The sequence below is a fragment of the Myxocyprinus asiaticus genome, chromosome 40 (genome assembly GCF_019703515.2).
Source record: "Myxocyprinus asiaticus isolate MX2 ecotype Aquarium Trade chromosome 40, UBuf_Myxa_2, whole genome shotgun sequence".
Taxonomy (NCBI): domain Eukaryota; kingdom Metazoa; phylum Chordata; class Actinopteri; order Cypriniformes; family Catostomidae; genus Myxocyprinus; species Myxocyprinus asiaticus.
The window spans coordinates 24,536,606-24,797,698 of NC_059383.1; the positions used below are offsets into that span (position 1 = coordinate 24,536,606).

At 40.3% G+C, this 261,093-nt stretch overlaps 2 protein-coding genes across 6 annotated transcripts; both read right to left on the minus strand.

Annotated features, from left to right (window-relative positions):
* Positions 1 to 18,198: 18,198 nt before the first annotated feature.
* On the minus strand, positions 18,199 to 162,209 carry LOC127431131 (glutamate receptor 4). Of its 5 annotated transcripts, none has more exons than XM_051681404.1 (16): positions 161,931 to 162,209; positions 160,816 to 160,974; positions 83,391 to 83,630; positions 77,147 to 77,331; positions 76,663 to 76,716; positions 75,620 to 75,778; positions 67,429 to 67,596; positions 66,499 to 66,603; positions 53,024 to 53,134; positions 48,579 to 48,785; positions 44,833 to 45,206; positions 29,767 to 29,965; positions 28,772 to 29,019; positions 22,604 to 22,718; positions 21,575 to 21,712; positions 18,199 to 20,083 (listed from the first exon to the last, which is right to left on the minus strand). In XM_051681404.1, the coding sequence occupies exons 1-16, from the start codon at positions 162,016 to 162,018 to the stop codon at positions 19,919 to 19,921; spliced, it is 2,715 nt and encodes a 904-aa protein (XP_051537364.1). In that variant the 5' UTR covers positions 162,019 to 162,209; the 3' UTR covers positions 18,199 to 19,918. The 5 variants fall into 5 exon arrangements, with proteins under 5 accessions (XP_051537364.1, XP_051537362.1, XP_051537365.1 ...); XM_051681402.1 differs by lacking the exon at positions 22,604 to 22,718 and adding an exon at positions 23,398 to 23,512; XM_051681405.1 differs by having other exon boundaries at positions 19,952 to 20,083; positions 21,379 to 21,712.
* Positions 162,210 to 250,931: 88,722 nt separating this feature from the next.
* Positions 250,932 to 256,247, minus strand: neu3.2 (sialidase 3 (membrane sialidase), tandem duplicate 2). Its single transcript, XM_051680524.1, has 3 exons — positions 255,845 to 256,247; positions 254,532 to 254,781; positions 250,932 to 254,295 (listed from the first exon to the last, which is right to left on the minus strand). The coding sequence occupies exons 2-3, from the start codon at positions 254,763 to 254,765 to the stop codon at positions 253,372 to 253,374; spliced, it is 1,158 nt and encodes a 385-aa protein (XP_051536484.1). The 5' UTR covers positions 254,766 to 254,781; positions 255,845 to 256,247; the 3' UTR covers positions 250,932 to 253,371.
* Between the last annotated feature and the right edge of the window lie 4,846 nt (positions 256,248 to 261,093).

Sequence of the window (261,093 nt, forward strand, 5' to 3'; positions counted from 1 at the left end):
AAACAGGCGAAAGCTGAATCCAGATCATCCGTCCTGATTCTGCTGGACCTTTCTGCAGCCTTCAACACAGTCAACCATCAGATCTTACTCTCCACCCTCTCTTCGCTGGGCATCACAGGAACTGTACTTGACTGGTTTAATTCCTATCTCTCAGGTAGGTCCTTCAAGGTAGCCTGGAGAGGTGAGGTGTCCAAGCCACATCAGCTACTTACTGGGGTACCTGAGGGTTCAGTGCTTGGGCCACTTCTCTTCTCTATATACACAACATCACTGGGACCCATCATTCAGGCACATGGTTTCTCTTACCACTGCTACACTGATGACACGCAACTCTACTTGTCTTTCCAGCCCAACGACACCACAGTGACTGCTCGAATCTCTGCCTGCCTGGCAGACATCTCGGCCTGGATGAAGGAACACCACCTGCAACTTAACCCAGCCAAGACCAAACTCCTTGTCTTTCCAGCCAACCCTGCTGTTGAACACAACATCACCATGCAGCTGGGTGCAACTACAGTAACGCCTTCCAAAACGGTCAGAAATCTAGGGGTAACCATCGATAACAAACTACATTTCACAGACCACATCTCAAAGACCGCAAGATCATGTAGATTTACACTCTACAATATCAGGAAGATAAGACCCTTCCTCACTGAACATGCCACACAACTTCTTGTTCAGTCACTTGTCATAACTAGACTGGACTACTGTAACGCTCTCATTGCAGGCCTCCCTGCATGTGCAATTAGACCCCTGCAAATGATCCAGAATGCAGCAGCACATCTGGTCTTTTATCAACCAAAGACAGCGCATGTTACACCACTCCTTGTCTCTCTTCACTGGCTGCCGGTTGATGCACATATCAAGTTCAAGGCTCTGGTGCTGGCATACAGAACAGTCACTGGGTCTGCTCCAGCATACCTAAAATCATTTCTGCAGAGCTACGTTCCCACCAGAAGCCTGCAGTCGGCTAAGGAACGTCGCCTTGTTGTACCAACACAAAGAGGCACCAAAACTGGGTCGCCCGTCTCAGGGGCACTTCTAAGCCTTCCTCAGGTTCTGCACTGCGAGTGCCTTATCCACCTGGGGGATCACCGAATACCCCCTGGCTGCTCCACCATTGAGGGTAGTGAGAGCGGGGGAGCTGAAAGACCAGGACTGGGCAGTAAAAGATGCCTCCCACGATCTTGTCAGCTCCTCATGCACTTCCAGAAAGAAAGGAACTGGGACAGGTTGTGGGCGGTGCCCTGAGCCCAGGAACCAATCGTTGAGCCGCTAGGGTTCAGGCGAGAGTGGAGGGTTCCGCTCTAGCCCGATGCTCACGGCCGCCCGGGTAAGCATGTCCATCATTTCCATGTTGGCCTGAGACTGGGTGACCATTCCTGAAGGAGGAAGCCCAGCCGAAGCCTCTGTGTCTGACTGGACGAGCCCACTCTCCGATGCTGCGCTCGATAACTCATCGTCTTCCTGGGCTCCGAACAAGAGGTCGAACTCGCCCTGAGACGAGCCGGCGGTCTCATCCGAGTGCCTGACCGGGGCAAGCGAGCATGCTGGGGAATGGGAGGTCCGTGGGGGGATACCCGGTGGAGGTGGTCCCATTGATATCCCCAAATCGCCCCCAGTGCTAACCGACGCGGCCTCAAACCTGTAGGTAGAAGGACCAATGCAGGGAGCCGCTGGGGTGGCTTGCTTTCTTATGAAAGCAAGCCGCGACCGCAACGTTGCCATGGTCATGTTCTCGCAATGAGGACATGACCCATCCACGAACGATGTCTCCGCATGGGCAGCACCCAGACACGTAAGACAGCGATCGTGGCCGTCAGAAGCAGAGAGATAACGACTGCAACCAGGAATAACACACAAACAGAAAGACATCTTTAAAAAGACATTCCATGTGTGCTGCTCTTTTTGTGAATGAAAATATACTCTTTTAGAATATACTCTCTTTTTTCGCTCTGCCAAAGTGCCCAGGGGTGTTCTCTGCACTCCAAAGGCACAGAGGGGGAGAAGCCGCTGAAACGCGCCATAAATCCAGCAGTTTTACAAGATGAATTGGAGGAATTTTATTCAGTGTACTGAATGCAACCGCTCGGCTCCAAAGAGAAAATCTGAATGAGTGGCTGCGTACCAGCTCCTTTTATACCCGTATGTCCGGGGGAGTGGCATGCAAATTCTACTCGCCAATTCCCATTGGCCTTTTTTCAAAAGATCAGAGGTGTTTGGGGCTCCCAAGAGTGACCCCTAATGTCACTACATTGACACAACGTCGAGTGAGTGACAGATAGGGAACAAAAACATACCTGCAACATTATAGGAAGGTTTGTTTATGGTTTAAAGAAATGCAACTTAAAAGAAAGTTCAGAGAATGTTAGGAGTTGGTTCCCAGAAAAATAACCAAATAGGAATCATAAACTAACGTTCGCAAAACATTCTGTGTTTGATGATAACGTTTATGTTTGGAGAAATACATCAGCAAATTTTGAGATATGGCTACAGCATAAGTGGTCCTGTGCTTCAAATAATGAAATCTAAATGAGTATCTGTCTTTGTAACATTTAGTATTCATGATATCCTCTCTATCTAATGAACAATGAAACAATATGCCACTTATTCGTCAGTGATTATACAAAGTAAAGAAGCAAACACTGAGCTGCTAAGACTACAATGCATGCTGACAAAATTACATACAAAGGTGTTGAGTCTTCCCATAAACACAGGTTATAGATCAGACAGGACTGTTCTCTTCCCACTCATAACAGTAAAGCTAATGTGACATGACAGCCAATCTGACATCAGACACGCTCTGTCACATGCAAGTTCCTGTTTCTCCAACATGTCCCTTATTGTGGAGCAAGCCAATGACAGCATTTAGCATAATGTCCAAACGTCTCCTGACAGGGTTGTCGAGAGGCATTAAGAGCCCTTTTAGCATGATAACAAAATAAGAATAGCTGAAACTGTGACGGGACAAATCCATCAACCAAACATATAAAATGCAAATTAATTCTGAGATTTTATAAAGAAGAATTTTGTGTTACATCTTATTTTCTGATGCATATTCTATGTTTCCAACTGGATCTTTCAATGAAAGCTGCATGGGGTGGTGTGAGACACTGACTGGATATGTGTGAAATAACATACTACCATACTGCTCTTACTAGGTATGCAGTATATACAGTTTAGGTTTAGTATTCAGAAGCAGCACATTAGCATTTGATTCAGAACACAGCAACCATCTGAATCCAAAATGGACAAACTGTGCACAGTATACATACTACATACTGCATAAATTGCAAGCATAAAACAGTATTTTAGTATGCTATTCCAAACAAAGCTTAGATGTGTATGTAGCAAATGTTCATATTTGGATAAAAAGGAGGAAGCGGGAGCCTGTTTCAACAGTCAGGTGAGACCGATTGATTAAACTTCAACTTAAATGCCAGGAAATGTAAGCGCAGCGTAGTTCTAGCGGGAAGACTAGCAGCTGTACATCATCGCAGCATTAGCTAGGTAACTCCTAGCCAATCACATGTAAGCCATTGCTTTATAAGTCTGCTCACATTATCACAATGCTGTTTCTTTTGGTCTAACACGGCAACATCATTCTATAGCACTGTCTGAGTCAAGTCCATTTCACACTCCACTAGCTAACATCCAGCTATGGACACGGAATTATTCACTGCTCCTTACCTCTTATCCAGAATCAGCAGTTCCTCGCCACAACACACGTCTGCAAATTTCCAGATTCTCAGTGGGATCACGCCCTCTCGGAATCATAATAGACATATTCTGACCTCTCCAGGCCACAGGAGAACCTGTGCACAGAACATCTCTGGAAGCCCGCCTTCCCTACGACGCCGTCACTTCATCTCAACTTCTGCCCGCATCAAACCCATGGGGAGTAAATAATCACCAAACAGGGATCTTCATCCATATCTCATTCACTTAGGAGATCTCCCTCAATCGAGCCACCACATCCACCTCAATCAGAATGTATGATCCAGCGCGGAAGGAGTGCGCTCCTCGCCAAGTCTGTCAAAATCATTGGCTCAGGTAGCAGCTGATTTCCATCAGAAATAAGCTAAGTTCTTATCATACCCATCAAATGCATTCAGATTTAATCATGGGTCTAGGCCTTCTGTTGACTTACTGTCTGCTCATCATAACACATCTGCATCAATATCAAAAGGCAATATTTCATGTCAACAACACATTTGCTCTCATAGTAATGGCAGGCAACCACGGGTTCATAGCGTGATCACATGAGGGTAACTTGGTCAATGTTCACTCGCACGTCATTCACCGTGTTGCATGCCCGAGCGTTCCCCATTGGGGAATTAAGATCATTATTCAGGCATGTCATGATGTACAGTGCTCATTGTACGGGGTCCCATCACTCTATTCAGTAAGAAATCCCCGTTTTGTTGGTCGCTCTTTGCTCTAATTCACATGGCGGACGCTTTCCAATACAAGGTATCATCCCTATGCCCTTCTCACTAGGAAAGACAGAGCTCACGATGTGGGCACTCCGAGAGAGCACGGCATCACAGTTTAGTATAGTCTTCACCAAAGTCTTGTGAAAGGGTCCTTAGTGAAATAATTAACTTATCTTGTTCGGATCAACATTTCGAGCGGCGTTCCCTACCCGAGAGCCTTCAAGTGCACATTAATGCCGCTTCAGAAAATGCAGCATTTCCTTACTCTATACATACTTCCACGTTTTCATCGGACTGTTGCGGCGCACCTCTGACACCTAGTGGTAGGCTCCGCACTGCATTCTCTTATTCATCACATGATAATTTCATTACCAGCGCAATGCATATCGCCTATATGATCAGCTCATACAGGGGGTAATTACTTTTTCATGGCATATTTATGTTTTATTACTCATTCAGGCATTATTAAGTGTAGTAATTTGTATCGTATGTCTTAATAAATAATTCACTGTCATCTTCGGTCGGACCATGTTTCAATCTATGGGGATCTTCAAGCATTGGGGCTTCATCAATGTTCAAATTTCAAAGCTCAGCAGGTTTAACATTCATGTCAGCCTAACTACATTACTTTAAGTATCAACGCATTTCATTATGATGCTGTTCACTTTTAATGCACGTGGTCGGGGACGTTACATTTAGTAGCAAGTAAGTAGGTTTTGCAATCATTGGATAAAAGCTCACTAATTTAATCTTGCTACTGTTAATTTCCGTTCCTGCTGGTAAGTCATAGCTCCCTCCAAATGCTTTTGTTATTTCTTCAACTATGTTGCCAAATGCCTTATTGATTTTAAAGTTATCAATGATTTCGTTCTGCTCCACTCAATGTACATATGTGTGTGTATGTGTATGTGTATCAGGGCAGCTCTTGTCAGCAGCAGGCAGTAGGATTCGTTCCTCTGGATATCACAGTGCCGGATACGTGTTCTCGCAGCAGATACCGAAATTCTGTCCACTGGAGCTGCATGTCATGGACCATGCATGGTCTGCTGGTTTCACGGGCAAAAATATATATAAATAATAATAAAAAAAAGGGCAGATATCAAAGATGCTTTCAAATCATGCCCATTCACCCTGCCGACTGGCCCCTCTAAATTTCCATGGCAGTCAAAATTTTACTTTGCTCTCCGACTCTCTTTCGGGTGCAGAATTAGCCCTCACATGGTAATTCTCTATCGAAAGGCCTATACTGGATCCTTCTCAATCACATTGAGCTCCCCTTCGTACTACACCTGCTCAATGATTTCCTGCTCATCGATCACCCCATTGCCCCACCCACTTTTGGACATTCTATCGAGCTTTTTCACAAGTTGGGTGTTACCCTCTCAAGTTAAAAAAAAAGTTAAAAAAAACAAGAGACCCTGCCATGTCTCTTGAATTTCTTGGCATCACGCTCGATTCTTTAAACATGCAAGCTTCCCTGCCTAAAGAAACTCGACGGGATCAGGTCTATTTGCACATCGTCCTCCGGTCAGTTTAGGTGTCATCACACGATCTCCCATCCCTATTAGGCCACCTCAATTTTGCCATGCGCATCATTCTTCAAGGCCGCTCCTTAGTTTCCCACTTCCTCACACTAGCCCTTTCCTTAGACAACCTCTCCTACATCATATCAATTGACGACGGCTGCAACTCGGACCTCCTCTTCCGGTCACAGCTATTAAATCACTGGAATGGCATTTCCTTTTCACAAAAAATAAATAAATAAATAAATCTCCGGACGACATGTCCCTTTTCACGGACGTGGCTCCCTCCGTAGGATTCAGGGGATATTTTCTAGGATCATGGTTCACAGGGAAATGGCCAGATGAATTTTTCAATAGCTTCCTACTTCCACTCTCTCTGAAATTTATCCCATCATCATGGGCAGCGTTATATGGGGTTCCCTTTGGACACGCAAACGCGTCGTAGTTTTGCAACAATTCCGCAGTTGTCACTATAATCAATTAAGGCCGGTCCTCCTCTAGCCTCATCTCCCTTATGAGATGTCTGACATGGCAGAGCCCATCTCAGACCTCCTGCTGGATTAAGCCCCTCCTTACTACCCCATTTAAATTCCACTCCAAATCATGCAGAAAGCACTTGCCTGGTCCACACGCACTTCCTACAACTCCGCCTGGGCTCACTATTCCTCCTTCTGCCAATCACACAGTACTCCTATTTTCCATTCTGATCTCCCAGTGTGCGTGTTGATTTCCTTTTCTTTCACACTAGACATCTCAAATTTACCCCCCTATTCAACACTCCATCCCTAACCTCATGTCGCACTACTTGTTCAGAAACCACCTCACCGCTACCTTAAAACTTTGTGGTCTCTCCCCTCATGTCTTTTCAGGGCACTCTTTTCGCATCCGAGCAGCTACTACTGCCGCTCGTCGAGGTATACCAGAGTCCAATGTCAAGATGCTCGGCCGCTGGTCTTCCTCACCCTCCCTGAAATATAGTCAACCTAACCCAAATCATCAAACAAGCTCAACTCTCTATCAGCCATAAGTTCCCTATCTGTCACTCACTCGACGTTGGTGTCGATGTAGTGACACTTGGGGTCACTCTTGGGAGCCTGAGACACCTCTGGTCTTTGATAAAAGGCCAATGAAAATTGCAGAGTGGTATTTGCATACCACTCCCCCGAACATACGGGTATAAAAGGAGATGGTATGCAACCACTCATTCAGATTTTCTCTTCGGAGCCGAACGGTCATGCTCACTGAGCTGAATACTACTGTTCATTCACCTCTGCTGGATCTGACGGCGCATTTCAGCGGCTTCTCCCTCCTCTGCACTGGTGAACTGCAGAGAACGCCCCTGGGCGCTTCGGCAGAAAAACTAGAGAGTATATTTTCTGAAAGAGCATTTTTCTAAAGGAGCACACACACAGAATGTCTTTTTAAAGACGCGTCTTTTTAAAGATGCTCTTCCGATTGTGTGTTATTCCTGGTTGTGCTCGTTATCTCTCGCCTTCTAACGGTCACGATCACTGTCTTTCGTGTCTGGGCACTGCTCACGCGGAGACAGCGTTCGTGGATGGTCATGTTCTCATTGCGAGAATATGTCCATGGCAACGTTGCGGTCGCGGCTCGCCTTCGTAAGAAAGCGAGCCACCCCAGAGGCTTCCGCCTCGGTCCTTTTACCCACGGGTTTGAGGCCAGCGCGGCTAGCACTGGGGGCGATTTGGGGACCCCAATGGGACCGCTTCCGCCGGGTATCCCCCCGCGGACCTCCCATTCCCCACCACGCTCGTCTGCCCCGATTGAGCTTCCGGGTGAGTCCGCCGGCTCGTCTCACGGCGAGTTCGACCTCTTATTCGGAGCCCGCGAAAGTGATGAGCTCTCGAGCGCAGCATCGGAGAGTGGGCTCATCCAGTTGGAAGCCTCAGCTGGGCTCCTCCCTTCGGGGTCGATCGCCCAGTCACAGGCTAATGCGGAGATGACGACATGCTTTCCCGGGCAGCCGCGAACGTCGGTTAGAGTGGATTTCACCGCTCTTCCCTGAACCCTCGTGGCTCGGTGATTGGTTCCTGGGCTCGCGGCACCGCTCAAAGCCACGCCCCACCCCGTTCCTTTCTTCCCAGAAGTGCATGAAGAGATGACAAGGTCGCGGGAGGCACTTTTTACTGCCCGGTCCCAATCTTTTCAGCTTCCCCGCTCTCACTACCCTCGATGGTGGGGCGGCCAAGGGTTATTCGGCAATCCCCCAGTGGATAAAGGCGCTCGCGGTGCACCTACGCCTGCAGAGTGCCGCTACCTGGCGCGGGTGCCCAAAGCCCCCGTCCAAGGCCTGTAGGTTTACATCGTCTCTGACGGCCAAGACCTACGGTACCGCTGGACAAGCCACCTCCGCCCTGCACGTCATGGTTCTCCTGCAAGTCCGCCAAGGCGCTAAAGGAATGTCACGAGGGTAGTTCCGCCAGGGATTGATGCAGGAACTGTGCTCGGCGACCGACCTCGCTCTCCGAGCAACGGAGGTCACGGCGCGGTCTCTCAGGCGGACGATGGCCACACTAGTGGTCCAGGAGCACCACCTTTGGCTCATCCTGGTCGAGATGGGTGAGGCCGACAAGACACGATTCCTTGCTGCCCCCATTTCCCAGGCGGGCCTATTTGGCGACACCATCGAGGACTTTGCCCAGCAGTTCTCGATGGTAGAGCAGTAGATGGATGCTAGCCGGCATATCCTGCCCCGGCGCGGCTCAAGATCCCGCACCCCATCTACTCATCGCCAAGGGCGTCCCCCTGCGGTAACTGCACCGGCTCCACCGCAGCCCGCCCCTTCGGCCTGGCCCCGGCGCGGAGCCCACCGCAGGAAGCAGACGCCACCTGTCTCGCGGCTGCCCAGAACCCGTGAAAGGCTTCAAAGCGCCCTTGAGACGGGCGACCCAGGGACAACGAAACCCGCTGCTCTGGAGCTGGTAAGCAGATCTTCATCTTTTTGTTACTTTTTGCATTTAATTGCACTGCATGCCCAAGTGGCTGCAGTACTCAAGAGCTCAGCAGAGTGGTTTCCTTGTTCCCTGGGTCATGTATCCGGTGTGTACAGCTGGCATCTCGACCACCGTCCACCACTCCATTTGGCAGGTTGGCACTCCAGCGGCGGTCTCCCGCCCTGAGCGCCCAGCTGTGGCTCAAATCCGCCCCCGATGTGACAGTCTCCACGGGTCACGAGGACAGGCCTCTTCCTCCCCCGTCCCAGGCTGTTCCAGGGGTGGTCACAAGGAGCCAGGTAAGTGCTTCGATGTCCTCGGACTCAGCACGGCCACGACGTGGTGTGGCACCTCGAGCTTCGCCCCGCCGCGAGGCCCCACCTGCCGGTACATCCGATGACATTGTCCCTTTGGTCCCCCTTGAGCGGAACTTGGACACATGGCTTGCGCCTTCCAGTCCATCACGAGGGCTGGTCCGGACCGTCCAACTCGGCTGCGCGATTCACTTCGCCGGGCATCCGCCCAGGTTCAGCGGTGTCCACTTCACCTTGGTGAAAGGCAAAAACGCTGCTACCTTGCGCGGAGATCGCTACCCTCCTACGGAAGGACGCGATAGAACCTGTCCCTCCAGCCGAGATGAAGAAAGGGTTTTACAGCCCCTACTTCATTGTACCGAAAAAAGGTGGTGGGTTGCGGCCAATCTTGGACCTGCGAGTACTGAACCGGGCTTTACACAGACTCCCGTTCAAGATGCTGATGCAAAGACGCATTCTAAGCGAGCGTCCGGCATCAAGATTGGTTCGCGGCGGTAGACCCGAAGGATGCGTACTTTCACGTCTCGATCCTTCCTCGACACAGACCCTTCCTGCGGTTCGCGTTCAAGGGTCAGGCGTATCAGTACAAGTCCTCCCTTTCGGCCTGTCCCTGTCTCCTCGCGTCTTTACAAAGATCGCAGAGGCTGCCCTTGCCCCGTTAAGGGAGGTGGGCATTCGCATTCTCAACTATCTCGACGACTGGCTAATCTTAGCTCACTCTTGAGACGTGTTATGCACACACAGGGACCTGGTGCTCTCACACCTCAGCCGACTAGGGCTTCGGGTCAACTGGGAAAAGAGCAAGCTCCTCCCAGTTCAGAGCATCTCTTTTCTCGGTTTGGAGTTGGACTCAGTCTCCTTGACGGCACACCTTACGAACGAGTGCGCCCAGTCAGTGCTGGCCTGTTTGAAGGCGTTCAAACAGAAAACAGCGGTTCCACTGAAACTTTTTCAGAGGCTCCTGGGGCATATGGCATCCTCGGCGGTGGCCACCCCGCTCGGGTTGATGCATATGAGGCCACTTCAGCACTGGCTCCAGACTCGAGTCCCGAGACGGGTATGGCGCCACGGGACACACCGCGTGGCCATTACGTCGGTCTGTCACCGTCTTTTCAGCCCTTGGACTGACCTCTCGTTTCTATGAGCAGGTGTTCCCCTAGAACTGGTCTCCAGGCACTTCGTGGTCATGACAGATGCCTCCAAAATGGGCTGGGGCGCTATTGGCAATGGGCACTCAGCCGCCGGCCTCTGGACGGGTCCGCGGCTGCGTTGGCACCTCAACTGCCTCGAGTTACTGGCAATTCTGCTCGCCCTGCGGAAGTTTTGGCCGTTGATCCAGGGCAAGGGCATGCTAGTTCGGACAGACAGCACAGCAGCGGTAGCATATGTCAACCGCCAAGGCGGTCTGCACTCCCGCTGTATGTCACAACTCGCCCGCTGTCTCCTCCAACAGAGTCAGCAGCACCTCAAGTCGCTGCAAGCCACTCGCATCCTAGGCAACCTCAACACTTCGGTGGATGCGCCGTCACAACAGGTTACCCTCAAGGGAGAGTGGAGACTCCACCTTCAGGTGGTTCAGCTGATTTGGAGTCGATTCGACAGGCACAGGTGCACCTGTTTGCCTCCCAAGAATCCTCCCCACTGCCCGCTCTGGTACGCCCTGACCGAGGCCTTCCTCGGCATAGACGCGCTGGCACACAGCTGGTCCCCTGGCTTTCGCAAATATGCATTTTCCCTCAGTGAGCCTGCTTGCACAGACCCTGTGCAAGGTCAGGGAGGACGAGGAGAAGGTCGTCCTGCTAAGCACCCTACTGGCCCGCCCAGACCTGGTGCTCGGACCTCACGCTCCTCGCGACAGCTCCCCCGGGGCAAATTCCCCTGAGGAAGGACCTTCTTTCTCAGGGAAGGGGCACCATCCGGCACCCGCGCCCAGACCTTGGGAATCTCCATGTCTGGCCCCTGGATGGGACGCGGAAGACCTAAACTGTCTCCCACCTGCGATGGTAGACATGTTCACTCAGGCTAGGGCTCCCTCTACGAGGCGCCTGTATGCCTTTTAAGTGGCGTCTGTTCACTAAGTGGTGTTCTTCCCGTCGGGAAGACCCCCAGAGATGTGCAGTCAGATCACTGCTTTCCTTCCTGCAAGAGAGGTTGGAAGGGAGGCTGTCCCCTTCCACCTTGAAGGTGTACGTTGCTGCCATAGCAGCACACCACGACGCAGTCGACGGTAAGTCCTTAGGGAAGCATGATCTGATCATCAGGTTCCTAAGAGGTGCCAGGAGGCTGAATCCCTCCAGGCCGTGCCTCGTTCCCTCATCGGACCTCTGTAGTTTTTCAGGGTCTTTTGAGCTTTGCAGTCAGCCGAGCTTAAGGCACTCTCCTTGAAGACTGCCCTCCTGACTGCGCACACTTCCATCAAGAGGGTAGGTGACCTGCAAGCGTTCTCTGTCAGCAAAACGTGCCTAGAGTTCGGTTCCCTGGAAACGGGGAGTTCACCGGCTTTGGGGTTTTCTCAACCCACCGGTTTCCCCTGTCCCTCTCCGCTCTCACCCTCAGGTTGAGGAATCCGCTGCCGCGGGTGTGGTCGTAAAGTCTGGGCCAGTCTACTGGAGCTGCGGAGATTCTGGGCATTTCCAGGACTGATGCCCGGTGATGGAGGTGTGGACATTGTTCTGGATTCCCGATGCGCCGCAGATGCCCTCGATCGAGCTGGAACATACCGCATACCTGTGAGTATTAAGGGGGTACATATCAAAGTGTCTCTGTGTGTGGTTTGTGATTCACTGGCTGGGGAGGCGGAGCTGGGGCTGTCTACGTCAGCTCCGCATCAGGATGGAAGTCTCTGCTTTCCCAGCCATTAGAGGATTCCCTGCAGGGGATTTCCATCTGGAGCAGACGTGAGACGAGACCCTTAGGCACGCATTTGACCAAGTGAAAGTGATTGATAGTCAACTCCTCCAGCCAGACATTGCACTTACATATCCGTGTTTTTCAATTATCAAGGATCGGTTGTATCGAGTGACACAGGACGCTCAGGCAAAGGAAGATACAACCCAATTGTTAATACAGAAGAGCTGTCGGGAAATGTTATTCCAGATGGCTCATTATAATCCGATGGCGGGTCACTTAGGGCAGAAAAAAACACTGAGCCATCTAATGGCCCATTTCTATTGGTTGGGCATTCACGGGGATGTCCGCAGGTAGTGTGCAGCATGCCGTGAATGTCAGCTGGTGAATCTGCCGACCACCCCCAGAGGACCATTGCGCCCACTTCCGTTGATCGAGGTCCCCTTCGAAAGAATTGGCATGGACCTCGTAGGGCCATTAAGGAGGATGGTACACGGGCATCGCTTTGTGTTGGATTTGGTGGACTACGCAACGCGATATCCAGAAACAGTGCATTTGCGCAACATTTCAGCATGTAGTTTTGCAGAGGCACTCTTCAGAATAATCTCCCGAGTGGGGATTCCGAAAGAAATCCTCACTGATCAAGGCACAACGTTAATGTCACGTACACTACGCGAACTGTATGAATTATTGGGGATTAAATAGATTTGGACCAGTGTTTATCATCCCCAAATGGATGGCTTGGTCGAACGATTTAATCAGACACTAAAGAATATGATTCGTAAGTTCGTGCAAGAAGACGCTCGAAATTGGGACAAGTGGCTCGAGCACCTATTGTTTGCAGTATGAGAGGTCCCGCAAGCCTCCACGGGGTTCTCCCCATTTGAATTATTGTACGGGTGTCATCCATGTGGTGTACTCGACGTCCTGCGGGAAAAATGAGAGAGGGACATTCAAACAGCAAAAATGAAATTCAATACATTCTTGACCTGAGAGCAAAACTCCACACACTGAGGAGAATTTGCTACAGGCTCAAGAATGTCAAAGCCGGCTATATAATAGGGGTACTCGACTACGGAAATTTACACTGGGAGAGAAAGTCCTTGTATTACTTCCCACGTCGAGCTCTAAATTACTCAGCAAGTGGCAAAGGCCCTTTGAAGTCACACAGCGAGTTGGGGAAATCAATTATGAGGTTAAATGAACGGATAGAGGCGGAGCACGTCAGATTTACTACCTCAATCTCCTAAAACCACGGAGAGAGGCGGTCCCCGTGACTTTGGCAATGGTGGTTCCGGAGAGGGAGGACTTCGAACGGGAGGTGAACTTAAAAGCCACCGATCGAGTCACCCAGGTCACTTACGGAGACCACCTCTCAAATAGGTTGCAGAGAGAATTCTCTGACGTGTTCTCGCCTCTCCTCGGTCTTGCGAATCTCACAGAGCACCATATCGAAACGACTGCAGGGGTAGTGGTACGTAGTCATCCCTACCGGTTACCCGAGCACAAAAAAATGTGGTTTGGGAAGAATTAAAGGTCATGCTAGATATGGGGGTAATAGAAGTATCCCACTGTGACTGGGCCAGCCCGGTGGTACTGGTTCTGAAGAGCGATGGTTCGGTGGATAAAAGAAAATGTGTGGAAAATAGAAAAGTCAATGCGGTGTCTAAATTTGATGCGTACCCAATGCCTGAGATTGATGAACTGCCTGATCGGTTAGGTGTGGCTCGCTTTTGTTCGACAATGGATTTAACGAAGGGATATCGGCAGATCCCCTTAACTCTCATGTCCCATGAGAAAACGCATTTTCCAAACCGTTTGGCTTATGCCAATGTGTCACCCATCCTTTCGGTTTGTTCGGGACCCCGGCCACGTTTCAGCAGCTCATGGACAGAATCCTCAGACCGCACGCCACCTATGCCGCTGCCTATCTGGATGACATCATTATTTACAGTAACGATTGGCAGCAGCACCTGCAGCATCTGAGGGCTGATATAGAACATTATGGTAACAATTGAAGGTAACGATTTTTTACAGTGAGGATAAGACAGAAAATGGAGGCTGTTTCCGATTAATTCAAACAAATGGATCAATGAAAATACATAACTGCATCTGTTACATAATCTGAGGAATACATCAAAGATGATAAATAGCATGAAATGTGAGCTCAGTACTGTGTGCTAGATAACATGTAAACTGATGAGCATCTTTAAGAGCTGCACATTTTGAGATGGTCCTGGATGACACACTCCTGAAGGCCATTAGCGTTGCTGTCTGTGTTCTAACATACATACTAACATCTGCTAGAGGAGGGTGTTTCAGTTTTATGTGCCAACCGCTGTTTCACTGCAATATTTAGTTGCTTTCCCATCATGCAATGCTTTGACCTTACTGCAAGGATTCTTGCAAGGCAAGAATTTTTGGATGATTTACAGAAATGGTCTGTGCTTTGTGGTCTCTTTTCTGTGACCCCATATGGCATGGTCACTTTTACCATCTGCTCTGAAAAGACAATTGAACCTCTGGCAGTTGCATGGCTTCTAGGATGAGTACTATGCAGTTCTCAAAATAAATAAATAATGAGAAGGAAATTTTTAAGTAAAATGTCCCTTACTGCAATGCAATTTAGTATCTTTTTTGTCATTCACAGTCACAGTCATATGCATTGTTTTTGTAATAAATGCTCTTTGCGTGGATATTGATGCAGACTACCTAATAGCCCTCTATCCTCTCTGAAGCACAATTATTGTCATTAAGTTCTTTGGACCAAAAAGGTGTTTACTCCCTGTCAAGATGCGTCAGTTTCTCTGGAACTTATTCCCTTGTCCCTGGTGGCATGTTAAGTGTGGCTACAGAGTGCACATGAAGAAATCACAGTTTCCGTTCTATTCACCAGGAACTCTGAAACTTCTGGACTGGCTCTTTTAATGCAGCCTACTGCTATCACTGTGAGATATTTAATTCTACTTATTTGGAGGTTGGGACATATTACATTAAATTCAAAAGACATTTTAAGGGGCATGTGTATAACATCTGTGTCTGTAACAGCACCCATATGTTCTTGCAAAAATATTTATTGTTTTCCAACAGGTTTCCCAAACACCCTTCTCATCTGCCATCAGGTGGTCAAAAAGATAGTTCAACCCCAAAATGACACCGTTGGTTGAGACAATGTCACTATGTTGGGCTGGTTGGAATGCTAAAACCATTGTTGGACAGATAACTTTTTAAATTAATCTGTTACTGATTATGAATTACACAACTAAAATTGTAATCAGGAACATAATCTTTTAAATACCCTTTAGGTAATCTGATTACTTCTAAATTACTTTTAGATTACTTATTGAATGTTTTGATGAAAATCAAATTTGAAGTGCATTAAAGGAAATTTCCGGGTTCAATACAATTTAAGAGGGGGAGAGGGCTTCATGAACGCTATGTTTAGGTGAGTTCCCTCACGGCTCTCAGCCTCTGTGACCTTGGTGGTTTGATAATCCTAGCTGGCGGTTGGTATATCAATATTATGTATACCTACTGAGATGGCCAGCTGAATTTGTCCCACACTCACGATCAGGACATAAACATAAAAAATATAGAATAAATTAGTCATTGCTACTGTGGAGCCATGCTGAAAAAAAAAAGTTTTGTCAGGTAACCTAAAAATGTGTATTAACTGGCTTTATTCATGTCAAAAAATATAATTTCATAACCTGACCTCATTAACCTGACTGCATTTTAGGCTACACCAACAAAACTAATTTTGAAGAGTAAGATCAAGTAGAAATAGAACATTATGGTAAGAACTGAAGGTTACTATTTTTTACAGTGAGTATAAGACAAAAAATTGAGCATAATCTGAGGAATACATCAAAGATGATAAATAGCATGAAATGTGAGCTCAGTACTGTGTGCTAGATAACATGTAAACTGATGAGTGTCTTTAAGAGCTGCACATTTTGAGATGGTCCTGGATGACATACTCCTGAAGGCCATTAGCGTTGCTGTCTGTGTTCTAACATATGTACTAACATCTGCTAGAGGAGGGTGTTTCGGTTTTTAGCACCAACCGCTGTTTTTCTGCAATATTTTGTTGCATTCCTATCATGCAATGCTTTGGCCTTACTGCAAGGATTCTTGCAAAGCAAGAATTTTTAGATGATTTACAGTAATGGTTTGTGCTTTGTGGCCTCTTTTCTATGACCCCCTATGGCATGGTCACTTTTACCATCTGCTCTGAAAAGACAATTGAACCTCAGGCAGTTGCATGGTTTCTAAGATGAGTACTATGCGGTTCTAAAAATAAATAAATAATGAGAAGGGCATTTTTATGTAAAATGTCCCTTACTACAATGTAATTTAGTATCTTTTTTGTCATTCACAGTCACAGTCACGTGCATTGTTTTTGTAATAAATGCTCTTTGCGTGGATATTGATGCAGACTACCTAATAGCCCTCTATCCTCTCTGAAGCACAATTATTGTCATTAAGTTCTTTGGACCAAAAAGGTGTTTACTCCCTGTCAAGATGCGTCAGTGTCGCTGGAACTTATTCCCTTGTCCTTGGTGGCATGTTAAGTGTGGCTACAGAGTGCACATGAAGAAATCACAGTTTCAGTTCTATTCACCAGGAACCCTGAAACTTCTGAACTGGCTCTTTTAATGCAGCCTACTGCTATCACTGTGAGATATTTAATTCTACTTATTTGGAGGTTGGGACATATTACATTAAATTCAAAAGACATTTTAATGGGCAGGTGTATATCTTCTGAGTAAGTAACAGCACCCATATGTTCTTGCAAAAATATTTATTGTTTTCCAACAGGTTTCCCAAACACTCTTCTCATCTGCCATCGGGTGGTCAAAAAGATAGTCCAACCCCAAAATGACACCATTGGTTGAGCCAATGTCGCTATGTTGGGCTGGTTGGAACGCTAAAACCATTGTTGGGCTGACTACTTTTTAAATTAATCTGTTACTGATTACGAATTACACAACTAAAATTGTAATCAGGAACATAATCTTTTAAATACATTTTAGGCAATCTGATTAATTCTAAATTACTTTTAGATTACTTATTGAATGTTTTGATGAAAATCAAATTTGAAGTGCATTAAAGGAAATTTCCGGGTTCAATACAATTTAAGAGGGAGAGAGGGCTTCATGAACGCTATGTTTAGGTGAGTTCCCTCACAGCTCTCAACCTCTGTGACCTTGGTGGTTTGATAATCCTAGCTGGCGGTAAGCTCAATCAACAGCATTTGTGGCATACTGTTGATTACCACAAAAAAATATTTCTACTTGTCCCGCCTTTTTGTTAAAAGAAAAGCAAAAATTGAGGTTACATACTATTTAAGTGAATGGGGACAATTTCTGGAATTTTAAAAGCAGAAATGTGAAGCTTATAATTTTATAAAAGCACTTACATTAATTGTTCTGTTAAAACCTGTATATTATTTTAGCTGTTAAGTGGTTTAAAACATTGTTATTCAGGTCATTTTATGGTTTAAGCATTACAAACAGTGATTATTTTAACGTTCATGGATTGGCCTCATTCACTTCCATAGTAAGTGCCTCACTGTAACCTAGATTTTTGCTTCTTCTTTTTTCTTTTTTTTTTTTTTTTAAAGAAAAGGAGGGACAAGTTGAATTTTGTGTGTGTGTGTGTGTGTGTGTGTGTGTTAATCAACATTATGCCACATATGCTGTTGATTGAGCAAAACTTGTATTGAACATGGAATATTAAATATATTTTCCATTTTTTGAAAGACAATACTGATAGGTAATGCAATCGGTATGCAATCCATAAAAAGCTACTCTAATCTGATTACACACATTTAAAAATGTAATGCAATCTAATAACATGTAGGCTACTTCATTTTTTTTTAATATGACTGAGTAATCCAGATCACATGCAGTCCATTACTACCCAACACTGGCTAAAACAAAGCAATGTTTTGATAGTGCCACAAGAAGCAGTGTTTACAGTTTTCGGTAAAAGTCATACCTACTTATAGTTGTCTCTGCATATAAAGATGGGACAGGAGAAAGCATTTTAACATCTGAAAAATTACACACTTCACCATGAACTAATAGTAATAAAGACACAGGTGTAATTTCATGTCCATTAATATTTTACTAAAAAATGAAGATCAAAATAAATATTTACAATTTGAACATTTCAACCAGTTTAGGATACCATTTTTCATCACAGCTTTAGAGACCATGGGAGAGAAAAAAATAGTTCTCCAAACAAATCTTCAGTATGGGTCAGGGCCATTGTGTATCTCCAAATATGTTCATTCAGAGTAAATGAGAGTGAAAGGTGGAAAATACAAAGAGAGACAAACAGACTGTGTGCTTAAGTACAAGTGCTTGTGTATTCATCAAAACAAAGGGGAATTAGAACATAAATTTGCACTTTTTCAGGTAAAATGCAAGTTTAACAGAACTGGGCAGTAAACAGAGACAGAATAATCTCCATTATATTATGGCGTCCTGAAGCTTCAAGATTGCTCATTTATTGTCCTTATGTCCAGGTGTCCAGCAAAGGCCCATGTGAACAGATTCCATCCCATTGCTACAGTTTCTGGAGAACATACTGAAGGCCTGAATGAGGTTACACAGTGTTTTTCAGAAAAGGCCAAAGCTGAGCTCTAACCATGGCTCTCACAATTCAAACAGTGTCTTCAGAGGTGTTCAGTGTTTTCACCGTTTTTGTTTTGCAATTTAATTTGCGCAATTAGATTTGATTAGATTAGATTTTTAGAAATGTCTGCTCTAAAATGAATGGACAAACATTTAAATACTCTTCAATATTTTAACTTTCAATAATTAATCACATAAATCAAAAATAAATCTGTTTCTCTGGGGGAAAAAAAACAAGTCTATAGGGTACCATGGTCTAGGACTGCACAGTGATTATGCAGGGCATGGCTTGGGAAAGAGCATTGGTTGAGATGCACTGAGGGTGTGTGCCACATTCCCGAGAATCATGAGCACATAGTTCACTGGCACTGATAACATGCCCATGTAAATAAATCCATAGAATTTCATTTACATCTACATATATCAAATCATCTTTTTGTTTTGATTTTCATTATCGATTTCTAGCCATTATTGCAATGAATCCATTTCTAAAGATGGTTTAAAAAGAGAATTACACTCTGTTCACTACAGAATTGGGTATTTACAAATTCTTTAAAAAGCAAGCTAGTTGTACAGTCTTCTATTTACAAAACCATGTAAATAATTTATTTAGGTATGGTTTTATAGAATATATATTAACTCTTCTTCACAGTTTATTTAGTAAGTATTCAATTAATACCATATCTGCTATTATCCATGTTAATAATAACCTCTAGGGAAAATGTATTCCCTGTTTAGTGATTGATGTTGAGTTACTTGTATCTGGACCATTGTTTCGGTTTGGCAAGGGTTATGGCAGAGTGTTAGAACAAACAGATTTGCCAGCAGATCATTTTGCCATACAACTAACAAGATTCAGTCCATATTTCAGTTCGTTTTGATCCCTTCCTTCCCGTTCATCTGTTTCAATGACAAAGGAAGCAGTTCTGAGCAAGTTCTTTGAATGTAAGTTACAAAATCACTGAAGTCTCACAATCTGTGCTATAACCATCCTCCATATATCTTGTGGTGGCACAACCAGGGACTCCAGTGTGCTGAGCCGCCAGGGGCCCTCAGTTCCTGTCTGTCTTTGAAATCTCCAATTTTTGAGTTCCTTGTCAATGATTGCTCAGCTTGGTGGCTTCATTGCTGTAGGGTTGGTTTTCTGATGTCTTATTTGCAGTTTCTGTAGAGTTTAAGGCACTTGAAAGTTTTTGGTTTTCACGGTAAGTCAGATGACACCAGAGCCAGTCCGGAGCTCTGTCGCAGGGAGGGGCCAGCGTGCACAGCCTTCGGGCAGTCGGGAGTCAGGACGCGCCCGTTCTCACCCACGCTTCCCGTAATAGACAGGCGCGCCTTGTTCCGCATGGCTTCGGTGAAGGTGAGCTGCATTCAGAATGAGGCGCACCATATGAAGAGGAGACAGAAAGAGAAAAGGAAGGAGAGAGGGATAGAATAGGATAGAAGAAAAAGAAAAGAGTCAGTTACACAGGTTTAAAAAGAGAGAGAATAATCATAATAAGATCATCATTACTTGAATGAATGTACAGTATCAGCAAGCACATGTACAAAGCACCAGATTGTGACACAGTTAGCGATGAAGCATTTCAAATTCATCTGGCATAGTCCTTTGATTAATTAGAGCCAAAGATGACTGGCCCATACTGTAAATTACTAACTAGGGAGTTTTCAGTACTTTGGATTAGAGGTCTGCACTGAACCCGGCCTGTACCTGAGATTGTGTGGCCCAACCTGACCTGTACACTAAAATTTTAAGTCAGAACCCAATATCGCTCACTCTCTTTAAAATTTCTTCTCCAGGCAAGTAAATTCTTTTTAATACAGTGCATTTTATTTAAGCAACGTAGGTAACATTCATAATAGTATTGTGGCAATACTTTCAAAACAATGCATATGTTAGCATTTACGTTTCATTGTAAGTGCCTTGCTGTAACTGCCTTTTTAAAACAAACAATGGACGAATCAAAATAATATTTTTTGGTAATCAACTTCTATTGAACTTGGAATATTCCTTTAACTTGACACAGTGTTTTAAAAATGTGCCAGTCCTGCATGAGATGCTGAAAAATCAGTGTCATGCAGAGCAACAGTCAGAGACATCTGTCCAATGTGTTTACTTAAAAAAAAAAAAATAGAAAAACAGCGCAAATGCACGCAAAAACACTTTCAGTGTGAACAGCCCCTCACTTGTCCATTCGCATGCATCGTTTTTCATTAATTACAGACCCGAACCCGAAGTTTATACTAGAAAAACTGACCCGAAACTGGCCTAAAACCCGACGGTTGGTTTGGCCCCATCAGGCTCAGGTTGGGTAGCAGACCTCTACTTTGTATATGGTGAAATTACTGCAAAAGACTCACTTGATCAAAATAAACTTTCTATTCTTTTTCATTTCTGTTTTATTTGCTTTTGTTGTAGTTATACTGCTGAGTGGACATCACTTGTAAGAGAGGTCACCACACAGTGGCATATGATTACAAACATGTGCAATCCAGGTCCCTCAGTCTTCAGCATGTACAAATACGTGAATGCAAGTCTCCACTTGGAGTACATAGAGAGGAGACAGAACAAGGACGTCACAAACACAAGAAGCTTTACCACGGGCTCACACGGTCAACACGGCAAGCTACTGCACCGAAAACTGAGGAGCTCCACTTACTACTCCCGTGCGCCTATGTACATCTGACCTCCTACATCTCTACTCCTTCAGTAGCGTAGACGTTGTAACCCTCTCTATATGTGGCTAAACTCTGAGTGCTGTGGGTGGGACTTGGCCCTGGCGAGGGCTGGGGGCTGGGGAGGGGGACTGGACTAGGGAGAGGAGAGGAAGAGGGGCGACGTTCAGACTGTTCCACCTTCATTCTCTTGGCCTCGTTTCGGGACTTGTAGCAGAACTCGATGAGGGCCACCAGCATGGCCAGGCCCAGGCCACCGACCAGGATGTAGAAGACCCCAGCCACATTACTGAGGCTAAGGGCCTGTGAGCTCTTGTCCTGAATGCAAGAGGAGGAAAAGGGACAGGAAGTTAATGGGGTGAGAGTGGAGATAGGACACATTTAACACTAACACACACACGCATACACTCGGACAAAGCACTTGCTAATCTAGAAATCTACACACTACCAGCATTCAAACACAAACACACACAAAAGTACAAATTTAGATGTAGAATAAATGCAAATCTTCCCAATCAATCTTTGCTCGCAGGCTAATCTGAAAATGTAATCTAGCTGACCTTTGGATTACTTCTGTGATGACTTCTCACTATTTTTGCTTTGCTCAACAGGTATCGTGCTTTGACAGCAATTTAAGGGGTGACAATTGGTTTGTAATTACTGGAGATGCCATTTTTTTCTTAACTCTCAAAAGGATTGTTAGCTCCAGTTATCATGTAATTAAACACTGTGAGTTATCTTACAATGATCAGACACAGGATTTAACTTCTCACTACGTTTTAGCGTATCTCCACTTGTAAGGCTTCTCTTGCTCTCTGAGGGATCCACAAGTCAGGCTGCTTGGTTTGCCATGCAAAAAATCAGTGGTACGCTCAGTTAAATAAACTTGGAATACCTTCAAAGCCAAATTACTTCCATTCCTCTCAGGTAATAGGAATAGAGGTGTACGACTACTAATGAAAACATAGATATCTAATAAGACATTAACGATTTAATGAAGGTATGCATGGCATACTGAAACTATCCTAAAAAGCATGGATTATATGAATGGTGAGAAATCAACAAATCTGAAATCTCCTAATCCCTACAGATGAGCATGCGCTAGATATCATTGTTTTGACCTCATTTCTTTCTGTGTTTACTGACACAGCCTGCCACCATGTCTGCGTGAGCATTAGACAACAGTGATGGTCCCAGACTTGGACTGACCTTACTTCCCGAGTCCTTGGGTCCACATTCGCCCTTATCGTACCACCATTTGTTTTTCAGCTTGTCTAAGATGCCTGATTCACTCAGTTTCAATACGGCAAGGTTTACGGGGGTTCTTCAACCGCACAGAGGAATGTAACACAAATAACATAAATAACATCATAGGACATGTTATTTTATGTTATTCACTCATAACAGCTGACACAGCAGTTGCAAAGTGACCGAGCGAAGGGTCCCATCGTAATACATGTTTCTGTGCTCCATATAAGAGAAGAATAGGGGCCTGCACAGGAGCCATAGACATTTGAATGGGACCTCGCTTCATCGGTTTAGGTAACGGGCGCATACTGCCACGGCCTGTTTCTCTACCAACACTGGAAGCAATTACTGTTAAACCACAATTATTGGCATATAACAAAGGCATCGACCTTTCTATATCCCTCTACAGGGCTCCCATACTTTTTGACCAATGAATTCCATTACTTTTCCAGTTTTTTGAGCAATTTCTGGCCAATAAAGTATTTTAAAGCTGAGCATGACAGAATTCATGACAAAATTCATGACAGAATTGTCATTTTTGGGTGAACTCTCATTTAAAGTAGGAAAAGAAGATCAAAGAGGGACTTTGCAGTGAGTATTCACAGCGAATATTTGTGCTCTGACAGTAATTGCACTCCTCTTTCTTTTCCAACTAGATAGGGTCAGACTGTAGGCCAAATATGTGGTGACGGCCCGGCAGATGCTCCTGTTACAGAGGAAACTGTTTACCCTCGTTGGTTGACATAGTGGCTAACCTTCTCACCACCTCCTCCGCTGCCACACTCTCCTTTGTCGTACCACCACTTGTTTTTCAATTTGTCCAACAGGCCTTGTTCATTCAGTTTTAAAACTGCCAGGTTAACTGCACTTCTTGAAACGATAAAACATAGTTTGTCAGTAGCAGCAGTGTGTCATTTAGTTTAGCAGAATCCAATCAGGGTAAATAAAGAAAGAAAGGGCTGGAAAGCTCTATAGATTAGTCGTGCCCAATTCCCACCCCACTTTCCTTTATAAAACACTTAAAAACACTGAAACACGGAGGACAAACCTCTCTTCTCATGTTTTCATGTTAATTTGCACCAGCCGTATTTGTCTCTAGCATACTACACATGGAATGGAAAAATCTATATCTCCCCTTGCTTTTAACCCCCCCTTCCTTTATTTTCTGTTCGTCACTCTACCGCTTTACTTCAGTATGTACTCAATATTGCTGTGAGATGCGCAGAGGGACCTCACAATATTGAATGGCTGTTACTTTCCCTATATGCTGCTTATGGACTGTTTAAATGAGTACTGAGTGTTTAAGTCTCTGAAAGCGCTGAAATAGTTTGATCCTTTTCCCCAGACCCCTGCACTCCCACCCTCGGCTCTGCATAAGGGTGTTTAATGCAGTTCTGCTCCTAAGCATCAGGCAGAAACTTTCCCTGCAATTTCTGCAATGGGTAGAGTTGGATATTGTTTTATATAAGTGGAAGCATAGTATATCAATTCATGTAATTGTATACACAAACAAAAACTAATTGGATAACTTGCTGTGTTACATACAGTAGGATCCAAAAGTCTGAGACCACTAATGGAAATGCTTACATTTAGCATTATTTTGAAATGTAATACAGAATTTTTCATCACAAATTATCAGAATAAATATTTTAGTGCAACTTTGAGTTGCAAAATGTATGTACTGTATATTAAAATCAAAATTTCTCAATATTTGGTGTGATCCCATTTTGCTTTAGTAATGATTTGAGAATTTCTAATGTTGTGTGCCTTTTTTTTTTTTTTTTGCTTACATTTGATTAGTGACCTTGAAATAGTGCAGAATCTTAAAGTCGGCATGAAGTAAAAATTGATAATATTTGTTTTATTAATGCATGTTACTGGTCTTATTGTGAATGATTCATCCATGCATTTTTTGATATTTTATATAAAAAAATGTACCCTGTAATCTTCATGTCATAATTTGCTCTTCTGGTGATAAGACTTACTCTTCTCTGCTGATGTATGCAAGGCCGTGCTGCAGTTAAGCCAGTTTTTAGTCAGTTCTAACCCTGCCACTTCAAGAGTTATGTACACAAACCTGGCATGAAAGCAGCCAGTGTGTAGAGATGAAGAGGTGTATTTTCAGGTGTTTTCCTCCCAAAACCCTGTACCCCAAACTACCTTGGTTACGGGCCTGCTGGCTTGAATTTACATTTTGAAGGAGAAAGAATAACAGCAAATTTGTGATTGTGTTCGAGACATTTCTTGCCTGAATGCTTCCAGAGGTGATCACTACTGAATACATTGTGTCAGATGCATCTGGAATTTATGCATATTTTTAATGCAGGTATCTTGGGATGTACAGAACAAGTAAGTGATATTTTTCTCTTTATATTTAGTGTATTGTGATCTTGAATGGCTCCAGCCTCAGTGCAAGCAAAGACTGCAATGTGCTGTGTGCGCTTGTGGGCTGGTTATGGATTAATGTTGTCAGTTAGATCATCGTTCGGTTCTCAAGTCAGTACGGAACTGTGTAAAAGTTGTGTGTCTGTCTGTGTTTGGACTGCAAACTCGCATTCATCTCAGCCTCCATTCCAGTATGCAACGGGCACTTTTTACAATCCAATCAAAAAGTCATGGATAAAATCAAGTCCCCACCCCAGGGCTCTACAGTGTGGCCATTTCAGTCGCATTTGTGACTGAAAATTACTGCATGCGACAGTGAAAAAATATTTAGGCTCACTGGTGCGAGTCACCCGATTGAAGTAGGGGTGTGAGAAAAAATATATTCTCCGATGAATCGATTCTGAAAATGCGGCAGCGCAGTGGCGCTTATGACCGCGCCAGAGACAGATGTTAGAAACATGCACATATTCTAAAGCCAAGCGCATCCTACAAAACAGATGGCAGACTGGATTTATCAACCACACACCATTTGTCTCCTAATGAAACTACGATCCCGAAATTAATTCACAAACTCGTGCACATGGCAACAGGAGAGTTGATTTCATGATTACATGTCAACAAAGAACATGAAATACGAGCTTGTGCTTGTTATTGCACTAATTTGCACAACAAGGGGAAAAAACACCTGAAAATAATGATGAGACAGCGGTTCAGGAGGCGTGGGTGATGTTTTTATTTTCAAATTATTTATTGATTCCCAATGTCTTTTACTACTCTTGCGCTCTTTCATTTGCTGTTGCTCATTGCCAGTCTCTCGCTCGTCAGGAAGAGTGCGCACACACCTTATGGCTTGTTAGATAAATGCTAAGCAGGTGAGACTTCTACTCGCAGAGCAAACAGATGGAACAGTGCATACGAGATGCTTGATAGATATTTTAAAATAATAATCCCACTATTTGTGCCACTTTATCACCTGTGGTGAGGAAAGGAGAAGATGACATCTGCACTCTCACAGAAGCAGATATCTCATGTAATCAACATGGAGCACCAACCTGTAGTTATAGTTAAAATAAAAAATAAAAAGGCCTCGGATAGATTTATTCTAATTAAAAATGTAATACTATTAAATAAAAATGATTAACAATGCTTTAAACATATAAAAGTTATTTAACATAATCAGCTGAATTATTTAATTTAATAGTATTGTGTTTTGGGGCCTGGGTAGTTCAGTGAGTATTGACGCTGACTACCACCCCTGGAGTCGCGAGTTCGAATCCAGCGTGTGCTGAGTGACTCCAGCCAGGTCTCCTAAGCAACCAAATTGGCCCAGTTGCTAGGGAGGGTAGAGTCACATGGGGTAACCTCCTCGTGGTCGCAATTAGTGGTTCTCGCTCTCAGTGGGGCACGTGGTAAGTTGTGTGTGGATCGCGGAGAGTAGCATGAGCCTAAAGAAGCCTAAAAAATTCCCGACCCTAGATTGAAGCTCGTGAACAATCAGAACAATCCAGTACAATCAGAATAAAAATTACAACTCCCAAATGCATCTGCACTGCGCAGTAGTCACACTGTGATTAGCTGCTTTTTATCCATTCAGTCAACAGAGCAAGCTTGAAAAAGATGTTTGAGACATTTTAGTCAGCTTGAATGAAATGAAAAGCATCAAATTTTACTTTAAATGTTAAAAGTTTACAAAGCCTGGCCAACTGAAATATGCAGCATCTGACTGTTGTACATTGTGTGACAGGAACATTAATTGTGTTCAGCAGTGCAGATGTCAATTTAGAGTTCTTAAACACATTTAAGAGGACCACATTTCAAAGACTGAACATTGTGTTTCTGTATATTTATGTTCACAAGGTGAAACAGACAACATGATCTGCTGCTGTTTTTTTGCAGACAGCCTTTCAAATTAACTGAAAATATTAAATTTGGTTGTAAAAATGTAAACTCTGTCATGACTCACATTATGTTCCTGAATTTTGTCATAATTGATGAGCTCAGTTTTCTCATGTCTTTCTGTGCATGTCATATTGTGGCACATTACCGTTACCATCTCTAAAAAAAAACTGGACTACACAAGTGCTCCTAAAAAAAATTTAAGCGTAGTGCCCTGCCCCACCCTACATTTTTGTCTTGTTCGATAAGCCGTTTCAATCGGAAATTCATGCCAACTTTAAAAATGTCTTCTATGTTTGACATCACGTTTCTTTGCTTTACATTTTCAAAATCCTAGAACTTTTTATTTTCACAAAACAAAACAAGAAAAGACAAAATTAAAACAAACTAAACAGATTTTTTATTTTGTTGTTGTCTCAGACTTTTGGACCCCACTGTGTAAATCCTACATGTCAGTATGATGTGGTAAATTTAAGGGTAAAATGTATTTCAGGGAAATGATTCAAGAGAGGTTTATCCTGAATGCAACACTGATAAACACACAGCCCACAGGAACAAAGAACGGGACAGGGAAAGAATGTAATGAGACTCATCTGAGCTGAGGAGTGGAAGAGAAAGAAGAGCATTAAAGGACTCTGTGCTGTACATCTAAAGCCATGCAAATCTCCTGCACTGGTCTGACATCAAGCTGCAAGCCATTATACGCTCTTCCTCTCAGGATCAGAAGAAGCGTCAGAGAGACCAATGGTATCTCTGCAGCAAATGGTTGATCCTAGGAGCTACTGTCATCTATAAGTGACTCTTCTCTGTATAAGGCAGTGTTTCTTAATCCTAATCCTGGGAACCCACAGCACTGCACATTTTGGATGTCTTCCTTATCTAATACACCTAATTCGAAACATCAACTTGGTAGTAGAAGCTCCATGACCTTAACTGGGTACATCAGATAAGGTACACATCCAAAATGTCCAGTGCTATGGGTCCCCAGGACCAGGATTAAGAAACACTGTTATTAAGTATTGGAAAATGCCATTGTTTAAATGGTGCAAGGTTATATATTTTTAAAGACCCCATGAAACAGTTTCCAGCATAGTTTACTCTCCTGTTTATATATATATATATATATATATATATATATATATATATATATATATATATATAACAGTATATAGCAATAAGCTTTAGTTATGTCACAGCAGTGAACCATGATTTGGTACTTGCTAGTTGCTGGCATTTGGTATTGGGGAAGGGACATTCTCATCTTAGAGAGCATTTGTTTTGACAAAAATTTGTGCAGTGCAAGATGAGTCATCAATATTTTGGTCAATTTTCCTAAAAGAGAAAGACAGTAACCTAAATTTTAAATGTATATAGCTGCTGAAGGTTACTTTTGCTAACTTTTAAGATTACACCAATGTAAAGATGGCTTTAAAGCTAAAAGACATGGACTAAAAGTGACAAAACTCCAATTTTGATTTCATGGGGTCTTAAATGGTCCTTCTTCCTAGTCTACGTGGGAAAGAGAGTTAGGCAGAGTCAGACCAGGCTGAATTTTTACAGGCTTTTCTGTTTGTTTAATATCATGACCATCACCTAAACATCCAGAAATGTCAGTAAAAAAACATTCATGCATTAGTTTGCAATTACCTGCTTGAGGCTATATAAAAAAAAGAGAATGAGAAAAAAAAACATAAAGCACTATGTATACAAGACCCTTAACTGCACACAAGAACACATAAATGTGAGCAAAGCAAAAAGAAAGAAAAAGGGAAAAAATAGAAATAGGCACGCCAGGGAAGGTGGAATACCATAACAACACGTGACATATTGTTATACTACTCCACCCACCTTAACTGTGAGCCCTTGGGCGTGGCCACCCCGTAGCCTTTGGAGTCCAGGTTGCCTCCAACTTTCATGGTGTCGCAGGGTTTACGCTGTTCCGTGTACTCGTTCATAGTGGACTCCAGTAGGAAGGCGTACTTTCCTTTGGACTTTCTCACCCTTGCTACGCCCTCTGCCGTGGTCTTAGTGAACACTGTGGGCTCTGCTGACTTCATGTAACTCCACATTTTCTCGTAAACGGCGATCTTTGACCTCTGAAAGTTAGGGTAAAGGTGTAGAGAATGCCAGTGAAGTGTGCAAAGGGAAGGCGTGGAATCTTTGTTAGTCATTGAACTGCAGCGTAATTTATTATTAACAGCACTATTCCTTTGCTTAGTTTATTGAAAGGAACAGTTCAACCCAAAATGAAAATTATCTCATAATTTATTCACCCTCATGATATACTTAAAACAAAATATTTTTAAGTTACACTGTAAAAAGTGGTAAACCAAAACTGAACCCTGTAAGCAATGAGCGGGGACTGAAGCTTTCAAGCTGTAAAAAGGATACACAAGCACCATAAAAGTATCATAAAATTGGTCCATATGACTTGTATGCTATATTCTAAAGTCTTAGGTCAAATGGAAGCTTTGCTTGAGAAAAGAGAGCTTAAAAGCTTCAGTCCTCACTCATTGCAACTGTATGTAAAAGAGTGACCAGCACTGTCTTCAGAATTTCTTCATATGTGTTCCACAGAAAAAAAGGTCATACACATTTGGAATGATGTGTAGGTGAGTAAACAATAACAGAATTAAAATTTTTGGGTGAACTAACCCTTTATTCAGTATATTATCAGCAAATCTATTTTTCTTTTTTATATTAGAAATGACTATTTGAAGTCTTTTCATCTTTAAGTCATGCCATCTTAGGAGTCATCCCTCCTTCCACTTCACCCCCTATCAACACATAACCCCCCCTACCCATCAACACATAACCTCCCCTCCATTAGCTTTTCCACTCACCCTGAAGAACTCTTTGGTGGAGCCTGAGTCTAGAGTACCATACGCTATGTCTGTCTGCTTGGCTAGGTCCTCAGCGCTTTCAATGGGTGACACCATCCTCTCCACAGTAAGGAAGGCAGCCAGGTTGGCCGTGTAGGAAGAGATGATAATGAGGGTGAAAAACCACCACACACCACCCACGATGCGTCCAGACAGAGACCTGCACCAACAGTTGAGAGAGGAAGAGAGTGGAGATGAAAATGACCATGCAGGGAGGGTTTGAAATAGTGGTGAATGACAGAGCAATGAAAGAAAGGATAATAATATTGAAAAACAAGGGAAAGGGGAAGGAAAAGGGGTATTGAGAAAAGCAGGAGGAAAAAATGGAAAGAGATGACCAAAAAAGACACATCAATTGTTGTTTCAATCATTGAATTTTTTTTCCATCACTACATTTTTTAAATTAAATTAATTTTATGGCATGTCGATTAATTAATTGAACTTAACACATATTTAAATATTTGCTGAGAAAGCCCCTAAAATAACAATAATTCAATATAAAATGATTAAATAATTATAAATAGTCATATTTAAATAATTATATTATTTATATATAATATATTATATCAAAGTAATTCAGATAATTAAAATGCAATAAATTATTGTGGCAGTCGAGTAAAGTATTAAAATACAATACAAAAAGTGGCTTTAGAAGGCAATATACTTATTGTATATGTTCATATTATTGAACATAAATCAATCATTTGCCTATAGTTCACAGAAATCCATTTTGCAGTTTAACTGGTCAATCTGTCTTAGATTTATTATAAGGGTTTCTCTAAGGAAGCGTCAATGTACACACGCATCAGACAGACGCTTTTGGAGCATCTCACTTTGGTTTTGTCGCTTTATAAACAGCGTTTTCAGGTCGCTGTGTCAAGTTAAACGTAGTTTGAAACTTAGAAAAACACTTGTTGAGATTCCTGCATTCAGACTTGCACTCCATCAAGCTGTTGAATGCAAGAACGAGATTTCTCTTATAATGCCTAATGAGGTTGGAGAACACCTGGCAAGGGATCTGAGACCATTCTTCCATACAGAATCTCTACAGATTCTTCAAATTCAGAGGTCCATGTTGGTGGACTCTCCTCTTCAGTTCACCCCACAAAAAATCTTTTCTGAAGCAACTAGCCAACCAACGGCTAAACCCAACCGATAGCGTTTTAAAATGTATAAGCGAAATGAAAAGCACATTTTCTGAAGCAAGCATGTCTTACCCTGTTGCTTCTATGACACTGTGGTGTCATGTTTCAGCTTGCGTTCTTGAGCAGTCTTAAAAAGTCCAGTGCTGTACCATGTGAGCTACCATGCAAGTTAATTGCATTAGAATAAGTGCATATAAGTAATAGGGTCTATAATACAAGCATAAAAATTTTGTTATTTTTCAAACGATGCATTAGAGTAAAAGTGTGTCAATATCATAACATACTGTAGCAGTGTATGAGTAATAGTGAGAAAAAAATATAGAGAAAAATAAGTATTTATAAAGTTTTAATCAGCATTTGATCTTATGATTTTTGTTAATGTGAATAAAACACAGTTGTTCTAGTGCCTCTAGTGTTTATTTCATCTTTAAAATGCATCGATTTTTACCTGGAGACACGTGTAACGACGAGTTTTGCAAAAATGTATACAGTCACGTTTTCACTATAAGACCAGGTTGGCGATCTCTTTGACAAGGTGCCATGAAGGCAGATTGGCTATTTAGAGAGTGGGCAGGCGGGGATGTCAACCACAGTGGGGGCGAGGTGATATAGCCCAACGCTGTTTAAATTCTCACCTCACCCTGATCATGCAAATCAGTTTACAGGATTGTAGTGTAAAATGGGCATTATGAATTTATGCACGCCTGTCCTTTTTTCTCTTGCCGTCAAGGAAACACTGCTCTGTCAAGGCACAAAATTATTTGCTTTCTGAAAGGACACTAAATAGAGCTTATATTTTGTTGTCCAAAATTTTGAATAATCCGTCAACAATATGTTTTGTAAAAAGCATTTTACAAATACAATTGAATTGAACTAAGTTTAAGAATGGAGTCATGGTGCTGTCACCCACCCACGTTGCCATGTCTGAATCTGAGTACATTTTGTAACTTGATGTTGAAATCCCAGATTAAATGTTTGACTGCTTGTGTGTCACAGTGAACGGAGTGTTTTATCCAGGCACAACGAGTGTTAGCTGCTGCTAAACACTAACCTGTATGCAGACACACCATTCAGGCCTGGTGACGTCTGAGGATCAGATGCATCATGGCTCACGCTAACCGTGGCTAATCGATTTGACTTCATGAGACAAAGCCAATTTAATAAGAACCTAAATTGAGTGGACACGAAACCAGTGAGTCACCCCTCGGGCCGCTCCGCAGCCCTGCCGTTTGGCGCACAGTATCATTCATAAAGACGTATGATCCGTGAACAAACAGGCATTCTCTCTTGTCCCTCATCATGTCATTTCTTGTAATACAGACATTCTGATCACAGCTCAATGATGAGAGACTGTCTCTCTGGATTTCACACATCCACACAAAATAAGCAAACTATCATCAGTGCGTCCCTTAAAGCAGCTCATTATCAAAGCACTGTTATTAGAGCTGTGAAATGGGATGCGTTACTCTCAGTGAAACCCTGTGCATTACTCACAACAGAGCTTGGTGCAGATTGCTCATCACAAAAGACACATCATCATGTGTTGGAGCGAGAGAATATTTAGCGATTTTCAAATTACATTCTAAAACGTTAGCAGAGGTGTAATGGGGAAGATTTGTGGTGGACTGTAGGGAGTACAAAACGAAAGTAAGAGAGAGAAAAAGCGAGAGTGAGCGAGACACAAGGAGAGAAAGGAATAGAGAGACCTTGACATGCTGTAGATAAATGGAAAGGTCACTGCCTGAAGCCACAGTAAGCCTCAAGCATTTTATTTATTCATGGCTTCCTCTCTACTGCCATGATTAAGATTTAATACCTGCAAATCAATTTGTCCATACATGAGACCAGAGTCATTCACAATCAAGCTCCACGTTACTGATATCTTCTCCCTCTGGTAAACTGGAAACATTTAAAAAGCAAGCTTTTGCATTACATTATACAAATACATTAATTCATATTTAGCAGCAATGTCTATCCCTTCGCATTGTGAAATACAGCACGCTGTGTTTTAGATAAATCACTTGAATATTTTTCTTAATCAGTATTTATGTCTTGTTTTCCAGTAAATATCTCTAAGCATCCTTGCAACAAAATACATTTGCTTGAGGTACAGCATTGCACAAGATATTAGGACTTGTTTACAGATAATACAACTTGAATTAAGTTGACTTTTCTTACCACATAAGCAAATAGATTTCTTTTCTTTTTTTTTTAAACATCTAACAAAATTTTGTGAGGTTTGTGCTTCAAACAACAACAAAATAAAAAAATAAAAATAAAATAAATTGTCACTGGGTTAATAAAATACATTTAAAAGGATAGTTCCCCCAAAATTAAAAAAACAACAATAACATTTACTCATACCCATGTTGTACTTGTGCTGTTACTGTTGTTGTTATTTTCATTTGTTTGTTTGTTTGTTTTTTACACACAAAAAAAAGTTGTTAAATGTTAGAAAAAAACCTCAGTTCCCATTAACATTCATTGTATGGAAGAAATACAATGGTGCAGCATCAACATTCTTAAAAAAAAAAAAAAAAAATGAAGAAAGAATTTGCATTTTTGGGTGAACTTAACCCTAATATTGACTTATTATCTCACACAAAATATTTTCTTTTTTTAAGAATGTTTAGATATATTTGACTGGAAAACAGACTGATTAAGAAAATTATTATTTGCAATGATCAGTATGGCCTGAACATTATAGGGCATGCTATTTCAGTTTATATAGGGCATATAAAACATGCTATTTCAGTTCAAGGGTATCAACTTTTATCCCAGAGTGTCTAATGTAGATAAATGATTTGAGTGCAGAAATGATCATTTTGGCATGGAGAGAACCTGGGGCAACACTTCCTCCGCTATAGTGCTGTAATCTCCACTCTCTCATTTCCGTCAATGTTACAGCACTGGCCTGGTGAGTGAATCATATCCTTTCAAAACTCCCATGATCTCTCTCTCGTCCTAACCCTACAATCATTCCCAAGCAATCTGAGGAATAAAAGAAGTCAATGAATAGAGGCAATTACTGGTGCAAGATCGACCAGAAAATACAAAAGCAGGGACAGAAGAAGAAAGCAAGAGAGAGAAAGGGATAGACTGAGACAAAGGAAGAAAGCATTTTTTTTATGACATGCTAAAAAAGCAAAAACTGATAAAATGCCATCATAAGTGTTGAGGAAAAGCTGACAGGATGCAAAATAACAGCTTTTCTGACAAACAGCTATGGAAGCCCAGGAGTGCCCTTTAAAAAAAAATGAAGGAATAAATTATCAATCTATTAATTTGAAAATAAAAATGTGAATAAATAAACCAATTTATAAATGGACAAATAAATAGACACATTTAAATGTGTTTATTTAATTCATGTTTTAAAATTTACTCATATTTAGCAACAAAACAGCATTAATAAGTTATTTTTAAATGCACCCTTTAAATTGCATTTTATAAAGTATTTGGCAATTGCTTTTCTTCATCCATTTGCCAATTGCTTTTCTTTATTGTTTGACTTTCCTTTTCTTTTTCCATTTGTCAATCCATAGCTGCTGAAGCCCAGGAGTGCCAGTTAAAAAAGAATGAAGGAATAAATTATCAATCTATTAATTTGAAAAAAACTTGAATAAAGAAGTCAATTTATAAATGGACAAATAAACAGACACATTTAAATGTGTTTATTTAATTTATGTTTAAAAATGTCATTATATTTAACAATAAAATTGTGCATTAATAAATCATTTATTTTATGTTTAAAATGTCATTAAATGTAGCAATAAATAAGTACATTAATGAGTCTTTTAAATTGCATTTTAAAAAGGTATTTGGCAATTGCTTTTCTTAATTCATTTGCCAATTGCTTTTCCTCATCCTTTTGCCAATGGCTTTTCTTTTTCGTTTTGCTTTTCGTTTGCTTTTTTCTTTTCTTTCTCCAATTGAGAATCGAATTTTAAAAAATGCCATTGAACTGTTGACTCGTGGGAGCAACCAATGAACTTTTGACTCAGTTATAAGACACACCCTCTCTACCACGTGCCACTCAAAGAGGATGTAAGATGGCCTGTCATTCGACGATGGTATGAGCAGTTTACGTGATATTATTGGATCTGCGAATCTCGCACATAAGAAACAGATGTGAAGCATACCAGAAGTTAATGGTGGCTCATTCACTGTTGCTGTGAAATGCTGAACGCAGCCCTACATGAGCGTGCACAGTGATATGTGTCCAGGATGGGAGCTGGTAATCGTGATGCTGTCACGATCCTCTGGCTCGAGTCGCTGGAGAAAGTCAATGGACTTTCCAGAACTTATACTGAAGAAAACGTACATCCCCTTTCAGTTATATCACATTCATTTTAAAAACACTGTATGATCATCTTTAAATATTCATTTTTATTAAAATACTTGCCTGTGTATGATAGAGAAAAGGCGGACTTTCGGATTAACGGTCAGCTGAGGATACAGAAAAGGCAAGCGAGCACACTTTTGTGGAACAAATGGTAGTGTTTAAACTAATGTTGTGTATTACTTATGTATATTACATAAGTGTCACTTTCAAATGAAAATTAAATATATATATATATATATTTTCCACACCAACCTGCAGTGTATTTCTGTTTATAATGTCACAAATAAAGTTTGTGCTTAAACTTTTGTTGTGCTCATCTTCATAAAGATGTCTATTGACTGACAGTAGCTATACACACAGTAAATACACAATGTACACATTCTTTTATCACATTCCTCTTTTAAAATTGTAGTCTGGGTCTTATGGATTTGACAGTTTGAATTTTGAATGAATTTACATTTTAATAATAATAATGGCAATTAGCATATCAAAGATGTCTGAGGTAAAATGTCCAAGATTTAGCCCAAATATTTTCTAAAAAAACAAAAAAACAAAGCAATAACCAATAAGAATTTTATCCCTTCACTAATAGAATTGTGTGAAATGAAACCATGTCACTTAACAACTTTTACTGGAAGAAAAAAAAAAAAAAAGACCTTCTGGTTGTGTAAATGAAAGATAACACTTTATTAAGCTTTATAAACAGAAACAGTTTAGCAAAGTTTCACTGTGTCCTAGTGCTTATGATTGATGATCTCACAGTGCACAGAAGGTACAGTATATGGGCTTTGTTCACAAATATGACAGAGAGAGTGGTCATACAGTAATGAAACAGGTGAATAGCAGTAAGGTCAGGCAGTGCAGAGAAACAATTGCTTTAGTACAGGATCTGGCGGTATTCGTCATCAGCTCGGTACCTCAAGCAGTGAAGTATGGTGAGGCAAATGGTGGTTGCTGCGTGTGTTTCAGTTCAGGGCACGGGTCAGGAGGCTGGTTCTGTTGACAGCATCACAATTACCAGCTCCCATCCTGGACACATATCACTGTGCACGCTCAGGCCGCTATCAGCATTTCACAGCAACAGTGAATGAGCCACTATTAACTTCTGATATGTTTCGCATCCATTTCTTATGCGCGGGATTTGTAGATCCAATAATATCACGTAAACTGCTCGTACCGTCGTCCAGTGACAGGCTGTCTTACATCCTCTTTGAGTGGCACGTTGGAGAGAGGGTGTGTCTTATAACTGAGTCAAAAGTTCATTGGTTGCTCCCATGAGTCAACAGTCCAATGGCATTTTTTTTAACTTGATTCTCAGTTGGAGAAAGGAAAATAAAAAGGAAAAAGAAAAGCCATTGGCAAATGAATTAAGAAAAACAATTGCCAAATACCTTTTTAAAATGCCATTTTAAAAATAGGGAGAGAGTAGACAAACCTCCTTACACTCTCACTCCAAGGAATTACATTTATCTATTCTCTTGGATCTATTCTTGTGCATTAATAATTTTTTATGGAATTAAGTTGTCATTACAGCGGTCTATTAATTACCAAACTGCTGTTATGGCTGGCTAGTCCACCCAGAAACTATTGCATTATAGAGTCCCAAATTTTGCACTTATTGTTCCAAAATAAATACATTTATTTATCATAATGGATCTATTATGTAGCCTGTTAACTATTTTATAAGAACTTAAGATGAATTTTCGGAATTCTGAGCTCTTTACTCAGCCAGCCACCATGAGGCAGTTTTCTTCCAGTTAGGAATGAATATCGTACAAGGAGAATCAATATGCTAGTAAGCTTAATACAAAGGCCTTAATACATAAGAAATGACTAATAGCCCTAAATTAAAAAGGAAATGAATAGCCATTCAGGAGAGATCACCACCATTTATTGTAAGAATGCTTATTATTGTAAGAGGTGGACTGAATCATGTGATCCGTCAGTGGGGGCTTTTGTCAGCCAGGGGGCTTCTCGCTATCGCCCGTGTGCCAATAATTAGCACACTTCATGCCAATGGCGGCACACTTGCCATAGGTTTCTGACCCCTGCATCCTTTTAAGTTACTCCTGAACATCCTTGCAATAATAAGCAGTCTGTTCCCCAGCCCCGACCCCATGGTAATGTTACAGCCCACAGAGCAACCTGCAAAAAAAAAAATAAAATATATATATATATATATATATATATATATATATATATATATATATATATATATATATATATATACATATATATATATATTCAAAAAATAATTTCTTAAGTCACAATTTAGAAAAACTAAAATTGGAGAAAAGAAGTGGAAAAAGTCAGTTATCTATTCGTAAAGTAACCGGAAAAAGGAATAATGACAGTTTCAACCCGTTTTTCTATTTTTGTATCTGGATTGCTATGGTCTGAAAATCATCTGCAAAGCATTACACATACTATATAATACGCTGTTTTATTGCTAAATATAAGTACATTTTAAAACATGAATTAAATAAACACATTTAAATGTGTCTATTTATTTGTCCATTTATAAATTGTTATATATATTCACATTTTTATTTTCAAATTAATAGATTGATAATTTATTCCTTCATTCTTTTTTAAATGACACTTCTGGGCTTCCATAAACAGCAACCTCATATTTTCCATACATTCCCTCCTCTTTATATATAAGTGCTACAACTGCAAACACAAGTATTCTTGAAAAACATAGCTCAGCTTCACACACACTCAAATAAATATTGCCAGTGCAATCAAAGCACTTCGAGGACTGTGGTCACAAAGGCATGAACACCAGAGGGAATGGGAGGAAATATAGATCCCGAGGCTTTACACATAAAAACTGTGATTCAGTTTTTGTAACATGATTACACTGGAAATTGAGAAGTTATTTCAGAATGTTCTTGTACCCTGAAATCAACCGCTTTCATCCAAATTGCTGACAAGCGGCATACCCCATCAAACATTTTTGCATCAATTCAATTACATTCACCTTTCCCTCTGATGGTACTGATAGCACGATGTGCTAGCAACCTCTAAGACACAGGTTCTGGTCTCCATGGAAGTATGGAAACTAGGAAGTAAAAGCATTCACATAAACAACAGTGAGTGCAATTTTGAGGTTGCACTTTCGCTCTTAAATTGCATTCTTACTCCACTTAGGTTTAGGGTTTGAGTTAGTCTGTATGATTAAGAAAATAGGCATTCCTGTTGACTGTAGTACACAATTTACAACTACAAATACAACTTTCTTTTGGTGCCACTCTGTGGACATTTCACCCAGAAACTGGAGCTCACATGCTCACCAACAACACATCCAGCTTCTACCACTGGGGGTTAGGGATGCTCCGATTGATCGGCCACCAATCGTTATCAGCCGATATTCACGTCCTATGTCTTGATCAGTGATCAGTAATTTGGCCGATCATATAAACCAATCCCTCATGTCGCAAAAGACGTGTAACTCCTTTAAGACTTCAGCAGCACTGTCATGGAATCATGAGTGTGGGGAATACTGGCATAGTGATATAAGACAACAAACTTGATTCAGCAGTTAAGAACGATGCAGTGGGAGAGGTATGGCGAATGTGAAAAGTTTGTGTACTCTACTGTTAATGTGGCATTTCACATGTGACAAGGCGAAGCAAAAACAGCGCGAGCAGTGAAACGGTCCTTATTACTGTTCATGGTGGCAGCTTCTTAGTCTCCACCGGGCATAGGCACCTCAGTAATAATGCGAGTTACAAGATGTGGTGTAATTCAAAATTTTATTATATATATATCCCGATTAAACAGCATTAACAACAGTAGCTCCTGCAGAGTCCAGAAATATGTGCTCTTTCTTCACTTTCCTTTCATCTCTTGCCCTCAAGAGAGAGCACGTGTTCCCCTCATTAAAGTTCAAGAATCAAGTTAAAAATGAACTATTAATACATTTATCCAACTAAATGAAAAGGCAGGGAAAGAATTCATAAATATAATAATTATTTATATAATAATTAGGAGACCATAATATAATGTATTAAATATAATACAAAAATAAAATAGAAAAAATAATAATTATATAAAATAATGACAATGAATCAATAACAAAAAATGTCACATTGAGTTTAATTGCACCTACAGGTTATCAGTTTGCCTTCAGTATGCCACTAAGCTTAATTTTTTATAGGGCTATCTATCTTAATATAGAGAATATTTTGTTAGCCTATAATTGTTTTTAAGCCTTATTTTAAAGCTTTTTTAATAAGCCTTTTAAACTTTTTTTTTGTCAGCAAAAACTAGGCAAAGTAATATTACTGGGAAGAGGAAAATTAAATTAATAGTGACAATGTGCAGAAAGCTTACATATAGCCAGATATGACAGAGATCCTGATAAAAGGTGAAATTATTGGTATCGGCCGATCAGGTGACAAGAAGGTCGATATCGGCTGTAAAAATCCTGATTGGAGCATCCCTGCTGGGGGCAGTGTTTCGAATTTCGGTTAGCACAGACCAATTTCAGCATCACAACTTTCGACTTACTGTTGGCGAATTCACAGTGCGAAGTGTCTGGTTTTTGACTTGTGACACAGACCGTGTACCAAACCATTTAAAGTTAATTCACTCTGCGTCCATCCTGTGCAACTATTTTCTACACTGTCATGTAACTAAATTATCAGGTTCATAAATGAACATGACTGAATCAACCTGACTACATCAGGTTACACAAATTAAAATAAATGTTAAGGGTTAGATCATGTAGAAATAAATCCTTAAGTTAATAATTGCATATTAACATTTTCTTTTTTTTTCTTTTCTTTTTTTTACTGTACACAGTATGTTTGTACAAGTACAGCTCCTATCCATTTGCACGGGGAAAGCCTGAAATCTCCAAAAGTGTTTGTTAGACCTACATTTCAATAACATATTTCAAATCAGCGCTAAAATTGGACAAAAGATGTATTATATATTTTCACACTAAAATCTATATTTTTCAGGCTGGTCTTGCTAATGTGTATGCAAGTTCTAGAGTAAAAAAAATAATAAAAAACTATCGAAAAGGCGATTGGCTCTTTTAACTGAATGGCGAAACTTCCATTATTTACCATTTCTAGAGCCACCATACTGAGCATTACTGTTTCTCCCATAAATTTTTCTATAAGCGGTCTGTCTCCTCCCCCTTATAATGTCTCTGATATTACTCAGTTTTGCAACCAAAGTACTTCAAGGACTTAGATCACAGAAGTGTGAAGACAACAGGTGATGGGTGAGCTGTGAATATAGATGTGACAGAAATTGCTTATCCAAAAGTGTTATACATAAGAGTTGTGACAAGTCAAAGTTTTTGACTTGTGACAATCTAAGAACCACATACCAAACCCATGACTTTCATTAGCATATCTTAATTCCCCGTTCATCCCATGTTGCAATTTCAAGGGGATTCATTCACTAGTTGTGCATGTATGTGTGTGTGTGTGTGTGTGTGTGTGTGTGTGTGTGTTAGCAGTCTTTTTTTTTATCTTCCCATGTTTGATAGGGTCCACCGCCCACTTGCATTATGACTACAAAATTGGTGCAATAGTGCACATGCCAGCTGCTAGCTGTTCTGAAGCTGCTCTACCTGTCTGTTGATGACACCTGTCAGCCATCTGAGCCAAAAACACAACAGAGAGACAGTAAAGAGTTATGACCCTGTCCAGCCCCATCACAGAATACATCCTCAGCATTTTCATACCCCATCATTCCCACATCATCCTAATCATTTATCTTACTCAGAAATGCTTTATCTTGCTGTGGAAAGTGTGAACAAGAAGGGTACATTTAATATAGTGGTGCTGGATGAAACTTAACTAAAGGTGAAGTGTGTAATTACTGAGCCACTACCATTACCGAACAGAATTGCAATATATACTGCTGTTTCCTGAGGGAGGGTCAACCAGTTTTTAAATCCAAGGGTTCACATATTTTTACACACTGCACTGTGATTTTATATATATATATATATATATATATATATATATATATATATATATATATATATATATATATATACACACTGTATATACAGTATATATACATACCTGTATTTTCTGTGCACCTGTTTTGCAAGTACAAAAATTGCCCCTTCTTACCGCACATTTAAAATATACACATAACTACTAAGAACTTATGAAAATCTTCAGAAATCAAGACTGCATATTTGAATAAGCAGTAAGCTATTAGTCAATGTGGAGGAGGAAAGGACAAGTACAGACACATGGGTAATGCTGCTGTGCTACTGCGTCATCTTGTCTAAATCAGGAACATTGAGGTGAAGGCACATGCTGACTAAAGAGAATTAATGGCTTGTACTAAAGAAATTTAATGGAAGTATTTTTTTGCCCTTTTAGGTGTGTTTAATAGTTTAGCATTAATTCAATCCATGAATCTTTTTCAGGGTCATTCTACAAACTGGGTGCCATTTCTATCCCTCATATACAGTACATATGTGTAAAAAATGACTTTAACAATGAATAGCTTATGCCAGCATTTACCGTAAGTTAATACTGACAACCAAAATCAACAAAAAACAATCAACTTTATTTATTTTTTTCTTTCATCATTAGGATGGCTTATTTGGCCTGTGCCCAGCTCTGTGTCTCTAACCTCTTGAAAATATAATCAAATGTGTATAATTTGATAAAAACAAATATGTATGGAAATGAAAGGTGGCATTTTGTCTTTATTCTCTCTCTCTCTCTCTCTCTGATTTTTTTTTAGTTAACAATTTGTTATTAGAAAAAGTTGTGTCCACAGGTTGTGAACCCAGTTACCCTGTTCTCCTTTTAAAGTAATGAATGATTGCATAAATCTGAAAACTTTGTCATAACAATGTCATCCTTTCAAGAGGTGAACAAGGAAGTTATAGTAAGTTAAAGTCTTCACTTTTATCACTTTTTCCTCATATTTTGTTAGGGTTGTCAGAAGGGAACATCCAGTAAATGTCAACCCTGTTACAATGATTTTGTACAGTAAACAACTGATAACTGAAAAAGTATGTTTATAGAAATAGCAACATTAATTTCTCTAAATAACACATTGTAGTTTCTCAAACTTGAGCATAAAGGCTGTAAACTGTCAACCCAGTAACCATAATCACTGTTTCCTTTCTGTTAACGGTCAACCCTGTTATGTTTATCTAAACTGTAAACATTGTCATATCAACCCTGTTACCTTTCGGTGAACTGTCAACTCTGTTACCTTTATCCAAACTATAAACCCCACCACAATCAACCCTGTTACCATTCGAAAGACTGTAAACTCTACTATCTATCCTTTTACCTTTTTCTAGACTGTCAACCTTGTGACCATTTTAGCCTGTTACCCCTAAGCTGTCAACCTTGTTACCATCAACAGTGTTACCACTCTGTAAGCTGTCAACTCTGTAACACCTACCCTGTTACCTTTCTCTAAACTGTCAACCTTATTACCATCAAACCTGTTACCATTCTGTGAACAGACAACTCTGTTACTTTCCACCCTGTTACCTTTCTCTAAACTGTCAACCCTGTAACCATCTACCCTGTTACACCTATCTTTAAACTGTCAACCCTGTAACCATCCACCCTTTTACCTTTCTCTAAACTGTTAACCCTGTAAACATCCACCCGGTTACCTTTATCTAAATTGTCAACCCTGTTCCTATTCTGTAAACTGTCAACTCCATTACCATCCACCTTGCTACATTTCTCTAAACTGTCATCCCTTTTGCCATTAACCCTGTTACCTTTCTGTAAACTCTCAAGCCTGTTACCATATAAAGCCATATTTATTTTTGTGAATTAAAGTATAATTTCTTACAGAAATGTACAGAGTGGAAAATATACCTGTTTTATAGAATGTCCCATTAGTTCTATGCAACAATTATTCTTATAGTCCTAAATGGGTCCTCTTAAACTAAATCAAAACCATAGGTCCTCTACAGCGCTGTGATATGCAGGCTATAGAGCAAAACAGATAGACTCTATGGTTTTGACGGCACTCTAAGTACCTGCTGTCTTCCTCCATGTGCTGTGCATTATACTGCTCTTCTCTCCCCCTTGTCCTGTCATGAGTGATTTCTTATCTGGTGGGGGCTGAAAAATAAAGCCTGTTTTTTCTCTCTTCTCTTGATAACACTTCTTAAAGAGCTCTATCATGGTCATGCAGGTGTTTATTACACACAGAGAATAGAGAGGGTGGGGCTGAGTGAGAGCTAGGACTGCTGCAGTAATCCCGATGTTAAACTCGCAGGTGAAGGAAAATAACAAAAACAAACTGCCACACAGAGAAACAATGAATGAATAAAGCATTTCCTGTGAGATTCGACACCTGGCTGGCAGGACAGAAGGGCGATACAGTGTGTGGACATGAGCAATGCATAGCAATGGGCAATGATCAATCAGATTGTTTCCCAGCACCAGGTCCCCCATTGGCTTTATTGACGGCAAGATTTGTCAAAATGCAATGCAGACTTGGAATGACACCTCAGTTACTTACTTACGAAAATACATAAACATGTAGGCATGGCTACAGGCCATTTTTTTCCACAGTATATTCATAATATACTGTATCACAATCTTGAGTGCAGTACTGCTTTCATAAAACGGCTACTTCATAATAACAATATTAAGGACACACGTTTTATTTAAAATAATTTCTTTTCCTTTATTTAAAAAATAATTTTATTCTACATTATTTTAAATTCTATTCTATTCTATTCTATTCAACAAAATAATTAATTGGCATCTTTCTGCTTGAAAATATAGGGTGAGAATTTCACTAAAAATGAATTTATTTGCACTCGCTGTCTGCAGTGGTTTAGCATCCAATTCAATAAATGAATTAAACTAGATTAACTGCTTAAACTAGATTGCGAGTGTTTTGTGAATAAGACACAGGTTTTTGCACTGAAATAGCATGCACAAAAGCACCACAACTGTTTAGTTAATTCTTCCTACAGTCCTTGAAATAACAGAATGTTGCTATGCAACAAAATAAAGATTTGCTATGGGTGCAGTGCAGTTTTATAATGAATGGGTCATAGCTGTACAGTAACTATACTGTGTATTTTAGCACAGAGCAAATGCTGTTTTGACCAGTCAGCATAGAGGACTGTAACTATCAGTTTTATAATGAGCACTGAGGCACAGATAAGTCACGTTGTTTAAAAAAGGTAATTGAATGCAGGGAATGGATTGAGACTTGAGCTAGAAGCTTTGAGACTGGAACAATGCATTTGATAAATACAGAGTAAAACAAATGAACACACTTGCTATATACATATGGAATATGACCATATCAGTGATTCAATGCAGACACAATGAACAAACAAGGACTGGTAATGCAAGATCTCCTCTGAAAACAGCCTAATCTCTTTTGAAATCACTATGGAAACTACAGAAAGCAGTCTATTTCAAGTATTGGATATTACCATATCAGAACTTGTCTGTAAAATCACCTGGTAACTTCTACTGACACATACGTCTTTTTCTAATTTACTACAAGAAAGAGTTTTTCAAAGTTAGATTTGTGGCTTAAGTTGCTGACCTTGGTGAGATGTCACAGCCTTGCTGCATGAAGGCTCCCAGGGAGAACCAGAGACTGTTGAAGATCCCAAACTCATTGGGAGGCTGGTCGCTAGGCAGACCCTCAGTACCCTCCTCGGGTTCCTCGGTGTGCCATTCGTACGGGCTGAAGCGGCTGACCAGGAAGAGCACCACGCTCACGCCGATATAGGCGAACACAATGCACATCCAGATCTCGTAGGCCAGCGGGTCCAGGAAGGAGAAGACACCTGGTTTGGACTTCTGGGGCTTCTTGATCATGATGGAGATGCCCAAGCTCATGAAGGGCTTAGAGAAGTCAATCACCTCCTCCCGGACCAGAGTGATAGTCAATGGGGCCACAGCGATTTCCGCTTTCTAGAAATTAAAGTATTTATTCATTTTAATTTTATTGCATACAGTTCCATACAGAAATCGAATATATATGACAATACATGTAAAACAAACAGTACATACGGTATGTACATGTATGGTTTTCACTTATATAAAAAATTATGTCACATACTTGTATGTATATGCTAAATATATTTCAAAATACTACAAAATGTCAGTTTTCATATTTGTATCACAGATACAAATACACACATATATGCAGGGTTGGGGAGTAACGAAATTCATGTAACGGGAATACGTATTTAAAATACAAAATATGAGTAACTGTATTCAACTACAGTTACAATTTAAATCATTGGTAATTAGAATACAGTTACATTCAAAAAGTATTTTGATTACTGAAGAGATTACTTTGCATTTTATTGTCATTTGTTTCATTTAATATTTAGTCCTTTCAGATGGAAAACATTTATACATATAAATGATGTGATCCAAAGTGCATTTGAACAGCGGTGAAACACTTTCTTATGATGTGTTACATTCATACGAGCAGACAGAGAAGTAAGTTTGAAGTAAGTTTGAAGCAGAAGAAATAGAAATAAACCTTGTGTAAATTGTCAGCTTTACGCTAAGCTAAAATGCTATTTCTAGCCATTTTACATGCACGTTACCAGGCACGATCATATTTTTTTATCAAGAAAATTTACATTGGATAATAATTTCTTTTTTTCTAAGACTTTAGATATTAGGGCAAAAATCTTATTCTTGATAATAATTGTTGTATTGTTTTACTGTAAAAATATCTAAAAATCCTTAAAACAAGATCAATTTGATTGATCTTGTTTTAGAAACAACACTGCATAAGATATTTATGTTTTTCAGAGAATGTATTTTTAACATGTGTATTTTGTCTTACAGTACTGGCAGAGTTTTTATAGTCAAAACAAGTGAAAAAAATCTATCTGTGCTGAAGAAGTAATCCAAAGTATTTAGAATACGTTACTGACCTTGAGTAATCTAGTGAAATACGTTACAAATTACATTTTACAGCATGTATTCTGTAATCTGTAATCTGTAGTGGAATACATTTCAAAAGTAACCCTCCCAACCCTGCATATATGACACATATACTCAGTGAATTCCTACATATCACATGTATGGATCCATATCAGATTGTATAAGAGCAAACATTTTTGCACATTAATTTTACAATATATTTGTCACAGACAAATTGTGGAATTGTAAGTACGTACATACTGTATATGAACAATAATTATCACTTCTGTGCCAAAAGTGTAGCATTATACGAAATATTGTTATACATTCGTTTTATGTTCTACATGGCGTAAAAACAACAAGAACTCCTTAGTAAATGCATCAATTCAAAAAGTGCACTATGCACACTTGTTTAGAAACAAAACATACATTATATTTTTATAACTAAGCCATTTGACTGGATAATCTAATGCAACACTAAGTATTTGCAATCTTTATATTCAAAACCGAGATCTCATATTTGAAAAATATTCTCAGAGAACAAAAGAGTGAAGAAACAGTGAAGAAGAGAAAAGACTAATTAGTAAAGACTAATATGTCGATTTTCACTTCTCGCATCATATTTTACAACTTCTCCAAGTGAATGGGACTTTGCATATTAATGCAATATATATATATATATATATATATATATATATTTAAAAAATCAAGGCGGTAATCCAACAGGCTTATTGCTGAGGCTAAGGTTTATGGGAGAGGGCTAAACTGATCAATGCAAAGAAAGATGCTTTCTGCACAAGACAGGGAAAAAAAGGAGACTCTAAAGTCTGGCAGCACGTTTTGCTGCATGGTAAATCCAAAAACTAGATTATTGTTGGTGACTTAGTGATACTTTAGACCTTGCCGGGGCTGTGCAAGACTAATCCAAAAAATAAATTAAAGTTTCTCATAACTGTCCGACACTTGTGTGTTTTCCAGTGCTCAGCATAAATCTGCAAGATGACAAGCACTGGCTGTATACAGTGTGCATTAATAAACTTTTGCCTCAATTTTTTATTTCTTTAGAGGTGAGAGGCTTTGCTGAAAACTGCCAAGACTTTCAGCTCAAATCCACACCAAGCCTTTCTCCAAACCTCCATGTTGAAAATGTATACTTTCATTGAAAAAAATATATTTTTGTTAACTATAGAGTTAGGTTATAACATTAAAGAGCACCTATTATGCTTTTTCAAATATTACCTTTCATGCAGTGTGTTATATAGCTGTTTGTGAATGTAAAAAAGTCTGCAAAGTTTCAAAAATCAAAGTGCACGACAAATGGAGTTATTGACTCCCAAAAGAAAGAACTGATTCTGAACACCTGAAACGAGTCGTTAGTAATTCCAGACTTACTTCCTGTACTAACCTATGTGTCTTCAATGGCTGCTCGCGAACAGCTTTGACCCGCCCTCAAACACTACACTAAGCGGTAGACCAATCACAACAGACTGGGACATCTGACCAATCAGAGCAGAGTAGGCTCAATGAAAGGAGGAGTTTAGAATGAATCCTTTAGAACGGATCATTGAACGAGTTGTTTTTGACACTGGGAAAAAAAGGTAATGCTGCAATTTAAATTATGAGCAAATTAAAGTGTTTTTTGACCTTGGATGCATGTAAATCTATTGTATGAGACCTTTAAAACAAAATTAGGCACGTTTAAAAACCATAATAGGTGCCCTTTAAGATATTATACTTATAATAAAGGTAAAGTTACAATCTTTTTAGTGCATTTTAGGAACATGAGCCAGGTCAGTTTTGAACCAGTGTCTCCCATGAGGGCCACAGCTCAATATGTCAGAGAACCTTGCCGAAATTTCCATGCTAACTGGAGTTGTCTGCCGCTTAACTGCTCATTTGTCGTATTTTCAGGTGAAATGAATTGACCTGAACCCTGTGAAGTAAAAAACACTTACTCCCAAACTGCTACTTTTTACAACACCACAACAACCAAAGATAACAAGCAAAGATATCCATAATACTGACATGCAGACCTAACTAAGCTAGTTTGCTGGTCTTAGCTGGTTTAAGATGGTCTTAATTGGTTTAAGCTGATCTCACAGCTTGGGCAAGCTGGTTTAGCTGGTCGGCAAGTCGGTCTCCCAGTCTGACAGGCTAAAAGAATCCTCTACAAAAAAGCCAACTGAACAGGCGGTTAGACCAGCTAAGACTAACTAACCATTTTAGACTGGTTTTAGCTAGATTTTCAGCAAGGAACACACTCATCAGTCCAAAGAGTTCAAACTAACATTGGTCCACATCCTCTCTTGAATTCAATGAAAGCATACAGATATCAAATATAAACCTGATGCTTTTGTCAGTAGATAATTTGTAGTGAAAAGTAAGAGGAATATAATTTACCCCGTACACCAGCTCCCCAACCATCCCGTTCCAGATCTTTGTCTCTGGGTCCCGAGCTCCATACTTTCCATCCGGTACAATGGAGATCTTGTACTTGATTCCAATGTGTTTGGCGATTTCAAATGCCAGATCCACGCAGTATCCCTCATACTGTTCATTCCCATCGTACAGCTCCCAGTTCTTCTTCAGCATTACGTAAGGCCCTTCCTGAAAGAAGACCATAAAGATGGTTCAAACTGGCAACTGGTTATAAAGGTTAGTAAAGAAACATAATATATGTTTAAGCCAATACAGTTTAGTAGCTTAGTACTAATGAATTCTTCATTTGCCTATTTGAAATTCAGCCATGCTATTTAATTCAATTCATTGAGGAAAGATGTTCTTTAAATTAATTGGACAATCTATATTCTAAATATAATGTATTGTGAAACTGTAGATGAATAAAGCTGTTTTTAAGCACTATTACAGATAATTACATTTGCATGTTGCTGAAAGATTTGCTAATAAAAAGCTAGATGTATGTCTTGTAATAAAAGGAAATTTAAAGACATTATGGACATACATTTTGAGTCAATATTCTTTCACAATCTAAAATACAGCCAACAAAACCAAAGGTCTTTTAAGATATATATATATATATATTAAAATATCTTCGCAGGATAAATGCTTGTAATGTATAAGAAAGGGTGTATGATCTCATAAAAAAGGTAAAACCTGCCAAAACAAATACAAGCACTGAAATACCATATAGAGCACACAACACATGCTTTGTACATGAGAACGGTATTATTTAAAACAAAAATCACTGACCCATTAAATTCTGGAACACAATTTATTACAATTGCACTGCAAGCCTTTATCAGACATTGGAACACAAATATACTAATATAACTCTGTCACAAGCAATAACACACAGATTGCTTCAAATTTTAAAGGGATAGTTCACCATAAATGAAAACTGTTTCATTATTTATTCACCCCATCTTTCCTCATATTTTGTAAAACAAAAGTAAATGTTAGGCAGTAGCCAGTTCTAAATGTTAGTATCAATCACCATTTGCTTAAATTGCATCTTTTTTTTTTTTTTACCATACCATGAAAGTGAATGGTGACAATTCACAAGATCTCAATTGTTATATCTCACAAGTAATATGGGTGTGAAACAACATGAGGATGAGTAAATGATGACAGATTTCATTTTTGCGTGAAGTATCAGTTTAGCTTTATTTTACTAAAGCAAAAGGTGTTTATAGTCCAGAGAAAAAAGGAAAAAGAAAAAGTCACAACACAGACAAACAGTCATTTTTAATCAATAGTATCATGTACTGTATTAACAAACAATAACTAACACAGCGCAGGTTAAATATAGCATATAACATTTTTTACTTGAAGGAGATAGCAAAAAATTTACATCCGAATCCTGAAAAGTTGCATCCCCTTTACAAATATTTTCTAAGCCATATGGCAAAATTAAATGATGAAAGGCAGAAAGCCCAGTAAGGAGAATTAAATATTTCACACACAGCAAATAGAGAGCTCTACACTGAATGTCAACGGAAGATTTGTTTCATCTCAAATTTGTTTGATGTATGAGAATGCAGCTTTCTCCTCCAATATTTTTTTCTTTACATGGACAAGGCAGCTTTTGTTTCTGGGCAGTGTTTTTCTACAGGTAAAAATTGAAAAAAGGACCTAGCTTTGTCAGCAGGTAATGCCTCAAGCGTGGGTGATCTGAATTCCTGCTACATGCCTCGAGTGTATAAGCAGCCATGCAAAATTATGATCTGGCTAAAGGAACACAAAAGTTCTTCATCACTCATAACCTCTAACCTTAAAATCTGCTGTTATGGGAAATAGAAAGTGTAAAGCACAACAAGAATTCCTGACAGATATCCATAATATGCTTTCAGAAATCCTAATAAATACATATGAACAGTAATAATGATGAACAGGAATAATGATGAGTTTATACAGTATGCTGTATTTCAAAATGGCAAGCAGCCTACAACCTGCATGCTATAAAACCACATCCTTCTGTTTTGATACACAAAATATACAGCAGCTCCAAAAAGTATATGAACACTTAAAGGGTTAGTTCACCTAAAAAGGAAAATTCTCTCATTTACTCACCCTCATGCCATCCCAGATGTGTATGACTTTCTTTCTTCTGCTGAACACAAACGAAGATTTTTAAAAGAATATCTCAGATTTGTAGGTCCATACAATGCAAGTGAATGGGTGTCAACATTTTGAAGCTCCAAAATTGACATGAGGGCAAAATAAAAGTACTACAGATGACTCCAGTGGTTAAATCCATGTCTTCTAAAGCAATATGATAGGTGTGGGTGATAAACAGATCAATATTTAAGTCCATTTTCCTTCACTTTCATTTTCTCCTTCTTCTGTTTTTGGTGATTCACATTATTCATGCATATCGCCTCCTAATAGGCAGAGAGGAGAATTTATGATAAAAATGACTTAAATATTGATCTGTTTCTCAACCACACCTATCATATCACTTCTGAACACATGGATTTAACCACTGGAATCATATGGATTACTTTTATGCTCCATTTATGTGGATTTTGGAGCTACATTTTGTTTTAAATTTGGCACCCATTCACTTACATTGTATGGACCTACAGAGCTGAAATATTCTTCTAAAAATCTTAATTTGTGTTCTACAGAAGAAAGTCAAACACATCTGGGATGCCAGGAGGGTGAATAAATCATAAAATAATTTTTGGGTGAACTATCCCTTTCATAATGTCTACATTTATTTGCATAATATTTTTTAAAATATAAAGCCAAGTGTAATTTATTTTTAAAGAAAGATAGCACAAGCACACTTTTCAAGCAACACAATAAAAAGGAAGCTTGTTAGGATTCAAATTAAAACACAATATATATTTTCTTCAAAATTAACACCAAAAGCGTTTGGATACTCTTTGAACTGACTTCATACTTCCACTAAAAATGACCTTGAGACCAGTTGTTAAAAGTAATTTCAAGAGACAAAGTCCAGAATCATTTGTTTGCAGAAGACATTTTATTACTGAATGCAACTGAAGTCACACATTTTTAAATGTGACTTCAGTGTCCAAAAGTGCCCAAATACTTTTTGGGGCCACTCTGAATTGTAAATGAAGAGATAATTTGACTTCCATGGTTCCATCTAGCTTCCCAATTCTTCTTCATTCATGATTGAGTTGCCTATCAGAGCTTGTCTTTGTCTTTGTCCATGGCTCGATTTCTCATTGTGGAGTTCATTTTGGCTCATGAAGTAGTATCCATGGTTCAGTGTTTTGCCTTCAGTTCTGATTTGTCTCTCTGTCTGTCCATGCTTCAGTAAGCGCTTGATTTCACCTCTGCCGAGTCCATCAGCTTCTCAGTTTCTTAATAAGGGGTTCCTCACCAGGGGCTGAAAAGAGGAGGATTTGCTTCAGGTGCGACACTCCAAAACCTTAGCATTTACCACATGTGTCTGAACATATTGCAGTTCATTACACCCTCAAATCAGAGCAATACATTGATGATACTGCAATTTATGGTCTCCAGAGTGTATAGGAAATACAAAATACACAATGAATCCCATTCATGCAGTGCTTTGAGTGGCATGTCTGAGAAATAGTTCACACAAAAGATCAAATTCAGAGATGGACTGACCATAGGGAGCATCAGGCTGTCATTCTGCCTAACATCTCCATTTGTGTTGCACAGAAGAAAGTAATACAGGTTTGGAACATCATGAGGGTATTTAAATTATAACAATTGTCATTTTTTGGGTGAACTGTGCCTTTAAAATACAATAATCAGGTAAATAGGTGATTGGCCTAAATATCAAATTGATAATATGTTTAGGGAAGTTTGTTATAAATGAATATGATAATTTACCACTCTATTAGTTATCATTGGATGATTATGATTAGGCAGCATAGGACCCAGTCCAATCCTGATTACAGTCAACAAAATGAACAAACACAATAAAACCACAGAGTCCCAGACAACAGTTCTGGCAAATTTTGACAGTAGGAGAAAGAGGCACATGATGCACACAGTTTATTCACAATGCCGTAATGGCAGCAAACATTTACACGGTCTTGCTGAGAAATGCTATTCAGTGCATGTAGAAACAGCTGTGTTATTTAAATGGACAGCAATATGACTGACAGGTCACACAGAGAGAGAATGCACTTTGATGAACAGCACAGTGCAGTTGTGAATTCTGCAAAGTATGTAGATCTGAATCTTCATGTGTGTGCGCGTTCATAAGAAATTGAATGCCTTTGGCAAAAATATATATTTTTTTTCTTTCACTATGTATGTATGAGAGGAGCTCTTGGTACATGGAAGCTTTCAGATGAAAGACAAACATAAATATGTTTAAACAAATTTTATTGTAAAAAATGCCAAACAAAGTATATCAGAAAAATGCTGCCACTCACCATAATAGTTGTCACAATAACAGTTCTGTTCTCCATGCCAGACGTTTCATTGGGAAGTAAGGCTTGATCCTGGGTCAGAACCAACTTATCCGCATCATTCCAATAGCCAATCTGGAGATGGGACAGGGAAAAGAATGAGGCTTCAGCCCAAACTGGGAGTGAGTGAGTACATGCAAGCCTGTCCATATGGGTAAATAATTTTAAGTGAGATGGCTAAATAGCACAAATGTTATGTGTGTGCTTTTACACTATTCATAATTATGTTAACTTTTAAAGCTGCAAAAATCATTTTCATAATCAGTATTTTTGTCTTGTTTTCCAGTGAAAATATCTAAACATAAAACCAGATAAATTTACTTGAGAAGCAAAATTGCATAAGATATGAAGACTTGTTTTATGAGAATAAGTCCTTAAGTTTATTTATCTTACCCTATTGTCACTTTTCTTGTTTAAAAAAATAAAATAAAAAAAATAAGAAAATGAGCAAGGTTTATGCTTAAAATAAGGTGAGAAAAAATTGCCAATGGGATAAGAAAAAATAAAATGAAATAAAATTCAAGATACTGTGTATTCTCTAAAAATAAGCCTATTATCTAACACAAATATTTCAGGTAAATTTATCTTGTTTTAAGGATGTTTTTAGATATTTTTACTGGAAAACAAAACAAATTTGTTCTGATTAAGAAAATAATTTTTGCAGTATATCTTTTTATTTCTTTTTCTTGTTATTTTTGTTTTGTTTGTTTTTTAGATAAAATGTCTAAACCTTCTAATGCTGTAGATATATTTACCTAAAAAGCAAAATTGCATAAGATATCAAGGGTTGTTTTATGAGAATACATTTTGAATTAAGTAGATTTTTGTTACCCAGTTGTGATTTTTCTCTAGTTTAAAGCATAAATCAAGCAAAATAACAAAATATGTCAAGGTTTATGCTTAAAACAAGAAAAAAAAAATGCCAATGGGATAAGAAAAATAAACGTAATTCAAGATACCGTTTTTGAAAATATGACTTATCTTACACAATATTGCTTCTCAGGTAATTTTATCTAGTTTTAAGGAAGATTTTAGATACTTTTACTGAGAAAACAAACAAATTTGTACAGATTACGAAAAACATTTTTGCAGTGTATCATAAGGCCCTATTTTAAAAGCGCTAGTGCTAAGTGCAGCGCTATGTCTTAAGTCATAAGAGCAAAGTCAATCGGCATTGTCATGAAGTTTTGGTATTTTCGTGCAAGTCTGCACTAAGTCTAGGCACAAGTGGGTTTGGTGAAATCATGTGCGCAACGTGCTAATAGGCTGGGTCAAGTACAATTTATTTCTTAGGTTCTTCTCCGGTTATTGCAGTGTCTGCGTCCTATTATATAGTCCATTCCCTTTCAAGCACCAGCGATATAAACAAAGACAGCACATTCATAAGAAGTGGGTAGTGTAAATGGACAGTACGCAGTGAATTAGAAGAATATAAAAGGAGCTTGTCCATTTTTTCTATGCTTAGAAAATTTTATTCTCATCAGAATTTGGATGTACGCTCTGTTAAATTATAGGGAAAGTAAGAATTATTAATCATTTTCATCTACTCGCACACAAATCATGACTAGTAGTAATAGTGATGGTATCGGCACGCACTTCACTTCTACCAATTTTGAACAAATAAATTCATTTATTGAAACACGAAAAAATTAAACAAAAAACATTTCTAAATTCAAATTACACTTTAAAAAACTAAATGTAAATTTTATATATATATATATATATTTTTTTTTTCCCTGGACTCAAGATGGCGCCGAGTAAGGCTGCTGCGTTGCGAGCTCCGAAACAACATTGTAGTTTTTTGTTTGTTTTGTTTACAATTCTTATGTTTTTTGTCTTGGATGTTGTCTGCCTTATTGTCTACGACAGACAAACACTTTTGGACATTGGTTCTGCAATTACACACCATAAACTGGACTTCAAATTCCTCAATACTGACCCGCTGTTTACAAACACGCCCGCGGAGCCCTTTGTCTGGGCTGCCCGGCCGCGAAAACGCAGAAGGAAAAGGGGAAATAGAGCCGGCGTTCTCATCAGAGTAAGACGTCACGCAAATCGACCCCCGCTACCCAGTATTCTACTGGCAAATGTTCAGTCTCTGGACAACAAGCTCTGCGAGCTGAGAGTGCGGATCTCTTTCCAACGAGAGACGAGGGACTGCTGCATTATCTGCCTTACAGAAACTTGGATGTCTGCGGAGATTCCAGACTCAGCCATCGAACTCGCGGGGTTCTCCGTGCACCGAGCGGACAGAGTGAAAGACCTCTCAGGTAAAAGCAGAGGTGGTGGTGTATGTTTTATGATCAACAAATCCTGGTGTGATCAGAGGAACGTACATTCTATCAAGTCTTTCTGCTCTCCTGATCTGGAATTTCTCATGCTTCTGTGTCGACCATTCTGGCTACCGAGGGAATTCACAGCGGTCATTATCACTGCTGTGTACATCCCGCCACAATCCGACACAGACCGGGCACTCAAGGAACTGTACGGGATTATAAGCAAGCAGGAAACCGCGCACCCTGAGGCCATGTTCATTGTGACCGGGGACTTTAACAAAGCCAATTTTAAATCAATTGCACCAAAATACCACCAACAAATCAGTTTTAAAACACGAGGGGACCGGGTTTTGGACCATTGCTACTCTCCCTTCCGGGATGGCTACAAATCCCTCCCCCGCCCACCATTTGGCAAATCGGACCACTCTTCCATTCTACTTCTGCCCGCTTACAAGGCAGAAACTGAAACAGGAAGCACCCACCCTCAGAACGATCCAGTGTTGGTCGGATCAATCAGACTCTATGCTACAAGACTGTTTTGATCACGCGGACTGGGAGATGTTCTGGTCCACCTCTGATGACGACATCGAAGTTTACGCTGATAGCGTAACATGTTTCATTAGAAAGTGCGTAGAGGATGTTGTTCCGTCCAAAACAATATGGATCTACCCGAACCAGAAACCTTGGATCAATAGCGATGTTCGCGTGGCACTTAATGCGTGGACCTCCAGTTATGCCCTTCGGAAAACAAAAATCAGAGCAGCAAAACGCCAGTATAGGAAAAAGATTGAAGTACAGTTTAACACCACCAACTCTAGAAGCATGTGGCAGGGAATTAATATCATCATGGACTTTAAAGGGAATAAAAACTCCGCCGTGAACACCGCTGCCTCTCTCCCGGATGAGCTAAATAATTTTTATGCACGGTTCGAGGGAAATAACACCGCCCTCGCAGAGAGAGCTCTCGCGGCCTACAGAGGTTAGTTCACTCTCCGTCTCTGTAGCGGATGTATCCTGATCCTTCCGACGGGTGAATATCCGTAAAGCCGCGGGTCCAGACGGCATTCCGGGCCGCGTCATCAGAGCGTGCGCGAACCAACTGGCTGGTGTTTTTACGGACATTTTCAACCTTTCCCTCTCTTTGTCTGTAGTCCCCACATGCTTTAAAACGTCCACCATTGTGCCTGTACCAAAGCAATCCAAAATCACTTGCTTAAATGACTGGCGTCCTGTTGCTCTGACCCCCATCATCAGCAAATGCTTTGAGAGACTAATCAGAGATTACATCTGCTCTGTGCTGCCTCCATCACTGGACCCATTGCAGTTTGCTTACCGCAACAACCGCTCCACTGATGATGCCATTGCATCTACAATACACACTGCTCACTCCCACCTGGAAAAAAGGAACACATGTGAGAATACTGTTTGTAGACTACAGCTCAGCATTCAACACCATAGTGCCCTCCAAGCCTGATGAGAAACTCCGGGCTCTGGGCTTAAACAGCTCGCTGTGCAGCTGGATCCTGGACTACCTATCAAGCAGACGCCAGGTGGTTAGAATGGGCAGTAACATCTCCTCATCACTGACCCTCAACACTGGAGCCCCGCAGGGCTGTGTTCTTAGCCCACTCCTGTATTCCCTGTTCACACATGACTGTGTGGCAACACATAGCTCCAATGCCATCATTAAGTTTGCTGATGATACGACGGTGGTAGGTCTGATCACTGAGAATAATGAAACAGCCTACAGAGAGGAGGTGCCCACTCTGACACGCTGGTGTCAGGAGCACAACCTCTCCCTCAATGTCAGTAAGACAAAGGAGCTTGTGGTGGACTTCAGGAGAAGAGAAAGAGAACACAGCCCCATCACAATCAATGGAGCACCAGTGGAGAGAGTCAGCAGATTCAAGTTCCTGGGTGTCAACATCACTAAGGAACTCACATGGTCCATCCACACTGAGACCGTTGTGAAGAAGGCACATCAGTGCCTCTTCTTCCTGAGACGGCTGAGGAAGTTTGGAATGAATCGTCACATCCTCACACGGTTCTACACCAGCACTGTAGAGAGCATCCTGACTGGCTGCATCTTCGCCTGGTACGGCAATAGCACCGCCCACAACTGCAAAGCCCTGCAAAGGGTGGTGGAAACTGCCGGACACATCATCGGAGGTGAGCTTCCCTCCCTCCAGGACATATACACCAGGCGGTGTGTGAAAAAAGCTCAGAGGATCATCAGAGACTCCAGCCACCCGAGCCATGGGCTGCTCTCACTGTTACCATCAGGCAGGCAGTATCGCAGCATCAGGACCCGCACCAGCCGACTTCATGACAGCTTCTTCCCCCAAGCAATCAGACTTTTGAACTCTTGATCTCTCAATATACATCAGCACTGCACTTTATTAATCTTATTATCTCACACTGGACTGTCATAAATTATATTCTCTTAACAACACACTAGCAACTGACTATCAACCGACAGCCTGAATGTCAATACAACCTACTGTACATTTTATATATACTATTTTTTTATTGTATAATGTGTATTCTATATTGTGTGTATTGTATAATGTACATTGTATGTTATTATTTGTATATTGTGTTGTGTATAATTATGTGTATATTAGATTTTAAATTGTGTTGTGTAAATTTGATGTTTATTGTAGATTGGTATATGTCTCACCACTGTCACGACTGCTATGTTGCTTGGAACTGCACCCAAGAATTTCACACACTATTGCACTTGTGTATTTGGTTGTGTGACAATAAAAGTGATTTGAGATATATATATATATATATATATATATATATATATATATATATATATATATCAAATCAAATCACTTTTATTGTCACACAACCAAATAAAATGTGAAATGACTCAAAAATCACTGACAACAGGTAGAAAAATACCAATACAAATTAGATCTTAGGGGTCATGTGACGCCATGCAAGGAGCAGACGTGTGAGCGACGAGCTCTGTGCACTTTGCTAAATTTTCAATTATTTTCATGCTATAATCTGGTGAATTTGATACACCCAGTTACACAATTGCTGTTTGATGCAAAACATGGCAAAAAAGTCAAAATCCTGGGGCTCTGGAGACATTAAAAGACACTTACGTGTTCAGAATGAAAGCCCCGACAGACCTACAAACCTGGGACTCGATTTGGATGGTGCGGCGGGAGAGGATATCCAGTGTCAGTTGTCCAACATGTCAGTGATGTTGACGAAGGTTCTTGCTGACTTGGAGGATCTCGCTGTAAAATGTCGATTGATTACGGCGATGGAAATAAAATTCTCTGAGTTAGTCACAAGAGTGACTGATGTTGAGAGACGAATCGATTTTCTGGAATCTTCGGAGAGGGAATTAACCGCTAATCCGCTCGCGACCAAAGTTGATTTGGAACATCTCCTTGAAAAGCTTGAAGATCTTGAGAATAGAAGCCGCAGGAATAACGTTCAATTGTTGGAATTCCTGAGCATGAGGAGGGCAGAGATATGGTGAAATTCCTGGACGAGTTTTTCCCGAGTCTGCTCGACATAACAGGCCACGAGCTGGAAATCGAGTGAGCTCACAGAGTCCCAGCTCACAGATCTGCTGAGGGAGACCTGTCGATCCGATCGATTCTGGCCAGATTTCTGAGATCATCCGATAAAGATCTTGTGTTGTGCCAGGCGAGGAGCAAAGGGAAGCTTTCTTGGAAGAATCACAATATTTTCTTGTTCCCGGACTTTGTGAACTCGACAAGAGAGAAGTGCGATCAGTTCAAGGAATGTAAGAAACTCTGACATCAGAAAAAGATCTCGTTTGTTCCCGGTCTCGTGATGTTCAAACTGAGAATAGAAACGAAGGTCGGTCGCAAAGTATTTACATGTCCAAATCTGGCAATGTCTTTTATAGAATCAATGACTGAGTAAACCATTGGATGTTTCTCATGTGAGTGGGTCAACTCGCTGTACATACTCTTGAGGAAGCTGGGTGACATTTTGGGCTTTTTGCGTTGGCTCCGCCGAGCAGCTGGAGCTTGTTTTGTGAGTAACACTTTTCCTTAAAGAAACATTTTGCATTGACGTTCCCTGCCAGTTTGAGAGTGGACACTACGGATGACCGCAAAATATCTACATGCTCACACAAAGGATGTTTTTTATAAAGCTGACGGATTGTGTAAGTCATGGTATATATGTTTATACGGCCTCCAAGTGAATTGACTCGACCATCCGGGGAACTGGGATGCCGGTTTTGTTTCTTTTTGTGTTGGTTCCACCTAGCGGCTGGAGCTTGTTCTATTGAATAACACTCCTTTGGAACAGCTGTGGATTAATCTGTTCGTTCTTCATGCTTATTCCTCCTGCTGGCTTTTTACTGGACATTGGAATGATTACGACATCCGTTGAACTCATAACAGCTGGCTCACTGAAAATTTGTTTGTCTGTCTGAGGAATTTGAACAGTTTTATTTCAGCTGGAATTTGTTTTGTGGAAGATCACACCTTTGAGACAGTTCTGTGAATGAATCTACACATTCTTTGTGTTCATTCTTCCTATTGACTGGGTTTATTTTACAAAGTATTTTCTGTTATGTAATTTTGCTTCACAAATTTGTGAGGCAAAATTGAGCAATCCGATGGCAAAGTTGTCGTGGGCTCTCGTGGGTGTTCATGGACCTTTTGAGTTTAGAGGGATTGTCGCCGGTTGGTGCTTTCGTGCGTGGGGTTAATGTGCACGTTTTTCTTTTTTCTGCAAAGATATGGGGTGGATATGTTTTCTTTAATGCTGGCTCAAGTAAGAGCAAGGGAGTTATTATACTGGTAAATAAACATCTACAATTCAAATGTCTCAAACAGACTAAAGATAAATTAGGAAGAGTAATTATTGTGTTAGCTGAAATTCAAGGAAAAAGTCAGATTTTAGCTAATATTTACGCACCTAATGCTGATGATCAGGGGTTTTTTATAGATCCTGAAGGGATGTTGCAAGCCGCTGGCACCCCTCATGATATAATATTGGGAGGAGACTTTAATCTTTTGATGGATTCAGTCCTTGATCACAGTGAAGCAAAAGTGTGTAAGCCCCCTAGAGCAACATTGACACTTCACAGGATGTGTAAAAATCTTGGTCTTACAGATATTTGGAGACTTTTGAACCCATCCGGTAGGGACTATACATTTTTTTCATCAGTCCATAAGATTTATTCTAGAATAGATTTTTTTTTAATATCCAAATCCCTAATTTCATCTGTTGTTGATTGCTCAATTGGAAACATTTTAGTCTCAGATCACGCCCTGGTGAGTTTAGAGGTGATGCCACATATAGAGAAAAAGAAATCATATAGTTGGTGCCTTAATGTATCCCTTCTGCAAAGTCCTGATTTCCAACAAATGTTAAAGACTGAAATCAGTGTTTATATGGAGACCAACTGGTCCTCAGTATCCTCTTTGGGCGTGGCTTGGGAGGCACTTAAAGTGGTTCTTAGGGGCCGGATCATATGGTATGCCTCATTCATCAAAAAATCCAAAGCACGAGAACTTGTGGAGTTGGAAGGAAATATTAAAAGTGCCGAGGCAGAGCTGAAGCGCCGTATGTCATATGATGGCCTCAGAGAATTGATCCATTTGAAGTATAGATATAATACTATTTTGTTGCGGAAAGTGGAGTTTTGGTTATTCAGGGCAAGACAGTCATACTTTCAGTCGGGTGACAAAGCAGGGAAGCTTTTGGCTAGATATATAAAGCAGAGAGAGTCTTTTTCTACCATTCCCTCAGTGAAATCTGCTGGTGGTGAAATATTTACCTCAGCTATTGATATTAATAATGCCTTTAAAGAATTCTATATTGATCTTTATAGTTCCACGCCTTCGTCTGCTGATGAAGATATTAGAAACTTTGTGGAACCATTAGATCTTCCTAAACTGATGATTGAGCAAAAATAAAAAAATTCTCTTGATTCTGAGAAAGGCTTGGAGGAGCTTGACGAGGTAATTAAGTCCCTACCTACAGGCAAGGCTCCGGGGCCAGACGGTTTTGCCGCAGAATTTTTTAGATCTTATGCTACAGAACTGGCTCCACTTTTGTTAGAAGTTTATACTGAATCATTAAAGAAGGGAAAACTTCCTCCAACCATGACACAAGCCCGGATCAGTCTGATTCTTAAAAAGGACAAAGATCCAAGCGAGTGTAAAAGTTACCGTCCAATCTCCCTGATCCAACTAGATGTAAAAATATTGTCAAAAATTTTGGCTAACCGATTAAGTAAAGTTATGACACCTCTTATACATATAGATCAGGTGGGGTTTATTTGGGGCTGCAGCTCTTCTGATAACATCAGGCGTCTCATCAATATCATGTGGTCAGTGGCGAATGTACAATCTCCAGTCGCTGCCATCTCACTTGACACCGAAAAGGCGTTTGATATGGTAGAATGGGATTATCTTTTTACGATTTTGGAAATGTATGGGTTCGGGAGTACATTTATTGGTTGGATTAAGTTACTTTATAAACACCCTGTAGCAGCGGTACAAACAAATGGATTAATTTCAGATTATTTTACTCTGAATAGGAGCACTCGGAAGGGTTGCCCTCTTTCCCCATTATTGTTCTGTCTTGCCCTGGAACCATTAGCAGCCGCGATAAGAAAGGAGGATAATTTTTCAGGGGTGACAGCGGGAGGTGTGGCGCATAAGCTTCAGTTTTACGCAGATGATATTTTATTATTTGTCTCTGAACCTACTAGATCTATGCCTTGCCTCCACAGAATTATTCATTCCTTTTCCAAGTTCTCAGGATACAAAGTCAATTGGTCTAAATCCGAAGCTTTGGCGCTGACAGCGTACTGCCCAGAAACGGCTTTCCAGCCGGGTGCCTTCCAGTGGCCCAAACAGGGCATTAAGTATTTGGGGATTTTATTCCCAGCAAATTTGTCTTATTTAGTTAGAGTTAATTTTGACCCTTTAATAAAAAGGTTTTCGAGCGATGTGGGCAGGTGGGCTTCATTACATTTATTGGGAAGGTTAATGTTATTAAAATGAATTGCATTCCAAAATTCAATTACCTGCTTCAGTCTCTCCCTGTAGATGTCCCCCTCTCTTATTTCAAGCAATATGATAGCATAACGAAGTCCTTTATTTGGAATGGTAAGGCCCCAGGTTAAATTTCAATAAGTTACATAGGCCAATTGACAATGGTGGGTTAGGCCTACCCAAGATTTTGTTTTATTATTATGCGTTCGGTCTTAGACATTTGGCTTATTGGTCACTTCCACCTGAGAGAGCCCGGTTTTGTATTGAAAAGGAAGTTCTTGCCCCTATCTCGCCACTGCAAAGCCTTTCGATCAAACTAGCCGGAGAGGTTAAGTCACACCCCGTTATTTTGCATTTGCACTCGATTTGGACAAAAGTGTCCAGAGTGTTTAATTCGGATATTTATTTAAACGCAGCCTCGAGCATATGGCTGAACCCTAAACTATGTATTAATAAGTCCCCTTTTTGTTGGTCAGATTGGATTGTGAGGGGGGTTAATGCACTTGGTGACCTATATGAGGGTGGAGTATTGAGACCTTTTGAACATTTTGTTAAACATTTTGGCAGTCCCAGATCTCAGTTTCATAAGTATTTACAGCTTCGCCACCTACTCTGCACTATTTTTGGGAGTGGCACACACCCCCCTAAAGCGGCAGGTGCTTTGGGAGAGGTGATTGCTGCTTTTGGAAAAAGACATGAAGCATCAGTGTATTACTCCCTACTAATTCAGAGTCTGGGGGATGGAGCCTTGACTTCTCTCAAGAGAGTATGGGAAAAAGATTTGAATTTGGTATTGGAGGATGGAGTGTGGACTAAGATTCTTAAAAATGTCAAGTCTGTATCTAGAGATGCAAGGGTTCGCCTTATGCAATTTAAGATTTTACATAGATTTTATTGGACCCCCTCTAGATTATATAGGCTTGGTCTTAAAGACACACCCACTTGCTGGCGATGTCAATCAGAAGTTGGAGACACTACACATGTCTTTTGGGGGTGTGTTAAGATCCAGAAGTTTTGGTTGAGGGTTCAGAGGTATTTGTGTGATGTTTTGAACACTCAGGTTTTGCTTTGTCCCAGACTCTGTATTTTGGGTGATGGGACGGTCATGCATTTAGAAGATAATCACATAAAAAATTGGGTTCTGACCAGTCTCATGATTGGCAGGCAAGTAATTTTAAGGGGTTTGAAGTCAAGTGGAGCACCCTTTTTTTGGAGTGGTGTGTGGAAATGGGGAGGGTTGCTGCATTTGAAGAGGCGGTAAGTAGAAGGCTGGGGTTTAGGGACGTATTTGCTAAAAAAATGGGGCAAATATTTAGTTTTTTTGGGGGACTCTCGGGGATGGGATGTGGAGAGTGTAGTTTAGTTTAATCATGTATGTTTATTATTATTTTATTTATTTATTTGTGTATATATATGCATATATATAATATATATATTTTTTATTTTATATATATATATATATATATATATATAATTGTTTTTTTTTTGGACTGTGTGTGTGTGTTATGTGGGACAGAGGGGTGTTCGTAGGGATTGTATTAGTAGGGTTTAAATGTAAAATGTTGATTCTTTATATATGTGTTGAGTATTTACCACTGTCATGTGCATATGAATCAATAAAAATGTTAATTGCAAATTAGATCTTAAACACAATTGCAAATATAAACATAATAATAATAAATGAAAAATAAACCATGACCTATAGATAGTTTAACACAAATCTCATACATTTTTGTTTTATAAGACGGCTACAACTCTGATCGTCAGGGACATAATTTGATGTTCCACTATATTTTCCGAGTTTGGACATGAACTTTATTACCACCTGCTGATGGAATCTCCAAACTGCAAATGCACGAACTGAGTTTGGACTTTGTGCTGAAAACAGACCTGCTTTTGAAACGTCTTAATGCAATGACCTATTTCTCAGGAAAATAGAAAATTACGGTTTGCGCCACTTCATTAACATACAACACACCCACAGTTTGCGTGCCTACACCCAGAGTTAGCACAAACACTCCCACCAATGCCCACCTGCGCTGGCACGAAAATTGCACTTTGAATTAGCGCTCTCACAAAAATTGGATAAGACGTAATGCATGGTCACTGTGCCTAGCGATGTGTTTGTGCGCTCATGAAAATAGACCCTTAGTCTTTATTAAGATAAAAACATCATAATGAGAAATGTACCTGAGAATCTAAATTGCATAAGATATCAAGGCTTGTTTCAGAGACCATATCTTAAATATAAGTCTATTGTGTCATGTTGCACAGGCAGATTGTTTTTTTTTTTATCACTTGTTTTAAGCATAAACTTGACAAAATTTAGTTAGTTTAAATGTTTTATATAGATGCTACATGATGAATTTTGTTATTCTGCATGAGTGTGGCTCGGGAAATTATGTTGCCGAATGCAACAATTTGCTGTGGGATGAAAAACTGTCAGGCATAGGGGATGCAAGCAGTGGTGTGTGCCCATGTCCTTACAAGACCCAGATGAACGAGAAAAAGAAGAGCCGGCTCCAGCGTCTGCCTAAAGCAGGGCTCACAACCAGCTGATAAATGAGTGTCAAACCCTGGGGCTCCTTCCTGTGCTGCCCTCCTCCTCTCGCAATCACTCTTCCCCTGGTACACTGCTCAACAGCAGCCAGGAGCCGCCACACTCCATAAAGCACGGCAGAGGCAGAGGGCTTCACATAACTTAAGAAGGTGTGTGACACTGGACTTTATGATAGAGACATAGATCTTCTGCTAAAACCACTAGACCATTCAGGGCCTATGTACTTCTGTTTGTTTGATTTTAAAACTAGATATCTGGATAGTTAAAGGAATAGTTCAGCCAAAAATTACAATTCATGCGCATGTAAAATGGATAGAAATAGCATTTTAGCTTAGTGTAAAGCTGACAATTTACACAAGGTTTATTTCTATTTCTTGTGCTCCAAACTTACTTCAAACTTACTTCTCTGTCTGCTCGTATGAATGTAACACATCATAAGAAAGTGTTTCACCACTGTTCAAATGCACTTTGGATCACATCATTTATATGTGTAAATGTTTTTCATCTGAAAGGACTAAATATTAAATGAAACAAATGAGAATAAAATGCAAAGTAATCTCTTCAGTAATCAAAATACTTTTTGAATGTAACTATTCTAAATACCAATGATTTTAATTGTAACTGTAGTGGAATACAGTTACTTTTATTTTGTATTTTAAATACGTAATCCCATTACATGTATTTCGTTACTCCCCAACCCTGCATTACAAGTACAAGTTTTGATAGACACAATGACAGAACATTATTTTTGTGGTGAACTTATCCTTTAACTGTGAATTACATATGTAAATGACAAGGTACATTAAGAGCATTTAGACTTAAAATCTTTTTAGTGTGAAATTCTTGCAAAAAATATGATCACATTGCTTTCTCATTTAGTTACTCAGAGGCTGGTTTTCAACTAAATATAATAAACGCATTTACTTCATTTGATTTTTACACATTCCCACGGGGGCAAGTTGGTCAAAGTCTGCTTGTCAAATAGCCCACTCTCTCCGCCAGCTAACGTGGGCAGAAAACAGAGGACACTGTCTCACAGGAAATACTGTGTGGGTGCCAGATTTGCTTTGCCAGAGTAGAAATAACTACCATTTATATGAAAATTATCATCCATGAGATATGTGACTGTTAATAATTAATATAGGTTTATAAGGAAGCTAAATTGGCTATAAAACACATTTTCACCATGTAAAGAGATGCATATATCTGTGAAATTGACATATTCATGCATTAAAGTAAGAGATGTTACATTCTACAAAAAGAAAATGCTCTCATCAGGGGTCCCTGGGATTGTTCTTGCAGAAACAGCTGCTTCAACTGACACAGAGAAGCACGTTTGTTTTTGTTTGCTGATGAATTATACTGCGATGACACTCGACAAATGTAGACAGACAGAACAAAAGAAAGGCATGATTACACTTTCTCAGAGTCAAAGATGAATAAAGACATAAAACCTTGACAAGTACTTTTTAAGTCGGACATAGAAGTATGTGTAAAGTTAAATAAAATAATAAATACAAATTTTAAGATGAACAGAAGGAAAAACATGTCTATGATGATTTAGAATGTTTGGGACGGACATCTTACCCTTCTAGGGCCGTTACTTTTTAATTCGAAAACATCCATTGTGTAGTTGACTCTGCGCCCATAATGGTCGAATTGGACATTTCCCGTTAATCCTTGAAGGCGCACCTGGATTACAGTGATAAACAATGCAATTACATCTTATCCAACCACTGCAAAACACCTCTAAACACTTTCAGTTACACATTTGCTTCCTTTCCCTAACTTTTTAATCACTGTCCTCAGAAAGCATTACCCTATACAACATTTCTCAGTCTCTTTCTATGGTTGTGGCCAAAATCGAAGGCAACCTTTCTGCCTCGCTGCCCAGTCAGTGAATGATTTCACAGAATTTTTGTACTTCGCAAGCAACCAGGTTTCAGACAGGCTTCCAGAGCTCCACAGTGTCATGTCTAATTATCTAAAACAAAGCTTTAGAGATAACCAATCAAATATTTATTGGCTACATTGTAATTTTCGTGAAAGATAAAAATAAAATATTTACATTTCTTTATTTTTTCAAGCAACCTGTGAACCGCACACACAGTATTTTTGGATATCATAGTCAGCTAAGAATATATCTATGGTTTCTTCAAAAACCAAGCAAGTGCACCTTAGCAGACAGGATGTTACTGGAACATATCTTCGTATATTGCCTGCAAGGGCACCATTTTCAGGTATCGGACACAGACATTCCTCTCTCTCTCTTGCTCAGTCTTGTTTTCTGCCACTCTCTTTCACCATCTTTATAGTTTCCTCTATTACACCTTTCAATCAATTTTTTTCTGTCATTTTCCACTTTCCATCAATACTCTTCCTTTCAGCCTCAGCCCTCTTTCACTTCTCTGCTTGTTTTTTCCCCATTAGATGTCTATTCCAGCTATCTATCTTCCTCATATTCACTCTTTCCCTTCTCCCACATAAAGGCTGCATTTACTCATCTGTGCATGTGACCTGTTTGAGTGTGCGCTCCATGTCAATGCCCTGGTTCCAGGGTGCTGCAGGGTTGGCCAGGCAGTCTCCAGCATTGCCCCTACGGGAGATGTCCACCTTCTGCCGGCGAAGGTTCCGGAAGGCTTCTGCCATCACCATCACGCCATCGTATGTCAGTGCTGAGGTGTACTACAAGAACAGATGAGCATGGATAGGTCATACAGCATATATACTGTAAACCTACACATCAATGTCAGAAATTAGCTTTTTATTAAGAGGCAACATTTTAACATTATGAATGAACGTTACACTTATATAGCGCTTTTCTGACACTATACTCAAAGCACTTTACATAGTGAACAGGGGACTCTCCTCAACCACCACCAGTGTGCAGCATCCGCCTGGATGATGCGACGGCAGCCATAGTGCACCAAAACGCTCACCACACACAAGCTATTAATGGAGAGGAGAGAGTGGAGTAATAGAGCCAGTTCATGTATGGGGATTTTAAGGAGGCCATGATCATGAGGGTTATTTGGCCAGTACACAGATTACACCCCTACTCTTTACAAGAAGTGTCCTGGGATTTTTAATGACCAAAGAGAGTCAGGACCTTGGTTTAACATCTCATCCAAAAGACTTTTTACAGTATAATGCTCCCGTCACTATACTGGGGCATTAGGACCAACACAGACCACAGGGTGAGCACCCCCTGTTGTGCTCACTAAAACCTCTTCCAGCAGCAACCACAAGAGGTCTCCCATCCAGGTACTGACCAGACACAACCCTGCTTAGCTTCAGTGGGCAACCAGTCATGAGCTACAGGGTGATATGGCTGCTGATCTAGGCTCTTTGTAATTGACTTTCAAGGGCTTTTTTTTTTTAATTTATTTATTTTTTATTATATATAAGAGGGCATATAAAACATAACACGTAAATGCAAAACGAGTCGTCCATAACAAATACATCAATTGAATCAATTAATTCAAATAAAATTCTCAGTCTGAACATTTATGGCCATTACCTAGAAAATCAAGTCAACATGAAATACAAAATGACCAGTAAATAAAGCACAAGATATCATAGCACAATAAATCCTCTGCTAGGATACATTTTAAATAATTGGGCGATCTCGGTGTTACATAATTCAGCTCTTTGCTGTCTAGAGTAACAGTTCACTGTTAAAAAAATAATCATAATTTTAACAAAAAATAAATAAATAAATGTACAAATGCAACAGTACAACAAAAAAGTGTTAATCGGTTTACTGATAGATGCTATAAATGGTGAAAAAATATTTTATAAAAAAAACAAACTATTTTATTTACGTTTTTCTGATTTTTTTTTATTTTATGTACACTTACTGTATGTATTGGGTATTTAATGTAACATTTTGTGTTTCTTTGTTAATGTTATTTATAACATTAAATATTTATTGGCAATTGCTACTAGAAGGGCCACTCTTGATGGAATTTAAGTCATCATGTGGCCTTTTTTTTACCACCTGTGTTACTATGGTGGTTAACAGTACAGTACATTTCAAAGTGAAAGCATATTTTTGTAGCTCCACAGCTGCCAGTTTTTTTTACCTTAAAGAGGATTGTTTTTACAGTACAGATTAAAAAAAAAAGAAGAAGAAGAAAAAAAAAAGAAAAACGCATGCTATGCAGTCTGCGTAGGGCATCATTGCTCTAGGGGGGCACCAGAAACTTCACCGGCTGCCCTTCCTCGCACATTATACGTTATTCAAGGACTTGATAGCAGATGCGGAACACAGACGATTGCTTTGCAGCTCACACCACATCAGATTATCGCACCCACCTCCCTTATGATGATCACGGAACTCTGAATAGGGCATCAATGTGGCCCTGACTAAACATTCAAGAACACTAGCCTCTGAGACAACAAATACAGATTTCTGGCAACTACAGGTCACTACAGAGTCTAAAACATCAATATATCAATATCTCAAATGTCAGATAAAGTAACTAATAAAAATAACAGAGGTATTCACTATGGGTGCATTTGTTTTTACACGCATATTTTAAAATACATGGGCCATTTTTTTTGTCACTTTCAGTGGCATTTTCGCTCTGAGCCTTGGTTAATTTCTGACCCTGCTACATGTATATGTTAATGATATATCTATGTGTGGGCTTTACATACTTTATCTACTTCAACTGTGTAGAATAATTAGTTGTCCTTTTGAGCAGAGGATGCTACGAAACCTTTGTTTTGCTACAAAGGATAGCTGCAACTTGAAAAAAAAATAAAAAATCTAACGGTTGTGTGGGGGCAAGAAAACAAGACGACAGAAAAAAGGAGGGAGATGAGGAAGAGAAGAGAGCAGTGGTGTGTTGAGGAGCCACTCACACATGCTCGTCATTGCACATATTAGGAGCAGGCAAAGCATGTGAAATCAGTGAGCTCTGACACAGTTGCTGAGAGGCACTGCATGTTTAGCCTCTGATGGGTAGGGGTGCGGCAAGGCCAGTGTGCTGCTATCAGAAGCTGCCCTGATTGCACCAATAAGTGGCTTATGCTCTCTCTCTCTCTTTCTCTCTCTCTCTGCTTAGCAGAGATAAAACGGTGCAGAATGAATCACTGAAGGCAACCGGTGGTAATTTTAAAGAAACTCCAACTAGCCATCCTCTAGTCTAGTACATGCGGGAACAGATCTGTTTTGCCATTTTCACACTCGGTTTGACTGCTCGGCCAAACCAAAGTTCGAATTCACCCCCTCCCCCTGCCTCCATTGGTCTCTTTTCCCATTGGCTTCAAACTGCAGTAAGTTTCCGTCATTAACGCAAGTACTTACCTTAAGTAATAGCAGAACCAGTAGGGCTGGGTATTGATACAGATTTCCTGATTCGATTCAATTCTGATTCACAAGCTCTGGATTCGATTCAATACTGATTCAAATGGGTTTATTTAAACTATAATGTCCCTTTTGCTTACATATGAAATAAATTCTCTCCCAGCTAATGCTGTTAATTATACAGGGGTCCTTCTAACTAGGTACATTAGGAAAACATTAATTTTACCAATTATAATTTACTTTTTCATCATTTTGGTAATTTTGACTTTTTAAAAATGAACAAATCAATGTATTCAATCAATAAATATAATATTTCAAATATTATTTTTTGTTACATATTTATTGTTGATTGCATAATCTGTACTATTTACAAGTATTTACATTGATTTTTTGAATAGGTGCTAAAACCAATAGTATAATCATGCAGTAGCGGAGGCTGCAGTTTCAGGACCGCCTTTCTAGAACCCTTTTTTTTTTTTTTTTTTTTTTTTGTGACAGCGCCACCTAGCAAATTAGATGAACAAGGACAGCATTTCTAGCAAAAGGACACTAATACAAGATGGACAACAATCAGAGTGTGAGTACTGAATGAGAATCAAGTTTCATTTGTTTAACATTAAAAACAATGGAGTGCAATATGATATAATATAATAATAATAATATAATATGATATAAATAATACAATATGATATAAAATAATACAATATAATGAAATCGAAGATAAAAATAATATAATTTAATATTGTAAGGGGGTTTAGTGGAAAGGAGGAGGCGAGAACCGGCTTGACAACTTAAATAACAATTTATTAAACAAAAAAACACAACCAAAACGCACAACTAAAAACACACAGTACAGCTGCCTGCAATTCTCTCTCTCTCGAACTGTCGTCCCCGGCCGCCTTTATCCCTCGCGCGCCCCATCAGGCTGATTGGGGACCGGGTGTGTCTCATTCCAGCCCGGCCCCGCCCTCCTCGGCTCTACAAATATGATATAAAATACAATATAATATAAAAATAATATATGATATAAAATATGATATAATATATTTCACTAGGTGGTGCTGTCATTCCGAAAACTAGGGTCCTAGAAATGCGGTCCTAGGACTGCGGCCCTGAAACTGCAGCCTCCGCTACTGCAGGATCACGCTACTCGCTAAAACCTGTACTGTCTAACAAAAACCAGCATTTCTGTGAAGAGTGTCTCTAAATGAGTGCATGTTAACAAAGGAGGACTCGAATGGCTTTACCTCATCAGTGCTATGCATGATTAGAATTAAAAGTTTATTATTTTTTAGAGCTCTATTCTGAGAAAAGCAGAAATGCATCAAACTATTATAAATGTGAAGCCCCGTACAAACATGCAGCGCCTTCCAGCGACAAAGCGGCACGATCCCATTAATTTTCAATGAGAGCTGGCGACTTCTGGCGACATGAGCGACAGCAGCCTCTGCCAACTAGATGTGGGCGTGGCAAGCGGCAGACAAAGTTGTGAAAAGTTTAACTTTATGCAAATGAGGGGCGACTTTCGGGAGCGACACCCAATAGGAGTGAAGACGGTGTTCACTGGAGCTCATGTCACCCGTGTCTTCTGTTGTAATGGAGTCGAGTGCAGGCAAGACAAGACAGAGGAGAAGTGAAAGTTTCTGGAACAGTTTCACTGTTCTGTATGATTTGTCCGTAACCACATACATGGATATAATTTTAAAAAAATTATGCGTGGAAAATGTCGGCAGTCTGAGTGAGTTTGATCGTACATTGAAAGTTCGTTCATCTTGTTAATGATCTGATGCAATGAGCACTGCTACAGTTCATAATAAAACACTCTCCCCTGCAGAATGTTCATTTTTAGTGACAAGATAACTGATTATTTGTCAAATTAAAATGACGTTTTAAAAATTGGTGGCAGTCTGAGTGAGTTTGAGTCATAGATTTTGCACATGGATAGATCGTTAATCTGGTTAATGATTAAATGAATTGAGCACCGCTGTGGTTTGTGTAACTCTCCACAAAAGAATGTAATTTTTTAGTGACAAGAAAACAAATTCCTTTATATTCTTTATATTATATCTTGGTTTTACCGGCAATGTATCTTATCTGTGATCACAATTTTTTTTAAAGATATGTCCAGACGTGCAGTCCACCAATAACGCTAGAGCAACAGCAATAGGAACACCCACGAGTGACTTCAGAGTCCAGAGACTAGCGACATCAAGCGATAAAGTCACTGCATGTGTGTACGGGGCTTGAGAGGGAACATGCAAAGATGCAAATTATGCATCATCAATACTGATTCACTTCCGTTATTAAGGATGGATTGCTTTCATACCAAGTTTAAACTGTACTTCACATAAACCATACCTCAGACCACCTTTTCAAGCGGACTCAGGTGCACATCTGAAATCGAAGAAAATCATTTTTACACCAACCAAACAAACCAAACTGTGCTCTGATATCAAATGGACTTGGGTCAGCACCAAAAGTTCTATTATGAATAACTTTTAGCACTTTAGTGTCCAGACCCTTCATGCCTTTGCTTTTTGCCTCCTTTTGCATTTCTATTTCCTATTTTAGAAAGTATGACATAGTTTGAGCCAGAGGATTTCACCTGAGACCTTGAACTTGTAAATACAGTATACTGTTCCAGCCAAATACACCCCTGCCATGTGTTTAGAGTGTGTTGTTTGTTTGATGGTTTACAGTCCAAAAAAATCTATTCTTGCAGTGCTGTGAGAATGTATTTGGTATTCCATCAACAGATCTCTGGTATAAGAACTGGGACTCTTTGTACTGTTATAAACAAAAAAACATAAACAAATTATTTTTTTTTTTTTTAAAACACAGAAAGACCTGCGGGCTAAAACGACAGACAGGGAACAAGAGATTGTACGAGAGAGAGTTTGAGATGGAGCTAGCAAGAAATAAAAGCAAAGATTGAAGTTAATGTTTATATTTAGTCTACCACAGTGTTATGGACCAATGTTAATTATCAAAGATGCTGTTAGGTTACTGACTTCCCCATGACTGAAAGGAATTATATCTTTAGTTGTAGTTTAATCACTCCAGGTAATGTCTAGCTCTCTCAACTTCCTGTGCCACCTTAAGTCCTAAAACGGAGAAGGTGAGGCTTCACAAGGCAGCGACTTCAAGGCTCAGCCTCAGCAGGAAAAGGCACAGAAAGGCAGAGATTTTGGGGTCTCTGTTGTGCTGCTGTCTTATAATGGCTTATAAGAGTAACTTAAGATATTTGGAGTGAAAGAGACAGAGCAAAAGTGATGTAGCCAGGGTCCAAAATTAACTTGCCACACCTCCAATAGTGAGTGAATTTAGAAAAGGTCTTATTTATATAGGTCAGTCTTATTTTATTAATATATATATACATATATATATATATATATATATATATATATATATATATATATATATATATATATATATGTGCGTGTACTGTTTTCAAAAATGTCTAGCAGAATTTAGTCAAAATGTAAGTCATTTTTAAAAAAAAATAAACTTGTTTTCTCTTTAAAATTTCTTTAACAGATTTTATAATTTTATATTTATGAAATAAAGTCTTGTTTTCAAAGAACAATTTCATTGTTTATTTTTCTTAAAGCATTAGCATTTTGTTCTTTTTTTTTTTTTTACTTTTAAAGCACAAAATTTTATTAGATTTCTCTGAAAACAAGACTTAATATCGTATGCCATTTTGCTTCTCAAGTAAATGTATCTTGCTTTAAGGATGGTTTTAAAAAAAAAAGATTTTTAGCAGTGCAATAAAGTTTCCGACCAATTGGCGGGAACCGCATTAGGCACTTGGCGAGCATTAATTTTGAACCCTGGATGTAAATAAGTCAATATTACAGTCTAATAACCAAAAGATTTTGTGCTTTGGGAATTACGGTGTAAATCGCATCAGTAGGAGTGTAAATGTGGATCCGTGCATATGGTGACTGGATGTAAATGTTGCCTGTCAAGCTGATGGCTGGACCACAACAGAAACAGTCTCCCTGAGCCTCTCATGCGGTTACAACTCCCCACCCCCAGCCTACTCTGCCCAGCGGTGTGCAGTGAGGAGCAGCCGCCTGTTAAAGTGATGTCCCCTCAGGCCATGCCAAAGGGATTTCCATTACCACGACGCATCACCAGGCAGGGATCAATGGAACCGCCCCCCAAAGAATGTCATCCTCATCAAACCACAAGGGGAAGCTCAGCCCCAATAAAAACGGATAAACAAAAACCTTGCTTTCACAATGCAGACATGAAGAGGCATATCAAAATCACTGGCAGGATCTGTCTGTTGAGACAAGGATGAATGAAACAGCCCATCATAATGCAGGTCTATAATTCAATGGTCGACATGATATGGTTTGTTACATGGTCTGCTCTACATGTTAAATACTCCATGAAACTGCTTGTGGAGCACTTTTTATCATTGTGGTGACATATTTCCTATTGAAACAAGAAGTTTGGGTGCATTTGCTACTTGCTAGTTGGTTGCAAGTGGGATTACACCTAGATTACACCGGGCATTTCTAAGCCGCACAGTTCAAATACAAAATTAAAGTCAGATCATTCGGTCAATTTCAAAATAAAACACCCTGTTCAGACTCCTGATCGTATTCATAACAATAAACACAATTAAACCAGACAAAAAAATAACCATTTAACCAACTTACCCATGTTAGAACCCCAAAAATCAAGGAAAAAATACAAAATCAAAAGGAAGTCAACATCAGACAGGCAAAGTAGTTTATTGTTGTTTGTTGATCTCGTGATCTCGCCAATACAGCTGCCTCACAGCGCTCCGCATCTAAAATGCTCCTGGTGGGGTATGACATCGCGTGGAGGATGGAACAAAACCTTATCGGAGCCTGAATGCGCCGCAGAAGCACCCGGTTTAATCTAGGCGTTAGGGGGAGTGACATTCTCATTTTAGAGAGCATTTGAATGGACAATAATCAAGGTAGTGCTAGATGAGCCACCAATATTTTTACTCCATTTTCCCAGAAGAGGTACATTTTAAATGCATACAGTATACTGTATCTGCTAAAGGTTAATTTAGTCAGTGTTTAGGAGTACACTGTCATATACCGTAGATGGCTTCAAAGCTAATAGACATGGACTAAAAGCCACAAAACTCCCATTTTGATTCCATGGGGTCTTTAAACCATTTTGTTAGTAATTACTCCTACTGAAATATATGGAAATTGGAGATTAAACCTTTCTGACTTTGCACTGGATATGATCATTATACTCTTTCTGGAAATTTGGGAGGTCTCTCAAAGTGACTGGAGGGGCTGAAATGGGTCAGTGTTATAATGCTACTATACGTATCTGAGTTCAAAGAGGCTCAGCACTGGATCTGATCTGGATCTGGACTGCGCCATGTGACAGTACCTTGGGAGGCACGTCAGAGCCGGGGTACTCGCGCTGGTCCAGCTTGTTCCAACGCTGCATGAGTTTAATAACCATGGGATTGCTGAAGTCCACCAGCTGAAAGCCTGTCACATTGGCTCCCCCATGCATGAAACGCTCCAGATTGATGTCCTTAAAACCCTGCCAGAGCAAAGGAAGAGAAAGAAATACACAGACAGAGAGAGAGAGAGAGAGAGAGAGAGAGAGAGAGAGAGAGAGAGAGAGAATCAAAACCTAGTTGGCAACGCGGAGCTACGATAAGAGAAATTTTGTAAACATTCATATCCAGCTCGCCTCTGTGAGCCAATTCCGTGCACAGCCAGAGAGCAGAGAGAGAGAGAGAGTGCACGCTCTGCAGCTCCCAGCATCATTAAAACACTGTCACCACTGCTCAGACCGGAATACGAATTAGTCTCTCAAATTGACGTATCTTGCTTAATGAAAAGAGAGGATTAAGAAAAAAAAAAAAGAAAGAGTGAGGGAGGGAGGGCAAATCAAAGAAAGAGTGAGACAAAAAGGATGAAAGACTGAGGGAGATGCCTGACAAACCAGTAGAAAGTCAGGCTGGGCGATACAGCTAATTCAGATTTTGACATTAGTTAATAAATATCTTGATAATTATGTATTTGGTCTGAAATTATGATATTTTTTTCAATCAGTGTCCAGTAGATTCAAAATGTTTAATGCAACATGTAAAATATAGTAAAAATTATTTTTGAATCCTTAAAATTGTTGAACAGACAGTTTGATCTGATTCACAGAAGTGTATCTAACTTACTAACTCTTATGTTGTTTTTACTACTGAAGTTAAAATTAAGCTATTAAAACATCTGTCTTAACGCTTTCATACTTGCAAACACTCTCATGTCTAAAGAAAATGCTAACACAATATTATGTTGCTTCATTTCAAATAATACTGCGATATATCGCCCAGGCCTAGTAAAAAGTACGAAATAAAGCAGAATATGAAATGAAAACCAGTTGACAGGGAGAATAAGGTGAAAAGGGAATACAATTTAGCTCACCATATTTGCCATGATGTAATGGTAGCCTTTGACATGCTTGCCGATGCTCACAATCTGTGGAGGTAAATTCTAAAGTGAGAGCAAATCCTAAAAGCAAATATAGTTGTCAACATTCACCCAGCCTATAAATGTATGACTGAGCTGTAAACCGTTTTAAAGCTAAATTCTGCCATTTTTGTTATTATTTCTAATCAAACACACTGCCTCTCCCCATACTGCTCTCCAATTTGAAGGATATCAAAGCAAAGACAAGCAAGAATATCTTTAAACATTTGACAGCTATAAAATGATGTCAAAAGAAATATCAAGGGAGCAGTTTGTAGCAATAAAGAACTATGCCAGTCTAAGGTGTCATTTCTGAAATGGAATTACATGAGGAAATCTGTTTTGTGTTCCCTCGGGACCTTACAGTCGTGCATATTCAGTTTTCTTTAATAAAAAGGCCCGCTTTATATATTTACCTCACAGCATCCCCAAATCTCACCTGTTCCAGCATGTTATTGAGTCTCTCTGCTTCCACGTCTATCACAAATGTCTTTTCCTGTCTGCGGTCCAGGTCTTCGAGAAGTTGTCGGTAACTGGCGTCATTAAAGTTTTCGACGCATATGGCGCTGACCTGCCAACCATTCTGCCCTGCCTTTTCCATGATGGCCTGTAATATTGAATATCCTAAAACAAAAGGGTAAACAGCAAGGCATTTCAGTGTATACAATATGACTGGGTGCCATATCTAAAAAAATAATAATAAACTCAATATTTTTCAGCCTTATGATGATATTCAAAATATATCTTAAAATGTATGTTTTTGCTCTAATTTCTTTATTGTCAGAAGATCATTTCAACCAAACAGCCATTGCTGCCAAGTAACTTCAAAAGGTTTAATAAAAATGTAAAATATATAAAAATGTAGATAAACATAATCAAGGCATGTACTGTACATTGTTTTTCACTAAAAGAACAAAAGGAAGAATTATAGTCATTTTCACACTAAAATAACAGCAAAATATGTTTTACATTTTAAAGGCATTAATTCAATAAAAGAAAAATGAGATTTCAGTGAACATTGCGCGATGGCAGCAAAAATAAAAAAAAAAATTAAAAAAAAAGAAAGAAAAAAGAAAGAAGCTGAATCAGAGTTTTGAATCAATTAATTAAAACAGACAGATCAAACTGTTTATATATAAATGAAAACAGCTCAATGTTCTTTGTTTATTTGGTGGAAAAGAGTATATCAATTATGCCTTGGTACATTTTACAAAAATGTTCTGACATATATTTTACATTTTAAAAACATTTATATAAATGTAATACTATATATTAATTGAATCAGAATTTTGAACGGATACATGTAGGGCTGGGTAAATGATACACTGATATTCCAAGTATATTTCAGTTATAATGGCCAGTTTGCTTACATATAAAATAAATTCTCTCCCAGCTAATCCTTACTAGGTACATTACAAAACATATACATTTTACTAATTAAATGTTATTAATTTTTCATCATTTTGGTCACATTTTAGCATTTAAAAACAAATCCATATACTCAATCAATAAATATGATATATGCAATATAATATATATTTTTTTTACGTTTCTTGTTAAATTGCATAATTTGTATAAAAAGTATTTACATGAATGTTGAACATGTGCTAAAAACCAGTACTGTCTCTAAATGAGCGCATATTCACGAGAGAGGACTCGAATGGCTTTACCTCATCCATGCTAGAGTATGTATGATTAGAATTAAATGTTTATTTTTATTTATTTTTTACTGTAAAAAGGATATTAAGAGAAATTTTTCAATGACAGCTGGGTTGCGTGAGTCTCGTCTTTGGACATAGAACAAGTCAAACCAAACTTTTACATGCAGTGAAACGATCTAGCTGATGAATACTTCACCACATACTATAAAATCACTGCTGAGTGAAATCTGAACAATTACCAGCCAGTGGCTAACCTTAGACATTTTTAGTTGCATTGCACAACATTTGGTTGCTAATGTGATCGATTTTCTCTCATTGTAGTCGAGGGTTGAGCAAAGAGTAAAAGATCGATCTTGGGATTTAAGAGTCTATATCGAGATTGTTCAAATGAAGACTGCGATGCATTGGAAAATCAATATTTTTACCCAGTCCTTGATTCATGGAAATTAATCGAACTTACCATGTCTAACGCAGTTTGTTTCAACTGAAGATTAACTCGAGGATACATCTGTCTTAATGCTTTCATACGAGTCACGATGCAAGGAAGGTTCGCAAAACTAGTCCTTAGGAAACTTTATTGCCAAATAAAAATGCATTAAAAATTATTGCAATATTTGCGATATTGCCAGCAATATCATCGCAAATACATAGTGATTCAATTATCGCCCAGCCCTATTGTGCATTAAACCACTGAAGACTTGAACCATTGAAGCACTGCACCCATTTGTTCAGAAAGAATGTGATTTGTGACATTGTCAGTGAGTCATCCCTGCACCAGTGCGGTACTCTCTCATCTGCAACTGCAGGCCTGTGAGCAATCACATGGCGTAGATCGGAGAACACAGATACACACCTCTCATCCTCTCATGTAGACAAATTCGTTTTAGGCCCCAATCCCCATGGGAGCGCACAGTCCCAGCAGGCTCAATACCCAGTGAAACAGAAAAAAATCTCTTCAGTTTCATGACCTTAATCAACTGCATCCTTTAAATAGAAGCCATCATCATGCAGCAACATAAGTGTCGGCTAAATTGGAAGGCAGAACGAGCAGCTTTTTGTCACGTTCTCCAAGATGTGATTGAGGCTCTCTGAGAGGACTTGGGAGCTCCATTACAGACCTTCTTATTCCAGCTAGCTGGCCTCAGTGCTGCTTGTACTAATCAGACAGGGCTGATGTTGGATATGTTAATCTAGCTGTTTGAAATAGGCACTAAGAGCCTCTGCGGCCCACTTGACTCCAAGATGAGCAGATGTCCCTGTAAAACGGACCCTTATGGTCACAATCAGAATTTGGCAATGCAGCTCTCTCGGCTCCACTATTTAGAGGATTAACCTGTGCTTGATCTAGCAACCCTGTTGCTCAATCAGGTGCCATATCTATACACCATTTCTCTTAATCATAAATCGCCACATGGGTGGGCATTTAAATTAGTACTTGAATCAATTGTATAAATTAAAGGCAAGCACTGAATGTGTTAAAAACATGTGCTTTTAAAGACTCAGTGAAATAAAATTTGATTTGGCTTGAAGCCATCTATGAGCTAGTAAGTGTTAATCTCATCAACAAAATAACTGAAGCAGTTGTTCACTGACGAAAGGTTTTTTGGTTGTCAACAATAAGACAAGTCGAAAAAGACCCATTTGCGACCAAGCTTTAACTTCCTGGCTGATGTCTTGAGATGTTGCTTCAATACATCCACATAATTTTCCTTCCTCATGATGCCATCTATTTTGTGAAGTGCACTAGTCCCTCCTGCAGCAAAGCACCCCCACAACATGATGCTGCCACCCCCATGCTTCATGGTTGGGATGGTATTCTTCGGCTTGCAAGCCTCACCCTTTTTCTTCCAAACATAAAGATGGTCATTATGGCCAAACAGTTCCATTTTTGTTTCATCAGACCAGAGGACATTTCTCCAAAAAGGAAGATCTTTGTCCCCATGTGCACCTGCAAACTGTAGTCTGGCTTTTTAATGGCAGTTTTGGAGCAGTGGCTTCTTCCTTGCCAAGCAGCCTTTCAGGTTATGTCGATATAGGACTCATTTTACTGTGGATATAGATACTTGTCTACCTGTTTCCTCCAGCATCTTCACAAGGTCCTTTGCTGCTGTTCTGGGATTGATTTGCACTTTTCACACCAAACTAAATTCATCTCTAGGAGACAGAATGCATCTCCTTCCTGAGTGGAATGACGGCTGCATGGTCCTATGGTGTTTATACTTGTGTACTTGTATACTTATACTTTTTTTTCTTGAGGTCTTGGCTGATTTCTTTTGATTTTGCCATGATGTCAAGCAAACCTTAAAATACATCCACAGGTACACCTCCAATTCTGTACACCTCCTATCAGAAGCTAAATGGCTAATTGTCTAAAGGCTTAATAATTTTCTGGAATTTTCCAAGCAGTTAACTTAGTGTATGTAAACTTCTGACCCACTGGAATTGTGATAGTCAAATAAAAGTGAAACAGTCTGTCTGTAAACAATTGTTGTTTACTTGTGTCATGCACGAAGTGTCCTAAACGTCTTTCCAAAACTATAGTTTGCTAATATTAAATCTGTGGTGTGGTTAAAAAAATGAGTTTTAATGACTTCAGCCTAAGTGTATGTAAACTTCTGACTTCAACTGTACACATTTATACATATCCTCCTGCAAATAACTGGCAAGTAGCAAATCTTGGTTCTTGGCTTTGATGTAACCAAAGGCTATAGGCTATTTATTTATTTTTTTTAATAAGGGACGAGCAATAGAAAATATGTCAACACATATCGTAAAGCGATTTCATGAGGTCTTTGTGGCACTTCAGATTTTTATTATCCATAAAGTGCTAACTGATTGACCATGGATTGTACAGTATAAAACAATATCTTGATGTTCTTGAGATATGTTAATTCATGGCAATTTAAGCATCAAAGCACTGTGTATTATGGATAATGTGGACTGTTAAACAGCAATCAGTCAAAGGAGATCAACTTAAAAGCAAAGAGAGTAGCATACTTGCACAACCACACACACATTATACACACTATACCTGCTCTATACTCTCAGTATCTGCAGACATCTGCAGTATCGACCAGTCACTTTGTGTATCTATGTAAAATTCTCTGCCGTTAGCCCTTGATGCTAATAATATGAGCCCCCCCAACACCCCCCCCCCCCCAATGGAAAATAGAGCACAGATTATTAGCTGATAAATCAGTAGCCTGGCATATGATGTGTATATGTAAGTGAATATCCATGTGTACACAGGACACAATAAAAACCAGAATCAACATAGGAGATTCCCTCACTTCTCATCCATCCCAGCAGGAGGAAACAGCACTGTTTGTTTGTGTGTGTGTGTGTGTGTGTGTGTGTTTGTGTGTGTGTAGGAGGCATAGAGAGAGAGAGTGGCTATGTTGGAAATGGGATACTAGCTTATTACTTACTAAATACTGCACAGTGCTCACTATACGTATACTGCCTACTATTTAAAAAAAAAAAAAAAAAAAAAAAACGATAAAGCTATGATAAAGCTTTCCAACAGTAGTATGCTAAATTGTTCTTACATGACCCCACTTTTTTTATCACATGACCTCATTGTTGCATGTGTTATGTTGCATACCACTCAACTCAAAGTTGCAACATCTAATAAACCCAGATGTTCAGAAATAATAGAATAAGAAAACTGCAAAATATAAGAAACACATGCATTACATACAGTCAAATAATAAAATATGAATAATAAGCATACAGGTAAGTGCACAAAATGTAAAGAAAAGTAACTACAGAGAACAATGAGTAACAGTAACTTTAAAATATGTGTGTCTGATGGTCTCATTTACTGCACTTAGTGAGGAAGTGTAGTTCATCCTCTATGACTCCTTGAGTGGTGTGAACACAGTCTGTCCTCTCTGGGTCTCCAGTTCTGTCTGTGCTGACCAATCTCTACAGCCAGACTGTGCTCACTCACAGTCAGAATGACAAAGTATTTGTCAGAAGCTTCCTGTGACGGTAGTCTTTAATTTTGCTCAGATATTATGCCAATTTATATTCTGTCTTAATTTTTTGGAAATGGGTTAATTTGTTTATTTCTTTGAGTTTTCTTTGCCAATGATGAATGTATTCTTCTAGGGTTGTGTTTTGTATTTGTTTTAATTTTGCCAGCCTGAATTGGATTACTGTAAATACTGTAAAGGGCCACTCTCTGGATGCTCTGCTCTGTGTATAAACGCACAGTGATGGTGATTTTCTGGGGAAGAGTCTGATAGGTGGAACCAGAATTTACTGGCTCTCTTTTAAATGTCAGTCAAGAGAGGGAATCTGCCCAGCCCAGATTTAGGAGCACTTCTTTGAACTCCCAGGATATTTTTACAAAATTCAAGGTGGAAGATTTCAACTGGACTTTTGTCCCAGGATTCATAATTTAGTTTATATTTGGGTCCCCAGATTTCACTGCCATATAGAAGGATGGGTTTGATGATGCTGTCAAAGATTTTCAGTGACAGTTTGATTGGGGGGTTAAATTTGAATAATATTTTTCTTACAATGTAAAATGCCCTATGAGCCTTGTCTGTAAGGTCCTTTATAGCCATGTCAAATTGTCCAGAAGCCGAGATTGTCAGACCTAAATAACTGTAACTGGTAACATGGCTAAGAATTCCTCCTCCAAATGTAAAACATATTTTTTGTCTTTAAAATGATTTTTCTTTTGAGACTTTAGAATTGTCCATGTTTATTGGTAAGGCCCATTTACAAGAGCGAGAGGGAGACCCTGTTTCTGGCCAACAAACTGCTCATTAATGTAACTGAGACCCTGGACCTGGCCCCACTCTCAAGAGAATAAGCTTCTCTTTTATTAACAGGCTTCCTGGAAATCAAATCCAGAGTGGATCATCATTCCTAGTCACCTGACTCCATGAGTCCACCAATAAACACAGTATTTATATTGATATTTGACAAGTATATCTTTTGTAGCTATTTAACAAATGGAAATAGGTATCAGTGGGAATGGATGCATTTCTGGGCCTGTTATTGTCTTACCTCTGTCAGTGTCGTACAGAAAGACAAAGCGCTTCCAGTCATAGTGGTCTAGGAGGCTGAGAAGGGCCCCTCGTATGGATGGCCGCAGCTGTAAGACGAACTGGCTCTCGCCCTCGGTGGGGAAACTGGGCGTGATGAGGGAAATGTGCAGTGCACCGCAGAAGGACGTTAGCGTGTGAACCGAACGCTTGTCGTACAGGCCGAAAATGGCAAACACGCCCCGTGAGTACTGTGAACAGACTGAAAAGCAAAACAACAGAGAGAAAGACAGTGAGAGTTAGATACTTAAACATTAGTTACACAAAACCTAAGGGAGAACAGAACATTTACTTCACTTTAGAGCATTAACACCAAGCTTACGTTAGTATTCTGCTATGGGGCTCTTGTCTAGGTGCTTGAAACATTAATGAAATGGCCTGGGAGACTCATTCATCGAGTGAACAAGTACATTTATTTGCTACATGAATTCTATTACCAAGCCAGCCCATTTTTTGTGGTTTTGAATGTTTCACAAGAATTGCACCGCATTTTCTAAATCAGCACATTTGTCTTGTTTTCCAGTAGAAATATGCATTCATCCCTAAAACAAAATGAATTGACTTGTGAAACAAAATTCCATTAGCAATTATGACTTGTATTATATTATATATATATTAGTATATTTTTCTTACCCCATTGGTAAATAGCTTTTTTCTTGTTTTAACCATACATCTAACAAAGTTTAAAGCTGTTGATGCTTAAAACAAGAAAAAAAAAAAAAAAAATAAGTTTGTCAGTGGGGTAAGAAAAATAAACTTAATTCAAAATATATTATCTGAAAATAAGTCTCACCTTATTATCTTGTTTTAAAGCTGTTTAGAGTGGAAAACAAATGCAAATATATACATTTATTATTTACTGTATATATATATTTTTAAGTAGGCAATTTCTCACAGAAAACACAAACACAAAAAATGGGAGCATCCTTCCTTAATAGACTTTGCACCAAAAACACAGGGAAAAATTGGAAAATTGTATTGTGCATACTTAGTGGTTGGACTTTTAGTGGTTGCTCATTATTTAGTCAGAGCTGCAGCTGTAAGTGCCAGCAGTTTCTTATCTGTCACTCACTCAACATTGTGTCAATGTAGTGACACTAGGGGTCGCTCTTGGGAGCCCCAAACACCTCTGATCTTTGAGAAAAGGCCAATGGGAATTGGTGAGTGGAATTTGCATGCCACTCCCCCGGACATACGGGTATAAAAGGAGCTGGCTCGCAACCACTCATTTAGATTTTTTCTTCTGAGCCGAGTGGTGTTGAGTAGCGAGTTCCACTGCCGTTCCATTCACCTCATATCAAGAAGTGTATGCTGTTGGATATACGGCGCATTTCAGCGGCTTTCTCCTCCTCTGCGCGATTGATGCAGAGTACGCCCCTGGGCGCTTCGACAGCTGAAAGAGTATATATTCTTACAAATAAAAGAGTATATTTCCTCTAAAAGAGTGGCACTGACAGAGAGCGTCTTTTTAAAGATGCCTTTCCGTCTGTGTGTAATTCCTGGATGCGGTCGCTATCTCTCCGCCTCAAACGAGCGCTGTCTCACATGTCTGGGACATAGTTACGTTGAGGCGGCGTTCATGGATGGTTCGTGTCCTCACTGCAAGAACATGATCATGGCAACATTGCGGTCATGGCTTTCCATCTTCCGGGGGAAAGCCACTCCAGCCACTCCCCTCCCCGGGCCTTCAATCTACGGGTACAAGGCCGGGTCGGTTAGCACTGGGGGCGATTTGGGGACCTCAATGGGAGTGGTTCTGCCAGGTAATCCCCCACGGACCTCCCATTCCCCGGTATGCTTGTTTTCCCTGGTCGAGTTCTGGGATGAGACAGGCAGATCGCCTCAGGGCGAGTCTAACGTCTCTTTCAGAGCTCGTGAGCAGGATGAGCTCTCGATCGCAGCATCGGAGAGTGGGTTGGCGCAGTCGGACTCTGAGGACTCCACTGGGCTTCCACCTTCGGTTGTGGCCACCCAGTCTGAGGCTGATGCAGAGCTGACCATCATGCTTGCCCGGGCCACCGTGAGTGTCGGGCTGGAGTGAAACCCTCCACTTCTTCCCGGAGGTGCACGAAGGACTCACAAAGTCATGGCGGGTACCTTTTACCACCCAGACCCGGATTCTGGGTTCATCCGCTCTCACTACACTCGACGGTGGGGCAGCCAGGGGGTACACGGAGATTCTCCAGGTGGATAATGCGGTTGCGGTGCACTTGTGCCCGCAAATCGCCACCACCTGGAGGAATCGCCCGAGACTCCCATTCAGGGCCTGTAAGTCTACGTCGTCTCTGGTGGCCAAAGCTTAAAGTGCCGCTGGAAAGGCCGCCTCCGCCCTGCAAGTACGCCAGGCCAAGGCAATGAAAGAGCTGCATGTGGGTAGTCCTGACCCCAAAGTGATGCAGGAGCTGCACTCGGTGACCGATCACGCCCTCCGGGCGACAAAGATCACGGTGCGGGCACTTGGGCAGGCGATGTCCACCTTGGTGGTCCAGGAGCGCCACCTTTGCTTGAATCTGGTCGAGATGAAGGATGCCGACAAGGTCCGCTTCCTCAATGCTCCCATCTCCCAGATCGGCCTATTCGGCAACACCGTTGAGGACTTCGCCCAACAGTTCTCAGCGGTGAAGAAACAGTCAGAGGCGATTCAACACATCCTGCCCCGGCGCGGTTCAAGGTCCCGCACCCCATCTGCTCACCACCGAGGGTGTCCCCCTGTGGCTGCAACTCAGGCAACTCTGCCCCAGCCCGAGCCGACCACTCGGCCCCGGCGTAGAGCCCCCCACAGCAAGCTGACGCCTCCCGTCTCACGGTCCGGCGCTAAGAGCCCCAGGAAGGCCCCCAAGTGCCCCTGAGATGGACGACCCAGGGAAGAAGAGGCCTGCTGAAACCCCGGAGCTGGTATCCAGACCACTCCGTCCCCCGGTAGAGGACCGGGAGGAGAATCCTGTGTTCCCTTTTGTTTTGTTTTCCAAGGGGCTGCGGTACCCACATTTTCAAAGAAATAGCAGTTTCCTCACTCCCTGGGTCACACAACTGGTGTTTACGGGCGTCGTTATCACGACAGCCAGACACCGAACACTCGTGGCCAGGGCGCTACGAACCCGGGCCCCCCACATTCGCGCACCCGGCTGCAGCACACCCACGGCCAGGCGGTCATGATGCGTGGCAAGGGCACTCAGCCCCCTCCCCCGTCGCTGACCAGTCCTATGCTGGATATACGGAGCAAGGTAAGTGCTTTGATGTTTCCCTCAGCACAGCCACGAGCTCGGCATGCGAAGTTCCTTTACGTGGCAGTTCCTGCTCCTCCCCGCTGCGAGGCCCCACCCGCAGGTACGTCAAACGTGGTCGTCCCCTTGGTGCCCCTCATGCAGAGTTTGGAGGCGTAGCTAGCGCTCTCCAACCCATCGCGCTGGCTGGCCAGGACGATCCGACTCGGCTATGAGATTCAGTTTGCCCGCTGCCCACCCACGTTCAGCAGCATCCGTTTCAACTCAGAGAGGGGCGAGAACACCACTGCCCTCCATGCAGATATCGCGACCCTTCTATGGAAGGATGCGATAGAGCCGGTCCTTCCAGCCGAGATGAAGAAGGGGTTCTACAGCCCCTACTTCATTGTGCCAAAGATAGGCGGTGTGTTGCGGCCAATCTTGGACCTGCGAGTACTGAACCGGGTTCTGCACAGACTCCCGTTCAAGATTCTTACTCAGAAATGCATTCTGTCATGTGTTCAGCATCAAGATTGGTTCGCGGCGGTAGACCTGAAGGACGCGTACTTCCATTTCTCGGTTTTACCTCGGCACAGACCCTTCCTGCGGTTCAGTTTCGAGGGATGGGCATACAAGTACAAGGTCATCCCCTTCGGCCTGTCCTTGTCACCTCGCGTCTTTACGAAGGTCACAGAGGCAGCCCATGCCCTGCTAAGGGAAGTGGGCATCCGCATCCTCAATTATCTCGATGACTGGCTGATTCTAGCCAGTCTGGCCGAGACCTGTTGTGTGCGCACAGGGACCTGGTGCTCAGGCACCTCAGCCGGTTGGGCCTTCGGGTCAACTGGGAAAAGAGCAAGCTCTCCCCAGTTCAGATCATCTCTTTTCTCGGGATGGAGTTAGACTCTGTCTCCATGATGGCACGCCTCTCGGACGAGCGTGCACAGTTGGTGCTGAGCAGCCTTCAGTGGGCGTTCCCACTGAAATATTTTCAGAGGCTCCTGGGGCATATGGCGTCCTTTTGCGGGCAGGGGTCCCCTTACAGCAAATGTCCAGGTGCGTCGTGATTACGACAGATGCATCCAAGTTAGGCTGGGGCGCCGTGTGCAACAGGCATGCAGCTGCTGGCTCCTGGACAGGACTGCGACTGCGTTGGCATATCAACTGCCTCGAGTTCCTGGCGGTATTGCTGGCCCTGCGGAGGCTTCGGCCGTTGATCCAGGGCAAGCACATGTTGGTCCGGACAGACAACACGGTGACAGTAGCGTATATAATCCGCCAAGGCGGCTTGCGCTCACATCGTATGTCGTAGTGAATTCGGTGAAGGAATTTGTAGCTGGGCCCAGTATGTGCTAGGATGCCCTGTATTGGGGTAGGTGCTCCACATGCGCTGGTTACAGCTGGTAACCCCTTGTGATGTATTTTCCGCATTACGGTTTCCCTGTTGGTAAATCCGTGTCTCCATTGGGCAGCTCCCTCTGCCTCCGGTCACCATGTTTGTAAAGCTCCTCTCCTCCGGGTAGGATCTACCAAAGCGCATCTTCCACATGCGGCTGGCAAGCCCATGTGTCGTATTTGCCACATGTTAACCTCCCCTTCAGGTAGGATGTGGTTCTCCTGGGGAAGAACTCCTTGCCCGACATGAATACATATGGCCCCAGCCGGAAAAAAATGTCACTCTATGTTGAGAAAAGAAAAAGAAAGAAAAGGCCGCAGCTGGCGCAGCCTGTTTCCATTGTAGATACTTCTTGTACACCCCTCCCCCCTCCAGACTGGGTGCACCTGCTACTGACCACGCAGCGGCTTGCTTGCACCTGCACCGGCAGTCCATGTAACACAGTTCAGCTAGTTGAGGCGTTTCGTATAGGGACCCCTAGTGTCACTACATCGACACAACGTCGAGTGAATGACAGATAGGGAACGTCTTGGTTACTGTTGTAACCTCCGTTCCCTGATGGAGGGAACAAGATGTTGTTGCCCTCTTGCCACAATGCTGTACTACCCGCTGAAATGGCCGGGACTCTGTCTCGGCTCCTCAGCGCAAAACCTGAATGACTGGTTGCGAGCCAGCTCCTTTTATACCCGTATGTCCGGGGGAGTGGCATGCAAATTCCACTCGCTAATTCCCATTGGCCTTTTCTCAAAGATCAGAGGTGTTTGGGGCCCCCAAGAGCGACCCCTAGTGTCACTACATTGACACAACGCCTTGTTCCCTCCATCAGGAAACGAAGGTTACAACAGTAACCAAGATGTTTCCAATATATATATGCTGTATTGTAATGAGATCAACGCTGCTTTCTGCTTGTTTGTGCAATTCTGAGAAACTTCAGTGGCATCTGAAGCAATGTTTGATCTACTGCTGTAGTCTGAAGTGAAAGTTAAACAGACCCTTCTCTAAAATCTCTCTCATGCCTGACTGTCTCACAGTTACTGTAATTTTTCACTATTTATCTTGCTGCAAGTCCGACTACTCAGCTTTGAAAAGCCTGAAGCTTTACTGCTTTACACTTATACAAAAAAAGAACACCTTACTTTAATGATTTGAACAGACAACGACACATCAAATCTAAGAAACTACTCATTGTATGCTCACCGCAATGGGGGGATTTTTTTCATCGTACACAAGTACACTCATTTAATCGATGGCATCATAATTACATATTGCTGAATGCAGGGCATCTGAAGTGCTTTTATCATAGTTAGTTATTTTTGTATGATTCTGATTGGCACCAGCATGTGTCTGATTGTAATTGTGGATTATTTGCGAGATCTTATTGTGCTACAAGTAAAGGCTCTTTGATCTTGGATGGCTGCAGAGATTACATCTGCCTCAGATTGGGGGAAGGGAACCAAGAGACACCTGGATGTGATGGTGCGTGGGCATCATTCCCACAGAGGGAGAGTGGCCAATCCATGCATCTCAGTATATATATGCACACACATACTTAGATACACTGAGACAACCAAAAATATGCAGTCCTCTAGGACCACCAATGTGAAAATACTCAAATATTACACACCAGTGTAAAGTATGCAAACACGCACACACACGCACCTTCCAAGCTAACAATTTTTGATTTCCGGAATGTTCTGGGAACGTTAGTTTATGGCTATACAAAATAAAGCATAAAAATAACCATTCACTAACCCAACTTCTGCATGGGCTGGCACACAAAAACATGCAGCATGCATCCCACACTAATCATAACCCATAGAAAACACAGAGTGGACATGATGTACACTGCAAATCCACAATGGCTTTCAAGTACCCTTTCGAACTCCAGTACAGCACACCTACATTTGCACCACACTGCTACAAGCTTGACATGTGCTAAAGTGACATACCAAACTGAGAGTCAGCACACAAAATCGTTGTGGAGATACTGCGAATGTTCATGCATGTTTTGAATATTTTTTTGAGCAAAGGAAAACATGAGAGCTTAAATACACAGACATGGGTAACGAGATAACATGACAACCAATTACAGAACTAATAAACAAGATAACAAGACAATAAAGCTGGAACCAATGACAAGACAAGACTAATAAACTAAAGACCAATCATGACAGGACACGTGAAAAATGAGGGTCACATGACAAGACAGGGAAATCATATGACTAGGTGCTCGGTGGTCAAGGCAGCCAGGGACTCAGAGAGCTCAAAGGTCATGGAAGTTATGGGCGTTTTTGAAACACACTTCATAAAGCTTCGAAACTTTTACTAATCAATTGTTTCGAACCTATGCTTTGGAGCACATATCATACAATTTACGTGATTTCAGCAAACGGGTCTTTGTTATGTCGCACTGTTCTGAAACAGTTTCATAAACACTGAAGCACTCAATTTTTTGAGTTCGAGTCCCACACTGACCAAGTGTGACTAAATACTATAACGTTTTGTTTTCAAATGTTTATTGCACATCTGTCAAAGCATTCATATTTTTTACATTTGTTTATACAAAACAAGTATTTTAGAAAAAAAACAAAAATATTGTTTGGTATTTAAAACAGTAATCATATAATGGCCAGATTATATGAAGGTCTACATATTCAACCAAGATTCAGATCTGTATATTCCAGAATATTGTAGACAACCATGAAAAATATATGACAAATACAAGGCAGTAAATAATTTCCAATGTATTGTCAATGAACTGGAAATTAAAAACGTCATGGTTACTTGCGTAACCTCCGTTCCCTGAAGGAGGGAACAGAGGTTACGCAAGTAACCATGATGTTCTCTATCTGTCACTCACTCGACGTTGTGTCGATGTAATGACACTAGGGGTCCCTATACGAAACGCCACAACCGGCTGAACTGTGTTACGTGAACTGGCGGTGTGTGACAGGCAGACCACTGTGTGCCTCGTAGCCAGCACACCATGCTGACATTTAACCTCCCCCAACATAGTTATGAGTGTCGAACGACCCTTTGGGGACAAGTCGACTACCCAAAAGATAGAGACAGGCTAACCCAGTCGTGGCCTCTTTTCCCCTCCATTTTTTCCACTCCCTAAAAAAGAAGGGGGATTATCCGACTGGGCCGCCAGGTCTAGTCGGGGGGTGTCCCTCCCAAAGGGAGGACACCGCGGAGACCACACCTCGCCCAAAGAGAGGGGGGGATATTTAAGTGGAAAAATACGTCACATGGTCTTGACGACCAAGTGGAGAGTCTTCAAGGTAGATCCTACCCAGCGGGGGAGGAGTTACTACAAACATGGAGACTGGGGCTCTGCCCAAGGAAGACGCAGTTTGCCAACAGGGAAACGAATTAGTGGAAGATGTACATTGCTTGGGGTTTACCCTACAGGGAACCGCCACATGCAGAGCACCTACCCCAGAACAGGACTCTTAGTTAGCACGTGTTCTGGGCCGGCAGCGAGTCTCTCCGAAAACTCGACTGCCATAGGGCTTGGAGGAAGTCAACCAGGGAACATGGTTTGTGAACACTACTGGGAATTAATGGCGCATGTCTTCAGCTCAAAAGAGGTGGAAGGCGCTATAAGCAAGCGATACACCCGGCTGGCTATCCCGGGCTTATCCGCTAGTATTGCGTGCCACTACCTGGGATGAAACCGGTTCCACCTGGAGGTTGTAGAACCTTGCAAAGGTGTTGGGTGTTGCCCAGCCCGCTGCTCTGCAAATGTGAAAAAAAGCACTTCCTTTCCGCTGTGCACCAAAGCAGACAAAGAGCTGCTCAGAGATTCTAAAGCTCTGCGTGCGATCCAAATAGATGCGTAAAGCACACACCAGACACAGCAATGACAGGGCTGAGTCTGCCTCCTCCTGAGGCAGTGCTTGCAGGTTCACCACCTGATCCCTAAAAGGGGTCGTGGGAACCTTGGGCACATAGCCTGGTCGGGGTCTCAGGATCACATGAGAGTAGCCTGGACCGAACTCCAGGCATGTTTCATTGACAGAGAACGCTTGCAGGTCTCCTACCCTCTTGATGGAAGTGAGCGTAGTCAAGAGGGCAGTCTTCAAAGAGAGCACCTTAAACTCAGCTGACTGCAAAGGCTCAAAGGGGGCTCTCTGTAGACCCTGAAGAACTACAGAGAGGTCCCATGAGGGAACGAGGCGCAGTCTGGAGGGATTCAGCCTCCTGGTGCCTCCCAGGAACCTGATGATCAGGTCATGCTTCCCTAAGGACTTACCGTCGACTGCGTCATGGTGTGCTGCAATGGCGGAAACGTTCACCTTCAAGGTGGAATGGGACAGCCACCCTTCTAACCTCTCCTGCAGGAAGGAAAGCACTGATCCAACTGTGCATCTCTGGGGGTCTTCCCATCGGGAAGAACACCACTTAGCGAACAGACGCATTTAAAGGCATACAGGCGCCTCGTAGAGGGGGCCCTAGCCTGAGTGATTGTGTTTACCACCGCGGGTGGTAGACCGCTTAGGTCTTCCGCGTCCCATCCAGGGGCCAGACATGGAGATTCCAGAGGTCTGGTTGCGGGTGCCAGATGGTGCCCAGTCCCTGAGAAAGAAGGTCCTTCCTCAAGGGAACTCGGTGGGGGGGGGGTCTGTTGCGAGGAGCGTGAGGTTTGGGTGGGCCAGTAGGGTGCTACCAGGATGACCTGCTCTTTGTCCTCCCTGACCTTGCACAGGGTCTGTGCAAGTAGGCTCACTGGGGGAAATGCATATTTGCGCAGGCCAGGGGGCCAGCTGTGTGCCAGCGCGTCTATGCTGAGGGGGGCCTCGGTCAGGGTCTATCAGAGCGGGCAGTGGGAGGATTCTAGGGAGGCGAACAGGTGCACCTGTGCCTGTCTGAATCGACTCCAAATCAGCTGGACCACCTGAGGGTGGATTCTCCACTCTCCCCTGAGGGTAACCTGCTGTGACAGCGCGTCCGCTGTAGTGTTGAGGTTGCCCGGGATGTGAGTGGCTCGTAGCGACTTGAAGTGCTGCTGACTCCAGAGGAGGAGACGGTGGGCGAGTTGTGACATACAACGAGAGCGCAGACCGCCTTGGCAGTTGACATAAGCTACTGTTGCTGTGTTGTCTGTCCGAACTAACATGTGCTTGCCCTGGATCAACGGCCGAAACCTCCGCAGGGCGAGCAGAATTGCCAACAACTCTAGGCAGTTGATGTGCCAATGCAGTCGCGGGCCCGTCCACAAGCCGGCGGCTGCGTGCCAATTGCAAACAGCACCCCAGCCCGTTTTGGAGGAGTTTGTCGTGACCACAACGTGCCTGGAGACCAGTTCTAGGGGAACACCTGCCCGTAGAAATGAGAGGTCGGTCCAAGGGCTGAAAAGACAGTGACAGACCGGCATGATGACCACGCGATGTGTCCCGCGGCGCCATGCCCATCTCGGGACTCAAATCTGAAGCCAGTGCTGAAGCGGTCTCATATGCATCAACCCGAGCGGGGTGGCCACCGCCGAGGATGCCATATGCCCCAGGAGTCTCTGAAAGAGTTTCAGTGGAACCGCTGTTTTCTGTTTGAATGCCTTCAAACAGGCCAGCACTGACTGTGCGCGCTCGTTCGTGAGTCACGCTGTCAAAGAGACTGAGTCCAACTCCAAACCGAGGAAAGAGATGCTCTGAACTGGGAGGAGCTTGCTCTTTTCCCAGTTGACCCGAAGCCCTAGTCGGCTGAGGTGTGAGAGCACCAAGTCCCTGTGTGCACACAACATGTCCCAAGAGTGAGCTAGGATAAGCCAATCGTCGAGATAGTTGAGAATGCGAATGCCCACTTCCCTTAACGGGGCAACGACTTTCGTGAAGACGCGAGGAGACAATGACAGGCCAAAAGGGAGGACCTTGTACTGATACGCCTGACCCTTGAATGCAAACCGCAGGAAGGGTCTGTGTCGAGGTAGAATTGAGATGTGGAAGTACGCGTCCTTCAAGTCTACCGCCGCGAACCAATCTTAATGCCTGACGCTTGCCAGAATACGTTTTTGCGTCAGCATCTTGAATGGGAGTCTGTGTAAAGCCCGGTTCAGTACTCGCAGGTCCAAGATTGGCGGCATCCCACTGCCTTTTCTCGGCCGGTGAGACAGGTTCTATCACACCCTTCTGTAGGAGGGTCGCGATCTCCATGCGCAAGGTAGCAGCGTTTTAGTCCTTCACCAAGGTGAAGTGGATACCGCTGAACCTGGGCAGATGCCTGGCGAACTGAATTGCGTAGCCGAGTCGGACAGTCCGGACCAGCCATCACGATGGATTGGAAAGCGCAAGCCACGCGTCCAAGTCCTGCGCAAGGGGGACCAAAGGGACAACGTCATCGGATGAACTGGCAGGTGGGGCCTCGCGGCGGGGTGGAGCTCAAGGTGCCACACCATGTCGTGACCGTGCTGAGTCTAGGGACATCGAAGCACTTACCTGGCTCCTTGTGACCAGCCTGGGACGGGGGAGGAAGAGGCCTGTCCTCGTGACCCGTGGAGACTCTCACATCGGGGGCAGATTTGTGCCACAGCTGGGCGCTCAGGGGCGGGAGACCGCCGCTGGAGCGCCAAACCTGCCAAATAGAGTGGTGGACGGTGGTCGTGATGATGGCCGTGCACACTGGATTTGTGACCCAGGGAACAAGGAAACCGCTCTTGCTGAACTCTTGGGTACTGCAACCACTTGGGCATGCAGCGCAATTAAATGCAAAGGTAACAAATGGAGAGGTCTGCCCTCGTCGAGTGAGTGACAGATAGGGAAATACTGTTTTTGCTCAGAACTAACCGAAATAAAAAACATTTTGGTTTTAGTCCCTGCCCTCAGGACAAGATTTTAAAGATTCATACCAATTTTCTGACAAAGCATTAAAAAGTTTAATCACTTTATATTACATTTTGAAATGGCAGAGAGACAATATGGCCGATGTCAGAATAACTGGTATTGTCGAAATCCTCATGACCCAAGGAATCCATAGACACCTTAAGATTTTAGGCAAAAATGCTAAAAAAAATGATCTGCAAAAATAGCCCATTTTTAGATTTCTTGACCCATAGGTGGTGCTGTCACCAAACTTGGCTTGTACCCTCAGATCATGGTCCTAATTAAACATACCAAGTTTAGCTTCGATCAGACAAAGCGTTGCCAAGGTACAGCCTCTCTTCGTATTTGGCATCCTCAAGGCTGAATTTGTTGATGTGTTGTAAGGAAATAGCTTGGTCTATAAAAAAAGCTTTTAATAACTTATGGCCAGCACTGTCTCAAGATTATCTGACACAAATTTGGGGAAGATCCAATAAAGGCTGTGGGAAGATTTTTTTTTAAAAGTGAGTTTTCATCAAATTTCAAGATGGCTGACAAAATCGTGGGCATGGTTATGGTTGATGATCAGACCCTCAGCAAAGAGTGTGCCAAATTTCACAACATTTCTATTGACAGTTCTACAGGCTGCCATACACTTACAGCCAAGAATAATAACCTCCTGATAAACCGAGCATGACTGCTGTGTGCATTTTCCATTTCCTTTTTTGATTTGTAACTATTAGCACTACTGCATCTACTGCACATGTGTGGACAGTGGGACTATGTTGTGAAATTTTAAATAATACCAAGCTATAGAAAGTCAGATTTTTTTTTTCATTAAATTGTTCATTATGTTTCCAGTAGTGTTGGTTATTCATGTTTCTGAAATGTTACAGACATTACAGATGATTTTCAGTAAAGCTGAATAAATAATTCTGATTCAAAGTAATGGCCAGCATCATCCAATCACTGCTAACCATGATAAAACAAAATGTAGCAGTTTAAATTCTGAATCTTTGTACTAATAACCATTGTCCCATGTCTGCCAAACATGTTGAGTGGTCCAAACATCATCTGGCATTAGGCACTTTTGTTGGCTCTACACCTGTAGAAGCACTTCAAGTAAAATTTACGCCATGCTGTTGTGTCCAGTGACTCGGCACGTCAGAAATTGAACCCTTAAATGACAATCTAGACTAGAGTGATGTGAACAGTATTCAGTAAGTTTAAATTAATTGAAATTATCCGTTGCGTATAGCGAAGCCAGAATGCAAAGTCCGTGGGTAATGTCCAATGTGTACGTGGGGTTAACGAACATTTATATGAAAATAATAATTTTAATGGAAATAATAATTATATTTACAGTATTTTTAATTTGCACTGTTCACACTGGGTTCACTGAGCACTGAAGCCATTGAAATGCTTACAACAGACTTCACAGTCCATATTTTTACAGGCTATTATGCAAAAATGCAATTCCCATAACAACCTTCACCTTATTACAGACCCTCTATCTGCAGGGCTAGATATCTACTAAAATCACCACCTCATCTATCCCTGGGGGAGAGTGGGTGCAAGAATGGGGTGGGGTGGGGTGGAGGTGGTTGTGCTAAAGGGGACATGGAGGCTGCTTGTAGCAATCAAGACTGCAATTATGTTAGCAAGATTCTCACCAAATGCCTCTTTTAGTCCACAACACCAGATGTGTTTTGGGTGATCCGATCACAAGTGGTTAGCACTAAATACAGGTGTAAATGGGATCTAACATGTTTTGTGATTGGATCACAAAAACCCACAAATGGAGGTAGTCAAAAACGTGCATTGCATTTGAGGTGTAAACGCTAATCTGTCCTGATGCATCCTGGACAGCAGCAAAGCACTACCCCTCACCTGTCAATCGACAGCTGTGCGCTAAAACACAAATTTTACATCCTGCTTTAAAAGGAAATAACTGTCCGATCTGAACATTTTAAAAAGCAAATACATTTACAAGCTCGAGAACTTCACTGATCTTCTTCAATGTGTCTGATATTAACATGCAGTGACACAGATACACACATATCTGGAGCTCAGCTAATGTGGGGACTCAGCTAAAACAAAGGATAATTCTGCTTGAAATGTTGCGTTTTTCAACTACATTTGGGAGAAACAGCTTTGATTTTGTTTGTGCTTTCCTTGTATTTTCTGACTTTTTGCGGTTTATAATCATACAGTAACACAATGACATAGTGATTGATGTATGTCGTCATGAAATCAGAGACCCTCCCCTCCAAATCCGAACACATTGTAATTAGAGATGTGCCATGGTGGTCTACTAATAGACTAGTAGTCCAACAACTGACTAGTCAATTAGTGGGTTTGACTACTAACATTGATATTTTTAGTGGTGGTCATTTTAAAGGGAGACACAACTTCATAAAGGGCGTTTTCACGTGATTAGAGCTTGCTTAAAAGTGCTTAAAAGTGAATAATAGTCAGCACATTAAAACCTTCTGCAAGAAGTTTTGTCTCTTTAATGCTTTAAGTTTAGTGCATTCATGCACCACTGCTGTTTCATCCATTAAAATGCCACATCATTAATACAAGACGATCCCGTCTGATTGGTATGTATAATTTAACTCATATTTTGTTGATATTGCAGGTGACCTAATCAGCCTGTCCAAGTGCGTTCTATGCCAGTGCTGTGTGGCTTGATCTCTCACTGCTGCTGTTTAGTTCCTGGTTGTTTCAATGTCGTTTTGTTTTTGATTTTGTTTCTGTTGTTGGCTTCATTCTGTTTTGTTTAATTTACTCTGCCCTGTTCTGTTCAGCATGTCTGAGTGTGTTCTTCCATGCTAGCACCGCTTGCTTGAACTTGCACTGCTGTTGTTTGTGTCTGGTTTCATGTTGTTGTTTTTTTGTACTGTTCTGTTTCATTGTTTTGTTCGGATGGTTTTCTTGTTTGGTTTTGTTGTAGTTGTGGGGTTTTCTGTCTATCTTATTTCATTTGACTGTTTTGTGGTTGTTGTGAGATTTTTCTGTTATGGTTATCGTCTCATTTTACCACTGTAAACCTGCGTGCTAATTTAGGACACAGGCAGTCATGCGCCCGTGAGTTATTCCCTGGCTGTGAGGCCTTGGCAGGTTTGTGGCACTGTGCCATCAACTATTACTGAAACCAGTGACCCTCTCAGGTTTGAGTGGTTTTGTTATTTTCGTTTGTATATGTTTCTGAATGTGAATGTTTTGTATTTGAATTATTGTTGTTCTTTAAGTGTTTCTTTTTTTCTTGAAGTTGTGACCTCTATCTGAGAATTATTTTGGATTTGGTTTACTGTTATTTTGTTTTGATAATTTGTGTTTCCTGTGATTCCAGGTGCTGTGGGTCCAGAGTAGGAGTGCTAGCTGCTCCATATGGTGGTGGGTCCTTTGATCCACAGAGTGTGGTGCACAACCTTTAGTGATTGACCCCTGATTAAAGTGCGTGTGTGTGCGTGAGTGAGGCATAGTGCACATGTGGGTGCTTCATTGACATCTTGCGCTATCTCGCCCTGCTTCTGGTAACCCTAAGCCCTGTGATTTGTGTTTATTAAAGTCATTAGTGTCTCTTGTGTTAGCAGCCGCCACTGGTGGGTATGCTGGATGCTCCCTGGAACTTGTTATGACTGTTTTGCATTTTAAGTTTTAATATTTGTTCCAATAAAGATGTTTTGTATTATTTTATATCCACATCTCAAAGTCTCTTTGTAGAGAATTTGAACCTGTGTGTCCTTTTGGACAGTTCCCTGGCATATTTACCAAGGTGGCGTAGTCAGCTTCCTTTCTCTCCTTTCTCTCTTTTCCCTCACTTCAGTCCTCCCCCTGTGCCCCACCACATTTAAAATAACTTTTATAAAATGTGCCTTGAGACACCTGTAATTTGTTCCATTCATTGTGCTACATATAACTTTTTTTAGCGCATGAACAAGTTCAAGAGGAAAAGGACAATAATTTCAGAAGAGGAGCAAATTTTACATTTTACATTATATTGTAAATTTGTATATTTTAAGTATTAAAAGTATTTGCCCAATTTGATGAAAGATTACAAAGACAAAAAAAGATATTTGGAATATATATCTTCGGAACATGCACCAATGCATTAAGACAGTAAATAGAGTACATTTTGAATTCATGTTGACTTTAATAGGCTTGATCTTATCCACTGATTATAATGGATTATCCATCCTTTTATAAAGAGAGCTCCGGTTGCTACAACACAGCTTTGTGATTGACAGCTACACGCTGCAAAGGTCTATTTTGCTATAGCCCATACTAGCAATGACCCCTAAACTGCTTCCACCAACATTCCACTCAAATGAACAAACAGGTCAGTGCAGTTATCCGGCACTTCTATAATCAATGCACATCTCTCTGTGTGTGTGTGTGTGTGTGTGTGTGTGTGCGTGTGTGGATTGCATGTTGCACTCTCACAGTTTTACTGTGTGAATCTACATTCTTTATTTTATATAATGTCAGGCACATTTAATCTAACCTTACCCTTGCATAGCACGCTGTCTTTGCATTGCTGGCTGTTTTTTTTTTTTTAAACTGACCTGCCCAGAAAGACCATTTATGACATGCTTTATTCTGTTAAGGATTGTAGCCATAAGCTTGACATTACCAATAGCTGGCTTGTGTTCTGGGTTAGCATCTGTGCATCTACATAATACATATTCCTATAGGTGAAATAAACAAGCTTTTGCTTTAATTCATATGTTCTGTTCAGGAATGTAGAATGAGGCAATTTACGATGCAATGAAAGCTTGCTGGAAACCCCCCTAACCCTGGTCGTACGGCTAGCATATGTGAACGGACTGAAATAAGCGAGGGTCAGCTGGTTCCTGATTCTATGTAAACCATGAACTGCAGAAATACAGATCCTGCTTTCCGCTTCACGCATCACCTCTGCTGACAGCTTCACTCGCAGTGCGCTTGATTTCATCTCCCACAATGCCTCTGGGATAGAAAAGATGGATTAGTTTTCCCTGTCTGCCCGCTCCCTCTCTTACAGACTAGAACCTTAAAGATTGTGAAAAAAAAAGAAAGAAAAAAAAAATTATAGAAAGCGACGCCAACATTCCACAATGGAGCAAACGAGGGAGGATGGTAAAAAGGTGAGTTAAGGTGAAGGTATATCTTGATTTCATGAAATTTTAAATGCAGTTTAAGCCAAGTGCATACCTCAAGACTAAAGCTCATCATCCTGTGCCCATTTAAACAGTGTGTTCCATTTAAAAGTGGGGGAAAAAAAGACATGCAAGCTTGGAACTACATGAGGGTGAGAAAATAATGACAGGATTTTTATTTTGGGTCTAACTATCCCTTTAAAACATGAAAAGGCAGCAAGCTTCAGTCTTGTATTGTGCACTTGATTTTAGTAGGGGTGAGTTCGAAGGTTTTCCCTTTAGAGTGGCATGACTTTGTACTGAAAAACTCAGTCTTGTCCTGCTCTTCTGTCTGAGTGGGGGGCCACGAAGGCTTTGATCATCCTTCAGAGCATGACTGCTCTATCAATACTAATGGCCTTACCCATCCTCCAGTCATGAGAGGAAAACTAACCTTTCAAAGGGCTAAACTGCTGCCTGTCGCTGGACAAGAGATATGCCTTTCCCACTACATAATCTACTTGAATTCCTTCGGATTTCTTTGTACAAATGGTTGTGCTCTACAAAAATGAACAATCATTCTTTGAGAGACCACGCTCTATTGACAGGGATCTCATTGTTGTGAGAGACAGATCAAATCGAAAGGGGAACATAAATCAAATCCTCTGTTACCTAGTTGCGTGTGCATGAAAAAATAGATTTGATTGTTATAGAGAAAGGGCTCAATAATAAAAGCCCCTACACACTTCCTACGGAATCGAAGAATGAACCGGTGTGACGTCATTTAGAACAAAATCTGGTCAAAGCGAAGGTGTTTTTGAGTTGCCGAACTTTTAGGAAAACTTCTTACCGTTGCTAAACACCTTCTTACTGCCACTGGTCCATGTCATCGGTTGGTGTGACCAAGAGCTCCACCTACTTTGAAGCCAACAGCTTTTTCCAGTTCAGTCGGTTAAGATCAGTCAACATGTACAAGATGTGCTGAGTTATTAGCGAACTGGTGCAAATTTACCTACATCTGTATGATTGTTCAGGTAGAGACATTTTCCAAGGATACAAATCTACTCAATAACCCTTAAGTGCCCATTCACTCTTGTGCCATCTGCAGCCCAAAGCCATTCACACATCTGCCAAAAGTGAGATATGCCTATCATCTTTCTTTTGTCTGTATTCTTCTATTAAAGCTATGAATGCATAAGGTAAATAAATTTGAAAAAATAATTACAAATTACACATTAGATTACTTGAAATAAACATCAAGTTGTTAAAACTTCTTTTACTGATCTCGTGTGAATTCTACTCATAGAATGAAGCACGAAGTCATTGAAAACACATTTTAATATCATATTACTTGATGTTTAACATGTAGTCTTGAGCGTCCTCATATTTAAATGCTCCTCTTAATGCCTCCCCCAATGGTGTGGGTCGTGTCTGAATGTTTGCAAACAATATGTCATTGCTCAGCTGTTTAAAATGACTTTTTAGCTCTGAGTGAAGAACAAAGAAGAACGTATCCGTGAGTAAGCTGGGACCTTTAGGATGGCCTGATGACCCAGGGCTAGTGTGAGAGATTTTCAGGCCAGTTGATGGAACTGTCACTAGTCGTACAGGCCCTGTGCTGCATTGTCACTACTTCTTACATTTGTTGATCACGTACTAAACAAGTGATCAAGTTTTCATGGATTGTAAACTTGTGTTTGAGAATTGTTATCAGTTCTGCTGATTTAAATATGTCACAATTAACATTAATGCATTTGGCAGACATTTTTATCCAAAACAATTTAAGTGTATTCCTTGCACTATGATTGGTTTGCATTTCCTAGGACTTGAACCCATGACCTTGGTTTTGTTAATGCCATGCTCTATCAGTTGGGCTACAGGATCAAATGCAAAGGTTTTACAGAGCTAGATAATGGTCATATATATTTTTTTGCATACAAGTATAATGTTGTATAATTGTTGAAAATTAAAAACCTAATAAAATATCTGTAGTAAATTGGTTGTTTTGTTATATTGTTCAGACACATGGGGAAAAAATGGTTGTAAATTGTTTGTTTTTTAAAGGAAACTTAACATTAAATGAAAAAAAAAAATTAAAATAAAGATATATTTCGGACACATATGAAATATATTGATACAAATAACATTTATCACTGTTTTGTTGTGCAGCCAGTGGAACTGAAATTACCTTGACAGTAGAAAAAAATCTTTATGACATAAATAAATGAAACATCTCTTCTTTGATATTTATAGAAATATCATTGAGAGGCTTGAATGGGAATTTGTTTTACTGTGAACCAAAGACTGCTGCAGATCAACTGTACAGACATAGAGAACTGAAAGTGTCAGCAGCTTCACGCCACTCAAGCACTCAGACATGCACTGTGACTAATGCTGGGTGACAAATGAATAAACTAGCACTAGTCAGTGACATTTACAAAATTCGTCATCACGGGAATTAATGGTAAAAGGCGAAAGAGAGGAAGAGTGAAAAAGAGAAAACATTCAATGCAATGGTGATCAATGAAGCTTGAGGTGCACCCCTGTACAGTTTATTCCTATGACCTCACATCCTGTTGAATACCTGGCCAATGTCACATTCGCAGCTTCAATTTCTAAAAACAGTATGCAAAGATTATGTGTGCATAATATGGGCATATAATCTCCACTATTGCATAGGTTTTGTGGATTTGATATGCCCTGTAAGTATTCGCTGTTGCTTAAAAATGTATTTATTCTTGCGGTAACACTTTACAATAATGTTCTATTTGTTAACATTTGTTAATGCATTAGGAATCCTAAACTAACAATGAAAAATATGTTTTTTAAAGCTTTTATTAATCTTTGTTTATAAAAATACAATTGTTCATTATTAGTTCATGTTAGTTTATAGTGCACTAACTAATGTTCACATATACAACTTTTAAAAATATATTTATATGTTGAAATTAACATTAACCAAGATTAATAATTGCTGTACAAATAATTTTCATTGTTATTTTATGTTAACTAATATAACCTTACTGTACTAAAGTGTTACCATTCTTTCTAAAAGCATTGTTCTTTCAGATGTATCCTCCCGAGACTCATCAAAACCCAGTTTTTATTTTAGGTCTTTTATCATTTCATTATATTGTTTGGTGCACAAGAATCATATCGCAAAAAGTGTTATCTCTGTAAAGCCAGAATTCCTTTTTTTTTTTAAGGTATACTTGGATGTAAAACTGTGACATGTACTGTAAGGTCTCAAAGATATTCCCTGAAAACAAATGTCCTCTACAGAAGACAAAAAATGACTTGCAGAGATTATCAAGGTTCAAAATAAGAATGGTTTTTAATGTTTGAACAATTAAAGCTGATTTGAGTATTTTCTTTAATGTTAAAATAGTTTCCTCAATCCCAGTTAAATACGAAAATACACCTATAAGGACATGATCATTAATTTCCTTAAACACAATTCCCAGTTTTGCATTAACTTCACAACAATAAAACCACTGTTAACCAGTCGTTTACAGCCATTAGCCTTCTGCCTACAAAAAGAACTTCACTGACTCTCCCACATCTCAATCTGTTTTTATAGGAGAAACACAGTAAAACACAGCTGTGAATACTTAGAGAACAGTGTGTGCTTGTATTGCACAACGAATCTGTTCCCCTGTTCTGACAGTCCCAGACATCAGTAAATCATCAGCACACTGATGTTTATCTAAGCCATCAGACGATATATATATACATATTCTCTTTCCATGGTGACATAACACCAGCAAAAGTGCCCAAGATGATAGCAAAGGTTCACATTAACACATCACAGAGTATTCCTAAAAGTCACTTGCTGTACAGCAGCACTGTCTCTCTAAAACATGTCATCTCTCTGTCTCATTCACTTGACACTGCAAACACTCCGTTTCCTCAGTTCTTAACAAATACTGTTCTCTCTCTTTCAACATTTCTCCTGCTCTCCTATACGGCTGAATGGCAGAGTGTGCCTTGCAGGGGAGTGCTGTCCCATTTCTCTCCCTCTCTTTCCCTCCATCTTTTCTCCGCAGAAGCTGTCGTTCTGGTCTTTGGTGTAGTTGACGCCTCTAAGGTTCCTTCCGTCTTGTGTCTCTATCCTTCACTCCTATTCTTTTGTTGTCGCTCTCTGTATCCTTTGTGACTCAGTTTTTCATCCTCTATCTTTGTGTTCTTTCTGTCTTTCTTTTGTGCCTGCTTTCCCTCACTGCTCCTCCTCCTCCTCTCTCTCATGTTTGCTTTCACTTGCACTTCCTCTGAGAATTCTTTCTCTTCAATTATATATTTATTTATTTACTCATTCATTCCCCATAAAACTGTGCACTGGAGATTAAGGGAGAGAAAAAAAACGGTCAACAAAGAGCTTCCTCCTATGGTCTCTATTTAAACCTGGTGTCCATTTACAGACACAAAGCACAATATCAGTGTGAGGCACCTACACCAGATGCAGAATTAGCTGTGAAAGAAAGAAGTGAGGAAAAAAGACCAGAGCAAATACTGCAATTATGGAAAAGGAAACATTTCCCTAGATAATTTTACCTTCCTAGGAGCCGGTAAATGCAACATTTTATAAAAGGAATGTCTGCTACGGCTGGGCAATACAGCTAAAACAATAAACTTCAGTGTTTTGATAATATGTGAAATATCTTAATATTTATTAATTTGCTCTGAAATGACTAAAATGGTGTTTCTTAATTCAGTCAGAGGAAGCATCATTTCAATAAACCATTGTTGCAACCTACTCCTGTTTCCTGGTGAAATGAACACAAGAGGCGCTACAACAATGTCTTTTATACCCTTTGACACAAATCACAAGTAAAACAGCAAATGACAGTATCAGTTTCTAAACAATTATTTATCACCCCGTTCTTCATACAGAGCTATATTTTGACATCTAAAACTTTTACTGTTGTGCATGACTTGTAAGGTGATACATTTTAACGTATGCATTAGATAAACATCAACATTTACAAGCTTTTTCAAGCACAATGAAATCATGCGGTAGCTCAACTGATAAAGCATTGCACTTGCGATGCAAATGGCCAGGATCTGAGTCCTGAAGAGCACACAATTCAACATGTGAGTCAAAAAAGCACCACAAAATGACATGGTTTCTTCAGCAACTGCATTTTTCATCTCACATTTGCTTTTTATGACACTATCGGTTAGGTTTAAGGTTTAAGGTAGGTAGGTCGTTTTTGTTGATTTAAAACTTGATAGAGCATTACCCTGCAAACCTAATGTGTTCCCCGTTTTTAGCTCCATGATTAGATTTTTACTGTATTTTCCATGCATATATTTTTTAATCTATTTAGCCACAATGCATCCTGATCTCTTGAAAATTATGTTTCTGCAAACTGGTATCACATGGTTTCTTACACATTATTACAGCAGTTCCGAAGTGAAATGTATAACTTTCTGGGCCTAAAAACAATTTAAATATACTCCCAAACATGAGGTTTGCACAAATATAACTATGTTAAGTAATAAAAGCCATATTTACCTACATATATTCTTACCTAAAAAAAAAAATTATATATCAAAAATGCCTGGTCCCAGCTTGTTCAAGCTGGTCTAGCTTCAGCTAGTGTAGCTGGGCAGCCAGTTGGCCTCCAAACTTGAACAGATGAAAAGTGCCCATAACCTCTCTAAAACCAGCCACCAGACCTGCCTAACCAGACTTGGAGAACATGCAGCTAAGAACAGCTTTAGCAGCTTTATGTTGCAGTGTTCAGTCAGACACAGGAGGGATGAAAAGCAATACCATGCTGATGCTTATTTAATGTGAGAAAGGCTCTCAGAATGCCCTCCTTTGCACACCTTGGGAACGTTATATTAATTCTACACACTCAGAAATTAAATCAGCACAAAAGAGAGGAGGATGTTTGTCTGCAATGCTCTGTGATTTTGGTCTGGACACACATACACTAACACACAAAAGCTAGAGTCCTCTGTCCAAGGACGACGGGTTTTTACAGCACAAACTGTCAGACCTAGTCATCCTCTAAAGTGCAACTCCTAACACACACATACAAACACACACATAGCTTTTCTAGACCACTGTAGGGGAAACATCTCCAGAAAAAAAAAAAAGAAAATATTAGGGCAGAAACAGAACACTTGTAAATAGAGACAAATGAACAAAGGATATATGTAGGGAAAAAAACAGAGATACCCTAAAAATAAATAGGCTAATTCACATAAAGCTACTAAAAGAACATGTACTGTAAACATGGTTGTCATTCCTCTAGTGCAGGGAAATACAATTAAAGTTTTAAGAGGTCCGGTCTCTACATTTCCTTCCCAGTAAAGGTCCGGAAAATAATAACTTGCACAGTGTCAGTAGCCAGTATGGCTTTGTTTTTGTTTTTTGTTTTTGGAATAGAACAGTCAAAATAGTCTCTTCAAAGCAGAGATGAGGACACTGGCCCAGAGACAAAGCCAAAGCAGTGGGGTTTGAGGGATCTTTTCTACCAAAAGATTAGGCTAAAATATTTCATAGAGTTCATTAGTCGAGAGCACTTGGATATTAATATTACAAGATAAGTTCAACATTTGTTTTCAAGCTGGGTGACAGCAGTCCAGTTTTTGTGTTCAAATATTTTTTCATTCTGAATATTTATTCTTAATTACTTTTACATTCAGATACCTGTGTATGGGACATAGGAGAACTTTTGACTGAGGAAATATAAGTTACTGTATGGGGGGTCAGGGGTAACCCCTGAGAGAAAATTTTGAAAATGTAAAAGTCTGAATGGACCATTTTTATATTTTCCTAAAGTGAGAATCTAATAACAATAAACTAACAATTTACATCTTAAAAATACTGTTTGCTTAAGTGAAGTATAAATGGTCTGACTATGAAATAATGGGAACGTTCTCATCAGAAGCAGAGAACTCTCCTAGCCAGGCAAAACTAATAATTTCTATTAATTATAACTAATAATCAGAGATGATGGCATTTCTATGATAAATTGGTGACCGCTGCTCTAGTGCTTAATTCTGTTCTGTACTCTAAGAGTTCAGTTATTTACGGGAGTGGAAATCGCATTCAGCCCCAAAAATTCAGATAGTGACAAGCAAATATACATTAAATCCAAATAAAGTGTGTATGATAGAAAGAGTGCTTGCTGTTTGAAAGACAAAAAACAGTGCCTCTGTCTAAAATGGGTAAAAGCTGTGCTACGTAAGATTAAGTTAACAAAAAAAAGTAAAGTTAACAAAAGTTAATTACTGAGTGAGTACATAAAAATCCACATTCAAAACCATGTCCTTGTGTTACCCTGATTCACTACGGTAAGCCTACAATGATTTTGTAGGATTGAAAAAAAAAAAACAATTCATTCCTATATTAAGACTCTTATACCTTTGTGAAAACAGACCACCTCTTGCATTCCAAGACATACAAAGGGTGCTGATCGTGATCTGTCAGCCTGTTGGCTGAGGTGTTTGTGCATTGGGACTCTGCATATGGTCACTATTAGAATACAGTGCACTGTAAAAAATGTTACGTAAAATCAACAGTAACTTACTGGCAACAAATAGCCGGCAAGCTGCTGTAGTACATACCACAGCAAAAATACTGTAAAACTGTCTATAGTAGTTTGCAGCATACTGTATAATGATTTACAGTATGTGCTGTACTGTAAAATTAATTATAGTAGTTGTTTGTATGATGTATATTAAAATACAGTATATTTGTCACAGAGCAGCTGCAGTTGAGGGAAGGAGACTTGGGGATGAATGTGCGCCATAGCCGCACAATGGGCAGATCCGTGATGAGTGTGTCCGTAGATGAGTGTGTGCGCTGTGGAAGTCAGGAGCAGATTCGTAGGAATCCTCTGAAGAAGTATAGTGAGGTGCAGACAACAACGCCCAGCAGATTGGAAGGCAATCATTTTCCCGATACGCAGGCGGAGACGAGGAATCCTCCATTGAAGATTTGTGAGTGTAGAGAACAAGCTTACAGCAAGCTGGAAGATAACCACACTCCTGACACACTGACAGAGATGAGGAATCCTCCGTTGAAGACTTGTGAGTGCAGAAAACAAGTGTACAGCAAACTGGAAGGTAACCACACTCCTGACATGCGGGCAGAGACAAGGAATCCTCCGTTGAAGACTTGTGAGTGCAGAGGACAAGCGTACAGCAAACCGTGACAACATTAGTTGTACAGTAAAATTAATTACGGTAATTGTCTGTATGTTGTATATTAAATTGCAGTGTCCATACCATAGAACTAACCACAGTAAGCACAGTTTTAGCTTACAGAGTTAGAACAACTAAATTCTATCTATTACAAGTTTAAAAAAAGAATGAAACAATTGAGGCCTTTTTGCAAACAGAACATTTATTACACAATGACAACTCAAATATCACGTTTTTACTACAATATCAAATGTTACATACTACATACATAAAAGTCCATTAAAAAATTAAGTTCACCAGATGTCCAAATGACTGAAAGAACACTCGCTCATTCTTTGCCTGTCCAGACCTAGAGAATAAAATTCTAAAATTAATTAATATCATGTAACTTCAGTCTTGTTTTTATATCAACATGACATTTAAGCTACAAGGGAGAGAATACACAATCAACAACCAAGGTTGTGCATCATTCAGAAAGGACTGAGATGGAAGTTACTTACATATAGAATAAAATTTGGAGCAAAACATTTACACGTTATATTTGTACATAACATAACTTTGTTTTAGATGGCTGCAGTACATAAACAATAAAAATAAAAAACAGGGTGTCTAACGAGTTGTGCACATTCAACCGGTGTAAAAACATTACAAAACAAAATTAGTTCACAGACAAGGTTTGGTTACTTATAGAACTTCAAAACTTGTAAGTGCTTACTCCAATACTAATCAGAATGGTCGTTATAACTAATGCTAATATCTATTTGACAATGTAAACCGTTACAAAGCTACTTGTCAAAAATTACATGCAGATCTCTATTGTCAAATGATGAATGTTTAAAAAATGTATTGCTATTATACTGCTAAAAGTAGTGCAATTTTTTGTGCTCACCTGGTTCAGTCAAAAAGAGATAAATTTACTTCTGGTCCTCTCAAGGCTGAAGTGAGTCGAGTGCAGGCTCAATGTTCACAGGTTGCAAGGTGCATTCCCATCCATTTCTACTTTTTATGCGATTGTAGAAGTCCAATGCAGAGAAGACATATCCAGGGTTTTGTTTTTTTGATAATAGATCACTGAATAATACCACAAATTTCCCCTCTAAATTGTGTATGTACAGGTTTGAGATTGGGCCAGTTCTCGTGCAATTTAACAATAAATCACTGTGATTATTTTCCCCACTCATTTTTTTCCTAAAGAATACAGCTCAGTTTGACAGTAACATACTGTAAACAGTTTCTACAGTAAATTGCAGTTGGAAATACAGCAATAATACTGTCAAAACAACAAAAATCATATACAGTTTGGTCTGTCGATTGGTCAGTTTAAATGTATCAGGTCTGTTTGTGTCACATGGTCAAGGAAAGGATATAAGTTGAGTTTAACTTATGCTCAGGACTCTTTTCTTTTCTCTCTTCTTGTCTCTGGCTCTTCTCTGTGGGGTCTGCTCTTAAAGTTGGGTTACTGGCCATAGGCCCGACTCCCAGCCTTCAATGGCAACTCTCTCTCTCTACCCTTTCTCTCTGTCTTTCTATTCTCCATTCTCTCTCACTCAGGTAGTATGCATACTGGTTTCATATTCATATTTCCTATATCTAATTTGTAACTGTTATATCTAAATTGTAACCATCTAATGTAACCTTTTAAGACATTATTGTTATTAAACATTTTCAACTTAATCTATGTCTAGTTTCTAGCACTGTGTAAACTATATACATTCAAGTGATCCATATTGCTAAACAATAAGGTCATAGTTCCGTTCTAAACAATGCTCTCCCACATTATTAGCTATTCTATCAGAAAAGACTCTGGATGATTGGAATTATTACAAATGTAGAGAAACTTATAATATTTGGCATAAGCCCCATCCTACGGTTCAGCGCTCAGATACTTGTTTGAACCGTCAGATCCTGCCGGAGGCGATGACAGCAGGGGAGCGGAGCTTACCATCGCCCAGGACGGGACCTAAACTGGTGGAGATGGAGTTGAGGGTGGTGAAAACAACGGAAGTATGCGAACAATAGAGAGGTGTGTAGGCTTATAAAGCAGAGGCTGTATTGTGATTGGATGAGATGCCTGATTGAATGAAAGCGTAAGGATCCAGAGTCTTCCTGCTAGAACTACCACTTACGCTTCCATTTCTATCAAAATATATAAAAGATATAAAAAATAGACTTTAGGGGTTACACTGCATATTTTTTCATGTTTAATAAAATATATTTGATCCCCATCATTATTGAATCCTCTTGTTGTGTTTTTATATTACAGTATTATTGTTTGCAATGCATAGACCTATCGTAGTATTACGGCTCACTTGCATCATCTGCATAGGTTAGATTGTAATATAAAAATAAGTGTCTTCATTTGAATTCATAACAGCCATATCATGAGTTTAACCTCTTAAATAGATATGTGTCAAACAATACAAACATTAATATGTACTAGATAAATACTAGAATAATCACATTCAAATATGCAAATAAGAGTGCTGTCACTCTGTCACTTCATCAAAGCCAATAATATCTCTGTATGTTTAAATGAATAACACAATATCAACATTAAAATAGCACACTATGACTCCAGCTCTGCTGGTGAATATCTCTGAGTGATGAACACAGGCAAAGTCCAGGTAATCTCAAACCATGAGATTTATCCATGCAGAAGAGAAGGGCCAAAACACAACTCACATAAAATGTTCCTCCGAGTTGCTTGCAATTTTAGGTTTTGCCGGTAGAGAGCCTAAAGTTCTGTAGTGCATCTTTGAACTGTTGGAATCCATTTATTTCAGAGTGCCACTGAACCATTTATTGTTCATGCATGAGAACAACAACTATGTTATAACATATTAATAACATAATAATTAAATCATTATTGTCCATCTATAGCCAATATGACAAGCCAATGGAAGATAGGATTTGAGTGTCACGATTCTGGTAAGCCCGCATGTTTATTTTGTTTGTTTTGTTATTTTCTCTCCCTCATGTTTCGCAGGCGCACTTGACTGGCATGATCAACGTTTCCATGGGAACGTTCATTGTTCTCAGGGCAGCGCCGATCATGCCACTGATTGCTTGTCGAGTTACACCTGTTCCAGCCTGATTGCACTCCATACATAAAGCCCTCATGTTTCTCTGTTTCTTTGCTGGATTATTATTCTAAGTTGAGTACTAACCTCGCTCTCCTTGTTTAGCTGGTCCTGTCTTGTCACTCTGTTGGTTTACCCACATTTTTCGAGTTGTGGTTTGCCTTTCAGTCTTCGCTGAGTTCAGCCTGGCAATCAACAAAGGAATTCCGATCTATACCCTCATGCCGGGGATCTACAGATCAGCTGTTGCTCGCACTGTCCGCTGCACACCCTACTCCTCGCCAAGCTTCAACAGAGGATTCTGCCAAGCTCCTCCTGACTTCCATGACGCACACACTCCACTGATGAACACACTACTCTCTGCGTGATCGCGCATCATTGACTTTGTTAATAAATATTTTGGAACTGTCACCTCTGCTCTTGGGTCCGTTTGTCCTGCACCAGAACATTACATTGAGTGCAGACAGTACTGCAACAAAAGGCATTGCTTTTCAAAAGAGACAAGGAAAGGTTAAGGCTTCTGTGGCACAATTCAAATCTAGTGCGATACTTTTTTAACCTCATATGCAGGCAGTGTTCCATGTCAGTGCTCAGAGTGAGAGGAACAAATTATTCAAGCCATCCAGATTCACACCCCTCCTCCACTGGCTAATTACTTATACTCATTCCCCTGAGTCATAGGCTTTTTATTCTTTTCAACCTGTCAGTCAGGCTGCTGTCTGACACTACACATACAGTCAGGAACTTATTTTTATACAGAGCCAAAAATGAAATATCCCTTCATGCCTTCAAAAACATAAATCAGGTTGTGTCTCATTCCACTCCTTAATTTCCCATGATGTGAATCAGTATATCATGAACAATAATTCTGTCACTAGCAAGGGCCTTAATCCACTAAATATGATTATGAAATTGTTCATTAAAGATGCACTCAGTAATTTTTTATGTATGTTGTCTTGTACTTACATTGACACCTAGTGGCGTGGATGCAGCATCATTCAAACGCAATAGTTTTCAGTTATCAATGCCATTGTAGAAGTTCACAATTCACAGCCAGAAAAGTTTTTTTGGAGTTAAAGTGTCCAATACAGGGCGGTTACTAAGACTAAGAAAGTAGTATTTGACTGGTCATGTGATCCAAACCTGGCCGCCCCAATGAGGGGAACTTCTCCATATAGAATAAAACAGCATTTATCAGGTTTCTGATATGACTAGAGTCTTCATCTCATGTGAGCAGTCATGGTTTTATGAATATGTTTAAAAATAATTCATTTATTTTGGAATATAACTTTTTTAATAAAGAAAAGATTACTGTGCACTTTTACAATGTAGCAGGCCTTTATCAACAACATTGCTGTATAACACTCCATTGTAGTTTTCATTGTAAAAAGCACTGTGCCATTATGAAAGATGCACTTATCTTGCTTTTTTTTTTCATTAAGCAAAACAATCCACCTGATGCCATTCTGACATTAAACAAATAAACATGTCACAAAATGCTAAAAATGCAAATAATAATAGCTCAGTACAAAATTGCAGAACATAAGTGAACAGATAAAAAACCTAATTTCTGTACAATCCTTCAAGGTTTGCAGGATTGCTTTCAATTCAAGCACATGATTTAATAATTCCAAACAAAATCTCTCATAAAAATAAGGCTTTGTCTTCTTACATTTACACTTGCACTTATCCTCTAATCGACTTGATGACATTTCCAATAAGTGAATTAAGTGAGCAGTTGATGGACACTTGCTCATAATGTGTTTCTATGTATTTCTTCAATGAGCTTGAACGATTTTGGACAACTCTAGAAATGGCTGATTCCCTGGGCAGTGCACTTACTACTAAACTAAAGCAGATTGAATACAGTATAATACATTTAGAGAGGTTTTGTGTTGCTAAACTGTGAAGGGAAACTTAAAGCCACCCTTTTTTTTTGGAAGTTTGCACATTGCAGGTGTCAGTTCAATCGTAGGGTTGTTGCTTTGCAGATAGTTTGATTTAATTTGTGACTTTGTAATTAGAAATGAATGATTTTAGGATAATGTCAGTCATTAGATAAAAAAGCAGCAGTTTTTGTTTCACTTGCCTTTAATCGGGAATAGCAATGCAAGATAAATTTTTTATTAATCGTCACTCATTCAAATAAATCCACCATTTTCTATTTCAATCCCCACTAATTACAGTCACGGTAATTAGCTCGGAATACAAACAGCACAAGGCTGTGATATTTACAAAGCCGCAGAAAGGAGAACAAAGGCATGCATAGCAATTTTTGACACTGGCACACAGCCACACTGCTTTCCTCAGCTTCCACGATGAATTTCTGGCCTATTTTTGTCCAGTCCGTTCGTCTTCTACACAACATTTCTGTGGCTGTATTTATTTCTTTTCACATCTATCTCTATGCTTCCTTTTGGCCTTCTCTTCCTCTATGTATATTTTCTTTTTTGTGCCATCTTCCCTTTCTGTGCTCTGCCTATCTTGTTCTCTGTCTCTGTCTCAAATTTAGATAAACACGACAATCCATGTTAGCCCTCACCATCATCCCTCTTGTGAACTTCCATTCAATGGTACTCTTTGTTGTTCACACTCTCATAATGGCAGAGACCTTTTCCACTGGAAGCAGAGAGATTCAGGCCTGTCTCACTCAGTGTGGATCATTATGGTTCCATTGACACACAGCACCCCAACCTACTGATGTACAGACCCACACACAGGCACTCAACACAGTAAGTCGCACTTAGCTTGATTAGCACTGCCTGTTTTAATTAGTGCAGGAAGAGAGGCAGCGATACACCTCCTGCCTCAGTTTATCCAGCTCAAATTGTAAACTGTGTAGCGTCACAATCAAGTGCTGGGAATTAGAAAACTCATCCAGATTTTATTTAGCAGGAGCTGATGATTACTGCGCTATATGAAATTTAACATACAGCTGAAGTGTGAAATATCTTTTACTGTTTTTTTATTCGTCAGTATCAGGAATAATAATTAGTTCCCATGATCAAAAACGCCTGAAAGAAAGTGTGGGGATTTGGGAGACCCAGCACAGCAAATAGTATTTTTCCCATTTGCTCCATCAGCAAAAGAAAAAAATCCACTATTACGTTCCCACATTTTTTTCCAAAAATAGGGGAAAAAACGAGAGATGGACTAAGGCAGAGAAAGATGCCACATTTACTGTCACTCCCTCAGCCGCTATATTTGAAACCCCATTGCAGCAGAGTTGACCTTTTTTTTTTTTTTTTTGTAGAATAAAGTTATAAATGTACTTTCACTAGCAAGGACCACGCCACAACAATGAAGATAAAGATTTTTATTGAAATGGTCGGATTTGGATGAAATAGGGAGGGAAAGGATGTTGAGGTCCTCGATCCGGCTGATCGGGGATTCTTGGCCAGGGAGACTCAGAGTGGGGGCCTCGTCTCAGTAGGTAGCAATCCAGGTGACTTTGATGTTACTTTAAAGGTCCATTAACTGCACACAAAAACTGAGAGCTTTAGGCTGTTCATTTTCATCAGGTGATCGAATCTAAGATGTAAACAGTGCAGTTCTTTACCTCTGCTGTTTTTCAATGTTTATTTAATGTGTGCCAGGATAAAATGCTCTAATTTTACAAGCATGTCATCAGAGAAAATGTATGCATGCTGAAAGTGATGCAACCTTGGTGAATAAATATATTGTGATACACAGAATGAAATTTACAAATTTAGAGGGAAGAATAAGGTTCAATGAACCTGTAGCCGGTACTATTCCAACCAGCTTGAGGGCACTGAACAATTTAATCCACTATCCCTTAGGTTTGTAGTATAAACAATGGGGACATTGTTGGCCCCCTTCCTGTTCCTGTTTCTTTTTTTCCCTTTCATTTATGTTAGCCTTGTGAATGCCAGCAGCTGTAAAAAATTAAACACCATAATGCAGAAAACAAGCAAATTCAGGGGCTATGGAGCATGCTCAGATGCTCTGGATGTCAAACTTCTTTGAGCATGCTCAGTGGGGTGGTTTGCTGGTGAAGATCTTTCAGTGAGGTCTGGTTGCTCAGTATAGTGGTAGAAAATTCTTGTTTTTACACATGTAAGGTCATTTGTCAGACTAAAATGTTCATGGCAGTGTTGCTTGCATTTGGAGGGCAGGGGTGGGAGGATGACAGAGCAGATAAACACACAAAATAAAAAAAGTGACCAGCTAAAGGCGACATGGAGCAAAACTTAGTATAGAATACCAGCTAACACTCTACAAATGTAGCAACAGAGAAACGTTATCCTAGAAGGACAAAGCTCAGGCCGGTCAACAAACATCAAGGTTGTTTTTAACATTTCATATTCCTCCACAGCCCAGAGTTAGTGAAAGGAAGTGCTTAACCTTCAGAAAATGTTGTTCGTCCACCTCAGAAGGTCAAACTAAATATTTTATAAGCTGTATAATTTCCGTTTATTTTATATGAGGTTTGCATTTTTTATTTAATTTTTTGCAACATATGTGAATACCATTTAAAACCCGGATTTCAGTGATTTAATTATTTTCTAGCAATAAATATAAAATAAACACACATTTAAATATTAATTCTGCAGGTTTGGCTTAAAGTCTAATACAATTGAAATAATAAAAGCATTATTCAACTGGGGCTAGCTAGTCTGTGACCAAATGTTGGTATGTAGTTATATTTGTAGCTATTTCCCATAAATTAAAGAAAAATATTTGTCTTCCCACGTGTTGTAGAAATGACCCAAACCATGCCCGTTCCTGGGGGTCACAATTTTATGCAAAGTTTCTTTACAAAAAAGTCATGGTACATCAATGTATACCCTGTAAATGGGAAGTGCATCATAAATCTAACCTTGGGCACATTAAACCTCTGATCTATGGATATAAAGATTTGTGAATACAGTAAGTGAAGAATCAATGCTAGCTTGACTTGATCAGAGTATGGAGCTACCGAGTCCTGTGACAGAAGAACCGTAACCACAGTTCTGACACCAGCCATCTGATACCACAGAAATAATAGTCCTACTGACTGAACAAGCCTCCACATCATTTGATCCCAACCAGTGAGGGAACACTGAATGAAGCCTATTGACTGAGCATGAGCAATAATGCATTGTACACAGACACAAGAGAGAGAGCTACATCCCTTGACAGTTCTCTTTTTTATTCACTGGAGCCTTTGTAGAACAATGTACACTCCAACATTTAGTAGATTAGCAGAGGTATTGTTGTGGCTGTTTTTGAATATATCTAAAGCAGACAAACTTTAAAGCAGAAATCCCCCTGTGCTTGAATAAAGAATATACCAGGCTTTAATCTTCAACAGACTAGGCTGAAATTTGATCATACTGACTCAATACAAGACCTGACCCCATAATGTTATGTTCTCTACAGAGGTGAAGGACAGCAAAATATCGACAACAGATACAGTTATACCTTACTCTCTTAGTCTTTGCTTTAATGTGGAGGAAATTTCTTTCCCATAGGAAAGACAAATCACAAATTAGATTGCTTTAATATTTGTATTGTTCTCCTCAACAGTAATGAGATAAAATGGAGTTCAACAGAGACTTTAGCTTAAGTTTCTTGTTCCTCAGATTTTTCTACTGAGAAATAGACCCTAATAATCTTATATGTCTCCTATTGACCCATTTTAGTGACGTCACTTTTCCCCGCTGCCGCCATATCTGTGACCATCAGCGGGAGGAAACAATGGCGGTGAATGGAAAAACACCCATTAAACAACATCAAGAGAAACATAAAAAATAGCTTTTGATCCATGGCAAGTCCCAGGAAAAGTTCATACAAGTCTGAAGACAGCACAAATATTGCCAAATTTGAACTTTCACGGACATTTAAATAATTGTATCGACAATTAATCTCCGAACGCTGGCGAGTCTGACGTGTGACCAGCGAGTACACACGCCCACCGGTACATTACCGTAAACATCTCTCTTTCAGAAGTTACAAATTATTTTGTGGGGGTTTTTTTTCTGCTCTGATTTGGTCACAATATTACAAAACGTTTGTTATGATCCCGTCTGTATGAATGTATGAGCTGCTTTTAACTCCTGATGAAGACTTATATCGCATCCCACAGCGCAGCACAAAGAAGGTATATGGAATATTGGTCACAAACATGGCGGAGCGGTCATACAGTTACATCACATGAAACAGGTCAATAGAGTTTCAGAAGAGATCTCACCAACATCATTATACCAAAGTCTGCAATCAAAAGTTGAGATTTCAATATTAATTCAAACATTTCTTATCAAATTCTTCTGAAACCAAATTATCTGATATATGCAATCCATATTAATCATTTACCTTTATACTCTTAATGTGCCAACAATTGTCTCTGCTGTGTTTACTTGTAATTCTACTTCTAATTCTAACAAAACTCTCACTTAAAAGAGAAATATCGGAAAAATGCATTAAGTCTTCAGGGCTACGAATGAGCAATGCATTTTTCCTCTGGGCTGGGATCTCCCTCATAAATGTTTAAGATTCAATTGGTTGATGAATTTCAGTTGCTAGCACAGGGGTGCACTTGAGGTTTGAGAAACAGGAGAAAGCTTTAAATTACTAAAGTGCATCAGTATGTGAGCTGGATTTGGCAAAATGAAGCATTGGAACAACATAAAGCATTTGTGATGTATTTTACAATACCTTAGTCCTTATGGTAAAGTTAAAACACCCTAAACACATGATTTCAAATCAAATGGTCAATGCCCTGATTGTTTCTCTCATCATTCAGATCTCCACAGGATTTAATTATATAGAAGCTCTGCTGGAGAAAACTGAGATATTTTGTTGTCTGTGGCACCGCAGCATAACTAAAACCGATGTGCGGCTCCTAGCTACTGGCATTGTGAGCAGAGGACAAAGAATAAATCAGGTGTGTCTGGAACATCAAATTAGGCCAGTGCAATGACCCAATGAAAACAACATCCCCTGGAAACATTTTGTTCCACTGTTCTTCTTTTTTCTTTTTCAGCAAATCTTACATTCTTAACACCCATGCTGTATAATTGTAACAGAGGTATGTGATAAATATAACAGCAAATGGAAAAGCTCTATAATCGAGCTCTATAAAAAGCTTTATAAATTCTACCCTTCCTTCACACTTATATAAAAACAGACAGTAATGTCAGCTGATTGCCACACATTCATACAGACAAGACCAACAAACAGTAATGACTCTAAAACAAATATATATATATATATATATATATATATATATATATATATATATATATATATATATATATATATATATATGATGGTTACTGAAACCATCCATTATTTTGGGGGCAGTTAGGGGCCATTCAGACTGAATGCGTAATTGTGCTAAAAGAAAGCTAGACACAGCGTATCGAAATGAACAGAACAAAGGTGACACATTTGTTGATGACACGTTTTAAAAAGTTAAAGCTTTTTTTAACTTGACAAAAAAATGGTGCAGCTGGACAAGATGCTGAAAAAATGAGCCGTGGTACAATGGTCAAATACATCCATCTAGCGTATGTTTACATTTAGAAAAACAATTTAAATCTGCGCAGATAGACCCAAAAAACGCATTCGTGTCAACAGTTTCCTTAGAGTATAGAACTGTATGTGCATATACTGTGTCTGATCTGGCCACATTATCACCAATGTTGAATTTATTGAGCATTACTTATACCTACCCACTCCTATTGTGTGTAAATAGTAGGTTTTGTAGGTTTACATATGCTTATAAGTTTGTGTCTATGGTTGGGAACTTGAGGGTGTGGCATTAATATGATTGATTCTACCAGGCGCCAACAAGTTTGCCCCATGGTTGAATAAATGCGTGCATTTCCTCCTGCTAATCTTGAATCTGTGTGTAGTACATGTGCAAGAGAAGGTGAAGAGCAGCAGCATCTCCTGGCAGTGTACACTGCTGATCACCTCTTAAAGAACAGCTCCGGGCATTTCCTACATAAAACAAAGCATTAGCACAAACAAGAATATCTCCAACTGCAAAATGTTGAAGCAGGAAACCCCACTAGCTTTCCATTACATGAAATAATTTAGAAAACCATTTTTTTCCCCCCAACATGACTTACAAATGAGGAATAGCATAAGCAATTTATCATACAGTAGAAAGCAATATTAGCAATACCATAATATCTAATTTCATCAGTAAACCAGAGTAGCACAAAAGCTGGAGCAGAAGTATAACTGCGGAAAAATAAAAGAAAGTGTGTGTGTGTGTGAGACAGAGAGAGAGAGAGAGAGAGAGAGAGAGAGAGAGAGAGAGAGAGAGAGAGAGAGAGAGAGAGAGAGAGAGATTAATTAAGTGCTTGCTGAAGAGGAGTTTCTTCAGCCGTTTTTTTAATGGGTTGATGGAGGTTGATAGCTTGTTTCACCTCGGAGGCAAAGAAAGAGTGAAGATTACCGGTACATTAAAGGTTACTAGCAGCTACAAATCTTAACACCATATTTGGTGTTAAGAATGAATCCATGTCACAAATGAACTGATTGTTGCCAGACCAAATTAAAAATGAACAAGATACAACTAACCCCACAGTCTCTCGAGGGAAGAGTGTTAGACAGTAACTTTATCTAAAGAAACACTGGGCTGGCTGGCTTGCTGAGATAGTATTCAGATCATTATGGTGGATATCATGCAGACACGTTGTTGCACAGTTGTTTCCTTGTGCCACACCTGAAATCTGAACGTTGTGCGAGTTCTGCGTTGAACGCTAGCTGAAAAGACATGGTGTCATAGTCAAGGACAGCTGTCTCAACTAAATACACTTCTCTTAGTTCATGCAAGCACAATTCTCAGGAAGGAATAGCACCGTACACCTCTATAACATAAAAGCTATTTTCCAAAGCTAGTGAGTTGCCTACTCAGACAGCATTTTAAAGGCATCACAGGCACACTCCTGTTTCAAAAAGGTAGGCAGCATAAATATCTTATTTTGCCGAAATATTAAGGCAGTATAGCATGTATTCTTTGCTGTGAAGGCAATCTAAGCATGCATTGCACTACACCTGAGCAGGGCAATAGAAATGTTGGTTTTAAATGTAGTTTATTCAATACTGATAATAATAATAATAATAATAATAATAATAATAATAAATAATATATATATATATATATATATATATATATATATATATATATATATATATATATATATATATATATATATATATATATTTTTTTTTTTTATTTTTTTTTTATTAAAATCCATGTAAAATATTGAAAATGGAAAGCGAATTAAAGTCTTTCTAGCAAGTCAGTACACTGGCGGCCATCTCTGAAATGCTCCTGGGAGGCTATTTCCAGTCATGACAGTGCAGCTCCTATCTAATTGAATGGGGGAAACTGAAATCTCCAAAATGGTTGGTCAACATAGTTTACATTAGCAGTAAAATTTGACAATGCTGGTATCATATATTGTTTTTCTTTACCTCAGATTTTGCTAAAAAAATGCAATTTTCCCAGCTAGTATAGCTAATGCACATGCGCATTCTTGAGATGATTGACAGGCGATGTCTGTATCTAAAAGGTGATTGGCTCTTTTACCTGAAAGGCAGGACTTCCTTTTTTACATCCATTGGACGCTGGAGCTTCTTGGTTGGGCATTCCAATTTCTCCCATTTATTTAAAAAGTGGCCTGTCTCGGGGGGCCTGGGTAGCTCAGCGAGCATTGATGCTGACTACCACCCCTGGAGCTGCGAGTTTGAATCCAGGGCGTGCTGAGTGACTCCAGCCAAGTCTCCTAAGCAATCAAATTGGCCTGATTGCTAGGGAGGGTAGAGTCACTTGGGGTAACCTCCTCGTGGTCGCTATAATGTGTGGTTCTTGGTGGGGCACTTGGTGAGTTGTGCGTGGATGCCACAGAGAAAAGCGTGAACCCTCCACACTCGCTACGTCTCCGCGGTAACGCGCTCAACAAGCCATGTGATAAGATGTGCAGATTGACGGTCTCAGACGCGGAGGCAACTGAGATTTGTCCTCCGCCACCCGGATTGAGGAGAGTTACTACGCCACCACGAGGACTTAGAGCGCATTGGGAATTGGGCATTCAAAATTGGGGAGAAAAGGGGAGAAGAAAAATAACAGTGGCCCGTCTCTGCTAAATAGTCTCTGAGCTAATTTAAAAAATGTACTATTAATGACTGCACGATTATGAAAAAAATTATAATTGTCAATTACTTTCCTTCATATTGTAATCACGATAATTAATGTACATTAATAGAAGTTCCATTAAATAGCTACTTATTTGCTCAAATTCATGCCATAGTCTTTACGTAAATGTGTGCTGTCTAAACTGTACAATAAATCAGTTATATACACCTTGTCTATGCCTTGTTGATTATAACAGCAGTGTCTAGTTATGTTGCATTGCTCATTTGCAGTGTATTTATTGTCTGCATTGCAAGCAAGCTGTCGAAATAAATCGAAAACAACTTAAATGTTTTTTGCTTTTTTTTTTTAAGAGTGTCAGGTATTGTTTCTTCAGCACAAATTTTTGTGTGTCACCTTGAACAGAAATAAAACATAAACAAGCATCTAGGCATCAGACGTTTAAACCTTGTGCATAAGGATCAGTTGTCATTACTGATAGGACTATGGACAACTTAAAGTGTCGTTGATGCCAAGTCTACTCAGTTTTCTTTTGAAAACTCTTTTTCAGTTCCCTATCTGTCACTCACTCGACATTGTGTCGATGTAGTGACACTAGGGGTTGCCCTTGGGAGCCCCAAACACCTCTGATCTTTGAGAAAAGGCCAATGGGAACTGGTGAGTGGAATTTGCATGCCACTCCCCCGGACATAGGGGTATAAAAGGAGCTGGCTCGCAACCACTCATTCAGATTTTTTCTTCGGAGCCGAGCGGATGTGTTCAGCGAGCTGAATCCTCTGCCGTTCCATTCACCTCTAAATAACTGTTGGATTTACGGCGCATTACAGCGGCTTCTCCCCCTCATGCACCGGTGGAGTGCAGAGAACGCCCCTGGGCGCTTCGACAGTCTAAAAGAGTATATATTCTTGTGATAAAAGAGTATATTTTCGCTACTAAAACAGTGACACTGACGGAGAGTGTCTTTTTAAAGATGCCTTTCCGTCTGTGTTTATTTCCTGGTTGCGGTCGTTACCTCTCTGCTTCCGACAGCTTACGTGCTTGGGCGCTGCCCACGCGGAGACAGTGTTCGTGGACGGGTCATGTTCTCACTGCGAGAGCATGACCATGGCAACATCAGTGGCTCCCCGCCTTGGTCCTTCTACCTACGGGTTTGAGGCCATGTCGGTTAGCACTGGGGGCGATTTGGGGACCCCAGTGGGAGCCGCTCTGCTGGGTAACTCCCCACGGACCTCCCATTCCCCAGTACGCTCGTTTGCCCCGGTCGAGTTCTGGGATGAGACCGCCAGCTCGTCTCAGGGCGAGTTCACGATCTCATTCGGCGCCCGCAAACTGGATGATCTCTCAATTGCAGCATCGGAGAGCGGGCTGGTCCAGTCTGATGCTGAGGACTCGACCGGGCTCCCACTTTCGGGTGCAGTCGCCCAGTCGCAGGCCGACGCGGAGCTGGCGACCATGCTTGCCCAGGCGGCTGCGAGCATCAGGCTGGAGTGGAACCCTCCACTCCCCCCTGAACCCTCGCGGCTTGACGATTGGTTCCTGGGCTCAGAGCACCACTTACGGCCACGCCCCACCCTGGTCCCTTTCTTCCAGGAGGTGCATGAGGAGCTCACGAGGGCGTGGCGGGCGCCTTTCACTACCCGGTCTCTGAGCTCCTCTGCTCTCACTACCCTCGAAGGTGGGGCTGCCAGGGGGTACTTAGTGAGTTGCGGTGCACTTTAAGACGGTTGCGGTGCACCTGTGCCCACAAAACGCCGCCACCTGGCGGAACCACCCGAGACTCCCGTCCAGCGCCTGTAGGTTTACGTCGTCTCTGGCGACTAAGGCCTACAGTGCCGCTGGACAGGCCACCTCTGCCCTGCACACCATGGCTCTCCTGCAGGTGCACCAAGACAAGGTGCTAAGAGAACTGCACGAGGGTAGTTCTGACCTGGGATTGATGCAGGAGCTGCACTCGGCAACCGATCTCGCCCTCCGGGCAACGAAGGTCACGTTGCAGACTCTCGGGCAGGCGATGTCCACCCTGGTGGTCCAGGAGTGCCACCTATGGCTCAACTTGGTTGAGATGAGGGAGGCTGACAAGGTACGGTTTGATGCCCCCATCTGCCAGGTTGGCCTATTCGGCGACACAGAGGACTTTGCCCAGCAGTTCTCGGCGGTTAAGCCATTCATGGACAGAACAGAGACTGCAGCGAATATACCCCTCCAGGGGTAACATGACAAATCCAGCAGAATTATAACAACAATGTTAAATCTTTTTAAACATTCTAACATTGCAACATGGTACAATCCTTCATTGTAAATGGACACTTAAAAGAACTTCAAATACTGGATATCAAGTCGATAAATCAAGAACAAGCCTCAATAACACACTGAAGATAGGAATTCCAAACTGGCAAACAACTGTAGTCTTAGAGCACAGAACACAAGACATACGTAGAGAAAATTGAAAAGCAAAGCTTGCGTAGATTATGTGCAGCTTGCATCCATGCAACAGAAAGGCAGCTAAGGCAATGAATAAATGGAGGACTTAAGCAGAACAATTAGCTGATTGCGAGCTTGACTCATGTGACTTGCCTGAACTGACGCTGCACTTGTTTTTCTGTGGAGGAAATGGCATTCTAGTGTGGATAAATCACGAAAAGAATGTGATGAAATTAATGCATTTTCAACCGAAAACGTATTGGTGTGGATGTGCACTCATTCACCATTGCCTGGTCACTGCTCAACAGATATGTCTGGGACTGGTTAGAATACTCAGCCGCTGTAGCCTGTAAATAAAAATTTCAATTTTCAAAATCAATTTTCACAATAAAATATCAAAAATATCTAATCTCATTTATTTTTTTGAGAAATTGTGCAGCACACTTTTTTACCCAATAATTATGTTTTTTTTTTTTTTTTTTTTTTTTTTATAAGTGTCATGCCGATAGCTTAGCTACATGCTAACATCACACTATGTTGTAGGGTTACCAGATGTCCCAGTTTACCCGGGACAGTCCCAGTATGAAGAGGTGTGTCCCGACAATTCTCTAAAAAAATGCATTATGGTAGGCTCACTGATTGTTTTGTTTTTTTAAGAGGCCCTATTATGCTTTTTGGGATATTACCTTCCCTCTTTGTGCATGTAAAAGGTCTGCAAAGTTACAAAGCACAAAGTCCATGCAAAAGGGAGTTATTCTCTCCCACAGACAATACTGCTCAAGAACTACAAGAAACGGCTGTTTTGTAGTCCAGCCATTCCTTCCGTAAAGTATCTACGTCATTATGTAATAAATTTGCATAATGCCCGCCTAAGGGCTACTTTGGCCCGCCCTCAAACAAACTTAGTTATAGCAGAGGCCAGGATCAGTTGGGTTAGTGTAGTCGCCATGTAGAGAAGACACTGTTTTCTTCACTGCGAAAGCATAACCTCTTTGTTTGGACTTCCAAAGGCAGATGAATTGAAGAATCAGTGGTTCAAATTTATTTTAATTATTTAGCAGTACAACCACAACAATTGCTGGATTTTCAAGATGGTTACTCATGAAAGATGGTGCAGTTCCCACTTTGTTGGGACAATCTGGCACTTCAGGATCACAACCTGTAAGTATGCTTGATTATTTGTTAATTTATCTGCTACCGAGAGTTCAAAAGTGGAGTTTTGTGTTGTAGCTACAGTGTACACCCAGTGCACAACTGCAGGCCTCGGCTAACCTGCTAGCTAATGTTATTGTGTTGAAATAGTTTTGCTAATCAGCTGCGGGTCCACTTTTATCAACAATTGTGTAGAATTATGCAGATTGTTTGTCATTCTTACTATCATGAATAGTGATCAATTGTGGAGATGGATTTATTTTTACAAATCATGCTCAACTAACTTGCTATGTAATGTTGTTGTTTTGGTAAGGGTTTACTGTTCAGCTGTGGGCCGGCTTTTACCTAAAACTGTGTAACAAAACTGTCGATCTCAAGAGTCAAGTGTGGAGGTTTACTTATAATTACAAACTGTAATGTTACGTCTGCTTTCCACGGTAGTCCACGGCTAATTTGCTCACTAACTGGGAGTAAGCCTCTGTTCTCTGTTCATATCTTAGGCAAAAAAGTTTGGCTACACCCATTCCAGCAAAAGATGACTAACATAGATGCACTACGTGTTTTTTACTTTAAGCTTTGTTAGGTTCACCATTATCAACAGTGTACAGTGTACTAAGAAAGCTACTAAATTAAAACTTACCACTGTGATACGTCCTGCTCAAGTTGTGCTTGCGAAGGTGGTTCTGGTCGATCAGCTTATTCTTCCAAACTTTCATTATTTCATTCATTATCAGACTCGGGCTAGAGCTGGTACGGCAAAAACCGACGCCACTGTTACCATAGTTACAATTGTGTTTACAGCTACTTAGGAAGCCTCTGGAGCTGAAACTCGGTTATGGTAAGGGGTGTTACATTTTTGACACGCTCTATGCGTTTGACCAATCACAACAGACTAGGCCAGCTGACCAATCAGAGCAGACTGGGTTTTTCGGAAAGGGGGCTTTAAAGAGACAGGAGGTATATCAGAGCGTTTGAGCCAGAGGAAGAAGAGAGGGGGAAAAAAATGTACAGTATGAGAAAAAGAATGTGTTTTTTTAACATTGAAGCATGTAAACCTATTCTAGTAGACCCCCAAAATAAACTTATGAACCTCTAAATTAGCATAATATGAGCTCTTTAAATTAAATATCCTCATTGTTCTTCTAGCTGTAGTCTTTGGTATTGTTTGCAGAGAGGAGAAGCAATTTCATTGTGTCGCACATTGATTTGATGATACTTTCATTCTAGTCTTTCAGTAAATCAGCTGAAATGTATCTGGCTACCATGGCAATGACATCATGCGCTTGGCGCTCACACTCTTTGTCGTCCTATCAGTCAGCGCATGTTAGAAATGGCCAAATAAAAATGTGTTTTCAACAATGAGCTGAAAGAAGCCGATCCATTTCTTTCCACGACACGTGAAAATATAAGTGATGTCCTGTATTTTGCTGTCACTGTGAATGTTTATTTCCCCACAAGCACGGAGGTAAATCAGACAATGTCACATTCAGACAGCTACACTGCACTTTTTACATAGTACAATCACTTAAATGTATGATGTTGGAATTGTACTATGAATTACGCATCTATTTGAGCTTTAGGATCTCTGAGCAGCTCTTTGTCTGCTTTGGTGCACAGCGGAAAGGAAGCCAAGCAAAGGATAGCCCACTGGCTCATTGACGCCATAGCTATGTCATATCACGCCCCATGAGGTCCCATGAGGGAACGAGGCACGGTCTGGAGGGGTTCAGCCTCCTGGCACCTCTCAGGAACCTGATGATCAGGTCGTGCTTCCCTAAGGACTTTCCGTCCACTGTGTCGTGGTGTGCTTCTATAGCAGCAATGTACACCTTCAAGATGGAAGGGGACAGCTGCCCTTCCAACCTCTCCTGCAGGAAGGAAAGCACCGATCTGACTGCGCATCTCTGGGGGTCTTCCCGTCGGGAAGAACACCACTTAGCAAACAGACGCCACTTAAAGGCATACAGGCGCCTCATAGAGGGGGCCCTAGCCTGAGTGATCGTGTCTACCACCGCGGGTGGTAGACCGCTTAGGTCATCTGCGCCTCGTCCAGGGGCCAGACATGGAGATTCCAGAGGTCTGGTCGCGGGTGCTAGATGGTGCCCCGTCCCTGAGAAAGAAGGTCCTTCCTCAGGGGAATTCACCGGGGGGAGGGGGGGGCTGTCGCGAGGAGCGTGAGGTCCAAGAACCATGTCTGGGTGGGCCAGTAGGGTGCTACCAGGACGACCTGCTCCTTGTCCTCCCTGACCTTGCACAGAGTCTGTGCAAGTAGGCTCACTGGGGGAAATGCATATTTGCTAGGCCAGGAGGCCAGCTGTGTGCCAGTGCGTCTATGCCGAGGGGTGCCTCGGTCAGGGCGTACCAGAGCGGGCAGTGGGAGGATTGCTGGGAGGCGAACAGGTCTACCTGTGCCTGTCCGAATCGACTCCAAATCAGCTGGACCACCTGAGGGTGGAGTCTCCACTCTCCCCTGAGGGTAACCTGCCTTGACAGCACATCCGCTGTAGTGTTGAGGTTGCCCGGGATGTGAGTGGCTCGCAGCAACTTGAAGTGCTGCCGACTCCAGAGGAGGAGACGGCGGGCAAGTTGTGACTTACAACGAGAGCGTAGACCGCATTGGCGGTTGACAAATGCTACCGTTGTTGTGTTGTCTGTCCGAACTAACACGTGCTTGCCCTGGATCAACTGCCGGAACCTCCGTAGGCCAACAACTCAAGGCAGTTGATGTGCCAACGCAGCCACGGGCCCGTCCATAAGCCGGCGGCTGCGTGCCCGTTGCAAACAGCGCCCCAGCCCATTTTGGAGGCATCTGTCATGACCATGACGCATCTGGAGACCTGCTCTAGGGGAACACCTGCCCGTAGAAATGAGAGGTCGGTCCAGGGGCTGAAGAGACGGTGACAGACCGGCGTGATGACCACACGATGTGTCCCATGGCACCATGCCCATCTCAGGACTCGAGTCTGAAGCCAGTGCTGAAGCGGTCTCATATGCATCAACCCGAGCGGGGTGGCCACCACTGAGGATGCCATATGCCCCTGGAGCCTCTGAAAGAGTTTCAGAGGAACCGCTATTTTCTGTTTGAATGCCTTCAAACAGGCCAGCACCGACTGTGCGTGCTCATTCGTGAGGCATGCTGTCAAAGAGACTGAGTCCAACTTCAAACTGAGAAAAGAGATGCACTGAACTGGGAGGAGCTTGCTCTTTTCCCAGTTGACCTGAAGCCCTAATTGGCTGAGGTGCAAGAGCACCAAGTCCCTGTGTGCACACAACATTTCCTGAGAGTGAGCTAGGATTAGCCAATCATCGAGATAGTTGAGAATGCGAATGCCCACTTCCCTTAACGGGCCAAGAGCTGCCTCTGCGACCTTCGTGAAGACGTGAGGGGACAAGGACAGGCCGAAAGGGAGGACCTTGTACTGATACGCCTGACCCTTGAATGCAAACCACAGGAAGGGTTTGTGTCGAGGTAGAATCGAGACGTGAATGTACGCGTCCTTCAGGTCTACCGCTGTGAACCAATCTTGATGCCGGATGCTCTCCAGAATGCGTTTTTGCATCAGCATCTTGAATGGGAGTCTGTGTAAAGCCCGGTTCGGTACTCGCAGGTCCAAGATTGGCAGCAACCCACCGCCTTTTTTCGGTACGATGAAGTAGGGTAAAACCCCTTCTTCATTTTGGCTGGAGGGACAGGTTCTATCGCATCCTTCCGTAGGAGGGTAGTGATCTCTGCGCGCAAGGTAGCAGTGTTTTTGTCCTTCACCAAGGTGAAGTGGATACTGCTGAACCTGGGCGGACGCCTGGCGAACTGAATCGCGTAGCTGAGTCCAACAGTCTGGACCAGCCATTGCAACGGATTGGAAAGCGCAAGCCACGCATCCAAGTTCCGTGCAAGGGGGACCAAAGGGACAACGTCATCGGACGTACCGGCAGGTGGGGCCTCGCGGCAGGGCGGAGCTCGAGGTGCCACACCATGTCGTGGCTGTGCTGAGTCTAGGGACATCAAAGCACTTACCTGGCTCCTTGAGACCACCCACGGAACAGCCTGGGACATGGGAGGAAGAGGCCTGTCCTCGCAACCCATGGAGACTGTCACATCGGGGGTGGCTGTGTGCCACAGCTGGGCACGCAGGGGCGGGGAGACCGCCGCTGGAGCACCAATCCTGCAAGGAAAAACCCGTGGACGGTGGTCGTGATGACGACCATGCACACTGGGTATGTGACCCAGGGAAGGAGGAAACTGCTCTTTTGCTGAACTGTTGGGTACCGCAGCCACTTGGGCATGCGGCGAAATCAAATAAAAAGGCAACAAAAGATTCTCCACCCGGCCCTCCACCAGGGGATGGAGTGGTTTTACTACCAGCTCCAATGCAGTGGGTTTTGTCGACCCTGGGTCGCCCGTCTCAGGGGCGCTTTGACGACCTTTGTGGGTTCTTAGCGGCCGGCCGTGAGATGGGTGGCGTCTGCTTCCTGCGGTGGGCTCCACGCCGGGGCCGGGCCGAAGGGGCGGGCTGTGGCGGAGCCGGTGCAGTCACCGCAAGGGGACGCCCTCGGCGACGAGCAGACGGGGTGTGGGATCTTGAGCCGCACTGAGGCAGGATATGCCGGATAGCCTCCGTCTGCTGCTTCACCGTTGAGAACTGCTGGGCAAAGTCCTCAACAGTGTTGCCGAATAGGCCAGCCTGGGAGATGGGGGCAGCAAGGAGCCATGTCTTTTCGGCCTCACTCATCTCGACCAGGTTGAGCCAAAGGTGGCGCTCCTGGACCACTAATGTGGACATCGTCCGCCCGAGAGACCATGCCGTGACCGTCGTCGCTCGGAGAGCGAGGTTGGTCGCTGAGCGCAGTTCCTGCATCAGATCAGGGGCGGAACTACCCTCGTGCAGTTCTTTTAGCTCCTTGGCTTGGTGGACCTGCAGGAGAGCCATGGCGTGCAGGGCAGAGGCGGCTTGTCCAGCAGCGCTGTAGGCTTTGGCCATCAGGGATGACGTGAACCTACAGGGCTTGGACGGGTGCTTTGGGCATCCACGCCAGGTGGCAGCGCTCTGCGGCCATAGGTGCGCCGCGAGCACCTTATCCACCGGGGGAATCGCCGTATAGCCCCTGGCCACCCCGCCATCGAGGGTAGTGAGGGTGGGGGAACTGAGAAATCGGGACCGGGCAGTAAAAGTTGCCTCCCACGATTTTGTCAGCTCCTTGTACACTTCCAGGAAGAAAGGTACTGGAGTGGGGCGTGGCTGCTTTGAGCAGCACCGTGAGTCCAGGAACCAATCATTGATCCACGAAGGTTCAGGGGAGCGCGGAGGGTTCCACTCTAGCCCGATGCTCGCGGCTGCCCGGGAAAGCATGTCCGTCATCTCTGCATCAGCCTGTGACTGGGCAATCGACCCTGAAGGGGGGAGCCCAGCTGAGGCTTCTGCATCCGACTGGACAAGCCCGCTCTCAGATGCTGCGCTTGAGAGCTCATCAGCTTCGCGGGCTCCAAACAAGAGGTTGAACTTGCCGTGAGACGAGCTGGCGGACTCATCTGGAAGCCCAATCGGGGCAGATGAGCGTGCTGGGGAATGGGAGGTCCGCGGGGGGGATACCCGGAGGAGGTGATCCCATTGGAGTCCCCAAATCGCCCCCAGTGCTAGCCGCGCTGGCCTCGAACCCGTAGGTAGAAGGACCGAGGCGGGGAGCCGCTGGGGTGGCTTGCTTTCTTATGAAAGCAAGCCGCGACCGCAACGTTGCCATGGTCATGTTCTCTCAGTAAGAACATGAACCATCCATGAACGCTGCCTCCGTGTGGGTCACGCCCAGACAAGAAAGACAGCGATCATGAACATCTGAAGTTGAGAGGTAACGACTGCAACCAGGAATAACACACAATCGGAAAGGCATCTTTAAAAAGACGCGTCTTTAAAAAGACATTCCGTGTGTGCCGCTCTTTTAGAGAAATATACTCTTTCAGAAAAATATACTCTCTTTTTTCTGCCGAAGCGCCCAGGGGCATTCTCTGCAGTGCACTAGTGCAGAGGAGGGAGAAGCCGCTGAAATGCGCCATCAGATCCAGTAGAGGTCAATGAACAGTCGTGAGAATTCAGCTCAATGAGCATGACCATTTGGCTCCGAAGAGAAAATCTGAATGAGTGGTTGCATACCAGCTCCTTTTATACCCGTATGTCAGGGGGAGTGGCATGCAAATACCACTCACCAATTTTCATTGGCCTTTTATCGAAGACCAGAGGTGTTTCAGGCTTCCAAGAGTGACCCCTAGTGTCACTACATCGGCACAACGTCGAGTGAGTGACAGATAGAGAACTATTTATGTAGACAGTAAACAGCAAGGCATCTCGATCAAGTGTAGTAATAGCGGTTTGTTTTTTGAACAACCCAGCACCCAGTTTCTCTCAGCGAGGACTTCCTGTTGTCAGTGGAGGCAGTGCTGCACAATGTGGCCCTGGATACAAAAGACTCCAATGAGTCACAGCCTCTATAAATCTTTATCAGGGCCAGACAATGTGCCTGTGACCTCATTATAGACTGTAACGAGCATTATCGACACCGTTTGGGCCCAGAATTTATCTCTCTCTGTACCGCTGGCCTAAGCTCATAAACACACACAACGCAAGGGCTTTACAAAGATCGGGGAGTATAAGTCAGCCTTTACTGGTCCTCCACTGAGCCAGTAAAGCACTATGTCAACCCCTAACTGTGTGACGACCATTCATGGGCCGAACATAAAAAGGACTGGCCGGGCTGATTCTTATTCTTTTGTCTGTACATAATGATAAATATACATTTATCCAAATGGCCTTTTCTTTTTCAAAACTGAGTGAGATAGCCTAAAAATAAATATTGATTACATGGAACATGGCGAGACTCCATCCAGTCTGAAATGGAAGAAATGAGAGAGTGCAGGCAATATATGCACTAAAGCTTGCACGACTACTCATCTTTACTAGTCGTATAGAAAAGTAGTCGACTTGTCAACTAGAAGGTGGGTAAATGTTTACCTTATTTAAATAACTCACCATACATCTTGAAGCTTCAGCGTCTTTGCTGTTTATGACAAGTCCAACTTCAAATGCTTGCATTTTCATGTCATGTTTTACTTGCTTAGAGTTTTATTTATTTATTCATTCATTTATTTATTTATTTATTTATGTATGTATTTATTTTTTTTTATTTATTTCAGCATATGGGAAATACTTTCTTTTGTGAAACACAAAAGGCGATATTAGGCAGTATGTTAATCTGAGTCACCATTTAATGTCATTGCTTTTTTGTTCATAAAGTGACTGGTGACACATTCTATCAAACATCTGTTCAACAAAAGAAAGAAAGTCATACATTTTTGGAACAACATGAGGGTCAGTAATTGATAACACAATTTTTGTTTTTGGGTGAACACCACGGAGGCCTTCCCTTTAAATCTGTCCATGACTACTCGACACAGACCCAGTGTGTTGACCAGTGGAAGAACTAGTAAACTTGTCAGTGCAACCCCAAATCTCCACTTCCTCCTAACATGCAGTGTAACAAAACACAATGGTCAAAGAGGAAAAGCATCTCTTAAGAGACTTGATCTTATGACAGAAAACAGCATTCATAGAAAGATGCAATACTCCATGATCCTCTTGTTTTAACACATGTACCTCAGCCCCCAGGCTGGCGAGATACGAGAGGTACTGACTCAACCTATTACTGTTCCGCCACCTCTTCAGCCTTGACTGGATGACCCCATCACCATGGAAACACTCAATACACCTCTAAAAGAAGCACTATACACCTCTAAAAGGAGGGCTCTTTGTACCTGTAATTGCCCCACATGCATGCGCACAACAGCACACACAAACACAGATTCACACACTCGCACACTCACATAATTATTGACGTTCAGCTGCTCTCTCTCTCTCAAACACACATAGCATTGTCTCAATATAGAGTGCCAGTTTTCCTTGCTATGCATTTCCTACCCTTTTTCTATATATATATATATATATATATATATATATATGAATGAATGTACAATATACAAATACAATCTGTTATATACAGAAGCAAGGGAATGTAATGGCAGAAGAGGTATGGTATGTTGGATAAATATAAATAGACTAAGATGTGTATTGCACATTAATTACTGCTCAATGGGGCAATTTTCACTGTTCATGAGATGGATAGCCTGAGGGAAAAAACTGTTCCTGTGCCTGACGGTTCTGGTGATCAGTGCTCTGTAGCGCCTGCCAGAAGGCAACAGTTCAAAAAGATAGTGGGCAGGGTGAGTGGGGTCCAGAGTGATTTTTCCAGGCTTCTTCCTCACTCTGGAAGTGTACAGTTCTTGAAAGGAGGGAAGGGGGCAACCAGTAATCCTCTCAGAAGTCCGAACTGTCCTTTGTAGTCTTCTGATATCTGATTTTGTAGCTGCACCAAACCAGACAGTCACTGAAGTGCAGAGGACAGACTCAATGACTGCTGAGTAGAACTGTATCAGCAGCACCTGTGGCAGGTTGAATTTCCTCAACTGGTGAAGGAAGTACAACCTCTGCTGGGCCTTTTCACAATGGGGTCAATGTGGGTATCCCACTTCAGGTCCTGTGAGATGGTAGTGCCCAGGAACCTGAATGACTCCACTGCTGCCACAGTGCTGTTTAGAATGGTGAGGGGCATCAGTGTTGGGGTGTTCCTCCTAAAGTCCTTTATCATCTTCACTGTTTTGAGCATGTTCAGCTCCAGGCTGTTTTGACTACACCAGTGAGCCAGCCGTGTTACCTCCCTTATATATACAGACTCATCACCATCTTAGATGAGGCCGATGACAGTAGTGTTGTCTGCAAACTTCAGGAGCTTTACAGAGGGGTCCTTGGCAGTGCAGTCATTTGTATATAGGGAGAAGAGTAGTGGGGAGAGCACACATCCCTGTGGGGCACCAGTGCTGATCGTACAGGTGCAGGAAGTGAATTTCCCCTGTTTCACTAGCTGCTGCCTGTCTGTCAGAAAGCTGGTGATCCACTGACAGATAGACGTGGGAACAGAGATCTGGTGTAATTTAGTCTGGAGAATAGCTGTGATGATGGTGTTGAAAGTAGAACTGAAGTCCACAAAAAGGATCATTGCATATGTCCCTGGTCTGTCCAGATGTTGCAGGATATGATACAATCCTATATTGACTGCATCATCCACAGACCTGTTTGCTCGATAAGCAAATTGAAGGGGATCTAGAAAGGGTCCAGTGATGTTCTTCAGGTGGGCCAACACCAGTCTCTCAAATGATTTCATGACCACAGATGTCAGAGCAATGGGTCTGTAGTCATTAAGTCCTGTGATTTTGGGTTTCTTTGGGACAGGAATGATGATTGAGCATTTGAAGCAGCATGGGAATTCACACTGCTCCAGTGATCTATTGAAGATCAGATTTTAGACAAGCAGTTGAAAGGGTTCGCACAGATACTGTATAATGAAATTCCAGGACTTTCAAGGACTTTTCGAGCACTATTTTTTGGTTTTCAAGGACTACAATCAGAGATCTAATTTAGCAAACAAATTCTTTATTAACCTTTCAATTCTAAAAAAAAAGGTAAATAGATAAATAAAAATATACTAATAAAACAAAATGGTACAAATAAAGTACAGCACATGCAAAGTATGCAATGACTGTGGCAACTTTATGTATGAGAACATTAACAAAGCCCACTGAGCCCAAGAACTTTCAGTGCATAGAAGAGCACATACAAAGAGGACAAAACTTCTTATACGATTCTTATTCAAAGATGCTGTAACAGAAGAAAAGAAAAACATTTAACTTTCTCCCAACTGAACAGTAGTACTTTTGCGAGCATTGAACAGGGTTTTGTCTTACAGTTTTAATTAATTAATTTAGTTTGTACTAGTATCTCTCTTTCTTTTGTGTAGAAGCACTGTCAAAGTGATGTGGGTTGTGGCAGATTTAACAGATCTGTTTAAGTTCATCTTTTTTCTCTTTCAGGGACTTTCTAAAACTATTAAATATCATTGTGCATTCTCTTGGTTTGGAGGAGGTCTTAGCCTCAGTGGCTGCCTTTTCTATTTCTAGTTCCAAGTGGGCAATGTCAGATTCAAGCATTCTCTTTTTTCTCTTTGTTCCTCCACTTGGTCTTTGCATTTGGTTTTCTCAGGTTTCTTGTCTCTCTGCTTGATGAGAGAATCCTCATATCTTTGTCGAGCTGCTTTACAGCTAGCAATCATTCTGGGAGTGATCTGAACTTTCTTATCTCCTCCAACACTTGAGACATAATCACAAACAAGTCTCTGTGATGCATAGCTTATATCCTTTTTGTTTTCAGTACTCATGGCTGCATTCACAGAAAATCCTTGCTCCACAGTAGCCTGACCATGTGAAAAATAAGCACGATTTTTACTACCTGCCATAGGTATTTGAGTTCAGCTTTTCCCTGTAAGGTTTCTGAGAAGAAATGGTCAAGAGAGTGTTACTGGATATAATAATCCCATACTTTGACAGATTTCTAGCCACATCATCTTTAATGAAGGCCTTGTACTGCATCTCAGAATCATCACACTTGCATTCTTGAAATCTTTTTAGCTCAACTAAATGGTTCAGAAGCCTTCTGAATCTTCGTTCACATCCATCAGGATTATGGGCCATGGCCTTGTGGTTGAGGCAGGTAGTCTGTCTCACAAAACTAGAGTGAATGGGTGTTTTGACTAAGAGTCTCTTTAAGAGTTGAAGGAAACTCCGCCTTGCATCACTTCTGAATTCCAAAATTTTCTTTTCACTCACTTTCCCTGCCATTTGTCTGAGAGCTCTGTCTGTGGAAAATCCAAGGTCTACCTTAGCCAGACATAATGCATGTCAATAATCTGCCATTGTCTCCACTACATTACTTTTAAGTACTCTACTCATTACAGCAGAGATCATGTCTACCCAGTCTGAGATCATAAACGGGATCATGGGGCTATCTGTCTGATACTGTTGTAGATAGCCTTGCACATGCTTTGCCACACAGACAAATAAATGCAGCTTGGCAGGGAGTAATGGATCCTCACAAGCTTCTTTCACTATTGTGAATGTTTTACACTTTGGAGTGGTAAACTTCTTGTCTGCTTCTACTGTTTTCACATAGGTTCTTAGATGAGGCAACACCTCTTGGGCTCTTGAAGCAACTTCAACATTTTCCACCCATCTGTGAAAGCAGAACTTCTTTGGAAACAGTGATGAACCAGTTATTGTGACATTATCATCCCGTCGTGCAGGTGTATCGTGAAACAGACGATAAAATGCTAATAATTGGTTGTCGATTTGCCAATTTGTTTCAAGGAAGGCATTTCGAAATGCATTGTGTACGTTATGTAAGGAGCATGTACCAATATCAATCAGTTGTTTGTCTGTACATTCAGCCAGTACATTGACCTGAAAATCCCTGTAGAATTTAAAGTTTACATTAGGCCCATCCATCGATATCTGAAGAAGATTACTCAAATCAAGCTCTTCTGTCAAGTGCTTGAAATGTTCCAGACAGTTCTCGGCCGTACCATACCCCATAAAGGCAGAATCCAAGTAGTGTGTAGAGATCTTGTTTGAAACTGAATCCAAAAACCTAATGTGCACATCCATCTGCTTAAGCTGAAGTTTCTTGTTAAGCGATTCATCAAACAACAAGACATACCCTGAATCTGTCTTCACTTTGTCCAGCAATTGCAGCTTCACATAAGGAGCAATGCCATAATTAACCATGTAGGATGTCTTCTTTTCACCAAAAGCAAATTATTTTGCTATCACAATGTCTGGAAACATGAGCTGGAATAACGTGGAATTATCCTCAGCACTCTTGTTGGAATATGCGACACACTTTAGAGTCCAAAGAATTTCAGCCAGCCACGTATCATTGTTTCAGACCCAAGAATCCAAGTCTCCCAATGTTGCACTAGGTTGAGGGTTCTGCAAAAGAAGATGTACAAATTAAATTACATCAAATTTATTCAGCCATGGTTATCTAGCAAGCATGCAGTTTTGGTTGTAACAGTTACAAAGTAATTATTATATTGCAATCTAATGACTTGTTTGCACTAAAACTATTTTTTATATTTCACGTTTTTTCACTCAAATTACAGATATAAGGTATCCAAAATACAATACACAAATTATTACATAATATATATTAAATACAAAGTTACTTAAAGCAGAAAAACTGCATATGTGAAATGAAATGCATATGTTTTAATCTTTTAGAGGAAACAGGAAATGTTTTAACACAGTCATTCATTTAAATATTCAAACTTTTTTTCACTATATTATAAAGGACCTCATTGACAGAATGTCATACAGGAAATTACATTTTGCTGAACACCACCACTACTCCTCTCACAAACATGAACACATCAGTCATTTACTAAAAGTAGTACTTAATTTGGCCAATTCTAAAAATGAGGACCAGCTAAAATGTTCACACAAGTTAGTATATTACAAGTATGCATTACTATTGTCAAATCTGTACACATTTCTAATTTATGAAATATTTCTCAAATATAATCTCATTATAATCAGTATACCATTATATTGAATATTAAAATTTTTGTAATAAATTCCTGTCGCTATTTCACATTTCTAGCAATCTTTATTTTGGCAGATTAACGAGTGAAGCTTTTTCAGTTTGGATGCCTTTTTTTGTTTTTTGACGATAGATTCACACAAATAGATATAGCAGTTCGCGATCTGGACCAATGTGATTATTAAACAGCAAATAGTTGTGTATTAAACAAATAAATACTCTTGTGCTGCAGGAGTGATTTGCTCTCTCTAAAACCTACACACAATAAGTGCACGATGCACTCGATGAATAAAGCATCATCACATTCACACATGACAAAATAAAAAAAAAATATATAGATATTCTAACAAAATGCTTACCTGTTGCTTTGGGACTGTGGGGCTGAAATATTCATGGAAATATGCCGGTGGTCCAGTGCGCGCCACTGCGCTGACATGATGCTCCCCTTTCATGTGACTTTTCAGTGCCGACTCGCCCATGTTTGAAATCTCCAAATATTTATGACACATTTTACAGTGTGCACGATGCACACTTTTAGGATCTTCGAGAAGCCAATGTTTATATGCCTCCTTTTCCAGCCATGCTGGATTAAATGTACACTTTTCCGGCATTGCTGTACACTTTCCCGCATGTACTTCAGGTGAGTGACGTTAGAATGAGTTCATGAGTGGTAGGAGGGGGGTGGGCTGCAGCGTTAACTTTGAGTGAAAAGATTGTATTTGTGATTTATCGAAAATATGAAACACTTTGAAATTATTTTGTAAATTCATATATATTGTCTTTCAATAATTCAAGCACTTTTCAAGTAACTCTTCATAAACATGGCTGTTTCCAAGGGTTTTCCAGTACTATAAATTCAAGTACTTCAAGCACTTTAAGCACCTTGTACGAACCCTGAGTTGAAACACCGTCTGGGCCCTTTGCTTTCCTTGTCTTTTGTTTTCAGAAGCCATTGCACACCTCTTCTTCACAGATCTTAAGTGCAGGTTGAGTAGCAGGAGGGGGAGGAGGGGGGTTGCAAGAGGTTTTGAAGTTTGTGTGAAGTGAAAGCGTGTGTGGGGTGTGATAGTGGGCCTTTCAAATCTACAGTAGAACACATTCAAGTCGTCAGCCAGTTGTTGGTTCCCTACAGTGTTGGGGGAAGGTCTCTTGAAGTTAGTAATGTCTTTCAGGCCACTCCACACTGATGCAGGGTCATTTGCTTATTCAGTGTGTTCCTGGCCTGATTGTACAAGACTTGATCCCCACCTCTGTAAGCATCCTCTTTGGCCTGATGAAGCTGCCTGAGTTCTGCTGTAAACCATGGTTTGTCATTGTTCTATGTTAAATAAGTCGTAGTAGGAATGCACATATCCTCACAGAAACTGATATATGATGTCACAGTATCTGTGAGCTCGTCCAGATTGGTATCTGCAGCCTCAAAAACACTCCAATCAGTGCAGTCAAAGCAGGCTTGTAATTCCAGCTCTGCTTCATTGATCCATCTCTGAGCTCTAACACGTACATCTAACAAGAAGCAACATCTGTGTAGCTACAACTGCAGCTGATTTGGAATAATAGAGAGAAGCAAGGAGGAATCCTTGTTTGGAAATTGATTTGAAACATCAGCAATTTATAGATAATAATAATAATAATAATAATAATAATAATAATAAATCAAATGTCATTTTTTGAATGTTTTTTTACCTTTATATTATAGGATTAGTTTACCCCAAAATTCACATTTTGTCATTATTTACTCACCCTCACGTCATTCCAAACCTAAATGACTTTCTATCTACGAAAGGAGAAATTTTTAAGAATGTAATGTTTTTTCTTTTTTGAGCAATTTATTGAATAGGGACTGGAGCTTTTGAACTACAAAAGAAACACAAAAGAATAAAAAAAATATATATAACGTTTATTCATTGTAACTGCATGGGAAAGGGAAACCAGTACATTCTTTATAAAGCTTTCAAAATAACGTAAGAGGTAGCAAATGATGGCAGAATTTTCACTTTTGAAAGAACAAAAATTATTTTTTATAATTATTCCTTATTATTATTATTATGAAATATTTAGGCTGTAGTCAGTAGGTGGTATGATTAAAAAAAACAAAAAAAACAAAAAAATTATTATACAACATCTTATTTGTGTTAGATGACAGATGTCATGAAATAGTATCCCCCTCCCTAACATTTAATGCATCATTCCTTGCTGCGATCTGAGGTCAACCCTTACAACAGGAAAATGACTGTCGCACAGGTAGAGCCTTTTTGTAAAAATGTGCATGAGGGAGGCTTTGACTGACAGCTATTTCTTAAGGGCAGAACAGAACGGCATACTGAAATAATAATAATAAAAAAAAGCCCCATTATAACATCACCATGTTCTAAGTAACCAGAGGCATCATGCTCATTCAAGCAGAGGGTACCTGCCCCCTCAGTTTTTTGAGCCAAATACATTTTGAATGAAAATTTCTATTTATTTGTATCCTTGATAATTAATTTGCACAATTATTATAAGTTGAAAAAGAGAGAGAGAGAAAAAAAACTATTCCAATGCCTATATTTGGTCCAATCGAGTTACACCTCATTTGCAGGTCATTAGCTTTAAACTGAAAATTCTTTCATCATCTACCCACCATCATGTAACTCAAAACTCATATGACTTTGTTCCCATGGAACACATGAGGAGTTGTTAGCAAAATGTCAAAGCTGCACTTTTCCATACAGTAAAAATTCATGGTCATCTCTGGCTATCAAGTTCAGTTATGGCTGTGCTTGATTTTTTACAAAAATATAAATAAATAAGTATGGATTTAAACTCAGGTCCCCTTGCATGCAAAATGAAAACTACAACACTACACTAACAGCAAGCCCACTGGTGCTGCCTCAAAAAATAAATAAATAAATAAAACTGTGTATGATACCCCTGGCTGTGAATAAACTCATGTTGAACAAATCAATAACCACAAAATAAAGTTTCTCACAAGATATGATAACAAATCACAGTAGAGAATCTTAATTTAAAATTCTGTAACACAAAAGGTGATCATTTGACTCCAATGCTTCATTAGCCAAGAGAGAGATTTATTCCACAGAATGATTTTACAAGACGCAGAGTTATTCTCGATAAACATATCCAGATAAAGCCGGTTGTGTGCATTCCTGAGTGCAGGCGAAAAAAACATAAGTGTGTCTGTGTATTCGGCTGCAGCTCATTCACTCTGCCGCCGAGCCCTGCCATGTAATTGGAAAGCACCCATCCTTACACGGCCTGGCGCCATGTCTATGGCCCATATAATTGAAAGTGTGCTGTGCGTCGTAAGTGCAGCATGGCTGTGGAACGCAGGCCTCTCACAGCAGCTGTTTGTCTGCCTACACCATGATGACAGAGCACTGTGGACCTGGTGTAGAGGCCATTGCTCTTCCTTTTGATATGTGGACTCATAAACTCAGCAGTCTAGAGCCATATTTACTGTATACTTCTACTGTATTTACACAAATTACACATTTATGCATAAAGATAGTGGGTCCTCATAACATTGTACATACTAAACACATCATAGAAATCAGGCTGACAAAGCAACGTCATAACCAAATTATGGAACCTAATGATTAACGAGTTGTAATAACGAACCAAGGATGACTGCACAGAGACCAGGGGGTCAATTCTCAGACCTCACTGTCTAAATTTACGGCAGTGCCTCTATTTATTGGCTGGATTTAGTGAGTGAAGGACACTTGGGATCAAAGCACGCTACTGAGGAAGTCTTGTCGTTCATTTACCCTGCTGTGACCTCAAAACTAAGAGTGGTCACTTATCAGTGCGGTGCAATGATTTTGTAGAGCAATTTGTGGGTTCTCCATGAGAAAATTTTACATTGCTCAATGACCAACCACATTGAATGCACAGAACTGATTAGAAATGCTTGAGTGTTTCATGAATGTGCAAGTGAAATCATAAATAAAAGAGATGGTGCTTTATAAAGTGAGACAGACGATGCCATTATATGATTATATTTAGGATTGTCTATGCAGCATTATAACGGTCTACTGACGTGATTACCATGCAGAATAGACACCTGGATGCCTTGTGTAGAGGATGATGCAGCAAATTAAGCTTCTCCCCTTATACCTTATCTGTCCAACTCTGAGCTTAGGCTACCAAAGCTCTACTATCCTAAGGTCTATTTGAGCTAATCAAGTGTGTTGTAAACCATAATAAGTCAATAGGATGACTTGAAACAACACTGCCAGGAAGACTAGCCTAATAATTACTACACAGTTAGAATTTGATGTTTTCAATTCTTGATTATTTTAGCCCAAGCGTAATGTAAATGATAAATGGGGGGTGCAGTGTGGGGCGCATTGAGATCAATATCAAATGAAAAATGTAAAAACTACATTATAAAAATATGGACAAGTTGTGTTCTTAGAGTGCCATCATGTTATCGTGGCTGTCAGTCTGTTGCTCAGCTTGACTTTAGCTTCGTTTGGAACTATTTCCACATGTGGAGCAAAAATAGGCAAAATAACTCTATTGTGTGTCTGAAATCTAAGATACTTGATATTATCTTCTTGAGCTGTTGTAAAAAAGCAAGATCACCCACTTGAGCACTAAATATCAGATCAGCTGTAATGACCAGCAGACGAATCCCTGCCATGCTAATATTCAGAATAGCACTCATGCCATTATGTTATTGCTTAAATATGCTAAATTACTATTATTATGATCAAATATACAGATCAATCAGCCCTACTTGGCAGTTAAGGCCATTTCAGAATCATGCTTATTCAGTACAGATTATGAGTAACAGTGAATCCAGTGCTTTTATACAAAACCTAAATCTGCACTACGGGAAGGGCCATGTGAAATGATGACTCATACATATGAAGCGGACAAGAACAGGAATCTGTTCATACAGATCTGTCCACATTCTTTAAACACTTTGATTGCTATCTCTGTCTCTCTTGCTCAGTCTCTTCAATTAAAAGCACCATATTATGTGATGACCTATTTGTACATTCCCTTTTTAAATTACTGTTTCATTGCATCTTCCACTCTAATGTTAGTGAAGAAAGATAGAAAAGCTGCTGCCAAGGGAAAAAAAAGACAATGAGAAAAATCTGGGCAGTACACCAGAGATGCTTTTGGTCTGTATGCTCCAAGCCGACTAATTAATGGTAAACAGCAGAGTTCACACAAGTCCTTCCCTCTCCCCCATTATGAGTGTCAGGGGAAAGGGTATGTAGTTATGTTACCAATTCAACAAGGTGGGATAAAGGAAGGCTTAAAAATGGGAAAAATACACACTTTTCCCTGATAGAAAACACTTTGTTTTAAATTTAATTTGATTGCATAAAAAAAATATACCAGTGATAATTAGAGTTAATGTTTGATGCAAAGTGGTATGTACAGGCAAAATAAATCTGAAAATTAAATGGAAAAACAGATGAGACTGACCCCAAACATAAAATAAGTAAAGTCAGGCCATGTCCACACTAAAATGTTTTCAGTTGAAAATGCAGTATCACCTTACAATAAGGTTCCATTTGTTAACATGAATTAATGCATTAGGTATCATGAACAAACAATTGGGCTGGGGGAGGTGTGGTGGCAGTTGCCCAAAAGTTGTTGAGCGGGTGGGGTTTGGGGTGGGGGGGGGGGTGGGGTGGGCTGGGGGTGGTTTCCGCGGCTGGCCCACCTGGAAAAGTCCCAGTTCTCCCTATGGCCAGTCCACCCATGCGCTTCGTGATATGCTGGATTGGGAACCTGAGAAATAAGCAATAGGCCTGAGGTAAAAATCAAAGTTAAGAACGAGGAAATCAAAAGCGAGTGTGGAGAGACCGTTACAATTACTAAATATTCCTTTTTAAATTGTACGCGTCAGAGAGCATAAGAATGTGCTATGCGAATATGATAGTGCAGCAAAAGGTGAGCTAGTAGGCTACACTACCATTCGATAATAAATTAATAGGTAAGTAGATAGTAAGGTACTTATCTAGTAAAAAAAAAAAAACGGACTCTAGATTAGTGGTTGCGGATAACATCATTGCCGACATCCGATGACTGACATCGTTTGCTGCATGCATGTGCAGAGAAAAAAAACATAATTGTTTGTTAGAAGAAAAAAAAATACTTTTCTTTAACGAAGTGTAATTCGTGAATTAAATAATTTTTATTTGTTTTGGGATCATTAGACATGATTTCGTCTAATATACAGTATATATTGGACAAAATATAACTTTATGTCAGACGAATATTTTTTATTTATTAAATTCATGGTTAAACCCTGCTGTTCATATAAAGAGCACAAGCACAACATATGATCATTTGGCGCATATATAAAGATCAGATTCACTTCATGCCACTTTAAAAATATCAAAGAAAAACAAAGGGGGCACATGATATCTACTAATATAATCATTATTATATAATTAACCACAGTCCTTTAGATTGCGTACAATTCATACATATAAAATTGTAGGGAATATTAATCAAGCAACAATACTGAAAAAGAGAAAAACATTCACTGCTCATTTCTGGAAAATTAATACGCCCTTTAAAACTGAACACAAAATTAGGATGAGAAATTGCTCATTTTAATTTACAGACCTAAAGTCTGATAGCATTAAATCAGAAACATATTAATGTATCAAAAATACAGTAGCCTAATCAAATATTCCATGGAGACAGCTGAAGAACAATTATGAATTTCACTTTTTCTATTTTTCCTGGTACCAGTCCATGTTTTCATTATTGCCATAAATGACTTGAACAAACTTTAAAGTTGAAAATATTTTTTTGGGTCAGTTGTGTCGCTCAGATTCTGTTTAAACTGATAAGCGCGAATTTGCAGGTATGCGAGTTTCCGTGCCAATGCACATATGTTTTATCACTTGTAGAGGCATGTTTGATGACTTGTTTAAAGTAAATAAAGGTAATTTAGAACTGAAAAAAATGTTAAGGCATTATTTGAAGATGTTCAATGGCAACATCCAATGCTATTCAATTCAATGCTAACAGAGAAATACTGACTGATTACAAATGATAATGAAGGTCTGGTAGACACAGTTATCTAACAGCCATTGTAAGCCATTGCAAAATAAACAGTGAGATGTTATATACTAAAACACAACAATATGATCACATAATTTCAGATGTGTATAGATGTGTATAAGTTCAGATATTTGTGATATGATCACAAATATATTTTATATATTACTAAGCATTTCATAATTTAATAAAGGTTGGCCTATAGTCTAGTCTTTCACCCAGAGGGGCACCTCAGCCCATGTGGGCAAAGGGGCAGTTGCTCAGGCCACTGCACCCACCCCCCTGTGTATGTGCTTGGAAAAAATTATACTACAGAAATATTCTATGTCGAAGCGGGATTTGAGCAAAAAACATTTTTTACCGGTGAGCATTAGTGGTACTTGGTACTTGAGCGTCCGCTTGGGCTGCAAGCAGTTGAGCGGAGCACACACGCATGGAGAAGATTGTTGACTCACGTGCTCTGCTACCATCCAAACTAGAATGGCATATTCCTCCACCAAAAACTGAGGCTTTAAAAAAAGGAAAATAATGAGGTTAAGAAACCGAAAACTGGATATGGCCTCAATCTCAACAGAATTTGATTTAATAATTTTTTATTCAACAGAGCCAGGTTCAGAGACAATATTAAAATTCCAGTGTACATAACAGGGATGTCCAAAACTGCCTGGTCTTGTACACTGTGCCATTCCTCACTACCAGGAACTTATTCACCTTTTATCCTGTGTCAGCTCTTTGAATTACCTCTCCTTCCATCCACAGCTTTTCATTCTGCTTTCCACACCTCTCCATCATTCTCTGACTTGCTCTTACACAGAGGTAGCTGACTAATATAAAGATGGAGGTGTGTAGTGCTGATACAGTCTGTGGTTGGGGCTATGGGCCATGACCTATCAAACATAATGGGCGTGCCACAGCAAGTGACAAACATAAATAAATCTTGCTTCAAAGCAAAAATGCCTACAGATATTTTAGGTTGTTATTTGATTAGCACATTTTTCTTTACTGTGTTGACATTTTTCCCACTGTAACAGGACGTCTGGGTGGGACATATCAAAAGACTCATTATTTTCTTTTAAATAGCCAATACAATTTAGTTATGTCACAGCCATGAACCATAATTTGCTATTTGCCAGTTGGTTACGGGGGAGGGACGCTGTCATTCTCAAAAGCATTTGATTGGACAAACATCTCTGCGGTGCAAAATAAGTCCTCATTTTTTGGTGTCTTTTTCTGGAAGAGAAAGACTGTAAGTTTTAAATGTTTTAATAGCAGTTTTAATCTTCTAAAAAGTAATTTTACTTTTAGGCGTACACAAGCATATGGATGGCTTTGAAGCAAATAGACGTACTAAAAGTCGCAAAACTACAATTTGGATTTTTATGGGGTCTTTAAAACTGAACATGCCTCCCTGTATCTCATTAGCTGCTTTATCAAACATTTGATTCAACAATAGAAATAATCACATAGACAATGCATTAACAATGCAAAAATAAACTTATCTTCTTATTTATCAAATGCTGCTTTCAGACAAATAGGGCAATTTAGAACAACTGAAGATCAGGAGATCGTATTATTCTCAATCTCTGAAGATTAGCAATTCAAACAAATGGATATAAGACAGAAAAGACCATATTTTTGAAGAAATACTTCAACATCATCTTCAGTCATTGCAAATTTAATAATCAGAACAATATTATTATTTAGAGCTCATCAAAGATGATTCTACCAGTTGAAGGCCATAAAAAGATGTACAGACTGTCAGTCCAAATCTGATTTTTGTGCATATCTGAATGGAATCCAATCATATTCAGCAAGTCTAAATGGCAAAAAATCACATTAAATATTCTTCAAGTTACATTCATATGTGGTTTGAAATCCTATTCAAATCACATTTCTGGAAATCAGTTTCAGTCTGAACACTCTGATCAGTGGCTTTTTGCCATGTGTCAATTTTTCAAGCTACGTAAAGACACGTTGTACATCACACATTGTTGCAAGAAACATGCTAGCAGTGGTGGTGGAAATAACCTGTGTGGTGGTGGAGTGTAGGTCCAACTGAGAATACTATTAATGGAATTCCCACGCACATTCTGAAGTTCGACAGCCACATCGTTTCATCAAAAGTGGCTACCACACGAGTCAACCAGTCACTCCTAGTCTGTCTGGACCACACACCGCTTTGAACTATGATACCAGCAGAGACGGCAGCACAAAATAAAGCACTGCATACCAGCCTCTCCATCTCTGCCACTGTCTCATCAGGCATAGTCAAGCGTCGCAACTACACATTGCCATGTTATAAGCTAAAATCTCTATATCATTCTCCTCCATGTTGTTTTTTGCGTACTGACACAACGTCATTGCTACAGTATAGCAACCAAAGCAGATATGCCAGAAAATGAACACAGCCATGGGACACAAATTGGTTCTGATCAGCTGCAAAACACAATACAGACAGTCAATCATAAAAATCGGATTCCGATCAGATGCACAAAAAATTGGATTTGGACTGGCAGTCTGAACATAGCTTCCATGTCCTGTTTCAACCTGGTGTACAGCAATCTAGGCACAAACACAGACACACTGTACATGTGTCTCTCAACATCTATATCTCCCTAATACACAAGCACGTGCAAGGGGACCTTGTGTCTGTGTTCCCCCTGTAGTGGCAGTCTGATCCACTGGCAAAAATGATGAAAGGACCCTGACAAAGCTTTGGACCTGCCAGAGGACAGCAGACGGGCCCACCGTCCCCAGCAACAACCCCTCCTGTCTGCCTGTTGTCCTCGTGCGTGGATCTAAGTTTATCCGTCATTCCTGTCCCGCCATGTTTCTGAAGTGCGGCTTGAAGGACAGGGGAAGATGCCACAGGTAAGAATCTCATAGGGAGAGAAAGGGTCTTTGAAAGCGGTTCAGAGGGTTTCGTAACTATCGGCTCATCCTGGCCTCGGTGGAGACAGCTGCTCAGTGAAGCGAAAACTTTGAGGCAGATGCAAAGGCTCTAATCTGTGGAGATACTTGGTGCTGCACAAAGATGCAGCAGAGCCCACTGAAAAGAGTTAATAGAAAATATCTTGCCACAGCAAACAGGTTTGTTAAAGGATTTCTCTAGAACGGTTTGGGGGACAGCCAAGCATTTTTTAATCATGGGAAAGTATAAAATATTGATTAAAAAAAAGACCTACTGTCCAATTAATTTGTATGTACTGTATGAGTATCTTTGTATTTGTGTGTGTGTCTGTGTGCACTCTAAAAGAGGATTTCTCCACTGAGGACTCGCAAAGCCTTTAGGGTTTTGTGTAGGAACTGCAGTGTGTTTGTGATATTGTGATAAGAATTTAATTTAATTTATTTTTATTTTGGCATTTATACATTTCAATTGTGCAATCAGCCCAGCAGAATGCCAATAACCTAGTTTCCATCCTCTTTTCATGCTGTTTTGTTATCGACAAAGTGAAAATGCGTAAAATAAGTTTGGGAAATTTGCAGTCTTCTGCCTGTTTCCATTCAAATGGACTTTTATCGATAAAAATGGTGTGTGAGATGACATCGTGCTTAAAAAAAAAAACATTTTATCGCATAAGTTTTGGTTTATTGCTAAAGAAATCTGTATATTTCTGTATATGTGTGTATATCGCTAATTGATGTCCCTAATTTTTTTTTCCTCCAAAGTGTTGGTAAAATGGGGAGAGTATTGAGACAATTCACTGAAATTAGATAGTTTACTGTCATTTTAATTTCACAAATAAATGCAATCAAAAGGGAGCAGTTGCCCTTCTGATAGGACTGTAATATTGGTCCTGATATTGCGCCTCTTGCAGGTTGCCACCGGTTCCGAGCCAAAAGCAAATCATCATGGCCCTGTTCAAGCTGACAACCTGCACCAAGTAGTGGGGGAAACTTTCGGTCTTAGTATAAGGACCATCCATCGATGTGTATATGCTGTGTTCACAGCTATTAAAGAAAAACTGATTCTGTGTAATATCAGGGTTTACATATGATACATTCCTGATATTCAATAGGTTATTTTGAACAGTCATCTAATATACAGCATCGCCATCACAACTGCATTATGTCCCGTATATTTGTCCAGCAACTTTTAATGACCAACTGAACTTGATTGTCATCTAAAATTAATTTTAGCATCATAATGCAATTTACATTTTCTGAAGAAGCTCAGAAAATGCGATCCGAGGTAAAGAAGGTTAGATTTAAAATATTTAAAAGTTTTAAAAGGTTCAAAAGCTCGTTTTCTGAAAGTGAACTCAGCACTGGACAAATAGTTCTGATAGTTTATAGTCTTTAAAAAAGTGTAGAACATTCTGAGAATGTCAGTCAGCTGACTTTTTTCATCTACAGAATAGGGTAAGGCTAATTTAAGTTTGTGTAAAGAAAAGGCAAGAATATAGGCCTAACAATATATATATTTTTTTCATTTAGTAATGAATTATTCTAATTTAATGCTTTATTAATTTGGTAATTTATTTTACTTAATACAGGGAATTATGCCTGCATTTTTTCAAAAGCTAAACAATAATTTTATAGAATTGGGCTGTATGGGCCTAGTGTTAAAAAAAACACACTGATGCTTTTCTCCTAGTACTGTGTATTTATGTAACCGGGCGTTCACCCTCCCGTCTATAACCAATAGGTGCAGTAGACCCGCTCAAGTTATTCAACTAAATGAATATATGGGCACTGGTGCAATACACAGTCTCTTAATTTCTTTACAAGAAACAATTCCTAAAACTACACAACCGATAAATAAAACAACAAAATCAAAATAATAACAAAATACAAGCAAAAAATGGCAGCGATAAGGGGACCAGATTGATTTACTTAGACAATGTCTTAGACTGGAAGTAACAGTCTCAGCTATTTCTAGTACAACCACGAAAACTTGTGACACATGTCCACACATGCAATATAATATACAACCATCAAACAAATCAACTGATAGTGTTATCGCTGCATCACACCACCCCCTAGTAGCTGGGATACTGTCTCGCCCAGTACAAGGCTCCCCAAAGCAGCCAAATGAAAATAAAAAACAAAAACAAATAAACTATACAATATTCACCTAACACAATCAGCCAAATGAAAAAGAAAACAAAAACACAATTGTACATAAACTTTAAATACTGGGAAAAACAGTGGTCTAATATACAATCAGCTCCCAGGTAAGTCTGCCAAAACACAACTACACATTTAAATACACCTACATTCATACACTATTAAAATATACAAATTGCATTTAGACCATACATTTCAGTTAATTATACTTCTTTTATAAAATATAGAAAAACAGAAAACATTCAATTACCTCCACAATGTTTCCTATATTAAACAGAACACATCATATCACAAGTTCAGCGACCACGCTGCCAAGTTTGTTACTACAATGAAACAACCAGAACTCACACTTAAAAACAAACAATGCACTGCTTATGACACATAATAAATCAACCGACCTACCCGGGTATTATCAGCAACATGAACAGGTAAAAGCAACGATACGAGACGTACAGCTCCAAATCAACGACCGCGATGCCAGGTTTGTTACTACAACAAAAACAAAACATACACTCTCAAAAACAAAACAACACTCTGCTTTTTGCACATAATAAATCAAACAACCTTCCCAGGTATAATCAGCAACACAAACAGGTAAGAACGGACGATATAAGCTGTACACTCCATGTGCAGCAGCTCTCCAAGCTCACACCAGTATAACGCCAAACAACCATGTACATGTATCACACATCATCGCGCCATGCGCCCTTTAGCTCATTTGGGCGGAAACTACGTGGTACGCATTTTGCCGTGACGTCACCCAAAAAGTAAAGAAATAAATAAACGAACACTACAAACCCACTACATTTAAAACATCTTTGTACACAGAAATGATATGCTTTTTTGTATTATGGGCTAATTCCATGACTGCTGTCTATTATTTTGAATGGTTTGGAAAAGCAACTTTAATAAATAAACGGATGGCTACCGCGATTAAATTAATCACAAACAGTGGCCATTAATTTGTTCTCTGTGCACTTGTCGATGTTCATGATACGAGATATTTGTGTTGGCACTCCTGGAAGTGTCATGTTTGCAGCATCGGATCTGTGCAGGTATGCCGTTCAGATCAATCCATAATCACGTACAATAAATTGGCTTTCAAGGATGTATACCTTGTTGTCATGATTAACACAGGCTAAGGTTTGGGGTAAAGTCTGTCATGTGACACTATATTTTTGCGTTAATGCAAAAAATGTTTCCAAACCAGTTTTTCGTGACATTTGAAGTATCGACATAGAGTTTATGCACTAGAGTTAAATGGAAAAATATTATGTCGATAATTTGCGTTTCCATCAGTTTTATTTTGATGCGCTAAAACTTTTTCCGCAAAAAAAATCCTTCATGTTTCATTAAAAAAATTATACAATTAAATTAAAACACTTACCTGATCTTCTAAATAACTATTACATTAGCTGTTTTAAATACCAACATGTGAAGATATAGTGAAATCCATATTTTTTGAAAATTTAGCATCATTTAACGGAACATTCGGGGTTCAATACAAGTTAAACACAGTCAAGGCATAATTTTGATAATCTCAGAAAATACTAGCCCCTCTATTTTGTAAAAGAAAAAATTGTGATTACAGTAATGCACTTACAATTGAAGTGGATGGGGCCAGTCCATAAACATTAAAATACACACTGTTTCAAAAGTACAGCCACAAGATGTAAACATTGTGGTTGTTGACATGATTTAAGTTTGGTAAAATCTCTGTTCAACATGATCTTATTGTGATAAAATAGGATACAGGGTTTCCTGCCATTAAGTCATCATGATAAAGCAAATTTTTTGAATATACCTTTACACAGATAAGGTTATGTTGAATGTTTCATTTATTTAGTGCTTTTCTGACATTACACTCTAAGTACTTTACACAGTGAACAGGGGACTCTCCATAAGTGTGCAGCATCCACCTGGAAGATTTGACAGCAGTCATAGTGTGCCAGTATGCTCACCACACACCAGCTATTGATGGAGAGAGCAGAGTTATAGAGCCATTTTATGGATGGGGATTATCAGGAAGCCATGATTGATGAGGGCCAAAGGGAGGGAATTTGGCCAGGACACCAGGGTTACACCCCTACTCTTTTCAGTGTCCTGGGATTTTTAATGACCACAGAGAGTCAGGACCTTGGTTTAACATCTCATCTGAAGGACAGTGCCCTTTTTTTCCAGTATAGTGTCTCCATCACTATACTTGGACATTAGGACCCAAACAGACCACAGGGTGAGCAACCCCTGCTGGCCTCACTAACACCACTTCCAGCAGCAGCAACATTAATTTTCCCCATGAGCTCTCCCATCCAGGTACTGACCAGGCTCAACCCTGCTTAGCTTCAGTGGGCAACTGGACTTGAGCTACAGGGTGATATGGCTGCTGACAGTGATTTTTATCACACTAAAAGCATATTAACACAAATTACAGTTACGTCTTGTGGCTATACTTTTGAAACAATATGTAATCTACCATTCATGGACTGACTCCATTCACTTCCATTGTAAGTGCCTTACTGTAACCTCAATTTTATTTTTCTTTTATTCATTTATTTAATAAATGAGGGGCATGCTGATTTCTTTTTTTTTTTTTATTTTATTTTTTTTTTTTTTTTGGAAATCAACATTATACTGTTATTATGCTGCCAATTATGCCAAAAATGCTGTCCACTAATCTGTATTAAACCCAGAGCATTCCTTTAAAATTTCTTCAAATAAATATTTATAACATTAGGGTTCAAGTGACAAAAAATTTAAGAACCCCTGCTGTAAAACGTATACATTTGCAACATTCTACACATCCCACACTGTAAAAAATATTTAGTGTGAGTTTACAGTAAATTCCTGGCTACTAGTTGCATGACTTTCACAGTATACTTTACAGTAGTATTTCTACGATTTATTAAAATTAAAACACAACTGTATACTGTAACTTCACAGTGAACAGGACCAAGAAATTATTGTAATGTAGCAATGCTGTGTTGTAGAATCATAATGATCTTCTGTATTTCTTTATCTACAGTGTGTGTTAATTGTCACCATCATTGAGATTTGTATGTTGAGTGTTGATATCTTTGCTTGCATGTTGGACAACTTATGATTAAAAAGTTAATGAGCAATAAAACCAACCATATTATAGCCTAGCTTTGCAAACATCCCTTTCTAATTGTTCCTTTAAAATGATTCTATTTCTTTATTTTCATTGCAACATATATATTGAAAGGACAGATTGAAAAATGTTCTCCATACAACACAGTACAATAAACTGTGTTCTTAAACACAATTGCACTAACTGGGAGAATGTGTTTTTTTAGAAACTAACAATATAAGGTCTCATCCAAAGGGAACACTACACACCCTAATTGTGACTTCAAACGAAACACCATTTTCCCATAATTCAGTGTGATATTCAAATTTCTTTTTTCACAGTAATTTGTTGTGTGGTGACAGAAAATGACCTAGCCTGCACTGATTTTACAGTAAAATACTGAAAACAGTATTTTATTGTAAGAAATTACTGTTAAATCTTGTAAAATCCAGGCATTTTTTTTACAGTGCAGTTTTGGACATCCCTGTGTGTTCTCTGCACTGTCTGGCCATATTAATCTCCTATTAGAGGAAACCCTGCATCACTACACAACCCTCCTTCCTCTCCAACAATCCCCATAGCCCATAAAGCTTCCTCCACCCCTTCATTATTCAATGATCCTCACTGGAACTCCTACTGATAGACGACAGATCTCACTGAAGCAGGGAGATCGAACCTAACCCAAAAATACTCCAAAGGATCCTCAGAGGGCCAGCCGCCCTAGATTCTCAATCAGGAGGTGAATCCCAACCACTTAAAGGGTGTTCAGAGTCCTGCCTCAAAGGGGGAGTAAAAGTAATGGATCAGCAGAGTGAAAAAAAAAACACTTGTACCGTATACAAGCCCATTTACTTAAACATGTCAGCACACAAAAATACACATTTACTCCAGAATTTTGATGATGAAGACAAACAAGAAATAAAAACACAAGACACATTCAAATAGATGTTCTGTCCAAACAAGAATAGGCTATAGACAAATTGACATAGCTTGCTTTTATTACCCTAAATGCATATGATTTTCTTCTTTTCTTTCATACCTTATGACTTTCTACCTTAGGAACAAACAAAGAGGAATTTTACAATCAGTTACAAAGAATGGGGACTGGAGCATTTTAAGCTTTAAAAAGGATGCAAAAGCACCATAAAAGTACCATTAAATAGGTTCATAAACATGATGTATGAACAGCGTGACTGTGTCCCTCCCCCTGTAACCGACTGGCAAATAGGAAATCATGGTTCATGGATGTGACATAACTAAAGCATACTGGCTATTTAAAAAAAAAGAAATGAGTCTTTTGAATGCACAATATTTCAAGTCTTCTAAAGTCATACAATAGCTTTGGTGAGAAACAGGCCAGAACTGAAGTCATTACTCAATGAAATCTAGCTGCAGATCACTGAGACAGTGAATTTGAGAACAGGATGTAAACACTATACAGTAAGGCTGTATTCATTAACATTAGTTAACTGGATTACTGGACTACTTTTATGGTTCATATTTCTGGTCCCCATTCATTGTAATTGCATAGAAAAGGGCGACTTGTACATTCTTCAAAATTTCTCCTTTTGTGTTCCACAGGGGAAATCTATTTTTGGTCGAACTGTCCCTTTAAATTACAGATATCACTTTCACAATAATAGGAGAATTTGAGCTGCAAGAATGAAGCACAGTTCTCCACCAAACAACTTCACTGGAGACTTTTCACCCCTTCTTCACTCACTGCAGATGGCTGCATGAAGCAAGTATTGATTCAGGAATTACAGTAAGACTTATGCAAACATCAGAACCACACATTAATGAGTAAGTTGAAGGAAAGACAGACAGAGATAGTTACCATGTTAAAAAACTGCAAAACTGTGTTCATGAGATAGAGGAAAGAGAGAGATTAACAGTGATATGCGATGGATTTAGTTCACACAGAAGGACCCAATCTGCAGAAACAGTCCCCACAAGCCCCTGGCTATTTACGTCATTGCTTGACTTGTGCGGATTTCTCATTTTTCTGTTTTTCTTTCTGGGTAGCCAACCCCCATGAAACAGAAACCCTTCTGAGCACAACACAGGAACATCATGTCTTTTAACACACATGGACACAGCCCCATCTGTTTGGCACATAATATTCTTTGTTGACAGACCAAACAAAGCAAAGAGACACTTCCAGTGCTCAAAGAAGTCTGATTGAAAGGTTCAGACATTTTCAAACCAGATGGAGCTGAAGAAAGGTGCAACGTAAAAAAAAAAATGAAAAAAAAAAAAATTCACACTGCTTCTAAACAATTTTATAGCTCCTCCCATAATTCCATCTAACAATCTGTTCAGAGCATTGTGTCTCTGATCTGTGTTATTAAATGAACTTCAATAAATTAAATGGAATAAGCTAGTGCACTGTATTTTAACACACAAATTGCAAAGGTTAATGGAATACTAATTGAGATTCATCTAGACTGAGTCTAGCAGCACAGTAATACTGCCGTTTCAAAGCTATTTGATTCAAGAACAGGCTTTCTGATGCTAAAATGCAAATAGCACACAGCCGCCAAAGTTAAAGGGTTAGTTCACCCAAAAATGAAAATTTGCTCATTATTTACTCACCCTCATGCCATCCCAGATGTGTGTGACTTTTTTTTTTGATCTGCTGAACACAAACAAAGATTTTTAGAAGAATATCTCAGCTCTGTAGGTCCATTCAATGCAAGTGAATGGGTGCCAAAATTTTTAAGCTCCAAAATCCACATAAGGGCAACATAAAAGTAGTCCAGACAACTCTGGTAGTTAAATTCACATCTTCTGATGCGATACAATGGGTGTGGGTGAGAAAAGAGAAAGTCTTTTTTCCTTCGCCTTCACCTTCTCCTTCTGTTTTTGGTGATTCACATTCTTCATGCATATTGCCCCCTACTGGGCAGGGAGGTGAATTTATGAGAAAAATGACCTACATTTTGATCTGTTTCTCACCCATACCTATCATATTGTGTCTGAACACATGGATTTAACCACTGGAGTCATATGGATTACTTTTATGCTCCCTTTATGTGGATTTTGGAGTTTGGATTTAGTGAGGACCTAGAGAGCTGAGAAATTCTTCTACAAATCTTCATTTATGTTCTGAAGAAGAAAGAAAGTCATACACATCTGGGATGCCAAGAAGGTGAGTAAATCATGAGAGAATTCTCATTTTTGGGTGAACTATCCCTTTAAAATTACAAGAGTTTAAGGTACTTAAAACCATATTAAGGCACTCTGTAAAAAGTGGTTTCCTGCCGTTGTTACCTTAAGGAGTTATTTCTCCCTGATCAAACCCCTAAAATTAGTTTTGTTTATGAAACCTAATATATTCAGGTTGATTTGGTCACTTGAATAAAACCAGTTAATTTAGATTTTACCACATGAAGCACATTTTTAGGTGTTGAGGGCATTAAGTACTTTCGGAAATTAACATTTCCTATGGTGTGATGCTATACTCCATTTAAAATTATTTTAAAAAGCACTTTGCACATTATAATTATTAACCTATGATTGCAGTTTTTATGACCTCACATTAATTGAGAGAATGCATGGCATATTTGCATTTTTATTATTATTATTATTTTATTACACTACAGGACAATTTAAAATGAACTAGTGAAGGCAGAAAGATAAAAATGGACTCATGGACAAGTTAAAATTCAACGACAAATATGGCTTTTATAAAGAGGTCAGCATTCAAGACATTCAGAACCGAAGCACAAATATCACGTCATCCAGATGCACAGCATATAGTATGGAGCAGTATTCACTCATGTGCTGGGAGTAAATAGGTTGAGCGTAGCTCACTGGAGAGGGGCATGTGCCTATGTGGGGATGCTATCAAGCACACTGATATGACAGTAGGAAACAGACTTGTCTCAGCTATGACAGAATTACTAAAAAAGAGGCTTGTACAACCACCATGCTGCTGAGTTGACATACACACCGCTGAGAAGCTGAAAGCATGCCCAACAAAGAGAATTCCCCTTGCCCTGCTGTCATAGAGGTCATCTAAATAATCGTCTCGCATAGCCAGACCTTTGACTGAACAACAAAAAGCCTGCTCCGCATAGCAGCTTATTCTGGCCAAGATCTTAGACAGGGACCACCTGACTGACATGTAAAGTGACCAACCACAGTTAATTTTGTTTTAATGTGCCATTTAGGGGAAGGTTTAAAATAGATTATACCACAATAATAAAACTGTGCAAAATAAATAAATTAATATCTAGTTTACTTCTTACTAAACGCTAGGGTTGCCAACTTTTCGGCACGTAAATAATGGGCGCTTGAGCATTTCGAGACAGGGTGGGGGTGTGCCTCACAATGGTAGGCAAATATCCCTCTCTCAATAATTTTTATATGGGACGTTTCGCCATACGACCAGAGGGGGATCCCCCATGGATGTTTTGCTGTGGGACGTCTCAATTAATTACGCCAAAATATAGGACAGTCCAACTAATACTAGACAGCTGACAATACTACTAAGTACCTCAAACAAAAATCGGATCCTAGGTATCTTTCAGAGATTTGATGTCACTAACATCCAGGTGATGTCACCTGGCAAACTTTTGCAATCCAGTGATTTATCTCATCCTCAAAAGCACTCATCGAATCAACCAATTGTTAGCAAATCAGAATGGCAAAGTGCTTTCCAGTGTCTGTGTGCAATGTGCATCAGACCGTCAGCCAGCAGACTGTGGGCGGTCCGTGGGCATGCCGTCTAAAGCTGAGACTACATAAATCCATACTAATCAAAATTATCCTTGACCCTCCTAAACATATGTGCGCATACACCTTCATCTTTCTCTGCTTGATTTAACTATTGACTGTGTAAAATAACACTGCAGAACTGAGAGGATGGATGGAAAGAAACAGCCTGCAGAAGGCAGAAAGATCATTGGGAGCGAATAATCTGTCCTCTACTCATCCCCCTTTGGCAGCGATGGCTCCCCAGTGAGGAATAAAAACTCTCATGTGCAACAAACTGCAAACAGAGCTGCACACAGACACAGAGGAAGAAAAGAGAGACCGGCTGAGGCCCTAATTATGTGGCACACCACATCAGATCGCCGGTAGTCTGACTACTACAGAAGCAGACAGACAGGGCTGCCGTTCCTCTGCTGGGATTCACACTGTGCTCAAAATGGCGAGTGACGGACTTGGCGATTAATCTGTTTAACTGAAGCTGATTGTTCATACACAGTAATGGCAGAGGAACTTATCAGGCTGGTTTGAATTACCACGATGACACTGTGTGCATTTAATCTGATGAGAAGGTTAAATGGGCTATATAAATATCTGACAAATCCGTCATTGTAATTCAAAGAGGCTATCTCCATCATTAGGGACAGGTCTTTCAGTGTGGAGAACACAGCATGTTTTGACACTGGATGAGAGGTATACGAATGTGTGATGAAAAATGACACTGATAAATTTAGAGCTTTTAACTGATGCAACCATAGGTGTAGCTTTACATAATGTTTACTAAAACACTGAGGTCAAATGATGATGCTGTTTTTGTCAGAAGTAGCAATATCAACCTGTTTTCAACCCGTCTAATACTGATGTCAATATACAGATGCCAAAAGCACCCTCTAGCGTGTGTTTAACCGCAATTTGTTTTATTATACTTATAAGTATAGTAGTGTTGTAGTTACATTAAACTATCATAGCTATATTTAAAGAAATGGTTCACTCAAAATGTACAATTCTGTCATCATTTACTCACCCTCATGCCATGGAAGATGTGTATGATTCTCTTTCTTCTGCAGAACACAATGAAGATTTTTAGAGGAATATCTCAGCTCTGTAGGTCCATACAATGAAAGTGAATGGTGGCAAAAACTTAAAAGCTCCAGAAAAGCACAGAAAGGCAGCATGAAAGTAATCCATATGACTCCAGTGTTTTAATCTATGACTTCTGAAGTGACCCAATCAGTTTTGGATGAGAAAAGACCAAAATGTAACTTCTTTTTCACTATAAATCTTGACATCAGCAGTCTCCTTGGTGGTCATGATTTCAACCTTGATTACACTTCATAGCACTATCTAGCGATCTACGCATGCGTCAAGTACTAGGAAGTGTTATCAAGCTTGAAATGATGATCATGCCTAGAGACTGCAATAGCAAGATGTACAGTGTAAAAGGAGTTTTATTTTGGTCTGTTCTCACCCAAAACCAATTGGATTTCTTCAGAAGACATGGATTAAACAGTTTTATGGATTATTTTATGCTGCCTTTACGTGCTTTTTTGGAGCTTGTAAGTTTTGGTCACCATTTACTTGCATTGTATGGACTTACAGAGCTGAGATTTTCTTCTAAAAAAATCTTCGTTTGTGTTCTGCAGAAGGAAAAAGTCATACACATATGGGATGGCATGAGGTTGAGCAAATGATGAGAGAATTGTTTTTATTTTTTGGGTTAACTATTCATTTAAGATACCCTAACCTATGCCCATTGATACACCTAACCAATTATCAACAATATAAAACATGTAACAGACAGGTAAATGTACAACACAACATATCACAAAAATGTGATTTGCATTACACTCTTATATAAATATTTTGATGACGTAACCCACCCCTACGCCTAAACCTAAACAATCATCAACAATATAAAAGATGTAACAAGCAGATAAAAAGTACAGTCACTATAATTTATACCAAAAAAAATGTTTTTACAAAAAGGCACTATAAAATTATTCCAAAGCATACTATATATTTGTGTGAGGAACAGAGTGAAATTGAAAGTTTTAATCGTTGAAAATCTTCCCCCTTCGCAATCAGTCACAAGACACACGACAGCCAATGGCATTTGACATCACTGTTATCAAACCTTTCTTGAAACTCTTCTTGAGGTGGCAATTTTTTTATGTTAAAACAAGTGCGGAATTGGTTATGGCAGACTCTAAGGGGACCGTGATCGTTGAATTAAGATGTACTGCTGCCAGTATTGCACAGATGCCAATAACAGCTCCACTGCTTTGATTTCAGCTCTGTAAAGAAAATACGGAACACTGTATTCCGTGGTTACAGCTGAGCATTCAACATTACGTAAAGGAAATAGCAAGTGAAGTAACAAATTTGGGCACAACGCAGCACAAGGAGGAGGAACCAGACATCAAGGCACTAAGGCAGAGTCATGGGCCTGGGAAGAGCTGTGATTGCACCAACACCCCCCCCCAAAATATGGTGGGCCTTAATGTGACATCATTACAGCTGCAAGAATACGGACCCTACTTCCCTAGACGGCCCTCGGCGTGGTGCATCTCACTGGGTTGTACACACAACCACCGCCCACCACTACATTCTGGCCCAGAGGCCTAAACTTGGACCACACATAAGTAATGTCAGAAATGGTTCATAAACAAACTAGGCAGACCTTGCCTGTATTAATGCAAAATCTGAATACAAACACACAAACACAGTTTATGCAATGTCAGCACCTATGTCATCAGAATGCATACAAATGCATTCAAACATTCACACACATGAGCACACAATGAAAGCGCCTGGCTTGGGGCATTGGGGGAGGGGAACATACACATATATACCATACATTGTGTCACTCGGTGCACTTCATGCACTTAGCCTGAATTTGTGCCAGTGGAGAGCCGGAGGACAGATCTCACAGTTACCAGTGCTGGCTGAATGGGAGCCAGGCAGTCCCTGTCACACTCCAGGGGGTCACCCTTTACTGCTTCTGCTCAGTTCATAACAGGTACGACTCTCGTTAGCTTAAAGGGATAGTTCACCAACAAATTCATTATTTACTCACCTCATGGTGCTCCAAACTGGTTTTCTCTTTTATTTATCTTTTGTAGAACACAAAAGGAGATGTTAGGCAGAATGACAGCCTCAGTCACCATCCACTTTCATTGTATGGAAAAAAAGATGCAATGAAAGTCAATGGTGACTGTGACTAATATTCTTCCTAACATCTCTTTTTGCATTCCACAAAGGAAAACAAAGTCATATGCATTTGGAACAACATGAGGGTCAGTAAATGAAAGTTGAACAATCCCTTTAAATGGATTCCTATTCATATTGGCCTCTGAAGTGGACTTAGGTCTCTCAATGAGAGCTTGGTCCAAACCAACCAAGAACACTATCCCCCGCTGTCCTCTCAGCACGCTTTCACTTGCTAATTAAACAGCATTAATATAAATGGCCAGAAGCAGCTCCAAGCTGAACTCACAGGCATTGGTCACGGCGAAGCTGTTGGCCGTCTCAATGTTGTCCACATGGGGTACCAGGTTAAAGGGGGCCTCGGATACGTTAGGGCTTGTGTTGTGAAGAAAAATGGCCAACCGAAAGGCAGTGTACTCCTGATCTGTGTTCCTGATGAACAGCCCACCTGCAGAAAAGTGTGAGAGACACAGGAAAGAAACAGAGAGAGAGAGAGAGAGAGAGAGAGAGAGAGAGAGAGAGAGAGAGAGAGGGAGAAAAGGAAGAAGAGAAAGAGAGAGAGAGAAAAAAACACATTGCACCAAAGACCCAAATAAGAAAACAGCTATATGACTAAGAAGAAAATGAGATAAATTAGTGAAAAAGAATGCAAAAACTGAACAAAACACTGAGTAATACTGAAATTCAGGAATTAAGCCAGATCAGATGAGTATACAGTGAACACTCCTCTGAGGTTTCACACGTGAATAACCCCATTATGCACATACATATTATTTCTCTGAAAGAAATACGACATACTTCTTAGATAGCAAGTTTATTTCTTAGATAGTAAGTTATCCAGTAAACTGTACGTATTTTCGGTCAAATAATAAAAGATTTGAGCACCAGGAATGTCACGGCGACTGACACAGCGCTTGATGCAGCACTGGAATAAATTAAGGCACTTTCCATTGACGAGGCAGAGCGCAAAAGGGTAAACTGACATTAAAGTCGCTTTGTCATTACATGCCCGTGTGGTTTTGATTTTACAAAGCGTCCATTTATACACGAATAAACTTTCAACACGTTGTGTCCTACACTGAATCTTCCATCTAAGAACAACATCCCGTTCGAGCCGTGAAGAGCACTGCAGTGGTGACCAAAACACATTGATCTGGGTGACAGCTAAAAACAAACAAACAAACAAACAAACAAAAAAGTAGCTACCTAAAAAACTGCGTTTGTTTAAAATTTCCTTTGTTTGTTTAAAATTTGCATCCAAACGCAATATTTAAGCACTGACATTTCCCAGCTGACCGCTTTGCAGGCGGTCATATTTTGTCATTAATTTGACACTGAGGGGAAAAAACGTTTAAGGCACTTCACGCGAAGCTTAGTGTCTTTGTGAAGCATCGCCGTACCTACCGATTTGAACGCTGCTCGGAAAAGCACCCATAGTGAGTCCCCAAACGCACGAGAATAGCAGTAAAAGCTGATTACAAGAAATCCTCATTTTGTTAGTTAAAAATTGTGAGAGACATTGAGGATGACGTCAGTCGGGTAAAGGACAGAAAGGAGAAACGATGTTAGAAATCCATTCTTGCCGGTGGTTTTTCCCCTGCAGTGGCACGAACCCTGGTGCGACTACGTCCGGCGGTAGAAGGTCCACATGCAAGATGGGGGGAGCGCGCGACAGCGGTGGGCAGTGTCTGCACACACATCCACACTCGTCACAAATGCGCCTTTTCTCCACCATCACACACACTCATCCTCGCTTCGTTTCATGTGTTAGTTCCTCTTGTAATGCCATATTCCAAAACAGCGAAGTGCCTCACCAAATGGGAAGCTCAATTATAACGTGGCCACCCTTTCGTTTGGACTGTCCCAGTGAAACAAACGATAAGTTGAAGTAGACGCCTTTGCAATAGGAGGCTCAAGTGCTTTATGCTGGTGTGGTGCGTTTGAATGATATGGAGATTTATTTTCATGCAAACCGTGCCCTTTATTTTGCACTGAAATTCACAAATGAATGTGCCAACCAGCATCAGTAATAGGCTAATAGTCATACTAACAATAATCATCAACAATCTTATAGCGATAATTATTTAGTCTTTGAGACGAGACCATTTAACTTATTTTCATTCTATTCAGTCCCACAAATCACAATTCAGAAATCATACTGTTCATTGCACTGTCCTCCTTGAGTGAGTGAAATCTCTGCTTTTTAAGAATTATGAAAACTTTCTGTGAAAAGGGAGCAGTGGGTTAGTGATATTTCGTTTTGTAGGCTACACCATATTGATCTTTCTCTTGTCAATAAGCTGTTCCTACAAAAGGCGTTTCATGTCTATATAGCTAGCATCTGACTGCATTCTCTTAGATATCTTCTACAATTTTCTTTAAATTAGTGGTACTCGCAAAAGTGACTTTAAAATGTCACTGGCTCCCTTTTGTCCTCGCTCAGATATTTGAATGGCCAAATCAATTACGCGGATTTAGCCAACCGTGGCATTCAGTGCGCGTGAACAGACGCTGTGTTTGCGCGTGCTCGCAGCTCAGAGCGGAGTCAACCGCAGTGCCTCTGTCCAAGGTCCTGAATCTGCGGTGTTGTTTAAAGTATCCATTCGTCATACTCAAGTAAAAGTAAAGATACCTTCATGGACATTGATTCAAGTAAAAGATAAAGTAGCTCATGAGAAAAATACATATGTAAAAGTAATAAAGTAAGTGAGATTAAATCTACTTTAGTATCAAATGTACAAGTAAATTGCATTAATTACAGCACAGCTAATTATACCCATGGCAGCTTAGTTAAGTGGTGATGCTGTGCTGGAGTCTATATTAAGAGGAGTTAACTCAAGAACTGCTCTGACCAATTCAGTCAGCTAGTAAATGTACTTATCATCTTGCACAAAATAACAAACTAAACAATACGAATTAATGGTGTGTTCATGACACATCTGAATGATGGTATTTACAAGATGAGCGCAAATGAATGCCACCATAAATCTATAATTACCAGTGGGATTTTCTTGGAGCCCCAGTTTCCAAGTTGGGGCCCTATCAATTAAAGAATCATGGCAAGAATCAAGCAAATTGGAATTGGACATAATTCTGATTTACTTGTGGAATTTGACTGTATAGTTTAGATTGTATGCATTTTTGTACCACTGATGAAGAATAAAGCTTGCCAGAAAATAAGACTCATTTAGCTGGTTTATGACAACATTGTCCATTTGTGGCCGCACAACAATGATAAAATAAGGGGGCTTGGGTAGCTCAGCGAGTATTGACGCTGACTACCACCCCTGAAGTCGTGAGTTCAAATCCAGGGTGTGCTGAGTGACTCCAGCCAGGTCTCCTAAGCAACCAAATTGGCCCGGTTGCTAGGGAGGGTAGAGTCACAAGGGGTAACATCCTCGTGGTCACGATTAGTGGTTCTCGATCACAATGGGGCACCTGGTAAATTGTGCGTGGATCGCGGAGAGTAGCATGAGCCTCCACATGCTGGAAGTCTCCACAGTGTCATGCACAACGAGCCACGTGATAAGATGCGTGGACTGACTGTCTCAGAAGTGGAGGCAGCTGAGACTTGACCTCCGCCACCTGGATTGAGGTGAGTAACCACGCCACCAATGAATTTTTGTGATAATCAACATTATGCCACATATGCTATTGATTGAGCACAACTTTGAACCCAGAATATTCCTTTAAGTGGTACGCAAAAACAAAAACAGGGTACCTCTTTAACACACACATTTCTCAGCAAAACAAACCATAAAAGGTAGCCTAACACTCATAAAAAGAAGTAAGCCCCTTTTGACTAATAATTTGTATATATAATAGATAAACAGGGAAACATATTATTAACAGTAGGCCTACAACACAATAATACAGGACACTAAACATTAAACAAGCATTTCATGCATGCTTAAAAAATAATGCACACTTCTGGTCAGGCCTTTACAGTATTTTCCTCAATAGGTTGTATTATACTTCTTTTCAGTTTAAGATCATGGGCACAGCATTCCTACTTTTCAAACTGTTGGTAAATTAGGTGTCCAAAATCATTAGTCTCACTGCCTTTTTAATACACCCAGCTGCTGGTTTCTCAGCAACTCTCAAGAAGTCCATTGCATCGCCTGTTTGGCTGAAGTATTAAATTAAATTGGTTCGACTGGGCCATGAGATTGGGTCAAAGCAACATAGAGGCTGTTGAGGGTTCATATTATATTCCTCTGTTAAGTTGACTGACTGGCATCAATGATCTATTAGGCTTCCTTGCACATGGTTAATGGATTTTAAACAGAGGAGTCTGCTCCATTTAGGATCCAGCTGTATGGACACCAAATCTCTTCTTTCAATTATTCTCTCTACACATAAGTATGGACTTAGGGTACAGTTATATGCAATCCTTATAGACAATGATGGCAGTGCATCGCAAATCTGTTTGATCATCATGTTCATTGACACTTATTTATGCATGAAAGTTTGCTGTGACACAGAGACAAGAAACAACACTATTGATGAATTATGAATCACAGTTTTTAAGGACTTACATCTTCCACTGAAAATCAAGGCATTTAGAGTTACATGCCACAGTAACAGACATCAAGTGACAGGATTGTGCAATGTGTGTAGCTATTTCTATCAACCTCAACTCTCTTCACTTGCACATCCTCGTATTTATAATATTTAGCCTACAGACAAACCCAGAACTGAAAAGTAATCATTCAGTTTGCACTGAGAAAGATGGATCAATGATTAATTAAATATTCTTTGCTTTTTAAGGACTGTCATTGGTAATTCTTTTGACTGTGCTGTCTCCTGAATGCATGATCATTTGGGAGCTTGTATATGCAGTGTCAAGTGTGCTTTCATCTGGCACAAGGACTTCTGGTGCTGAGGGGAAAATGGAAAAGCTCTCCCTCAGTCTAAACCCCCTGCATACACTACTCTGCCTGCTCGATTTTGAATAAATCCTTTCGCTGCGGAAAGTATTGATTTAGAAATAGCTGCAGCACACAGAAAACACATGCCTTCTGGACTTCATGTTGGTAGAGATAGGCTGATGAATGATACACATGGATTTACCCAAGGGTAGTTGACACATAACATGTACATGGACTTTTTTTTTAATAATCAGGATTTTAGGTTACAATTTAGATGAATGTAAAGGGAAAGTGTATATCTCAACTGGTCAAGAAGATTTTCACCATTTCTGAACACCTTTTTGTATTCACTAGTTAATTTTAAAATGTCCTGCATTGTGACAAAGTAGCCTACAAATATTCAATGTAGTTTCTCAATTCACATTCGTAAATTCTTTATGAATAAAAATGATAAAGAATTAGCTAAATGCTGTTTAAAATAATTTTAGATGGAGTAAATCATGGCACAGAGCAAGGCATGTCAACTTTCCAAAAGTGTTCCAACAATCTTCAAACCTTCAATTGATAGGTGAAAACATGCAATGGGGTAGACTCATTTCCATGGACAGATGGATAGCCCACCACCCCAACCTCAACCCAAAATCCACTGAGAAAGACATGTCAACAAACACCCTAGACATACCCTATATAGGCTATAATTTAACTAAGGTAATGAACGCTATACGCATACGATACATAAAATATTTGGGCCTTAGCTTTCCATATTCAGAGTGACGTTTGAGCCTGTTTCTGAGATCACATCAAGCCAAGCCAACCCGTGCTTCAATACTGATAATGCAGTGAATCATAATCTACCGTCAATAAACGTGAGCACTTTTTGTTGATGGGAGTTTCGAAAATTCCACAGTGTGGCTTCACTGGTCATTGTTAGCTTTTCGTTTCGTCCTATATTCTTAGTATTCTTGTCAACCCAGACTCTTTATGGCGGATAAAGTCAATGTTGTGTTTTTGAGTGTTTTAGTAGTTTTACAAGTTTTAATCTGTACTTTGCCAGCCCCTCAGAACAGGCTGTGGATGTGGTTCGTTCATTCAGCATGAGGCATGTGAATCAATGTTTTATGTACGCTGGCCTAGCTCGTCATACTTCCATTGTTTTGTCCTATCTTTTTTGCTTATTTACTTGAGTGAGTATATGCTAAAAACACTTTTGTGGTGTTTCCTTCGTGAACGAATCAGTGTTTTTGAACTAATCTATCAAGTGAACGAATCATTCTCATTCACTTCCATTGATATAGTCATGAACGACTCTGTGTTTTAAACTAATCAGATGAATTAATGATTCAGAGACTCACTCATAACACATAAATGCTTATTAGTTTCCACTTACTGTCATAAAAAATGTACAATGCACAACTGGTGACTGAACAAATCTCTTTGGTGAACGTGTTTAAAATACTCAAAATGAATCAGAATACCCACCACGATAAAACACCACAAGCTTGCAGCCACTTGCCCCACAAGTTGAAACCCCTGGAATAGATGAATGATTGATGTGAGCCTCATAAAGTTTTTCTCTTTGCAGATGGCTTGATTGAGAAGTGCTGCTGTAGGTCTACTGCATGGCCCCTCAGGGCCTGTAGGGGAGAGAGGTGCTTTTTGATCAGCAATCATTGTACAGGGGTCTTCTCTTGGGTATGGGTTGCTCAATCTAGGGAAAAGTGCAGATGCTGTAATTTTATGAATTGATCCTCTCCTGAGATCTCTGTCCCCGTGTCCATCTGTAGTCCCTCACTAGTGATTTACCACAACACAGTCTCGGATAATGCCATACAGATTTTCATTTGTATGAAAGTGTGTGTTAATACATGTAGGAGTGCACACATTTTTGTTTTCTCTGCTTTCTATGCAAATACACTTTTTGTTGTAGCTACTTTCTATGCAAATACGCTTTCTCTTCTCTCATAAATAATAACTTTCTTTCTGTTGAAAGAACTAGGCAGGCATCAGCATTTACAACCTATGACATTTTCTAAGGGAATGTGTATTTGTGCTCATGTCGTCACTCTTGCTTTGCCTCTCTCCCTTTTGCTGGTTACTCCAAGGGGTGAGCTGAGTCAGACAAGGTGAGGGGAGGGTTTGGGGGTGGGGTATTTTTAGATGTAATTTGCGATTTTTCCCACTATCCCCCTCAGGGATCAGCACCTGGGAGGAAATAAGAACAATGATGTATGAAAGGATGAGCAGCAATTAGTCAAATAGAGCAAGAAATAATGCACAGGGACAATAAACAGGTAAAGATTAACACAATGGAGTGGGGTGAGAGGTGCAGAGGAAAATTAAAGGTCTTATTGAACAGCTATGCACTTCATGATTGAGAACACTGATTTAATATGATCACACTGTCTCTGACAACACATAAGAATGTCTTTAACTGCATGATGCACCAATGCTAGTAATGCTATCTTTTAGATAAGGAGAAATATATATTACTTAAAGTATATACAGTATATACAGTATATAAATATACACTATATTGCCAAAAGTATTCGCTCACCCATACAAATAATTGAATTCAGGTGTTTCAATCACTTCCATGGCCACAGGTGTATAAAATGAAGCACCTAGGCATGCAGACTGCTTCTACAAACATTTGTGAAAGAATGGGCCGCTCTCAGGAGCTCAGTGAATTCCAGCATGGTACTGTGATAGGATGCCACCTGTGCAACAAGTCCAGTCGTGAAATTTCCTCGCTACTAAATATTCCACAGTCAACTGTCAGTGGTATTATAACAAAGTGGAAGCAATTGGGAATGACAGCAACTCAGCCACAAAGTGGTAGGCCACGTAAAATGACAGAGCGGGGTCAGCGGATGCTGAGGCGCATAGTGCGCAGAGGTCGCCAACTTTCTGCAGAGTCAATCGCTACAGACCTCCAAAATTCATGTGGCCTTCAGATTAGCTCAAGAACAGTGCGTAGAGAGCTTCATGGAATGCATTTCCATGGCCGAGCAGCTGCATCCAAGCCATACATCACCAAGTGCAATGCAAAGCGTCGGGTACAGTAGTGTAAAGCACGCCGCCACTGGACTCTAGAGCAGTGGAGACGCGTTCTCTGGAGTGACGAATCACGCTTCTCCATCTGGCAATCTGATGGACGAGTCTGGGTTTGGCGGTTGCCAGGAGAACGGTACTTGTCTGACTGCATTGTGCCAACTGTGAAGTTTGGTGGAGGAGGGATTATGGTGTGGGGTTGTTTTTCAGGAGCTGGGCTTGGCCCCTTAGTTCCAGTGAAAGGAACTCTGAATGCTTCAGCATACCAAGAGATTTTGGACAATTCCATGCTCCCAACTTTGTGGGAACAGTTTGGGATGGCCCCTTCCTGTTCCAACATGATTGCGCACCAGTGCACAAAGCAAGGTCCATAAAGACATGGATGAGCGAGTTTGGTGTGGAAGAACTTGACCGGCCTGCACAGAGTCCTGACCTCAACCCGATAGAGCACCTTTGGGATGAATTAGAGTGAAGACTGCGAGCCAGGCCTTCTCGTCCAACATCAGTGTCTGACCTCACAAATGCGCTTCTGGAAGAATGGTCAAAACTTCCCATAAACACACTCCTAAACCTTGTGGAAAGCCTTCCCAGAAGAGTTGAAGCTGTTATAGCTGCAAAGGGTGGGCCGACGTCATATTAAACCCTATGGATTAAGAATGGGATGTCACTTAAGTTCATATGCGTCTAAAGGCAGATGAGCGAATACTTTTGGCAATATAGTGTATATAATATATATATATATATATATATATATATATATATATATATATATATATATATATATATATATATATATACACACACACCTGTATATATATTTATTACTAATATAATATATAAATAATAAATATATAAACAATGTTAAAGTGTTGCAAAATTGGTAATGAAATGATTCAGATATTTTAAAATTAATAATATTATTATTTATTAAAATAAAAAATCTATCAAATGTTTATGTTTAAATAATTAAACACTAGCAATTTTAGAAAATTAATTATGTGCCATAGAAGGACAAATAAGAGGAGAAAACATAAATAAATACTAGGTTTTGCAGCTGAAATAATTTTGTGATGGTTCACTAAAGACATTTTCTCTCCAAGTAACATCCTAAATTTTTTTTATTTTTTTTTTTTTTTTTTCAGCTTGAAGAGAAACTTCTTCATTGTACTGATGTCTGACCTATCTCATCTCTGGGTCTCTGAGTGAGTGTATGAGGAGTTAACATACCTGCTTGGCACACTTAATGATTTATTGACTGACTGATTGATTGCCTCAGTCTCACACCAACAGGCAACACCTGCTATACAGGTAGTGTACTTTTGTCAAGCGGAACATTTTAATTGAAGTCTTAGTGTGTATACTCTCTTTTTCTCTGGCACTTTTGATTTATCTATTTTTGCTCTCTTTCTTACACTAATGGCACTTTTCCACTGCACGTTATGGTTCGACTTGACTCAACCATCCTCCATCGTGGACTCCAACAATGCTGAGTCCAGGGCGTTCTCCCTCCCATTGCTGGCTGGTCTATTGCCATAGATAGCGTCCATTTGGTCGAACCACTTCCACTTTCTTCTGTTTGAACCACTCCGGCTGTTGTGGTCCTTGATGGTTCTGTAGTCACTTTTAAGTTTTTTTTTTAACTTTTCCCTACACTGTTAGGTCCGGTGGTAGCCGTGTGCAGCCAACAGCTGAGACACTTCCTGAAAGACTTTTTCATTTTGCGTCGTTTCCTTCGTCGCTAACGAGAGGAACGTCTGCACCTCGTTTATTGATCACAGCATGGTTTTGCGCACAGCCATTTCTTTTTACAGTTCGAAAGTCGCTTGAAAAAATTATATTGCTGTCACTGTTGCTAACTTTAAAACTAGCGGGTTGATGTCCCGTGTCGCAAATCCAGTGATCTGCAGGGTTTTGATGTCACATTTAGTATTGGCTCGGCTTGCTTGGAACTGTACCGCTGTACCATGCAGTGGAAAAGCCCCATAACACACTCAGACATGCAGCTCTTTGGTCATACAGGAAACCACTACTGCTGTCCGTCAGCTCTGCAGTAATCAACCAGCCTCCTTATTCACATTTGCAGATTTCCATTTCCAAATGGCCTTGTTTTTCACAATGAAAGTAAATAAAGGCATTACCTTTGCTGCCTGTCAGGGAAGCTTACTAGCTTTGCCGCCTCTGAAGACAGGAGATAATGCACAAGAGAAAATGAGGCAGCCATGTGTCAGAACGCAGCAGAGATGCATTAACTTCTGCAAGTCACAGGCTCAGCAGAGGCAAAAGCCTTTTCCTCTCTATCTCTCTGATTGTCACTTTTTCTCTTATTTCCTCTTTCTCTCCCTCTGATAACAGATCAGCAGTTCCTGCAAGACTGAAAAGCAATCTCATGAGCTCTACACATTGTAGTATTGTGTCATTTCCAAATGACCTTAAAAGCGTGAGAAAACACAATCAGCAAGCATGGGCGAAATAGTGTGATTCTCAAAACAGGTCCTTCAGACCTCTCTTTATTCTCTCATCTCTCGAGACTGTCAGACACAATGCAGGATGGATGAAGATGAGAATAATCATGAGATCATTTGGTACTTCTCTTTCATTGCTTTTCTCATGGTTTTTTACCCTTTCTTTTTCAGTCATTTTTGTCACATTTTGTTAGTGACATCCTATTTTGCTGACAAGTTAAATACAGTAAGCGTCAGGGTCAGGGATGTTTTGTTTTGTTTTTTGAGGAGAAAAGGGCAGCAGTGTCTAAAATAAAAAAATAAAAAAATATGAGAAAATAATCAACGGTACAAAAATGAAACAAGAGAAACATGACTACATGTATATGAGATCAAATACTATGTGAAGCTAATTTTTCTTAAGTAATACTATCCAACAGTGACACCAGTGGATAAAAGAGGGATGCAGGATCTCTTTTGCCTCCTTTGTGGTCCGTGTATTTTCACTGAGGTCCTAAATCGTGGTGTGAATGGGGAGCAATGATGAAATACAAGCAAAAAGTCATATGAGAGAAGGCAATACCTCAAAGTCCCTGTGATTTGCTGATAACCCAGTAAATACGATTATGCCCTATCAACTATCATGTTCGCAACCAATCTGCTAATCACCCTGCAGTACGTGGGTCAAACGGGTAGATGTACAGATTCATAACTTTCACCCAGTTGGACATTACTACCTTCGGTCATGTCCGAATTCAAAATTCTTAAGGCAGATGCTATTTGCACCCCGGTGCAAATGATGGTACAGTATATGCTATTTACATCCCAGTGCGAATAGTGGCAGATATTATTTGCACCCCAACCCTGGCGTAAATAATGGTAGATACTAATTGCACCCTTTTGCAAATAGTGTCAGATACTATTTGCACCCATTTTTAAATACAAACATACATTATGTACTGCAGTATGTTTATTGTGTTTATTTAGAGTCCCACAGACACACTACATTAACCCCTACCCCTAAACCTAACCTTAACCTTCCCTTAGAAAAAATAACCTTGGTTTTACTACAGTAACCATAGTTTCACCATGATATTTTTTGTAAATTTATAGTAACCACAAAATTAACCATGGTTACTATATTACCACCATATTACTGTAGTAACACCATGGTTAATTGCATTAAAACTATGGTTTCTGCCAAAAAACAAAAAACAAAAACATGGTTACTACAATATTAGTAATACAGTGATGCAGTCTACACACAAGCGATGCAGAGCCGCGTGAACAAGATCGATTGACAGACCTCACCTCCGGATCAAACCCTTCTCTGCACTCCTCCACATTCACCGTGACCAAATCACTGCGATCAAATGAATATTTATATTCATTTTTATCTATTACTGTAAGTAATATTAAAGGAAATATTTAGAGTGGAAACAGGAAATCGGATGGGAAACTGAGTGGGACAAAATGCAGATTTGAACCACGGTCGCTAAGACAACACTACACATTCATACACTGTCTTTACATCCCACACCACAGCAGCTACTCTTAATATTTAGTTTGTTGTGTATTTCTTTACTTCCACCAGACTATTGGGGTGCAAATAGCTCTGTAGCAGGTCCTATTTACACTTGGGTGCAAATAGGCACTCCTAATTTTTAAATTAAGTGTGCCGCTCTGTGCGTGTGACCTGATGATTGTCTTTACCAAACATCATAATAATAATAATAATAATAATAATAATATTAATAATAATAATAATAAAAGTAGAAGTAGCAGTATGATATAAACATAAAAATATTATAGTATGGGTTGAATGTTGGTAATGTAAATGGTAAATGGTGTTTCATATGCCTTTAATCTTGTAAACATCACATAGAACTGAAACATGAATCTACACTAAAAAAAAAAAAAAAAAAAAAAAAATTGAGGATTATGCATCCTCATTTCAGAGGCCCATGACACGCCACTGGTGAGAATGTAATTATAGTATTATGTGTTTTTCATACCTTCTCTTTTTTGCCTTAGGTTTTTGACCTAAAAATTCCCTCTACGATGCTTTCTCTTTTTTAATAACTCATCACTATTCCCCCACTCTATTACTGTAACATTCTGCACTGAAATGTGCTTGCCAAGGCATATATTTCTTACTTTTCATGTTCAAAGCATGAAATACAGTCATGTGGAAATGCATTGTTGATGCACACAGGGAGAAATGCAGTAAAATGAGGTGGATTTACCATGTTCATTTCGAATTCAAAGGAATTTTGCTGATTCAGTCAAATCCCTGTTGAGACAGCAAGCTCGGTTTTAGCTTTCCAAGCCTGCACTGGTATAACAAAATGTAGTGAAAAATAAATGAAAATACCATTCATCCTAAAAATTATTAGATAGCATTTCTGGATTGAGTTCAAACCCTGCACTTATTAAAATGTCATCCACCGGCTGGTTAAATTCATTGTGCTAAAATTACTGTGGCAAAGACCAGTATCTTTTTTTTTTTTTTTTTCACATTTTTATTCAAAACTGCTCCCAGTGTTAATGTACACACATAAATTTGTATAACACACACCAGGAGTTAAGATAATTTTAGCCTCAGTCAACATTCACTTTCATTGTATGCAGAAAACAAAACATGCAATAAAAGTGAATGGTGACTAAGGCCACCATTATGCCTAACATAAATTTTGGTGTTCCACAGAAGAAAGAAAGTCATATATGTGTGGAATAACACGAGGGTGAGTACAAGATGATACTATTTGCTGCACCTTGTCTCATAGAATGAATGTTACTATCCACCCTTTCCTAAATGCGGAAGTGTACCATAACAGATGCCTGTTTTTTGTTTCCAGTCTCAGTGTAGTCTCAGTGTTCCAGTGTTTTCACTTGCTTTAAAGTATATTCTTAGCAGATAATGTGATGTTTAGTGTATTAACAGTTTAAAAATTGTCAAAAAATCCTGTGACTCCATAGTGCTGATACTTCAGAAAGTTGCAAGACCAACTTTTACTATAACACATAATTTATTTATAAATAAATACTAGAAGCCTTTATTTTTTGTCACACATTACACACTTTGAACATATACAGTGAAATTCTTTTTTTTTTTTTTTTCATATCCCAGCTAGGCTGGGGTCAGAGTGCAGGGTCAGCCATGATATGGTGCCCCTGGAGCAGATAAGGTCAAGGGCCTTGCTCAGGGGCCCAACAGTGGCATCTTGGTATTGCTGGGGCTTGAACCTCTAACCTTTTGGTTAGTAACCCTGACCATTAACCACTGAGCCACCACTGCCCTGTTTGACAAATGCATTCTTATTACAGGCCCACCTACATTTACACAATTGTTCTAATGTGATTAGCTTGTGTAGTAGCTCACCTCACAGAGTGTTGCACTTTGGACTAGGTAGAACCCAGATTGAGCCAGCCAAACACACAAGCAGATACATGAGACGAAAGTGTAATGTAAGCAACACAAAATTATGTTGTTGCTTCAGAAAATTTACTTTTCTAGTCACTAACACTAACGGTTTAATTTAGGTTAAAGATTTAGGTTAGGAATGGTGCATTTTACTCATTAAAACCTTCACCTTATATTCACCTTTAAAACCTCGTCTGATTATGACACCATTTCACTCGCTTTTGGCACCCTCACTGGACATTTCACTGGGAAAATGCAGCGAAAGGTGAAATGAAGCACGTAATTTTGATTTTGTAAAAATGTTGCCATGGTCACATAATGTTCATGAGATCCAGCTGCTCAGAAGTGTTTAATCATCCACACAAGTTCAGTATATTAACCACACATGTAAACCTGGCCTTTGTCATACCAGACCAAAGGAAAACATTTTATTCCACTAACTGTGTATCCTACCTGCACAGATGGTGGTCCTCTTCAGAGGAAACTCGCAGTCCTGCAGTCATTCTTCTTTAATTGTCTCTCTTTCTCAAGCCAAAGACGGGGAGAATGAGATCCAAATAGGTCAATGAAAGACGTGCTTCTGCTCTCCGAGCTCCCCCACCACCACTGCTACATTAATATTCAAACCATCTGCACAGCTTAACACGCAAGCACACAAACGCACATATCCTTTTCCCCCAGTCCATCCACTTTTTCTTCATTGAATAATTGTGGGTATAGTTTCAAAGGAAAGCTAATTGCTTTCCTTTGAAAATACTAAGGAAGATTGCTTGATTTCATCAATGCAGGGTTGGTCTGAGAAGTCACATTTAATTTATTTTTCATTATTTTTCAGGACTTTCTCAGTAAGAAGTTGGTTATTTTGTTTGAAAACAAGCAGATAAAATGGGATGTTATAAGAAAGGAAGGAATTTGTTTCGAAACACATTAGCAGTAAATTTTGAAAAGAGAAACCAGTTCTTGGCTACAAAATATTGGAGCTTTCTGACATTGCAGATGTTTATTGGTTTGAGTCAGGGATGGAGCTGAGGGCACAAAATTGAGTCTTGCTGATCTAAAGTCCACTACTACTACAGAAATGAAGAAGGAATCCATTTCAGCTAACTTTTCTACAGCACACGAGAGCATCTTCCTTGAATTCATATCTCTACAATACTTCTTGCTTGCCACAATGTTCAGTTCATTTTTCTCCCCTTTCTGTATTAAAATACCTATTTCAACTTGACAATAACACTGTTATAAATACAAATATACCTAGACATTTGTAAGATACCATTTTGCAAGTGCATGGACTGAGCTTTGAATTTGCATTGAAATACAGCTCTGGAAAAAATTAAGAGACCACTGCATTTACTACTTATAGCTACTATACTGTATGTATTTTTTTTTTTATTTTATATATATATATATATGACAACTGGTCAAAATAACAAAAAAGATGCAGTGTTTTCAGACCTCGAATAATGCAAAGAAAACAAGTTCATATTCATTTTTAAACAATACAATACTAATGTTTTAACTTAGGAATTCAGAAATCAATATTTGGTGGAATAACCCTGATTTTCACATGTTTTGGCATGCTCTCTACCAGTCTTTCACATTGCTGTTGGGTGACGTTATGCCAATCCTCAGAATTGGGGAACATTGTTAGAGCAAAAGGAAGCACGTTTTCTTCCAGGATAACCTTGTATGTGGCTTGATTCATGCGTCCTTCACAAAGACGAATCTACCCGATTACAGCCTTGCTGAAGCACCCCCAGATACAAGCCACGTACAAGGTTATCCTGGAAGAAAATTTGCTTCCTTCTGCTCTGACAATGTTCCCCAACTCTGAGGATTGATTCTTCCAGCAGGACAATGCTCCATGCCACACAGCCAGGTCAATCAAGGTGTGGATGGAGGACCACCGGATCAAGACCCTGTCATGGCCAGCCCAATCTCCAGACCTGAACCCCATTGAAAACCTCTGGAATGTGATCGAGAGGAAGATGGATGTCCACAAGCCATCAAACAAAGCTGAGCTGCTTGAATTTTTGCACCAGGAGTGGCATAAAGTCACCCAGCAGCAAAAAAAACAAACAAAAAAAAAAAAACAGTGAAAGACTGGTAGAGAGCATGCCATGATGCATGAAAGCTGTGATTGAAAATCAGGGTTATTCCATCAAATATTGATTTCTGGACTTTTCCTAAGTTAAAACATTAGTATTGTGTTGTTTAAAAATTCATATGAACTTATTTTCTTTGCATTATTCGAGGTCTGAAAACACTGCATCTTTTTTTGTTATTTTGACCAGTTGTCATTTTCTTCAAATAAATGCTCTAAATGCCAATATTTTAATTTGGAATTTGGGAGAAATGTTGTCAGTACTTTATAGAATAAAATAAAACTATAAGTAGTAAATCCGGAGAAATTTATAATTTTGAAGTGATCTCTTAATTTTTTCCGGAGCTGTAGAATTATTCAGTTCAGTCAGTGCATTTCAAATGCAATAAAGAAGATAAATATGTATGGCATATCGTCTGGTTTGGCAGTCTTTGTAAGTCAAAACCAAACCACTAGCTTTTCTCTGTGTATCTAGAACACATTTTAAATCCACATAAAGGGAGAAAGGCAATTCAGAGAAAATGGTGAGCCTGAAACTAATTAGTAAAAGGCATTAATTTCTCTTTTTACTTGTTTAAAACCTAAAACGATCAGGATTATAACGGTTGGATTCCTATTGGAAAGGGTTAGGGTGAGGGTTAGGGTTTTTAAATGAATATTTGTATCTATTAATGTTGCCTTGTGACATTTTTTAAGGTAAGCAACAGGATATGACTGACAACAGGAGACTGTGAGACCTGAATGGGATAGCGTCTGCAAAATTGACTACACTGAGTAAATTATGGATGGAACAGTGAGAGGAGAACCTTTGAGTCAGACATATGGAGTTGAACAAACAGTGGAGGAAAAGCCAATAAAGAGAAGTATATACTGGCCATAGCAGGAAATTATTGGCTTGGATGACCTCTTTACAAAGTTTCCCCAATTCTGCAACAGCAGAATGGAGATCAGTAATGGAGCAATGGTAGAGGATAAATATTGCATAAATGCTATTCCTGTATTATTTTTGATGTTAGAATATTTTCACCTATCCAGGCTTAAAGGCATGGTTCAACCAAAAATGTAAATTCTGTCATCATTTACTCACCCTCATGCCATCCCAGATGTGTATGACTTTTAATACATGTCTTCAGAAGTGATATGATAGGTATGGGTGAGAAACAGATCAGCATTTAAATCATTTTTTGCTAGAAATCCTTCTCCTGACCAGTAGGGGGTGATATGCATGAAAAATGTGAATCACCAATAACAAAAGAAGAAGAATGTAAAGGTTGAAGTGGAGATTGACTGAGCAGGGAGGTTAATAGTAAAATCCTACCATATCGCCTCTGAAGACATGGATTTAACCACTGGTGTCTTATGGATTACTTTACTGCTGACTTATGTGATATTTGGAGCTTCAAAATTCTGGTCCCCATTCACTTGCTTTGTATGAACCAAAAGAACTAAGAAATTCTTCAATAAATCTTCATTTGAATTCAGCAGATGAAAGAAAGTCAAACACATCTGGGATGGCATAAGGGTGAGTAAATTTTTGGGTGAACTATTCCTTTAATGTACAGAGTCCATACAGAGTGTACAATGTATTATGGCTCTATTAGTTTGGCCATCCCAAACAATATGATGCAGCAACATATACTCAACCAATGGTGTAAGTTTGGGGTGGGACTATCTGTAAGCCTGAACAATGGCAGGTGGGGGTAGTGTTTGGTAAACCTGTTTAAAACAATTCTTATTTTTGCAATTCAAGTTGGAGACACCAGCTATCACTTGATAATATAAATCCTAAATCCCCTGACATTAAGGCAAGGCAGTTCATTTTTCTCTGAGATTAACAAATGGGAACATTGTTTACTTTCACCCAGAATGCAGGAGTTGCAGTGTTCCACAGGATTATTTATTAGGGATTTAATGGAGCTTGTTTCCGGTTCAAGAGTTTGTATGAATATTTTGGTCTCTTGTTAAGCTTTAGTTTTATATTCAGGTGTAAGTTTTTACAAATTTTCAGAAATCAGTGGCTGGTCTGATTCGTTACTTTGGATATGCCATGAGACATGGCTTGTCTCATGTTGTTGCCATTGTCTTGCCCTTTAGGATACTTCACCCTTAAATGAAAATTCTGTCTTCATTTTCTCACCCAAGACATTCTCACCTGTTTGATTTTCTTTATTCCGTGGAACGCAAAAGAAGAAGTTTAGCAGCATGTTCAAATTGTAGTGTAAAACAACTTCCACCTTGGTCTGTGTCAATACCCATAGTATAGAATTATTATGGTTTATTGATGGACAATTAAATTCAAATGATCTAAACAGACCTACCTCACCTTCCAATCATTTGGGATGATGAAATAAAGAAATAAGAGTATGTGTGTAGGCAGCACTTCACAGAGTCTAAATACAGTATTTTCCAAAAGCTATTTAGAATAAGAACTAGCGATGCCTTATCCACTAATGAATCGTTCCTTTGCGTCATTTTTGTGTTTTTGTTTTTTTTAATGAATTGGACAAACAGGTTGGCAAAATGGTCTGAATTGATTCGTGATTCTGTCTAAATCATTTGGACAGTGGTTTCTAATCCATCCAATCCATTAAAACAAAACCTAAAAATACATCCTATTGTTTTCCAGCAATGAAGAAGGTCTTTATAAAGTTCAACACCTGCATGTACAGCTTGTAAATGCCTCAGTACTGCAGGTAAAGATAATGTACTGTGTCAAAACACCGAAGCCTACATGAACACTAAACATGCACCATGGCAGTAACAAGGTGATCTTTAAAGTACAGTACTTGTAAATAACTTGCCATGTGATATGATAATGTGATATGGTAATCATTCAGCACTATGGTATGCAGTATAAAAATACAATGGTGTGATAACACTTTACAATAAGGTTCCATTCGTTAGCATTAGGTATCATGAACAAACAATTAACAATATATTTTTTACAGCATTTATTAATCTTAGTTAATAAAAATACAGTTGCTCAATGTTAGTTCATGTTAGTTCATAGTGCATTAACTAATGTTATCTAATACTTTTTATTTTAAAAATGTATTAGTATTTGTTTTAACATTAAGATTAAAAAATGCAGAAAACATTATTGTTCATTGTTAGTTCATGTTGACTAATGTTGTTAACAAATGGAACCTTTTTGTAAAGTGTTACCAGTGGTGCTACTATCTCATACCTCTGTGGTAATTCTAGGTAATTCTGTGAAACTAGACAGTATGCACCTTGCATCTGGTTTGTTTTTTAATCCTCACTTTTTCTTGTCATCAACCATTAATTATGTTTAACTATGCTTTTGTGAATTGGATGTGTTATATTTCCACAGATGACCTATTAGCTCTGTGCATTTTGTATTGCATCCAGTGAAGCTGCAGTTGTAAAGTGAGGCCTCAAAAGAGATCAAAGAGATGTTTCGTGAGAAATGCAACATAAAAGATCATGGATGTAATCCCCCGAAGTGCATTCCACTAAATTTAATTCATGATGTCTGCACATAGAAGGCGTGGTCATAGGAAGGAATGTTCATAAACTCTACTTTTCCCCAAGCTTGCTCCACATAACCACATTACTGTTTTGTGCTGCAACTGTTGCATGCTCAAGTAATGAGTTTCAATGTGCAGCTTTTAAAATGGAAAACTGCTTTAATTCTTATAAAAAAATGACTTATTATACCAATACTATATACCAAAGACAGGCAGTTTTACCAGGTCTTTTTAATATGACTGGAGGCAATTAAGACTGAGTAGTTAAGAAGCATGGGAACCCTGTTAATTAAGAAGACAGAACTTATTAAAGTGGGAAAGCTAAATGTGCATTATTTAATTTTTCATTGTCACATTAAATTGCTTTCTACCCAAAAGATATTCCCTCATTGCTGCTTAAACCAAGACATTACACCCCCAACCTAAACTTGCTGTAAATGAGAAAAACGTAGATGGATAAAAACCCCATGCCATGTCCTTAGAGAGAACAAAAGCAGAGAGAGAGAAGTTAGCTCTATACAATTAATGCTCCAGCAGAATAAACCGGCCTAGCTTTGCTGAGGTGTTACTTTTGAAGAAAATGTTAAAATATGAATCACAATTAAAAGACTTTTAAAGACAAGAAAGCAGCATTTTTTTGCCCAAGCCTTTTATTCTTTCCTTATTGTGAAAGGGCCAAATGAAAAAAAACTGGCTGAAATGTTCTCAGTTGCTTCAGAAGTGGTAAATTGGTAAATCCGCAGCACATTGGGGTTAGAGCTTGGCAAGAGTAGTCGAATCATTGTTTGTTCCTTAAAAACTAAAGGTACAAACATGCAGAAGTGCATCATTACTCAAAATTGATGTGCTATTAAAGCAATCGATAATTTTTTTATTTTATCTTTTCCAGTTTTTGACTTTGTGCTTGTAATTGTTCTTGTTGGGAATGGATATGCGTTTTATAAAATCCTCTGGGGCAAGTGAAATGATGAAAGCAATGTCTCATTAAATGAACAAAATTGTTTTCTATTGTCACAAACCGCTGTCCCAAAATACTTTATTGATCGTAGCAAATAAGGTTGTTTGTAAAAACAGTACTTTAGATTAATAAGATTTGATATCTTCTCACAAGTTGTAGACAGAAAGTTTTGTTTGCCTGGGGAATACATTTCGGTTTCATTTTTATTTTATTTATCTTATCTTCAGTCTTTATTATATGCCATTAGATTAGGAAGGATAAGGAGGAATTCTAACTCTAATACATGTGCTAACATTGACCCATGAAAGAAATAGCTCTAATGCTTCTGAATACTAATTGTAATTTACTTACCAGTATATTTCTGAGTGTTTGTGATCTACAATTTTTGGGTTATGCTTGTTGTCCAATATTGGATTTGTGATTTGGATTTTTGAATACACTTGTTTGCAAGACATGTTTGCAACAAGAGATGTTTGCAATCCATTTGATCTTCCCGAACAAGTAACTGTAAACTTCCAACAATTTCCTGGTTAAAAGCATCAATTTCTACTGTTGACTTTTCAAAGAATAACATCAGTTTTTTGCACTGCACCTGGTGTCACTTGGGCAGGGCTGTTAGAGCAGTCAGTGATGAGTCAATACACAATGGCCCAGATTCAAGTGTTGTCATTTTAAATCTGAATCATTAAGTCTAGTCTATGTTTTAGAGGCATTACAGGGGTTGAACCTACAAACTGTAGCTCATACAGAATGACTCACTATACCCTTATGAATGCCTTTACCAACAACAGTCTTACCGTTTCAGTACAGTGACCTTCTTTAATGGTGCATCTTGCAAGATTACTGTAAATAAAAGCACAAATAGTATGAAAATATTAGGAAATAATAAAAAAATAATAAATAATAATAAAAAAAAAATTTAAAAACAAGAAAAAAAAAAACACAAAGCATAGGCCTATTGTACTGTGAAAAAGTGTATGTAGGTAAAAGTAAAAAAAATAAAAAAAATGCTGGTAAGATTGAGTTTCCGTTAGCATAATACACTCTCAAAGTGCCACAACAGTGAACTAATTACACACTGCATTGTGCGACATACTTCGTTAAAAAGATGTAATACACATGGTTATGCTGCTTTTAATAATGAAACACATTTTTGTCACAGCACAAAAGTATCTCCTTAAGCAGGGGCATGCCATTGTCCTTTGTTGAACTCCTTCCTCATTTTCTAGGTGACTGTCTGAACATGCAGCACCAAAAGAACAAAGCCTGTTTATTGTTTACATCATATAAACTGTGATGTAACTAACACATTCACTGGATATACTTATACCCTCAGAACCAAGTAGCAATCCAACTATTGAGCTGAAGGCCAAGCTTTTAGCTTGCTGGGTAGAGAGCCTTCTACCCTTTCCAGGGGCCACAGCTAAAGTCAGTTACATTGGTGCAATCACCGTCTTAAGGGGGGGAAAGTGACAGAGTATAATGGAGATAAGCTAGCTTTCTTTGGTTACTCCACGTGTCCGCTTGCGCAGAAGAAATCCGCTCAATTTTGCTCAAAACATTGTCACAATTTCAAGCTTGATAACACTTACTAGCGCTTTGCGCATGTGTCAAGCGCTAAGAAGTGTAATCAAGACACTGCAGATGGCAAGATTTATAGTGAAAAAGGAGTTACATTTTGGTCTGTTCTCATGCAAAACTGATTGGATGACTTCAGAAGACATGGATTAAACCACGAGTAAATGATGAGAGACGTATTATATTTGTGTGAACTATTTTTTTAAGATATCATCATCGAGAGATGCACAAGAACCAATGAGGTTTAATTTTTTGGGTGAACTATTCTTTTAATACACTTATGTTAACCCAGCCATAGCCTAGTCACAATTAAAGCATATGTGATTTACGCAACAGTAATACGTGATTGAAACACTGAAACCAGACTGAATCCAGCAGAAACTCCAGCTCTAACAGTAGATTTTGAAATGCTTTTGACAAACATCACTGTCTTTACCTCACAGCGATTTACTGCTGTCCAGGTTTTTTTCCTATTATTTGCATACTTTTTTTTTTAATATGCTTTCATCACTATCTCCGCTGTCAAACACACAATTCCTGTGTGTGTCTGTTATTCAGTTCCTATAAAGAATTAATGGAAATTAACTGCTCATCATGTCCTCTCACTCTGTGCTAGTGGACATGTCCGGTTACAGCTGGTTGCTTTTTACACTAACAGAATTGAAAGCTTCAAAAGCTAATAAGCTGAAGGCTTTGCCTTTAGCTTTGTGGCGAATGTCTCACCAACCCATTTTGTGGACTTATTTCAGAAGCTTGTCAGGGGATGTCAATGGCTTGCTGTTGCCCTCTTCTGTTCATCCTCCAACTTTATGCAAACTCCACCAAGATAAAGGCAATGTTTTAAAGAGAGAGATTTTGACAGTTCAGTTCTTAGAGCTCTTAAGACAGGCAGACACAACATTACTCTTCAGAGTGTGCTAGAAACTGCTGTACAAGTGCCGACTTCTCTTCACTTACACATCCTCTCCTAGGTCTATTGTAATCATCCCCTGAGACAGTAGCCATTTATACCATTCATTTCACAGTTTAAACTAAAAAAAAATTAAAAAAAAAAAATTCCCACGGATCTTAAGAGCTGCCTATAGCCATCCCATTCAAGGGAACGATTGGTTATCATTAGAACTGGATATTTTTGGCATGATGCAAGGCTATACACGGTTATTACAACCTTATGAAATGCCATGTGGTAGTAGAAGAAATGTTGGAATTTATCCATGTCAAGTTTATGTCAGTAACAGACATGTCTGGGTTATTGGTTACTCTCATTCAATCAATATACACGATCTGTCTCTCACTTACTCTCTCACACTGTTTTGCATTCCCATAGAGATATGTGTACTGATACTTCTCTTCTTATACTTTATTGTGATATCAGGCACACTGAAAAAGTTCTGTGAACTTGTGCTTGTTTGTTGGTGCATTTTCAAATTTTCAGATTGGATGTTTATTTCCTTTTTAAGCTGCATGTAACCAATAACATTTAAAAATCTTGTTTTAGCACGGTTGATTGACAGATAGAATTTCACCCAAGAAATGTAAGCGCAGCGTAGTTCTAGTTGGAAGACTAGCAGCTGTACATCATCGCACCATTAGCTAGACAACTCCTAGCCAATCACATGTAAGCCATTGCTTTATAAGTCTGCTCACAATCTATCACATTGCTGTTTCAGTGTGCTAACAGGGCAACCTCCACCACCCCACCACCAGTTGAGTCCCGTCCTGCATGGAGGTAGGCTCCTCGCCCCTCCCTCCTCTCTCCGGCAGGATATGACGGTTCCGAGTACAACATCTTCGGACCGCCATATGGGACTTACGCCAAAGAGAGACTTTACATTTCTGTTTTATATCCATCAAATAAATGTAATATTAAATTTTACTCTCAAGTCTGCAAGTCGTCCTGATAGAACTCTTTGGTTTCACCAGACTTCTGCTGGGAAGTCAAAAAATCCACAATCCACTGTCATGAATGTGCATTATAATGGATGCTATGCCCCTGAATGTAGTACTTATCAAATTAAAACAAGTATGATTGATAAAAATAGACCATGACGGAATTTTTTACAACTCAGTCCATCAGAGTGATGGAGAGATTTTTTGATTGGCCCCATACACGTCTATTGTGAGTGCCTTAACCGGAACCCAGATTTTTGCCTTTTTTTTTTTTTTTTTTTTAAGAAAAGGAGGAGCAAGTCAAAAAAATTTTTTTAGTAATCAATATTATGCTACAAATGCTGTCGATTGAGCTTAACTTGTATTGAACACGGAATATTCCTTTAAAGCCATATAATGATGCCTTTTGTCCTTTGTTCACTGTCTACTAACATTGTAGGAAAAAAAGCAGCTTAGACATCCTGTAAAACATTACTTTTTGTGTTCCACCAAAGAAAGAAAATCAAACATAACGACGTGAGTAATTTTTGGGTTAACTACCTCCCTTTCAGGTCTTTAACCATTTACTTTGCTTAGATCCCTTTATTAAAATTGCACACTCACAAGATGACTCAACACTAATCCTATTCACATGTCACAAGCAGTAATTCCTTGTGAGTGCATTGGCTTTCAAGGGCATAAATTAAAATTAACTGCCAGGGCACTGTGCCGCTCTTTAAATAGAACTGTGACTGTGGTTGGCCCTGGGTAATGGTAACACAGCAAAGAAAACCTTTTGAACTGGACTGTCAAGTTTTCCCCCATGATACAGTGCATCCGGAAAGTATTCACAGCGCTTCACTTTTTCCACATTTTGTTATGTTACAGCCTTATTCCAAAATGGATTAAATTCATTATTTTCCTCAAAATTCTACAAACAATACCCCATAATTACAACGTGAAAGGAGTTTGTTTGAAATCTTTGCAAATTTATTAAAAATAAAAAACGAAAAAAATCACATGTACATAAGTATTCACAGCCTTTGCCATGACACTCAAAATTGAGCTCAGGTGCATCCTGTTTCCACTGATCATCCTTGAGCTGTTTCTACAACTTGATTGGAATCCACCTGTGGTAAATTCAGTTGATTGGACATGATTTGGAAAGGCACACATCTGTCTATATAAGGTCCCACAGTTAACAGTGCATGTCAGAGCACAAACCAAGCCATAAAGTCCAAGGAATTGTCTGTAGTCCTCCAAGACAGGATTGTATCAAGGCACAGATCTGGGGAAGGGTACAGAAACATTTCTGCAGCATTGAAGGTCCCAATGAGCACAGTGGCCTCCATCATCCATAAATGGAAGAAGTTTGGAACCACCAGGACTCTTCCTAGAGCTGGCCGCCCGGCCAAACTGAGCGACTGGGGGAGAAGGGCCTTAGTCAGGGAGGTGACCAAGAACCCGATGGTCACTCTGACAGAGCTCCAGCGTTTCTCTGTGGAGAGAGGAGAACCTTCCAGAAGAACAACCATCTCTGCAGCACTCCACCAATCAGGCCTGTATGGTAGAGTGGCCAGACGGAAGCCACTCCTCAGTAAAGGGCATATGACAGCCCGCCTGGAGTTTGCCAAAAGTCACCTGAAGGACTCTCAGACCATGAGAAACAAATATTGAACTCTTTGGCCCGAATGGCAAGTGTCATGTCTGGAGGAAACCAGGCACCTGGCTCATCACCTGGCCAATACCATCCCTACAGTGAAGCATGGTGCTGGCAGCATCATGCTGTGGGGATGTTTTTCAGAGGCAGGAACTGGGAGACTAGTCAGGATCGAGGGAAAGATGAATGCAGCAATGTACAGAGACATCCTTGATGAAAACCTGCTCCAGAGCGCTGTGGACCTCAGACTGGGGCGAAGGTTCATCTTCCAACAGGACAACGACCCTAAGCACACAGCCAAGATAACAAAGGAGTGGCTCTGGGACAACTCTGTGAATGTCCTTGAGTGGCCCAGCCAGAGCCCAGACTTGAACCCAATTGAATATCTCTGGAGAGATCTGAAAATGGCTGTGCACCGACGCTCCCCATCCAACCTGATGGAGCTTGAGAGGTCCTGCAAAGAAGAATGGGAGAAACTGCCCAAAAATAGATGTGCCAAGCTTGTAGCATCATACTCAAAAAGACTTGAGGCTGTAATTGTTACCAAAGGTGCTTCAACAAAGTATTGAGCAAAGGCTGTGAATACTTATGTACGTGATTTTTATTTTTTTCCTTTTTTTTTTTTTATTTATTTATTTTTTTTATAAATTTGCAAGATTTCAAACAAACTCCTTTCACGTTGTCATTATGGAGTATTGTTTGTAGAATTTTGAGGAAAATAATGAATTTCATCCATTTTGGAATAAGGCTATAACATAACAAAATGTGGAAAAAGTGAAGCGCTGTGAATACTTTCTGGATGCACTGTACATGAACATATATTCTGATTCATTTGATGTCCCCTGAGCAAAAAGAATCAGATCACGGAGGTGGTGTAAACTTTCTATGTAATTAAACTCTCTGGATTCAGAACTCATATTTGATTAGTCTAGCGTTACTAAAAGTTTATTTAACTTTCATCTTCAGGTAAATCTCACTTTTAAAATGTTATATCCACTACACTGCTGTGTGAGTACAAAGAGATCAACTTAAATCACTTAATCAAAAACAGCTAAAATTGCAGTCCTGGTTTTGCAATTATTGAGAATTATTGAGGCAAATTTATTATAAAATAAGAATGGCATTAGAGTACAGCAAGCCGACTGAAATTAAATGACCGACATGATTTATTATGCCCATAAAATGCTTTGTAAAACATCCATATAAAGACTAAATTAAGCAAAAATGAAATTGTTTTCCTTTTCAGCATACTGAGTCTTCATCATTCCCAGCATGATTGGGACAACAGCAAGCAGAAAAGAAAGACTAACTAAATTGTGCTCAAGACAAAAAATGACCAAAACAGCAATTGTGAGTGGGGTGGCCAATGGGTTGGCCAGGCTTGTATCCCTGGCCACCCCCTAGCTCCACCCCTGGTTGCACTGTACACAGCTCTTTGTAGGGGGGGTCGAGCCCTATGTTTGTGTAATCAACAGTGAATGGTTTGATGGTCTCCCAGGCTCACATCTCTGAAAAAGAAGCACCGTGAACAGATGGATGCTACAAAGAGGCAATGGTGATAGGAGAGGAGCAAGGGAGGCAAAATACATTGTTGTACAAAATGAAGACAGAGACATTTAGTTTTCAAACTATATGTTGCTTTCAGACACATCACAATGCTTGGGAAGAAAACAAAACATTGACAGCAAAAATCTTTTTTGAATGAAATCATGACAAAAACTATCAGCGTTTTATGATGCTACAACAATAGAGACCTGAATTGCAGCAAAGCCACAATTGATCTCTTGAGAGTTCCTTCTCTGTTCTCTGGTCAGTGATCATTGATATTATCTTATCTACTGTAAGTATTTTATAAAACTCTCAGTGCCACCGTGGCCCCTACAAGTATTTAGATACTTAAGTCACACTTAAAAAAAAAAATGTATGAGCTTCATTGCTATAGTGCAATGAAATGAATATTGAGTGCAAACAAATAATTCTAGACATTTTCACAGAACTAATTTCACTTTTCTTTACCATTTTTAACATTACTTTTAAGCAACTTTTTCCAAAGTGTTTTTTATTAGATGTAAAATGTCAGTTCCCCTCAAGTTCCCCTCATAATTCATAAATAAATCTATTGTTTCATAATGTAAAACTAAAAAAAATAAATAAAAAAAATAATAACTTTTTTTTGTGAAATGGTTGCTTGAAAAAATGTGTTTGTGTTATGTTTATTTATAGTAATGTCATTTGGTTTGATATTGTGTTATTAATGCAAAGACATTTTGGTAACAATTTACAATAAGGTTCCATTTGTTAATGCATTAGTTAATGCATTAGGTATCATAAACAATGAAAAATATATATTTTACAGAATTTATCAATCGTTGTTTATGTTAGTAAATGAAAATACAATTGTTCATTGTGAGTTCATGTTAGTACATTAACAAATACAACTTTTGGTTTAAAAAAATTATAAACACTACCAGTCAAAAGTATTGAAACACTTACTCATTCTTTACAATATTTTTTTTTCTTTTTTTTTCACATTTAAGAATAATAGTAAAGTCATCAAAACTATGGAATAACATAAATGGAACTATGGGAATTATGTTGTGACTAAACAAAATCCAAAATAAATCAAAACTGTGTTATATTTTAGCATCTTCAAAGTAGTCACCCTTTGCCTAGAATTTGCAGACATGTACTCTTGACATTTTCTCAACCAACTTCTTGAGGTATCACCCTGGGATGCTTTTTAAACAGTACTGAAGAAGTTCCCATCTATGTTGGGCACTTATTGGCTGCTTTTCTTTATTATTTGGTCCAAGTCATCAATTTCAAAAAAAATTAAAAAAAAATTTATTACATTTTAGTTTTGCAATGAAATAAATTAATATGGTGGCACAATTATATTTTTGTCTACAAAACTTATTTCAGATCAAAAGGTTTTTAAGATCATGAGAAACATTTCAGGCAAGTGTTTCAAAACTTTTGACCGGTAGTGTATATATATATATATATATATATATATATATATATATATATATATATATATATATATATATATATATATATATATTTAATGGAAGGCACACATCACTATCTTAGGTTTAATAAATCCACACATAGCTAGTCTAAGTCACTAGTTAAATAATCTGTGGGTTTCCTGGCCCAGGTACACATTATGAGTTAGGTCAATAGCTGATAAGATATTAGGCTAAGCAGGCAGAGGCCGACTTAGAAATTTTGTTCATTAGCATTATGCCATTTGGCCTCTGGCTAAGGCATACTTAGCTAGCATACTGTGGTAATGGGGGTGTGGCCGAGTGACGTCTGTAGAGAGCGAGGCCGAGACAGGAAGAACGGTAAGGATTGACACCGGTGGGAAATTATCTCTAACAGCTGTTCTGTGTTGCAGTGAGAGCTGGAGAGGGATAAAAGAGGCAATCCAGACTGCCGGAGGAGAGAGAAAGAGAGAGAGAGAGTTGCACGCAGCAGTGTGAATGTGTGCATTTATTTATGTGTGTTATGCTGTAAAGCCAACCTATGTCAAAAATAAAAAGATTTACATTGTCTGTTCACCTGGCCCTCGCTTCCTCCTTCAAAGAGAGTTTGTGACTTGTCACACATACACTCAGTGCACATGGCTCTTTGGAGAAGCAGCAGTACACAAGTCTTGGCGTCAGCTTTCACCTGCCTAGATCTGCTACATCAGGATTGTTTGTAATGTCTATTTGTGCAGTAGCATGTCATACATGCTCAATGCAGCATGTCTTGCGTTTTGTCTAATTGTGCAGCTGCATCATGTCCACATGCTAACTCCATATATACGTATGTGTATTTACTAGCGGTAGCAAGTCTCCGTATTTGCTCTGCAGCAGCTTTTTAAGTGTTGGCTAAGAGTCCAAATACCTTTTGGGGCCACTGTAAATATAAATGTAATGTCCATATCCCATTCTGTGTTACTCAGATTCAAGCACATTACATAAACATTGCAAAGACTTGGAGCAGTTAAACATACGTATTTCTACCATTTCTAAATTTAGGTTACTTTTTAACACGCCGTGATTACAGTTCTAAACTGTCTCAAACTGTTCCCATTACTGTCAGTCAAACAGGCCTATCTGAGCGTAGGGGAAAAATAACTTTGAGCCTCCTGCCAGGTGAGGCAATTCCTCAAACATGCAGAGCAGATGGACCAATTACACACCGGCAGTGCTCACAAAGGGGGAACCAACAGATCAGGTAAGCCATCACAGTTTACAGCCCAGAATTAAATCTACTGGAACGTGTGAACTGTCCCAATGAAAGATCAGTTAAAGTTAAAAATGTCTCTCTGGCTGGGGGAGGCACCAGACTCTCCATGCAAGCCAGGCCATGATTATTTAGAGTTTAGTTGCAGATGCTGCTTTGCTCATGTAGTTGAGATAAAACAGCTGTGCCTCTGTATCTCCTGAGACAACAGAACTGTTGGAAAGGTTTACACTGCCTCAAGGGGATGTACACTTCTGAAAGAATGACAATCCCAACCTCGTTAAAACCGTGGCAGTATGGGTAATGATTGAGTAAATGTAGCCTGGAGAAATCAGCACTTCTACGATCTGTAGACACACAGCAGCTACACACAGGTTGAGCTAAACTCACTACACAGCTGCAAATGAGTTCATTAGCAAATTTGAACAACCTTTTTAAGAAAAGCTGCCTTGTACTGTAGATTAATGCACAGATGAACAAAGTGGGTATTTTCTTTTCATTAGTTATCTGTACAACTTTACATGACAATGTTTATATGCAAGCCTACATAATATTTTTATTAAGGCCCATTTGTTTGTATTCTGAAAAACACATTTACGTGCTTGACAGTTATTGGAATATTCCTGTATATACAGTATGTAATCAGCGTAATCTCAATAACCTAAGATACAGAATGCACATTCTTTTCTGCTATTGTCTTGAGGAAATATTGGAGATGCTAACTCTGGCCATTTATTATGCTGAATTTTTTTCATTTTTGATTTTTTTTTTCCACCTCATTCATTTTCATTCATGTCCTTAACAATAACACAAAAGAGTGCAATGAATTGTAAAATGTACGCCACGAATACAAATGCACAAGTGTCACGTCTAGATGTGTTTTTATTCATGTTTTGTGTTCATGTCTTTTATTTTGAAAAGTATTTCCTGTTTCCATGCCATGTTTGTTCCTTGTCATTTGATTTTCTGTTCCCTCATGTGATCTTGTCATGTGTTTCCCTTGTTCATGTGTCTTGCTCCTTATCTGTCACTCACTCAACGTTGTGTCGATGTAGTGACACTAGGGGTCACTCTTAGGAGCCCCAAACACCTCTGCTTTTTGAAAAAAGGCCAATGGGAATTGGCGAGTGGAATTTGCATGCCACTCCCCCGGACATACGGGTATAAAAGGAGCTGGTATGCAACCACTCATTCAGATTTTCTCTTCAGAGCCGAGCGGTTGTGTTCAGCGAGCTGAATTACTCTGCCGATCCATTCACCTCGAAAAGCTGTTGGACTTACGGCGCATTACAGCGGCTTCTCCCCCTCTTGCATTGGTGAAGTGCAGAGAACGCCCCTGGGCACTTCAGCAGCTAAAAGAGTATATTCTTCTTACTAAAAGAGTATATTTTCCCTTCTTAAAAGAGTGGCATTAACGGAGAGCGTTTTTTTATAGATGCCTCTCCGTTTGTGTGTATTGCTTGGTTGCGGTCGTTACCTCTCCGCTTCTGATGGCCATGATCGCGGTCTTACGTGCTTGGGCGCTGCCCACAAGGAGACAGTGTTCGTGGACGTGTCATGTTCTCACTGCGAGAGTGTGACCATGGCAGCGTTGCGGTCGTGGTTTTTCCTTCGTTAGAGGGAAAAACCACCCCAGCGGCTCCCCGCCTCGGTCCTTCTACCTACGGGTTTGAGGCCATGTCGGTTAGCACTGGGGGCGATTTGGGGACCCCAATGGGAGCCACTCTGCCGGGAAACTCCCCACGGACCTCCCATTCCCCAGTACGCTTGTTTGCCCTGCTGGGATGAGACCGCCGGCTCGTCTCAGGGCGAGTTCACTATCTCGTTTCGGCGCTCGTGATGTGGATGAGCTCTCGATTGCAGCATCGGAGAGCAGGCTGTCCAGTCTGACGCTGAGGACTAGACTGGGCTCCCACCTTTGGGTGTGGTCGCCCAGTCGCAGCCTGACGCGCAGCTGGCAGCCATGCTTGCCCGGGCGGCTGCGTGTGTCAGGCTGGAGTGGGACCCTCCACACTCCTGAACCCTCGCAGCCTGACGATTGGTTCCTGGGCCCGGAGCTCTGCTCACAGCCACGCCCTGCCCTGGTCCCTTTCTTCCCGGAGGTGCATGTGGAGCTCACGAGGTCATGGTGGGCACCTTTCACTGCCTGGACACGGTCTCTGAGCTCCTCTGCTCTCACTACCCTCAATGGTGGGGCTGCCAGGGGATACTCGGTAATTTCCCAGGTGGATAAGGCGGTTGCAGTGCACCTGTGCCCGCAAAGCGCCGCCACCTGAGACCCTCGTCCAGCACCTGTAGGGTTATGTTGTCTCTGGCGACTGAGGCCTGTGGTGTTGCTGGACAGGCCCCCTCCGCCCTGCATGCCATGGCTCTCCTGCAAGTACACCAAGCCAAGGTGCTAAGAGAAAATGCACGAAGGTAGTTCTGACCCAGGATTGATGCAGGAGTTGCGCTCGGTGACCGACCTCGTTCTCTGGGCGATGAAGGTCATGGTGTGGTCTCTCAGGCAGATGATGTCCACCCTGGTGGTCCAGGAGCGCCAACTATGGCTCAACCTGGTCGAGATGAGAGGCTAACAAGGCACGGTTCCTTGACGCCCCCATTTCCCAGGTCAGCCTGTTCGGTGACACCATCAAGGACTTCACCCAGCAGTTCTCTGCAGTGAAGAAGCAGACAGAGGCTATACAGCACATCCTGCCCCGGCGCAGCTCAAGACCCCGCACCCCATCTGCTCATTGCCAAGGGCATCCTCCTTCAGCAACAGCACCGGCACTGCTGCAGCCTGCCCCAGCGGCCTGGCCCTGGTGTGGAGCCCACCACAGGAAGCAGATGCCACTCGTTTCACGGCCGGCCGCCAAGAACCCAAGGAAGGCTTCGAAGCATCCCTGAGATGGGTGACCCAGGGACGAGGAGACCTGCTTCTATGGAGCTGGTGGACAGACCACTCCATCCCCCGGTGGAGGGCCGGGAGGAGAATCTTTTATTACATTTTTCGCCGCATGCCCAAGAGGCTGCGGTACCCAAAACCTCAACAAAAGAGTGGTTTTCTTGTTCCCTGGGTCACATGTCAGGTGCGCACAGCCATCGTCACGACCACCGTCCACCGTCCCATTTTGGCAGGTTTGGCGCTCTAGCGGCGGACCCCCCACCCCTGTGCACCCAGCTGTGGCACAAACATGCCCACACCGGGTTGGTTCCGATGGACTGCGGAGATGATATTCCTCCTACCCCCTCCTCGACCAATCTTATGGTGGGTGTCAGGAGCCAGGTAAGTGCGTCGATGTCTCTGGACTCAGCATGGCCACGGGGTTCGAGCCCCCTTGATGTGGCGCCTCAGGCTCCGCCCCGCTACGATGCCCCACCCGCCGGTACGTCCGATGTGATTGTCCCCTTGGTCCCCCTTTCCCGGAGTTTGGATGCGTGGCTCGCGTTTTCCAACCCATCGCGATGGCTGACCCGGACTGTCCGACTCGGCTACACGATTCAGTTCACCAGGCGCCCGCCCAGGTTCAGTGGCATCCGCTTCACCTCAGTGAAGGGCGACAACACGACAGGCTACGCTCAGGGGAGAGTGGAGACTCCACCCTCAGGTGGTCCAGCTGATTTGGAGTCGATTCGGTCGAGCACAGGTAGACCTGTTTGCTTCCCTGGAATCCTCCCACTGCCCACTTTGGTATGCCCTGACCGAGGCACCCCTCGGTATAGACACGCTGGCACACAGCTGGCCCCCGGGATTACACAAATATGCGTTTCCCCCAGTGAGCTTACTTGCACAGACCCTGTGCAAGGTCAGGGAGGATGGGGAATTCCCCCCCGGCGAATTCCCATGAGGAAGGACCTTCTTTCTCACGGATGGGGCACCATCTGGCACCCGTGACCAGACCACCCATGGTGGTAGACACGATCACTCAGGCTAGGGATCCCTCTACGAGGTGCCTGTATGTCTTGAAGTGGCATCTGTTCACTAAGTGGTGTTCTTCCTGACATGAAGACCCCCAGAGATGTGCAGTCGAATCGGTGCTTTCCTTCCTGCAGGAGAGGCTGGAGGGGCAGCTGTCCCCCTCCACCTTGAAAGTGTATGTGGCCGCCATTTCGGCACATCACGATGCAGTGGATGGTAAGTATTTGGGGAAGCACGACTTGATCATCTGGTTCCTGAGAGGTGCTAGGAGGTTGAATCCCTCCAGACTGCACCTCATCCCCTCGTGGGACCTCTCTGTAGTCCTTCGGGGTCTACAGGGAACTCCCTTTGAGCCCCTGGAGTCAGTTGAGCTTAAGGCACTCTCTTTGAAGACTGCCCTCCTGACTGCGCTCACTTCCATCAAGAGGGTAGGGGACCTGTAGACGTTCTCTGACAGCGAATCGTGCCTGGAGTTCGGTCCGGGTTACTCTCACGTGATCCTGAGACCCCGACTGGGCCATATGCCCAAGTTTCTCACGACCCCTTTTAGGGATCAGGTGGTGAACCTGCAAGCACTGCCCCAGGGGGAGGCAGACCCAGCCTTGGCATTGCTGTGTCCGGTGCATTCTTGCTCAAGACATGCCGCCCCCCGTGGGGTTACGAGCCCACTCTACTAGGAGTGTAGCGGCCTCCTGGGCCCTGACCAGTGGCACCTCTTTGGCAGACATCTGCAGAGCAGCAAGCTGGGCAACACCCAACACCATTGAGAGGTTCTACAGTCTCTGGGTTGAGCCGGTTGAGTCCCGTGTATTTTCAGATACGAGCAGGTAAGTTCCGGGACAGCTGGCCGGGTGTACCGCTTGCACATAGTGCCTTTCCCCTCCCTTGAGGTGAAGATGTGCGCTTTTTACTCCCAGTCGCCGTTTCCCTGTTAAGGGATGGGCATCTCGATGACTGGCTAATCCTAGCTCATTCTCGAGACATGTTGTACGCACACAGGGACCTGGTGCTTTCACACCTCAGCCGACTAGGGCTTCGGGTCAACTGGGAAAAGAGCAAGCTCCTCCCGGTTCAGAGCATCTCTTTTCTCGGTTTGGAGTTGGACTCAGTGTCCTTGACGGCGCGTCTTACGAACGAGCGTGCCAATTTGGTGCTGGCCTGTTTGAAGGCATTCAAACAGAAAACAGCGGTTCCACTGAAACTTTTTCAGAAGCTCCTGGGGCATATGGCATTCTCGGCGGTGGCCACCCCGCTCGGGTTGATGCATATGAGGCCGCTTCAGCACTGGCTCCAGACTCGAGTCCCGAGATGGGCATGGCCCCACGGGACATGTCGTGTGGTCATCATGCCGATCTATCACCGTCTTTTCAGCCCTTGGACCGACCTCTCGTTTCTACAGGCAGGTGTTCCTCTAGAACTGGTCTCCAGGCATGTCGTAGTCATGACAGACACCTCCAAAATGGGCTGGGGCGCTGTTTGCAATGGGCACGCAGCCGCCGGCCTCTGGACGGGTCCGCGACTGCATTGGCACATCAACTGCCTCGAGTTGTTGGCAATTCTGCTCACCCTGTGGAGGTTTCGGCCATTGATCCAGGGCAAATACATGTTAGTTCAGACAGACAACACAACAACGGTAGCATATGTCAACTGCCAAGGTGGTTTGGGCTCTCGCTGTATGTCACAACTCGCCCGCCGTCTCCTCCTCTGGAGTCAGCAGCACTTCAAGTCGCTGCAAGCTACTCACATCCCGGGCAACCTCAACACTACAGCAGACGCGCTGTCATGACAGGTTACCCTCAGGGGAGAGTGGAGACTCCACCCTCAGGTGGTCCAGCTGATTTGGAGTCGATTCGACAGGCACAGGTGCACCTGTTCGCCTCCCAAGAATCCTCTCCACTGCCCACTCTGGTACGCCCTGACCGAGGCCACCCTCGGCATAGATGCTCTGGCACACAGCTGGCCCCCTGGCATGTGCAAATATGCATTTCCCCCAGTGAGCCTGCTTGCACAGAACCTGTGCAAGGTCAGGGAGGACGAGGAGCAGGTCATCTTGGTAGCACCCTACTGGCCCACCCAGACATGGTGCTCGGACCTCACGCTCCTCGCGACAGCTCCCCCCTGGCAAATTCCCCTGAGGAAGGACCTTCTTTCTCAGGGACGGGGCACCATCTGGCACCTGCGCCCAGACCTCTGGAATCTCCATATCTGGCCCCTGAACGGGACACGGAAGACCTACACCTGCGGTGGTAGACACAATCACTCAGGCTAGGGCCCCCTCTACGAGGCGCCTGTATGCATTTAAGTGGTGTCTGTTCACTAAGTGGTGTTCTTCCCATCAGGAAGACCCCCAGAGATGCGCAATCGGATCAGTGCTTTCCTTCCTGCAGGAAAGGTTGGAAGGGAGGCTGTCCCCTTCCACCTTGAAGGTGTATGTTGCCGCCATAACAGCACACCACGATGCAGTCGATGTTTAGTCCTTAGGGAAGCATGACCTGATCATCAGGTTCCTAAGAGGCACCAGGAGGCTGAATCCCTCCAGACCACACCTTGTTCCCTCATCGGACCTCTCTGTAGTTCTTCAGGGTCTACAGAGAGCCCCCTTTGAGCCTTTGCAGTCAGCCGAGCTTAAGGCACTCTCCTTGAAGACTGCCCTCCTGACTGCGCTCACTTCCATCAAGAGGGTAGGTGACCTGCAAGTGTTCTCTGTCAGCGAAACGTGCCTGGAGTTTGGTCCAGGTTACTCTCACGTGATCCTGAGACCCTGACTCTGACCCTGACTATGTGCCCAAGGTTCCCACCACCCCTTTAGGGACCAGGTGGTGAACCTGCAAGCGCTGCCCCAGGAGGAGGCAGACCCAGCCCTGTCGTCACTGTGTCCGGTGCGCGCTTTACGCATCTATTTGGATCACACGCAGAGCTTTAGAATCTCTGAGCAGCCTCTTTGTCTGCTTTGGTGCACAGTGGAAAGGAAGCGCTGGCTCCAAGCAGAGGATCACCCACTGGTTCACTGACACCATAACTATGGCATATGTCGCCTAGGACATGCCACCTCCGGTAGGGCTACAAGCCCATTCTACCAGGGGTGTAGCGGCTCCCTAGGCCCTGGCCAGGGGTGCCTCTCTAACAGACATTTGCAGAGCAGTGGGCTGGGCAACACCCAACACCTGTGCAAGGTTCTACAACCTCCGGGTGGAACCGGTTTCATCCCAGATAGTAGCTCGCAACACAAGCGGATAAACCTGGGATAGCTGGCCGGGTGTATCGCTTGCACATAGCACTTTCCACCTCCCTTGGAGCTGAAGACGTGCGCTGTTAATTCCCAGTAGTGTTCACAAACTTTGTTCCCTGGTTGACTTCCTCCGAGCCCTGTGGCAGATCGAGTTTTCGGAGAGACTCGCTGCCGGCCCAGTACACGCGCTAACTAAGAGCCTTGTTCTGGGGTAGGTGCTCCGCATGTGGCGGTTCCCTGTAAGGCTAACCTCATGCGATATATATCTTCCGCTAGTTCGTTTCCCTGTTGGCAAACTGCATCTTCCTTGGGCAGAGCCCCTCTGCCCCAGTCTCCATGTTTGTAGTAACTCCTCCCCCATTGGGCAGGATCTACCTTGAAGACTCTCCACATGGTTGGAAAGACCATGTGACGTATTTTTCCACTTAAATATCCCCCCCTCTCTTTGGGTGAGGTGTGGTCTCCGCGGTGTCTTCCCCTTGGGAGGGACACCCCCCGACTAGACCTGGCGGCCCAGTCGGATAATCCCCCTTCTTTTTTAGGGAGTGGAAAAAAAGAAAGGGAAAAGAGGCCACGACTGGGTTAAGCCTGTCTCTATCTTTTGGGTAGTGGACCAAAAAGGGCCGTTCGACACTCATAAATATGTTGGGGGAGGTTACGTGTCGACCTGGTGTGCTGGCTATGAGGCACACAGTAGTCTGCCCACCACACACCGCCAATTCACGTAACACAGTTCAGCCAATTGTGGCATTTCGTATAGGGACCCCTAGTGTCATTACATCGACACAACGTCGAGTGAGTGACAGATAGGGAACGTCATGGTTACTTGTGTAACCTCCGTTCCCTGATGGAGGGAATGAGACATTGTGTCCCTCCTGCCACAACGCTGAACTACCCGCTGAAATGGCCGGACCTTATATCGGCTCCTCAGCATAAAACCTGAATGAGTGGTTGCATACCAGCTCCTTTTATACCCGTATGTCCAGTGGAGTGGCATGCAATTACCACTCGCCAATTTTCATTGGCCTTTTATCAAGACCAGAGGTGTCTCGGGCTCCCAAGAGTGACCCCTAGTGTCATTACATCGACACAACGTCTCCTTCCCTCCATCAGGGAATGGAGGTTACACAAGTAACCATGACGTTTAGTCTTGTGATTGGTTGACTTGTTTACTTGTTCACCATGTCCTTGTATTTAAGCCCTCATGTTTGCCATTGTCTGATGTCAGGTATTGTTAATGTAACTTTGTTGTTTTGTTCTAACCAAGCCAAGTTTAGTTATTTATGTCAAGTCAAGTTTATGTTTAGTCAAGTTTATACTGAAGTTCATGTTTAAGTTTCACGTTTGTAGTCATGGTTTTTTGGATTCCACAACTGTAAATAAAACTGCACTTGGGTTCATCACTCCTACATCATCGTCTCTTTGTCATTGCCAGTGCCAGCAGCAATGTTACAACAAGTCCATAATGTTTCATTTGTAAAATGTTGGTAATAAAATGAAATCTCCTCTTTTCTTTAAAAAAGTGTTTCTTAAGTAGATTTACTTAGATAAGTATATTTACTTTGATTTTAAAACTTTCCATATCTAATATCACCCAAAATTACATTTGTTTGGACATGTACAGCAATACATAATTGTTAAGTTATTCATAATTAATACAGGCATGTAGGTTGAGGAAGACAGTTGTTTTATTTAGATTTCTAGAAACCGAAATATGCTTTGTCTGGTTTTAACAATCAAAACGGAATATGTCTAAATTATGATTTATATCAGAATATTATTGTGTATGTTAATGCAGTCAGTAATGTTTCAAGCTTGCTAAATTGTATTTAAAATCAAAATATTTAGGTAAAATGCCAGCAATGTGTATTTAGAATACACAAAATTGAACCGCAAATACCAAAGTTAATGTGGTATTACTGTAATACACAGCCTCTTACCCACAGATACTCAATTATGTAGTGTAACTGATCTTTTTCTCTAAAACAAAAATAACAGGAAAAAAAAGTACACCCTCTAAAAGTTCTAATAAAAAAAGGATTAAGCTGTTGGCATCACTGACTTTGTCAAGCTGAAACTGGTATATTGGCTGGTTTTGCCAATGTGGTCAAAGCGTTTATGCTGACATAATTGGAATATGACCAAATTATGATTAATATTAGAATATTCTTGTGTAAATGCAGTCAGTGATGTTTCAAGCTTTGCTAAATCACATAAAATCAATACATTTAGTTTGAGTGGCTATAAAGTGTTTTATCATGAATTTAATCTGCAAGTACCATGGTAAATATTGTATTACTGTAATACCTGGCCTCTTACCCACAGGTCCTCAATTACATAGTGTAACCGATCTTTTTAATAACCAAATACAACCTACAGTATTTCAGAATAGAGACTTAAGTATTTTTCATGGGCCACAAAAAAAAAAAAAATAACCAGTCTGGTCTCATGAAAATTAAGTGAGCATAATAACATGCTGCTTTACATTTTTGGCTGCAATTTCCAAGTGAAATGTCCAGCGGGGGGCACCAAAACTGAGCAAAATGTTATCAATCTTTTTAAGGTGAATTTTAGATGGAGGTTTTAACAAATAAAACGTACCTTCCTAACCTAAAACTTTACACTAAACCTGACCAATAGTGTCCGAAAAGATAAATAAGAGTTTAACAAAACAGACATCCTTACCCTTAATCAACACCTAACCCTAACCAATAATGTTTTTAAATGCAAATAAAAAAAATTAATAGAAAAAAAAAAATTTCTGAAGCAACCATTTCATTTTCTTGTCACTTTGGCTTTGGCTGGACTCGCACCATGGTCATCGAGTCCAAAGTCTAATGCTTTATCAGGTGAGCTACCAAACAACCTTATAATATAGAATAAGTGTGTATATGTAGGTGGGTCTGTAATACAAGTGTTAAAATGTATAGTTTTTCAAACCATGCGTTAAAGTAAAAGTGTTTTGATATCATAAAATATGTAATAGAGTGAAAAATAAGTTATACAGTCATAATCAGCCATTGTACTCGTGATTTGTGTAACAATGAATAAAACACACAGTTGTTTTAGTGCCTCTAGTATTCATTTCACCAGGAAAATGCAGCGAAACATAGAAAGGGCATGTAAAAGTCAGTGTGCAAAAATCGATATAGAGTAACGTTCATTCTATGAGGCCAGGTTGATAATAACATATGAAAGTACAGCCCCTAACCATTTTAATTGGGAAAAAGTGCTGTGCTTTCGGCATCACTGACTGTTTCAAGCAGAAATGGATTGACATTTGGTGTAATGGCCAGATGTTTTAATGCCAAGTCAGACCCCTCATTAAGTCAGTGGGTGGAAGGATTACCTCATTGTAATAACAGAGCATGGAAATTATTTGGAGGGAATATATTCTTGTATATGATGTATGATTATTTAAATCAGTTATTGTAACAACATGGATTTCAATGCACATTCCCTCAAGGATTTAGTCAAAATACCCTTATGGGTTCCTATGTAAATGTCAAATTTAATAAATATTATTTCCTTTGTAAGTGTGACCAAAGCATCAAATAATCTACATCATATGACCAACAAGAGTCATGACAAATATTATATGTAGCCTTTTAAAATGTTTTAAATTGTGAAATTACAGTGTCCCAATGTGGAATTTCATTCTAGCCAACAACACTGATTACCCAGTGATTCTCTTGAAGTTATTATCAGCTTTTCTGTGACCTTATCAGTTGCCTGCACTGGGTTTAGCTGCATAATAGCCATGATGGAACAGTACGGCTGGCAGGGCATATCAATTCTGACTCGATTTAGCTTGGTTTCAAAGCTCGTTCACCACCGCAACTGAACCGATTTCATGGTAGCACCCATTTTAAATTAAACATGGCTATATCTAATTTGCTGCAGGCTTGCTTCTTTATCTCTTCCTTTTCTCCCCACTCTCTTAGTACATTCGTGGATTCGCTTAAACATTCATCATGACTAAAGTGAGGGGATTCTGTCTGTCACTTAATTTGCGTGAGATAAGATCCATTATTCAGGAGCTGATTTAATAATCATCTTAAGGAAAAGACGGGAACCGAAACTTGTAGAAAACAATCCTCTTCTGTAGTCAGGCGATACAGAAATATCCGCGTCAATGCTTTTTTTTTTTTATCTCACATCACTGACTGCTCTTTATCTCTCTTTTTTCTGATATATTTTAGGTATCAAATAGAACAATGTGATCACATTTGTATTCATAAGTATTTGTAAGTAAAGTGTGGTTCTACTACATGTTTGAATAGACACTGAAACCTACACACTCTCATGGCAAAATCGTAAGGATTCATACGACTTTTCTAAATTTGGCTAACTCGCGCTTACTTCCGCATTAGCCATCCGAGCATTTGCACGTGATGAAATCAAACAAATTTATACGAACGAACTCGTACGAAATCATACGAAATATCAAACTCATAAAATACGTACGAATTTCACGAGACATTCACGAAAATGTATTGACAGCATCTACAATGAAAACCATTTTGCATAGCAAACTCATAAAATACGTACGAATTTCATGAGACTGGGAATGTATTGACAGCATCTACAATGAAAATCATTTTGCATATGAGCAACTTTTAAGAGGAAACAAAGTTTATGAGTCCTTTTAGGTTAATAGAATACTGATTTCATAGACCAGTTTGATTTTATTGATAATAAATTGGATTAAATATTTTTAAGAGCATGACATTTTCATATTATAATGGTTTAATTATGTTCTGTTTATTAAAGACTAGTGTAGCAGCATATTTACATACAAATAAGTAAATGAGTAACATTAACACAATGTTAAAACATAAATTTAATAGTGTTTCACTTACTGTTTATATCATTCTTGCTGATCTTTGATGATAATTTATTCATTCATACAAAGAATGTAAATTACTTTTATTAGTCCGTTCTAGATTTTATTTATAAAGAAATTTGCCATTTAGAAAGGTCTTTCTTGGATAAAGGTTTTCCATCAGTAGAATTGGGGTTCTTGTTGCTCAACTAGTAGAGAGCATAGTGTTAACAACATCAAGATCATGGGTTTGATTCCCAGGGAACACACAAACTGATTAAATGTTTACATTGAATGCACTGTAAGTTGCTTTGGATAAACATGTCAAATGTAAATCATTAACTGATGAATAAGTCCTTAAAGTGTTAGTTCACCCAAAAATTTAAACTCTCTCATCATATACTCGCCCATTTGCCATCCCAGATGTGGATGACTTTCTTTCATCCTCTGAACAAAAATAAAGATTTTTAGAAGAATATCTCAACTCAATACAATGCAAGTGAACGGGCAATATAAAAGTACTCCAGATGACTCTGGTGGTTAAATCCATATCTTCTGAAGAGAAATGATAGGTGTGGGTGAGAAGCAGATCAATATTTAAGTCCTCTTTTACAATAAATTATCTTCCCTGCTCAGTCAATTTCCACTTTACTTTCGCTTACTCATTCTTCTTCTTGTGTTTTTGGTGATTCACATTCTTTTTGCATATCACCCCCTACTGGGAAGGGAGGAGAATTTAGGATAAAAAAATGACAATATTGATCTGTTTCTCACCCACACCTGTCATATAATGTCTGAACACATGGATTTACCAATGGAGTCATACAGATTACTTTTATGCTCCCTTAATGTGGATTTTGGAGCTTCAAAATTTTGGCACCCATTCACTTGCATTGTATGGACCTACAGAGCTGAAATATTCTTCTAAAAATCTCAATTTGTGTTCTGCAGATGGAAAAAAGTCATACACATCTGGAATGCCAGGAGGGTGAGTAAATGATGAGAGAATTTAAATTTTGAGGTGAACTATCCCTTTAATTCTTGCAAAGTTTTATGTATACATTATATATTTCACTTCTAAGGATTCTGAAAGATTGTCCATCTCTAAAGCTAGTATGTTAATATATAAAAAATAAAAATAAAATACATAAAAGGCTTCACATTTTAGATGATGTCAATACATTGATATTGTATGTTCAGTGTCTATTCAAACATACTAAAATTTATCTGTATGCTTTACGTACAAAAAAGTTCAAATATGAATAAGATTACCCTGAATATTCCTAGAGAACAGTACTCCAGCTACCAATGGAAATATATTTTCTTCAAACTGTACGCTATGAAATGTGTAATAAATAACATTTTCTGAATTGTTCTCAAGTAGTACACTAGCAAATATCTTATATTATATTATATATCTTATATAAAATTATATTACTACACAAAGCTGGCTGCAGGACTGTAAAATTGTCTGAGGACAAACACCAATATCCACTCTATCTCCTAGTAATTTTTTTTCTCTCTCCTCTGAGCTCTCCTCTCATAATGATTCCCCATGAGGCAAAGTGTGAAAAAGAATCAGAACTTGAAGAAAAGGAGAATCAGTATGCAAAAGAGTCTAGTATTCATGTGTTTGTGATTCAGCTTGTAAAAAAAAATAACAATAAATGCTTTTTTTCTCTGGTAGAAAAAAAAAATCAGCAGACTGTGAGGCGCAAACATGTGCCAAAACCTGCCAAAACAAGGCAATGAACATGACAGATGTTTCTGTTCTTATTCAAACTGAATAGGATATATTGCAGTAGTCAATAAATTGGACATTACACTAGTATGAAGTATTGTGTGTATATGTATTACGCTGGAAAAGAAGAACTTGGCAGTGCACTTCAGTAAGACGTTAAACTGTTGGTTTTCCCCTTTGTCTGCATTGTCTTATTATTATTATGTGACACTAAACTACATGGCCAAAAGTACAGAATGTGAATACCTGTTACATTAGTATAGCTAGTCCCCTTAATTAAAGTGAACAAAAATCTTAATGTTACAGCAAATAATGGCATTCTAAAGAAATGTATGCTTCCAACTTTGTGGCAATTGGCAACAGTTTGGGGATTTACCTTTTCTCTTCCAACATGGCAATGTTCCTTTGCATAAAGTGAGATCCATAAAGAAATGGTTTACTGAGGCTGGTTTGGAATAACCTTGACTAGCCTGCACAAAGCCCAGAGCTGAACCCCAGTGAACACCTTTGGGATGAATTAGAATGCCAACTGTGAACCATGGTTCCATCGCCAGCCATCAATGCTTGACCTAACTGATGCTATTGTGTCTGAATGGATGAAAATTCCTGCATTTATATATATATACATATATACTTAAAATTAAATGCTCAAACACAAATGGATTTGGTATTTGGGTGTCCATATACTTTTGGCCACATAGTGCACTTTCAAGAAGAGACTTATCATGTGACAATGTCATCACCCCAAAAGTTCTTTGCGACCTTTAAGCAACCTCTCTTCTTCTCTCCTCATCTATTTAAATTATCCTTGCTTTCTTAAGGGAGGTGTGGAAAACATGTCGACCAGTGATATTCAAGTGAGGAACAAAGAGGCTTCTGTTAGATTTGATGGGCCATCAAACAGCATCAGTGTCTTTCTGAAATGTCACGTAAGGCTTTGAAGGTGTAGGCCTGAGCGACGTTTTCACAGCACAGCCATTGGAAATGCACAGTGTGCCCTTTTGAAGATGCTGACACAGTCCCTGAGGGGTCTGGGGTTGTTTCCACCAACATGTCATGCTACTGCTGGATGTTCTCCTGATTAAAGGAGGGGAGTAAATAAAAAAGACAGGGCATCAGCACATACAGCCATAAGCGGTTTTCTGCAGTCGCCTAGAGGGATCCCTTAAGTCTCACATTCAGTTCCTTTTAAAATTAAGAGCTGTAAATCATTTATGGTGAATATGCTACAATAACAGGTAATGGTGATTAGTGAATGGCTTTATGTTTACAGTGGGGTCCAAAATATCTGAGACCACATTGAAAATTTTGGAATTCAAATAAAATCTAAATGTTGGAGTGAACAGAGAGTAATTAAAATGATTAAAATGTAAAAGATATACAACCCCAATTCAAAAAAAGTTGGGACAGTATAAAAAATGCTAATAAAAACAAAAAGGAGTGATTTGTAAGTTATATTCACCCTTTGCTATATTGAAAGCACTACGACTACACATTATATTATGTTTTTCCTTGTGAATTTCATTGTTTTTTGAAAATGTTCAGTAATTTCAAATCAGATGATTGCAACATGCTCCAAAAAAGTTGAAACCGGTGCAATTTAAGACTAATAAAAATTTGACGAGTTGAAATAACAAGGCAATGTGAAACAGGAGATGTTAAACAGGTAAGGCAATCGTGTCATAGTATACAGTATAGGGAGCCTCAAAAAACCTAAGTCCTTCAAGAGCAAGGATCATTCGAGACATGCACCAACAGATGCTTTAGCAAATAATGCAACACTTTGAGAACAATGTTCCCCAAAGGCAAATTGGAAGGATTTTGGGCATTTCACCCTCTACAGTGCACAATATGGTTAAAAGATTCAAAGAATCTGGTCAAATCTCGGTGAGTAAAGGGCAAGACGAAAACCATTTCTGAATGCGTGTGATTTCTGATTCCTCAGACATCACTGTTTTAAAAACGGCATTCAACTGTAATGGATATCATGAACATGGGCTAGGGATAGCTTTAGTAAACCTTTGTAAGTCAACACCACTCACAGCTGCATCCACAGATGCAAGTTAAGACTTTACTATGCAAAGCAGAAGCCCTACATCAACACTGTCCAGAAGTGCTGCCGACTCCTCTGGGCTTGGTCTCATCTTATATGTCAAGTAGAACAGTGGAACTGTGTTTTTTGGTCTGAAGAGTCCACATTTCAAAAAGTCTTTGAAAAACAAAGACATCATGTTCTCCGGGCTAAAGAGGAAAAGGACCATCCAAGCTGTTATTAGCGTCAGGTCCAAAAGCCAGTGTCTCTATGGGCCAGGGGTTTGTCAGTGCCCATGGCATGGGTAACTTGCACATCTGTGAGAACACCATGAATGCAAACAGATATGTAAAAATTTTGGAGCAACATATACTGCCATCCAGAACCGTCTTTTCCAGGGATGTCCCTGCATTTTCCAGCAGGACAACTTCAAACCACATACTACCCGGATTTCAAGTGCATTGCTGTTTAAGCAGAGAGTGTGGGTGCTAGATTGGCCTGCCTGCAGTCCTAACCTGTCTCCAACTGAGAATGTGTGGTGCATTATGAAGCACACCATACTAAAGACCTACATAATGGATGACTGGGGGAATATTCCACTTTCTAAACTTGACAAACTTGTGTCTTCAGTGCCCAAATGCTTAATAAGTGTTATTAGAAGAAATGGTGATGTTTCACAGTGGTAAACTCTTGACTGTCCCAACTTTTTTGGAGCGTGTTGCAATCATCTGATTTGAAATTACTGTACATTTTCAAAAAAAATTATTTAAATAAGTGAATATGTGACATTGAATGTTAACTCCTTTGTACAAAAAGTGACATTTCCTTGCTTTCTTAAAAATCATGCTGAGATAACATGAATTTTGAACAAACATGTGAAGTCCATGCCAGCTCGAGTTCATGCTGTCAGAATCGAGTTTAGTGGATTTTGTTGCATGTTTATTAGCTTTGAGGCCATCTATATTCTAATGTACTCTAATGAACATTGACAAAATTCACTTTTAGCAGATATGCAGTGTACATTCAAATGTACAGTCTTTCTCTTCTGGCAAAACTGAGAAAACATTCGATGACTCATGTTGCACTACACATTTATTTGTCCAATAAGATGCTCTCTAGGATGTGAATGTCCCTCCCCCTGCAACAGACCAGCAAGTAAAAAAATCTTATTTGTGGCTGTATGGTAAATAAAGCCTTTTGACTAATTAAATAAAAAAAATGTCAAGCCCTTTGATATGTCTTACCCAAACTTCTTGTTTCAACTGAATGTACTGTACGTCAACTAAGGAAAGACAACTGCGATTTGTCAAGTGATTTCACAGGGCATTTAAAGTGACAGAGGGACATACCAAATACTTAGAAATTCTGACATTCATTCACATTGTTATGCTGATAATATGATTGTTAATGACACATTTCTATTCAGTTAGAAAATTGCAAAATAGAAGCATTTTCTAAGACTTTTGAAAAACTACTGTATGTGCTCAGTCGCAGCACCTAAGCCAAATTAAAAGCCTCTCATTTTTAAATGCTTACTAAGAACTGGAACTGCAGTTTTTTCATACTCTAAAACATAATCTGCTGCCTTTTATTTTGCTGAGACATCCAGGGGACAGATGAGGTTTTAGCGCCTTACCAAAAGACTTGCATCCTGCTGAGAGCACACCATTACAACGCATCAGTGAAAACTCGTGTGCAGCTGAACCGCTCTGATTACTGTATGGGGAATGCCCAGTGTGACTGGCAGCTCATACGGTGGTTTGTTAAATAGGAGAGAATTGCATGAATAAAAGCATAGCAGGGGTTGGAAGAGTGAAAAGTAACATGTGAGAGAAGGAAGAGAGAGGTAGAAGCAGGGAGGGGGTAAGGACAGTTATAACAATGCAGGAAGCATGCAAGCCGTGGCGGTACCGTGATCACAGACTGATCACGGTACCCTGCCCGGCCCTCCCTGTGAAAAAATCCTGGCACCGCCCCTGCATGCAAGGCTCAAATGATGCAATTAGAAATCAGGACATAGTGGCGGAGTCCCGATTACAAATGCATACCATGTCTTCCTGCAAATCCAGGGGTTATCAAATACCAGACAGCCATTGGAGAAGCCAGAAACGAGCTGTGCCCTCTGCATTGGAAATGCTACAAACTACATTCCCTTTACAAACAGAGCAGTTGACTAGAGCCTGGGAGAAAACAAACCTTTTCATTTTGCTTGTTGTTTTGAATGGAATTCCCTCAAAAGGACAAGCAAAGATGTGGTTTATAAAATGGAGTGTTGCATTGTTCACAATTTTATATTTGAAGGTTAAGTAAGAGGCATGTGGGACTAGCCTGAATGTAATGCACCATATTACAGAATATGTGTGATGAAATGTTTCAAGATCAGTATGCAGTATGTGAAAGAAAACCCCCTTCTCACCCTTAAAATAGCATATACTTGCACTTTCATGTACAGAAGACAACAAAAGTAATCCTTATTTTCTTCATAGTGACATGGCCAGTAACCTTATTGCTTTCAATGAAAAATCTTTGCCCTTAATACACTGAAGTGAAGGATATCTAAATTTTAATTATAGGGCTGTCGATCGATGGACATTTTTAATCAAATTAATTACATGATCTGCTGATTAATTAAATGCATTTCAGTATTTGCCAAAAAGTCCCCTAAATAAAAATAATTCAATATTTAATGATTACATAGTTAACACTTATAAATATGTCTAATAACTAAGATCATTAAAATACATTACATTATTGTGGCAACCAAGCAATGATTAGACAAAGTGCCTTTAGATGGCAATGTATTCATTAGCCTACAGTCCACATCAATCAATTTAGCAACTGAATTCATCAATCTTTCCATGGAAGACTTATTTTAAGGGCTTTTCTTAGGATGTGTCAATGTGCACCTGCATCAGACCGACGCTTTTGGAGCATCTCACTTTGGCTGTCGCATATTAAACAAAGCATTATTAGGAGGTAAGTTCAACATAATTTGAAACTTAGACAAAACAGTTCTTGAGACATTCGGAGTACATTCGGAGGTTTGCTCTGATAAAATGTTTTTGCTGCCTGTACAGCTGAGTGTTGTCTGTACGATTAAGCTTACAGTCCCCTGCTGATTGGATCAAGCAAATTTACAGGAAAATTAACACCAGCATAAGCCAGTTTCAAACAGAAAGCCAGGGGTTTATATGCTTTAAAAAGTTTATTATAATAATTCAAAGCTTTTCTAAACCACGACTTTTTGTTTATAGAACCAGAGTGTGTTTAGAGGTGCAGCTGTTTTAATTTACAACAATCCTGCAAATGTATGACGTATGGTCTGGTTCCAGTCCGCTTGGCAGCAAAGTGTCAATCAGTTGAACCCTACAGAAACGCCAGCTTTGAAGGGCCCTTTGAAGCAGCTGTTTATGAGCCCTTCGGTTTGGAACGACACTTCAACATGCCGGCCATGATTGTTCTCCCTTCAAAGTGCCCTTCGGAGGCAGATTTATCCCGTTTGGAAATAATGTGGATTGATGGCTTTATCAGGAGCATATAATATTGATTAACCTTAGAGCACACGGTAGGTCTGTCTTTAAAGGTATAGCAGTTATTGTTAAAAATCAATTGCCTATGGAAAACTGAATGGGATTTTTACTTCTGGAACTAGAATTTTGCATTCTATTGTGGGAAATGAATTTCATGATGATAAAACTGTTTATTGACACTAAAGTTTTCTCATTGAAAGGAATGGGGTTACCTATTGTGCCACAGTTAAGATCCTTAACATTTTTTTAAAGTCAACATATTGATTGAAGTGTCAATAGCATCTTACAGAACCTGTTGAAAAGCTGAAAATTACAGGTTGGGGATCTCATTGATTAAGAATTTGCTTTGTCAGTAGACAAATGACAAAGAAATAAATACATTTTTAAAAAGGATTTAAATGTAATATACAAAGTACAGTGCTACCCTACGTATGTTTTAAAAGAATGACTGTATTAATTGACACTATGACAAAACATAATTAAATGTAATATCAAATCAAACCCTTAAATGATCCCAAGTTCTAAACCGATTTCCCAGATTTCACATCTCAGTGCCTAAAGCCATCGGTAAGTACATCAGTGCAAATTCCCCATTGCCTGAGTTTCTAAACCTAAGGATAGCTTAGTCCTTCAGTGTCTCACATTTGAAGAACATCTCTCTCCCTCAATCACTCTTTCGAAGACTCTGCATTTCTAATGCCCCTTGACACCTTCCTCAGTTAAAGGAAGTAGAGGGAAGCTCTACAAGAACCCCCCCACCCCACAAAATAAAACACTAAAAACTAAGTTGAGCAGCTCAAAATTGACGGATGTACTCCACGAGTAAGTTCCTTGTAGTGTGGTTCAACACTGATATGTTGAAGGTTTATCCGCTCATTTCTGAATCATCTTCACGGCTTCCACAGCGGCTCCTGCCTGTCATTAGTGAAGTCTGCAATGCACTGTTTTAGTTGTAACTTGTATACTGTATAGTCACGGAGTCCGTTGATAATTTCTCAGAACTCAAGACATGGAATGCACCGATAGGTTGAGATCGCTCGGTTTTTACAGTTTCACTCTCCAACAGCAGCATGCTCCACGCTAATTAATCCCGAGCATGGTTGTGATAACAGTTAAGATTAGCTGAAGGCGATCAATTCTTTAAGTGATTAAAACAGTTAGATGAGGTAGACGTCACGGAAGGCTGACATCCTGGTGGTCGTGATGATCTGAGTTCATAAAAAAACAATCTCTCTCCATGCCTTGTCCTGACCACGCACGCTGTCTGGAGTTTGGAGTAGGGTAACCCTAACCCTAACCCTAACCTAACCCTAACCCTAACACCAAATATATATGTAAACGGGGTGCCAAAATGTTATGTTATTGGGTCACAAAAAACACATACGAAGGTAGTCAAAAGCACTTCGCATTTGAGGTTTAAAATGCTGTCCTGTTTCGTCCCGGACGGCAGCAAAGCTCCACCTCTCACCAGTCAATCACCCGCCGAAGTTTAAAATTACATGCGGATTTAAAGTAAATAACCGACCGATCGAAAAAACTTGAAAAAGCGATTACATACCCAGGATGAGAACTTCACATCTCCTCCTCAGTGTGCCTGTGTGATTAGAACATGCAGGATGACACGAAGTATGTCCTCATGAAATCATACACGCTCTCCTCAAAATCCCAACATTGCAACAAAAGGATGAATGGACGTACACCACAAAAACAGCTGTTTACTTGACAACAGAAGTAATGCCCATATTTCTCGCCAAGCATCACAGGACGTAGGAAAAAGGTATAAATACCTTCCAGGAAATTGCTTTGCGTAATATAGGTAGAATCACAATTTATGATACTGTTATTGACAGATTTAATAGCTGATTTGAAGTATATTCTTTAATCTTAGTTTATTTACCAACCGTATTTGATATTTAGGCTTTCTCCATTCAAGCAGATAGGAGCTGTACTGGCATGAGTGGAAATAGCCTCTCGAGCGTTCCAAAGATATCCGACAGAGGACTGACTTGCTATATATACTGTGGCTTTATACTAGAGCCCGACTGATATGGGATTTTTGAGACCGATACTGATTTTAGAAGGGGAAAATTCACTGATTACCGATATGGTGGCCGATATAGTTAATTTTTGAGCTGGAATGAAAACAGATCTTTTCTATGTGGATTGTGCACTGATTTTGCACCGATATGACTATGCAAAGGTACTCAGAAGGCTGCTTTCTTAAACAAATATTTTTAGCAAAGAATATTTGACATTTTTATTATACATTGTCAACAAATTCTAGAGATGAACACTGAGAAAATAAAGAATAAATAAAAATACAATAAATAGCTAAATAAACATCAGTTCTGTATGTTCAGTGTCAGTTAGTTGCTGATCATTTAAATAAATAATAAATTCAAATAAAGAAATAGCTAAATAAACATAAGTAGTACTGTTTAGTATCAGTCAAATGCTGACTATTTTAATACTGCCAGTCAATTAGGGGCAGGTTGTAAAACAAGAAGCATTTACACCTACTGAGTCAAGAAATAAACAATGGCAGTGGTGTTACACCGTATTCTGCTATACAAGTTCAGGGGAAACATTCAATGGTGGAAAATCAGACTTTTAAATATGACATTTTGTAAATGCAAAGACTGGAATTGTTCAGTTGAAGGGGGTACCAAACTGAGAATCCTGAACAAAACAGTTTGGTGAATACATGTTTACACATTAGCTTCCACTCAGCTGACAAGGTGTGAAAGTAGCTACATGGTTAGCTAGTTAGCTATGAGCTCATTGTCACGGAGAGTAAAAGATGGACATTGTTTATTTACTTTCTAGCTTTGTGTCTCACCAACTAGGTAACAATGTAGCATGAAATCAACACTAAACAGACACAATCCACCACCGCACCATTGTCTGCTGAGCTGCAAAAAGATGCTCTGATGCTTACCTTTCAATCTGCTACGTTACTGACTGCACTGACAAACTATTGCTGGCTAACAGCAAACAGATGTGATAAACATGAGTGACATGGTTGTCGGTACAGGGTTAACGTTATATTAGTTATATTGAAAAGGGAAAATGATAGGGTCATTGTTTATTAACTTTCCAGCATGTATTTCTCAAACTAGTTAGCAACTAACTGTGAAGACACCGCTTAACTCCACACTGTCTGCAGAATCAGCTCAGCTCTGTAAACAATGGAGTCGGAGCGCCCTCTGCGCCCTCTGACAAACTACGTTATGACACCAATTATAAATCACCCCAAACATTGTTTTCTGCATTATATGTTCTGAAATAAAAAAAGTTTGCATATCTGCACATATCGGAGAATATATATGCCGATACCGATATATCTGTGAAAGGCTTATATTGGCCGATAATATTGGCCGACCGATAAATCGGTCAGGCACTACTTTATACACCTTATTTGCGATGCAGAATAAGCAGTGGCTGTATCCGGTGATTATAAGTTCCTCTAGCACTGACCACAGTGTCATACTTACCAGTTATAATACCAGAATATAGTGATATGGCTTTTAAACTATCACACACTCCAAGGATGCACAGCAGAATTATGTGCCAAAGCCAGAATATTTCCTAACATCAGCAAAAAAGTACAGTAGCAATGAATCGTTCATTGCTGCTATGTGTTGTATGGACTGAAATAAATCTGCTTCTTTACAGAGATTGTGACAATGTGATCTTTCTGTCTCCATGTGACTCATTCATGTGTACCTGCATAATTCCGATGATGCCTTATAATAATTATTTCCAAGCGATATTCATAAGCCATGTTGAATGCAATATCTGCGTAACTGTTACTATGCACCGGAGAGAAAAGTTTTTTTTTTCTCACTCTCCTAGGTGAACAAAATGCAGTTGGTGTAAGAAGGATGAAGAGAATTTACCACTGCTTTAATCTTTACTATTTGAGTAAGTTGGGGGCATGTCAGTTGGTGCCCAGGACTGTCCTTAACAGCATCTGATTTAATGCATCCTGCCTGCAACTTTGAACGAAGCAAATGCTATAATGGTAACTATATGCGCTCAAACAATGAGTTTATGAAATTGTAAATAATATGTCTGAGTCATGTGGCGCCATGCGAGGGTCGGACGTTTGAACGAGGAGCTCTGCGCACTTTGCTAGTTTTTAATTCTTTTTATGTTATAAACCAGTGAGATTCGATACACCCTGCTACATAACTGTTCTAACAAGCCAACATGTCAAAGAATTCAAAATCATCGGGCTCTGGAGATGTTAAAAGACTCTTAAGTGCTCAAGCTAATACCCCAGACAGGCCCGCAGACCAGGGACTCAATTTAGAAGGTGCAGCGGGAGAAATCCACCGGCAACTGGTGAGTATGTCCATAATGCTGCCGAAAGTCGTAACAGACCTGGAGGACAAAGCTGAGGTGGTCAATGGAGCATCTGAAATTACACTTCAGAATCATGCATTTTTATACAGTTTCTGCTCCCCTTAAGTCTTTGAGGGATGGCCTCGTCATCAAATGAAATCGTCTTATGCCTCCCTAGTTTCATCTTTGCCATCTCCCTTTGCCGTTATCAGCACCAGATCTGATCATTAAATTATCCTTTCAATTTCCACATGCACACTTCCCTTTGGGTCCTACAAAGTTCGACAGAAAGAGGCTGTAATTCTTTCCAGAGGTGCCAAGCTGATTCAGGTGGTGTTCCTTATCTAAAACTCCTTACTCATTCACTTGACACAGGCATCCCGTATCCATAGTCTCCTACTTTCTGTATTACATCAATTCATTTTCCTTTGACACAAAGGCCTTACACAGAGAGAGACTGCAAGCTAAGCTGTTTTCTGCACTTTCAAACTGTATCTAAATAATCAGAGTAAATCAGAGTATTAAATTAATAAAAGAATGATTAAATATATAACATACTGAATAACATTGATAATGCAGCTTATCGGAGGTCACGTGACGCCATGTGAGGAGCAGACGTGTGTTTCAAGGAGCACAATACGACGATACTTGAACAAAAAAGAAGCCAATGCCACAAAAACGCCCGGTTACAATATGCTCAACAACACCTTGACACGCCTCACAGCTTCTGGCACACTGTAATTTGGAGTGACGAGACCAAAATAGAGCTTTATGGTCACAACCATAAGCGCTATGTTTGGAGAGGGGTCAACAAGTATTGTGCTCCTTGAAACAACCACACCGTCTTTTTCCAGAGCAGTCTGTATTTCTCCTGAGGTTACCTGTGGGTTTTTCTTTGTATCCCGAACAATTCTTCTGGCAGTTGTGGCTGAAATCTTTCTTGGTCTACCTGACCTTGGCTTGGTATCAAGAGATCCCTGAATTTTCCACTTCTTAATAAGTGATTGAACAGTACTGACTGGCATTTTCAAGGCTTTGGATACCTTTTTATATCCTTTTCCATCTTTATAAAGTTCCATTACCTTGCTACGCAGGTCTTTTGACAGTTCTTTTCTGCTCCCCATGGCTCAGTATCTAGCCTGCTCAGTGCATCCACGTGAGAGCTAACAAACTTATTGACTATTTATACACAGACACTAACTGCAATTTAAAAAGCCACAGGTGTGGGAAATTAACCTTTAATTGCTATTTAAACCTGTGTGTGTCACCCTGTGTGTCTGTAACAAGGCCAAACATTCAAGGGTATGTAAACTTTTGATCAGGGCCATTTGGGTGATTTTTGTTATCATTATGATTTAAAAAGGAGCCAAACAACTATGTGATAATAAATGGCTTCATATGATCACTCTCCTTAAATAAAAGGTAGGTTTTTTTTTTTTTTTTGCATGATCAGTCATATTTTCAAAATTAATGCCAAAATTTCACAATTTCTGCCAGGGTATGCAAACTTTTGAGCACAACTGTATATAAAGTAGAGAGAGTCTTTTTCTACCATTCCCTCAGTGAAATCTGCTGGTGGTGAAATTTTTACCTCGGCCATTGATATTAATAATGCCTTTAAAGAGCTCTATCTTGATCTTTATAATAAGAAACTTTGTGGAACCATTAGAACTCACTAAACTGACGACTGAGTAAAAAAATTCTCTTGATTCTGAGATAACCTTGTAGGAGCTTGACAAGGTAATTAAGGCCTTACCTACAGGCAAGGCTTCAGGGCCAGATGGTTTTGCTGCTGAATTTTTTAGATCTTATGCTACAGAACTGGCTCCACTTTTGTTAGAAGTTTATACTGAAGCATTAAAGACTGGAAAGCTTCCTCCAACCATAATACAAGCCCGGATCAGTCTGATTCTTAAAAAGGACAAAAATACCATCCAATTTCCCTGATCCAGCAAGATGTAAAAATGTTGTCAAAAATTTTGGCTAACCGATTAAGTAAAGTTATGACATCTCTTATATATATAGATCAGGTGGGGTTTATTCGGAGTGGGAGCTCTTCTGATAGCATTAGGCATTTATTCAATATCATGTGGTCAGTAGCGAATGATCAGTCTCCGGTCGCTGCCATCTCACTTGATGCGTGAAAAGGCATGTGATATGGTAGAATTGGATTATCTTTTTAAGATTTTGGAAATTTATGGGTTCGGGAGTTCATTCATTGGTTGGATTAAGTTACTTTATAGACACCCTGTAGCAGCGGTACAAACAAATGGATTAATTTCAGATTATTTTACTCTGAATAACCCTCTTTCCCCATTATTGTTCTGTCTTGCCCTGGAACCATTAGCAGCCGCGATAAGAAAGGAGGAGGATTTTCCAGGGGTGATGGTGGGAGGTGTGGCGCATAAGCTTCTGCTTTATGCAGATGATATTTTATTATTTGTCTCTGACCCTATTAGATCTATGCCTTGCCTCCACAGAATTATTCATTCCTTTTCCAAGTTCTCAGGATACAAAGTCAATTGGTCTAAATCCGAAGCTTTGGCTCTGACAGCGTGCTGTCCAGTAATGGCCTTCCAGCCATGCGCCTTCCAGTGGCCCAAACAGGGCATTAAGTATTTGGGTATTTTATTCCCAGCAAATTTGTCTGATTTAGTTTTAGTTAATTTTGACCCTTTAATTAAAAGGTTTTCAAGCGATGTGGACAGGTGGGCTTCATTACATTTATCAATGATTGGGAAGATTAATGTTATTATAACAAACTGTATTCCAAAATTCAACTACCTGCTACAGTCACTCCCTATAGATGTCCCCCTCTCTTGTTTTAAGCAATTTGATAGCATAGCAAAGTCCTTAATTTGGAATGGTAAATGTCCCAGACTACATTTCAACAAATTACATAGGCCGATTGACAAAGGTGGGCTAGGCCTACCCAACATTTTTTTTATTATTATTATTCGTTCGATCTCAGGCATTTGGCTCATTGGTTGCTTCCACCTGAAAGAGCCCCTCCCTGGTTTTCTATTGAACAGGAAGTCCTTGCCCCTATTTCACCATTGCAAAGCCTTTCTATCAAACTAACCGGAGAAGTTAAGTCACACCCCGTTATTGCACATTTGCACATGATTTGGACAAGAGTGGCCAGAGTATTTAATTTGGACATTTATTTAAATGTTGCCTCAAGCATATGGCTGAACCCCAAATTATGTATCAATAAGTCCCCTTTCTGTTGGTCAGAGTGGATTGTGAGGGGGGTTGCTACACTCGGCGACCTCTATGAGAGTGGAGTGTTGAGATCTTTTGAGAATTTGGGTCATCATTTTGGGATTCCCAGATCTCAGTTTTATAGGTATTTACAGCTGCACCACATGCTCTGTACAGTTTTTGGGAGTAGCACTAAGGAGGTAGATGCTTTGGGAGAGGTGATTACTGCTTTTGGAAAAGGTCATGAGGCATCAGTGTATTACTCCTTGATAGTTCAGGATATGGGGGATGGAGCTTTAACTTCTATCAAGAGATTATGGGGGAAATATTAGAATTTAGTATTGGAGGAAGGAGTGTGGTAGAAATAGAGGGGGTTAAGTATTGATTCTGTTTGTAAATGTTCTTGCTTTTATTTGTTAATATATGAATCAATAAAAAATGTTAATCTAAGATAATGCAGCTTATCATAATACATTGATTGCACATTGTCATTTTTAGATCATTGCATATTGCATACATATTAATTCAGTTATCAAAAACAGATTAACTGAATGATTAAATAAAAATATTCCATATCTTTCATAGAGACAATGGGGTGAATAATCCATTTGGTGTTTCTCATGTGGCCTCCGAGTGAACTTGACTCACTGAACATACACTTGACTGTCAGAGGAAGCTGGGCGCCATTTTGTTTCTTTTTGTGTTGGTTCCGCCTAGCGGCTGGAGTTTGTTTTGTGGAATAACACTCCTTTGGGACAGTGTTGTGAATGAATCTGCACATTCCTTGTGTTTATGCCTCCTGTTGGATGGAGTTTGTTTTGTGGAGTATTTTTTGCAGGACATTGGAAGGATTATGTTATCTGCTGCATTCATGAACAGCCGGCTCACTGAACATTCGATTGACTGTCCGAGGAAACTGAACTTTTTTTGTCTGTGTGCGCTGGTTCTGCCAGAGGCTGGAGTTTGTTTTGTGGACAAACCTTCGATACAGTTTTGTGAATGAATCTACACGTTCTTTATGTTTATTCTGCCCCAAGTGAACTTGACTCACTAAACATACACTTGAATGTCTGAGGAAACTGGGCTCCATTTTGTTTCTTTTTGTGTTGGTTCCGCCTAGCGGCTGGAGATTGTTTTGTGTAGTAACACTCCTTCAAGAAACTCTTGCATCGACGGAAGACCGCTTTTGCACTGATGTTTCCGGCCAAATTGAGAATAGATACTAAGGATGCCTGCAAAATATTTACATGCCCACAACAAGCAATGTCTTTCATAAAATCAATGGACTGAGGAAGTCATGGTGTGTTTCTCATGTTGCTTCCAAGTGAGCTTGTCTCGCTGATCACACGCTTGACCATCCGAGGAAGCTGGGTGCCTTTTTATTTGTTTGTTTCTTTTTGTGCTGGTTCTGCCTAGTGACTGGAGTTTGTTTTGTGGAATAACACTCCTTTGGGACAGTGTTGTGAATAAATCTGCATGTGCCTTGTGTTTAGGCCTCCTATTGGATGGAGTTTGTTTTGTGGAGTATTTTTCGCAGGACATTGGAAGGATTATGTTATCTGCTGCATTCATGAACAGCCGGCTCACTGAACATTCGTTTGACTTGACAGGAAACTGAACTTTTTTTTGTCAAAATGTCAGATGTTAATATGAGTTGATTGTCTCTCTCCACATGGAATGTGAATGGGTTGGGGCACCCCATAAAAAGATGGAAGGTTACTTCTTTTATTAAACGTAAGAAATATGATATAGTGTTTCTTCAAGAAACGCATCTTTCCCCGCAGGAAGCTGAAAAATTTGAGAAGATATGGGGTGGACATGTTTTCTTTAGTGCTGGCTCAAGTAAGAGCAGGGGAGTCATTACACTGAGAAGTAAACATCTACAATTCAAATGCCTCAAACAGAGTAAAGATAAATTAGGAAGAGTCATTATTGTTTTAGCAGAAATTTATTGATTTTGGCAAATATTTACGCACCTAACACTGATGATCAGGGATTTTTTATAGACCTTGAAGGGATGTTGCAAGCCACTGGCACCCCTCATGATATAATATTGGGAGGAGACTTTAATCTATTGATCAGTCCTTGATCATAGTGAAGCAAAAGTGTGTAAGCCCCCCAGAGCAACATTGACAGGATGTGTAAAAATCTTGGTCTTACAGATATTTGGAGACTTTTGAACCCATCTGGTTGGGACTATAATTTTTTTTTCATCAGTCCATAAGATTTATTCTAGAATAGATTTTTTGTTTTGGATCTAAGTCCCCTCATTTCATCTGTTGTTGATTGCTCAATTGGAAACATCTTAGTTTCAGATCACGCCCTGTTGAGTTTAGAGTGTTACCACATATGGAGAAAAAGAAATCATATAGTTGGTGCTTTAATGTATCCCTTTTGCAAAATCCTGATTTCCAACAAATGTTAAAGGCTGAAATCACTGTTTATATGGAGACCAACTGGTCCTCAGTATCCTCTGTGGGCGTGTCTTGGGAGGCACTTTACACACTTCTTAGGGGTCGGATCATACAGTATGCCTTATTCACCAAAAAATCCAAAACACAAGAACTTGTGGAGTTGGAAGGGAATATTAAAAGTGCCAAGGCAGAGCTGAAGCACCGAATATCGTCTGATGGCCTCAGAGAATTGACCCAATTGAAATACAGATATAATACTATTTTGTCATGGAAGGTGGAGTTTTGGTTATTCAGGGTAAGACAGTCATACTTTGAGTTGGGGGACAAAGCATGGAAGCTTTTGGCTAGATATATAAAGCAGAGAGAGTCTTTTTCTACCATTCCCTCAGTGAAATCTGCTGGTGGTGACATTTTTACCTTGTCCATTGATATTAATTATGCTTTTAAAGAAATCTATCTTGATTTCTATAGTTCCACATCTTTGTCTACTGATAAGGATATTAGAAAGTTTGTGGAACCATTAGAACTTCCTAAACTGACTTCTCTTGATTCTGAGATAAACTTGGAGGAGCTGGTTGAGGTAATAAAGGCCTTGCCTACAGGCAAGGCTCCGGGGCCAGATGGCTTTGCCGCTGAATTGTTTAGATATATGCTACAGAACTGGTTCCACTTTTGTTAGAAGTTTATACAGAATCATTAAAGAATGGAAAGCTTCCGCCAACCATGACACAAGCCTGGATCAGTCTGATTCTTAAAAAAGACAACAATCCAAGCAATTGTAAGTGTTTCATCCAATTCCCTGATCCACTAAATAATATGTCGATAATTATTGCCAGATTGTACTATAAAGTAGCATGATGAATATCTTTTATAGCTAAAGCTGGAATGGCTAATCTCGGAGAGGTCCACATTCAAGTTGATAATGGCGGCGCCCTGGTTAGCTGAAAATAAGGCGGATAGCATAATACAATTGCAGCAGAATATACAATACCATTGTTGCCTCGCCACACGCCTCTGCCGCTGACTGATAAAAGATGCGTTATGGACGGTCGCGTTTAAGGAAAAAGGGGCTCTGGGGAATCCATCCTTATTGACTCTTGCTAGACCTTAAATCATAAACAATAACGAAACTCATGGCCAACAGACATAATACAGTGATTGTGTGCTTGAACTGAATAGAGCTTGGAGAGGTCTTTGACGTTGACTGGTGAACTTCTCGTAAAACGTGCGTGTGAGGGGCATGTAAACTTGGTGATTCATCCCGCAACACTGCAAGCATGATATTACAGTTAAATTATGAGCAATATCCTCGTGAAGAGCTGAGGTTGCATGGAATATAGCAGTTAGGTCTTTCCGGAGACGGAGAATGAGTGTTTGCTGGTGATGTGCTACCTTTGGCTGTGGCTACCACTGTGTCCACTGCGGCCCATGGAAGTGAAGAATCGTTGGCGGATGAATGACTATCGCAATCCTGAGTTCCAGGAAAACAGGAATGTCTGATCATGGTTGGGGTTGCAAGTGGCCTGGATGTTGAGGCTGTACGGTGCATGTCTGGCTGCCAGTGGAGCTGTATCTGGATTTGGGATATATAACACTTCTCTGCATTAAGAATTGTGTGGAAATCCTTAAAGATCGAAGGCTCCACGATTATCTCTGAGCTATCCATCATGAAGGAGTAAGGTAATACCAGCTAAATATGTTGAATGAGAGCATGCTGTGTCGAGCTGTGTTGCTAGCTTTGTTTGTTGTCAGGCGCTTGGCTAAGCTGGCAAGAATGCTGTGTTGTATATATATATATATATATATATATATATATATATATATATATATATATATATATATATATATTTATAGGCCGTCCTTGATAGATAGACTACTGTGATTGGAGGAAGTAGGTCAGCTGGGTGTCAGCTGATGCTGAGCTTGCCTCTCCTGGCCTGACTGAACTAACGCTTGCGCTCGATTTTGTTGAACATTCCAGAGATTCAACAGGACTGGCCAAGACAGAGCAGTAGATTGCAAAAGTGAAAGTGCTTTCATTTGTACTGCATGTCAGTTGAAGTTGACCTGCCACAAGGGCATACTGCTGATTAAAAGAGTCTAAATGGCTTGACAGTAAATACATAACATTGGAAGGAATGAATGAATGGATATATGGATTTCTGATTTAAAGACAAAAATAAAAAAAACATAGATAGATAGATAAATAGATAGATAGATAGATAGATAGATAGATAGATAGATAGATAGATAGATAGACAGTAATAATAAGACAGATAGTGTTTGTAGTTGAGATAAGACTATTAATTTTCATATCCCAGGAAACAAAACAAGAAAATATGATTTTGGTGGTGATGATGCTATCTTGGAAGAAAATTAGAATAGTTTTCTGCTAATAGTCATCTCTATGATGGGATGTAGTTGTCAGATTATGTAAATCATGCACAAAAGCTCCTGGCTCCCTTGAAGACTTCAAAGTAGCAGGGTTAGAGAGGGAATTAGTTTGCTGGCTAATCTCAGCAGATGAAGGAATGGAAGTTTCGCTTTGTTAATATACCCGCATTTTTAATGGAAGAGAGAGAGAGAGAGAGAGAGAGAGAGAGAGAGAGAGAGAGAGAGAGAGAGAGAGAGAGAGAAGAGAGAGAGAGAGACATCAAAGTGGGGCAATATTAATTTCTTACAGAGACCTTCCCTTTCAATGAGTTTGCATACTGGCAATACAGTTTTAGTCGAGCACTACTTGGCCATGCATGTTGCCATTTACATTGCTGCTGACGAATCCGGACATTTTTTATTTTATAGGCTATAATTTATGGGGGACGTCTGGCCCCATGGTGTTTGTTTCAAAATTTCACTTTTGTAAAGGACTGGAGATCCAAACTGATTTTTCCACTCTCTTCTATACATTTCCACAACAAAGGCAACTAGTAGGCCTAGACCCAAGGGGTCAAGGTTTTGTTGGTTAGCATGGCCCAGTTAAAGGAAAAGGCTGCATAACAAATGCATACAATGGCTAAGGTTAGCATGCTAGCGTTACCATTTGCACCATGAATGCTATATTTAAACATAACAAAATTACACACTATCTACTGCACATCTACAACAGCTTCCTTTACTGATCTAATAAGTATTCCATTCATAGAATGAGGCAGAATCATGATATTTATTGAATATGCAGCCTGAATCAAATGACAGCTACAGATATTCTGAACTGTTTCAAGTATTCAGACAATAAATCTATTAAATACCAGTGATAGCTAGGAAAATATAGACAAAGAACATATATTTTCTTAATGGTGTCTCCTCAGTCTAAATGTTATAAAGAAGCTTTATACAGAGATTATAAGGATGAAAGTGAAGCAAAGCCGAACAATCCAAGAGCAAATTATGTCGTCTTCTGCCTTCGGCCATCACCATAAACACAACAGAAAAGGTACATCTATCTGCACAAAAATCAACATGTAAAGACTGTAAGAAAAGGCTGTAAAAGTGTCCATGCTGTGGTGAATGTTGTGTGCATCTCGCTATTGACAAGCTATTTATCTGACTTCTTCAATGCTCTACTATGATGCAAAAGGTCTACCAAAAAACGTCTACATCACTTCCACAGCTGAAGTCCTTTCTTCAGCTATTCAATTGCACATAGTAGTTTAACAACACAAAAACCTGCAGTAGTTCGATTGTAAGTGCCCATGTAAATGTACTCATAGTGGTTTACATGATCTATTTCTTACCCACACCTATCATATCACTTCTGAATACATCATCTTGTATTATTACCACTGGAATTGTATGGATTATTTTTATGCAGCATTTATGTGCTTTTTGGAGCTTCAAAGTTTTGTTCACCATTTACTTGCATTGTATGGACCTACAGAGCTGAGATTTTCTTCTAAAATCATTTTTTTCAGTTCTGCAGAAGAAAGAAATTCATACATATCATGGATGGCCAGAGGGTGAGTAAATGATGGGAGAATTTTCATTTTTGGGTGAGCTATTCCTTTAAGGCTGTGGTATACTTAATATTTCTACATGCAGTCATGTCTTGCTCACGGTTGAGCACTCTAGCATTTCAAAGTCTACTCTTTTGACCGAAAGCCTGTACGAATGCACAGTATGCCTGTACTGTGCTGAGAATTTTAATTATTGGGTGAATTATTCCTTTAAAAAGGAATTGAATATGTTAACTCGTTTATTTATTTTGTCAGCTGAAAAATATGAGAGTAATTGAAATTCATTGTTCTAATGGATTGACAGCCCTAATAAAAACATACTTTTATATAATGATTCAATTTAATTCAATTCAATTGATCTTAGTTTTTGATAGTTGATCATAAAACAGTTCTGGAAGAGGTTGGGATTCTTAAGCTTAGGAACATTTTATATAAACCCTCCTACTAAAATTCAAAGAATTATAATTGCTGGAAGGCCTTTTGGAAAGCATTTGATTGTTCCTGAACAAGGTTTTAAGTTTCAAGTACTGTATGCTGTTCTTTGTCTGTAACCCCAATGGTGATACTAGGTTTGACCCTTGAGTTCTAGCTCCTCTAAATTAGTTTTATAGCAAGGACAGCATACAGCCAGGGCCGTAGCTAGTGGGGTGAAATCTGGTAACAATTCCAGGGGCCCAAAGGTACAGGGGGGCCCGAAACAAATTCAAAACTGTATTTCATTAATAGGTAAGGGGCTCAGAGCAATATACAGTCAGGGGGCCCAGAATTCCTTGCTACGGCCCTGCATACGGCACCCCATATGTGCCTGATCACAAAAGTGTAATTTCACTCTGTTATGAAGCAAAAAATGATATTGAAATTGCATTTTAAAATGCTCGCATTAGCAACTGACTTCACTCCATGCAATATTTAAATGTGAAATTTTCTACATTGCAGGTCCAATGATTACTTTAATCAATGAGTGAAAGTGTCAAACAACAGGACGGTAACTGAGAACAAGCAAGTAGTATTTGGCTGATCATGTGATTTTAACATGGCAGCCCCCATGTGCGGACCCTCTCCATGTAGAATAAAACAACTTTTATAAGGTTACTGATGTACCTGGAGTCTTCATTTTAATATGAGTGGTCATGATTTTCTACATATATTGTAAAATGACAATCCATGTCTTTAGGAGTTAAACTTTTTTTTAATGAGGAAAAAACTACTGGGTGCACCTTTAACTGCTGCAAAAAAAAAAAAAAAAAAAAAAAATAAAACCTAGAGCCAAAACTACAATTCTGTTGCTTTTGTCATTTCAAACAGTCATTATTACAGCATGACTGACAGTGATGTCTTTGCATGTGTGTGTGTGTGCAGGTTTTGCTATACCAAGTATTGAGAATCAACCTGTTCTGTGAGGACATTTCTGGTTGTGAGGACCTTTTGGGTGGTCCTCACAAGGGAAATGGCATATTAAATTATGTTTTTTTGAAAATGTAAAAATACAAAAAGGTTTCTGTGAGGGTTAGGTTTTGGGGTAGGGTTAGGGTTAGGGGATAGAATCTATAGTTTGTACAGTATAAAAATCATTATGTCTATGGAGGGTCCTCACAAGTATAGCAAAACGTATAAAGTATGTGTGTGTGTGTGTGTGTGTGTGTGTGTGTGTGTGTGTGTGCGCGTGCGTGCGTATGAACAAACAGTATCCTCACAGCCTCCCCACGGGTTCGTCAGCCAGCATCCTGTCAATGCAAACAGTAAAGATGATCCTTCTTAAATCCATCCTTATGTTAAAAACTGATGTTATATAAAGCTAATTATAAATAGACCCAGAACTCCTAACTATTGCAACAATGCAACTGAGAAAAATGGCTTTAAAGTTACTTGGTTTTAGTATGAATTTTGTTGTTACTTTACTTTTTCTTAGTTTCTTTCTCTCTCTCTCTCTCTCTCTCTCTCTCCCTCTCTCTCTCTCTCTCTCTCTCTCTCTCTCTCTGAATCTGAACAAATTTGGACCTAACTCATCTGTCACAGAACCAAATTTGGTCATATCTCAATTTTGACAATGCATTTTGTTGTTGTTTGTTTGTTTGTTTGTTTGTTTGTTTTTTCTTTGCACAGCAGTGTAGACTAACCCTGACCCACACCCTAACCATGAAAAACAAAAATGTTTTACTTTATTTATGAATCGTTTTTCCAAATGAGGACGTCCTTGAATAGGTTTGTTAGATCTAATGTACCTCACTTACAGTATTTAGGGACAGTTTTGTCCCTAAACTACAGCTAATGTACACACAAAATTTATATTCACTATATGGGATCCTCATGACATTCACAGAAAAGCTCTCTATCATTTCATAATTTGGGTTTTTATGAATAACCATGTACAGTACCATTTAAATGTCCTCATTTACATCAGACAGTCCTCAGTATCGACCCACAGATTTAATGGAATTTCAAGTTTGAAAGCATGGTTAGTTCATGTACTGTCATTGTCACGAGGCACTTCAAACTTCACAATGGTATATCAGTGAGTCATAGCTCCATTTTGTTTCTTTAATGTTGGGCAGTATGTGGGTGATCCAGTCACCATGGTTTCACCCTTCTGAAATAAAAGTAGACTAAAACACATGGAAATGTGTCCATTTACAGTCATAGACAGCTTAAAAGCCTGTCACATAGCATAATTTGTCTACATTATGTGTCATTTTCAGCAGCGGTGTTGCAAAGTCAGAAATTAGGTATCTGCAGTGAGCACCCTGGAGATGTTTTAATCCAGAGTGCGACATTTCTAGCAGGAATCTGGGTTTCAGCCTGTAGACCCAAACACTACAGTTGATACAGTGATATTAATTTACAATCTTTCTAATGTTCTTCTCCCGATGCCCAGGGGAATGTTTTGTATTTGGTCCATCTATAATGGCCTTGTGATGCATTAGATGACGCACATTATTAAAAAAAAGGCTAGTAAAGCCATGACCCATTTTTTACTCTTTATACCAACTTAACTCACTTTGTAAAATTCCCCATAAGCTGAACTGTTATCTAAATGATGTGGCTGGACCCAGATTTCATTAAACAATGTGAGGTGAGAACGTCTATGTTATTAGTGTAACCTCTGTTCCCTGATGGAGGGAACGAGACATTGTGCTGATGTAGTGACACTAGGGGTTCGATCTTTAGAGCCCCGATCACCTTTGCTTAAAATAGAAAAAGCCAATGAGAACTGGCAAGTGGAATTTGCATGCCACTCTCCGCCACGGACATACGGGTATAAAAGGAGATGGCGTGCACCACTCACCAGATTTATGCAGAGGAGGCAATAGAGAGTCCCGGCCATGTCAACGGCTGGTTCAGCGCCATGGCAGGAGGGACACAATGTCTTGTTCCCTCCATCAGGGAACAGAGGTTACACTAGTAACCTAGACGTTCCCTGTCTGTCACTCACTCAATGTTGTGTCGATGTAGTGACACTAGGGGTTCCCTATAAGAAACGCCGCAGGCGCTGAACCAAGTCACGAGGTACGGAAGAGTGGACACAGGCAAGCTGCTGCGTGCCTCGCAGCAAGCGCTCGACCACGTAATGACCTTCCAGTGAGTTAGGTAAGCCGTCTCCCTAGTCACATTAAGGGAGGAGGAGGCACTTACCCAAGGAGGCTACAGGCGGTGGCCTTTCCTGATATTTGCTGTTAAGCAATTTTCCACCGAGCACCTTCTGGAATAACGCTGGGAAGTGCTCTTCCCTCTCTAGGAGGGAGGGCACTACGGAGACCACAACCTACCGAAGAGAGGTTAACATGTGGAGAATACCTCACATGAACTTACCAATGGGGAAGTTCACATATGGAATGATAACACCAGGAGGACCCTATCTACGGAGAGAGTACACAGTAACAGTGGCCGAAGCAGAGCAAAGCTCTGATGTGGGGAAACACAGGGTTCACCTGAGGGGAAACCGAACAGTGGAAACGTGTCACACGGGATTACCAAGAGGGGAATCACCACGTATGGAGCACTGAGCCCGAGTACATGGGCTCACCTGAAAAGGGGCATACCACGATTACTGGGCCTGGTGGCATCACTCCTCCACCGAGTTCGTCACCAAACAGTGTTGAAGACTTAAAGAGGCGTCCAGGGTTCACCAGTTATGGGGAACTGTTATGGACAAAATAATGCACATTATCACCTTGATAAAGGTAAATGCAAGTGGTACACCCAACCAGCTGCCCGGCCTACCTGCTGTTACCCCGTAACACTCGGGACGAAACCGGTTCTATGCGTAGGTTGTAAAACCTTTGGTTTGGGTGTAGCCCAACCCGCAGCACTGCATATGTCTGCTAGAGAGGCCCCCCTTGCCAGTGCCCAGGAGGATGCAACACCTCTAGTGGAGTACGCCCAGACTCCCAAGGGGCACGGCAGGTCTTGTGACTGGTATGCCAAGGAAATGGCATCCACAATCCAATGGAGACAGCTTTCCCCTTCTGCTGCCCTCCAAAGCAGACAAAGACCTGCTCCGAGCATTTGAAGCTCTGCGTGTGATCCAGATAGATGCGCAGGGCGTGAACTGGGCATAGCAATGACAAGGCCGGGTCTTCCTCCTCTGAAGGGAGCACTTGCAGGTTCACCACCTGGTCCTGAAAGGGAGTGGTGTGAACTTTGGACATGTAACCATGCCGGGGTTTCAAGATCACATGAGGGCATGCCAGCCCAGACTCCAGGCATTCACTGGTGACAGAGAGCGCATGTAGGTCCCCCACCCTCTTGATGGAAGTGAGCACCACCAGGAGGGCCGACTTCAGTGACAAAGTGCTGAGCTCGGCCTGCTCCAGGGGCTCAAAGCGGGCTCTCTGTAGGGCAGGTAGGACCACAGAGAGATCCCAAGAGGGAATCAGGCACGGTCTAGGAGGATTCAACCTCCTCGTGCCTTTGAGGAACCTGGTGATCAGGTCGTGCTGTCGTGAGGGTCTCCTATCCAGTGTATCGTGATACGCTGCTATAGCAGCCACATACACCTTCAGGGTAGAGGGAGACAGCCGTATCTCCAGCCCTTCCTGTAGGAAAGACAGCACAGACCCGACCGCGCAACTCAGTGGGTCTTGCCACAGGAAGAACACCAGTTCACAAAGAGACGCCACTTCAAGGTATACAGCCACCTCGGGGGCTCTGGCCTGGGTGATCGTATTTACCACCATTGGCAGAAGATCCGTTAGGTCTTCCGTGTCCCGTCCAGGAGCCAGACGTGGAGGTTCCAGAGGTCTGGCCGTGGGTGCCGGAGTGTGCCCTCCCCTGAGTGAGAAGGTCCTGCCTCAGGGGAATGTGCCAGGGAGGGGCTAATGCCAGGGGCATCAGATCTGAGAACCAAGTCCGGTTGGTCCAGTATGGTGCAATGAACAGGACTTGCTGCCCTTCCTACCTGACTTTGCACAGAGTCTGTACAATGAGGCTCACTGGAGGAAACACATACTTGCATAGCCCTCGAGGCCAGCAGTGCAACAAGGCATCCATGCCGAGGGGAGCCTCGGGCAGGGAGTACCAAAAGGGGCAGTGAGAGGACTCTCGGGGGGGTGAACAGGTCCAGCTGCACCTCCCCGAATCTCTCCCAAATCAACTGGACTACATGGGGGTGGAGTCCCCACTCCCTGCAGAGTGTTACCTGCCATGAGAGCGCGTCCGCTGCATGGTTTAGGACGCCCAGAAGGTGAGTGGCTCGCAGAGACTTCAACGTCTGCTGACTCCAAAGGAGGAGGCAGCGTGCGAGTTGCAGCATGCGACGTGAGCGCACGCCACCTTGGTGGTTTATGTACGCCACGGTTGCTGTGTTGTCGGTCCAGACCAACTCTAAGCAGTTGATGTGCCATTGAAGTTGGGGCCCTGTCCAGAGCCCCGATACTGCTTGCCCGTTGCACATGGAGCCCCAGCCCGAGTTCAAAGCATGTGTCTTGACCACGACATGCCTTGAGACCTGCTCTAAAGGAACGCCCACCTGTAGAAATGCCAGGTCCGACCAAGGGCTGAAAGTCTGACGGCACCGTGGCGTGATAGTCACATGCTGGGTGCCGTGGCTCCATGCCCACCTCGGGACTCGAGTCTGTTGCCAGTGCTGAAGCAGTCTCATATGCATCAACCCGAGGGGGAGAACCGCCGCCGAGGATGTCATATGCCCCAGGAGACTCTGAAATTGTTTCACTGGCACCACCACTTTCTGCCCGAAGCTTTTCAGGCAGGTCAGCACTGACTGAGCATGCTCGGTCATAAGACGTGCCATGAGAGTGACCGAGTCTAACTCCATACTGAAAAAAAGAGATGCTCTTCACAGGGGAGAGCTTGCTCTTCCCCCAGTTGACCTGAAGCCCGAGTCGGTCGAGGTGCAGAAGCACAAGGTCCCTGTGTGCACACAATAGATCTTGCAAGTGAGCTAGGATTAGCCAGTCATCGAGATAGAGAATGTGTATGCCCTTCTCACTTAGCGGGGCTGGGGCAGCCTCTGTGACCTTGGTAATGATGCAAGGGGACAGGGACAGACCTAAGGGGAGGACCTTGTACTTGTATCCCCATCCTTCGAAGGCAAACCGAAGAAAGGGTCTGTGTCAAGGAAGGATCGACACGTGGAAGTACGTGTCCTTCAAGTCAATGGCCGCGAACTAATCCTGATGTCGTACTGACGCTGGGATGCGCCTCTGCGTTAACATCCTGAACAGAAGCCTGTGTAAGGCCTCTGTTCAAGGCATGCAGGTTCAGGATTGGGCACAACCCTCCCCCTCTCTTGGGCACGATAAAATAAGGGCTCATCTACTGGTACAGGTCCTATTTCTCCCTTCGCCCAAAGGACGGAGGCACCCTCACCCCACACCGAAGTGGAGAGGATGCCACTGAACCTGGGCAGGCATCTGGCGAACTGGATCACATAGCTGAGACGAATCGTCCTGATGAGCCACCGTGAGGGGCTGGAGAGTGCTAACCAGGCCTCCAGGCTCTGCGCCAGCGGCACCAAGGGTATGACTGGATTTACCATGCCCGGGGAGGGTGTTTCACGCAAGGCAGAGCAGGTGCCCCGTCGGAAGACAACTCAGGGGGGGACATACTGCTCCGCAAGTCCGCAACGGTGGCCGGTGGCTGGGGTTGGCAAGCGGCCCCAGAGACCAGCATACTTACCTGTTGGCCGGCCGTCTCTTGACGGAGAACAAGGGCACGTGAGGTACTCGCTTCCGACTGGTTGACCGGAAAGACTTCCAGGGCCTGCTATCGCGAGCGCGCTGACCCAGGGCATGAGGGAACTGATCTTTTATTGACCATGTGGGTGCCGAGGCCCAGAGGGCACCCAGCAATTTCATACCACACGCAGACCAGTCGGAGTCAGACATCTCATCCATTGGTCGCCCGTGTCAGGGCCACCTCGATGCCCTTCCGGGATCCTTGGGGCCTGACTGACGGGCAGGTGGAGCCACCTTCCTTTGGGAGAATCTCCTTCTCAGAGGCTGGCATACGGGCTCCGATGGTGCAGGAGCCAGGGCCGGCATCACAGGAGAACAGCGCTGGCAAGAAGCAGGCGGGGCGTGGGACTTCGGAGGCCTGAAGTCAGCCGAGTCACGCCATGGCAGGATGTGTCTGATCGCCTCAGTCTGCTTCCTCACCGTCGAGAACTGATGGGCGAAATCCTCGACAGTGTCGGCAGAAAGCCCCCCTTGGGAGATGGACGCATCGAGAAGGTGAACCTTCTCAGCGCCACGCATCTCCGCAAGGTTGAGCCACAGGTGCCGCTCTTGGACCACCAGAGTGGACATCGTTCGGCCCAGGGCACGCACCGTGACCTTCGTCACCTGTAGGGCGAGGTCGGTCGTGGTACGCAGTTCCTGCTTAAGCCCTGGGTCGGTTCTATCCTCATGCAAATCTTTCAACGCCTTGGCCTGATGGACCTGCAGGATGGCCATGGCGTGCAGGGCGGAGGCGGCCTGACCCACGGCCTTGTAAGCCTTCGTCACCAACGAGGAAGAGAACAGGCCTTGGAAGGGAGCCTTGGTCAGTCCCTCCAGGTGGCTGCGCCCTGCGGGCATAAATGCACCGCTACGGCGTGCTCTACCTGGGGAAGCTGGACGTATCCCTTAGCCGCACCGCTGTCGAGGGTAGTTAGAATGGACGAGCCGCGAAATGTGTACGAGTAGAAAAAGGTGCCTTCCATGACTTCGTTAGCTCCTCATGCACTTCCAGGAAGAAAGACACCGGGGCCAATTGAATCCCAGAAACCAATCATCCAGCCGCGAACTCTCAGGCAAGGTATATGGTTCCACTTTAGCCCGATGTTCGCAGCTGCCCAGGCAAGCTCGGCTGCCATCTCAGCATTCGCCTCATCCTGAGCTCTACTGCCCGTGGGCGGGAGCTCAGAAGATTCGTCTGCTTCTGACAGCAGAAGCCCACCCTCCGATGCTGCGACCGATAACTCACCCTCGTCACGAGCCACAAACGAGACATTAAAGCCGCTCTGAGATGGACTGCCTGCATCGCTCGACAGCTCTTCCAGGTAGAACGAGCGTGCTGGAGGATGGGAGGTCCACAAGGGCTGAGCCAGCAGAAACACTCCCATGTCCACATCCAGATCGCCCATGGCACTTGCCGACCTGGACGCCTGAGTTTCAGCCCTGGACGGAGCGGGTTGGGAAGCAGCCGCGGTGGCTCCTTGCTTCATGAAGGAAGTGAGCCATGACCGCAACGTTCTCATGGGCATGTTCTTGCAATGAGAACATAACCCCTCCATGAAAGATGCCCCGGCGTGCTGTCGCCCCAAGTAATTGAGACAGATTTCATGGTTATCCGCATTCAGTAGCCACATACAGTAGCACAAAGGCGAAAGGCCGTCGTTAAAAAGATGGCAATCGTTTGTGCAGCTCTTTTAGTAGAAAATATACTCTTTTAGAATATACTCTTTTAGCACCTGTAGACTCGGCTGCCGAAGCGCCCAGGGAAAGCACAACACTCGACCGTGCGAGGGTGACTACTGATATGCGCCGTAAATCCAGCAGCATAAGCATAGTTGATGGGATGAACACAATACATGCATTTTACGAAGAAAAAAAAAACTCTGAATGAGTCTACTTTTATACCCGTATGTCCGGGGCAGAGAGTGGCATGCAAATTCCACTCGCCAATTCTCATTGGCCTTTTCTATTTTAAGCAAAGGTGATTGGGGCTTTCAAGATCAAACCCCTAGTGTCACTACATCGACACAACGTCGAGTGAGTGACAGACAGGGAACAGAGAATAAGCTGCTTAAAAAAAAAAAGAAGAAGAAAAGATAAGACTGATTGATTGCTTTCGTGTACACAATGTATTAATTCACTTATAATGTCAATATCTTGTTGATCAAATCTTTCTTTCATTGTAATATATATTATCAGAGAACAAAATGCTCTACTGTGTGTGCTTTCTTCAATAAACCTATCCACTATATGCATTTAATGTATACATTTTAAATGAGCCATCAGATCTCCCAGATGAACAGCCTTCTGATGTTCAGCTTTCAATCGTGCAGTGACATCTGCTGGTTTACACATACAGTCAGAAGCTTACACTTAGTTTGAAGTCATTAAAACTCATTTTTTTAACCACTCCACAGATTTAAAATTAGCAAACTATAGTTTTGGCAAGTCCTTTAGGACATCTACTTTGTGCATGACACGAGTGATTTTTGTTTAAAAATTGTTTTCAGACAGATGTTTTAACTTTTAATTGACTATATCACAATTCCAAAACAATTATGATTCAACCAAAGTGCTGTCCAAACCAATATTCATATCTGTCCCAATAATTATTTGAAAATCAATTAAATATATCATAACTTCAGTCAGATAAGATTTTTCTTTTTTTTTTTAATCCAATTATAAATATTTGGAGAGTATATGTTCAAGAAAGCTATTTTTATTAGAAAACTTTAGATTAAACAAACACTCTACCATCATTATCCTGTCCAACATCCAGGACAGTAACAAAATAATAACACTGTTTGTCTTGTTCTACAAGAACTACAAGAAGCAGAAACAACTTTATAATGGGAATTTTCAATTCTATTAACATATTTTTTTTTAACTAATTTGTTTCCTGGAACATTGCCACATCCACATGATGTCTCAAAATTATATCTAAACAGCTTGCAATTTTAATAGGATTGATAAGCCTTTTACATTCCTTGAATATACTGTTATTTCAGCCATAAAATTTTCCATAAAACACAAAGTAGAGCCTTATCACCCTTTAGATTAGAACAAGAACATGGTAAGACCTGTGACTTGTGAGTTCCATTGAGTTTTTAGGTTGTGACAAGGACAGTGTCATATATTTTTTGTGCAAATATTATTAGGTAATAATTAACAATGAATTACAAATATTTTTTAAATAATTTATTTATGTCTTTAATTAATTCTGAATTTTGTACAGTATCTTCTAAGAGTCTTATTTTAAAAGATACTTTATTTTGAGTATGTCCTTGTCAGGTCTGTGCTCAAAAAATGATCCACCAGTTAAAGGAGTAGTTCACCTAAAAATGGAAAATGTACTTTTACTCACTCGTTTATTCACCCTTGTGTTGTTCAAAACCCATATGCAGTTATAGCTCTATTCCATAGAATAACAGTTTATAGTGAGCAAGAGCTGTCAAGCTTTAAAAAGGGCAAATACTTTAAATAACTATTAAAGGTTCAGTATAAAGACATCATAACAGTAGTCCAAATGACTTGGGGACATAGAAAAGCTTGGTGTTGTATGGACTACATTTATATGGTATTTTATTGATGATTGTTTTTATTCTTTGGACCTTGACAGCAGGGAGTGTTTTTGTATGTAAAAGAGCAGCATTAGGATTCTTGAAGAAAAGATTATATTAAGATTCTACTGGGGGGAAAAACACAATTAGGGACAACTTGAGGGCAGCAAATAATCTTGTGTATTTTCTTTTTGCTAGCCAGCTGATGTCATGTCATTTTACAGATACATCATTGATGAAAGGAAATTTAAATTATATTCGTCTTTGATACAGCACAAAAAAGAAAGAAAAGATGACTGAAACAGGCATATTGCTAGCAAAGCAGACACAGTGTTTGTCTTATACAGTGTGAATTTTAAAAATACATGTATCTTTTAAAACCAAAAATTATCAAATTTGGGTCACATTTAAAAAACTATCGCATTTAAAGCCTTTATTCAGAAAATTGCTGCATTTATCCCCTTTACTATTTTAAAGGACAGAGGACCATTATATTTGTGACCTCAACACCCATGACCCCCCACCCCAAAATGGTTTGTTCCCCCCCAATGTTCAAGACATGGTTACGGCCTTGCTTGAAGGACAATTATTCAGAACGTGCCGCAAGTCGTAGAATTTGTCTCCTCGTCTCAAAACTGTACAATCTCATAATCATGCATCACGGTATGTTTTTCAAGGAATTTCCCATATTGTATGCAATGTTCACTAATGGGAGAGGACCCAATTTATCCAAGGTAAAGAGATCACCCAACAGCTGGTACGCAAATGTCATTGGGTTCTTGTTCTCCACACCTTCAGGTAATCCATACACCTGTAAATTTAGTTTGCGGCTATGATTTTCAATCTGATTGATTTTTTCCTAAAATCCATTCACTCCAAATTATGTCAAGGCAATGATGTTTACAGCAGTGGTTGGACAAACATACACTATATGGCCAAAAGTTTGTGGACACCATATGTGCTTGAAGAACACTTGATTTCAAAACCGTAGGCATCAATTTCCCCCTTTGTTGTAATAACAGCTTCCACTCTTTTGGGAAGGCTTTCCACTATACTGTATGTAGTAACATGGCTGCAGGGATTTGCTCTCATTCAGACACAAGGCTATCAGTGAGGTCAGGAACTGATGTTGGTCGATGGGGCCTGACCTACAGTTGCTGTTCCAGTTCACCCCAAAAGTGATCAGTGGGGTTCAGGTCTGGGCTTTGTGCAGGCCAGTCAATTTCTTCAATGCCAGACATAGTAAACCATTTCTTTATGGACCTCACTTTGTTCACAGGGGCATTGTCATGCTGGAACAGAAAAGGGCTATCCCCAAACAGTTGCCACAAATTTGGAAGCACACAAAGCCCAAGCCATTACATAAAGAAACATTAAGATTTTTCTTTACTGGATTTAATGGAGTAACCAAATTCGTTAATTAGACTTTTGGCCATATAGTGTACAAGGAAGGTCTTTTCATTATTAGTTTGTTTACATGTAACATCCACCACTAATTTACAGAGATGTTGTATTAATATCATGATTCCTGATAGCCAGTCTATATAAGGCCATGAGTACACTGCAGTCAGTACATAATCTCTTACTTGTTAAGATATGATAAACTAATAATAATAATAAAATATCAAATGTATGTATTTAGATAATCATCATATACACTTCAGTGGTGAATTGTCCCTTTTTTTTATTTTCTTTTTATTTTACAAATACAGAGCTGTTGCATAAGTTGTTGGATTTGGTTTTATTTATATTTTTTAATGAAAGCATACAACAATACTCTTAAAGCAGATGACTCTGCATTTTAGGTAGGCTATATTAAGGGCTTTCCACTGAGACATTTTCAACATTCATCCAGTGGTGTAAAGTAATGAAAAATACTCATGTTACTGTAATTAAGTAGTTTTCCCAGGAATTTTACTTTTTTAAGTAGTTTAAAATGGTATACTTTTACTTTTATTTAAGTACATTTTAAGTGCTGGATCTGTAGTTTTACTGCGCTATTTTCCCTCCGTCTGTGCCCTGATTTTATTTTTATCCATCAACGTGATTGGCTATGAGAGTTTTGTGATTCCCGATAAATCAAATCACACATATAAAAAACTTGAAGGGCAGCTGTAAATTGAATGCCCCAAGCGCAGTTCAACACCTGAACATCCATGGCCACACCTGAAAGAGCTTTTCACAATAAAAAAAAAGGCCAATTGCTTGAATGTGTCGGTTATGTCTAAAGTGAACTGAAACAGTGGGACAAAAAGCGTATTTGTATCAAAATGTCGTACTTGAAGTATACTCGTATTCGAACAGACCACTGTCTAATATGTCATAAAGAGGCTATTAATCAAACAATAAATTGAGTAGCTTTAAATGTATTAATATAATATAATAAAACAGTTAAATTTTTTATGATAATATGTTTTAATAATTTTGTTAGTTTTTTAATAATACCGACCCCTGATGTAGAGAGTGTGTTAATTTGTATAATAAATTACCAGGAAAGTAGAGATGATAAAATGAGTTATAATTATGCTTAGCCTTCAAGTTTTTTCTAATGCCTGATAGAAATGTATCTAACTTTGTAGAGCAATACTACAGGCAGAATATTCCACCAGTCACAAATACACTTCAGAAAATTGTGCATCATACATTAGAATGAGAACAAAACTTTTTCCGGGCTTACAAGAACTAAATCAATGCGGAACATTGTATCTCAAAAGGAGTACAATGTGGCCCCCCATGCGCTACTTACAGGAATAGTTCACCCAAAATAAAAATTCCCTTATCATTTACTCACCCTCATGCCATCCCAGATGTGTATGACTTTCTTACTTCAGCAGAACACAAATTAAGATTTTTAGGTGAATATTTTAGCTCTGTTGGTCCTTACAGTGCAAGTGAATGGTTGCCAAAGTTTTGATGCTCCAAAAAGCACATAAAGGGAGTATAAAAGTAATCCATATGACTCCAGTGTTTAAATCCATGACTTCAGAGGTGATATATGATGTGTGGGTGAGAAACAGATCAATATTTAAGCCCATTTTTGCTAGAAATTCTTCTGCATGCCCAGTAGATGGCATTATGCATGAAAAATGTGAATCACCAAAAACACAAGAAGAAGAATGTGAAAGTGAAAGTTAAAGTTGAAATTGACCTAGCAGGGAGGAGAATGTATAGTAAAAATGGACTTAAATATTGATCTGATTCACACCCAACTTATCATATCGCTATCATATCGCTGAAGACATGGATTTAACCACTGGAATCATATGGATTAGGCTACTTTTATGATGAAATATGTGATATTTGGAGCTTCAAAATTTTGGCACCCATTCACTTGCATTGTAAGGACCAAAAGAGCTGAGAAATTCTTCTTAAAATCTTAATTTGTGTTCTGCTGAAGAAAGAAAGTCATACACATCCGGGATGGCATATGAGTGATTAAATGATGAGAGAATTTTCCTTTTAAGGTGAATTATTCCTTTAAAGCCCGATGTGGCACCTGTACCAAACAACTTTTCCCACTCCTGCTCTACCTCCTCTGTTGTGCGGGACATGACGTGCCAAGAGATCCTGCTTTTTTAGTGTTTGTTTTTTGCTTTCCTTGCATTGTTTTGAACATGTTTATGGGCATTAAGGGCATTTATACATGTCGGCATTAAGGGCATTTTTAGACCCTACACATAAATTGATTTTAATGTAATTGTTTCATACATTAGGATTTTAAAATGGTGAATTTTTAAAATAGGATTTAGAACAGCTCCCAAGAGATCATGGGATCGTAAAGGGTCCAGTCTAATCCACCCACACTTCAGAATCTCGCCGGAAATAGTAGGTCATCCAGGTATTTCTCGCTTACTGCTTCATGAATACTAAGGATTCGGACATACTTCTCCATTGGCATGCTGTTTTTGGCATACTACAGTAGGAAAGTATGGATATTCTGACGAAGCAGCTGACTTTTCAGGATCATGTTGCTAATGCAAATACCCGCTGTGATGCCAATGACACAATGATACAATCATTTATACTGTATATCTCTGTTGTTGTTGACAGCACTAATACAGTTCAAGCCATGATGCAGTTCTGAATATGTCTAAATGAGCCTTATATAAAATGCATTTTCAGAAGCTGTGGCAGAGTAAAAGCTTATCTTCAGGTCAGCTACTTTCCACGATAGAATCCTTCTTTTTAATTTTAAGACATTTCTTAGAAAGTGTGAGCATAGCTGAAATTTAGCCAGCTCCATCCGGACTCCTCCCCTTTGAATGTTGTATAAATGAATCATCAGCACTGCCAACAACACAGCCTAAAATGCTGAGACTGTAAAACTATGAAGAAACTTGACATGGTTCTGTTCGTTATTGCTTGCCATTTTTTGCAGGGAACTTTAAGGAGAATTTGGCTGTGTGTTTGTATGCTTTGTGGAGTAAAGAGTAAAGGATGTTTTGTGGTGAAATAGACTTGGGAAAAGAAAGCAGAAAGAATTTCTTTCAAGTACCAGTTTAATTTACACAATTATATAATAATGTATTAAGGATTTAATAATATTCTTTAAATGGGTTTGATTATCATGCACATCTGTATATATTTGCTTTAACCAATAGCATTAAAACTTGTGTGCAGTGATTACGCTAATATTTTTTTGAGAATATAACACATGCAAAACAGTAGCCTACTTATCATTTTGGTCAGTATGATTTTGTCCCAGCAGATAATGCTGAAGTGCAGAATTGGACTGTTGGCTATGAGGACTCTGCCGTCGGTTCTGTTTTGACCAGGAATACATTTGGTCACAGTAGTTACCCACGCAAATACAGGTACTGTATGTTAATATAAAATGCCAGAGTCAAATGCTTTAGGAACTATTTGATGGTCATCATTTCTGACAGTGATTTGTCCATTATTTTCAGGTGCTGTGCTGTGCGGTTTTAGCAAAGACATCATCACCAAGGACACATCTTTTTGTAGATCTACCTATACTTACATGGGAAAAAATAAAAAATAAAAAAAATAAATAAATAAATCAGCTTTTGATAGCCCCTAGTAAGTTTAATGAGTGATTTTCTAGAGGTTTTCTTGTAGAAAATGGTTCCTGTGTGAAAAGACATGAAAATGTTAAGCATCATCCTTCAGGAGTGAAGTACTGAATAAATGAAAAACAGAGTTTGAGAATCGTAAAATAAAAAACACAATAAATAACAAAGTGTGGCAACTGCAGAGGTGGCTCAGATTTTAGAAACACAAACTGAGTAAAGCTGATGGGACAGCAGTCACCAAATCCTGTATTATAATTAAAACATGGTTCTTTTTTTAAGTGAGGCATGCCTCACATTTCCAACATTTAACTCTATTCAGTGTGTTTATGAAAGTCAAAGGATGGATTAAGTGAAGTGGGCCTTGGCCTGCATTGTACCACTGGACAATAATACATCCAGTGAACTCAAATAGCTGTTGTGGGATGTTGCTTTTGTGAATGAAATGTTAGCCAACAGTTTTTTCTTCTGTTTATTTAATCATTACTCAGAGCCTTTCTGTTTTGGTTCTCTAAAAACTCTTTTACAGGGTTACCCTATACAACAGCTCACAAATCATTTGTATTTTTATTAAGTTTTTTATGGACCTTGTTTAGATTAGCAGCGCATTTAATTTTTGATGGGAATGAAAATGAGGCTGTGAGGGATAGACTTAAAATCTCTTCAAAGTCAAGTCATTTTTATTTGTATATGTTTTTCACAACACACATCGTTTCAAAGCAGCTTTACAGAAAATCATGCTTTAACAGAAAATTAAGCTGTAATATCGTCATGGTTACTTGTGTAACCTCCGTTCAATAATGGAGGGAACGAGACGTTGTGTCAATGTAGTGACACTAGGGGTCACTCTTGGGAGCCCGAGACACCTCTGGTCTTTGATCAAAGGCCAATGAAAATTGGCGAGTGGTATTTGCATGCCACTCCCCCGGACATACGGGTATAAAAGGAGCTGGTATGCAATCACTCATTCAGGTTTTATGCTGAGAAGCCGATATAAGGTCCGGCCATTTCAGCGGGTAGTTCAACATTGTGGCAGGAGGGACACAACATCTCGTTCCCTCCATCAGGGAACGGAGGTTACACAAGTAACCATGACGTTCCCTATCTGTCAGTCACTCGACGTTGTGTCGATGTAGTGACAATAGGGGTCCCTATACGAAACACCACAATTGGCTGAACTGTGTTACGTGAACTGGCGGTGTGTGGTGGGCAGACTACTGTGTGCCTCATAGCCAGCACACCAGGTCGACACATAACCTCCCCCAACATAGTTATGAGTGTCGAACGGCCCTTTAGGGACAAGTCGACTACCCAAAAGATAGAGACAGCCTTAACCCAGTCGTGGCCTCTTTTCCCCTTCTCTTTTTCCACTCCCTAAAAAAGAAGGGGGATTATCTGACTGGGCCGCCAGGTCTAGTCGGGGGGTGTCCCTCCCAAGGGGAAGACACCGCAGAGACCACACCTCGCCCAAAGAGGGGGGGGGGGATATTTAAGTGGAAGAATACGTCACATGGTCTTTCCGACCATGTGTAGAGTCTTCAAGGTAGATCCTACCCAGCGGGGGAGGAGCTACTACAAACATGGGCTCTGCCTTAGGAAGACGCAGTTTGCCAACAGGGAAATGAACTAGCGGAAGATATATATCACATGGGGTTAGCCTTACAGGGAACTGCCACATGCGGAGCACCTACCCCAGAACAGGACTCTTAGTTAGCACGTGTACAGGGCCGGCAGCGAGTCTCTCCGAAAACTCGACTGCCACAGGGCTCGGAGGAAGTCAACCAGGGAAAAATGTTTGTGAACACTACTGGGAATTAATGGCACACATCTTCAGCTCCAAGGGAGGTGGAAGGCGCTATGTACCAGTGATACACCCGGCCAGCTATCCCAGGCTTATCCACTTGTGTTGCATGCCACTACCTGGGACGAAACCGGTTCCACTCGGAGCTTGTAGAACCTTGCAAAGGTGTTGGGTGTTGCCCAGCCCACTGCTCTGCAAATGTCTGTTAGAGAGGCACCTCTGGCCAGGGCCCAGGAAGCCGCTACACCTCTGGTAGAATGGGCTCATAGCCCTACCGGGAGTGGCATGTCCTGGGCGAGATATGCCATAGCTATGGCGTCAATGAGCCAGAGGGTGATCCTCTGCTTGGAGACAGCACTTCCTTTCCACTGTACACCAAAGCAGACAAAGAGCTGCTCAGAGATTCTAAAGCTCTGCGTGCGATCCAAATAGATGCGTAAAGCGCGCACTGGACACAGCAACGACAGGGCTGGCGCTGCCTCCTCCTGGGGCAGTGCTTGCAGGTTCACCACCTGGTCCCTAAAAGCGGTGGTGGGAACCTTGGGCACATAGCCCGGTCGGGGTCTCAGGATCATGTGAGAGTATCCCCGACTGAACTCCAGGCACGTTTCGCTGACAGAGAATGCTTGCAGGTCACCTACCCTCTTGATGGAAGTGAGCGCAGTCAGGAGGGCAGTCTTCAAGGAGAGTGCCTTAAGCTCGGCTGACTGCAAAGGCTCAAAGGGGGCTCTCTGTAGACCCTGAAGAACTACAGAGAGGTCCCATGAGGGAACGAGGGATTCAGCCTGGAGGGATTCAGCCTCCTGGTGCCTCTTAGGAACCTGATGATCAGGTCATGCTTCCCTAAGGACTTACCGTCGACTGCATCGTGGTGTGCTGCTATGGCGGCAACGTACACCTTCAAGGTGGAAGGGGACAGCCTTCCTTCCAGCCTCTCCTGCAGGAAGGAAAGCACTGATCCGACTGCGCATCTCTGGGGGTCTTCGCGTCAGGAAGAACACCACTTAGCGAACAGACGCCACTTAAAGGCATACAGGCGTCTCATAGAGGGAGCCCTGGCCTGAGTGATTGTGTCTACCACTGCAGGTGGTAGGCACTTAGGTCTTCCGCATCCCGTCCAGGGGCCAGACATGGAGATTCCAGAGGTCTCGGTGCAGGTGCCAGATGGTGCCCCGTCCCTGAGAGTGAAGGTACTTCCTCAGGGGAATTCGCCAGGGGGGAGCTGTCATGAGGAGCGTGAGGTCCGAGAACCACGTCTGGGTGGGCCAGTAGGGTGCTACCAGGACGACCTGCTCCTCATCCTCCCTGACCTTGCACAGGGTCTGTGCAAGCAGGTTCACTGTGGGAAATGCATATTTGCATAGGCCAGGGGTCCAGCTGTGTGCCAGCGCGTCTATGCCGAGGGGAGCCTCGGTGAGGGCGTACCAGAGTGGGCAATGGGAGGATTCTTATGAGGCGAACAGGTCCACCTGTGCCCGTCCGAATCGACTCCAAATCAGCTGGACCACCTGAGGGTGGAGTCTCAACTCTCCCCTGAGGGTAACCTGCTGTGACAGCGCGTCTGCTGTAGTGTTGAGGTTGCCCCGGATGTGAGTGGCTCGCAGCGACTTGAAGTGCTGCTGACTCCAGAGGAGGAGATGGCGGGCCAGTTGTGACATACAACGAGAGCACAGACCGCCTTGGCGGTTGACATATGCTACCATTGCCATGCTGTCTGTCCGAACTAACACATGCTTGCCCTGGATCAATGGCCGGAACCTCCGCAGGGCGAGCAGAATTGTCAACAACTCGAGGCAGTTGATGTGCCAATGCAGTCGTGGGCCTGTCCAGAGGCTGGAGGCTGCATGCCCATTGCAAACAGTGCCCCAGCCCATTTTGGAGGCAGCTGTCGTGACCACGACATGCCTGGAGACCAGTTCTAAAGGAACACCTGCTCGTCGAAATGAGAGGTTGGTCCAAGGGCTGAAAAGACGGTGACAGACCGGCGTGATGGCCACACGATCGCCGAGCGCATTTCCTGCATCAAATCTGGGGCAGAACTACCCTTGTGCAGTTCTTTCAGTGCCTTGGCTTGGTGGACCTACAGGAGAGCCATGGCATGCAGGGCAGAGGCGGCTTGTCCAGCAGCGCTGTAGGCTTTAGCCATCAGGGACGACGTGAGCCTACAGGGCTTGGACGGGAGCTTAGGGCGTCCGCACCAGGTGGCGGCGCTCTGCGGGCATAGGTGCACCGTGAGCGCCTTATCCACCGGGGTAATCGCCGTATAGCCCCTGGCTGCGCCTCCATCGAGGGTAGTGAGAGGGAGAACTGCGGAATCGGGGCCGGGCAGTAAAAGGTGCCTCCCACGACTTCGTCAGCTCCTCATGCACTTCCGGGAAGAATGGCACTGGAGCGGGGTGTGGCTGCTTTGAGCAGCGCCGCGAGGCCAGAAACCAATCATCAAGCCGCGAGGGTTCAGGGGAGAGCAGAGGGTTCCACTCTAATCCGACACTCGCGGCCGCCCGGGAAACATGTCTGTCATTTCAGCATCAGCCTGTGACTGGGCAATTGTCCCCGAAGGGGGAAGCCCAGCTAAGGCTTCTGCGTCCGACTGGACAAGCCCGCTCTCCGATGCTGCGCTCGAGAGCTCATCAGCTTCGCGGGCTCCGAACAAGAAGCCAGACTTGCCGTGAGACGAGCCGGCGAACTCATCCGGAAGCCCGATTGGGGCAGATGAGCGTGCTGGGGAATGGGAGGTCCACGGGGGGATACCCAGCGGAGACGATTCCATTGGGGGCGCTGGCCTCATACCCGTAGGTAGAAGGACCGAGGCGGGGAGCTGCTGGGGTGGCTTGCTTTCTTACGAAAGCAAGCCACGACCGCAACGTTGCCATGGTCATGTTCTCGCAGTGAGAACATGAACCATCCACAAACGCTGCCTCTGTGTGGGTCATGCCCAGACATGAAAGACAGCGATCATGACTATCCGAAGTTGAGAGATAACGACCACAACCAGGAATAACACACGATCGGAAAGGCATCTTTAAAAAGACGCGTCTTTAAAAAGACGTTCCGTGTGTGCGCTCTTTTAGAGAAATATATACTCTTTTAGAGGGAAAAAGCTCTTTCAGAAAATATACTCTCTAGTTTTTCTGCCGAAGTGCCCAGGGGCTTTCTCTGCAGTGCACCAGTGCAGAAGAGGGAGAAGCCGCTGAAATGCGCCGTCAGATCTAGCAGACTGAATGAACAGTGGTATTCAGCTCAATGAGCATGACCGTTTGGCTCAGAAGAGAAAAGAGTGGTTGCATACCAGCTCTTTTTATACCCGTATGTCCGGGGGAGTGGCATGCAAATACCACTCGCCAGTTTTCATTGGCCTTTTATCAAAGACCAGAGGTGTTTCGGGCTCCCAAGAGTGACCCCTAGTGTCACTACATCGACACAACGTCGAGTGAGTGACAGATAGGGAACTGTAATGTCTTAGAGACATCTTTGTGCAGTTTGATAAAGATGTGATTGTAAATTGTGTCTTAAAAAAAATTTGTAAATAAATAAGTAAATAATAATTGTATTTAGACCCCCAGTGAACCAGCTAAAGGCGACTGTGTCAAGGAACACAAAACTCCATAAGATGTTGGTTAATGTAGAAAAATAACCTTGGGAGAATCAAGGCTCACTGTGGGGGCCAGTTCCCCTCTGGTTGAACAGCATGGATATAATGCCAATATTAGTTATTTATATGTAGTGCAAGTCATGGTTTAAAATGAGTAAACTAAGTAAATGTTAAGGGCAAATATTTAAACAAAAAGATTTAGTATGCACTGTAAAATGAATGACTAATGTCTTTGAAGTCCATCCTAGATTAACATAGATGCATTGTCCTTTGTTAATTGGCTGATGAAGGCTTTTGTTGGCAATTCATTGATAGTCTATGTATTCCATTTTAAGAGTGTAGTCCATCCTTAAACCAAGGTGATGCAGGCAGAGATCAGTGAGGTGAATCACAGTTTGACTGGCAGGTCATTTAGGTGAAGTCCATCCTAAATCTAAAGTTCAGCAGTGGCACATGAAGTATCCCATGTCTTACTATTGGAGTTGGCTTCAGTTCATTGTCTGTGAAGTCCACCACAGTAAACTGAAGTGATACCTGGTTTGCACAGGCTGCAGTTAGTCGTCATAACTCAGCGACACGTGGCAGTGTGAGTCGGACTTCAGGCAGGACCAGAAGTTGAGACAGGGAAACAAATAGAATAATATTAGCGTAGATGTCATTCACATTATAGCAGAGCTATAGAACATGAGAAGTGTTTCCAGCAGACCTAACTAAAGCAGCATAACTATGAGTTGAGGCATAAATTAGGTGTATGCCTGGATGAATAGATGAGTCTTTAGTCTAGATTAAACTGAGAGAGTGTGTCTGAGTCCAGAACAGTGTTAGGAAGACTATTCCATAGTTTAAGAGCCAAACAGGAAAATGATCTAACTCCTTTTGTGGATTTTGATATTCAAGGTACTATAACCAGGTCAGAATTGAATGTGATGGAATGTAGCATAATAGAAGGTCACTTAAGTACTGTGGAGCTAGACCATTTAAAGCTTATTACGAATTTAACAGAATTTTAAAATTAATATGAAATTGAACAGGTAGCCAATGTAACGAAGATAAAATGGAACTAATATGATTATATTTCTTGGTTCAAGTCAGCACTCTGGCTGCTGCATTTTGAACCAATTGAAGTTTATTTATTGAACCTGCAGGACATTCTCCCAGTAATGCATTACAATAAACTTGTCTTGATGTCATGAATGCATGAATTAGTTTTTCGGCATCAGAAACAGAGAGCATGTGACGTAACTTAGCAATATTTCTGAGGTGGAAGAATGCTGTTCTACAAACACTGGAAATGTGATTTTCAATGGACAGATTGCTATCAAATATAACACTTAAGTTCTTCACTGTAGAAGACAACATAACAGTACATCCATTGAGAGTCAAATTATGTTTTAGCTGATTATTTTTAGAGGTTTTTGGTCCAATAATTAGTACTCTGTTTGTCGGCATTGAGTAGAAGGAAATTTTTTTAGCCATCTAATCTTTGATGTCATTGATACACTCTGATAACTTGGAGAATTGTGAAAGTTTGTCGGGTTTCGAAGAAATATAAAGTTGGGTATCGTCTGCATAACAGTGAAAACTATTCCACAGTTCATGATAATCTCTCCCAGGGGAAGCATATAGTATATAAGGATAGAAGCAGAGGCCCTAAAACTGATCCCTGGGGTACTCCATACTTAAATTTAGTTTGACCTGACAATTCCTCATTTACACAGACAAAGTGGTAACGGTCTGATCAATAGGACCTAAACCATGCAAATGCCTGTCCACAAATGCCAACATAATTCTCAAGTCTAACCAAGAGAATGTTGTGATCTATGGAAAATGCAGCCACGGTCAGATGATAAGAGCAAGTCATTTGTAACTCTGATAAGTGCAGTCTCTGTACTATGATAGGGCCTAAATCCTGACTGAAATCTCATTTGTGCAAGCAATGGCACTCTGCTTATGGGTGACACAAGAGATCCCTTGACCAGTCATTATCCTCTGAAAGAGACTTTGAAAGAAAAAGAGACAAGTGCTTTGTACTGGTGTTTTGGATTGAGGAGGGGCAGCTCTCAGTCAACCTTACTCTTGTACTATAGCAAGACTCTCTTTCTCCTGTCACATGGTGCTGTCTGATCTAAGAGATTTAGAGAGTCAATTTTGTAAAACACGACTAAATGTCCAACATAGTGCACCAAACAATGACTGTCTGAATGTTTCTTGGGCTCCTGTTCTCTACAACAGTCTGTCTGTGTCTGGTAAGTTGAGCTCATTTCCTGTTCTCAGCCATTTAAAAATAATTCACACCAAAATAAAAATATGGTCATCGTTTACATTGTTGTTTCAAACCAATATTACTGACTTTCTTCCGTGGAACACAAAAGGAGATGCTAAGCAGAACGACAGCCTCAGTCACCATTCACTTTCATTGTATATTGGTTACACCTTAATGACATGACAAACTTTTCTTTGAAAGGGTTTGATGGCACAGTACAGCTCTATAATACAACAAACTGGAGCACAGAAGCACAGGACCCTCAGCAAACTTTTTAACACAAAGGGCATGAAATGTCATATGAAGCAAGGTGCAGTGGTTCCCAGCCTGTGGTTACTACCCATGCTTGGCATCAATTGCGACCAAATACTCTTCCCTCAGCAGCTACAGATGGATCTACACATGTATGGGACTGGGTAGACAAAAACACTGACATAGAATATGTGGAGGTTCATTAGACAGGATCAAACTATTGTATGTAATGGTGAATGCATTTTCTTCAGTTTGAAAAGAAGCTTCATATTTTATTCATGATTTCATAACGTAGTAATAAATAAAACAATTGACAATGACTGTTAAAATTAACTACATTTAAACATTATCATAAAATATATTATTTTATATATATACAGTATATATAAATGTGTAGGCATATCTATATATGTAATAACAAGGTAACTACAGAATATACTGAATATTTTCAACTTTTTAAACACAAATAATGACTATAAATGTGTAGAAGGCATAATGTTTTACCTTGTTAAATTATGTACAGTTTAACATGTCAAAATGTATAATGTTCAATGCAAGTTGTGCAGATAAAAGATGATCTTTAAGGTTATTTGCTGTTTATTAGGAAACCTGCACTGCAGTTGATAATTCTTTAGTAGAATATTAAAAGTAATACAGAAACATTCTTTCCTGCAGCAACAACAAAATGCTCACTTAAAGGAATATTGGTAACACATTACAATAAGGTTCCATTTGTTAACATTAGTTAACAATATTAGTTAACATGAATTAACAATGAACTATACTTATACAGCATTTATTAATCTTAGTTCATGTTAATAAAAACATATACTAATACATTTGTAAACATTAGTTAATGTACTATGAACTAACAATGAACAATTGTATTTGTATTAAATAACATTAACAAAGATTAATAAATGCTGTCAAAAATATATTGGTAATTGTAAGTTCGTGTTAACTAATGTTTTTAACTAATGTTAACAAATGGAAACTTATTGTAAAGTATTACCAGAATATTCCACGTTCAATACAAGTTAAGCTCAATCAACAGTATTTGTGTGCCATAATGTTGATTACCACAAAAATTTATTTTAGCTTCTCCATCCTTTTTTTTTTTTTTTTTTAAAGCACAAATCTGGGTAGTGAGGCATGTGAAAGTGGCCAATATGTAAATGTTAAAATACTCACTGTTTCAATTATAGCTACAAGATGTAAATAACATTTGTGTCAACATGATCTTAGCGTAACTTACTAACCTTTTCTGTGTTAAGTTATATCCAATTTTACAACTTGTTGCCATTATGACGGAATGCCATAAACCCTAAAACGACTGTAAAAACAACTATTTACATCTCAAATAATCCACAAGTTTTAACAGAAGTATTAATGTAAGTGCTTTAATAAAATTATAAGCTTCACATTTCTGCCTTTAAAACTTCCAAAAATTGGCTCCATTCACTTCCATTGTAAGAGTCTCGCTGTAACCCAGATTTTTGCAGTATTGCACTGCCAAGTTCTCAGAGTAGCTGGATTAGTATAAAAGCTACACAATGAAAGTTTTTTAATAATAATAATAATAATAATAATAACTTACCTTGTCTGCAAGTCATGCGCTTACAGCGTTATCAGCTTTATTGGTTATAATAGGAGCGATCCAATATTCCTGAAATTGCCGCTGAGGAAATAATTATGAGCATCTAAACTACAATGCACTTTCATTGCCTCTCTCGCTTAGAATCTCAGTATCAACAACATGTCTGGATAAGTCACTTCAGGTAAACGCTTGATGTTCTTTGAAAAAAAAAAAAAAAAAAAAAAATGGTTGATTCAGTCTTATTTAAAGGATCCAGGAATGACACCTCATTGTTTATTTTTAGTTTTTGCACATATCTTGTTGGTTCTTTTTTAGTTAGACTAAAAGTATGTACTATTCATTTAATTTTGTCAGTTCTGGGTAATAAAAATGCAGTTACCGGAAATGCTTCAGGGCATGAAATGCTCATAGTCTAATACCTTTGTTTAATGTTTACATCCTTGAAATGGTCTATATATAAAAATGACTGAAGACAACACAGTCAAAATGACATGAATTATTAATGTTAATGTTGTGCTTTGGTGCACAGTGCAAGATATTTAGGCTTTTCTTTAACTTTTTCTATTTTTTTGTAAAAATGAAGCCCAGCATTTGACAAAATGTAGGAAAAATATGACCTGCCATTTGTGGTGAAAATGGTTGTGGTGCTTAAACTCTATTTTTAAAGTGTCTTTGTACATTTGTAGACATGCTAATTTCACATGTGTAGCTTTGTTCTGCTTTGAAAGACTGACTAAAGCTGTGAACGTGCATATCATTGGCTTGACCCACAGAACGTATACACCCTTCATTAAACCAGTTGGTCTTCTCATCCATGAAAGAACTGATTTTTACTTATAAACTTGTTCACAAACAAAATGCGATCAGTCATCTCTTTTATGAACAAGGATCTGCTGACTGGCTGAACGAGAGGAGGTAAGTCATTCCTTCAGTTCGTCAATCTCGTTCAATAACAACGTATTTTAAAGGGGATTTCTTTTGTTTAATTGGATACTTTCTTTATTCATTTATCATAATGCTAGCAGCCCCCAGCCCAACAGAAAAACTCCCGCCTCTTCCGATGGCCAATCCGACCTGGATATTCCTCTTCTGTTTTACTAAGCTCTACTTAACCTGTGTAAAGAGCTAATGATGAGGACAACTGGTGGCTTTGAGAGTGATGACACCTAATACTGATTTGCATGACATGAATATAATCAAAGAGGTTGGTGATTGAGTCTCAAGTGTCATTATGCGTAGTTACCACTAGGTGGACATCACGGTGCCACTCTAACAGACTCAAAACAACTCCATTTTGGCCATGGGTGTCAGACTTTCAGACTGTTTTGCTGAGATCTCACTCTCTTCAGTCGGAAGTATGACACACTTGCTGATTAAGAATGGTGGAATGGTGACGGGCATACCGACTCACCGCAACTTTCTCCCTCTGATTCCCTGTCGCATGGAGCTCACAGAAATAACAATAGGAGTACCGTGGAGAACGGAGAACATAAAGTAATTACGTTCAATAAAAACAGTTTGTTGTGCCTCCACTTTCTGATTTCATTTGTCATTTTAATGTAGGAGAAAAATGCAGGAAAAATGCTTGGTGACAGAATCACTATGGATTACAATCAGCATTTGTGATTATATGCAGCCGAGTTCGATGAAAACGTTCAGATCAGCTTGACGTCTTGTCAGTTCTTCAGAATGTTTCTGTTGCTGTAACCATTAACTCAGGGAGTAGCAGGGAGTCCTAACTGTCAAGTGATTAATGACCTCCCGCTGGCAGACGCTAATGCGCACTTGTCTCCCTCTGCCTGGCCGAGAAGGGTATAGCTGCAGACAGAGCTCCAAAAAGGGGAGGGAACTCCAAATTGCCAGCAAAGATATAGGGAGCCCCTTACTTACCCCTTTCCCTAACCCTCAAAGTCTATGGAGGTGTCGCCCCCTTTTGGAGTTGATGCAACCCCTTTTGAATTATCCCCACCACCTTTTGGAGAAACCACGCCCTAATTTAGAGATTCCGCCCCCATTTGAAGATCTCCCGCCTGCAGCTATACCTACTTGGCCTGGCCGGCGATTATGTAAATGAAGCACACATCTGAAAATCACTGGAAAAATCAGATAGTGTGATGCCAGCTTAAAGAAACCTAGTCAATGAAAACTTGTTAGATCCAGTCTCTTTACTAGATCTCTCTCCATCAGTAGAAAATAAAATATCAGATTTTTCTCTGATACTTAAAGGCACTCAACATCTTGTTAACTATTCTAACAGCCAAGAGCCAGGAGACGAATTGATGGGGAAAAAATAAGCAGAGTTTATTGAATTATCTTAGTAGCATCTTTCTCAATACTCAGTCTGACTTCATTTGACCAACCCATATTCAACAAGTGTTATTATACCAAGCAAATGCAAATGGGGAATGACTGCTTCTCAACATTGTCTTGTGATGTTGACGACCTTGAAATGGAGACAACCCCTTATCTCTAATAATACAACTCACAACATATGATTAAACAGCAAAAGCAAAACATAGCAAGAGCAGTATAATCACAAGTAAAGATGAATGGATAAATTAGTAAATATTAGAAGATAATATAATATAAACATCATAAATGAAGAACAACACATGTATGTTTGCTCTCTTGAAGCTACACACACAACAAACACAGGTTGTTTTTTAAAAATTCAGCACTCCATCTGTAGAAATGGATAAATATTAAGCATCCTAGAACAGAAGGAATGAAAGGTGACAATTTATACTGTATAAAATTTTATAAACCTTAAACCAGCATATGTCAATGTTAAATAGAAACCTGTTAGGCCAGAAAAAAAAAGAGTTTTAATTAGAAGTGGCTCACAAGCAAAATTTGCTCTGCTCAGAGCCATTTCTTAATTTCAAAAGGTGTGTGACCAGTTTTACCAACCTGGTCTCATGACAAATTTTAATAAAAGTATGAGAAGGCAAAGTTGTGAGAAATCATTCTAGATGGTTCATACAAAAACATATTACTTTTACTCCCACTGAGATAAATAAACAAACCAACGAACGATGCTGTTACGATTTTTTCTAAATTTAACCACAACCCCAAACCTAAACCAAACCATAATTGTAATAGTAAAATCACTGTTGTGTAGCACAGAAGAAAGAGAAATATCAGGGTTTTAAACAAGAGTTTTTACGCAAGTTTAACCCCAAACCTACACTTCCATTCAAAAGTTTGGGGTCACTTGTCTGAAATGTTTCTCATGATCTTAAAAACCTTTTGATCTGAAGGTGTACGCTTAAATGTTTGAAATTAGTTTTGTAGACAAAAATGTAATTGTGCCAACATATTAATTTAATTACAAAACTAACATTTTATTTAAAAAAAAAAAAAGAATTGTTTTTGAAATGGATGACTTGCACCAAATAATAAAGAAAAGCAGCCACTAAATGCCCAAAATAGATGGGAACTCCTTCAATACTGTTTAAAAAGCATCCCAGGGTGATACCTCAAGAAATTGGTTGAGAAAATGCCAAGAGTAAATTTCTGCAAAATCTAGGCAAAGTGTGGCCACTTTGAAGATGCTAAAATATAACATAGTTTTGATTTATTTGGGATTTTGTTTGTCACAACATAATTCCCATATTTCCATTTCTATTATTCCATAGTTGTGATGACTTTACTATTATTCTAAAATGTGAAAAAAAAAAAAAAAACTAAATAAAGAATGAGTAAGTGACCCTAAACTTTTGAATGGTAGTGTAAACCTACTGTAAACATAATTATAAAGTCTTACCCCTTACCCAAAATTTTAAAAGGAAAATAACTTTTGTATACCACGGAAGAAAGAAAATATCAGTGTTTGGAACGAGACGAAAAAAGCGTACTACAGATTATTGACATCAGTCATGTATTGCATTAATAAATATGAATTTGTAACCAAATATGTTCACAGATATTTCCTGTCTTAAAATGAAGTGTTGAATAGGAGGCTAGCTAGAATTTGATACCTGAATTGTGTCTATTTGGAATTCTGTTTGTTGATTGGTTGGTCTCTATGGGAATAAGAGTCATACCTTTTCATACAAGCCAAGTTGTACGACATCTTACAATTTTGCCATCTCGTACAAATTATTTAGAGCTGTCATGAGACTATGTTGCCTTTTACTGCTGAAGAAAGATCCAAACTTAAAGGTGCACTCAGTAATGTTCTCCTAATTAAAAAGTTTAACTCCTAAAGACATGAATTATAATTTTGCAAAATACGTATGTAGGAAATCATGACCAATCACATTAAAATGTCATATCAGTACCCTTATAAAAGTTGTTTTATTCTACATGGAGAGGGTCCGCACATGGGGGCTGCCATGTTAGAATCAATAACCATCCTGTTATTTGACACTTTCACTCATTGATTAAAGTAATCATGTCTGACTGTGAATACTAAATTTCTACAATGACTGAAAACTATTGGTTTTAAATGATGCTGCATCCAAGCCGTTAGGTGTCAGTGTTAGTCCAAGATGACACAAAGACAAAAGTTACTTAGTGCACCGTTAACATAAATCCTAATACAAACCCCAATTTTAAAGCACTCCCACCCCACACTATTTCACTGATTCCCTAATAATGTCAGATTTTAGTGAGTTTCAAGCACTTGTCCATTATTTTGTTAATTAGCAGTTATTTAGTTGTTTGTTGACTGATAGAAATTTTTAACTTTTAGGAATGCCTTGTTTTTCTGTCTCATTCAGTGTCCTTGTCCTGAATGATATCGCTGAGTTTAAAAACGACAAAGGCTATCTCTTCAACCTCACTTTTTACTCCGCACTCCATGAGACAAGCAAAGTGTTCTCCATCACCACACTGAGCCAGGTCTGAGTATCCACTGGGACCATGATGGATTATCAATTTATGGTCTTCCCAACCCGAAGCATCCCACGGAGATTTATTCAAGTAGACGCCAAGGCTCTTTCTCTGTTTTGGATTGGTTGGATGGCAGTAGAGTAACCATGTGTTTTCAGATCCCTGATCAGGAGCAAAACTCAACACACTACCTTGGCAACCACCTCCGGTCTCTGTCAGCTTATGTACAGATGAAGGTTTCTGGAAAGCTTCTTCAGCACTCTTGCTCAGAATCTCAACTCTGTGGCCAGACTTACTGCGTGCATTGCAGTACAAATGACTCTTCCCTTCATGGTCTATGATCTCAGCCATCTCACACTCACAAGACTCACCCTCCACATGTTTTCCCACATGCCAAGTGCTGCCATGGTCATCGCTGTAGAATGTGAACGCATGAGTGGCGGGCTTATTATTCGCATGGCAATGATACACATAGGCTGGGATTATCAGTCTTCCACTCCGCATCTGAATGCCATGTCCTGGCCCAACAGCAAAGGTGGCCCAGTCCTTCACCTGGTCACCAATCACATCTGTTGTCAAGTCTATAATATGGCTCCAGGTTTTGCCAGTGTCACTACTGGTAATATAACAAAGTCGTGCCTGATTCTTTCTTTCATTTATTTGTTTAATTTCAGAGACTCCATAGGGAACACAGATAAAAAACAGAAACAGGGTCTTGGAGGTTCTCTCATAGACTGGACATGGATTCATGCTACGGTAGTTTGGTAGACAAGCTAAAGTGAGCATCTGATGACCACTGTCCCACTGAAATAAAAAGCATTATGACAGTGATCATGCTGTTCAAAAGGGTTTGTCCAATGCACCTCGAATAATGCTAAATATGATGAAATCAGTCATAAAAATCAATAAAGGGGCAGGTGTGTAGAATTTTTTGTTTGTTTTTTTTTGTGTGTTTTTTTTAGCTTTCTGCATGCACAGATTCAATGCATGCCTAAATAGGAATATTCTAAACTCTTGAATAAATGTGTTGCAAGCCTCACCTCAACTGCTCCATCCTTCCACGATCCTTTTCTCATCACAAGGACATCTGCATCCGTGTCATCTGCTGTTCTCCGCTTTTCAGCAAAGGCAAGGAAGGTTTTATCATCACTGATATAGATGAGAGCTGGAATTCTATACGTCACCTGCTTTTTTCCAGATTTCTCTTCCTGACTGAATAATGTTTTTACTTGAAAGGGTCTTGATGTGCTTCCTGAATTAGTTTTAATGTCCATTGTTAATTTTTTTGTCCTAGAAATAGAATAAGCAGTTTGATGTTGACAAAATATTATACAATAAGATACAAATACACAATGGACATGATGCATGTCCACACAAGTGCAAAATAAATAAATAAACATGGCAATACGAATAACATGGAACTTTTTTTTTGTAAGAGAAAGGTATAAATGCAACTGGTGAGGGCCTGTTCTAATTACTCTGTAATATCTCAAGAGAACAGCTAGACCAGCTGACCAGTAAACCACTATTTTTTATTTGTTTTAGCAGGGATGCTGTTCAAAATAAAGGTAAATTATTTAAACAACTTCTGGTTGTCTAACAATTTCTGGTTGTCTAACATTAGTAGAAAATGTCCATAGTTATTGTGTTGAAAAACATATTTCTGTCTAATTTTAGGGCAATTCTTTATAGTTCTCTTTAGGGAGCATAAATGTACAGTACATAGTCTATTTGTTGATGATGCTGATTGTACAAAACCAGTCTTTTCTGTTGAGGGATTGCTTTTTCTTGATGCGTACAGTAGGCCCTACTGCTTAATGTCTCCCAGTCTACGCTGGCATGTTTTGCACATTCCTTTCCTGTTATTTTTTCTGTTTCCCGTCCTTCAGGGTTGCGAAATGTCTGGATGCACATTTTGTGTTGCTTCTATCGATTTAATGGCCATGAGTCATTACACATACTAACAAACAATTCAAGTAATGAGAAAGAGCGAAAGTGAATTGTTTGTGCTATTTTTAAAGTTGTTCCTTTCGAATATATTGTCAATTGCTTTGAACAAAACTTATTTTATGTTTTACCTTAGCTTTGCTTCCCAAGACACCAAGTTAACGGTTAACAGGAAGTAGATTTTACTGCTTTCGTTTTGTTACCTGCCTTTTAATTTCAATAGTTACGTTATATATGCTACATAGCATGGTAGACTCTGTACGACCACATGCTAACAGCCTCAACTAAATGTGAACGACACGAGTTAATATGATCGTCAGAGAATAATTCACATACATGTATGTAACTATATCATTCATATAATGATAATTCACAGGTAGACTACGAGAATTAAGGGCATACTCACAGAAATCCAGAAATGTTCTGCTGCAAAGTGAAAGCACGCTTCCAGTGCTTCACCAGGGATTTAGAAAGCAGATCAAGTGGCTCGTTCGCAAAGTGTTGAACGTGGTCAGTTACAGAGACATGACGTAAAACAACAAAGCAATAGTCCTTTTTTTTTTTTTTTTTTTTACTTACATATATGGACGGGAAATTGTAATATACAGCATGTCTCCCAAAGTCTCAACGTCCAAACGTATTAGTGTCTTTCTTTAAAAGTCTGAATGCAGTTTGCCTATTCAAAAGCTTTCACCAAGTTCTTCTGACACGTCTCACTTAATGTTAAGCCCCCCATGAAGCGTAACCGATGTAGATGAAATGCCAATTAAATGTTTTTTTTTTTTTTTTTTTTTTTTTTTTTTTTTTTTTGTAATACGATTTGAAGATTGATTGATTCTGAATAGTCTTGAAAGATAAATTCGCCCATTTTATTTATACCAAGTGCTGTATGAATCCTGTTTTAAAGATTATTGCCAACAATTTTCCAGTCATACCACAATAGAACACTAGGGTGACCAGATTTTTAAAGCCTCAAACCGAGAATGCATTATCGTTTTTATTTATTTTATTTTTTTTAATTAATAAAAATAAAGTTCATTTAGTTTTTATTTAGTACTGTCCTGAAGAAGCTATATATAACATAACAGATACTCACATTCTGTATATGCCACAATACAAAACAGAAACTGAATTTACACAAATTATCCCGTTCAAAAGTTTACATTACAGAAGTGTGGCTTTATGGTACTGACATCTAGCTTTTGACACTTAGGACAATTGATGGACTCATACACAACTATTACAAAAATCAAATTTTTACAAATTCCTATTCTATCCATATAATTTCATATTGCATGTGTAATTATGAAATGGCTTGTCATGTCAGTTACACATTTTAACACAATTCACAACATTGGAACATAAAATTCATAATACAATTCCCACATCTTACATTTAAGTGATTGTACTATGTAAAAAGTGCAGTGTAGCTGTCTGAATGTGACATTGTCTGATTTACCTCCGTGTTCGTGTGGAAATAAACATAAACAGTGACAGAAAAATACATCGCTTATATTTTCACGTGTATGGCAAGCCGAATTCACTTTTATTCATTCGCAGGATATGAATTGTTGATATCAACAATTCAATTTTCACTATTTAGAATTCTAATTCTTGATATCAAGAATGTAATTTTCACTAGTAAAAATGTGAATTCTTTATATAAAAAATGACGTCATCACTCGCAGAAATCACATTCTTGATATCAAAAATGGGATTTCAACTAGTAAAGTTTCACACCGATATGTCATTCACTCTTATTCAAAACGCAATTATTGATATCAAAAATCAGTTTCTTACCAGATGAAAGTCCAATTTCACATATCAACAATTCTTTTCTTACTTGTACAAATAGAATTTTTGATATCAAGAATGTAATTTCTACTAGTGGAAATTTTTGATATCAGCAATTGAATTCCAACTAGTAAAAATGCTCATTTTTGATATCAGATATTCAGTTTTCACTAGTGACACTTTTAATTTCTGATATCTGTAATGTAATTGTTACTAGTAAGAAATTATTTTTAGATATCATTAATTACACTCCAAATTATTGATATCTGAAATCCATTTCTAGATATCAGAAATCCCAATTGTAACATGTTGAAATGCATTTATAGATATCAAGAATTAACATTTTAACTAGTGAAAATTAATTTCTTGATATCAGGAATTTATATTTTTACTAGTAACAATGTAATAGTTGATTTCAAAAATGATATTGTTACTAGTAAGAATTACAATCTTCATATCAAAAATGGAATTTCAACTAGTAAAAACTATAATTCTTGATATCTGTAACTGAATTCTTACATGTAAAAAAGGAATGTTACATGCTGAAATGTAATTTTTACTAGTTAAAATGGTAATTTCAGATATCATAAATTCCTTTTTGGATATGTGCATATTAATGAGGAGTGCTTACGAGTTCCTTACGTACCTTATGAATATTTAAAAAGAAAGGAATGGAACCTCGCAGGGGATACGCAAGCGGAAAAGAGAACTTTCTTCATCCCCACGATCCGTTTCCTCTGTCGTTTATAAACCACACTTTAATTTTTCATAGCAACACCACAAGGTGTGTATTATTTTTATATTTAATAACATTGTATGATTTTGTAATGTGTATCGAGATACGTCCATCTGCAGAGCCGCAGATCCACAGCAGTCTCAGGATCAATACAGTGTTAGCGCCATCTATAGTTTGGAGCATAATTTCTTACGTTTGTTTGGTTTTTTTAGATTTCAAATGTGCTGTTTTTACATCGATTTTGATTTACTAAAACATTTAATGGTAGCTTTTCAGCACTTTTCAATAAGGTTCCATGTGTTAACATTAGTTACAGTAGGTTTCATGAATAAGCAAATAATTTTTTTAACAGCATTTATTAATATCTGTTAATGTTAATGTATAAAACATTGTTCTTTGTTAATTTATATTTTATGAACTAATGTTAACATTTACAACTTCTAGTTTTAAAAATGTATTAGTAAATGTTGAAATTAACATTAACCAAGATTAACAAATGCTGTTAATGTATTGCTCATTGTTTTTCAAGTTAACAAATGTTAACAAATGAAACTTCATTGTACGGTGTTACCCATTTGACTATATTAGGCCTATATGTGATCATGTGATTTCTTTCCTGTTCAAAGATTTCTTTAAGGTTACAAAGAGTACTTAAAAAAGACACAAAGAATGGGCATTTAATGTCATATGTATTTAATCAAATCAAATTCAAAATAAACACTCAATTACAAAGCCTAACAAAACATGTACATTGCAAAATAAAAAAATAAAAAAATTACATAATTGATAAGAAATTTAAATAATAATAAATTAAACTAAAATAATTATTTAAACAACAAAAGCTTGAGTGATTCAAAACCAAATCTTTAAAAAAAAAAAAAAAAAAAAAGAAAAAAGAAAAATACAACCCGATCGACAATCGAACTGTTTCCAGAATAATATTCATTATGAAATACATCTATACAGATCCAGATCTAAATACTTAGCTTAATAAAGTAATTGTTTACCAAAAATGCTAGATTTAATACAACTTTACATAGACAACTACTTACCGTGCTCTCCGTCATGATTGTTCAGTCATTAGCTCCGCCCGTAACATCAGTCCGGAGACTGCGGGCCTGAAACTGCTGTGACTTAAGACCGATTTATACTTCTGTGTCAAACCTACGGCTCTGTGGCTCAGCAGGATACTATTGTGTCTAATGTATCTGTGTGCTGTTGATAAATGTATGAAAACGTGTTCCATCACTTTGCATAAAATCGTAGGCTAAATTAATGTTTGGGTATTAAAAGGAACAAGGACGAGTAGATATACAAATCTAACAAACTTGCGTGCCTGTGTGTGTAAAGAAGCCGTAAAAATAATGGTTTTCACGTTTTACTTTTTACTTAACCTTTGAGAAAATAATATGGCTAAATCTTTATTATTATTATTATTATTATTATTATTATTATTATTATTATTAGTTGCGCCATCTTGTGGACTTAGGAAACAACGTCAATTTAAATTTTGGTGACTTGAAAATACTAATTTAATTCGAATTATGTGGGGGGAGGGGGGGGGTGCATGCACATCAACAGGTTAAGCTAAAAATTATAATTTAGTCTATAGCCCTGTTGACAGCACTAACAATTACCTTGGCTATCTAACTAAAAATGATAGACCTCATATATTTATATACACTGCTTATATTTAAGATTTACACATTTAAATTTCATTACATAATAACTGTGATCTTTAGCTAATATTAATACAACTTAAATTGATTCAAGTTTGATTGATTTAATATTGTTAAAGATTGCTAACTATAATTTGATTAAATTTTGTTATGAAATTAAAATGTGTAATTATAATACATATATTACTTTCCATAAAATAACTGAGAATTCCGTAATGTTTGTGCTTGGATTAAATGCAATACGTTTGGTTGAAAGGGTGCGCCCGTTATTATAAAAAAAAGTTTTGCGCTGTCTTCTTGCACCCAATTACCATACAGTAACACACACAGACGTACAATATTAGCATTCTAGAAGATTCATTTGTTATTATGCGCTATTGTAACACCCATTGCTCCACGAGTTTGGCTTAGCAGGTAAGAAGACTTTTCCCATGGGCAGACAGCAGCAGATGTGGGAGGCGTTTAGCGCAGGGAGTGATTTTTTCGTTACTGGTTTCTCATGTCAGGAAAAGCATGCAATGTCAATTTTAAACGCTCATTTAAAACCATCAAACTATAGCTAAGACTAATTATTCGGACAAAAGGCATCCCGACTGTAACTCCGTCGGCACGCAGGACAACACAACGACCCTTATTTATGAATGAGCATTATATTGCAGTTGGAATGAATACAATTTACACCTGCTCCTTCTGTACTCCCTTAATCCCATTCGCCATTACATTTATTAAAACGCCATGAAAACAAATGTATTACAAAATCAAACAATTTATTCAATATAAAAATAATATATCATAGAGACTAAACTCCCAGTCAGCATATGATGTGGCTTGCAATCTCTTACGCGTCATCCATTAGAGACAACACCTTGCAACAGCACCAGCTTTGTGCTCAGCAACAAGATATTCTGCGAATGGCATGTGTAGTTTACAGTGAGTGGTAGTTCGGGACAATATTTAATTAAAATTGAGCCAAATATGCAGAGCGGTACGAACTGTTATTCTGGCTAAAAGGATTAAGACAGTAGAAGACGGCACGGGTTGGCCAATCAGATGAAATCAGTTGCAGTGCTGCCCACATATGCAAATCTAATATTGTTTTTATTTTATTTTTTTAACAATGGACAAAAAAAGTAAAATTTAAATGAATTCTCATTTTCCGTTTCTGAAGCATAAAAATAAAAATAAAAAAGCTGTTTTTACCCACATGGAATGTCTCCCTCCATTTTTTTACCTGCTACTATTGGCTCCAAAAGTGGATACATGAAAAACCAGGTCTCATTAATATTCATAAAGCTATTACCATAGCTATTCTTACCTGTTAAAATTGTATTTCTAGATATCGATAATAGTGTTTTTACTTGTTAAAATTACATTTAAGATATCAGTAATTCTATTTTCAATAGTTGCAAAGGCTATTTTAGATATCAAGGCAATAATTGTTACAAG

What these genes read in the sequence shown, in the direction of transcription:
- neu3.2 (XM_051680524.1), bottom strand. Translation starts at nt 254,765, where the DNA reads ATGGACATTAAAACTAATTCAGGAAGCACATCAAGACCCTTTCAAGTA. An exon ending in GGAAGGATGGAGCAGTTGAG is followed by an intron (nt 254,296 to 254,531) that starts GTGAGGCTTGCA and finishes TTTTTATTTCAG; the next exon opens with TGGGACAGTGGTCATCAGAT.
- LOC127431131 (XM_051681404.1), bottom strand. Translation starts at nt 162,018, where the DNA reads ATGAGGATTTCTTGTAATCAGCTTTTACTGCTATTCTCGTGCGTTTGG. An exon ending in TCTGTACGACACTGACAGAG is followed by an intron (nt 77,332 to 83,390) that starts GTAAGACAATAA and finishes CTTTTGTTTTAG; the next exon opens with GATATTCAATATTACAGGCC. An exon ending in CCAAGGACTCGGGAAGTAAG is followed by an intron (nt 21,713 to 22,603) that starts GTCAGTCCAAGT and finishes TCTTGCATTCAG; the next exon opens with GACAAGAGCTCACAGGCCCT.